The sequence below is a fragment of the Rattus rattus genome, chromosome 6, assembly GCF_011064425.1.
Source record: "Rattus rattus isolate New Zealand chromosome 6, Rrattus_CSIRO_v1, whole genome shotgun sequence".
Lineage (NCBI taxonomy): Eukaryota > Metazoa > Chordata > Mammalia > Rodentia > Muridae > Rattus > Rattus rattus.
This window is the reverse complement of record NC_046159.1, coordinates 126,650,138-126,938,495: the sequence shown is the minus strand read 5'-3', so window position 1 is coordinate 126,938,495 and position 288,358 is coordinate 126,650,138. Positions and strand designations below refer to the sequence as shown.

Sequence of the window (288,358 nt, the reverse complement as noted above, 5' to 3'; positions counted from 1 at the left end):
AGCATTTGAAATGTAAATAAATAAAATAACCAATAATAAAATAAAATAAAACAAAATGTACAAATGGAAAAAATAAATTTTTGCATTCAGAAGAGAATTCAATGTAACTTCTTACTTTTCTTGTTTTCTTTATTCATATAGTTCTCTAGAGTATAGTTAAATGAATGTGAAAATATTATGGGAGGTGAAGTTACATTCATAAGAAAAGAATGAATCGGGGTTGGGGATTTAGCTCAGTGGTAGAGCACTTGCCTAGCAAGCGCAAGGCCCTGGGTTCAGTCCCCAGCTCTGAAAAAAAGAAAAAGAAAAGAATGAATCTCACAGTCAATTTTACCAATTTCAGTATTATAATCTTGGACACGTTTTATAATATTAGTAAGTCTCCATTTTCTCATTCAAAAACTGATGTGTGTAAGGAAATGCTTATAAATAATTGTAGAAAGAAAGGAGCCTGGGTCCTGGTTCAATCCCTAGTACTGCACAGAGAGAGAGACAAAGAGAACAAAAGAAAGAAAACAGGAGAGAGAGAGAGAGAGAGAGAGAGAGAGAGAGAGAGAGAGAGAGAGAGAGAGAGAGAGAGAGAGAGAGGGAGGAGGGGGCGGAGGTGGAGGAGGAGGAGGGGGGGAGGGAGGGAGGGGGGAAGGGAGGAGGAAGGAAGGAAGGGGGGAGGGAGGGAAGGAAGAAAGGAAGGAAGGAAGGGAAGGGAAGGAAGGAAGGAAGGGAAGGGAAGGAGGGAAGGAAGGAAGGGAGGAAGGGAGGAAGGAAGGAAAGAAGGAAGGAAGGGATGGAAGGAAGGAAGGAAAGAAGGAAGGAAGGAAGGGAAGGGAAGAAGAGGGCCCAGGAAATTGTTAGCCAGGGTTGGTGGAACATACCCATGCTCTCAACACTTGGGAAATGGAGACAGGGTAGTCAAAAGTTCAAGATCATACGTCTACTTAGTGCATTCAAAACCATCCTGAGTTACAAAAGAGTCTATATGAAAAACAAACAGAAAATTTATAAAGTACTTACCCCAAGATCAGCACATCAAAATATACATAAAATTTAGCCCTTACTTTTACAGGAAATTCAAATGTAGAAGCCATATACAAAATAGAAAAAGACATAGGGTCAATTGAAGAAAAATACACATTTATATAATTGGCTTTCTTCCAAGTAGCATTTTAGTGAAGGTTTACACATGGAATTTCATTTCTGCACTTTAGACTAGCATCTTTTAAAGGGGAACATTATAGTACAATAAAAATTCAAAGATCTAGGTTTGACTCAGCTTTGTTAGTGTTTATAGGAAGCATGGATTGTATAAGGAAATGACATTATTTCAGTCTGAAATTGATTTGTATCATATGACATTTCATTTTGTCTGTGCACATTGATTAGATAATTCCTCAAATCAGCTTGAAATTTTCATCTCTTTGCATAACTGAGGATAACCACCAAATTGCTTTTAACTAATTTACATAATAAGTATAGTAGAGTTCTATTCTATATAAAGTGTCAAATATAAATATTCATCTAAAATTCTGAAGAATTTAGCAATGTAAATTACTTATGAATTACATACACATTAGTATTTAAATCTTTTTCCACTTTTAATAAAAATAGATCCTTTTCTCATACAATATATACTGATTACAGTTTCCCTCCCCTCTATTCCTCCCAGTTTCTTCCCACCCCCCTTTCCGTCCGGTTTTCTCTCCCATTAAGTGCTGGACAGAAGAGATGACACATCACATAAACCTAAGGACTTGAGTATGATCCTCGTGGTGGAAAAAGAAAGCAAACTGATTCCTTCAAGTTGTCCTTCTGACCTCTACATGTGCAAACATTTACACATATAATAATGATAATAATAGGACTATATTTAAAATGTAAATATCACTAAACACTAAATAATAAAAGCAAATTAAGTATAGCATGGGCTAGTCTTTTCATATTCTCAGTGAACATGATAATGTGCCCCTAGTCATATTCTGAAGCAACTCATGAAACTAGTTCTTGCTTTTATAGTAAAGTTTCTCTTAACTAATTTACTCTAAAGTTCAGTTGGCAAAAGTTTCCTATTTCACATATAGAATACTGAGTTTCAGATTTTTCTGATCCATATCAAATCAAATATACCTTATTTATCAAGCATATATTGCTACTCATGTGAATTTTCAGGTAAATTTTCTTGTTATGGCACAATTAGCAAAGACAAATGGTCAGATATACAATTTAAATTAACTTTTGTTAATCTTAATAGACTTTTAAAACCTTAAAAGTATTTCACTATATAGATATGTTGCAAAATAGCAAACCCCAATGAATGGACAGGACTTGCATTAACTGGTGTGGTAAGGTCAGTTGGGCATTCCAGAAGCTATGTCCCATAGCTTCAATGCAACATTATTTTAACTATATCTATCAGAATCAAAGCTTTTATGAAACAAGACTTCACTACATAGGCCATGGCAGACCTCTGAATAGTGATCCTCCTGACTAACTTCTGAATGTTTGGGAACACAAATATGGGACACTAAGCCTGTTAAGTCTATACACTTCTGTGGTAGTATTGAGCTTAAAATAAGATGAAATCAGTTTGTCTACTTAATCAGAATTTTTTAAAAAAACTACATAAAATTGTACGCCAGTGACATAGTTCAGTAGTAGAGTACTAACATATATAAGACTCTGAATTGGATCCTCATCAGGGAGAGAATCACAAAATGCCAGGAATTAAGTTTCAATAATTTATAATCTAAACATCTTAGATAATCAGATAGAAATAATACTGTTCTCTCTACAGTCTATTGTAGTTTAAGTAGTGACACAGTCAGCATTAAGATTCCCTGTCATCTATAGTCACTTTAATTCTGATGCTAAGGGGCAGTTCTGTTAAGTCAAAAGCTATTTTACTATAGGGTAATGGTTTATCTATACATTTTTACCTTTAAAATGCAGCATGTTCTATTCATTTGGTTATTGTTTCCAGGAAACAATAGCTATTGTATACTTTTACTTCTAGATATACTTTGATTTGTTTTGTTTCTTGGTTTGGTTTTCTTACTCTCCTGTTGCCCTGCAATAATGAAGACCAGGCTGTCAAGACTACAGAAAAACCATGTGGCTTTTTATCTGATCAAGGTTCAATCTAAAGGATTGCTGAATGCTTCCTTCAGGCATTCATAAGCTATAGCAATGGCTCTAATGAGAATACACCAGCATTGATACTGATCACTCGGCTGGATTTTAATGGCTGTGTCATTGTACTTACTAGTTGGAATAGTGATGCATCTGCCCTGTTCAGCCCTTCAAGTTTCTGATTCCTAGATTTAACTCTATTCCCTTTAAACCTCACTTGTAAACAGCCTGATTCTTTTCTGGGATTGTAATACCTTGAGACAAGTAGGTGATACCTTACATTTCTAACACTTTTTCTCAAAAAAAAAAATACCTTTCTCCCTGGGAGTTATAAAGTTATCACATTTGTGACTTTTTCCTTTTAAATTTAAAAAAATGTTCCTTTTCAGTTTTATTCCTAGTGGCTTTTTATGGTTGGTTGGTTGGTTGGTTGGTTGGTTGGTTGGTTGGTTGGTTGGTTGATTTGGTTTGGTTTGGTTTGGTTTTTTTGTTTTGTTTTTGCTGTTGTTCATTTCTTTTTTTGGAGCAGTGGACAAAGGGAGAAAACAAAGAGTTGCATAGCTCTAGCTGGCCTCCAATTTACTATAGAACTAACACTGGCATTTAACTACTTGTCCTCCTGTCTCTGCTTCTCACTTGCTAAAATTATTGCTATCCACAATGATGCCAAGCTTTCCAAAGAATGTTCCCACTGCAGTACATAAATTATTATAGATTGCTATACTCCAATTCTTAAACCGGTATCACATAATTCAGAATTTTATCTTGGAACTGTTTTCCTTTGTATCCAGTTTTCTGTAGGATAGCTTAGCTTATGCTTTAATAACAATTTTCTTCATGAAATCAGCCATACTACTAAATCACATCAAATATGCAGTGATTTAGAATAACGGTGTATGTTCTTCATACAACATGGTCATTGGGATTAAGAATGAGTGGGAGATAGAGAGTAGACTCTTTCCTGTGTTATCCACACTCAGGAATCCTAATTGACATGAGTCTACATGCATTTTTACACTTTGTAAAGCAGAAGAGGAAATGATAAAATATGCTGTGGTTCTCCCACCTTCTACCTAGAAGTAAATAATACCATTTCTGTTTTCATATCATTCAATACATATCACCTTAAGGTATGAAAAAGTTGGATATTACCTATAAATAGGAATAATCCATTTAGAAACTAATCCTTCAATCATTAAAAATAAGCTCAATATATAAGGCGTGAGTAATCCATTGTATAGATATTCAATTCTCGACTATCATCTCATTACCCAAGACTAACTCTTTTATAGACAGAGTCTCCGTATTGTTCTATATAACTCCTCTTTAAAGCTGTTATGCTCCTGAAGAGGAAGATTTATAAGATAAAGCAAACCTTTTCTTGTTCTTTCACAAGAAATCATCTACATTTATAAAGTTAGATTACCTCAAAATATTACTGGCTGCTTATTCAAATCAATTTTAAAAATGGAGAATGAAACAAGGCACAGGTTTGTCTCCAACTAATTCAAAGCAACAGAAATTAACACAGTATATAGGATATACATACAACACAGGATACAACAAAGGATCCAAGACCAAACACTGAAGCTGCTTCCTGCTTCCTGCTTCAGTGCTGTGACAAGTATCTGCCACTTACTCCCACTGAACTCTGCCTTGCCTTCCCCATCAAAAATCTCTCAGCAATAAACCTTTCCTGCCTTGAGTTGCTTTTTTTGCTTAATTTTTTTAGAGTAAAATGAAAACATTCCAAGAATTGTTTTCTAAATAAATATTCTCCTTGTTCATTTAGTATGTATGTGCGTCTTACTTTAAAAAATAAAATAATGAGTTTTTTTCAACAAAGTTCAACATAAAATTCTTTTATGTCATTGTCCTACTACAAAGTAAAAACATTAGTAAACTATGGTAAAAATCCAGTGATGAACCATTTCAAGAGAGAAGCCCTGGATAATATTGCATATTTCTTTACCTATCCTTACTCCCTCCAACATTCTTTGTCTACCACTCCTAACTACCAATATTGTTTACCCTGAATTTAAACTAATTCCTAAAGTACCATGTCCCAGTTGAGAATGAAATCAAACTGCCATAAATGAATGAGCAAGTTTGCTTCTTACCACCTCCAATCAGCAAAGGATATAACCTCCAGTTGTAAGAAAAACACTTACTATGGAATGAATGGTCTTTGGCAAATTCACATCTGTTGATCCAGGCATGGTGGTGGTAGACTTAAATCCCAACACTCAGGAGGGAAAGGATAGAAAATCAGCAGCTTGATCTACATAGTAAGTTCCAGGCCAGCTAGGACTACATATATGTTGTCTTCAAAAAGAGTTTATATGGTGACTCTGCTCCATAAAATATGATTATATTCTGTAGGATTGTCATACAGGTGGAGGCAGGTACAAGAGAGAACAAGGCCTGTCATTGGATGAGAAGGAAGGATGGGCGGGAGAAAAGTTTGAGGGAAGAGGAGGAGACTGGAACGAAAAGGCAGAAAAGCTGAGGAGAGAACATGGAGGCTGCCATTAAGATTCCACTCTGTGTATTCACAGGTTGTTATGAATGTTCTCAAGGGACGAATGCGTATAGGGCTTTGTATATTTAGATGGGCAATTATATCTTATCAATTGGATCAGAGGTTATTGTGTTGTGTTTCTTTCATGTAGAGATTTAAGTGTGAGAGAGTCTGTGGTGGCTAGAGACACTGGGCAACCATGGAGTTGGGATGTGAATCTACCAGATATCTTGGGGCACTCTGGTGACAGATCTAGTGGGGGTAAAAGACAGACCTTTTTTATAATTTTACAGCAACAATATTTGCAGATAAATCCTTTAAAGGTTAATTAAGGTTAAATATTATTACATGATGAAATCTAATAGGGATTAGTCTCTTGAAGAAGAAGAGGAGGAAGAAGGAGGAAGAGGAGGAGGACAACGGTGACAACAACGACGACGACAAAGAGAAGGAGACCAGGGAGATTGCCCCATCTCTTTCTCTCTCTGGCAATAAAAATGTCATGTAAGAATACATACAGGAGTCAGCAGTCTACAAGGCAGTGAAGAACAGAAATCCAGTGTGACTGCATCTTGACCTCAGACTTGTAGCCTCCAATACTGCAAAGGGGCAGAAAACAGTAAAAACCATTTTGTCTGTTGTATTCTGCCGTAGCACCACAACTCACCAATACACTAACCTAAAAATGTTCACACTTCGTCGGGTATATATTGGTTGAGTCAGTCATATTTTATTTTATTCTCTTGCTTCTTAGAAGGAGAAAAACATAACTGAAAAAGAAAAATCTGTGTCTCCAAAATAATTTCTCTATTAAAGTGTCTGTCTCTACTTTCTGTCTACAGTCCTTTCTGTTGTTTCTAGTTTCTTTCTTCTTAATTTCCTCTTAGTTCCTCTGGAACTAAGTCAATTTACGACACTTTCTTGTTGGTGAGAAAGTTATTTCAACTAGCACAATATCCAAAAGAGATAATAATCTTTCAAGGATTTGGGACAGTAGTAAATCGGAACAATTCCTCTGGCCCTTCAATAGTAGACTCTATAATGAAGACTAGTCCTTCCACATCCACTGACACTCTCCCTCAGAGTCAACTGCACTGACATCACTGGATTCATGGACCTGGCCTCCCTTCTCTGGATCTAACGTTGACTATCATTTTCTGTTAATTAATTTCCATCTAGAGATAAGTAATGTAATTATAAACGGGTAAATATTCCATTTACTCTAGTATATGAAGTTTTAATTTAATTATGTTACAAATGTTTACTTTATAATATGATTATTTTATGCCTAGAGACTCTTATCTGTATTCATTGTCTCTGTTTCTCATTGTCCACTCACTCCTCAGCCAACTCTACAAAAATTGCTGTTGTGATTGACAGTTTCCAAGATTTGGCAGCTAATCTTTGTACTTTTATGATTAAATTTTTTGCAACAATAAACAACCACCACCACTAAACTTTTTTGAACAATATTCTCACTCCAAATCCACTAAATTACAAGATGTAACTAACCCTGGAGGCACTTCTCAGTATCTTTCTCCATTTCTTCCTACCAAATCTCTAAATGTTAGAACATTTTATATCTGTCCAGAATCTTTTGTTCTCTTGTTCTCTGTTGTGTTCTCTCTCTCTCTCTCTCTCTCTCTCTCTCTCTCTCTCTCTCTCTCTCTGTGTGTGTGTGTGTGTGTGTGTGTGTGTGTGTGCGCGCGCGCATGCGCACGTGTGTCTGTCTTTCTGTTTTTCTCTCTTGCTTCCTTATTCTCACTCTTCTGTGTCTGTCTGTATATCTCTGTTTCTGTCTCTGTCTCTCTGTCCCTCTCTCTGTGTATGCGTGTGTTCCTGTCTGTCTCTGTGTGTGGTATGTGTCTATCCCTCTATCTGTTTGTCTCTTGCTTACTCTCAATTTGTGTGTGTGTATTATGTACTATGTATTATGTATTATGCATGTATGTATATCACTGTCTCTATGTCTTTCTGCTCTCTGTATCTCTCTGCATCTCTCTCTCTCTCTGTATCTCTCTCTCTCTCTGTATCTCTCTCTCTCTCTCTCTCTCTCTCTCTCTCTCTCTCTCTCTCTCTCTCTCTTCTTGCTATGAACAAATCTCCAACACTTAAATGCTACCAACCTGTTGATGTCATAAATATGCACCCCTAGCCTGCCTCCTCAAGAGTGCCACATTTCTGTAGCAACTGCATACTTGTCGTTACATAAATGTATGATAAGTGTACCAAACTGCTTTCCTAAACAGAATTCTAGGTTTCTCCAAGTTTCTTTCTTTCCCAGTTTCTCATAGGTGAGCAATACAATGGCAACTACTCATTTACTCAGTTGTATAGATCAGAACCTAAAGGGTTCTTCTCCTCTCTTTCATACACCAAGTCCTGTTGTTTATACTTTCACACTATATCAAGAATCTAGTCGCTTGTCTCCATCCTCTTGCTTGCATCTGGTTCAAAACTAATTTCTCTTCTTTTATTCTTTTCTTTTTCCATTAGCTCTCCAATCAGCAATCAAATCATTTTCTAGAAAAACAAACAAAAGATTATATTCCTTCCTGAATAAAACTATCCTCAGGATGAATTTCAAATCTTCACATGATCAACGTACCGTTGGCTACTGTTTTGTTGTATACTGCTTTACTGTGTTTAGGTATGGGCCATGAATTCCTGATCTTTCTGGGACTTTTATCATGAAGGGGTGTTGAATTTTGCCAAATGCTTTCTCAGCATCTAATGAAATGATCATGTGGGTTTTTTCTTTGAGTTTGTGTACATAGTGGATTATGTCGATGAATTTCCATATATTAAAACATCCTGCATGCCTGGGACAAAGCCTACTTGACCATGACAGATGATCGTTTTGATGTGTTCTTGGATTTGGTTTGTGAGAATTTTATTGAGTATTTTGTGTCCATATTCATAAGGAAAATTGGTCTGAAGTTCCCTTTCTTCGTTGGGTCTTTGTGTGGGTTAGGTATAAGGTTAATTGTGGCTTCATAGAAGGAATTTGATAGTGCTCCATCTGTTTCAATTTTGTGGAATAGTTTGGATAATATTGGTATGAGGTCTTCTATGAAGGTCTGATAGAATTCTGCATTAAACCCATCTGGTCCTGGGCATTTTTTTTTTTTTTTTTTTTTGGTTTGGGAGACTTTTAACACCTGCTTCGATTTCTCTAGTACTTACAGGACTGTTTAAATGGTTTATCTGATCCTGATTTAACTTTGGTACCAGGTATCTGTCTAGAAAATTGTCCATTTCATCCAGATTTTCCAGTTTTGTTGAATATAGGCTTTTGTAGTAGGATCCGGTGGTTTTTTTTAATTTCCTCAGCTTCTGTTGTTATATCTCCCTTTTCATTTCTGATTTTGTTAATTTGGATATACTTTCTGTGCCCTCTGATTAGTCTGGCTAAGGGTTTATCTCTCTTGTTGACTTTCTTAAAGAACTAGTTCCTGGTTGTGTTGATTCTTTGTACAGTCCTTTTCGTTTCTAGTTGGTTGATTTCAGCCCTGAGTTTGATTATTTCCTGCTATGTTCTCCTCCTGGGTGTACTTGCTTCTTTTTGTTTTAGGGCATTTAGGTGTGCCATCAGGCTACTTATGTATGCTCTCTCCAGTTTCTGTTTGCAGGCACTCGGAGCTATGAGTTTTCCTCTTATCCTTGCTTTCATTGTGTCCTTAAGTTTGGGTATATTGTGCCTTCATTTTCATTAAATTCTAAGATGTCTTTAATTTCTTTCTGTATTTTTTTCTGTATTTCTTCCTTGACCAAGTTATCATTGAGTAGAGTGTTGTTCAACTTCCATGTGTATGTGGACTTTTGGTCATTTTTCTTGTTATTTAAGACCAGCCTTAGTCCATGGTGATCTGATAGCATGCATGAGATTACTTCAATCTTCTTGTATATTTTGAGGCCCGTTCTGTGACTGATTATATGGTCAATTTTGGCAAAGGTACAATGAGGTGCTAAAAAGAAGATATATTTGTTTTAGGATGAAATGTTCTATAAATATCTGTTAAATCCCTTTGGTTCATAACTTCTGCTGGTTTCTCGATGTCTCTCTTTAGTTTCTGTTTTCATGATCTGTCCACTGATGGGAGTTGGGTGTTGAATTCTCCCACTACTATTGTGTGAGTGGCAATGTGTGCCTTGAACTTTAGTAAGGTTTTTTAAATGAATGTAGGTACTCTTGCATTTGAAGCATAGGTATGCAGGATTGAGAGTTCTTCTTGGTGGATTTTTTCTTTGATGAATATGAAGTATCCTTCCATGTCTTTTTGATGACTTTTGATTGAAAGTCAATTTTATTCCACATTAGCATGACTACTCCAGCTTGTTTCTTTGGAATATTTGCTTGGAAATTTTTCCCACTCTTTTACTCTGAGGTAGTGTCTGTCTTTGTCACTGAGGTGTATTTCCTGTATGCAGCAAAATGCTGGGTCCTCTTTTCATATCCAGTTTCTTAGTCTATGTCTTTTTATTGGAGAATTGAGTCCATTGATATTAAGAGATATTAAGTAATAGTGGTTGTTGTTTCCTGTTATTTTTATTGTTACAGGTGGAAATATGTTTGTGTGGTTTTCTTCTTTTGAGTTTGTTGCAAGGAGATTACTTTCTTGCTTTTTCTAGGGTGTAGTTTTCCTCCTTGTGTTGGAGTTTTTCAACTATTATCTTTGTAGGCCTGGATTTGTGGAAAGATATTGCAAATTTGGTTTTGTCAAGGAATATCTTGGTTTCTCCATCTATGTTAATTGAGAGTTTTGCTGGATATAGTAGCCTGGGCTGGCCTTTGTGTTCTCTTAGGGTTTGTATGACATCTGCCTAGGATGTTCTGGCTTTCATGGTTTCTGTTGAGAAGTCTGGTGTAATTCTGATAGGTATACCTTTATATATTACTCGACCTTTTTCCCTTACTGCTTTTAATATTCTTTCTTTGTTTTGTGAATTTGGTGTTTTTATTCTGTGACAGGAAAAATTTCTTTTCTGCTCCAATCTATTTTGAGTTCTGTAGGCTTCTTGTATGTTTATGGGCATCTCTTTATGTTAGGGAAGTTTTCTTCTAAAATTTTGTTGAAGACATTTACTGGTCCTTTAAGTTGGGAGTCTTTGCTCTCTTCCATACCTATTATCCTTAGGTTTGATCTTCTCATTGTGTCCTATATTTCCTGGATATTTTGGGCTTGGAGCTTTTTGCCTTTTGCATTCTCTTTGATGGTTGTGTCAATATTTTCTGTGGTACCTTCTGCCCCTGATGTTCTCTCTTCTATCTCTTATGTTCTGTTAGTGATGCTTGCATCTATGACTCCTGAACTCTTTACTAGGTTTTCTATCTCCAGTGTTGTCTTCCTTTGTGCTTTCTTTATTGTTTCTTTTTCCATTTTTCAATCCTAGATGGTTTTGTTCAATTCCTTCACCTGTCTGTTTATATTTTCTTGTAATTCTGTAAGGGATTTTTGTGTTTCCTCTTTAAGGGCTTCTACTTGTTTACCTGTGTTGTCCCTTATTTCTTTAATTGAGTTATTTATGCCCTTCTTAAAGTCTTCTATCATCATCATGAGATGTGATTTTAAATCTAAATCTTGCTTTTCTGGTGGGAGAATTAGGCTCTGATGGTGCCATATATTCATGATTTCTGTTTCTTAAGGTCCTGTACTTGCCTCTTGACATCATGTTATCTCTGGTGTTAGCTTGTCTTGCTGTCTCTGACAGTGGCTTAACCCACCTGTTAGCCTGTGTGTCAACACACCTATAGACCTTCTTTCAGCTGGATCTGGGAAAAGAGCTGTGGAACCGGGTCAGCTCTGTGTACAGTCAGAAACCAGAATGGTCCTGTCCCAGACTGCTCCTGGGTTTTTGTGTCCTCCAAGTGAGTAGCTTGGAGCAAAAGAATAGGTCTTATCTCTGCTCTCAAGTGTGTCTGCACTTCTGGCAACTTGCTCTCAGCTCTGGGTACAGGCAGAAACTGGAAGGGTCCTGTCCTTGACTGCTTTTAGGTTCCTGTGCCAAGAGGGCACAGAGGGCACTAGGTAGGTCCCTATTGGGCCAGGAATGTGAGCAAAAGTAGTTATCTGCCCTGAGTTCTCAGGATTGTCCATACTTCTGAGAATCCAGCTCTTGTGCCCTGTATTATTTTTTGTTTGTCCATTGTTTATCATGATGTCTGTATGTCAGATGTAGTTAATTGACTGACTTTTAATTAATTCTATGAATAAAGAGGAGAAGTTACATTTAGACCTCCCCACCCCAATAAGGTCACCTCTGGAAATAAGTTCTGTTTAGGTCACAAGAAGAAACTAGATACGACCTCTGATCCAGTGTCTGGGATCTGTGTGAAATATCTCCAGACTTCCTTGTCTATTTAGGTATATGAATTCGTGGTGGCCATCCCTGGTTGCTTTTACTATGTATCTCTCTGTGTGTCTCTTATCTTAGTCACTGTTCTATTGCGGTGAGGAGACACCATGACCACAGCAATGCATATAAAAGAGGGCTTGCTTACAGTTTCAGAGGTTAGTCCATTCGTGTGGTAGGGAGCATAACAGCAATCAGCAGGCCCGATGCTGGAGAAGAGGCTGGACATTCTATATCCTGATCCACAGGCAGCAAAAAGAGAACAAGACTGGGTCTGAGTCTGGCATGGACTTTTGAAACCTCAAAGACCACCCCCAGTAACACATATCCTCCAACAAGGCCATACCTATTAATCTTTTTAATTCTTATCAAATTCCCTGGCAATAAGCACTTACATGTATAGCCTAAGGCTATTCTTCTATTTACCATGCTCTCTCTTTGTGTTTCTGTCAGTTGTGTTGATTGGAGGAACAGATATAAAATGAAAGGGGGCAGGGATGTGGACCATAACAAGGACCAGGGCCAACCACTGCTACCTGCAAATTCTCAAATTGTTATTCACCCACTCAGAGTCAAGGCTATTTTGAGATTAATTCTATGATACCAGTTGTTTGTACTTGAGAAGAGAGTAAGCCATCCCACAAGATACCTTCAGAATTGGGAGCAGAATGAATGTATAATAGGCAGGGCTTCCTCAGTGACCTGTTCAAAAAATGTTCTATAGTAAGCATAAACTTCAGTTAGAGAAGCCTATGAAGTTTGGTATTGTGTTTTAGCTGATGCAGCTAAAGTGCATATTTCAGTCTATCTTGCAATTAGCTTTGGATGCATGAATGAATTATTATCTAAGGAGTGTGACAGAAGTAATATATATGAACCACTTTCAGGAATGGCCTATAAAATCTCCCATGCATGCTTTCCCTCCATTCTCCTTACCCAGTTATCAAATAAATGTAAGGAACGTTAAGGGCCTATTACAGAGTAAAAGGTAGCATAATACAGGCAGGTCCCCAAATGAGTCATTTTTAAGACTTCCTGCCATTTAGAAGCACCTGTTTTATATTTCACTAAATCTTTTGTGTTAACCACAAAGATTGGAGGTTTTCTGGATTAATGTTTATGCCCTTTACAGGCTCCTATGTTGAAACCTTAACCCTGTGTGTAACTATTTGAGATGAAGTATTTGGAAAGTAATTAGGACAAGATGAATAGAACTGTTGATCTTGTAAGAAGGGACATTACCTAGGTATGTGGACATATGCCTTTATTCCCAGCACTCAGGGGACAGAGGCAGGTAAATTTCTGTGAGTTCCAGGATAGCTATGTCTATGTAAAGAGACCCAGTCTCAAAAAATAAAGATAATGGGCACTAAAGTTTTCAATATATCTGTTTTTCTCAGTCCCTCTCCTACCCTGTCTGTTCTGTCTTTCTCTCCTGTGAGAGGACACAGGGAGAAGACAGCCATCTCTAATCCAGGAAGAGGATTATAACTACAAATCAAACAATGCAGTTACCTTAGTCTTGACCTTCCATCCACCAAAAACTGTGAAAGTAAATTTCTTTATTTAAGCCACTTTTTATATATTATTGTATGGCTACCCAAGCTAATACAGAAGAATTTATTTTCTTTAACACTGATATTTGACTAATAGATATATACAAGGTAAAATATTGTTAAATAATTATATTTTGGATATTTATGTATTTATATTATCCCTTTTCTCCCCTCTCCCATATTCCCTCCAACTCCCCCTGTTTCTTTGATCATTCTCCCATTCCCACCAACCCACTCCAAACTCAATACCCTGGTGTTACCCAACATTGGGGAAACAAACCTCCACAAGATCAAGGACTTTTCCTTCCATTGATCCCAGACAATGTCATCTTCTGCCACATATGTAGCTGGAGTCATGGGTCCCTCCATGTGTTCTCAATGATTGGTGATTTAGTCCCTGGGACCTCTGGTGGGTCTTTGGTGGTTGACATTGTTATTCTTCCTATGGGGTTGCAAACCATTTCCACTCCTTCAATCTTTCTCTAACTCCTCCTTTGGGGACCCCTTGTTCAGTCCAATGGTTAGCTGCAACTCTCCTCATCTGTATTAGTAGGGATCTGGCAGAGTCTCTCACGAGACACCCATATCTGGCCCCCGTCAGCAAGCACTTCTTGGAATCAACAATAGTGACTGGGTTTGGCAGCTGCATATGGGATGGATCCCCAGGTGGAGCAGTCTCTGAGTGTCTTTTCCTTCAGTCCCTGCTCCACTCTTTATCCCTGTCTTTCCTCTCATGAGTATTTTTTTTCTCCCTTCTAAGGATCCACATTTTGATCTTCCATCTTCTTGGGCTACATATGATCTGTGAATTTTTTCTTAGGTATTCAAAGCTTTTGGACTAATATCCAAATATCAGTGAGTACACACCATTTGTGTTCTTTTGTGACTGTGTCACCTCATTCAGGAAGATACTTTCTAGTTCCATCCATTTGCCTAAATATTTCATGTAGTCATTGTTCTTAATAGCTGAGTAGTACTCCATTGTGTAAAGGTACTGTATTTTCTGTATCCATTCCTCTATTGATGGACATCTGGGTTCTTTCCAGCTTCTGGCTATTAAAAATAAGGCTGCTATGAACATAGTGGAGCATTTGTCTTTGTTATATGTTGGAACATCTTTTAGGTGTATGACTAGAAGTGGTAGAGCTGGGTCCTCAGGTCCAATTTTCTGAGGAACTGCCAGACTGATTTCCAGAGTGGTTATAGCAGCTTGCAATCCCACCACCAATGAGAGAGTGTTCCTCTTTCCCCACATCCTCACCAGCATCTACTGTCACCTGACATTTGATCTTAGCCGTTCTGACTGATGTGAGTAGGTATTTCAGGGTTGTTTTGGTTTGCATGTCCCTGATGACTAAGGATGTTGAACATTTCTTTAAGTGCTTCTCAGCCACTTGGTATTTCCTCAGTTGAAAATTCTTTGTTTAGTTCTATACCCCATTTTAAGTAGGATTATTTGAATCTCTGGAATCTAACTTCTTGAGTTTTTATATATATTAAATATTAGCTCTCTATCAGATACAGGATTGGTAAAGATCTTTTTTCAATCTCTTGGTAGCCCTTTTGTCCTATTGACAGTGTCTTTCATCTTACAAAAGCTTTGCAATTTTATGAGGTCCCATTTCTGAATTCTTGATCTTAGATCATAAGTGTTCTATTAAGGGAATTTTCCCCTGTGCCTGTGTTAGAGGATCCTCCCAACTTTCTCTTCCATTAGTTTCACTGTATCTGGTTTTATGTGGAGGTTCTTGATCTACTTGGACTTGAGTTTTGTACAGGGAGATAAGAATGGATCAATTTGCATTCTTCTACATGAAGACCTCCAGTTGAACCACCATTTGTCAAAAATGCTATCTTTTTTACACTGGATAGGTTTAGCTCCTTTGTCAAAGATCAAGTGACTATAGATATATATAGGTTCATTTCTTGGTCTTAAATTCTATTCCAATGATCTACTCACCTATCTCTGTGCCAGTACCATGCAGGTTTTAATCACTATTCCTCTGTAATACAGCTTGAGGTCAGGTATGGTGTTTCCCCCCCATATTCTTGTATTTCTGAGAATAGTTTTCCTCTCCTGGGTTTTTTGTTATTAGAGCTGAATTTGCTCTTTCAAACTATATGAAGAATTGAGTTGGAATTTTGATGCAGATTGCATTGAATCCGTAGATTGGTTTTGGCAAGATGGCTATTTTTACTTTATCAATCTTGCCAATAAAAGAGCATAGAAGATCTTTCCATCTTCTGAGATCTTTTTCGACTTCTTTCTTCAGAGACTTGAAGTTCTTGTCATACAGATCTTTCACTTGCTTGGTTAGAGTCACACCAAGGCATTTTATATTATTTGTGGCTATTGTAAAGGGTGTCATTTCCCTAATTTCTTTCTCAGCCTCTTTGTCCTTTTAGTAGAGGAAGGCTACTGATTTGCTTGATTAAATTTTGTATCCACTTTGCTGAAGTTGTTTACCAGCTGTAGGAGGCCTCTGGTGGAATATTTGGGGTCACTTAAGTATACTATCTTATCAGTCTAGTGATAAGAGTAGTGTGTTGAAGTCTACTTCTATTATTGTTTGTGGTATAATATATGCTTTGAGATTTAATAATGTTTCTTTTATGAATGTGGATACCCTTGTATTTGTAGCATAGATTTTCCGAACTGAGAGTTCATCTTGGTAGATTTTCCTTTTGATGTGTATAAAGTGTCTTTCCTAATTTTTTTTGATAACTTTTGGTTGAAAGTCGATTTTATTCCATATTAGAATGACTACACCAGCTTGTTTCTCTGCAGCCTTTTACTATTAGGTATTGTTCCTCTTTGTCACTGAGGTGTGTTTCCCGTATGCAGCAAAATGCTGGGATCTCTTTACATATCTAGTCCGTTAGTCTATATCTTTTGGGGGGAAATTGAGTCCATTGATGTTAAGAGATATTAAGGAATAGTGATTGTTGTTTATTTTTGTTATTAGAGGTGGAATTATGTTTGTGTGGCTATCTTCTTTTGGTTTTGTTGAAATTAGATTATTTTCTTGCTTTTTCTAGGGTGTAGTTTCCCTCCTGTGTTGGAGTTTTCCATCTATTATCCTTTGTAGGCCTGGATTTGTGGAAGATATTGTGTAAATTTGGTTTTGTCATGGAATATCTTGGTTTCTCATCTATGTAAATTAAGAGTTTTGCTGGATATAGTAGCCTGGGCTGGCATTTGTGTTCTCTTAGAGTCTGTATGACATCTGCCCAGGATCTTCTAGGATTCATAGTCTCTGTTGAGAAGTCTGGTGTAATTCTGATAGGTCTGACTTCAAATGATATTTCTTGACCTTTTTCCTTACTGCTTTTAATATTCTTTGTTTTGTATATTTGGTGTTTTGACTATTATGTGATGGGAGGAATTTCTTTTTCGGTCCAATCTGTTTGTAATTCTGTACGCTTTTGGTATGTTCATGGGTGTCTCTTTAGATTAGGGAAGTTTTCTTCTGTAATTTTGTTGAAAATATTTACTGGCCCTTTAAGTTCGGAATCTTTGTTCCCTTCTATACCTATTAGTCTTAGGGTTTGCTCTTCTCATTGTTTCTTAGATTTCCTGGATGTTTTGGGTTAGGAGCTGTTTGCCTTTTGCATTCTCTTTGACTATTGTGTCAATGTTTCCTATGGAATCTTCTGCTCCTGGGATTTTCTCTTTAATCTCTTGTATTCTGTTAGTGATGCTTGCATCTCTGACTCCTGATCTCTCTCCTAGGTTTTCTATCTCCACTGTTGTCTTCCCTTGTGATTTCTTTATTGTTTCTTTCTCCATTTTTAAATCCTGGATGGTTTTGTTCAATTCCTTCACCTGTCTATTTTCTCGAATTCTGTAAGGGAGTTTTGTGTTCCCTCTTTAAGGGCTTCTACTTGTTTACCTGTGTTGTCCTGTATTTCTTTAAGAGAGTTATTTATGTCCTTCTTAAAGTCCTCTATCATCATAATGAGATTTTTATTTTAAATCCAAATCTTGCTTTTCCAGTGTGTTTGGATATCCAGTATTTGCTGTGTGAGAAAAGTGCGTTATGATGATGCCAAGTAGTCTTGGTTTCTGTTGCTTAGATTCCTGGGCTTGCCTCTCGCCATCTGTATCTCTGATATTAGTTGGTCTTACTGTCTCTGACTGGAGTTTGTCTCAGCTTGCCTCTCCTATGGGACTGTCAGTCTGTGAGCCTGTGATTTTTGGAGTGAGAGCGCTCCTGGCAGACTAGCTCTCTGTTGACAGGTTTGGGGTTGGAGAGCTGTGGCACAGCCCCTGCTCTGGGTGCAGATGGAGCCCTGAAGGGTCTTGTTTTTGACTGCCCTGTGGCTCCCACTCCCTGTGTGCTCCCGGGGTGTCTCTCCTTGAACAGTCAATGGAGAGAAAGGAAGGTCTCTCCTGTGGGCTGTGGGCTTAGGAAGCAGATTGCTCCTGGCAGCCCACGTCTCTGCTGGCAGGTTTTGTGTCAGAGGACTGTGGTGACAGTCCTGGCTCTGGGTGCAGATAGAGACCAGAAGGGCCCCTCACAGGCTTCCCTAGGGCTCCCAAGCCCTGTGCACTCTCCATGAGTCTCACCTTAGACAGTCAATGGGGCTATACTCGTGTCTCACCTGTGGGCTGATAGCTTAGGAGGGAATGTGCTCCTAGCAGACCAGCTCTCTGCTGGCCGGTTTTGTGTCCAAGGACTGTGGGACAGTCCTGGCTCTGGATGCAGATAGAGACTGGAAGGCAAGGTAAACTATTTTCAAGCAGTCCTTCACTTGAACTTTATTGTTCCAATATTTCTCTATTCTGGTGTACCATATCCAATTATGGAATGTTAATTCCCTAAAAACAAATCTTCACTTACGTTCAGTCCATCAACCAATCTTTAACTACCACATAAATACAATCTTGTCTATTTTTCCTTTCTTGATTTGCCCTGAACATACATCCTTTTATTACAAGTTCATATTACTCATGCTTCAAGCCATATGATCCATATATATATTCACATTCTATTTACTACTAATCATCTTTTATTTTAGGAAACAAAAGGCTTCTTCCCAACACATATGGAAAACATACGTAGGTCATTAAACAATCATCAAATAGTGAATTAAAGAACTAAATATGATATTCCTTTCATTACATCTCACATATACAAGAGTTTTAGATGTCTTTCTGAAAGGCATATAGCTAGAAGAAAAAAAATCAGTAATCAGGAAGAAGAATTATACTTTTTCCACTAAGACCAAAAAGTGTGGACATTTTAACACATTATTTAAGAATATGTGTTCAGGAGTGAGCCTAACAGGTTTCACAACATAGCTTACCAATTTCTGTTCTACATAAACAAAGATAATTATTTAATCTCACTGATCCAATTTCTTTAATTGTTAAATATAAATGAAAATTGTCCAAAGGTGGTTTTTAAAAAGTTATGCCAAAAGTCAGACACTCCATAACAATGGAGTGTTTTGAAACTGAGATCACTTGGCTAATGCTCTAAGGACTCATAATTGACAATGTGGGACTATTTCCACAAGCATAGCTGCAAGTGCAGAGGATCTATGTTGTTAGAGAATGGGCACTATGTGGGGAAAACAGAATGGATTTGACTCAACTGCATTTTTAAGCTGATAATATGATTTGAAAACATCTAACATTTATGCAATCACCTCTTTAATCCTATTTTTCTAAATAGGAAAAATGCCTACTATATACGAATAATACAGGAATAGAAATTGACATAACCCTTGTAAATAGTTTTGTGCATTTGAACACAAGCTCTTTCTCTTCTTCTACACCTTCCAAAAAAAAGCACAGTATTAACTCTCTTATTTCCTAGAGATTTACTTGTTATCACTGATCGTCTGGCTATTGAACAGTCCTCCCATGCTAGATTTCTGCACATCTCTTTTCTTACACAATATTTCAAGAGATTTGACTTTTTACATGACTTTTTTTTTTTTTTCCTTTTTTTCTTCGGGGCTGGGGATTGAACCCAGGACCTTGTGCTTCCTAGGCAAGGGCTCTACCACTGAGCCAAATCCCCAACCCCTTTACATGACTTTTAAGAAGTTGTATATATTATTAGATAAAGTGTTCTTCTATTTTCTTACCGGTGATTAATTGTCACTATAATTTAGTAAATATGTTATACTCTATGATTTGTCCTTGTTGATGATCTATGATTATGTCTATATATTGATGATCCAGTAAATACACACTCATTTCTTCTCTTGAAAACATTTGCTTGAACTTCAAATCATATCTATTTGAAACAGTATTTCAAAAAAAGGATTAAAATTATTTTTGCACAAATATTAGCCAATAGTAAATGGTTTTATGTTTCTGAGTCTGAAAATTATTAATAAGCGTCTCATTCTAATTTCTCAGTGATGTGACTTATTCTCCTTATCCATATGTCTTTATTTCATTTGCTTGTACTGGAAAAGTAAAAGAGGACATTTTATTCTCATAACCATTTTGCTTTAATATGAAAAACAAGTACATAAATTTAGTCATGACTGGTAAGCACTATGGGAATCTAGTAAAACAAAGGGGGATATATTGGTACATTATAATGATGAATTATAAATGCTCATATTCATTATTTTTCTAGAGTAATTCAATTTAATAGCTTCCATGTGCACACATCATATAAGGTGTCTACACTGTAAACAACTGTCATGAATTCGGGCTTCTGTAACAGCTATTTTATCAATGGTTTATATATGATCCCTTAGATGCTTAGGAAAAACATTGCACAGCATTTTATTTTCATTTAATAACCTATAAGTACTTGAAGGTTTTCTCTTTTGAACATTTGTTCAAAATTCAGTTGTTATCTATAAGTTAAATTATGCTATGACTGAGAAAGTGTCTCACATCAAAAGCCTTTACAGTCCCTTTGTGTTCAGTGTTTTTGATGAATGCTAACAGGCTTATTACATTGCAGACACTGTCAGGACTGGAACATATGCAGGGAAGCAGTGAAGGCTATATTCTGCAATATGGATATACAGCAAATGTAAGTACTATGCTCAGATATGTGTAGTGTCAAAGCAGGATTCATACACCAACTTCATAGCTGTCATAAATAGCAAACCTATAACCATGTGTTTTTGGAGGTGCAAGAAAAAACAGATTGCATATTGGCTGAAAATAAAACTCTAGATTCTCAAAAAGGAAATAGAACATAATATCTATTTCCTAAATTCTTTTCTCCCAATCTTCTATGTGCATCTTCGCAGAACATATGGAATTTCTGGATTGAAAAGGAAATTCTTTTTTTTTCCTCTTTCCTAGTCAAATGTTCCAAGACACATGTCTTCCTTCAAGTTTTGTTTCTAATCCTAGTGATTTGATATCTTAGCTGATATATGTAGCATTTTTGTATATGTTTATGCATTTATTTATTTATTCATGCATTAGTAGCTTTTTGAGATAGCATCTTGCTGTATCACCTAGGCTGGCAGTAACTCAAAATTCGCCTGCTTCCTGTCTCCAGAGTTCTGGAATTACCAATATGTCCATTATTTATTTTGGAAATTTAAAGAATGAAATATATACCATAATTTTGCTTCTAAAAGAGGACAACGATATTGTTGGGGTTGGATATACAGCAAATGTACCTACACAGCATAATATTAACTTGTTTCAAATGGTATAAACATGTTTTAAAGTGATAAATTCAGAACAGGCCATTAAAATAAGAATTCAAAAGAGCAGAAATTACAGGAAATCATTGGTTTAACATAAAAACAGTTTTGGAATAAAACAAAGTGAATCAGAGCACCGATATGGATAAACACAGAAATTCCCACATTCTGGTAATTACTTAGACTAAAATATACATATATTGTGAGGTGTAGTTCATGAAATTAAAAGGCAATGAAGGAAACTATTATTGACTGAGTATTCATTTTCTGTCTTTTTATCTTATTGAAAATAGATTATTTTCTCATATAATAGTGATGATAGTTTCTCCTCTCTTCAATCTTCCCAGTTCTTCCCAAGCTCCCTTCCTTTCCCATTCCCTCCTTCCCCCTCTGGAACCACTCTTTTTCTATGTCTCATTAGAAAACAACAGGCTTCTAGGATACAACAACTAATCATGAAAAAATAGAATATAATAAGATGAAGAAAACACTATCCTATTGAAGATGGACACAACAATCCAACAGAAGAGTCCCAAGAGTAGTCCCAGAGTCAGAGACCCACTTGTTATTACAGCTCTTACAGTCCCATGAAAATATTAAAGTAATTGCTATAATATATATGAAAAGGACCTGGTAGAGACCCACATAGATTCTGTGCTTGTGAGCTCATCTGCACCTTGCTTAGCTGAGCAAGAGGCCTTGTTCTCCTAGTGTCCTTCATGCCCTCTTACAGTCTTTCTGCCCCTTTTTCTGTGTGGTCTCCTGAGCTCTAAGAGGAAGGATCTGATGAAGACCTTTAATTTAGAGTCTGTCTCCACATAATGCCCATTGTGAATCTCAGCACCTACGTCCATCTGCTGCCAGAAGAATCCTCTCTAATGATGAATACACAAGGTACCGACCTGTGAGTATAACAGAAAATCATTAGGAATAAACTTCATGATTTTTTTTACCAGTAGTGTTTGGTTCTTTGTTTGGAGTTTCTTTTTTATACTTAAATTTTTTATTGAAAGTAAATTCTTCCCCAGAACCTTTGATACAGGGGCAGGCAGAGCTCTGTGAGAACAAGGTCAGCCTGGTCTGTAGAATGAGTTCCAGGACAACCAAAGCTACACAGAGAAACTCTGTCTCAATATCATATATATATATATATATATATATATATATATGATTATTTTCTCATACAATATATTCTGATTATACTTTCTCCTCCCTTCAATCTTCCTAGTTTTTCTCAAGCATATATATATATATATATATATATATATATATATATATATGATAGATCGGTAGATAGATAGATATAGCTAAATAGATAGATAGAACTAGAATGAAAGAAAGAAGATAAACAGAAAAGAGAATGAGGAAAGAAATTAATTTTTTTTATTAACTTGAGTATTTCTTATATACATTTCGAGTGTTATTCCCTTTCCCGGTTTCCAGGCAAACATCCCCCTCCCCCTCCCCTTCTTTATGGGTATTCCCCTCCCCATCCCCCCCCCCTTTCCGCCCTCCCCCCAACAATCTAGTTCACTGGGGGTTCAGTCTTAGCAGGACCCAGGGCTTCCCCTTCCACTGGTGCTCTTACTAGGATATTCATTGCTACCTATGAGGTCAGAGTCCAGGGTCAGTCCATGTATAGTCGGAAAGAAATTATTTTATTATACATTCTAACCACTCCTTTCACCCTCCTTCACTCATCCTAGCTCCCATACCTTCCCGCTCTCCCAGACCTACCCCCTTTCCATTTCTTCTTCAGAAAAGAACAGTTCCCAAGAGACTGCAGCCAAGCAGGATAAAACAAGATACAATGAGACAAGGCAAAAGCCTTCATATTAAGGCTGGACAATGCAATCCAATAGAAGGAAGAATGTCTCAACATCAAGCAAAAGAGTCAAAGATACAATCACTTCCATTGTTGGGAGTTCCACAAAAACATCCAGCTAACAGCCATAATATTTACACAGAGTTCCTGGTGTAGACTCATATAGGCCCTGTGCTTGCTGTTTCAGTCTCTGTGAGCCTACATGAGCCCTGCTTAGTTGATTCAGAGGGTAATGTTCTCCTGCTATCTTCCATCCCAACTTCTATAATATTTCCTTCTCCCCTTCTGCAGGCTTCCTCACTCTCCGAGGGGAGTGGCCCGATGAAGACCTCCAATGTAGACTCTGCCTCTGCATAGTGTTTGTCTGTGGGTCTCTGCACCTGATTCCTATCTGCTGCCAGAGGAAGCCTCTTTAATGATAACTACACATGACACTGATCTATTAGTAATCAGAATATTACTCGCACTCATTTCGTTGAGTTTTTCATTCGTTCATTTTGTTTGTTGTTTTTTATCTAACATGTTTACTTCTACCATAGTTTCAGGTTCCGGGCATTCCATGCACATAAGTCTGTCTTTTCCATTTTTCATTCAGAAGAGAGTTGTTCAGTTTCCATGAGTTTTTAAGCTTTCTGTTCTTTCTATTGTTTGTGATATCCAGCTTTAATCCATGGTGGTCAGATGGGATGCAGGTGTTATCTTGATTGTCTTGTATTTTCTAAGACTTGCATTGTATCAAAGTATGTGGCCAATTTCAGAGAAAGTTCCATGAGGTATAGGGGAAAAGGTATATTCTTTTGTATTTTGGTGAAATATTCTGCAGATATCTACTAGGTCCACTTGGTTTATAATGTCTCTCAGCTCCAGTGTCCCTTTGTTTAGTTTCTATCTGGATGACCTGTATGTTGCCAAGCATGGAGTATTGAAGTCTCAGTGTTCAATATGTTATTTAAACTGGAGTAAAAAGTTTTTGTTTAGTTTTGTTGTTTTCTTTTTTTTTTTTTTTTTTCTTTTTTTTGGAGCTGGGAACCAAACCCCGAGCCTTGCACTTGCTAGGCAAGCGCTCTACCACTGAGCTAAATCCCCAACCCCTGTTGTTTTCTTTTTAATAAACTTGGTTACCCTTGTGTGTTTGGGGACATAGATGATAAGAATTGAATTGTCATCTTGGTGAATTTTTTGTTTTGATGAGTATTTAGTGTCCTTCTCTATCTATTTTAATTAGTTTTGGTTTGCAAGTCTATTTTGTTAGATATTAAAATGGCCATACCAGCTTTCTTCTTAGATCCCTTGCTTAGAATATATTTTTCCAACCCTTTCACTGATGTAATTTTTTTTTCCGGAGCTGGGGACGGAACCCAGGGCCTTGCGCGTGCTAGGCAAGCGCTCTACTGCTGAGCTAAATCCCCAACCCCACTGGTGTAATTTTTATCCGTGATGTTGATATTTGGTTTTTTTTTTTTTTTTTTTTTTGGATACAGCAAAGGATGGATACTGTTTTCCCATCCAACTCTTTTTGTTTGTGTTTTTTATTTGGGAAATTTAAACCATTCCTATTGAAGAATATTAATAACCAATAATTCTTGATTCCCATTATTTTGGTGTTGGTAGTGGTGTTGGTGGTGATGGTAGTATGTGTGTATGTGTGTTTGTGTTTGTGTGTGTGTGTGTGTATTTGTGTGTGTGTGCTTCCCTTCTTTTCATTTTGCTGGTGTGAGATTATTCATTTCCTTTGTCTTTATGTGTAGAGTTAACCCTTTAGATTGGGGTTTTTCTTCAAGTACCTTCTTACTTCAAATCAAGTAAGGCTTGATTTGTAGATAGATATTGTTTAAATTTAACTTTATCATGGAATATCTTGTTCTCTTCATCTATAGGTTTTCTTCTATGGATATCTGTATTTTCCTAATCTATGGATTAAATTTTGCTAAGCTGTCGTCTATGGCTTCTTAGAGTTTACAGCACATTTATCCAGGCCCTTCTGACTTTTAGAGTTTACATTGAGGAGTCAGGTGTAATTCAAATAGATCTGCCTTTATATGTTAGTTTGTCTTTTTCCATTATAGATTTTCATAGTATTTCTTTGCTCTGTATGTCTAGAGTATTGATTATTATGTGGAGAAGGGACTTTCTTTTCTGGTTCAATTTATTTGATGTTCTGTGTGTTTCTTGTACTTTTATAGGCATCTCCTTCTTTATGTTAGGAAGATTTTCTTCAAGGATTTTGTTATTTATTTGCTTTTTGAGTTGTTTATTTTCCTTCCTCTATCCCTATTATTCTTAGGTTTGATCTGTTCATAGTGTCCCAGATTTCCTAGGTGTTTTATGATGAAAATTTTTTAGATTTAACATTTTCTCTGACCAGTGAATCCATTTCTTCTATCACATTTTCAGTGCCTAAGATTTTTCTCTGCTGCCTCTTGTATTTTGTTGGTAAAACGTGCCTCTGTGGTTCCTGTTCTAATTCCCAAAATCTTCATTTCTAGAATAACTCCAGTTTGAGTTCTCTTTGTTGGTTCTAACAGTTTTACTTGGTATCTTCGCTTGTTTTTATCGTGAGACTTTCTTTAAAGTATTTATTTATTTATTTATTTATTTATTTATTTATTTAGTTAGTTAGTTAGTTAGTTAGTTAGTTAGTTTGTTTTTCATAGCCTCTATCATATTCATCAAGGCTGGTTTAAGGTCTTTTTATTGTGCTTCAGCTATGTTGGATCATTCATATGTCTGTTGTGGTAGGATAGCTGAGCTGTAGTAGAGACATATTGCCCCGGCTGTTGTTGATCGTGTTTTTACAACAGTATCCCCACTTGAGTTAGGATGATTTAAGGTCTATGTGCTGACTTCTGGATTTGCTTTGTTCATTTGTTTGTTTTGGTTGGATGTTTTGTTCCTTCATTTCTGTTCCCTCTCTGGATTTTTGGAAAATGTGATGGCTATGTGTTGGCTGTGGTTTGTTTGTTTGTTTGTTTGTTTGTTTTTTCCCTCTTTAGCTGATGTGTTCACAGGGAATGCTTGCTGTTATTGGATGCTAGGTTATTGAAGTGAGTTGGGAGAAGGAAGCTTGACGAAGGTCTTTGTGGATAGGATCAGAGGGGAGAGAGAGAAGCAGAACAGGTTTCCATCTGAGAGTGCAACAGTAGGAGAGCGGTGGGTCAGCCTTCAGACTACTTGCTGCCCTGGGAAGAATGGAGTACTTGCTGGACTGGGGTTTGGGATAAAGTAACAAGTGGGGGAGAAAGGTTAAATAGGGCAAGATCTGTGATATCCAGCAGAGAAGGGGGCAGGACATGAGGGAATGGATGCTGCCAAAGAAATTCTGCTGCAGAGTTGGTGACTGGAACTGGGAATTGGAACTAAGGGGGTGGGGTAGAAGAAAAGATCTGCAGGAGGCCTCCTGGTTTTCCAAGGTTTGACTTGTCTTTTAGTAGGATGTACCTTCTGGATTTGAGGTCTGGGACAAAACAACAAGTTGAGGGAAGGAGGTTAGAAGGGGATGGTTTGCAGGATCGACAGGGATTGTGGGCAGTGGGGAGAGAAGGCTGCTGCTGATAGACTTGGGGATGAAGTCTAGGGAAAGGGAGAGGCTGAGTCTTCATTTTAATTGCTTCTATTACTTATTAATTCAAATAGAAAATAGTTATATGTTGAAATCTACATAAGGCAATATATAGATTGTAAAGAATTATATACACGGACCAGTAAGAAAACTTTTGATAAAGAATGAATAAACATGAGTCAGTGGTAGAAACTTAGCCCACTTTTCTATGTCTCCCTCAAAAAAGAGAAAACACAAGGAAATGAATGTAATAAAAGGAAATATTGCACCAATCTTAAGGCAAGAAACAAAACCACAATGTCAAATAGAATGATGACCAATTTCAATAAAATTAACAGGACCTCAGAGGGAATATGATCATCAAGCAATAAGGATATAAACCACATAAATTGAAGAGTAAAAGTGTAACGAGAAAATGGAAAATAAAACACAACAGCTCTCTCAAATGTTACCCTTATTAACTCACTTAATATTGCGACTGAAAATACTATGAGAAGGGTACTGATGGGGACAGATGCAGAGGAGTTTCTGACTCAAATTGAATTCTCAAAGCAGATTCCCATAGGATGCCACTTAGTATATTATTTTACCTTCATCTTCTTCTGCCACTGCAGAAGCATTCAATTTCATTCAATCTTTGATCAGCTTGGCACAAGTGCAATCTGAGAGCATCTAATGATACATATGACAAAATGCATTAGTTGCTTTTGTGTTGCTGAGATAAAACAACATGACCAAGGCAACCCATAAATGGAAGGATATATTTGGGTTTATATTTCTGGGAGTGGGGGTGGAATCCATCATGGAGGAAAACCAAGCCATAAGTGTTTGCCATGAGTCCTGGAACACAAGATTAGAACTCACATCTTAAACCACAAATTCAAAGCAAAGAGTGAATGGTAAAGTTTTTGAAATCTCAAAGCCCAACACTATTAGCTTACTTCTTCCAACTTGTTTCTCCTAAACCTTCAAAAATAGCATCACCATGTGGAGAACAAATGTTCAAATAAACAAGCCTTTAGGGGCACAGTCTTTTCACAGCCCTGGCTATCTTGGAACTCAGTCTGTGGAACAGGTTGGCCCCAAGATCACCTCTGCCTTTTGAATGCTAGGACTAAAAGTGTGCACCACCACTGCCCAAAGGGGGACATTGCATTCAGATAAAAACACTAAGCATTCTTCAGCTCTATGAGAGGTTTGAGAAAGTAGACTTGGTACTCACACATGCATAACTGAGAACAGTAGAAACTTTATGTAGGACCTGACCCACCGTCTGTCTGAGAGGTCCCACTCGAGAAAACACAGAGATGGAGAGCAATGCAATAAGCAAGAGGTTTAATGATCCAGTGCACAGGGCCCTGTAATCAGGACAGAGGCGAACCTGAATGACAAAAGCACACATTTTTTTATACACTTGTGGAGGACAGCCTTGACCCTTACATTCGTCAATGGTGAGATATTTTTGGCACTCGGACTGGGGACTGCTAAGGGCCCTTCCCTTTCTCGGTTAGCCTTTCCCTTTTCATGGTTAGAAGCTCATTCACACAGAGGTGAGACCTCTAAGGACAGGTTAGCTCATTTCCTGGAACAGGGTGTTATCGTAAATTCTTTGGACAGTGTGTTAAAGTCCCAGCCACCTGGGCTTTGCCTAAGGCAGCCTTTGTCCTTAAAGTTTGAATCTTAGCCTTTGACCTTAAAGTTTGAATCTTAGCCTTTGACCTTAAAGTTTGAATCTTACAGTTAGTCTCTGTTCTGATTGTAGTAGACCTCCTGGGGCAAGGGGAGGGGGTCTTCAGAGGAGCAGACAAACTGATGGTCTGCCCAGGCAGAAGGCAGAAAAACCTAGAAGTTGAGGAAGAGGGTGACCCTGTAGGAGGACCAACAGTCCCAAAAAACCTGGATCCCTGAGATCTCTCAGACACTGAGTCACCAATAAAGCAGCTCTTCCGGGGAGGACCCCGACACAGAGGACCGTCTGGTCTGGCCCTAATGAGAGAAGAAGCACCTAACCCTTGAGAGACTTGAGGCCCCAGGGAATGTGGATCCTTGGCAGAGTGTTGGGGTGTGGGAGAGTATGGAGGTGTAGGGACATCCTCTTGGAGATGGGGAAGTGGGGAAGAGGAATGGGATGAGGAATTGTCAGAGGGTGGAATGGGAAGCAGATAATGACTGGACTGTAAGAAAAGATTAAAAATAACAACAACGGCAGTAGCAGCAACTGCAACAACAGCTACAACAACAAAGAATTGTGTGGCTTTATATTATCCTTGTTTGGGGAGAAGCCAAGGGAGATAGATTTCTATCCATTTCATTCTATTATCAAAGAGTTTTATGACACATTTCTGAAAGAATAAAAAATGCAGCTAAGAAGTCAGAAGTTTAAAAAAAGCCCTAAATACCTAAAATTCCAGACCCTGCCCTCTACCTGTACTAGCTGACCATAAAGTTAGATTAAAATCTTAGAGAATAATCTTGAGAAACAGGAAGCTCCTCCCAGGAACTGATGGGCCATAAAGTTTAACAATCTTGAGAAACAGGAAGCTTCTCCTTGTGATTTTTCATTAGTATTCTCGACACTTTCCAATGACACCATCCCTGCCCCCTTGGGCTGTGGTTTCGCTCTTTAAATACCCTTTCTCCCAGCCTTTCGGGGTCGAACTCCACTGCCCCTGTGTGGGATATGAGTCTCGACCCCAGTGCACTGGTTCCTATCAATAAACCTCATGTTTATTACAGCAAGGATGGTCTCATGTGAGTTCTTGGAGTGTCACATCATCCCGAGACTTGAGTGAGGGTCTCCCCGCTCCGGGGGTCTTTCAACTTCTAAGGTTTCTCCAAAGGCTTGTAATAGTAAGAACAAGTCAGGAAAAAAAAAATCAAACAACAAAGCCGCCATTCTGGCCATTGGCTTGTCTTTCTTCCTCATTTCACTTCCCTTCGGTGTCATTCCAATTCTGTATAACTACTTTGTCCACAAGCCTTGTTTCAGTCTCCGTTGTCTAGAGAGCTCTGAGGAAGACACTACCAAAGATAAATACCTAGTGAGTGACTCAGTGGAGACTCGACACAAAGCCTATTCAATTTTAAATTGAATAGAGGCTATTCAATTAAAGGCTATGCCTTTTCTTTTTAGATTTTGACTCCTAATTAAGAAAAGTAGTTTATGGGTAATTCTTTAAAATTTCAATGAAGAACAGTAGTTTGTTACTTTTGTATGATATTTATGATCTTAGCACATGTGGATGAAATGTTTTCTCAAAAGCTGGAAACATCTGTATGACTGTCTTCATGAAAAGGGAGCTGTTTGGCTGATGGTGGGTGGACCTGTCTTACCTGTCTGACTTCTTTCTCCTTCCCTAATTCTTCATTTCCTGCCTTGCCCTTCCTAAGAAAAGGCAGAAACAAAATTCCAGAGTACTCCGGAAATCTTAATTTTGTTACAAGGTATTCAATTAGTCATTTTTTTTAAAAAGTCTGCCTTATTCTACTATAAAATACATCTTTTAAAGGGAATCAAAACTTTCTGATTTGAGTAGACCTTGAGGTATGTTGAATTCAGATCCCATAAGCCCTTGACAGGTAACTGTCCTCCTGTCTTGTCAACCTATAATCAGTAATGCCAAGATAGTACACTGGGTATTTTGGTTTCTATAGTTCCCATTAACAAACTAACACAAGGTGCTTTACATGATGCAGATTTGTTCTCTTAGAGTTCTCACTCCGTCTCACTGGACTGTATGTAGTTGTTTCCTTCTGAAGATCTAGCATTCGTCTCCATAGTTTTGCACCATCTGGAGGATGCTCATAGTCCTTGGCTCACAGTCCCTTTTCTTTACAGTCAAAGCCGGTGTAGAAAAGCATCGCACTTCTCTGACCATTCTTCCATAGTCACACCTCCCTCTGACTTTCTTCACTTTCTCAATTTCACTTTCAGGGCCCCTTCTGATAACATTGGGCTTACTAAATCATTTGAGGCAATCCCATCATTTTAAGGTCTGCTGATTACCAATATTAATTTCATTGACACTCCTACTCTTGCTGTACACATTATGTGTTGGGAATTTAAAACATGGATACCTTTAGGAAAAGGTCAGTCATGAGGAACATTAAACAACACAGAAACTAACAAGATTGGGAAAAAAAAATCCTTCAAGAAGTATGGCTAAAACCATATAATTTGACAAGATTTAACAGAATTCTTCTAATGAAACGGTTTTGTAGACTGAGGAGTTGGTTCAACGAATAAAGAGCTTACCATGTAAGTGTGATAACCAGAGTCCAAATCACTACAACCTACATATAAGTTTAGCAAGTTTGGAGTCCCAGCATAGTATTAGTACTCATAGAGTAGAAATGAGGGATCTCTGGGGCACGCTATTAAACTAGACCTGATCCAGGCTCAGTGAGAAATCTTGCCTCAGAACATTAATGAAACATGATCCAGAAAGACACCAAATGTCAATTTCAGGCTTTTACACACATGTGCACACATATACCCACATACATATATACATACATACATACATTCATACTATACATTTTGTTTTAAAGTTTAAGACACTTGAATATAGGATGTCAGAGGGAAAAATAAGCAAATTTTTGTCCAGTTTAGAACAAGTAAGTTTGCAATGTATCATTACTGAGGATGTGTGCTTAAAATAAAAAGTTACTGTCGTTAGTGTGGACCACATAAGCAAGAAGCATAGCTCTTCTCTGTAGAGAAGGAGCTCCCCAGAATGTTTAGAGATTTCAGTTTAAGCCCAACTAGTAATCTTGGCTTCAAACAAGAAAAAAATGTCAGGGCTAGGATGTATGAAACAGAACTGAGATTTAATAAAGATATTTCAGTATATTCTTAAGGACATTGGTTAAGAGAGGAGAGAGATTCAGAAAGCAAGCTAGATGTGCTGCCTAGCCTATGGGTACAGTCTTTTCTAAGAAAGAGATGCTTGTTGCCATGTTTCCAGTAGTATTGTGGGTAGATACAGAAGCTAAATTATCCCTGGGTGGTTTTATAAGGCACCTGACAGAATCATAGTTGATTAGGGGAAGTCCAAAACACAGTGAAGCAGGAAGTCAGGAGATCTTTTCTGTAAATGAAGTTGACAATCCTGTTTGAGCTTCTCAGACAATGCCTGAGCAAAGGAATGGGCCCTGCCCAAGGTCATATATACATCCAGGACTTAAGCCTGGCTCCTTGTTACTTCAACCCAAAATATGTATGAAATCATATTATTTCTTTGTTAACAGCCCACGGGTTGATGATGGTGAATTCTTTTTTTATTTCTTTTTCTTCCTTCCTTTCTTTTTTATTAATCATTCCATTTGTTTACATCACAAATGATCTCTCACTTCCTGATTACCTCTCCACAAACTCCCATCCCACAGCATCCCTTCCCTTTGCCTCTATGAGGATGCTCCCTCACTCACTCACCCTCTCCCACCCCACCTTTTCAGCATCTCCCTACTCTAGGGCGTCAAACGTCCACAGGACCAGGGCCCTCCCCTCCCATTGACGTCAGGCAAGGTAATCCTCTGCTTCATGTGTATCCGGAGCCATGGATCCCTCCATGTACACTCCTTGGTTGGTGGTCTAGTCCGTGGGAGCAGTGGGTGGTCAGGCCAGCCTACATTGTTCTTCCTATGTGGTTGCAATTACCCTCAACTCCCCCAGTCTTTCTGCCAGCTCCCCCACCGGGGTTCCTGAGCTTAGTCTGATGGTTGGCTCCAAGCATCCACATCTGCATTAGTCAGTTGCTGGCAGAATCTCCTAAGGAATAGCCATACCAGGTTCCTGTCAGCAAGCACCTCTTGGCAACAGCAACAGTTTGGGGGTTTGATGTCTGCAGACAGGATGGATTCCCAGGTAGGGTGGTCCTTCTGTCTCTGCTCCATTTTTTGTCCCTATCTTTCCTTTGGACAGGAACATTTCTGGGTTTAAAACTTTGAGATGGATGGATGGCCCCATCCCTCGACCTGGGGCCATGCCTATTTACTAGAGGTGTTCTCTACTGGTTCTGTGTCCCCTTTGCTGCTCATTTAGGCTAAAGTCATCCCCGTTGGTTCCTGGGAGCCGCTGGTTCCTGGGTTCTTGCTTCTCTCTAGTCTGGGACCCTCCACTGGCTATCCCCAGTTTCTCATTCCCCACTACTACATATTTTCATTCAATTTCCTGACCCTCTGTACCTCTCTCCTGTCCCCTCCAGTACCTGATACTGCTCCCCCTCCTTCCCGCCCCTTATCTTCTCCTCCTCCTTTCCCCCTCCCAGGTCTCCCCCTCACTCTACCTATTGAGATTACTTTTTATTTAGCAATAGGATCAAACCAAGTTCCTGAGTAAGGGGTCTTTTCCCCTCTTACAATTCCATAATTTTTTCTATCTTTCTATCCTATCTATTATAAAGTATACAATTCTTGCCTTTGAAGGATGAAAAACAATGGCATGGAATAGGATTTAAGATAAATTTTCCCAGCTCTTTGTCATTCATTCATAGAACCATTCTTTCAGCATCAGGCATAGGTTAATTCAGTGCTTCTTACAACATAAAGAGATGACCAGCATATCAAGATTTCCAGTCAGAGCCATAATGTTAATCAGAGTGGGTGGAACATTGTTATGAATGCTATGAGGTAGCAAACCTAGGTAGCAAACCTCTTAGTCATACGGCTGTGGTGTAAAAGGCAGTCTCCTTGTCTGTATGCTGAAACCGGTAGCATCATTTAACCCAATTGATGCTAGTGGGTAAGCTTTTATCAAATTTTCTTATTTCGTCTTAGGCCTGTGTGACAGGACTTTCAGAAGTTTTTCTTTAAGACTAGGTTAACTATAATAGATTATATCTTGAGAAATACTAAAGACATACTATACCTTTTACACTCAGGTTCTTATTTCCTAGCGATCACATTTTGAAGTAGGTCTAAATGGTTCAGGGCATGAACTCTGATGTCAATTTTTTTTGGATTCAGGACCTAAACTTTTTAGTTATGTTAGACCTTTGGGAATGATTCATTTTATTTATTTCTTTTTAAAGAAAGAAGAAAGAAATGTGTAATAGCAATAATTGAAGAAACATATGTGTATATATATGCATCTTTGTGTACACAAACATATACATATATAGTTCAAAACTTTTACCTGTTATCACTATTTTATTCTGATACGAGGTGCCATCTTATAACCTTCTACCTGTCTTTTCTTCCTTCCATCAACAAAACTAAGAAAGTAGAGATTTCCCAGAAAGATAAATTCTATCAATCATCCTAGAATAAAAGAATCAATAGTTGCCAGGAAAAATAGTAAAATGTTAAAATACATTTATGAATAGGCACCTAATATAATTCTTTTATATCAAAAAGCAAATGTTACAAGTGTTCAATATTCGAGTATAGCACAATAACAGAGCAATTGCTTAGCTTCACAAACCCGAGTTCAGTTCCCATTGCTTCCCCGCCCCCGTGCACATGCACACACAGGTTTCTGAATGCTATAGTTGAGCATTTTTAAGGACATCATTAATAATGACTATTATAGCATACTGGCAAACTATTAAAAGATTTGCAAACATATATAAAGTTTATCATGTGTTTTGAGTATCCAGTGATTTTATAACTTAAAAAGAAAAGGAAAGCTAGAACAAAGGAAATGGAAAGGCTTTCAGCAGTGATGACTATGCTGTTTCTACTCTAGAGACTTTTTTCTTTCTAAAAAATGCCCAACACGGGGAAGATGGAGCCTGAAGGAACCACATCCAGTGGAGTAGACAAGGCCCCCAGTTGAGGCAGGGGACCACCCACCTATCTTCAAAAATTTTAACCCAGAATTGTTCCTGTGTAAAGAAGTGCAGGAACAAACGTGGAGAAGACTGAAAGAAAGGCCATCCAGAGATCGGACCAACTTGGGATCCATCCCACTCACACGCACCAAACCTTGACACGATTGCTGAGGCCATGATGTACTTGAAGACAGGAGCCTGCCATGGCTGTCTTCTGAGAGGCTCTACGAACATACGATTGATACATGAGCAGACACTTAAAGCCAACCATTGAGGTCGGGGACCCATATGGAGGAGTTGGGGGAAGAAGATTTCAATCCCATAGGAAGTACAACAGTGTTGACTGGGTGGAACCCCGCAGAGCTCCCAGAGACTAAGCCAAAAGCTGAGGAGCATACATGGACTTATCCGTGGACCCAGAGCTGAGGACTGCCTTGTCCAGTCTCTGAGGTAAAGGATACCCTTAATTCTGTGGAAACTTGATGCCCCAGGGAGAAAGGATGCAGGTATAGGTGAGGAAAGGGTAAGTGGGCTGGTAGAGGAGCTCCCTCTTAGAGGCAGGGGAAAGAAGGTGAAGAGCTTGGGGAGAGGGACCAGGCAGAGAAGACAACTTTTGGAATGTAAATAAATAAAATAATTTAAAAAAATAAACAAAAAAGTCAATGGGTTTTACTTAGGCCAATATATGTTTTCTTAGTTCATATTCATCTTGGTTTAAATGTGAAATAAATTAAAATCAACAGCATTAAACATCTAGAATAGGAGATACTCTTAGTGAAAACATAAAGATCTATCTGGAAACAAACAAAAAATCTGTTTAAAAATTATCAACTGGAAAAAGTAGTGGAAAACATCAGTCTTTTTATAAGCCTTTTGTTATCTTTTTTTTTTTTTTCAGATTCTCGGTAGCCATTGACTGAGTCCACATATGTCATTCTATAGCTTGATAAACTGTTTTTTCCAAGAAATATTTATTAAACACAAACTGTGAACCGTCTTAACTGTCAAGGAGATCTAAAATATAAAACAGACCAAAGTATTTAACCTCCTAATTCCATTTTTAGTGACTGGATAATATTCCATTATGTATAGGTATCCTAATTTTCATTATCCATTCATCTGTTGATGTACATCTAGAATATTTCCAGTTACTCATGCTTGTGAACAGAGCAGCAGTGAACATGAATAAACGAGTATCTCTACTGTGGAATGAACACTCTTTTGTATAGCTGAGGTAGAGCTATTCCCAGCTTCCTGGGGAACCACCACACTAATTTCCATTGTGATCATACAAATGTGCACTCCCACCACAATGGATAAGTGTTTAGCTTTCCCCATATCCTCACCGGCATCAGCTGTCACTTGCTTTATTGATCTTAGCCATTCTGATTGGTATAAGATGAAATCTCAAAGTAGTTTTAATTTGCATTTCCTTGATGACTATGGATGTTGAAAATATCTCTTGTGGGTTTCTCAGTCATTTGTGTTTCATATTTTGTCAACCCTTTGTTTAATTTTTTTTGTTTTCACTATTAACTGGGTTATTTGTTTTCTTGATGTCTGTTTTTTAATTCCTACCAAATTTCTTGATATTAGTCTTCTATCATATGTAGAGTTGGTAAAAAATATTTTCCCATTCCACAGCCTACCACTTTGTCCAAATGATGGTATCCTTTATCATACAGAAGCTTTTAAGTTTCCCGAGTTCCCAGTTTATTAATAGTTTATCTTAATGCCTGTGCTATTGGTGTACTGTTCAGGAAGCCTTTACCTGAGCCAATGAGTTCAAGAATCGGTCTCCCACTTTCTCTTCTTTCAGACATGTGGTATTTAGCCTTTGATCTATTTGGAGTTTAGTTTTGTGCAGGGTGATAAGTATGGGTAGATTCTTCTACATGCAACCATGCAATTCAACCAGCATCATTTGTTGAAGACACTATCATTTTTGTTCAGTGAGCATATTTCTAGATTCTTGATCAAAGATCAGGTTTCTATAGGTGTGGGGAGTTATTTCTGGGTCTTCTTTTTATGATGACACAATTTTTACCTAAGACTAATAAAACACTGTGTTACTGTAGTTCTGTAGTATATCTTGATGTCAGTGATAATGGTACCTTCAGCAGTTCTTCAATTATTCAGGACTGTTTTAACTTTCCAAATGAAATTGAAAGTTATCCCCTCAGTTTCTGTGAAGAATTGTTTTGGAATTTTGATACAGATTTCAGTAGAGGGATTCTAACCTAGCAACATGACGCTCCATCAAGAAGTCACATCCAAGGACCTTCTAGGTCTGTGTGTTCTGGCTGGAATGACACGCTTTTAATTCCAGCTGGAATACAGACACACTCTTAGTACAGTTACTGCCTAACAGTGAAGGTAAGGTTATTTTGTTGAAGGAAGTAGCAAATGTTTAATGACAAAGTAACAAACCAGAGAATGATTTGACAGAATGAGTATGGAATATGCCCAACTCTCAAGGGAGAAGCACAGGAAACAGAGGCTACTTAAGAGGTCAATGCAGAAAGAGGGAGAGGGAGAGGAAGAGGGAGAGGAAAAGGGCAGAGGGAGGAGCAGAGGGAGAGGGAGGGGCAGAGGGAAAGGGAAGGGACAGAGGGCAGAAGGCAGAGGACAGAGGGAAGGGGCAGAGGCAGAGGCAGAGGCAGAGAGAGAGGCAGAGAGGCAGAGACATAAAGACCCACAGACAGTAGGGCAGAGAGACTGAGAGGAGGCAGTTTTACTGGGATAGTTTGGAGACAAGTTGTAGGTGAAGACTGAGTAAACCAGAGAATAAGGGGAGCCAGAAGATTAGAATGGATTGCCTGTTAGTTTGAGGTCAAGCATAGCAATTCATTCAGAAGCTGAGAGAAGCCAGTTTGATTCAGCCAGCTTAAAGAATTTGGGCCCAAACATGAGTTCAACCAGTCAGTCCAGCTCAATAGGATAAGTTTATTTATCAGTAAGTCTGTAAGACAACAACTACTTCTGGAGAATAAAAGTTACTTTTACAGAATGCATTGAATCTGTAGATTGCTTTTGATAGGTTGACAATTTTCACTATCTTAATCCTACCAATGATGAACATGGGAGATCTTTCCATCTTCTGATGTCTTCTTCAGTCTTTTTCTCCACTTTTTTTCTTTCTTTTTTTTTCTCTATTAACTTGAGTACTTCTTATTTACATTTCGATTGTTATCCCTCTTCCGGGTTTCCTGGCCAACATCCCCTAACCCCTCCCCTCCCCTTCTATATGGGCTTCCCCTCCCCATCCTCCCCCCATTACCCCCCTCCCCCCAACCATCATGTTCACTGGGGGTTCAGTCTTAGCAGGACCAAGGGCTTCCCCTTCCCCCGGGGCTCTTACTACGCTATTTCATTGCTACCTATGTGGTTGGAGCCCAGGGTCAGTCCATGTATAGTCTTTGGGTAGTGGCTTAGTCCCTGGAAGCTCTGGTTGGTTGGCATTGTTGTTCATATGGGGTCTCGAGCCCCTTCAAGCTCTTCCAGTTCTTTCTTTGATTCCTTCAACGGGGGTCCCGTTCTCAGATCAGTGGTTTGCTGCTGGCATTCGCCTATGTATTTGCTGCATTCTGGGTGTGTCTCTCAGGAGAGATCTACATCTGGTTCCTGTTGTCCTGCACTTCTTTGCTTCATCCATCTTATCTAATTGGGTGGCTGTATATGTATGGGCCACATGTGGGGCAGGCTCTGAATGGGTGTTCCTTCTGCCTCTGTTCTAAACTTTGCCTCCCTATTCCCTGCCAAGGATATTCTTGTTCCCCTTTTAAAGAAGGAGTGAAGCATTCGCATTTTGGTCATCCTCCTTGAGTTTCATGTGTTCTGTGCATCTAGGGTAATTCAAGCATTTGGGCTAATAGCCACTTATCAATGTTTTTCTCCACTTTTTATTACACAAATGTTTCATTGTCTTGGTTATGATTATCACATTATACTTTTCCTTGTTTGGGGGGAGGAGGACTATTAGGAAAGGTATAATCTCCCATATTTCTTTCTCAACCTATCATTTGTATATGTGAGGGCTACTGATTTTTGAGTGTTGATTTTGTATTCTGTTACTTTGGTGAAAGTGTTTATCAGCTATAGAAGTTCCTTGGTGCAGGTTTTAGGGTATTTTATGCATAAAACCATAGCATCTGCAAACAGACTTATTCCTTTTGTTTTACTTTGACTTATTCCTTTCCTATTTCTATCACTTTCTTTTCCTTCAGTTGTTTTAATGCTCTAGCTAAGACTTTAGGAAATAAATTGAATAGGTATGGGAAGAATAGGAAACCTTGTTTCTGATTTTAGTGGAAATATTTTGAGAGTTTCCCTCTGCTTATGTTGATGTTAGCAGTTGTTAAAGGAAAACACAATTATTAAATTTTCAGGTAATTGGATGAACCTAGAAAAATTATTCTGAATGATATAATCCCAGACCTCCAAAGACAAGTAATGTATATATTCTCTTATAAGAGGATGTTAGCTGTGAATCCTTCAATAGGCGATTCTACTATTGTAGAAGCTTCTTAAAACATATGTATATATGAAAGAAATATAAATGGAGCTACCAACCAAATAACAGGGGAGACAATTCCCCAACTAGATATCTTTTGCCACAAAGCCCTCCATTACTAAGAATGGATTGCATCTGGTTGAGTCTTGGGCTTAAAGTGCCCAATGGAAACTCCAAATATGTTGCTCTTCACAAACTGACAGCAAGGCCCTATTGCCAAATACAACAGTTACATATCTCACTGAACAATGATGTCAAGGTGGTGCCTAGCTAGAACCTTTGTCCATACTGACTAATGTTTATGGCACTGGAAGGTACTCTAAATGCTACCAGAAGAGAATGGGAACTGCCAGCCATCTACAGTAGTGACATGACTGCATGATACGCTAGTTCAATAGTTTCACAAAAGTTGTAGAAGAAACTACTATTCGGTTAGATTTAAGGCACACTTCATGAGATGGAGCCTATGCCTGACACTGATGGAGTGGTCAAGATCCTGAGATGTAGATGGGCGATGGGCCTAGTGGAAAACTAAATGTTATTGTTCTGCTAAATGAACATAATAATAAAATGACTCCTTTTACTACACCCGAAGATCAAAGCCTCATTCAACCTTCATCAGAGAAGTTTTCTCTTCTCTGGTAGCTAACCCAGAGACTCACAAGTAGACAATGTGCAGAGAGGGAAAGCCTTTGGATCACTTAGTCCTAAAAGGGGTTTCTTCATCAAACCCCTCCTCTCCTCTCACAGATCAGGAAGATGTTTAAAAAGGAGTCGGAAAATTTGTAAGAGGCTGATAGGTTGGACCAACCAATGGAATAATGTCTTTCAGGCACAACAGGACTGATACACATATTAACTCATAGATGTGTTGGCAATGAGCCAGGGCCTAAACAGGTTCAAGTCAAATGGGGTCCCAACACTGAAAGGAGAAAGTGGATGTTTTGCAAAAGGTTATTTGCAATTGACATCTGCTTGCAAAGGAGAGATTAGTTTTGTCCAATGGAGTCTCAGTGGGTATATTAATCATAGTTAAGGGTAGGTCTCATCTTCATCAGTAAATGCTCAACACAAAATGAACTCATTGGTATTTTTGTAGACTTTTTTAAAAAACCTTATATTGCTTTGGGAATTTATTTTTCTTACTGGTCTTTGGCTTATATATTATAGATTTCGATTTTTGTGAGGGTTTTTTGTTTTGTTTTCCCTTCTGTTTTTCATTTTGTCTGTATGGGTGTTTCTTGTGGTTTTTCTGTTTGTTTGTTTGCTTTTTTTTTAAAATTCTGGTTTATTTGGTCTTATCTATTCACCTGCTTGTTTGTTTTACTAAAGAAAGGGGGTGTAGAAAAGATATAAAATTGGGTTGGAGGAGATTGGGATTAGAAACCATGAACATAATATATTGCAGAACAAAAATTATTTTATATATGTACACATATATAAAGATATATATATATATACATACACACACACACACACACACACACACACATATATATATATATATATATATATATTCTCCTCATATGAATACATATATGTGAACTCTCTGGTCCCAGCCTTCTCCTGGCTAGCTAGCCAGGAACTCTCTGGTCCCAGCCAGCAATCCGATAAAATCAGGACACTAGAGGTCCAGTAGTGGCTGGCCTATTGCAGCTTCCTGCTGCAGACTCTGCCTACACTCCCAGAAACTTCCCCTAGTAGTTATAGAATAAACTCCCAACAACCTGGTAAAATCAAGACTCAATAAGCTGTAATTTACAATCAGATTTATAGGTTAAATTCTCAATCCCAATACACCCACACAATAACTCACAACCAATTGATAAAGATATAAACTGTCCACCTAGATAAGATAAATTTACCTATAGAAATCCACCCCTGAAGAAATATTCATAACTATCTATGGCCATGTAAGACCACCAGGATCCTGGTTGTCCTTCAGTTTCCATGTTCCATTCTGCTCCTTTCTTCCTCTTATCTCTGGACTTACCAAAACTTTGTCCCCGCCTTACTTTTTACTGTCCAATCGTGGGCATTGACCTAACTTGTGCCAGCCCTCACCTGCATATAGACATCAATCTGCAGGCACCATCTCAGAGGCAAGGGGGAGGAACAATGAGCTGAGGAACTGTGTAGGGGGGACCAAGAGGAGAGGCAATGACTGGAATGTAAATAATGATGACGACAAAATGGGGTCAGAAGGTTATTGGTAGCATGATAGATGGCAGAGTAAGTAGGGTCATACATTAAGTATAATTTTAATTTTTTAAATACTACTTTGAATAAAATGAAGAAATGATGGTTATTATGTAGAGGAAGGTCACGTTCTGATGGTGGTTATGGTTAGAAGATATTCTACACAGGGAAACAAGCTGAGAGGCTAGTCTAATCATCAAAGTTGGTGTAGGAGTTATGTTAAAAATAATCGGCATACTTCAAGACAGATTGAACGTGTCTGCAAGGTTTGTTTGTTGGAAACTTTCCTCCAATGACAGTGTTAAGACATCAGACCTTGAAGGGGTGATTTGGTCCAGAGGGCTCTTTACTCACTAGTGAATTTTTTGATTTGAGTCGACTCATTTTCTCAGGTGGATTTATTATAGAAAACCTAATTGGCCTTCATTTGCTGTCTTTTTTCCCTTGCACTATGGAATGACAGAGCAAGGTCCTCACCGAATGTCACGCTTACATCTTAGCTTCCAGTGACAGGAAGAAACACAGATCTGAAATTCTGTGATGTCACTACAGAACAGACTGTACCAAGAATGAACAGGAGTGACTCTATAGTATGAGGACTAATTATCGAAGATTTTGAAGGTGTTGACCTGATTTCTAACTAGGTAGCATTTATAAAAATTGCTAGCCCTGCAGGTTTTGAGTGTAGCGTATTTTAGGATATGGAAACTGAAGAGGCTCCAAGCTTAGAAGCAAACATGTTGCAGCTAACACGCATCAGATAGTCTATGCTCTAGGGACAATGCACATAATGAATGAGAAGACCTCCCTACCTCATCAAGTACTTTGGTCTCCAACACATGGTATTTAAAGACATGAGTGCTCATAATGAAAAGGACCAAAGTTTGTCCTTCAGTGGGACACTGCACTTCTAGGGCAGTGAGATGAAGGGGGCAGAGATGGAGCTGAAGGCAGTATTATAGAATGACAACAATGCAGTGCTGTAGTGACCAAGGGAAGAAAGTGCTCAAGGCAGAACCACGTCAACTAGTGTTTTGCCAAAGTGTAAATTAGTAAGCGACTGAATTTAGAAAGATGGAGACCACCAATGGTGGAAACATAAATATTTTTGTAGAATTAAGAATTAAAACTGCAAGTTACTAAACTTCAAATTATTGTGATTTAGTAAATTTTAGTTGTGTATGTATGGTCTGGATACTGCAAATTTTCAAAGACATCAAATACAAATGCACTAGTTCATGAATCACCATGTCAGCAAAGGTAATTAAAAATCAGTGAGCATTAATTCGTGGACCTGTTTAATGGGTTTCAGTTACATCATTATATATAACTAAGGTCACATTGCTTGACACAATTTTATGCCTTTAGAAACTTGAACAGGAACCTCAGAGGCAAGCCTCACCAATACCAGGAATGGAAGAGAGACTATCAGGCATTAAAGACACAATAGAAGATATGGATGCATTGGTCAAAGAAAATGTTACATCTAAAACAAAACACTGAGAAACCTTGAATACTATGGAAAATATCAAATCTAAGAGTACTAGCAAATAAGAAAGAAGAAACATAGGTCAAAGGTCCTGAAGTTATTTTCAACGAAATTTCCATAACCTAAAAGAGAAATGCCTATTAAGATACAATGAGCATATAAAACACCAAAAAGACTGGACAAGAAAAAAAATCCCCTCAGGAGATAATTTCAAAACACTAAATGTACAGAACAAAGAATGAATATTAAAATCTGTAAAAAAAAACAAACAAAAAAACAAACAAGTAAAATATAAAGGCAGGCCTATTAGAATTATACCTGACTTCTCCATGGAAACCCTAAAAGCTAGAAGGGCCTGGACAGATGTTCTACAAACACTACCAGAACACAAGTACCAGCACAGACTACTATACTGAGCAAAACTTTCATTTACCACAGATGGAGAAAATAACAATATTTCATGATAAAACCAAACTTAAGCAATATCTAAAAATCCAGCCCTACAGAAGGTACTAGAAAATAAACTCCAACCTAAAGTGGTCAACTTCATCCAAGGATACAATAACAAGCCCACAACAGCAAAATCAAGTAAGATAATCAGACAAAGAGGTCACCACCACCATCACGAGGATCACCACTGATTGGTCATTCACCTCTCTCAACATGAACAGTCTCAATTCCCCAGTAATAAGACACAGACTGACAGAATGGATGCAAAAACAGCATCTACCCTTCTGCTTAATCCATGAAACACCCTGGTATCAAGGATAGACATTCCTCAGAATAAAGGATTGGAAAAATATTCCAAACAAATGAACATAATTAACAAGCTGATGTAGGCATTTTAATATCTGACAAAACAAATACAGATTAACAGGGATAGAGAACACTACATCCTCATTAAAGAAAAAAAAAAAAACCCCACCAAGATGACATTTCAATTCTTAATACCTATGCCCCAAACACAGGGACAACCAAGTTTGTAAAAGAATCACCACTACAGCTTAAATCATATATTGACTGCTACACACTTGTAGAGGGAGACTTAAATATACCACTCTCACCGCACACAGGTAATCCAGACAAAAACTAGAAGAATACTGGAGCTAATAGATGTGATAAAACAAGTGGACCTAACAGAGACCAACAGAACATTTCACCCAAACACAAAAGAATATACCTTCTGCTCAGCACCTCATGGACCTTTTTTAAAAAATTGATCACATGCCTGGAAACACAGCAAACAACTAACTACCAGTGAAAATGGAATAGTCATTGAAAGACCTCCCAACCAAAAATCCAGGATCAGATGGTTTTAGTGCAGAATTCTATCAGACTTTCAAAGAGGACTAATATGCAAACTATATAAAGAACTCAAGAAATTATATCAGGAAAACAAATAATCCAATTAAAAATGTAGAACAGACCTAAGCAGAATTCTCAAAAGAGGAAACTCAAGATGGCTAAGAAACACTTTTGTAACAATTGTATTGTTAATGTTTCTTTTAATATCAGAAACTTCTTTGAGATTTTATTTTCATCACTCATAAAGGCTGGCCTAGCAAAACAAGTGACAGCTCATGCTGGTGAGGATGTGGAGTAAGAGGAACACTAATACATTGCTGATGGGAGTGCAAACTTGTATATCCACTATGAAATTAGTGTGGTAGTTCCTTAAAAAGATGGGAACTGATCTACGTCAAGGTTCAGCTATACCTGTGGATATAGCAATATATACTTTGGGCACATACTCAGAGGATGCTTCATCCTAACAGAGACTCTTTCTTGTTCAAGCTCAACTTGAGTTGAACCTTGTTCAACTCAAAACTAATGAGAAGGTAACCCAGACCCAGAAAGACAGATACTGTATTTATTCAGTTACATGTGGATATTGGCTGTCAATAATAGCCAAGCTACAATTCACAGAACCCTTCACTATTCTGCAACTTAGTAGAATTCAAAGACCCCGTTTTAAAGTTATTGATTACTTTTTAACCTTTGAACATCTGCCAAAGGCAATAAAAATTCTCAGTATTCTTTGGCTACTCAGAGTGTCTTATCCTAGTACCAGTGCAATGGATAACCCTGAAAATAATAGAGATCATGTCAAGGTAAAGAATGTTATCTGTATTTCAATTCTAGCTAGTAACAGAAATCCAGAGCTTTCTATTGTGTTCATTTGACAAAGACGTGAATATTCTTCCCAGAAGCCCTTTAATTTCCAGTTTGAAGTTACCAAGTGTGGGCCTATATATACATACACACACACCCTTATTAAAGCAGCATAGGTCTCACTTTCAAATGTATAAAGAGAAATTCAAGAGATTCTTTAAATCCTGATACTTTATTTCTTATATCCTAGCTATCAAATCCCATATGAATTTTCAGCATTAAATAGTGACACATATCAAGTTTCAGAGATTTATTCATCAGTGTAATAAACTCAAAAAAAAAATCAACATGATTTCATGCATTTGGAGACATAGTTCCTGCTGAAGTGGAAAATTGTGCGGACGGCTTCTGAAAGACCTTCATTGTAAGCAGCTTCGCAGTGAGCTTCACAGTTTAGAAGTCTGGGCCTTCTTTTTTCAGTTTGCTGTAGTCCACGTTCACAGAGTAGAACTTAAAAAAGAAAAATTACATTTTAGATTGCCAAGAACAGACACGGCACAGAAGTTCGTTGACCCAACTTTCTTATTAACATTTTAGAAATAAAAATTTTAAGAATATTTAATGATGTAAACTTAATCCACGAAAAATTACTTGATGTGAAATTGCAGTCTTTCAAGATGGTTTTGGTGAGGTAACTAGGCATCCAATCTGTAGCTTAAGTATATTCTACTAGTTAGACCAATTAAGGGAATCCATTGCAAAACGAAAAATTGTTAATTCCTTTGGATGCATGCTTTAACTTTTTAGTTCTTGATTATTTATAGTCAGGAATCTCTAACAGAATGTAAGCATACAGACTTGTCACCTTGGTTAAAGAACTGCATGTGTGATGTCTAAGACCCTGAATCAAAAGGAAGGGAGGCTGGTAAAACAAGGAGGCTTTGTGGCTCATGCAACTCTTCACCTGTAAACTGCCTTTTTCTCAGAGACTGAATTCTGAGCTCTGCCACAGTCAGTTTTGGTGATAGCTTTTATGAAATCTGTCACTTATACACCTTAAAATTTGAAATATATCCTGTTAGTCAATTGAAATTCATTTTAGAAATAATTTTACTGTGATAATGCTAACAATGTCTAACTACTAGTGAGTTTTTAAAAATGAAATATTTGAAACTGGTCTGGAATTTCTACTGGAAAAAAGATTATAATCTTAGTTTTACTCATTCTTGTGCTAAAAAAATAATGTTTTGAGAAGATAATGTTTTAATTCCTTAGTGATTACATGACTTATCTATAAAAGTCATCATGCATTTTCTCCAGAGTTTGTATGTTGTATTGAATAAGAACGATCCCCATAGGGTCATATATTTGAATGCTGAGTTACCAAGGAGACACTTCTGATAGGATTAAAGGATTAGGTGTGGCCTTGCTAGAGGAAGTGAGTCACTAGAGGTGAGTTCTGAGGTTTCAAAGGCCCCCACCAGGCAAGTTCTTTCTCTGCTTGAAGATCAGGTTGTAGCTCCATATATAGTCTCCAGCATCACACTTGCCTGCAACGATGCCACAACATCCTTGCTAAGATGTAATGGACTAAGGCTCTGAAACTGTAAGCAAGCCCCCAATTAGATGTTCTCTTTTATATGAAGTGCTTTGGTCATGGTGTCTCCTCATAACAATGTAAGAGTGACTAAGACAGTTTGTATTAAGAGAAAACTTCAGAGCTGTTGTCAAAGTTCAAAGGCACAGCAAGAGTAGCTTAACCTATGTGAGGGCCTACATTCATTCCTTCCCAATGTAAGTAAACAAAATATACAAACAAGTGGCTCACAAAAATCTGTTTCCAAACATTTCTTCAAACCCCTTTTGCTTCAAACACACACTTCTCACACAGCCTAAGGTGGCCTCAGTGGTACGTCTGAGGATGATCTTAAGAGTTGAGGTTTTCTATCTCCTCCTCCCAAGCACCAGACTGAAAGACACTACACTCAGTTTTAAAGGAACCGGGGACTGAACATAGGCTTTTGTATGTGCTAGGTTGGTACCTTCCCCTTACTTGATTTTTAAAAAAGGAAAATCTCGAAATTTGAAAGCATATTGCCATGTCTTTGTTAGGTACATACACACAGACCTAGGGTTTTGTGGGACAGGACATCTTAAGTAAACCATCAATAATCTTTGCTGTGTCCTAAGTATCAGTTTACTTAGATGACAGAATAGTAGTCTCTAATTCACAGATTATATGCAGGTATAATATATATCATGAAGAAAATAAACATCTAGTGGATGTCAACAGAAAATAGCTTATCTGTTTATCTTAATCACCACATTCCTTTACATTTCCTTCACAATCCTCGCTGCTTTATAAAAATCCAACTGAATATCAAAGTACAAGTTACTTAAAGCTGACTAAACTTAAAAGGCTGGAGATGGCTTTTAAAGGATCATCCACAGTTCAGTTCCCAACACCTATGTGGGGTGGTTCACAATTACCTCGGTAACTTCAGCTCACAGACTCTGACACCCACAGTTTCAGTAGATACCCACACTTAGGTACATCAATATATGTGTATTCAAATAATAAAAATCTTTAAAAACAAAGCTACAGTCAGGTGTGGTGATGCTGGTAGTGTATACCTTTAAACCCAGCATTCCTGAGGTAGGTAGATCTCTGTGAATTCAAGCCTAAAGTATATATCAAGTTCCAAGACAGCCACAGCTACTTCCTTAAACCAACTGTTTTGCCAGACGTGATGGTGCATGCCTTTAATCCTGGCACTTTGGAGGCAAGGCAAAGAGGCAGGCAGGTATCTGTAAAGGTCTACCTGGCCAACACACTAAGTTCCAGCGGACAGCCAGGGCTATGTAGAGGATCTTGCCTTAACAGAGTGTCCCCCCACCCCCGCAAAAACTAATAGGCTTTTGATGTATGGCTGTGCACTTAAATTTCTCTATGCAAGTAATTTTGAAGTTTCCTTTATTTTTTCATGTCCACACCTCTGCTGTTTGCTGTTTTTCTTAACAGTGGTTACCTCGAAAGCATCCTAGATGGATATATCTGATCCAGGTTTCTGAGCATTTCTTTCATTTCTTTCATCTCCAGACCCCTAATCCTTAAATCCCATCTTTGCCTAATCTCCTGTTGTTATATTCACTTTTGCTTTGGGGAAACAATAACCTCCTTTATGAACTGAATATTCATGTCTTCTTGAAATGTCTGTTCAAATTTTAGCCCCCAATGGGATTAACTGAGCATTTGGAACATAATTAGGTTGTGAGGGCACAGTCAATCACAACTAGAATGTTTTCTTTATAAAAGAAAAAAACAAAGACAGATAGTCTACCTCTTTTCCTCCTGTAAAAGCATAGATCCTCTATGTCCCAGCTCCACAAATCTGACAAACTTCTGTTGCCTAAACTTCCCTATCTATGAGACTTTTTTTATCAACCTCAAATCTTATTGCCTTATCACCTTTCATTTTTATTTATGTTGTTGTTTTTAGATTAAGTACTCCACATTTACTTCTTTCTAATCTTAAGTCTGATGAGAAGCCCTTATATATCACTTTTGTTCTCAAGAGAAATGGAAAGAATGAATCAAAAACCAAAATAGTTCGAGAGTGGTAAACATCATCTTTTCACCTCACGTCTGTCGTAGAAAGGACAAGGCTAAATCTGATGTCTATGGGCAGGATAAGGAAAATTCCCTTTAATTCTTTTAGGTGAAGGCAGGAGTCTTTAGATCCAGCATTTGGGATTAAGGGACAGGCAGACCTCTGAGTTCAAGGCCAGCCTGGTCTACAGAATGAGTTCTTAGACATCCAAGGGTACATAAACCCTGTCCTCAAAAAATTCTCTTACGTCACAGAAAAATTAACAATAACACCTAGTTTACCTTACTGCTTGGGCATAGAAGCAAAAATAAGTAGACTTCAATCATTCCAGGCTTTCAAACATCTAGATTTAGTTCTCTTCATTTGTACTTCAATATGGCAACTTTTTCTTCAATGTCTGCCTGTTAGTAGCTACAGGCACTCAAGGGTCAGGCTATGCAGCAAACATTTGGGTCTGAGACAGGATATCTTTGTGTAGACCAGGTTGGCTTAGAATTCAGAGATCTGCCTGCCTCTGCCTCCCGAGTGATGGGCTTAAAGGTGTGTGCTGCCATCTCCAGCCAGCTCTAAAATAGGGTTTTAATGCAAGAACATCCCACCTCCAGTTCACATGGCCTCACATCACCCTGTGCCATCATTTTCCAAGGCATAACGGGTATAACTATTCTAACTATCTGGTACATTTCCTGAAAACCATTTATATACTACTCCAATATGTTTTTGGCCAAACATCCAAATTCTAGTTTTTTTTTCTCCTTTTTTAAAAACATTTCTTAGATGCAGACACACCCCTTCCCCAAATAACCGCTACATAAAATTCTACGACAAAATTACAAAGGAGAATACCTGCTTACTGTTTCTTGAGCATATTGTTAAAAATACATATCAGACAGCCTGTTTAGGTGTGACTAGTAAATTTCCAGTTGTATCTTTAGAAGACAGCAGCTTAAATACTTAAAAGCCAAATTATAGTTGGGTTAAGCACAAAGCTTTAAGCAAATAGAGAATAAATTCTTAAAAGTTGCTATGAACAGTACTACAGGGCACCTATCTCTACCAGAGACTTTCCCCAGGTGTCAGTCAGAGAAGGCTCACTGTGTCTCTCCCTGAGTGCTAAGGCAAACTACTGGGTGTTCAGAAACAGTCAGATGTAACTGGGGACACTTTAAATAGATAAACTGCACGACATATACTCGAATACATGTGAGGGTCTACCATGTGAAAACATTACACATAAGAAAGGCTTTATTTGTGAAATCAATACTCTTCGGTGAATGAACATGTTCTTTCAAAAAATAGCTACAGAGAACACTCCTCTGGGAAGATGTTCAAGTTTATCTACGAGGCTCATGGCAAAATTTAACTTCAACTGACTTTCATTTCTTCCTACTAATCTTCACCTAAAATGTTTGAATCATACCAAGAAGCAGCAGCTGAGCAAATCACCTGGGAGACCAGGGTCGCCCATACGTCAACAGCAGCAGCATCTGAACCTTTATGAAAGGCAAACCATCAGTCCCGGCTAAGTCAAGGGGCGGGGCTTTTCAAAGTTCATTACAATGATAATGGGATTTTACCTGCATACCCCATTTCAAGAAAACTACCACAAAGCCACGTCCATTACAATACACTTTCCAGCAATTTTTAGCAGTTTTCTACCTTACCTTATATTGTTCATTGGGACCCAGTTTGTTCCAAGGCTCTGGGTTATTCTTCCTGTCCCAGCTAAAATGGATAAAACATTATAATAATTACAGGAATAAAACACTGCTTACAATAGTGTGTTAAAAATGCTTTCTTAGAAGCTAGTTTTTTTGAGGTTTCACTTAGGTTACATTTACATACAACAACAGTAATCACAGTTAAGTATTTCATAAAACACAATGGTTGCCAGGCATGGTAGTGCACGCCTTTAATTCCAGCACTAGCAAGGCCAACCTGATTTACAGAGTGAGTTCCAGCAAAGCCAGATGTACATTGTGAGGCTGTCTCAAAGCAACAGCAATAACAAAAGCAAGCAAGCAAACAAACCAAAAAACCCAATTACTATCCAACCTTCAAAATGTAAGAGTTGGTATTAGCAATTCTACTCTACCAACAGGAATCTAGAACTTGGGGAGATGAAGCTCAGGAAGCCAGCAAAGCGAATGTCAGCAGCAGAAGAAGCCCTGGGCTGACTTGATAGGTAAAAGCTGTAGTTGTTTCTACTCCATTACCTCTCCCGTGACCGTGGTCCCCAGCCCAGACTCTTAACCGTCCAAGTATTAAGCCTTACACTCACCTGACATCTGGATTGAACAATGCCAAGCGCATCACATACAGTGCTGCTCCAGTACCCCCTGCTCCAATAAATACGAAGAGGGGGATCAACTAGAAACAAATAGACAAGCAGAGTAGCCATCATCACATTCCTTGATCTTGTCCAAATAAGGACATACTGCTTTCTTCCTCCACGGAAACCTCCAAATCTGCTATTTCACTAACGTCCTACAATGGAATAAAGGCTGAACTCATGAAGCAGTGTTTCTTTCAACTGTATTCTAAAGGCACAGTCTTTGTAAAAAGATGCTAGGATGGTTTTGGCTTAAGAGTCCAACTTCCTTACGTGGATCCATGGAGTAAATTACATCGACAAACAATCCTATCAAGTACATTCACCTCTGTAACACTTCGAACAACACTCCCATTAAATTTCAGTGCTTCCCTGGAAGTAATGGGAAATACTTTCCCAGAAGGCTGGAAGGAGGGGGGGCCCTTTGAAAACTACTGAAAAGTGGCCCTGAAAAGTTCTGTGAACATAACCTCTGTGACATAAAAGTGTAATTAGCTGACAGAAATGTTTATTAAAAGCACTGGTTTTAGGAATGAACTCGGAAAACTGACTGCTGTTAATTTTGCTAAGTGTTTAGTAAACCAGGCTGAAGGCAAGGTTTAAGGCCTGTCAAAGGGAGTTTTTAGGTACACAGCATCCTACTATATTGGACTAATCTGAACCAAAGTGACATGCCAAGAAAACTTAAACACATTTTGGAAATGTCATGTTTTCCAAGCAAAGTTAAGATTACAAGATGATGACGACCCCTTGTATTTCTGAAGGTTGGTGGTGCGATCCGGTGAATATAATAGCCTCAAAAAGGCAGCATAACAAACTTGGTCTTTCTTGGATTCTAATCACTCAATATACCACTCACCCTTCTTGGGACCAAGTAACCTGAGAGATCGGTGGCCACAGTGTTCCAACACTCAGAATGTTTACCTTTTTCCCTGATGTCTGACACCTTCGGCTTCAGGCAACCCCTTCCCCACCCCCAGTAGAGGCTTCGAGCAATCAGGTTAGGCCAACCTCAGAAACAGAGAAAAGAGAATGTCCCCAGGGGACACCATAGGGGACACGGGAAGGCGCAACCACAGCTAAGAGGCCACTCTGGCAAAGATCGTGAACTTACGCTGGGATGTTTCTTGGCTTGCCCGAGGATCTGGCGGAGCATGTTTGCGGCACAGGCCTAGCTACACGGAGAGAGAAGATTAGGACACACACTAAACCGCTTCTGCAACCTGGCTAAGCGGACGTCCAAAGTCACCCAGGACCTCCTACCTGAAGGACCCCTGGCTGGGAGGGCAGCCTGCAGTAGGAAAGCCCGGATGCGGCTGTCCTCTATGGTGCCTGAATGGGTGTTCAGCCCTCGCGCGGTCGCCCTAACTGGTACCAGCACTTCTTCCCATTGTTAAGCTAAACATCCTTTAGTTCTCCACGATGCATATTTTTGATAGGTTTATTTTTTGCACAGAAATCAGAGCGTCTCGACTGATGAGACAGGCAATTTTCAGGACGGCATCCGTGTAGATCAGGGTCATCCGGCGGTCGGCTGGAAGTGCGCTTGGCGAGCGCGGCTTCCCTAGCGGCGCCTCTAGGCCTGGGCCGCGCGCTGACGCGCTTGGGGGCGCGCGTGCGGTGCGCGCGCTGGGCCTCTCAGAGAGCCCCAGAGGGAGCTGCCAGGCGCCTCTGCAGGCGCAGCGCCCAGATCCCGCAGGACAGGTCGAGTCTCCAGCCGCTGGGGTCAACCGCTGCGGTTTAAGACTGCAGCTGCTTCCCGTCTTCCACTGGCGCTTAGGGACAGAAGTTGAAACACTAGTAAGTGACGTAAAGATGGCCATAGTTTTTACAGTGTGATTTCTGAAGTTTTGCAACGTGCCACCATCTCTTTTTGCTCCAGATATTGCGTCCTTATCTTCATTGATCGTGTTCCTGAACTTATCCTTTTCTATCGCCCTAATTCAATGTTCATTTATCTCTTTGTAAATTCACTTTTACCCAAAAGTCCTTCTTTGGGGAGGGTTTAATGGGCAGTTTGGAATCACAGCCAACAATTTGGACACTTTCCAACTCCCTACTTATCTTAAAGCTTTTTAAGTAATAAAACTAAAAAGAGGAGATGTCTTTACCAAAACTGCTAAACTGAAGAGGTAGCATTAGCTCAGCACAGGCTTCAGGTGGAGATGTGTAAGGAAGACAATTCACATGAAGTTCAGAAACGTACAGTCTACTATGGAAGTTACGGAGCAGAGAAGGCAAAGTAGGGGCCATATCTGAGCCAGGGACCACTTACACAAGAACTTTATGTTCAGGACTTTAGGAAGCTCACCAAAAAGATTGTGTAGTTGGAAAGAATTTGGCTTTGAAGAACAGAGTAGAGAAAAGGGCTATTGTAGTAATCCATGTGAGAGAATTTTAAGTTGCCCTAAAGGAGGGAATGAGGTGATTGGGGAAAAAAATCACCAAAAATCTCAGAGAAAATTTGGGGGACTAACAGGACCTAATGGTTGGATACATATGGGCGAATGAGGAAAAAAGAATAATATCAGGAGTTTAGTGGTGATCAGCTGTGAAAATACCCATGCCAATTATTGAAATAATGGATGAGTGTCTATGCAAAACCTACGATATTTCTAGAGAGCAGAATGCTTATCTAGAGTAGGAAATAAATGGAGTCATTTTATTAATTAGGAAATAAGCTGTATGACTGGCTAAAACTGCCTAGGAGATAGAGTGAGAGAAGGCTCAGGATCAAACTGAGGAATTCAAGCATGCTTGTTTAGATAAAACCTGCAAGGAGGAGAACATGGGTGATGTTTTGAAGATTATGGCGTGGTTCGCTTTCCTTCTCTTCCTTTTTTTTCCTTCTTTTTTCATTCTTCCACTAATTCACTCATTCACTCATCCATTCATATCCTCCCTCTCTCTCTCTCTCTCTCTCTCTCTCTCTCTCTCTCTCTCTCTCTCTCTCTCCCCCCCAAAAAACATTTGCTAAGCACCTAGTCTATTCCATATCTTGCTTTGGCTTTGGCTGGCCTCTGACTCAAGATCCTCCTGCCCCAGCTTTCCAAGAGTTGGCATTACAAACATACACCTCCATACACAACATTCAGCTTCTAGGGATTTAAAATAGAAGGAAAAATTACTGTGCTCTAACAGATGTACCATGTTGACTAGGAAGAGCAGGTAATATGCAAATAACTTTAGATAGTTATAGGTGTGCCAGTAAAATAAGTAACAGTGAGAAATGACACGGGAGAGAAGATGACTTGAGCTAGAGTGGGCAAGAAACGATGCCTCTGGGGCTATCATGTGAGGTGATACCTGAAGGAAAAGCAGAACTTACCAAGGTCTGATAACAAACAGCAGGAGGAAAGAGTACTCCAAGGAAGCATGAGTGACTGGTCCAGACAAGCAAGGAGATCACCGAGGGAGTAATGATCTTGGTAATGCTTTATATACTATGGTAACCAGTATGGTTATGTTAAAAATCAGAGAGTACTCAGATGTGAACAAGGGAAGTAACGGTAGTGTGCATAGCCAGGCTGCTAGCAACGGAATTACATGGCGGGATGACCTTTTGCTGAACATTTCATTTGGAATGTTAAATATTGGTAATAAAAAGTAAGCAGATATACAGGAATGCCAGAATCCAAAAGCAAGTAAAGTCTAGATGTTTGCTGTTTTGTTGCTTTTTAAAATAATATTATTAGCCTAGTTCCTAGACATAATAATATGATAGCCAGGTGAAGTCTGTTGAAATATTAACAAAGCAGAATTGCACAGTATACATTTGACTAAACTGTAACCAACCCACCACAGGTCAAATTGTCAAAGCTTAAATTTTGCATATTAAAGTTAGAGGAAAGAATATGCGAGCTGCATTCTAAGTAGGGCTGGAGATAGCAGAGGGGACAGTTTAGAAGAGCTAATGTAGAGGGGGCATTGAACACTGCAGTGTGACTTTGTTATTTACAAATTCCTCTTGCTTACTGTTAGAAAGAGAGGCCATCTCACTGCCTCAGTAACATCAGCTTTGATAAAGTGACTTTCCTCAGTAGGGAATGGAATGTGAGAATTCCACCTGTCATACAGAATTGTTGGCTTCCATGTGTGCTATTCTCTCTCTTCTCTTTTCCCATCATGACAAGATCAAGTTATGTTCAAAACCGTGGTATCAGCTTCGGTGTGAGATCAAACACTATTTGGAAAGAGCCATTGTTTACGTATGATGGATGTGTTTGGAAAGTAGGAAAGAAAGCTTTATTGTTTCAAGTCATAGTAATTGTGATTAGCAGGGCTGTCTGTCTCAAAAAGAATTACAGGTTTGGCCAATGATGCAGGGTTCAATTAGAAGAGAAGCAGATTATATATTGCTAAAAGAACTCTTAGCTTAGGGTTTTAAAAACTGCGACTGTTTGAGGTGTGAATTGATGTTACATTTCTCCAGTCTTCCAGAGGAAATAATTGGATAGATATGCTTGTGCTTATGAACTCCTTACATGGATTCAAGCCAGAACCAAGGAGGAACACTGCCAAAATCAGGGTGCAGTTACATACTGTTCCCTATGTTAACTCTGTTGCATGTCACTGCCTGTATACGGTCCTCATTCTCTTCAGTATATGTATCCAGTCTCCAGTCCCTGTTCTCTGTAGAAATTTATGTGTATCTGTTTTATGGCAATTCAAGTTGTTGTTAATTCATAGATTTTTGATCAATCAAAAACAATGCTAGAAAAAAAAACCCTAGAAAACACAGTATTAGACTGGGAATGTAACTCAGTTCTGCATCACTTGCAGAAATTGATAAAGGGAGGGGAAAAACAAGGAAAGAAAGAAAAACTAAGTCAGGAAGGACAAGAAGAAAAATAATAAAAGGAGGTTCTACAGTATCATTTGTAGATCTTAGACTCTGAGTTAGGGATACTGACAGATGGAGTTTTAGGTTCTCCCAGTGCTGAATGCACTTTGAGCACTTACAGTGGAGACCTGAGTGTCTTGAATAGAGAGACTAAAATGGTTGTAATTTTTTTTAAAAAAATTATTTTATATGGGCCCTTTGTTCACATATTTAATGCTTTTCCTTGGAGAAATTATATTTATTCTTCTGGCTAGTGTCAAGCTCAGACAGGTAACCTGATTTAGTCAAAGGAGCATACAAAATTAAAAATAAAAATAATATAAAAAGAAGACTGGGGAGATGGCACAGTAAAAGACGCTTACCTTTCAAGTATGAGAGCCTGAGATTTCATCCCCAGAACTCAGGTAAAGCCACATGCATCTCCGATCCTACAGAAAAGAGACAAACCCAAGAAGCTCACAAGACACCTAGCCTGGAGTATGAAGTAGCCAACAGTAAGGAACTCTGTGTCAAACCAGATAGAAGACAAGGATCAATCCTTGATGGCCTTCCTCAACCTCCACATGACTGCCATTATTCATGTATTCTCAAAGGAATAAATGTATACACTCATAAAATGAACAAATAATATAGGAATTATTAAAACTGTGACAAAGTATGTATCATATAGACTTAGTGGGGGGAAAGGAACCTTGTAGTCTCTATATATAACATGTTCTTAACAACACAGAGAGAAATGAAAGCTTTATTATAAGTTCATAGTGTATGGAAGAGGGTGAGTTTAGCATAGTGGGACTTGGGTTTCATAGGAAGGAGACATGGCTGAAAAAGTTAACTCAGTTTGAGATTTGGAGTTTTATCTTTTAGGTAGTGAAGATTCAAAAGTTATTTCTAACCCCAGATTAAAGTAACTGCATGGTGAGAGGTCCCCTGAAAACATTAAAACCCTTGGGAATGGAAATCTTGGTTTCCCAGGAAGCCAAGTGGGTTCCTCAGAAGGAGCTGCCAACAATGGGCTGTTAGTTATTGGTGACTGACAAAGGGAGGATATGGTCAGAGCTGATTTGGTTCCTGGAATTTTCAAGGCTTCACCAAATATGGTAAAACAAGCATACAGCCAGTTGGAAACCCACCCGTGTCGGGTGACTTCCTGGGACCTCACCAGTGGAGTTTCAGACTGCCTAGCCTAGTTTCCTTTAAGAGACTTGTGCCCCTTTGTCCCGGGTCACCAGTGGTCACCTCTGCGTGCAGGCTTCTTGCTTTCACACAATGAAACCACTCTTGCCTGTTGCATTATTACCATGTAAGTGCTGGTCTCTGGGTAGCTGCACTTTTGAACTTTACAATGGATCTTAATAAATGATATTTTTTACCATTGCACTTTGAGATTTGTAACATGTATATTTCTTGTTCTTTTGCTTTATTTTAAAATTTTAAATGATTTAAAATTTTAAAATCATGTAAATAATGACTGTCCAAATTAAATGAAGCTATTGCCCAATATGTTGGCATATATTTATAATCCCAGCATTTGGGAAGCAAAGGCAAGAAGGTCAGGTCTCTAAGGTCAACCTCAGCTACATAGTGAGTGTGAGGCCAAACTAGGCTACAAAAGAGCATGTCTCCCAAACAAACACTCAAACATATATGTTTTGTATAGTGAATACCTCCAAAATCCCCATCAATAGCACCCAAGATAAGTCAGTGCTCTTGTGTATTTTCCCTGAAGATTCAAGCCTAGAAGATTTTGGAAGCTATGGTGATTATGTGTTGCTATTAATGCATGACAGTAAAGAAATAGCTTCTTTTGAGAAATATTATTTAATAACTGAACCATAGAATACAATTATATTAATTTAAATTGAACACAGAATCATGTTTTTATTCAGTTTGCATTTAGGATTTTAATTATTTCTCTAGTAGATAAAATGACAATTGGAGTTTTTTTCTGATAACACAAATACAAATACCCTCACTTGTTAAAAATAATGCAGCTATCCTTAATCTAAAAACAAATAGATTCTTCTACTAGCATGACTCTTTAGCATAAACTACCACTAATTATAAAACTTCTATTACAAAAATGAAGTATTTTGGCCTTAAAGTTTACTCCCAGGGATATGAATCGCAAAGCTTCACTGCTATAAGTTTAAATTAAATACCTGAAGTATTTTATGTGCAAAATTCAATGAATATTAAAAAGCAGAGGCACAGCAATTTAGTTGGTACTTTTTTTTTTTAAATGAAACTTGGCTATATAATATTTTAGGGGAAGATGTGTTTGTCTTGTTTGGTATAGGACATCAAACATCTAATTCATGAACAAAAAAAAAAAAAAAAAAGGACAGAATCACTCCACTGTACACAAGTTCCCAGATCCCACCCACTGAGCCAGGTACAGACCAGCCTGAGAAAGGGTCCAGCATCAAGCTCACTCCTGGGCCCCATATTCAGTAGATGTGTTGGATGGTAAAGGGCTCGCCCTGATAAATCAAGCCAAAACAAGCTGGAAGAGGTACCTACTTCACATGTGCATACAGCAGCCTAAAGCCACAGAGATCACACATAAACAATTCATGAATCAGACAGTGAGAATCAGAAAATAAAGTATCAGTATTTGACCTTAAGGAAATAGTCCCAGCACTTGGGAGGTACAAGGACAATCGGCGTTCAATGCCAGAATGAGCTGTATAACAGATTCGAAGTGTACCATGGGTAGAAGAGAAACTGTCTCCGAAGGGTTGGGTAGACTTTTCTTTGTTTGGGGGACAGGGTCTTATTCTGTAGTGCAAACTGACCTGGACTAACTGTGGTCCAGGCTGGTTTGAGTCTTCTTGCAATCCTCCTGCATCACACTTCTGAGTGATGGGGTTAGAAGCACAAGCCACCATGCTTATCAAGTGTAGTTTTTAAAACTTTGTTGTTTTGCTTTTTAGAAGTGAAAGAAAACCACTGGATGACAGACCTGAGAGAGTCTTTGTAGGTTCTCTATAACACTCCACTGATTTCTGTGTCTGTTGTTAGGCCACATACTCTTTTCATAACTCAAATGAGTACCTTTGGAGTACATTTAGAACTCAAGCAATGTGAGCTCCTCCACTTTGTGTGTATTGAGATTGTCTGGGGCTTGCATGATAATCTAATTCTTACCTTTCCACAGTTGCTTAAACAATCTAGCACCACATACTACATATATTCCTCTTTATTTTTTTATTAATTTCAGTATCCTAGTAAATAGACATATATGTAGGCAAAATACACTAAAAATAAAGGTTCATTTTTAAGGTCTTTATTATGGGTAAAATTACATTTTCTGAGTTTCCTGTCACTGTGAGAAAAGTACCTAAAATAATCAGTTAATAAGAGCAAATGTTCTTATGGTTCTGAGGTCTCAATCTAAGTTCCCTTCACTTGATTCTGCTGCCCTTGGGTCTCACGTAACTCAGTATACCATGGAGAATTGTGTGATAGAAGAAAGCTGCTCAATTTATGGTGGTCAGGAAGCAAAGAGTTCTCATTCTTTTAACACGGTTCCTCCATGCCTCACACCCATGGGTGCTATGAATTATAAATGGATTAATTCACTCATGATCCAATTGCCTCCTAAAGACTGTCAACACTGCTGCTTTAGGGGCCAGACTCTCAATCCATGAGCTTTTGGTGGACAGCTAAGAAGCAAATCACAATAAATGATAATACATATAACACAGTTGGCACACAGTGAGGTTAAATCATTGGAACTGAAGAGATGGCAGTGTTGTTTTTGTTGTTGTTGTTGTTGTTTTATTTTAACAGAAAAGGGACCATGTAGAGGGATTTTTAATCTAGCAACATGGCTACTCTGGCTAGAATACAAACAGACCTGTAGTACTCACCTTCAATCCTAAATAATGGAAGTAAAGTTAGTTTCTAGGAGGAAGCACCCATGTTTGAAAGTGATGTCTAATTGAGTGGCAGACAAAATAACAAATCACAGAAATATTTGGCAGAATAGGATATGCCCAACTCATGAGAAGAGAGAAGAAAGGGAAGGTACTTGGGGGAGAGGTGTAGTGAGAGAGAGGAGGCGGTTTTACTGGGAGAGTTTTACAGAGACAGGCTGAAGAGAGAACAGCTAGACACAGGGACACAGATGAAGACAGAAGGAGCCAGAGAATGAGAGGAACAGAAGATCAGAACAGATTGCTAGAGTTTGTTTGAGGTCAGTCAGAGCAATTCAGTCAGAAGCCAAGAGACAAGAAGCCAGATTGCATCAATCATCTTGGAGAGGAATTTTGAGTTTAACTAGCCAGCCAGAGTTCAGAAAGAACAAGAAAGGGTGAGTTTATTTAGCAGTAAGTCTCAGAGGCTGAAAACATTCTAGGCCCAAATAAGATTCTATGGCAACTAGAAGCTTCCAGAACTAGGCCTAGGTTAGCAGACTGTTAGCCTGGGAGACGACAATTGTATCAGGCAAATAAAAGCTCAGAAGTTAAGAGCTCTTGCTGCTCTTGCAGTGGATCCAGCACCCACCCTGGGAGAGTACAGCTGCATGTACTCCAGTTATACGATCCAATGACTTCTTTTCCTTCCAGCGGTACTTGCACATATGTGGCATGCATTCATACATATACACATAAAATAAAAATACACATAAATAAAGAGAAAGCATGAAAAGAATGAGCTTATTCTTTCTGTAACTCAACCAGAATGACTATCAGCTTTCTCAAACCATGAAACCCTAGTAAAATTAGCATAAATTTACTTAAGTTTTTCAGGCTTTCATTTCCAGACCTAATAGAGTTAGTTGGTGTCAGATGATGTAGATTGTATTTATCTGTACAAACTTACAGTATGTGGGTTGATTATTCATCCCTCAAATCCATGAAGACACAGAACCTCCTAATGTGAACTTCCTTGGGAAATCAGGGTACTTGCTGTTGTACTTAATTTAATAAGGCCACATTGTAGTAAGATAAGTTCTACATCATCAAATGCTTAGTATTCTTACAAGAAGGTGATATATATATATATATATATATATATATATATATATATATAATGAGAGAATAAGAGATTACACTTGTTGTTTGAAGCCCAGAAACACCAGAGCCACTAGGATCTAGAAGAGACAAAAAATAGATCATCCTGCAGCGGCTGTGAGGGAGATTGGGTTTGTTTACTTCTTCATCTCAGACCAGTGACCTCTAGAGCTATGGGAAAATAATTTCTCATCTTCGGACACCCACTTTGAAGTGATTTTATGGCATTCTTAGAAAGCTGGTGTAGATATTGGTATCATATATTGGACACTCTTGCAAGAGATGCCTGAAAATGTGAAGTGGCTTTGGAATTGGAGCTGAATGAAATACTTTTTAGAGTACGATAGAAACAGCGTAGATGTCCTTAAGAAATAGTTTGTGGCAATAGGGACATCCAAGTCAATCCTATTAATATACCATACATATGCAGGTAATCATAGACACAGGTAGGTAAATATTTAAATATTTACCTTTTATAACGACTCATGAGGAAATGAAACACATTTGGATGGACCCTGAAGGAAGGGTCATCCTCCTTGCAAATGGTAGAAAATGTGGTACAATTTTTTTTCTATTGGCCATAAAGAAGAAAGCTTTATAAAGCTTAAATACTAAGCTGGGATTTTTTTTTTTAGTACCATTGAAGATGCAAAATCTATCAGCATCTGAGAGTGTTTCTGGAATTGTTCACCAAGTCTCTGTACCTTCAAACAGCTTCCTAGATACTTAAGCCTGACCACAAGTACAAGCCAGAGACAAAGCCAGAGAACCAAGAAATTGCTGCTTCTGGGTATGATGAAACCCATGATCAAAGCAAGTGATTGATGAAAGGGTTCATTTGGCTTATGCTTCCAGACCATAGTATATCGATGCAAGAAGAGAGGAAATCAAACAGGGCAGGAAACAGGAAGCAAGAGCTGATGCAAAGCCATGAAGGAATGCTATACTGACTTGCCGCATATAGCTTGCTTAGCCTGCTTTCTTATAGAACCCAGGACTACCAGCTCAGTTGGCCCAATCATATGGAGGCATTTTCTCAATTGAGACTTCCTTCTCCCTGATGACTCTAGCTTGTGCCAAAGTGACATGAAGCTCTCCAGCATAACAACCTTTGATAAGTCTTATAACTTAGAAAAGTCCCTGCATTAGGATGTTTTCAATAAGACAGGCATCCCTATATTACATACAGCTTGCTGCTACACTACAGGTAATTAGCTACTATCAGCTTCTGTTTCCAAATCTCTTCTTAGCGCCAAACACAAATCACATCTGCAGTCCCATTTCTAGAAGACTCTGAGACCTGTCATATAGATGAACAGGATAGAGATGAGTCCAATTTCAACAAAAAGGAAAGGTCTAATTACACTGACAAAGAGAGGTCTTTGATATTGCAGCCTATTCTCAATTCTTCAGACAGCCTCCTTACCAATCAATATTCTCAATGCTCACACATGTCTCTAAAATTTCAGCCTGTGGATTCAAGGTCACTGGCTGTTGGCATTTCTCAGTGATTTCACTAGAGCAATGATTTTCAGAGGCTTGAATAAGGTTACAGCTGTTGAGTTTGATTTCCAAAGGACATTTGGCAAACCATGGCTACATTTTTAGTTATCACAGCTTGAATGGAAGGTGAGCTGCTTGGGCATGTAGTTGGGAGAAGGAAAAAGCTGGATCATCTTACAGACACAAGCCACCTTCTACACCACATTATCTAGCCCAAAGTATCCATAATGCCTACACTGAGAAATCCTAGTTTTGAGTAACAAAGAAGCTGTATTTCTTGACACAAGTTTTGAGGCATGAATTTGTAACTCTGGACTTTTGCTCATCACACAGACACACACATACACATACATACATACGTACATAAATACATACATATAATATTTAAATACACATTAATATTTATTATATTTAAATATATGTATTTGTTGTTGCAAAAATATAAAAAATAAAAAAAAGTAAGGTTGTCTTTTACTCCCCTTAGGTCTGGCACTGCAGTGCCCCAAGATATCTGCTGGATATCTTAATTCTCAGTCAGCAAATCCTCTCACCTGCTTTGCTCCATCCCATATCACACGGCCGAAGGTCTCTCTCTGAGCAATCTCTCTACCTATCTAGTTCCCAAGGCAGGTTTCCATGCCCGAAACACACATCCCAACTCCGTAGCGGCCTAGACCAGCCTCCCCACATTCCATTACACTTAAATCTACACATGAAAAAAACCATACAACAAAATAACCTTTGACCCAATTGATAAGATATAATTGCCCACCTAAACATACAAAACCCAATACACATCCATCCCTTAAAAACATCCGTAATAAACTGTGAAGGTACAGCGTGGAATCTTAACGTCACCTGCCATATTGTCCTGCCACAGCTTCTCTCCCTCTCCCTCCTCTCTCCTCTTCCTTTCCATTCCAGTCTCCTCCTCTTCCTTCAAACTTTTCTCCTACCCATCCTCCCTTCTCATCCAATGACAGGCCTCTTTCTATCTTGTGCCTGCCTCACCTGTGACATCTTCCCACATGTATTGGCTGTTCTTGGAGCTGCTTTCTAGTTCATCCCAGGCCATTTATTTTTTGCTCCATCTTGATGGTCTATTATAAGAAGTGCAGGTTTCCCCATTGACTGTGATCAACAGGCATTTTATTTTAGATGATCACATGTGATAATTTAACTAGTTATTTCTTACTACAATGCCTTCATTTTATTGGCAATAACATTCTCCCTGTGTTTTGAGCCAAACCATATCAAATAAATCTTTCAAAGGATAAAATTTTATTTCCTTTTTATTATTCAAACAATCAGATTTTTAGTTTCGACATGCTCTTAGCCCTGGAAATTTCTGTTTTTTAAAAAAATATCTCCCTTCACTCTTGACCCCCACCACAGTTTAGCTACATACTTAACATTTTTGCGTTTGAGTAGAAATATCAATTCCTCTAGAATGCTTTTCCTTTGTGTTTCCTCCCCTCATAGCGTGTGTATTCTTTCTTTGGTTGTCCAGAGTAACAAACAGTAATTTACTTGATTATATATTCAGCTGTATCTTAAACTGTGGCTGGGAAAAGACAATAATTATTTTTCATAAGGTACATTCCCTAAATTGCTGTATATGGTATTTACTAAATATGTTGTAGTGAAGTATCTTTGAAGAGTTAACTCCTCATTGCATTTAGTGATTTGATGTCTACAAATTTCACTCACATTTCAAAACATTTCATTTTTCATGCTAAACATGCTGACATTCAACATATATTTGTGGAATAAATGAATGAATTTAATCGATTTCATTCAAGCCTTTGTCTAATATAAGAGTAGCTCAAAAACTGCTAAGACTGCTGCAGATGATAATATTTTAATAGCTTCTTTAGGATAGGATGTGGCATCTGAAGTTGCTGAATGACTGCCCCATGGAGTGCATATTTCCCTCATTTTTAATGCACTTAAAAATAATCTTAAACAATTTTTGTAACTTGATACCGGGTACTATTTTCTGCTGGTATAGATACACACCCTGAGAAACTTACCAAAATGAACATGGTGGCATATTCCTGTAATCCTAGTACTTTATAGGTTGTAACAGGATAATATGACTTCACGATTAGGCTAGACTACTAATGGGCAAGACTGACCTTCAAAAAACAAAGGAAATAAACTACAATATGCTTGTGAGAGGAATTTTGCCATAGTTGTGTTATGTTTTTTTTAGTTTATTTATATGGATGTCTTCCAATCAGAAAGTGGTTGGTTACTCCTATATCCTTTGTGCCACTGTTGCACCAGCATATCTTGGAGGCAGGTTGCTTTTGTTTGTGGTTGGGTGCTATTGATAATCACCTTTCTCCTCCTCTGGTAGTGTGCAGAGCACCTTAACAGTAGCCATTAGGGGTGCAGCTTCTAATTGAGTACTAGCTTAATGTGTCTATGTTCAATAACATAGTAAAATGTGTCTTCAGCAATAGGAACTTATTATCAGGTTGTAGAGAGCAAGTAATCGTTTGTGCTGTTTGAAAGGTTGTATGGAACCCAGCCAGTGACTCAACAGGAGGTAACCCATTCTCAGCACTGGAGTTTTTACTTGGTGAGATAAGATATCTAGTTGAGGTATTGTCTCCCCCATACATCAATTAATGGATTAACTTGTGCAAATTGAAATGGTTACATTTTCTCTGTGAGATGAATACTCTTCAAACACTAATTCAACTCTGATGTAACTTTTACATATAACGAGCATGCTAACACATAGCTCTCTCTTGAGAGAGGACTAAATGTGAGTGGCCATACTGGGAACACAGATTTGGATCCTTCTAAATGCTATGTTCAATGAGGTAGTAATCTCATCAACTTTTTATTGTAATAGAAGAAAGTCACTTTTCAATCAACACTTTTCAACTACTCTGGTGGATGTATCAGGTAGGTGGGTTATGGCAAGATGGACAGAACTCTGTTGGATTCTCACTGACAACACTCTTATCCCTTTGACTGGTGCAATACTAGGGTTTTGTTAAGTTAGCTCATTCCAAAAGATTTTCAACTGCTAGTCACACAATGTTAGATCTGACACAGAGGTGGCCAAAGAATAACTATTTAGTAGGCAAAACATAGACAGGATAATTTGCAATTAAGGTCTAGATTGATAATATTCCAGCTTTTCCACATCACTGCAGTTTTAACCAATCAGCTTTAGCACACACAGCTTCATTCTAGGAATTGGCATTCAGAGCTTAGGGTAGCATTTAGCAGGCATAGGGGAGCACATCTAATCTATTCCATATCATAATGGTCCTTGTAGTTTAAGAGGCTTATGCATAGGATTTAACAGATTAGGCAGAGTTTTAGTCAGGACAACTTGTCTTCAGGACAGAGGAATAGCTTGTCCATCAAGAAACAAACTCCCAGGTCATGTAAAAGAAATTAGTCATTATGATTAGAATCTTACTTAATAAAAACTCAGGCTGGAGAGATATCTCAGTGGCTAATAGCACTGGCTGCTCTTCCAGAGGATCCAGCACCCTTATGGTAGCTCACAACTTTCTGTAACTCCATTTCCAGAAGTTCTGACATCCTCACACAGACATACAAGCACATCAAACACCCATAACCATAAAACAAAATAAACTTAATAATAATAATAATAATAATAATAATAATAATAATACCTTCTTTTTGTATGTGACATAACATTCTCATTTACAAACCTTTGCCAGGAAACACATTTTTGGACATTTCTACTTAAGGAAAAGCAATTCACTGAAGCAGTAGGTGGTGGGAGGTTATAGATACCAGTTATAGTTTTTAATAGTTCTTTAAGATTCCAAACATAAACCAGAATCAATAATTGATCTTACGTAACTGGAAGGTGATGGGGAATGGTTTCAGGGAGGTCTATGTTTCCCTAGGCTGTGGGCAGAGCTTCCCAGGCTGCCAGAGAGCCCTCTGATCCTTCTTAAAGTTATTGAGTTCCAGTCAACTTAACTCGGTTGGTTTCGGCTTTCTCCGGCGAGGGACCGAGTCTGCGCACGCGCACTCAGCTTCAGTTGCTGGCGGCCGGTTTCGTCTACAGTTTTTACTTCCTTCTTGGCAGAGCTGTATCCGGGTCGTTCTTCTCCCTATTGTCTCTGACAGTCGGCCCTCGACTGGAAATTCTGGGTCTTTTTTGTTGCTTCTGGTGCAGGCTAATAAAAGTTTTCTTTTTATTTCCAGTTTTTACCGGGGCATTTCCTCTCGCAGGGCGGCCGGTTCCGGCCTGGCGCCCCTGGCCAGGGAGCGCAGGGGAAGTGGCGCCGGGCGGGCGTGGGGCGGGGGGAGGGACGGTAGCCCGCCCCCGGGGTCGCCCCAGCTCGGTCGGCGCACCGCCCTGCCTAAATAGCTGCTCTCCGATTTGTCTCCTTGGCCCTCTGCGCGTCCCTGCTACCTTGCCTCCCGCATCCTTCCCTAGGTCTCCAAACGACCACCTCACGGATTCCTTAGTAAGTGTATCCGAGGCCTCAGCCCCTCTCGACTTTTCTTTCCAGTCACGCTTTGTGGAGCAGGGAGGGTTGGATGGGTTCTCCAGGACAGACAGACCCTTGATAGAAGCTGTTCCGTGGTCCCTTGGAGTGAGCTCTGGCTTCTGAGATGTGGTGGCCGAATGTTTCTGTACATTGTGGTGTCTGAATGAGGGATTGCCGAGTAGTCCTAGAAGTTAGGCGAGGATTTGGGCTGTTCGAAGTGGTCTTGGCCTTACCTCAGGGGCAACCAGGCCTTCTGCAACCAGCGTCCCCAAACCCAACTTTCCCCCACGATCACACTGTGGAGAAGTCAATTAGTGATTCCCTGCACGAAGTCATTTCTATCTCCCTTAGCATCACAGTTCTCCCTGTTTGGTGAGATTGTAAAATGATTGTACTATTTTCTCTTTAACAGTGGATCGCAGCTCCAAGAGGAGGCAGGTGAAGCCTTTGGCCGCTTCTCTCCTGGAAGCTCTTGATTATGATAGTTCAGATGACAGTGATTTTAAAGTTGGAGATGCTTCAGGTAAATGTTTTCTTTCTCTATCCCTCTCGAAGCTTTCTGCCGTTCACTGCATTTTTAACTTTTTATTTTTTGAACCAGTTTTAATTAAAATGTTCATTTACAGTAAAAGCACACAAACCATTTATTTTGATCATTTAATTTCTCACATTTCCCTAAGATCCTTTCATTATAGCTTCTGCTTCCTGTCCATATTTACTCAGATGATTAGCTGATAGGGAGGGACCCTATTCTAAATGTAGAAACATTTTCCCCTTCTATACCCTAAAATATATTTATGCCTATATATCCGAATGAAGACTCGAGGTACCCCAGATGTAGAAGAGTATATATGAATAATATAGAGCATAGTAACCTTGAACAGTGTTATTCCCATATTGGCCCCCTTGGCATACTTAGGGGATTTCTTTTTGTGCACCAGCTCTGACAGAATAAAATCCAAGGAAACTTTGTTCTGTAACACAGCAGGTACAGTGCCTTGAGTAAATTATTTGTGCTTGCTTATATTGTAGTTGGTGATGTGAAGAGATGATGAACTTGTATGTTCACATACTTTAAAAGCAGAAAGAAAATATTATGATTTTTCTTTATGCATTTCTTCTGTATACTTAATGTATACTTAATATGTTAAGTTTCAGTTAAAGCAGTCTGAGAAAATCATATGGGCTGTTATAGCTGTAAAACATCAGTGAACATCTGAACATTGAGAAGGTTTTGTATTTCTCTCCCATTGATGAACATTTAGATAGTGTGTAAAATAAAAGCCTTTCTAATTTCATCCCTTCCATGGGTTCTTGAAGCACTGGGAGCATACTCAGGGCCTTTTATACGCTCTGCTGCTAGACTATACTTCCAGCCCCTCTGACATGTTTTAATATCCCATCATGCACCAACCCCTCTGACATGTTTTAATACCCCATCATGCAGTTTGAGAATTTGAAACATCTTGCTCCCTTTCTCCAACTCTCTCCTCTCTCTCTGTCTCTAAAGGTGGTGAGAAGAGATGAAATTAGTTTGTATCAGCCAGGCAGTGGTGGCACATGTCTTTAATCCTGGCACCTGGGAGGAACTCTGAGTTCAAAGCCAGCCAGGGCTACACAGATAAAAAACAAACAAAAAAAATCACTTGGTTGGCATGAACAACAATGCCAACCAACCAGAGCTTCCAAGGACTAAGCCACTACCCAAAGACTACATGGACTGACCCTGGGCTCCAACCTCATAGGTAGCAATGAATAGCCTAGTAAGAGCACCAGTGGAAGGGGAAGCCCTTGGTCCTGCCAAGGCTGGACCCCCAGTGAACGTGATTGTTGGGGGGAGGGCAGTAATGGGGGGAGGATGGGGAGGGGAAGCCCATATAGAAGGGGAGAAGGAGGGGTTAGGGAGATGTTGGCCTGGAAACCGGGAAAGGGAATAACAATAGAAATGTAAATAAGAAATACCCAAGTTAATAAAGATGAAAGAAAAAAACCCAATGATTTAATGATATGTTGTTGGAGTAAGGAAAAATGATGCATTCAGAAATGTAACCAAAGCAAAGAAGCCAGAGCCTCTGTCTTAGTCATTTGTCTATGGCCATTACAAAACATTATGGCCATGGCAACTCTCAGGAGAAAAGAGTTGATCAGGGCTCACAGTTTCAGAGGGTGAGTTCATTAAAAAGAGAGAGGGGGGGGGCAACTCAAAGCAATGCTTTTGTTTTACTGTATAATAATAATAATAATAATAATAATGATGATGATGATGATGATGATGATGATGATGAAAAAATCACTTGGTATTGTGTTACTATTAACAGTGTCAGCAAACAGAATTTGCATAATGATTTGCTACGGAATCTCATTTAGCTTTTCTGATAGCTCATTAAGGAGCTACTCCTTTACAGTCATAGAGGTACTGAGTTTAAAGGACTGTTCATGAGGCTCTTCAGAGACTGATATCCAGTGGGTCTGACTACAAAAATCTTTCCATTGTTTAGATACTAAGAAAGGATTGATAAAATCTCAAATCAAAATGGCCTGGCAATTGTGGGGCCCGATGAGTTCATTCCAGCAGTCAACACTTGATAAAATTACCTGGATTAACTGTTTTCTAACCTTTACTTTGCAGCTCTTTATCTCCTATGTAGTTGATTCACTAGTATTTGATACTTTCAAAAAAGGAAAAGAAAGGAAAAGGAAAAGAGGTAAATGTCTTCTTAGGGATGACTACCAGGAGTATTCTTTGCTAAAATGTAGTACTGGCCTATCAGTGAGCTTTTAAACTGACAAAATATTGTTACCATTTAGAAGATAGGAATTAATGAAACAAACTGCACCATTTACTTTCTTTAAATGTTCAAAAATGGTTTTGTTTCAGTAAGTCCTGGTTTGATAGATTTATCTTTTTGTTTATTGAGGTGGGGTCATTCATAGACATTTCTCTTTATGAGAGATGAAATAGTCCAGAGATAAGTTTATAAGCTACCTTAAAAAGAATATATGATATTAAGCCAAGTCAAGATTCCAGATCTTTATATATACTAATTATTGATGTTATATTTGGCTAATGATGACCCCTAAGAGGACTCAAAAATCCATACTATTTGTCACCTCTTCTATCATATAGTCCCCAGTTGTTTACTGCCCTGCTTCCTGGCAAGTGTACATGAGCTAAGACTTCAGGTCACAAGTTTGTTTTTGTAGTTTTTGCATGTTACTGTGAAAAAGAGTAATAGTTTTATTTAAAATAATAGTCAATGGCAGGTGAGTCTTCTTTTTTACCTTGACTCAGGTGTGTCGGTGCTCATAGCTCAGATTCTGACATATGCTAGATCAGCACTATTTCCTCTCAGAGTTGGTTGAGGACAAAAAAATAAATGTGCCCTAAGTTAGGGCACGGTTACAATTACAATAGTGATCTCCAGAAGAATTATCTGTGGAAATGTTTGGTGGAACCATGTACCAATGACTAATTTTTGTAGTTCTAAACCAGCCGAATATTGGAAAGTACATGGTTTAGCTTAAATAAAATATTTTATTTAATTTGTGCCTATGGTTAGGAATAATTATTTTTTATCTAAATTGAATGCTTTTGAAGATGTGAGCAGTTAGTAATGTTATTAACAATATATATTGGTGGTGTCCTGACCTTTCTCCCTTTCTTTGCTACATAAAGCAAAGTGGATTAACTAGGTCTTTATGGATTGTATAGATAGTGAAGCCATTTTGCCTAGAAGAATCAGGTTGAGGTGTTTGTAGTTCCTTTCGGTGGTGCTTTTTGCTTAAACTGTTCATATTATATTCATTAGCATTTCACTCAGTACTTTTCCAAACATTATGGTGAAATCACAAAGGAGTCATTAGATTGCAATTACTAAATAATGAGTAATACAGCGGTGGTTGATTCTGTGTATAGTTCCAGGCAGGAGAAAGGATTAGTTTAGACCAGATTGATATGTTATCAATTCCATTGATGGATGAGGGGAGGAGCGTGAACTAAGAATATTTAGAGGAAAACAATTTTGTGAGGGAAATATTAAATGTTAAAGGTATGGTGACACGGAAGTGTTATTTCTATTTGGGATAGGACAGAGTAAAAGAAATAGTAAAGGAAAAGAGTGAGGAGATGGAGATCTTATTCTAGATGTGGTTTTCTCAGAATGCCTTGGTGCTATTGGCATTTTGTGCTGGCTAATTCTGTTGTGGAGGTTTGTCCTGTAGTGTATAGTATGGTGTTTAGAGCATCCCTGTCTTGTACTTGATTCCTGTAGTGTTGTAGTGTCTTTCCTACCTGTTGTACCTGCTGTGTGACTGCCAGTGTTTTTAGGAACTAGTGCATGCATATCTTTTGGGGAAAGAGTTGTCCACATTAGAGAAGCTCTAATTTAAATTTACCCAGGAAATGAAATGTGGCACATCTGTAACTAGAGTCAGTAGAGAATGAGTTGGGTTGACTGATGGGCTTCAGAATTAGTTAAAGGTGACTCCAGGATAACTCAGGATTAACCAGAAGACTAGTGGTATGTTGCTTACTATGTTTATTTATAGTGCTAATTCTTGCTGCTCTGTACCTATGAAAAGAATAACTAAGGTTTATGGAATTGTTGGATTGAGATTATATTTCATGGTTGCAAATCTCTAAATTGTACTGATTGTATTTGTTTTATATGAAGAAAAAATGAGCATTGTTGTTATGACACTGATGACTGCTGATTATTACATTTATATTATCTGAATATTGTCAAGGGACTTTGAAAGTATATTGTTAATTCTGTAACTAAGAAAAGTTTTCTTAACAGTTGAAATGATTGTTGCTTTGAGAGATTCTGACATACTATGTGCTCTGAAGGTTTTTTTTTTTAAATCTGTAACTAAATTAGGAATAGGAGTTGAATTTTAACGTTATTTTTAAATGTAAAAAAAGTTCATTGTAGATGTGAGATTAACTCTGTCCTTATGTATAAGATAGATTGACACTATTCATTTTCCTTTCTTCTTTGCTTTCCTTCCTTCTTTCTTCCACATGGAATAAGTTTGGAAAGGAGCATGGGGTATTTTTTGACATTGTGCAAATAGAAATGCTTTTCTTTTGCAGCCTTTAAAAATATAGCCAGCTGTGGACCTTGTTTTTTCATTGTGATTATTATCTATTTGTGATTATGAATAAGTATCTCTGCTCTTCAAATGAGTATGGAGAATATTAACCAAAATAGATGACTAATTATGAAAAAGTTATATTTCTGAGACCCTGGTCGTATTGTTAGATTAGATTATGACTAAGATGTTACATTCTGTGACTAAAAGGTTGGGCAACCCATTAGTATTTGAATTTGGAGAAGAATGTCATGTTCTTGTAATAATACATTGACAAATAGAAAGGTAAAAACAGTTGAATCGTAACATTGCAGTGTGCTGAGACATGACTGTAAAACAAAAACAAACCAAAGAATATTAGTTTACCTCCACATTTGAAAATTACCGCATTAGTATTGACACTGAAAATGAAATCACAAAAGTAAAGTTTCCTAGGTAATAAGAAGTTGGATTCTCATCAGGAACCCATACTCTGTAGTACTGAACTTTAGTCATATAGTGACTAGTAATTTATTGTGTCAAAATATCCTCTAGATGACTGATCTAAAGAAGAGGACCTGTCCTTCATGTCTACTTTTTAGCTTTGTTGATTTCAGTGTTGCTTGTGTTTTAGTGTTCTTTAGTTTCTGTGCACAAGGAGTGTCTTCTTGCCTTTGAAGTATTTAGTGGAATCTACTTTTTCCTCAGAAGACCATTGTTTAAAAATTTGTAGGAAGAATTGCTGATTTTTCTAGGACTGATTTTTCTTTGTAGGTTAGGCTTAATTATTATGAGTGGTTTCAAAATCCAAATTTTCTTAATGATTTATGGAACTCTTGAGCTGAAAACAGATCAGTTGCTTTGACATGATATTGAGTCCGTACTCTTTAAATCCAAAAAGCTCAGAGATTTACAAGAATTTCTCAACTTTGGCGGAGACTTGTTTTATAGCAAAACCTGTTTAAAACCAACAGTTAATTTGTGTCATTTCTCATATTCTGTAAATACTTATACTTTATACTGTTGAACTATTGTATTTGGTAGTAGAATAGCACCTTAGGCATTAATGTATTATTAATATAGTATATTACACATATTCCAAATTATTTTCATAAAATGTGAACATTTCCAAATTGAAGCACATACCTGGCTCCAGAGGTCTGATCTAAGGAATTGATTGGCTTGGGTAGTTGTACCCTGTGTAAGATTGTTAGAATAAGGGTGGTTTTGTTTTTCTTTATAACACTCTTGAATAAGCGGATAGTCTTGAGACTGATAGTAATTTCACTGAGTTATTCTGTTGTTTCCATTTCTTACGTCAGCTGACTAACAGCTGTGTGATTATTAGGCGTGCATATGGGGCTTCTGAGGGGATTTAGCTATACTAATTAACTTTTGAATCTTCAATTCCTACTTAATTTTAGAAGTCGAAGAAAGTTAAATTCATAGAAATTAAAATTGTATGGAATCAATAATACCTTATGCTATTTTAGTATTTCTGTTTTTTTGATTCTAGACAGTTTGATGCAGACAATTTGTTTTTCTGTAGACTTTACAGTTGGTATATAAATCCTTATTCCCTCTTCCTTTTCCACTTCCATTTATCCTCCTGTCCAAATATTTCAAATTTTTATTTGTTGGCTTATGTGCAGACAAGATTAGAATAGAGAATAGTGCTGGGTTGATGTGGATTCTGCTGCCCTAGGTGGGAATAGAAGCAGCTTACTAATTAAAGGCTTGCGTGAGCTACTCAATAATCATAGCCTATTTATTCAGTAGCAGGTAGCTAATCATTTTAGGACAGATTGATTTCCTTGTCAGCATTCAAGAGCATCTAGTAGCTAGAACTTATGAAAGTTTACATGACACATGATATAAGCAGTATCCTATTAATCAGCAAGACTGAAATTTTCTTTCATCTTCCATTTTTTATGTGCCATTGATATTGTCCATTTTTGCCTTTGTACTGATCTAACATCTGCTACAAGTTGACTATCATAGAAATATGATATAGAATATTTCTATGCTTGTTTTGATAGATAGAAAATTTAATAGACACTTTACAGGGCTAACATTTTCTTGCTTGAGATGTGATACATTAGTATAAGTATGCAGATTATATGAAAGGAGGATGTAAAGGAAGACTAAGCAAATTATATTATGACTAAGTTACAGTCAAGTGCTTCTTAAACACATACTTTTAGAAAATAGTTATCTCTATGTCATTATACTACTATAAGCTATTTGATATAAATCAGTGGTGCTATGTTTAAGGTCTTCTAACATTTCATTTCTCATCATCATTAGTTCATACTGGCTTAAATCATATACCAACTCTGTTGGCTTATTATTTAACGAGGTTGGGAGTGTCTACCATCTTTTGCCTTGGGTTTGTTTATATTGTTTTGCGAGTTATCCACAAGTTTTGGTGGTTTCATTTGTGTCAGTGTTGTGTGTGTGTGTGTATGTATATACATATGTGTGGTTTTTTTTTCTCATATTTTTAACAGATTCTGAAGGGAGTGGTAATGGAAGTGAAGACCCTTCAAAGGACAGTGGAGAAGGTTCCTGTAGTGATTCTGAGGAAAACATTTTAGAAGAAGAACTGAATGAAGATATTAAAGTAAAAGAAGAACAGCTTAGAAATTCTACAGAGGAAATAATGTCATCAGACAAACAGTTAATTAAAATGGAAAAGAAGGAAGAAGAAGAAAACGGAGAAAGACCTAGAAAGAGAAAGGAGAAAGAGAAGGAGAAAGAAAAGGAAAGAGAGAAGGACAAAGAAAAAGCAACAGTATCTGATAGTGCTGCTGCTTCTGCTGCTGGCACCACACCAGCCACAAGCCCTCCTGCTGTTACCTCTCCTGCTGTCCCCACCACCACCACTTCATCGGAGGAACAAGTCAGTGAGCCCAAGAAATGGAATCTTCGTCGAAACCGGCCCCTCTTGGACTTTGTATCCATGGAAGAGCTGAATGATATGGATGATTATGACAGTGAGGATGACAATGACTGGAGACCTACTGTAGTAAAGAGAAAGGGGAGATCGGCATCTCAGAAGGAGGGCAGTGATGGAGACAATGAGGATGATGACGATGAGGGAAGTGGGAGTGAGGAAGATGAGAATGATGAGGGCAATGATGAAGACCATAGCAGCCCTGCTAGTGAAGCAGGTGGCAAGAAGAAGAAGAGTAAAGTTCTTAGCAGAAACAGTGCTGATGATGAGGAACTGACCAATGATAGCCTGACCCTATCTCAAAGCAAGAGTAATGAGGTAGAGCAACCCAATTTTTATGATATCTGTCTGTCTGGGGAAAGGGATTTTTCTAAATCAGTGCTTATTTTATTAAGTGGCTTCCTTGAAATTTTATTTAGTTGTAGGAGTGAATGAACACCCTAAATTTAACATTTATTCATTTGGTCAACAAACTTTTAATTATCCACTATTTGTCAGCATTCTCCAGGATCTGTACTCTCCATTCCCAAGGAAAGTATGTAGAGAGACATTTTTATATCTACAGACTTGGGAAATGGTAGTTTTCTATTCCCATTTCTATTTTGTCTCTGTTCATAGATGCTAACTGGCAATGAGTGCATTAGGAAAGTAGAGGGTCTTTCTTCAAACCTAGCTTTTTGTCTATAGCTACATAAAAAATAAGGCTTTTGCATACATTAGAAGAAGGTAACATATAACTTTTTTTTTCTCTCTTAGATTTTTCTTAAAGTTTAAGTTAGTTATCAGCTGTAGCAGTCTTTAGTATAGTCACCAATCTTTGGTTTATGTGTGTGACAGTAAAATGTCCTTTTTTTCCCCTAACACATCCTTAATGAACAAATTCTCTGCAAAGAAGTAAAAATAAAAGCAAACGTTTACCCCATAGAACAAACATTTCTATCCTGAAGCAACAGTTTGACTCAGTCCTGCCATTGAAGTTCTCCTGCAAGTTAGGTTTGCCCATTGGTCCAGAGTGCAACGTTCAAGACTTCAGTTAAACATATCTGTGTCTCTGTCTGTGTGCCTATGTGTTTTCCTTCCAAAAGAAAGATTGAGTCGATGTCTTACATGTAGATGTATGTAACATCACATGTAGAATTGTATTAATTATGTCATTTCTGTTAATGTGTTTATGTCAACAAAATTTACTTCTTCACCTTTTTTTTTGTTTTTCATATCATTGAAGTAGCTTAAACTGGTAGATTTTCTTTATGCTTTATTTTTTCATATTTTTTCTGCTTACAGTTTTCAGAGTAGTAACTATTTTGGTTAGGCTTATTATAAATTTTGTGGGTTTGTTTCTCTTGAATAATATATAGCAAACTCTTAGGGGTTTCATGTCAGCAGAGATGAAATAAAAGCTTATATTTTCATTGTATACACTGATTAATTTCTAGGTTGCTCTTATTTCTATGAATAATGTTGCCTGTTTTCAACGCTATTCTAATTCTTTAGGTAAAAGAAAACTCATGTGAGGACCTAGTATGGTGCTATTTCAGGTTATACATGAGCTGTCTATATTACTAGTGCTGTTTTGGCATATTTATGGGTATTGGTTAGCATTTAGATTTGGCATTTGTTCAGTTTAGTTTTTTACATTTAACACTTATTCTATATCTATTGACTGAGCTTACTTTTGACAGTATATCAAACTTTTCATGTTTAGGTTACTATTCACAGAAGTAATTTAATAAGAGAGGACCTCTGGTGAAGATCATGTTAATATGTAGGGACACTTGTATATGTGTAGAAATATAGTTGTTGTTTTTTAATAACCTCTACTTGATAACATTGGTTAATAGACTAAGTTTTATAATGCATTTCAGGATCACATATGGGTTAGTGGTTTTTTTTTTTTTTTCTTGTACTAGTGTAAAAAACTGAAATATTCTGGTAAATAATGGGATCTATATTTAAGTGTCCTGGAAATATTTCTGGCATGAGATCCCAAAGTGTTTCTTAGAAAAGTACCCACACAGAATAACTTGTAGAAAGCTAGTTTCTCTAGAACAACCTGCTTAAAGCTTGGTTACAGTTTTGTATTCACATCTATTTTAACTCCTCAATAATTTTCATGATTTTAATTAGATTTAAATTATGATAAACTAAAGTATCAAATTTTACTTAAGTAATTAATCAGTTTAGATTACTATGAGTTTAGGTTTTCTATTTATATGCTCTTGGTTTTTTGTTTTTTGTTTTGTTTTGTTTTTTTTTTTTTGCTCTTGTTTTTTAAGAGAGATGTTTAAAGTTTATTTTTGTTGCCTTATGGCCAATGGTTTTGTCAGTCTTTCTAGTTACCTACTTTGGGTAATAATAATGATAAGTAAATATTCATTATAGTTAACAACTTTGTTTCTGAAATTTTATACTTCTCCTTTTTGTCTATAAGTGAAAATTTCATAGTAGAGATAGCTAAAAGTGTGGCTTTAAAAATATACACAAGAATATCATACTTAGTTACTACCTGGAAGCCTTTTCTTAGTTGCAATGCCAAGTCTATTGGCAGAGAAATAATGTGGATTGTCTATAGGTAAATGATGCTCTTAAACTTCAACAATTTTGAATTTCTTAGGGAATTTTTGATCAGGGCTATTTTATAACTCACACTCATTTAGCTTCAACATACCTAGGCACATAGAGGGTGCTTCTAAAACACTTTGTCTTGAGGATCCCTTTATTAAAAAGTTATTGAAGACATGTATTATCATTTAGATTGACTACGTCTATTGACATTTACAATTTCAAGTTAATCTTAGAAATTCTAAAACAAAACAAAACATAAAAACCCAAAACCAAAACCACTCAAAAGGTTTTGAAACACAAAACCACAGACACAGGCAAGTTGTCAGGTTGGTAACACTGGCCTTTTTTATGTAGCTTCTTGAACACTTCACCCACTCACAGAAGAAGAGCAGAAGCACAACAGTAGCACCACGAGCATAGTCCTTACTGTACACTCTCTGCAAGAGAGCTTCCTGGAGCACGCCTTCACTGCTTCAGAGTGGATAAGCACTTGATGAGTTACATTTTCTGCAAATTGGTGACTGTTGGCTTTTGCCTTGGTAGTTTTTAAATTAGTATAGTCTGGATAACAGCCCTGAAGTATGGCTGTATTCTTTTCGGTCCTTAATTTTGCAACTTCTGAGTGTCACTAATACCATTTCGTCTACCCATTTATCTCTGACTTAAGTTTTTCAAAGATGGGTAGTGTAACATTTTCAGAAAATGGTTCTCATTTTCAAGACATGGAACCTAGAGCTGTAGTTGAAATTTTATGAATGGAAGAAATTCTGTCAGTAGAATTGACAGTCTTGCTTTGTTAAGGAGGAAATGTTTCTTTCTCATTGAGGTTCTGTAGAACAGTTTGGATCTTGGATTACTGTTTTGATAAGTACAACCTTATATATTTGCCTTAGTATAAGAATCTGTCATATAAGGTTCTTTTATGCTTAATGATAAATGTCACCTGATGTTTGCAATTAATAAGTAAAGATTTTGGCGAAATTCATCAATATTTTAAGTAGGAAAATATTAACCCTTTCTCTTGAAAAACAATCTGTGTTTCTATAGGGCAAGTGTGTTCAAGTAATTCAAGCAGAGGATCAAATAAGTACAAGACACATTCACAGTTCTTGTTAGCACACTGCTGAAGATACGTCTGTGTTGGGGATGTCTGACTTACTAATTAGTTATGTCTTTATACATTTTGTAGAAAAAGTGGCTGTAAGTCCTATTCAAAACAGTTTTGGAGTATTATACAAATATTTGAGAGTCTTAACTAAACTTTTTTTTTTTTTTTTTGGTTCTTTTTTTCAGAGCTGGGGACCGAACCCAGGGCCTTGGGCTTGCTAGGCAAGCGCTCTACCACTGAGCTAAATCCCCAACCCCTTAACTAAACTTTTAAATAAAACATTTATGAATAATTATTGATCACACTTTTGGCATACTATTTTTTCTTATCTTTTAAAACTAGTTCTCTGTAAAGTATAGTGAGTGGAGTTTTCTCTATTAAATTTGAATACAACAGGTTCAATTTAGTTCTTTTGTATATATTTTATAAACATCTTATAGAATACATGTCAGATGAACACTAAATATGTTTTATAATGCAGGGAGAACTCTAGGCATGTTTCATTTTTAGGCAACTGTATATTTATTTATTTTTAGGTCGGCATACAGAGCATTGGGATTTGACCCAGCATCTTCATGCATTATACTTAGTTCTCAGTTGCTTCCCTCTCTCCTCTGCCTGGTTCTGCTCCTCCCTTTACATGTACCCCTTTCTTCTCCATTCAGTCCCCTTTGCTTAACTTTTACATATAAATATATTTTCCTGTGTATTCTCATCTCCTGCCAGTTCTTTTAAGATTAACTTTAAATTCCAAGGAGAAAAAAAATGAAACAATCATTGACTTATTATTGCAGTGCCCCCTTTTTTCTAATTTCTAGATGTTTTCTTTTGCTCTCTATAACTTACTTAAATATTTTTGTGTAAAGCTTCATTAATGTTTTTGTTAAAGATTAAAGGTTTTAGCCTAGTTTTTTTTTGAAGAAGAAGATATATACCTTCAGAAATATGGTAACAAATTTATAGGAAACTAGCCTCTACTATTTTGATTATAAATGTGCTTAAATCACACTTATAATCACACTTAGTAATGCATATTTGCTCTATTAACAGACACTAAGATCATGTTTTCAAAACTTTGGTTTAGATTTTTCCCACTGAACCACCTATTGTGGCCCACTGTTAGGAGAACACTATAGGGCTGCTGTCCCCACTTCTTTACATTACAGGTGGAACAAGCGTCTCACTGGATCAGCAGTCACGGCTGTTTTCTCAGTCACAGGCACTAGAGCATTATACATGTAGAGAGGATTGGCATAGGGAGCTAGCTTAGTCATTGTTGTTCTGAATAAAATCAGAAAACACAGAGAAAATTCCATTTTCTCCCTTTGCAGAGGGGAAAAGCCACAGCACATGCAGAGAAGTGACAGACCATTGATTTAGTTTCTACTTCAAGAAATCCACTTTTTTCTCATTCACAGGATTCTCTTATTTTCTGTATTAAGCATTTTCTAAGGCTTACACGTAATTCTGTCATACAAATGTTGACAGTCCATTAGCACAGGTAGCCTCTTCACTAGGTCATTTCCTAGTCTGTGATATTCAACAAAGCAGAAAACCAAAGCAGGCTAGAAATGATAGCCTATGAGAACGGTTTGGAGTTACCAAGGAGATGATGAATTATTAGTGCTCAGTTGAGCTTGTCACTTACCTTTGAGGTTCTAAAGAACACATCCCACCCCTTGCCTCATGCTTAGGTGTCAGTCTGTCTTTCTCTTTTGAACCATGTACAGGAAGTATTGAGGAGAGGAGGAAGGGTGTGGATAATATAGCATGGAGGACCTTTATTACTTCATGGAATCTTACAGTGACCTTTCTGTTCCCTTTTAATTTTGTCATTGTCATTTTACAAACGGGAACACTATATGTTTGACAGGTGAAAGATAGACTTTATAAGGTAGTCTCCTCTTGCTTTCCTTTATTTCTTTTACAGCTTAATTTTAGATGCTTTTCATAAAAATTCATCAAGAGAATTATTTATTGTGACCTTTAAGGATTGTCAGTGGGTGTTGTTGCGTATGCCTGTAATCAGAGCTAGTGAGAAGTAGAGACAGGAGGATTAGAAGTTTGAGGCCAACCTTGTATACACCTCCTTCCCACAGAATATTTAAAAATATCCTTTACAGTTTTTATGGAAATGATGGTTCCAAGTGTTACCTTTGAGATTATTGATAGAGTTTAAAGTAACATTAACCAGCAAAATACTAATATGAAATTAAATATGTTTAGCAACTGTGGCATGGAACTATCAACAGTTTTGCTTTTGACTGTGGTTAGCTTTGTAAATGAAAATACACAAATATGCCACATTGTTATGTTAAGTGTTATATATGAATAGAACAAGACTGTGCATTGTTTTTTGAGGTGGAACCTTGCTATTTTATCCAGACTGGTGTTTAATTCCCAGGCTCAAGTTATCCTTCTGCCTAATCCTCTCATGTGGCTAGAGCTGTATGAGAGTGCTACTGTGCCAGAATTAATTGTTTCCTTATTAAAGTTTACATCCACAAATGTAAAAGATTTAAATTAAAATGGATAGGCTTTCTTTTCTTGAAATTTTATCCTGTTTTACTCATCTGATATTAAGACTTTTATGTTTTACATTGATAGTAGCTAGTTATCTTTATAACTAGTTTGCATTAGATATTTCTTGCCGTAAGTGTACGGAGTACATTTTCTCACTTTTCTAGCAACTACGTAAAAGTTTTCTGCATTCAGGCTCTTTCTGAGTAGTTGGGTAACTCTGGACCTTTTACACTTTGGAGTCTGGAGTCTTCAGACATCACAGGCGTACTGGCTTCCGTGTTATCTTTACCTTAATTCCTCCTGCTTTGTATATGTGTGTCTTGTCTTTACGAGGTCGATACTTTATTGAAGTATAGAACCACACCTTAGACTCTGAAAGTCTGTATGTAGGGTTGGTAATTACTTGAGGATTAAGTGTTCCCTTTTCCCTAGTTTAAGGGCCAAAGTCAAATATTAAGCAGATGGAGCTTTTTGAATGCCTGTGTCTTCTGTCTTTACAGAGGGGCACTTGCAGAGGAAGACAGAGTGAGATGTGTAAAGGGTCCTTGGATGGTGCTGTAGCACACTTTGAAGGTCTAATAGAATGCCACATAAATTCGAAGTACAAGAAAGTATTTTGAAGCAAAATGAGAATTATGTGTATAAATTACTTTTTAATTAAAGTGTGATTTTTCTGATTTATCTTAATATTAGGACTCGCTGATTCTTGAGAAGAGTCAAAACTGGAGTTCCCAAAAAATGGACCACATTCTGATTTGCTGTGTCTGTCTGGGGGACAACAGTGAAGATGCGGATGAGATCATTCAGTGCGACAACTGTGGCATTACGGTTCACGAAGGTAAGTTTGCTGTTGTTTTCCTGTTAGACATGGCTGGTTTCCATTTGTAAACACTTAAAATTTTACTACTCTATTATATGATAATTGTGATTTCTTGAAAATAATGTATATTGAGTTCTTGAAATTTTTTATTTTGTGCATATGTGGGAGGTGTGTGTCTGTGTGTGTGTGTGTGCGTGCCTGCATGCGTGTGTGTGCGTGTGTGTGTGTGCCTGTGTGCCTGTGTGAGTGTGTGACTGTCGGAGTGTTTGAATCAGGATCCCGTGTACCCAAGGTTTGTATTGAGCTCGCTCTGTAGTAGAGAGGATGGCCTAGTACTGAATTTTCAGACTTGTGACCTCACACTGTGCTGACAGACATATTCCTCCTGATGGGCATTGTTGTGGTCTAAGCCATGGATGCCATGAAGTCATACCATTGAGGACAGATCTCACATGGGAGGTTTACTGGGGAGAGGGTATCCAGAGACTGCCTCTGAGCAAGGGTGGAGGGAAAAAGAAAGCAGAGAGAGGAGGGACTGTGGGGGGATGTGAACTCCGGGCAGCAGTGGGAATGACTGTGGCAGCTAGTTACTACATCTGCTGTTGCTGTGTCCCTGGGGGCAGGCAATGAATGGAAAGACCTGGTTACCGAGGCATTACTCTTCAGATTTCCTTAGTATAAAATATACATTGACTTATTAAAATGTTTTATGATAAGAACAGTATTTCTCTAGAAGTAAGGGCTAATGTTTTTCTTCATGTTATTAGTTATTCTTAGTTTTTCTTCTCTTTTGGAAATATTTCTATGTTGTCAGGCTGACTGTAGTTATCCTCTTAGCTTCTGGAATAGCTGGGACCATAGTATGTACTGTACCTTGCTACTTTTAGTTCTTAAATAAAATTTAAAATTAGGAAAAGAAAATACAGTTAGCCAATAGAAGGTACTATTTAATATTTAAAACTTGCATTTAAATCCTTTCAAACTTATACATACTTTTATGAAAAAAATATATATAATAAATATATAAATAAATGAATACATATATATATAATTAGTTATAGTGAGCTTTTTTATTGGATATTTTATTTACTTCCTGGTTTCCCCTCCGCAAACCCCCCACCCTATCTCCCCCACCCCTACCCTCAGGAGGGTGCTCCGATACCAACCTACAACTCTTGCCTCATGGCCCTAGCATCCCCCTATGCTGGGGCATTGAGCTTCCACAGGACCAAGGGCCTTCCTCCCCTCCCATTGATGGCAGACAATGCCATCCTCTGCTACATGTGCAGCTGGAGCCATGGGTCCCTCCATGTGTACTCTTTGGTTGGTGGTTTTTAGTCCTTGGGAGGTCTTGGCGGGGGGGTGGGGGTGGTGGTCTGGTTGGTTGATATTGTTGTTCTTCCTACGATGTTACAAACCCTTCAACTCTGAACATAACAGCTTAAAACATTAGACATTTGTAACTTATGTCATCTATAATGATTAGAAGTCAAATTGAATAATTTAATTCCAATTCTTCAGAGTCTTTGGTTGGCTCTGGCATAGGGTCTTTGATGTTGCAGATAAATCTGTTGGGCTGGGTTGCAGTGATTCTAGGACTGGAGCTAGAGGCTTTGTTCCTAAACTTAGCTATGTTAGCCCTTAATTGTTTGGTGCCTATTTGTCAATTCCACACCATTTCCCCTCTGTGTGCTTTGCATACTGCCTCTCGTACTTACAGATGAACCCACTGGGAAGGGAGAATTGATAGCTGATGTAAGAATTACAGGGGAGCAAGGACATTACATACAAGGTTAGTGGGTTCTAACACGAGGTAGAGATGCAGCAGATGAGAGCAGCCATCAAAATAACTGTAGGGGAAAGAGGTTATAGATGTAAGTTGTTAGATGAGATGGTGGGAGCATTTGGAAGTTGGTGAGTATTTATTTTCGTAGTAAAATGGGTAGCAGAGGTGATGGTGGGCAGAGAGAGGACTTGAAATTTGGATGTGATTTCTGTCTCCGAAGGTTTGTATATTAGAAGCCTGGTCCCTGGTGTTGTAGCATTGAGGTTGTGGAAACTTTAAGAGATAGAGATTACTGGGAGATAATCTTATTACGAAGTATATCGATTACTTTTCTTATTGGTTTGAAAGTGCCTGGGAGGAATTTGCTTGCTTCCAGTTGGAGAGGATACAGTGCAGCCTGAGGGTTGGGGGAATATTTTAGCAGGAATACAAGGTAGCTGGTTACATGGCACAATAACAGAACAGTGAATGCTGCTTAGCTTCCATTCTCTTTATCAAGCCTGGAACTCACCCCATAGAATGACGGCATCTGCATTTGGGGTGGGTCTTCCTACCTTAGTAATTTAACCTAGTCTAGAAAATCCTTCAGAGACATACCCAGAGATAAGTTTCTGTGGTGACTCTAAATCCTGTCAGCTGGCAAGAGTAAGCATCACTGGGGTTTCACCTTTATCGATGGAATGTTATTACTCCATAGGGAGTCAGAGCTTATGGGACCTTATGGTTGCCCTGGAAGGGGTACAGCAGGCTTGACTCTCAGTTTAGTTTCTTGCACATGTGCTTCTTTACTTCTCTGTCATGTAGTGTCATGGAGGCTATGACTCCTGTGCCATGCTATTTTGACTCTCCAGCCACCAGCCTGAATCATGTGCTTGCCTTTCCAGTTGTACATTATTCAATACCAGGTATTCTGTTGCAGAAACATCAACTGTACAAAGACTGACTTTTATTCTCATCTAGTTGTAGTTAAACTTGTCTAAAGCAGATCTAGAGTGTGAGCGATGAGAGCTGTAGCAGTAGCCTGTGTTTGTGCACAGACCAAGGATGATGGTGTTGTGGTTGCTTGTGTCTGTGGATGTTATGGTTGATGTACTTCTGTTGTGCTGAGGACACTGACTGAGTCACACTGAGAGTAATTTCTTAGATTAGCCTTTGGGCCATATTTCAGGATAGGTCATTTGACCAGGGATATAGTTTTCTTAAGGCCATGAACATAGTTTGAGAAATTGAATCAATTTCTGACATTCTGATGCTAGAATATTTTATACATTTAATCACTGCTATTATTATTAGTTTTTTTGTTTTTGTTTTTGTTTTTTTGAGACAGGATCTTCTTAGTCTAGACTTACAGACTTTCTCCTCCCTCAGTTTCTGAGTGCTGGAGTTATAGGCACGGGCTATTATTGTTCCTGGCTAGCTGGAGCTGATTTTCTTGTACCCATTTTGCATTTGGAAACCCTTTAAAAGAAGTTTTGACATTGCTAGATCTTCATTTTCTTATATCAGAAATTGGCAGCAGCTAAACTGTCCTGCAGTCTGTCTTTAATTTACCTCGACTACTTAATCACGTTTGTTTGCCTGGTCAGTGGAGATGGGGGAATATACAGTTTCTCATTTACTCTATACTTTGGGGCTAAAGATGCTTTGAGGTTTCAGTGATCTACATCTGTGATTCTTTTTGTTTTTCTGTGACAGGTTCTCAAGAAGTATAGCCCCTGTTGCTTTTGAACTCCATGTAGTTGAGACTAGCTGTAAACTCCTGATTTACTGGCTTCCCACATCTTAAGCTTTGGGATTAAAGATTCCATCTGGAATTTGGCTACAACCAAACTTTTACTATAGCTTCAGACCTGAGCCCACCAAGGAATACTACCATTTAAAATTCAGAAGGAACATTTTTTTTCTATCCTATTTATTTTCTCTTGTTGTTTCTTCGTACTAAGAATTGAAACCAGGACTTCACATCGCCTTAGTAAGCTTTCTTCCATTCAGTAGTGCTCTGGTTCATTTAACTTTATTTTCTTGTTTTAAGACAGATTCTATGTCTTAGTTACTTTTCTGTTGCTATTATAAGATATCATAACCATAACTAAGGCAAGTTAGAGATGAAAGCATTTAATATGGGGTCTTATAGTTTCAGAGAGTGATGCCATGACCATCATGGTGTGAGCATGGCAGCAGGCAAGCAAGCATGGAGTTGGAACAATAACTGCGGGCTCAAATCTGCAGTATGAAGCAGAGACAGAGACAGAGACAGCAGAGCCTACCTACCCCGGTGACACAACTCCTATAGCAAGACACACCTCCTAATTCTTTTAAGCAGTTCTACCAACTGAGGACCACATATTCAAACATAAGAGCTTATAGGAACCATTCTCCTTCAAACCTTCGTAGTCTTTATTGTTGCCAGTCTCCTTATTTGCCTTCCTCAATCTTTTAGGTACTTTTCGGCCATTCAAGATTCCTCTATTGTAAATTCTCAGTTTAGTTCTATACCCTAGTATTGATTGGGTTGTTTCAGGGTTTTTTGGTTTTTTTTTTTTTTTCGTTTTTGTTGTTGGTTGTAAGGTTCTTGAGTTATTTTGGATATGAGCCCTCTATCAGATGTGGGGTTAGTGAAGCTCTTTTCCCAATCTGTTTGTTGCCATTTGTCCTAATGACAGTTTCTTTTGCCTTACAGAAGCTTTCCAGTGAGTGTCATGAGGACCCATTTATCAGTTCTTGATCTTAGAGCATGAGCCAGCTATTGGAGTTCTGTTTAGGAAATTTTCCTCTGTGCTAATAAATTCAAGGCTCTTTCTCATGTTCTCTTTTATTGGATACAGTGTTTTTGATTTTATGTTGCGGTCCTTGATCCACTTGGACTTGAGCTTTGTGCATGGTGACAAATATGGGTCTATTTTCAACTTTCTACATACAGACATCCAGTTAGACCAGCACCATGTATTGAAGATGCTTTCTTTTTTCCATCATATATTTTTGACTTCTTGTCAAAGATCAAATTTGCATAAGTGAGTGGTTTTATTTCTGGGTCTTCAATTCTATTCCATTGATCAACTTGTCTGTCTCTGTACCATTACTATGCAGTTTTTACCACTATGGCTCTGTAGCAGAGTGTGAGGTCAGGGATGGTGATTCCCCCAGACATTATTTTATTGTGAAAAATTGTTTTTACTCTTCTGGGTCCTTTTGCTTTTCCAGATGAATTTGAGAATTGCTCTTTCCAAGTCTTTGAAGAATTGTGTTGGGATTTTGATGGAGATTGCATTGAATCTGTAGATTGCCTTTGGTGGGATGGCCATTTTTACTGTTAATTCTGCCAATCCATGAGCATGGGAGATCTCTTGATTTTCTGAGCTGTTCTTTGATTTCTTTCTTGAGAGACTTGAAGTTCTTATCATAAGGATCTTTCACTTGTTTGGTTAGTTACCCCATGGTATTTTATATTATCTGTGGCTATTGTGAAAGAAATTGTTTCCCTAATTGTTTTCTCAGCTTATTTATCCTTTGTATAAAGGAAGGCTACTGTTTTATTTGAGTTAATTTTATATCCATCCACTTTGCTGAAGTTGTTTATTAGCTGGAGAAGTTCTCTAGTAGAAATTTTGGGGTCACTAATGTATAGTATCATATCATCTGCAAATAGTGATACCTTTAATTCTTCTTTGCCAATTTGTATCCCCTTGATCTCTTTTTGTTGTCTTATTCCTCTAGCTAGCACTTCGTACTATATTGATTAGATGTGGGGAGACTAGGCATCCTTGCCTTGTCCCTGATTTTAGTGGGATTGCTTCTGGTATCTCTCCGTTTAATTTGATATTGGCTGTTGGTTTGCAGTAAATTGCTTTTATTATGTTTAGGTTTGGGCCTTACATTTCTGATCTCTCCAATACTTGTAACATGAAGGGTTGTTGTATTTTGCCATCTAAGGAGATGATCATGTGATTTATTTTTCTTTGAGTTTGTTTATATGGTGGATTACATTAATGGATTTTTGCATATTAAACCACCAATCTTTCATCTCTGGGATGAAGCCTACTTTATCCTGGTTTTGATATGTTCTTGGATTCAGTCTGGAAGAATTGTATTGAATATTTTTGCATAAATTCATAAGCGACAGTGGACTGTAGTTCTGTTTTTGGTAGGGTCCTTGTGTGGTTTAGGCATCAGCATAATTGTGGCTTCATAGAATGAATTAGGTAATGTTCCTTCTGTTTCTATTTTATAGACTAGTTTGAGGAATATTAATATCAGGTCTTCTTTGAAGGTCTGGTAGAATTCTGAACTAAATCCATCTGGCCCTGGGCTTTTTTTGGTTGGGAGGTTTTTAATGACTTCTATTTCCTTATGGGATATGAGCCTGTTTAGAAAATATACCTGCTCTTGATTAACTTTGGTATATAATATCTTTCTAAAAAACCATCCACTTCATCTAGATTTTCCAGTTTTATTGAGTATAGGCTTTTGTAGTAGGATCCGGTGATATTTTGAATTTTCTCCATTTCTGTTCTTATGTCTCCCTTTTTGTTTCTGATTTTGTTAATTTGGATACTGCCTCTGGACCCTTTAGTTAGTTTGGTTAGGGGTTTATCTTGTTGATTCTCTCAAAGAACCAACTTTCGTTTGACTCATTCTTTGCATTGTTCTCTTTGTTTCTACTTGGTTGATTTTAGCCCTTAGTTTGACTATTTCTTGCCTTTTACTCCTCTGCGTTAAGTTTGCTTCTTTTTGTTCTGGAGCACCCAGGTGTACTATTAAGTTGGTAGTGTAAGGTCTCTCCAGTTATTTTACCAGTGCACTTAGTGCTATGAATTTTCCTCTTAGCACTGCTTTGATCCTAGAAGAAATACTTTCAGCTTTTCCCTATTCAGTATGATATTGGCTATGGGTTTGTCATATATAGCCTTTATAATATTGAGTTTGATTTTTGTGTAATTAATTTGTTTAAGAGTTTTTGTCATGAAGAGATGTTGATCTTTTTTTTTCTTTTCTTTTTTTTTTTTTACATCTCTTGGAATTGATTTTATGATGTTTTCATTTTCTTTTTTAAGTTGGTTGATGTGTATGTGTTTTTAATGAATCATACCTGGGATGAAACCAACTTGATTATGGTGTATCAGCTTTTTGGTGTACTGTTCAATTTAATTATGTAATATTTTGTTGAGGATTTTATATCAGTGTTCAGGTATATTGGATTGTAGTGTTCATCCCTCCTCCGTCTTTCCTTCCTTCCTTTATTTTCTGTTTTACTTTCCTTTTTGATTTTCCTATAACTCTGTCAGGTTTTAGTATCAAGGTACTTGTATTCTCATGAACTGGGATAGATGACATGGACAATGAGAATCTGGTACATATATAAAACTGAATATTATTTAGCTCTAAAACTGAAGTCACAAAATTTGCAGGAAAATAGGTAGAGTGTATGATACTAAGCAAGATCATTTCAGGAAGAAAACATATATATGCTTTCACCCATATACAAATCATAGCTATAATATTTGTATAGAAATGTGTATGTATGGTATAACATTTAGAAAAATGAATAAGAAGAGGCGACATTATGTGATGAGGAAGAACAGAATGCAGGTAAAAGTGCATAGCTATTAAATTGATAGTGGGGGTATGATATTTCAAATGAAGTTCCAAAGCTTTCAAATGATTATTTTAATTACAGCTAATTCCTTTGAGGTATATAGAGTTTGGGTCTATAACAAAGTTTAAAACAAATTTAAAAAACAAAGTATTAAAAAAACATAACAGATTTGAAAGAGTTCTGTCTCCCCTCCCTTTTTTTCTATTTTTTGGAATAGTTTGAGAAACATCAGTGTTATCTCAAAGTGTGGTAAAATTTGTCAGTGATACTTTTACTCCTAGATTTTCTTTTCGAGAGACTTTATTGTTCATGTGTGTGTGTAGTGTGTATGTGTATATAAGTTTGTGTGTACATGCATATGTGTGTATACATATGTGTTTATTTCAGCTGCAGCCATGTAGTTCTTTGTATGTATGTGGGCTGGAGATCTATACTGAGTGTTTTTCTCTAGTTCTTTCCAATGATTTTTAAATCCAGGGTCTCTTTCTCATTGAACCTGGAGTGCACTAACTCAGACTACATGGCCAGCAAGCCCCTAGCTGTATCTTTCCAGCAACGAGATTGATTGCTGACCTGCTGTGCCTGGATGCTGGAGGTTGTATTAGGTCCTCATGCTTGCTAGACATGCACTCCTGTATCCACTGTCTTCCCAGTATTGTGAGACTTTGTATTACTGATCCATTTTGCTCTTTATTGGTCTGCTCAAAAATTTTCTGTCTTTTTGGTTCAGTTTTGGCATTCAGTTGTTTCCATATTTGCTAATTCTTCTGAAATTTCCTTATCATTATGTATTTTTTCAAAATATTCTTTAGTATGTATTTCTCTGTTGTCAGATGTAATTTGTCCTGCCCCCTCCATGGGTGTACAATGTAAACTTACTAATTCTGTTAATTGTCAAAGAAATTGAACCTATTGTTTCATAGATTCTTTTGTTTTTTTCAACCTGATTTTTTTTTTTTGTTTTGGTTTTTATTGTTTGTTTTTACTAATTCAATTTCTAAGAATTGAAGATATACTTGTTTCTTTTTTTTTTAAAGACTGTTTAGTTGATGCACTCTATTCCACATGTCTTGGTTTGCTGTGTTTTCAGTTGTTTCCAGGACTTGTAATTTTGTATTCTGACTTCCTTAGGTCTACTATGTTTGTTTGTTTGTTTTTTAAATGTGTTATACAGGATTAGCAATATGGCACAGTTGGTATAGGTGCCTGCTGTAAACCCTGACATCCTGAGTTTGATCTCTGCGATTCATATATTTTGTTGTTAAATGCAGGATTTTAAATATAGATCATTGTAGCAACTTTTGTGTTTTGTTTGCTTCTTTTAAATATCAAGACTTTATGATAAATGTTAGTAAATACACATTAACAATAAGATCATCAAGCCTCAAAATGTTAGTTTGTACAAAGCTACATACCCAGAAGGTAGAAGAATATACATGATTTGGTTTCATTTTAGGAATTGAAATTCTGCTAATTTGGATCATGTGTATCTTCATAAAATTCAAGATAGTTGTAAATGTATTTAATATATTTTCTTGAAATGTGGTCTGTAGAGATTACTTTTGCTAAATCTCACATTTGAAAATAGTTAATATATATGATATGAATTTATGCTTATAACTTTTTAAAATTCAATATTTTCCCATATTAAAGAATAGTTTTTTGTTTGTTTGTTTGTTTGTTTGTTTGTTTTCAGAGCTGAGGACTGAACCCAGGGCCTTGTGCTTGCTAGGCAAGCATTCTACCACTGAGCTAAATCCCCAACCCCAAGAATAGGTTTTTTATATTCAGGTTTTGAATGAAAAAAATAAATATTTAAAAATGTATCTGGTCATTAATTAGATTGAACTAGAGTTGGTATAAAATGACAGTGTTTTGGTTTAGAGTAAATACTGAGATTATGGCAGAAAATATGGTGACTTGGTAGGTCAGATGGTCAATGCTCTGTGAAGGCTGGTAGTGTGTTAGTTTTCAGGGACAATGGGGCTAAGGAAATCTGTCCCTGAGAGACAGGGAAAGTACCAGTGTTGTAGATTACAGAGGAGGACATCCTGGTAATGACGTTCAGAATCCATTCCCATGGATGTTTGTAGGTGTTTGAGAATCTGCAGCTGTTTGCTGAGTGTAGCATGCACTTTTAGAACAGAACTGAACCTGAGCTAAACAGAACTGTTGTGATTTGTCCTGATTTTACAGAACCAAGTTAATAAATCTGATAGCCTCTTGGGGCCTTCCTTATCTTATAATTGTGTACTTTGTTCAAATTTCATCTGCCTTGAAATAATTTGCTTTAGAGGAACATTATTTTCTAAAGAAAGTAGATTTCCCTTCCTGTAGTATTGGATTGCTTATTGAGAAAGCATATTGACTATTTTTATTGTGTATTTTTATGATTTTTTAGTAGATTTTAGTTATTGCTCTTTTATAGGTAACAGTAACTGTACCAACGAGAAAATTAGAAGTCCTTTAAGTTTATGATTTTGTATTATAAAATCATACTCATAAGCAATGAAGACGGTGGTTACTAAAATTTAATACTGAAGAAATTAGTATGTTTTGATTTCTTTGCTTATGTGCTAATTTAGTCTCTTTAAAACCTTTTTTTGGCATTCTCTTATATGACTTTGAGTATATTGAAATATGCTTTTATAATACTCTTGTATTTCATTGGGCTAACTATTTTTATTTGTAATGAATTATGTAAGTCATAGCTGTAATGTAAAAAAGAATTTTTGAAAAATTATTTTAATCCTATTTTTATATCAGTTTTGTAAACCATTGCATTTTTTAGATTTTTTTCTGTACTTTCTCTGTTTCTTTTTTGATTTTTACAGAAGTGAGTTTAAAAAAATAAACCCTGTTAAATCATAACTATTTGTTTTCCGTTTTTAGGTTGTTATGGAGTAGATGGGGAAAGTGACTCTATTATGAGTTCGGCTTCTGAAAACTCCACTGAGCCTTGGTTTTGTGATGCCTGTAAATGTGGGGTGTCTCCGAGCTGTGAACTGTGTCCTAATCAGGACGGGATTTTCAAGGAGACCGATGCTGGAAGGTTGATGTCCTCATTATGTTGTGCCCATATGCCTGCTTCATAACACGCCTGCTTTGGAATGCCTTTTTCTTCCATTTGTGACTTTAGAGTCAAACACTTTTCCTCCATCTTCTGGGTATAGAGGAGTTAATTGGCCATGTAGATGGATGAGGGGAGAAGAAAGACCATTTCTCAAGTACTTGCATTTGTTTTTACACTCATCATCCCAGTTACTGTGAGGAAGCACATGGTAGCATTGGGTTATGATGATAGTGCCCAAGACTCTAACCATTTAAATCATGTGTTACCATTTACATCATGTGCTACCTCAAGACCACAGTCTGGTAAACAGTGAGATTTGAACACAGGTTTTATCTCAATTCAGGAGTATAACATACAGTGATTAAAATGAAGAAATTTTAGAATCATTAAAAATATTTAAGAATTAGGGGTTGGGGATTTTAGCCCAGTGGTAGAGGGCTTGCCTAGGAAGCGCAAGGCCCTGGGTTCGGTCCCCAGCTCCGAAAAAAAGAACCAAAAAAAAAAAAAGAATATTTAAGAATTAAATAAGAATTTAAGAATGAAAATGCTTATATAAAAATCATTACTTAAAAGTTATTAAGATTAAAGCCCCAAAGTACATGGAAGTCATAAATGGATTCTAGAAAGAAATCCCTAGTGGTGACACACAGATGAAGGGATACCAAAATTAAAGAATTATCTCTTTCCTGATAATAGAGTTTAGACTTTGTCACAAGAGCAAATTGTAGCCAACTTGGTACCAGAAACCTTTTCTGCTTTATCTGCCAGTCTTGGGATCTTAGAAGTAGGTGGCTGTTGCAATTTTCACGGGAGCTACAGCTCTGTTTTTTTTTTTTTTTTTTTTTTTTTTCAGAGCTGGGGACCGAACCCGGGGCCTTGCCTTTAGGCAAGCGGCTGTACCTGAGCTAAATCCCCAACCCTACAGCTCTGTTTTAAAGTCTGCTACACTACACATGCCGTGGGTGTTTATTGAGATGGCAGTGAAAACTGATCTCAGGGCTGGGCCAGGGTTGTGAGCTACTAAGGCCTGAGCATGTGGCTGTATGTAAATGTATTCTTTCTGTCCTGTGGGGAAACTCTTCTTACCCTGTTCTCAGTATCTTTGAGTTACAGTGCCCTGCTATAGTGATGACAGAATCACACTCACGGTAATGACAAGTGCTGAGGGGTTCTGCCTCTCAGTGCAGAGGAAATGTTAAAACAGGACTGAAGCTGAGAGACAAGGACACTGATGCCTGGCACACAGACCTGTGGTGTTTTTCACTGTAATCACTCTCACGGTCACCAACAGTTTGAGCAGTTGTCTCATAAAAGTGCCGCTATCATTTATGTTGTTTTTTTCTCTGTGAGTCTCTGGGTGGTTGACTGCAGTGTAAGAATTTTCCCCAATCTTGTGTGTTTTGAAGATTACTCATTTCAACCCTGTGAATAATAGTTGCTCATGTTTTCATTTTAATAAATAAGGCATTGGAATTTAAAAATTTACTTATATTTTAGTTATTATTTGAAAATAAGCACATGTGTTTGTGTCTGTGGGGGTATGAGCACATGAATGCAGGTATTTTCAGAGTCCAGAGGAGGGTTTCAGATTCACTGGAGCTGGAGTTATGGGCGTCTGTGAGCTGCCTGATGTGGGTGCGTGGGTCATGCAAGAGTAGTAAGAACAGTGTGTACTTAATTGCAGAGCCAGTTCTCTGTCATCTAGAATGTTTTAATTAAGATTACTTAGTATTTTACTAGGCATGGTGGTGTACACCTTTAATCCCAGTACAGAGGATGGATCTCTGTGAGTCCAAGACCAGCCTGGTCACACAGCAAGATCCAGGACAGACAGGGAGGTTATGTAGAGAAACCTTGTCTTAAAAAAAAACAAAAAGCAAACAAAACGATTGCTTAATATTTTAATAATAGCAGCAAGAACTACCAGACAACATACTTTTTTTTTTTTTTACCAATGTTTTAACCCTGAAAACAGGGCATAGTCCACAAATAAAACCTAGACTTAGATGTAATATGTTATACTATAGTAAAATTAAGAAAACGCATTTCTCATGTTGTTTCAATTAGTAGCCAGACCCTTGAGAAATACCGTCTTACTAGATTGCTAGGGTAGCATAGAGTCTACAGTAGGATCTTCAGTAACTTGTGCTGAGGTTCCAGATCTCTTGTCACCTAAGAAAAGAAATGTAGTAAAATAATAGTAAGTACTTTGATATATACAATACTTGGTCGTGTTGTATAGGTGGGATTTTTGGACTATGGCCTATAACTGTGGGTTTAGTAAACATTAATAGTGTGTGCCTTCAAAATGTTTTGCCCATGTTTATATTTTTGTTTGCTTGTTTTATTTTGTTTTTGTTTTTATTCTTTTATGACTTTAGGCAGATTCCTTAGCCTCATTATCATAAGTTAGTTTGGTAGTCCTTTTGAGAAGCTTCAAGGACACAATTCATGTACAACAGTTCCTGGAGTGTACTTGGTATTTATTCTCAATGCTGCTGCTATGAGCACTTTCTTCTGAGCAGTGTTCTACTTAAGGTAACCACCGCTGTGAGCAGGCCAGTTGGTGACTTTTAATCTTGAATATTGAAACTTTGAGAACTCCATTGTGGTGAAGTAAGACCATTTTGAAAAACAAAAGAAAACAAGCTTCCTTTTGAGGAAGATAATTCATTTACTTGGTTTTCTATTAATTTTTAGGTTGTACTGACAAACTGTCTTTTGTGCTATTATACTCTGCAAAGTAACTTAAAATGTTTTCTAAAACAAGACAAAAGAAAGCTCTTTAAGCACTGAGTTTTAATAGGAAATATTTATATTAGCTGCACTTCATATATAGATACCTTTCTATGGACAATCTAGAAAAAAATTGTAATAGACTATCTAATACTTGTTCATGTCCATAGTTCCATGTACACCAGAGGAGAAATTATGAGCATTTATGCCTTTTGCTGCATTGTAATGCCAGCTTGATTTAAGACCAAGAAAGAGAAAAAGTTATAAAAATTGGACAAGTCCTTTTGAATTTTTATCTTCATGTAGGAAGTCCAGGAAAGGAAGAGTAGTATATAAACTGGCTGAAAACATTTTGACATTGATTTATTATATGAGTTTAACTAGACTCTATTGATTTGACTCACAATTTCTACATGCCAAGTGATTCCATGTGTGGAAATTGCTGTGTGTGAAATAAAAACTAAATGTTTATTTCACTTTTTAAGTAATGTCTATTTTATTTAACAAAGCAAAGCATGGGATATACCCTAAGAGAAACTGAGTGACCATCCTGGAATCAGAAACAGCCTGAGTTATCCTCCTTTGCTGCCATTGTAGATTGCTGTCCTTTTGTGTATTTGCAGTTCAGTATGGCTCTGATTCATTGGTCGTCTTTGCACCTCAGTAAGCATTATGGTACACTCAATAATAGTGGTTCTCAACCTTCCAAATACTGCCACCCTTACATATACTTCCTCATGTTGTGGGGACCCCCCAACCATAAAACTGTTTCCATGGCTACTTTATAACTAGTTTTGCTACTGCTAAATTGTAATATAAACATGTGTGTTTTCTGATGGCCTTAGGTGACCCCTGTGAAAGGGTTGTTTGACCCCAGAGGGGTCATGACCCACAAGTTGAGAGCCATTCCAGTAGAAGGAAGGGAGCATTGGATTCCTTAAATTTCAGTGTTTTCCTCCGTTAGACTTGCTATATTTGAAATTTTCAATCCTTTGAAAGCGTTTCTTGATTTGCAAATGAGAAGAACAATTTGCCATCCATAGGAAACACTCAGACCTTTTCATTTTCCTCATAGCAAATGTTCCATGAGCAATGACAGTCAGTGAGCTAAACACTGCTTTAAGCATTTCACAATCACCTCCATCTAAGTTCCAGATTATCTGTGTAATGTTTTTTCCCTATGAAGCACCTAATCATTGGTTCTGGGTTGAAGGAATAGAAATAACATGCTGCAGATATTTTTAAAATACTTTTTAAATATGTGGAAAAGGTACTACACAGAAAGCGTACTTCAAAACTATTCCATTTATATAATTTCCATTGTGACATATCAATTTTTTTCAAGAAGTATATTACTAGTTGGTTGTTGCCTATCTATAAACAATATATGAGTTTAATCAAATGCATTGATAGTTTCCATTGTAGAATAACAGTCTGCCTCTGTCTTTTGGTGGTTTTTTGATACTTGTTTTCTGATCCCTTTCCCAACCAACATCTGTCATCATAGCTCCAAGCAAAATGATGGTAAAGTAACAAGGAAGATTTTCTTGTTGATTTGATTTCCCAATTTAATTACATAAGTTCTAAAATATATGAACAAAAAGTGCTCAAAGGAATAAAATTGTGTTAGCACAATATTTTAATAAGGACTTGCATTGTTATCCTCATGAATGGCTGAGCAGAATGATACATCTGTGTGCCAGTCACACAGAAATGGCAGTTGAGATCTTCACTGCACATCTTAAGGTCAGTACAAAGCAAGCAGCCAGCTGTTGGTTTATCAAAGGTAAATTCCTGTAGAGAACAGCGGCATTTAATACATCAGTGAGCATGAAGATACTGCACAGATTACAATGAGAAAGTTGCTGCTCGTTGAGATGCTATCTTTATACTGAACTCCACAGGATGCTTATGGGAGATTGGATTAAAATGTTCTATCAAGAAAATTTCAGAACTGTGCATGTTTTGTACAACAAAATTGATAAAAATTTTAAACTGTTTTCTTGAATACTTCTATACAATGATTAAGCTTTAGTCTTTTAAAACTCGGTACATCATAAAACCAGGACCTTTTAAACTGGGATAAAGCAAAATTGTCAAAATAATCACAAGGTTCATGGAGATTTTCCATCTCATTTTATCCTTTTTCTTATACAAGTGATGCAGATCTGGTATTTACATTTCACACAGCTACTCAACATTTTGTCTGTCTGTAAGCAAACAGATATGGAATGAATTAATAGCTCAGAGCATTAAAAGAGATTAGAACCAACTCATTATTCTTTTGGTATTCTGAATGTGAACATTTTTAAAAAGTGTTAAAGCCTTGTGCAGACTTTACACAATATAGTCGTTTAGTTCATAGGCTATATAGGGAATAGGAATGGATGCTCAATGAAAATATGACATCCTTGCATTATTGTAACTTTGTTTTGTATTTTTTCCCAGCCTCCATCAAAAGTTAAACTTTCTACCAGAACTGTTTTAAAATATAACCTTAGGGATATCCAACAGCTTTGGTAGTGGTGGGGGTGGGGTATCAATAAAGGACAATTAACCTAATTACTGCAGAATAACTTCATAGTTCTTAAATTAGAATCCTTAATTCTAAAAGTACTCACAGTAATGAATGTGCATATCTTTCCTTGAATGTGAAAGTGATGTTTTGTTACCCTTGAATAGCAGTCTTATGCAAATATTTAAGAATAATAGATAAGACCAAAGTGTAGTGAATCTTAAGTGAAAAGCAATTATGGTTGCTAAATCTACATTTTTACTAGATTCCTGGAAAAGTAATGCTCACTGCAGTCATGCTTTCTTTGATTAATTATCTGCTATCATTCTCTAGGTATGCTGTATTTTTTAGTTAAGAGTCTTGAAATGAGGATTTTTTTTAAAAAAATCTAATTATAGAATGCTTTCAGTACTATTTTTAAGGTGGAACATATTTTGTGTTCGGATTTTATGTGAGAATTTCAGGAATGCATTTGATAGCAGAATTATGTCTTTTCCCTTATAGATGGGTTCACATTGTTTGTGCCCTATATGTTCCTGGAGTAGCCTTTGGAGATATTGATAAATTACGACCAGTAACATTAACAGAAATGAACTATTCTAAATATGGTGCCAAGGTAAGGTAAACTGTATGATTAACTAAAATTCAGGGTTTTTTTCTGTTGTTGTTGTTGTATGTTTCTTTCTTTCCATAGCCTTTTAAGCTTGTGATACTACAGAAGTGTTGATTAGTAAGCATGCTCTTTGTGGAGCTCTTAGCACTAGGTCATTTATAATTGTATTAATTTGTTGTGTTTTGCTTTTATATTTTTGCATGAGGTAGTCAGCTTGCCTCTTCCTCAGTTCAAAGATCACATATAGGGGTCACCATGCATCATTTGAATCATATGTTGATAGTTGTTTCTCCTGAGGCTAATTTATTGATTAGTCTAATTTCAGATAAACCTATGTTATAAAATTGAATATTGATTGATACTATTTCTCTTCCCTTGAACCAGAGAAAGCCTTGTTACACTCAGTTGAATTAAATGAAATCCCACAACTTTAATTTTAAAATGAATTTTATTAAGATTATGAAAAAGAATATAAGAACCACTCTTTATTTTGACCACATATCAGCCCATTACCACTTCAACTTTTTTTAATGTAACAAGAAAAATGACCAAATTTCTTCAAGTAAAATGATTCTCTATATATTAATATTTGTAAAGTACTTAGAAGACTAACTGCTTAGCTCCTAAGTCCTTATACAAAATTATTATTTTTTATTGCTGCTAGGCAGTTTAATTTAGATTGATTAGGACTGTATTGAGAATTCTTTTTTTTTTAATTGGGAAACCTGGCTTACCTGCAGTTATTTGCATTGATGTTCTGTGTCCCTTGAGTATTTTAAATATTTATTGGATTCTTCATGAGAGGATAGTATTGTTTTAGAAATACTTTTCCTGTGACTTTTGTAGGAGTGTAGCTTTTGTGAAGACCCTCGCTTTGCTAGAACTGGAGTTTGCATTAGCTGTGATGCGGGCATGTGTAGAGCCTATTTTCATGTTACCTGTGCCCAGAAGGAAGGCCTGCTTTCAGAGGCAGCAGCAGAAGAGGTATGTTCATTTACACCATTTACCATGGGTACCAAGGTGTCCAGAAGACTTCTCATGTCTGCTGTGTCCTATAGCGGTCATAATTGGTGATAATGTGTTTGTAAGTCTTTGATCAGACCACTGATTTATACTTATAAATAGTAAATGTCTGAGTCTTGTCAGTCTTAAGACGAGTTATAGCATACTGGAAAGCATATCAGAAGTGTTGTAGTGAGTTCTGACAGATAAAACATAATACAAGTTGTCATGACGTGTTGATATTTGGCATATTTTATACAGAAGAACGAAATTTCCTTAAGGCAATATTGTTTTCTTTGGGTTTAGTTTTAATTCCCTAGAATTTTTTTCCAGGCTTACTGAATTTAAATTAAGTAATTATTTGATTACAAATATATTTTTGGAGCTCCTTAAAAATTAAAGTTGTTTCTAGAATCCACTGCTTCAAATTGTTTTTTATAACAATATAAAATATATATTTCTAAGTTCTAAACTTTGGAAGTTTCTAGAGATTACATACAACATGGTAGTAGTTTTGACGATCTTCCTCTTATGTTATGAAGGTAGGTAGAGTTGGAAAAATATAAACTGCAGCCGTTTCTACTAAAATGTGTTGTGTAATGCCGTAATAGTTATCTTGATTAAAAATATGTGTTTACTTAATAAGTTTAAGTTAGGAAGTACCTGAGAGTTTTCTAAGTTTTAATTCATGTGATAAGTTTCTAAAGGTATAATTCATAGATTCTTTGGCATTCACGATAATTTTAAAAGGTTTTTAAGGCAGCTTAAGAGCAGGTTTAATTAATTCCTTAAATGATTTTTATGGGGAGATAATTACCTATTCAGTAAACTTTTACTGTGCACTCATGATGCTTTCTGATAGTATGTAAGCTATTTTGTTTATTTGTTATATAAAATTTTATTTTCTCATAAAATGTTTATTATGCTTTTATCTTAGCTAGGAAATAAGTAATCTAATGAAGAAAATTTACAGAAAAATACTTGAAGATGTATTTTCTTTCAACTTTAATAGATCTTAAATAGAAATGATATATTTTGACCTATATCATTTTGTTCTAATTTCTGATGCTGAGGAATTGTGCTTTGAATGAGTGCTGGATGAACATTGAACATATGACAGCTCCTGGCAGACACGGAAGTGTGACTGCAGCATAGATAGGGTGGGTGGGTTTATCAGACCAACATGCTAGATAATGGGCAGAGAGGGATGCGATGGGACTGACTGATCAGACTACATAGGTTACAGGTGAAACTAGAGAAGCTAAGTTCAGCTCAGTTGTCTACTTCCAGATAACTGAACTTCAGAGTCAGGATGTTTCTTTTGTAGACACTTTCTTTCAGGTTTATTTTTGGGAGATTTACCGTTTATATAAGATAGTTTGGGTCACTTTGCATAGCACTCACTATACACATTCCTTTTTGGAGAAGACAGAAAGACTCTTTCTGTTAGGCAGTTAAGCAATGTGTAAAGCAGCAAGGGTACATTGGAATGGGTAATGAGTTGGAGACTGCTTCTCCGGTTCAGAAGGCATGGAGATATTTGCAGTCACTATGTTTAACAGCTAATTTGGGGAAAACATGCAGGGCAACTTGAAATAATAAAGATGCCAAACTTGGACTCAAAGTTTCTTCCTGCCTCGTTGCTTCCTATTATCAATGCCTGATCCCACCTGACCCACTCTAGAGCTTTTGTTTTTGTAAGTCGGGTTTGTTTTTTTTTTTCTGTTTTTGTTTTGTTTTGGTTTTTGTATTTTTATTACAGCATGTTTATACAGGTTTCTAATTGTTATGCATACTTAATAGAATTGGAACTTTTTTTATTATTTTTTTGCTACTGGATCTTACTATAAATTCCAGCTGGTATTTCACTGTATAGCGGAGGCTAGTCTCAAATTCACTGTCCTTTGGTCTCAGCCTTCTTAGTGCTGTTACAAATATGTGTCATTGCACCAGTGAGATTTGGAAATTTATAAAGGACTCCTTACAGAGTTTCAAAACTTTGCGTAATTGTTAGGATGTCAGTGAGATTTGATTTTGATAATATTTATTCTGCTAAAATGAAGGTGTTATTTATATCATGTGTACACGTGTACATTGGATACATACAAGACACACCTCCACCACACACACACACACACACACACACACACACACACACACACACACACACACACTCTGAGTCTCATTGTGTAGTCAGTGGTGGCCCTTGTAATCCTTTTGCTCACCCTTCTGAGGGATAAGATTATAGGCATGTGGGGCCACACCCACCTTAGGATTTTTACAATTAAGCATTTCAAATTAAAGGAGACTTACTGCTTTCTGCTTCAGTTTTATGTTCCCTTTAGGTTTCCTAGAAATCTTTTATTTTCTTGTTTAACCTTGTTTATCAGGCTGGATGTCATACTTTTCTAGAACTACTTTATGCAGATAGTATAATAAAGCCTGAAAAATAGAATTAAAAACATTAGTTTCATCCAGTGATCTCTATCATATTTTTAAACTATTTATAGCCTTGGAATATATTGCTTTTCACATTGGTGAAGCTCCATTAGGATTTGCCTGGCTTTTTGTGTACTTTGTAAAATATTTCAAATAATAAGAGTAGCCAAATTGCCATGTTTTAAACATTGCATGCATTTTTCAAAGATGTTAAACTACAGCACAGAAATTTGTTATATTTCATATCATGTTTTCAAATAGTCTTACTAAACCTATAGTAATTTTTTGTTGATTAAAATACGATTTTGGTAGTATTGAACACTATTATAATATTTAATAACTAGTCTCTAAAACAGTATAAAATCATTTGTAGATTCTATATTTTAATACATATTTTTATTAATCCATTGAGAATTCCATACATTGTTGTTTGATCTTATTTGGCTCTCTAACTATTCCCAGCTACACCTCTGAACATACTTGTATATCCATCCAACTTTGTTTCTTCTTCTTCTTAACGTCGTCATCGTCTCCTCCTCTTCCTCTTCCTCTTCCTCCTCCTCTTCTTCTCCCTCTTACTCCTCCTCCTCCTCTTCTTTTCTTTTCTTTTTTCTTTTTTTCTGTTTTGGGCTTGCTTAGCCCAATACTTAGGCCAGTGGTTATAGAGTTTTTGGTGTGTGGCCACCCACTGGAGCATGTACCACTTACTGAGAGACATGCCTTTAAAGAAAACGTCCTCTTCTCCCAGCAGCTATCAGTTACTAAAACCTCCTCATCAAGGGTTGAGACTACCTCCCTTTCTTAGGTTGGGATTCTGTTTGGCTTAAGCTGGCTAGGTCTTGTGCCCCCTGCCTCTGATGCGAGTTCCTGAGTATAACTGCTCTGTTGTCTGGGAAGTACATCTAAGGCTGCTGGCTCTTACAGGTTTTCTGTCCACTCTTCCATAATGGTCCTAGACCCTTGAGAAGAATGGGTGTGTTATAGATGTTTAATTTAGGGCTGAGGACTGTGTAGCGTCTTATTCTCTGCACCTTGGCCAGTTGTAGGGGCTTTTTATTAATCCCTAGCTATTGGAAAAAGAACCTTCTCTGGTGAGGTTTGAAAAGATGCTTAATCTATGTATATAAGCATAAATTTTTAGGAATAACTTTAATATTTTGTCTCTTTAGCATATAGTATTAGGTTGTTCCTTACAGCCTACAACATATTTAACTATATATGTTCTTGGCCAGGGTAATGGTGGCAGGTATGGGTTCCAACTTGCAGGTGGACCTTAGATGCAATTTGAAAATGGGTGGGTACTTCCATGGAATTCTTGCCACAGTTGCACCAGCAGGAATGTCTTGTCCAGCCACTTGTATAGGAATGAAATTTCTAGGTTAATATCAGCTCGATTTATCCACATTCTGTGACTTCATGGTCTATTGCCCCTAGCACAGTCTTAACCATTAAGATATTAGAAGGTAACCAAGAGCAATGCCAAAAGCCTATATTATTAGGAGATCTTTGGGACCTCACTGGCCAGCAACTCTAAAAGCAGTGATCCATTCCTTATATTGGGCTTTATTTTATAGATTTGCATATATTCTTTGATGTAATGAGTTGAAGTCATGCCTAGATTAATTTCAAGAGCTCATATTAGAATCTTGGTTGCTGAACTGATACCTCAATATTGCTATACTAACTGGGGATCATTTGGACTTGTTTGCTGGGTTAAATGATTCGGGATGGATTCGTCAAGCTACAACTTTGCTTCAGTTTTATCATTTTATATGGATATTTTAGTGGCTTTTATGTGATCATGTTAGACATTTGGTATTTATAGTTTATTTTTTAGATTGTTCTAAATTTATGTTCCATCAGGCTACTTGGCTTATTGTTTTCCTCTCTTCTTCTCTTAGCAATGTTTTCAGAACTGGTCTATTTTTATTAACTTCACTGATGCTTCTCAGCCACACTGATTCTTTGTTTACCAAGTTAGTTAGTGCAAGTCTTGCTCTTCTTGCTCTTGTTGTTCTGAGAGCAGAGGCTGGGAGATGCTTTCTTTATAGGACTTTATATAGACTTCTTTATAAAGCGTATACGTATACTTTATATAAATATAAAGAATATATACATTCTTTATAGAATATGAATATTTGTCTTTGTTGGCCTATGGCTTATTTGCTTCTGCAGTGTGAAAATAACCTTAGACTATATCAAAAATGAATGATCGTGGCTGCATGCCTGTAAAGCTTTACGAACACAGGCAGGGCCACATTTGACCTGTGATAGAGTTTGCTGAATCCTTTTATAGGACACCCAGCATTGAACCTCAGCCAGATTTTGTTAACCCTTTACCAGTACTGCGTGTTGATATGTGATGTGGTGTATGCATTATTAATGTATTACATAGTACTTTTTTCTAATAGATCGGGGGTACATTTCTTCTAGGGTATTATATGGAGGCTGTGTGTAAACTGATCTGTAAATCAATGCCTTAGCTAGAGGAAAGAAAAAGCTTCCTCCCAGACTTACATGGGAGTTCACAAAAAACTGTGATGCTCCAAAAAGTTATGGTTATTAATAAAAGCTGAAAGGAAGACATTTAGGGAGAATCATTGAGTTTCTAGATGAATAAGCAAAAGATAGGACAACTTTAAATAATGTTTGTTTATGTCCTAGGCGTGAGTGGTCTGCCACTACAGTGTTCTCTACACTAGGGTATAGAAGCCTCACTTCTACAAATTTCTACCTTTAGGTAGCCGAATCTTTGACAAGATCAGTTTCTCTTTCTCCTGACTCTTTGTCTCTAGTTTAAATTAACTGAGGTTTCCAGTGGGTCCCTACACTTAGAGCAGTTGTATAGTTGCTTAAAGAGATGCCTTGTTTTATTATATGGATATAATAACATTCTATTCACTTGTTTTACTTTCTGTACCTTTCAGAGCCATATCTGCTGACTATTCCTAAAAATGCAAATTGGGCTTTATGACATGATTCATATATCATTTTTTCCAGATGTTGTATGCCTCCTAGGTTTTCTGTTAGGAAATAATATTTAATTGCTGTGGCATGAATATTTCAGAAGATATAAAGTCTAAGCAAGTTTTAGGTTGATTCAGCCATATAGACTTATGTTTCCCTCTCTTCCACAAATGCACTCTTTACCTCGATTCTAACCTCTGCCCTCCTTTCTCTCTCCTCCCTCATTATTCTTTGTGTTTTTCTGCTTGCCTTCCTTCCTTCCTTCCTTCCTTCCTTCCTTCCTTTTTCTTTTTTTCTTTCTTGTTGTTATAAACCCTCTTGTTTTATGTTTTTAACATGACTAAACTTGAGTTAAGCATTTCATTCATTTGTTTTGTTTAGTTTTTTCTTTTTCACCAGTGATTTTAATTTTATTTTATTTTTCTTTGGATTTTTTTATTTATTTACATTTCAAACGTTATTCCTTTTCCCAGTTTCCAATTTATAAACCCCCTATCCCAACCCCTTTCCCCTGCCTTTATGAGAACATTCGCCCACCCATCCACCCACTGCTTCCTGCCTCCCCACCCTGACATTCCCCTACACTGGGGAGTCAAGCCTTGGCAGGACCAAAGGCTTCTCCTCCCTCTGGTCTACAACAAGGCCATCCTCTGTTACCTATGCAGCTGGAGCCATGGGTCTGTCCATGTGTACTCTTTGGATGGTGGTTTATTCCCTGGGAGCTCTGGTTGGTTGGTATTGTACTAATGGGGTTGCAAACCCCTTCAGCCCCTTCAGTCCTTTCTCTAATTCCTCCAATGGGGATCCCATTCTCAGTTCAGTGGTTGACTGCTAGCATTTGCCTCTATATTTGTCATGCTCTCCCAGAGCCTCTCAGGGGGCAGCTATATCCTGTCAGCACTTCTTGGAATCAGCACTATTGTCTGGGTTTGGTGACTGTGTTTGGACTAAATCCCCAGGTGGGGCAGGCTCTGGATGGCCTTTCCTTCAATCTCTGCTCCAGACTTTGTCTCTGTATTTCCTCCTATGAATATATTTGTTCCCCCGTCTAAGCATCAGCATTTTGGTCGTCCTTCTTGAGCTTCATGTGATCTGTGGGTTATATCTTGAGTAATCCAAGCTTTTGGGCTAATATCCACTTATCAGTGAGTGCATACCATGTTTGGTTTTTTGTGATTGGTTTATCTCACTCAGGATAATATTTTCTAGTTCCCTCCATTTGCCTATGAATTTCATGAAGTCACTGTTTTTAGTAGCTGAGTAGTACTCCATTGTATAGATGTACTACATTTTCTGTATTTATTCCTCTGTTGAAGGACATCTAGGTTTTTTCCAGCTTCTGGCTATTATAAATAAGGCTGCTATGAACATAGTGGAGCTTATGTCCTTGTTATATGTAGCAGCATCTTTTGGGTGTATGCCCAGGAGCATTTTAACTGAGTCCTCAGGTAGTGCAATGTCATATTTTCTGAGATTTCATTCTTAAGTGGCAGCATTTAAAACAAAAAAAGGGGAAAAGGGATTCTCTTACTAGAAATGAAAGTTTGTTTCCCATTGTTCAGTGTGAGTAGTTTTTGATCATCTTTCTTAATAAAATGAAGTCACTGTTACCAGTAAGAAAGCTTGAAAAGGGAACTCTGATACTTTCAGTTTCTGAGTATCGAAGTAAAAAGAACGTGTGAGAAGAAATTAATTGGTAGGTCAGTGGCTGACCCAGTTTGCCACTGCTAGCCTAAGAAGCTGGAGTTGACTTCCATTTACTGTGTCGTAGTCCTGTGCATCAAAGACCTGTGTTTAAAGTAGGCATTAAGAGACAGAACTGAAGAAATAGATAGGTATTGAGAATAATGAAAGGAAAAAGTCAGATTGTCACCTTTCTCAGGTCCTTGGGATGCTTAAGGATAAAACTCTTCATTTCTCAGTCACTAGATTCATGGGCCTCACTTTTTAGGGTGAGTTTAAGAAATCACAACATTAATCATGTTATTTAGTATTTTTGATCATTAGTAATTACATTAAAGTAGATCATGTGTTTAAGTTCAAAGTAGTAGTATAACTAATGTGTTGTGTAAGCAAGCAGTTGTCTTGTTGAAAAAAGGCATTGTGACTTGATAGCAATGTCATCATGTTTTTTAATATCAGCTCTAAAATGTTATATAATGCTACATAGAACCTTAAGGAAATTTTATATATATATCTCACTTGATTTTTTTATATCTTTCTCTCCCTGTCCCTATTTCATTTTTCCATTCTTCCAAATATTTATTTCTTACTTAACTTTTAAAATTAGTGGGTAAGTAGTATCGTAGTGCTAGGGAAATGGCTCAGATTGTAAAGTGTTTGACACGGAAGCTCACGAACCTGAGTTCAGATCTCCATGCGAGAAGCTGGGTGTGGTTGCACATGGCTGTAATCCTAACACTGAGGAAATGGGGCAGGAGGCTCCCTAGAGCTTGCTGCCCAGCCAGTCTTGCCCAATTGGTGATCTTTAGGACCCAGGAAAACCCTTTTTTAACAACAGTAAGAAAAAGGTAGCTTCCACACACCAATATACAACACACATTCAGTGCAGTTTTTGATGATTTTATATTTTAATAACCCTTTTAGGTTAAGTGTGTATAGGTTAAATGCATGCCACTTTCGTTTTTTAAAAATAGAGATAATATTACTTTATAATATGCTTTTTAGGTTTTACGTCTAGCTCTAGGTTTGGTGTCTAGCTCTTCAAATATGTAGTTAATGAAGTGCTGTATCCTTTAGTATCTATAGTATGTGTATCATACTACAGAATTGCTTTATGGACTTTTAAAAAAATCTTAAATACAGATTAGGATTTCTTCTTTCTTTTTAACCCCGCTATCCCCTGCCCCATCCCCTGCCTCAGTAAGGGTGTTCTCTCACTAGCCGACCTACTCCTGCCTCAGTGCCCTAGCATCACTCTATATTGGGGCATTGATACCCCATAGGACCAAGGGGCTCCCCTCCCATTGATGCTAGATCAGGCAGTCCTCTGCTGCGTATGCTGCTGGAGCCATGGGTCCCCCCATGTGTACTCTTTGTTTAGTCCCTGGGAGCTTTAGAGGATCTGGTTGGTTGATATATTGTTCTTCCATGGGGTTGCAAACACCTTCAATTCTTTCAGTTCTTCCCCTAATCCTCCATTGGCTTCCCCGCACTCAGTCTGATGATTGGCTGTGGGCATCCACCTCAGTATTGGTCACACTCTGGCAGAGCCTCTCAGGGGACAGCTATACCAGGCTCCTGTCTGCAAGCTCTTCTTGGCATCAGCAATTGTGTCTGGGTTTGGTGTTTGCAGATTGGGTGGAATCCTAGGTGGGGCAGTCTCTGAATGGCCTTTCCTTCAGTCTCTGCTCCACTCTTTGTGCCTGCATTTCCTTTGACAGGAGGAGGTCTGATTACTTTTGAGGTGGGTGGGTGGCCCATCCATCAACCAGGGGCTGTGCCTGTGGTCTCTATAGGTTCTCTCTCACCCGTGTGGGGTATTTCAACTAATGTTCTCTCTGTCAGGTCCTGGGAACCTCTTGGGTCCCTGACATCTAGAACTTTCTAGTGGCTGTCTCCAGTTCTCCCTCCCGTACTGCTACACACCTCTTTTCAAATTCCTAACTCTCTGTGCTTCTCCCCCAGCTTATCTGAACCAGCCCCCTTTTCCCCTTCTCACTTCTCTCTCCCTCCCAGATCCCTTTCTCTCTGGAATTATTTTCTTCTCCCTTCTGAGTAGGACTGCAGCATCCACACTTCAGTGTAGTATTCCTTCTTGCATAGTCACAGGGTCTGTGAGTTGTATCGTGGGTATTCTGAGCCTTTTTTTTTTCTTCTTCTTTTTTGCTAATGTCCATTTATCAGTGAGTGCATACTATGTATGTTCTTTTGTGACTGGGTTACCTAACTCAGGATGATATTTACTAGTTCCATCCATTTGCCTATGAATTTCATGTAGTCATTGTTTTTAATAGCTGAGTACCCACTGTGTAAATGTACCACATTTTCTGTTTCCATTTCTCTCTTGAAGGACATCTGGGTTGTTTCCAGCTTCGGGCTATTATAAATAAGGCTGCAAGAATTTCATGATTATTATTTCCTTTTCGACTTTGTCTCAAGTGTTTCTGTGTGTTAGTATCATTTCTCTTTGGATTATAAATCCCTGTCTGAGTCCCTTGTAGTGTAACTTAGACAAAAACTATATAGATACCTTAACATTATTGGGACACACCTAAAGAATGAATTTCCAGTTATTTCTTAATAACTATTGCAGTACAAATTACTTTAATTTTTGTTATATTTAAAGAAATTATTTGCCTTGACTAGGATTAAGGTTGTTTTTTTTTTACCCTACTGTTTCTTAAAGTTGTTTCTTCGCATGGACCCTTTTGTCTTTACTCCCAATTGTTTTCTCAAATTCTTGGCTGTTATTTCTTTAATTGGGGAGTTTGTGTGTTTGTGTGTGTGTGAATTACTAAATATGTAAGTACAACCTGCTCTGTGCAGTCAGGATAAGGTTATTTCTATGTATGTGATTTCAGGACTGAGCACTTAGTGCTCTTGCCCAGGGAAGACTCTTTCTTCTGCTCTCAGCATCCCTTGATTGCCTTCATTGTTCTTTGTGTAGGGTTGAAGTCCCATGAGGTTTACCCCTTCCACTTAGACATGGGAACAAGTTGATGTCATTCATTTTTGGGTCTTATTTAGGCTGCAATGTTGATGAGACTTCATGGGTAGAACTTCCCTGACATTTCTAGGAGATGAACTCTTATAGCAAAATTTTCTATTCTTACTATGTTTCCTCTCCCTCTTAAACTCAGTCTGTGAGCCTAAGGTACAGGAGTTGTCTTGCACATACATGACTTGGGGCTGTACACCTCATGGTCACTTGTTCTCAGCATTTTTATTGCTTGTGGTTTTCTGTAATGGTCTGTGGTCTAATGTAAGGAGATGTATTTTTGATGAGGGATGAGATCTCTACTTGGCTGTAGGTATAAGATAAATAGGTATAATTTAGTTAGGATTATACTGCTTTAGTAAAGTGGTATTTTTAGCTTCTCCAATAAGATCTATATCTTTCCCAGTTTTCTAGTACCAGACATGATTTTCTTCTTGCTGAATAGATCTTCACTCTAATTAGAGTATTGGCTACCACTAGTGTGCATGGGATAAGATACATGCTATGCTGTCAATCATAGCTTTTCAGGAATATTGGTTCCTTCTCTCCTGTGGAAACTTATACAGTGCCATCTAGTATGATGAAAGCTAGTCACCAAGAAGGAGTTTTTTAGGTCAGAGCCAGCTTGGATTGTCTGGGTCCTATGACTGGAGCATATGAGACTGTATCTTGAGCAAGAGAGACTTATTTTCTGCTTCTAGGAGACAACTGAGGACAATGGAAATAGAACGTGTTTTGGGAGTCCTTTGGACTACCCTGACAAGTGAATTATAATGTGCCCTTTGGCTAATACCATGTTCCCATGTGAGATACTAATTATAAAAGGATAATGGAGAAATACCTGAATTTTGTTATTGACAGGGTCTGGCCTTCCTCATCTATTTTTTTCCTGGATAAAATATGTGTATACATTACCAGTGAGTTAAGAATATCTCACTTACTTATGATGGCTGTTGTTGTTATTTACTCTATGATTACAATTTAGCATTTGTTCATAATTCTTTGTTAAAATTTAGGTATTATACTACAACATTTTAAAGAGCTATGCAAACATACTGAAATAATGACATTTTTATCAATATTCTGCAATTTATATGGTCCTTTATTATTTTAGGGTATTGGGATCAAATCCAAGTCTTGCTCATCATGATAGGCAAGTGTTGTATGGATGAGCTATACATCCAGCCCTAGCAAAGACCTTTGGAGAAAAAAGTTGGTAATTTGAGGTTGATAGATTACATTTCAAATTCAGTGAGTAATTTTTTCATAATGTATGAAAATTGCTTCCTCAATATTTTATTGATGTAGCCATCACTAAGAAATTTCTTAAAAGGAAACATTATTTATTGATAGTTTGTTTTTAAAATGCCCATTGGAATACAGTTTCAACTTCAGTCACTCAAACTCTCTCTCTCTCTCTCTCTCTCTCTCTCTCTCTCTCTCTCTCTCTCTCTCTACCCCCTCTCCCTCCTTCCCTCCTCCTCCCTCCTCCTCCTCCTTCTCTTCCTCTTCCTCTCTTTCTTCTTCTGTTTTAGGATATAGCAGATCCATTCTTTGCTTATTGTAAGCAGCATGCAGACAGGTTAGACAGAAAATGGAAAAGAAAAAACTACTTGGCTCTACAGTCCTATTGTAAAATGTCGCTGCAAGAGAGAGAAAAACAGCTGTCTCCTGAAGCACAGGTATGGGAGTCACACCTAAATTTACTGTTCTATTTTCAGATCTCATGTGTGTTTTCTATTGACATGTGATTAAAATTGAGGTCTAGCATATAAAACGTAGTTTAAAAATTTATTTACTAAAGCAGTAGTTTGTGACTAGGCATGAGTATAATTTGTTTCCAAAGAAATTATGCCTTGAGTCAACAGGGTAGTCATTTCTAAGTATTTCAGGTTGAAGAATTTGGCTCAAAACATTGTGTGGAGAGAGGGTCTGAACTGGAGGTCTCCATCAAATCTCTCCCCTCCGAGCTCAGGGAGTCCAATAGAAGAGGAGGAGAAGGAGGAGGAGGAGGAAAGTTTGCTTTTATGAGTCAGAGGGGATGGAAGATACCAGAGAATACATGCCTCCCAATCAACTGGGGCCTACTTAGGTCTCACCATGTTCTCAGAGTGTTATTATAGCTGAGCTTATTGTTGCTATAGGACTCTTGACTGTGAGGAACAATGCATCTCTCTGACTCTTGCCTGCTGTTGGGTTGCCATGTCCAAATTTAATATCGGAGTTTTTGATTCACCTTATTATATTTTATTTTGTGAGGGTCGGTGGCTGTTTTGGACGCCTTTTCTTTTCTAATAAGAGACAGAAAGGGTGTGGATCCAGAGTGGAGGAGGGGAGGAGTTAGGAGAAGTGGAGGGAGGGGAAAGAAACTATAACCAGGATTTACTATATGAGAAAAAAAATCTATTTTCAGTAAAAGAAAACAATAATTTAAAAAACAGGCTTCTAAGGGAGAATAATAAAATATAGTAAGATAAAACAAAAAACTAGTGAATTGGAATAGGGCAAAACAAATGAAGAAAAGGAAAAGAACCCAAAAGAAACAGAGATCCAATGTGTACCTAACACAGTCTCATACAACTAAATTAGAAGCCATAGTTTATATGTAGAGGATCTATAGGTTAAAATGAGAAAATAAAATATATATGAATTAAAAAAGACAAGGAAAACCTCTGACATGACATTGTGTAACAAAGGACCTCCAAATAAGCCATTGAGTTTGTTTTCTGTTGGCTTCTACTGTTGAGTGTGCAGCCTCTCTTTAAGGATTGTTTGCATCCCCAGTGAAACTCTCTTGAAGGAAACTAATGTATTCGCAAGTGGTGATCAATTGAAGGTTACTTCTTGCTTAGAAATGGGAGTGTGTGTCTGTTTCTTCTTAGAGCTCTAGGACCCCATCTCACAGCAGCTGTTACTAGGTATTGCAATTTGAGATTGCATTGTACATCTTCAGGATCAGTGATAAATCTGATATTCCTTACTTGTGAAATTTTAGTATTGTTATCTTTCTAAGCATAAAAGTAGAAGTTGTGAGGAATATATTCCATTTTTATTTTCTTTCAAACTGTCTGCATTTATTTATAGGCAAGGATCAATGCCCGACTACAGCAGTATCGTGCCAAGGCAGAGCTGGCTCGATCTACCAGACCACAAGCCTGGGTTCCAAGGGAAAAGCTACCCAGGCCACTCACAAGTAGTGCTTCGGCCATTCGTAAGCTTATGCGCAAAGCAGAACTGATGGGAATCAGTACGGATATCTTTCCAGTGGACAACTCAGATACTAGTTCTAGTGTGGATGGAAGGCGGAAACATAAGCAGCCAGCTCTTACTGCTGATTTTGTGAATTACTATTTTGGTCAGTATAGACACTGATACATGCACAGTCTCCCTGAGAATAAATTGCTAATGACAGATGTGATATACAATTAATGTTTTAGAAAGTTATTACTTTGTGGTATGTGTCAGAGGCATGTTTACTTTCCTATGTTGTAGCCTTTTGTAAATTCTAGGCTCATGTATTGCTATGTTTTTTTCTTAAATATACTTAAAATTGTTTGACCAATGTAAGTTTATCCAAATGATCATCTCTATGGCTAGTTTGCTTCTTGTGTATGTTTTCTATTAGCCTTTACTTTCTACTGAAGTAAAATTGGATATTTAATTTAAATAGAGAGAAATATGCGCATGATTCAAATTCAGGAAAATATGGCTGAACAAAAGAATATAAAGGATAAATTAGAGAATGAGCAAGAAAAGCTTCATGTAGAATATAATAAGGTACGTTGGCTACAAATGCTCAGTTTTATGTGGTAGATCTTGTTTATAGTTCTTTTGTGATTTTATTGTATTTCTTTGTTTCAGTTTGAAATTCTAGAGAATTTAGGCTCTTTTCCAACATTCATCATCATTTTCATTACTGTCATTCTCACTGAGTGCATTCTTATACCAGGCAGATTCCTTCACACACAGAAAGTCATGTAATTCTCTCCTTGTCCTTAGTGTGAGTGGCCACTATTGCTTCTGTTCTTAGAGGTGGGCGCTAAGGATTGAAGACCTCACATAATTTGCTCATGGCAACATAGTAATCAAGACTAAGAGCTGGGGTTTAAAACTAACACAGCTAACCTCATTCCTTATTCTTAAATGTAAACAGCATTATAGATCTTCTTCTTTCATTTGTTGAAAATAAGAAAACCCAGTCCTAAAGTACTCGACTTTTAAAAATGATATGCTATTTTGATTAATAAATGTTTCCTTAGGTTCAAGTAGCATGAATATTTAAATTAGTATCTAATTATTGTTCCAAAAAAAAAAAACCCAGCCATTTAAAGTGATGTAATTAGTAATCAACAACATTGTACTGAAAAGGCTATGGGGAATAAAGGCTGTGGGGATAAAGTCACAAGGTCTGCAGACTTTTGGTAGTTCTATGGTCTTAACCAAAAGAACCTTTGGGATTTTTAGTTTTCTTATAAGAGAAGTAATGGAAATGTGGTTTGATAGCAAAATAATGTGTCATATGATTTGCCAAACTATATATGTGTGCATCAGAACTAAAACCTGTAGGATAGAAGAAAGTGTTTATCTTCTCCTGGCGATGTTCACCATGCTAGTCATAATTATCTTTGTCTTTAGTAGTTATCTGATCTGAATATATTAGACTAAATGGAAAATAAGTGTGAATGTTCTTGTTTATTTATATTTGCACAATAAAAACTTCCTAATTTGACTTACTCTTTTTGTAGCTCTGTGAATCGTTAGAGGAACTGCAAAACCTTAATGGGAAACTTCGAAGTGAAGGACAAGGAATATGGGCCTTACTTGGCCGAATTACAGGGCAGGTTAGTTTCTTTTCAGTTGCTTTCTTCAATTCTTGCTCTCTTCGTGATTTTTCAGAGAGTGTGTGTGTGTGTGTGTGTGTGTGTGTGTGTGTATATACATAATTTCTTACAAAAAGTCACTTTGCTAACTAAATAATTCAGTTCCTTCAGAGCCTAATCCCCTAGGGTAATGATTTCTGTCTGAAATCTTGCAGACCACTTGTAGTCACTGCCTACTGAGAACCTATAACCTAGCTTGGTTCTTTTATCAGCTGTCTTGTTGGTGGGTTATTTTACTCATATTGATTGGCCTGTCACTTTTGATGAGTTAAGATAGGAACCATGGTTTCCTCTTAGTATATTCTTTATTCAGGGGTATTAGATTTTTGTCACAGTTTTTCTTTCCCATACCCTTCTTTTGTGAACAGATTGCATGTCACTGGTCCTGCAAAGAGTAATTGATGTTAAAAGGTGAAGATGAGGAGTCGCTTTTGGACATATGTACTCTTTTTTCCTAATAATAAGTAGTTTGTAGATTTTTGGAAGATTATGGTATTTTATATTGATATTTAGGAAAGGATATTTGGAGTGTAAGAGGTCCCCTGCTCTTCTAGCTTTTGTTTTGACTGGGTTTATATTTTTCTCAACAAAAGCCTCCTCTATAGTTTAACATATTATCTGCTATAAAAGACATTTCCATTTATTAGGTAACTTCATAGAGGGTTGAAAATTGCATTGTGTGAAGACGGTCTGCACAGACATGTGTATCACATGCATGATACTGTTCCCGTTGGCTGCACAGATGTGAGCTCACCAGGGCACTAAGAAGTGACTTTGATAGATGTTCTGTCTTAGAAGCCAGCATACTACAGATTAGTAGAGTACCAAAGAGAATTTCATCTTTTTTATAGAGTTTGGTCCAATAAGATAATTTTTCTAATTAACCTGTGGAACACCAGTATAGCTGGGATGTTGCAAAGAAGCGTACTGGTGGTTTTTTGTTGTTTTCTAAGTATACTGTGTTAGATTCTTAAGCCTCCTCTACTTTTCTCATTGTTCTAAGGTATTCAAGTGAAAGTAGTATAATTTTCATAAAGTTTAATGTATTTCTGAGAACTAATGAGGCCATGAAGTTGTAGCTTTATCATAGAAGTAGTTGAGATTAGCAATTCGTTTTCCCTTTACTAATTTAAAGCAGATTTCCCTCTCTGAATGCTAGCTTACTTAGTTAGATTTAGAGACAAGTAGGGGGAAAATATTGCTTTGTACTCACCTGTAAAACAGCATGTACTACATTTATTCAATCTATAGAAGCTGAATGTACCGGCAATCTTACGAGCACCTAAGGAAAGAAAACCAAGTAAAAAAGAAGGAGGCACACAAAAGACATCCACTCTTCCTACAGTGCTTTATAGGCAAGTAATGAAATTATAACAGAATAATATTGTTTACTTTTTAGCTATTATGTACTAGTCAGAAGTTATTTCATATGCACAAAAGTGAACTTTGTCCATTTCAGAATTTCAGTTAAGAGTGTTTCAGATTCATTTGAAGCTTTGTAGATTAAATAAAGAAGATATAGTTGTTCTTCAGAAAGGTAAATCATGTATCTTGTAAGGAATTGAGAATGAATTTTCATAAGCTCTGTGGAACAAAGAGTTCTTTTCAGGAAATTACAAAGTTACTTTAAAATCTGTGCCTGTTATTCTAAATTTAATATTTTAAATTTACTTATAAATCGATAATTATGTAATCGTTAATTATGTTAATGGACATAATAAGTAAGGATTTATAGGTTACTTGAGTGAGTGTGAAATTTTGCTCTTGATTTGGGTAGTGATGAGTCGTAGTGTGTAAAGATGAAGAATGTAATATTTCTTCTTTCTGTACTTTCTTATCAACTTGCTTAGCTTATTCCAGACATAGTTTTCTTCTTTACTTCCTGTACAGTATTTAAGCAGAATTGATGATTGTAGTGATTTTACATGGCAAAACCATTTTCTATATGTATATAAAGGCTTCATTTTTTCTATATTTAGACAAAGAAATCACTTTTTAATGTAATGTATTAATTACATTAAGAGAGATAGTAGAATATGCTATTGTGCTTGTATGTTTGTATTATGTGCTATATGTTACATAAAAATAACATGCACATATATGTTTGTATTCATGTGTATTGATGTGAGATATGGGAAAGCAAATTACTGTCTTTGTCTCTGGTATGAACATTAGTGTATTACCACATTGTTTTCCCAAGCATGGTTGATTCTTTGGAAAATATTAGGGATACTACTACCAGACTTTGAAGATTTACTTATTTATTGAATGTATATGAGTACACCATAGCTATCTTTAGAGACGCCAGAAGAGGGCATCGGATCCCCATTACAGATGGTCGTGAGTCACCATGTGGTTGCTGGGACTTGAACTCAGGACCTCTGGAAGAGCAGTCAGTGCTCTTAACCGCTGAGCCATCTCTTCAGCCCCTTAAAGTCTTATTCTTTAGCTTTAATGGGATTTTTTTGTTGTTACTAATATTAATTTTTGTTATTGCTGCTTTACATGTGTATTTTCCAGGAATATTGAAAAAATCCAATTCTTTCAATTTGTTGTGCATTCCTGTTTGTTTTAGTCACCCAAACAACTTTCCTGTCATTCTCTACATCTCCAGTATAGATATATGCTAATTTTTCAGCCTTTGGTGCTCATTTTCTTAGAAGTAAATTACGTTTTCTCACAAGAAATGTTAACTGTCTGAAAATTCTGAAGGTTTGGAATATATCAATTAGTATGCTTTTTTAAAAATTCGTGCTCTGACTTTTGTGAAAAGAGACTTAGAAATGTAGATTATTTATATGTTTAAGGGTATATGAAAGGTTTATAGTTAATAGTCAAAAACAAAGTTGTTGGTGAAAGAATTTCTTTAGACCTTCAGGGTAGTTTTCAAGATTAGAATATTTTTCACAATTTTGGGGTTTTTTTCATAGTTTTATGTTTATAAAGCAAAGCTGAACTAATGCTAAATGAATTTAAAGTAATAATAATTGAAGGCTGTGTTGATAGTACATACCTTAAATAATCCCTATCCTTTAATAGTTTAGTTTTTGAAAACTCTTAAGCTTGTATTAGAACTAAGCTATTTTTGACATCCTCTACACTATCGAAAACTAGCACTTGGTATTGTTAAAACAACGGGTGCCCTGAAAAACACAAGGTAGTGCAGGCAGCTCTCGCACACAGCTGTTCTCCTGACACATTTGGAAGGTCAAGGCAAGATGATCATGAGGTCCACGCCGCCCTGCTCCATAGAGCAAGGTTCAGCCGCACAGGCCCAGAAATGCCATACCAGAAAACAGAATAATCCAGACGAAGGCTTTTGCACTCAGAACTATTACAAACGGACTGTGTCACTATAGACCTCAGTATAACTCTCACTTGCTACTTTTATTAAAGTTGTGGAATTTGTAAGAAGAACCATGATCAGCATCTTCTTTTACTGTGTGACACCTGTAAACTGCATTATCATCTTGGCTGCCTCGATCCTCCTCTTACAAGGATGCCGAGAAAGACGAAAAACAGTTATTGGTAAGTGAAATGGACAAGAAATAGTGGGAATGAGTTTGCTTTTAGCCTCAACAGTACGACTGTGTTATATCACTAACTCATAATAAAACTTTCTCACATATCTAAGTGAATATTTTTAAGTCTTTCTAACTATTATATGAGTAAAATTTAAGTTTTATAGAAATGAATTTTTTTTTAATCTTAAAAATTCTTATATAAGGCTCAAGAGGTTTTTCTGGTATGTTTATAATTTTCATTTTTTGATTTGTTATTTCTCAAATGCTTTATTTGTTTGAAGGCAAATGAATTTTAAGTTTCCTTAGCCTATTGTTTGAAAATCCAGAAACTTTAAAACTTTCTTTTTTTTTTTTTTTTTTTTTTTAAGACAGAATCTCATTTTCCAGTCTTATGTTGTTCTGTCTTTAGTGATGGCTTTCAACTTCCTAGCTTCCTGCTTCCTCCTCCTGAGTGCTGTATTATAGGCCTGTGCCAGCATGCTCAATTTACGTGCTGTAAGGAGTCAAAGCCTGGAGTTTGCTGTGTTCAGTAAATACTCCACCAACTTAACAACATCCCCAGCCCTGACAAACATTTGTAATTATTATTTTTTTCACTGACTTAGTCATGTTAAATCACTACAGATGTTTTATTAAACCGTCTTTTCTTGTTGCTGTGATGAAACATCCTGACAAAAGCAAGGTAAGGTTGAGAGAGCTATGCTTACAATTCAGGGTACAGGTCCTCATGGCTGGAATGTCAACACAGAAGAATCCTTCCTTATCTTCTGCCTACAGAAAGGTCATGCAAAAAAGATGGGTTTTCCTACATCTGTGGTTTTAATTCAGATAATCCCCCACAGGACTAGCTGTAAATTCTCCCAGGTGATTCTAGAGTCTGTCAAGTTGACTGTTAACAATCACCATCAGAGAGGTTAATAATGAATTTATCCTAAATTATTCCAAGCAAGAGACAGAGATACTCAGATTTTAATAGATTGACATATTATTTCAGGAAACCAAATATAGGCAATAAAAAACTGAAATGAATATTATTTTTATGCAAAAGAAATGTTCTAGTTGTTTTAGAAAACAAAAGAACACTTGAGTTGCAATCTATTAAAAAGGTTATGAATTCAGGAGCCTGGAGACATGACTTACTGGATTATGCATGTTGTGTCTTCTTGAGAACCTGTGTTTTGATCCCCATGACCAGAATAAGGAGCTGTTTGTGGCTTCTGGTGTGCCATCCTAGCCATTGGAAACAAAAACATGAGGATCCCTGAAGTTCTCTGTTCATATAGTATAGCTGAATCTATGAGTTCAAGTTCAATAGAAACCTTCTCAAAAAATAAAGTAGATATGGGAGGACCTGGGGAGGGGGAAAGCATTAGGAGAATATATTGTAAAGAAATTTTTTCAACAGCAACAAACAAAGTACAAAGTTATAGAGGAAGACACAGGTGTGTCCCCACCTCCACTATATATCTATATCTATATCTATATCTATATCTATCCATCCACCCACCCGTCCATCCATCCATCCATCCATCCATCCATCCATCCATCCATCCATCCATCCATCCATCCATCTATCTATCTATCTATCTATCTATCTATCTATCTATCTATCTATCTATGGGAAAACATGTGGTATTTGCCTTTATGAGTTCTATATTTTATTTCTTTTGTGCATCCCAGTCCTTTATTCTGCATTTTTTTTCTTGGATTTTTCTTAAATTTACATTTCAAATGTTATCCCCTTTCCCCCACCCAACCACACACCCCTTCCCGCCTCCCCGCATTAACATTCTCCTACACTGAGGGTTCCAGCCTTGGCAGGACCAAAGGCTTCTCCTCCTTCTGGTGCCCAACATAGCCATCCTCTGCTATATATGCAGCTGGAGCCATGGGTCTGTCCAGGTGTACTCTTTGAATGCTGGTTTATTCCCTGGGAGCTCTGGTTGATTGGTATTGTTCTTATGGGGTTGCAAACTCCTTCAGCTCCTTCAATCCTTTCTCTAACTCTTGCAATGGGGACCCCATTCTCAGGTCAATGGTTGGCTGCTAACATTCGCCTCTATTTATCATGCTCTGGCAGACCCTCTCAGGAGATAGCTATATCAGGCTCCTGACAGTATGCCCTTAATGGCATCAGCACTATTGTCTGGGTTTGGTGATTCTATATATATGGGCTGAATCCCCAGGTGGGGCAGCTGCTAGATGGCTATTCTCTCAGTCTCTGCTCCAAACTTTGTCTCCACATTTCCTCCTATGAATATTTTTGTTCCCCCTTCTATGAATGATTGAAGCATTCGCACTTGAGTCATCCTTCTTCTTAAGCTTCATGTGGTTTGTGGATTGTATCTTGGGTAATCCAAGTTTTTGGGCTAGTATCCACTTATCAGTTAATGCATACTATGTGTGTTTTGTGATTGGGTTACCTCACTCAGGATAATTTCTTGTTCCATCTATTTGCCAATGAATTTCATGAAGTCATTGTTTTTGATAGCTGAGTAGTACTCCATTGTGTAGATGTACCACATGTTCTGTATCCATTCCTCTATTGAAGGACACCTGGATTCTTTCCAGCTTCTGGCTATTATAAATAAGGCTGCGATGAACATGGTGGAGCATGTGTCCTTGTTATATGTTAAAGCATCTTTTGGTTATATGTCCAGGAGTAGTGTTATAGCAGGATTTTCAGGTAGTACTATGTCCAATTTTCTGTGAAACTTCCAGACTGATTTCCAGAGTGGTTGTACCAGCTTGCAATCCCAGCAACAGTGGAGGAATTTTCTTCTTTCTCCACATCCTCGCCAGCATCTGTTGTCTCCTGAGCTTTTGATCTTAGCTATTCTGACTGGTATGAGGTGGAATCTCAGACTTGTTTTGATTTTCATCTCTCTGATGACTGAGGATGTTGAACATTTCTTTAGGTGCTTCTCAGCCATTCAATATTCCTCAGCTGAGAATTTTTTTGTTTAACTCTGTACCCCATTTTTAATAGGGTTATTTGATTTTCTGGAGTCTAACTTCTTGAGTTCTTTGTATGTTTTGGATATTAGCCCTCTATCAGTTGTAGGATTGGTAAAGATCTTTTCCCAGTCTGTTGTTGCCATTTTGTCCTATTGACAGTGTGGTCTTACAAAAGCTTTGAAGTTTTATGAGGTCCCATTTGTTGATTCTTGATTTTAGAGCATAAGCCATTGGTGTTCTGTTCAGGAAGTTTTTCCCAGTGCCCATGTGTTTGAGGCTCTTCCCTACTTTTTCTTCTATTACTATATCTGGTTTTATATGGAGGTCCTTGGTCCTTGATCCATGTGGACTTAAGCTTTGTACAGGGCAATAAAATTGGATTGATTTTCATTCTTCCACATGCTGATATCTAGTTATACCAGCGACGTTTGTTGAAAATGCTTTTGCTCCCCCCCCCACTGGATGGTTTTAGCTCCTTATTTAGCATTAGTAGTAACCAATGAATTGTTACTACTTTGATAAATTTATGACTTTCTTCTTTTTCAAGTATATGACACTTCCCCTGAACTGGAGAAAGTGGGAGCCACTTTTTCTCTGCGATCTTATCCAAAATTAACCTTTCATAATTATTTGAAAAATACTTTTTAAAAGATCATTTGACAGTTTACACACACTGTGTAGCAAATTGGAAAAGTTCTCTAGGTAATTCAACCTGAAAGTGAATGTTTTGCATAATTCTTCACATGAAATTTTATCATTTTGTGTTCAACCTCCATTTTATTTAAAAGTGTTTTTTAATAGTAATATATAATTTCATCACCATCATCTTTTTCTCATCCTGATCTCTTTAAAATTCACAGCCTCTTTTATTATGTATGTATGTTCCATATGTATGGATTTATACATAGATATTCCTATGTATAACTGCTCAGTTTTTATAGTGTTATTTATATGCATATGTTTCCATAGTTGACCACTTGCTATTAGGTTACCAATTTGTGAGTATGGTCTTGCCTGTACCAGACTATCACTCCCAGTCTCAGAATTACTCAGTTGCCTGTAGTTCTTTATGTAGGGTTAAGGCCTCATTACCATGAGAGGTAATGTCCTTCCCACCCCTGATCCCATTTTAGGGCATGCCTATTATCCTTATTCAGTTCACGTTTAATAAATCATGTTAGTGGAACCTTATAGATATAGCTTTTGGCAATATTAGGAGACACAGTCTCACAGCAGACTCTCTGGACCTCTGCCTTTTACTATTCTTCTATCCCATCTTCTGCAGGGTTCCCTGAGCCTTATGTGTTAGAAGTGTTTTATAGATGTATCCTTTGAGACTGAACTTCACATTTCCGGATTTTATTTGTTTTTCTCTTGGTCTTTGTCTATTACAAAGAGTTTTCTTGATGAGTTGTGAGGACTACATTTATGTGTGGGTATAAAGAAAAAATATTTAGAATGTAGTTGGCATTTTGCTGGCTTGTGAAAGTGTTGGTTTTTAGGTTCTGGCCTGGGCTTCATGACTATTGGCCCTGGCTAGTTGGCTAGGTTTCTAGTAGGAGGCATGATTGTCATTCCTTTGAGTCGGACTTAAGTCCAGTCATAGAGTTGTTGGTTATTGTTAAGTTATGAGTGCCACTACTCTACCCTTAATATTACTGTTGGTCATGTTGGCCATTGGTATGGTTCATAGGCATCATAGCTGGTTCAGACTGTTACTTGCATCTTTCCTCTAGAAGCTTACATGGCACTTTCTAGCACTGTGAAAAGTATTCTTCAGGCTAGGTCCAGCCCAGATGCCTCTGGGCCCCATGTCTGAAGTGCATAGTGTCTTCAGCAATAAAGATTGACCTTTCACTTCTGAAGAGCAACCAAGAGCAATAACAATAGCCTATAATGTTTGGAAATGTCTTGTACAACCCTGACCTACAGATCAAAAGAGGGCTTCTGATGCCTGATGTTGGGTTTTTTGTTAAGTGGTCTTTGACTCTTTGAGCTGTGTTGTCAGCTAATAGTTTTGATTATTTCAGGTTTTGGTTTTTTTTTTTTTTTTTTTTGGTATGAGAGTTACTCATCTCTGATCAAATGTGTGTATTAAGTAAATTCATGGAGGATTAAATGCATTTCATTAATAAGCCTATGTATTAGAGTATTGCCATAGATTACTAAATGCTGTGGAACTCAGAATTTAAAAATCTCAGGATCTTTTTTCCCATTTTTATTAAATTGGGCATGTCTTATTTACATTTCAAATGTTATTCCTTTTCTGGTTCCTGTCCATCAGCCCCCTAACCCCTCCAACCTCCCCTTCTATATGGGTGTTCTCCTCCCCATCCACTCCCTATTACTCCCCCCAATAATCTCCTACACTGGGGGTCCAACCATGGCAGGACCAAGGGCTTCCCCTTCCACTGGTGCCCCAACAAGGCTATTCACTGCTACCTATGCAGTTGGAGCCCAGGGTCAGTCCATGTATAGTCTTTTAGTAATGGTTTAGTCCCTGGAACCTCTGGTTGATTGGCATTGTTGTTCATATGGGGTTGCAAGCCCCCTCAGCTCTTTCATGCCTTTCTCTAATTCCTCCAATAGGGGTCCCATTCTCAGTTCAGTGGTTCACTGCTAGCATTCACCTCTCTATTTGACATGTTCTGGCTGTGTCTCCCAGGAAAGATCTATCTCCGGTTCCTGTCAGCGTGTACTTCTCAGCTTCATCCATCTTATCTAGTTATGGTGGCTGTATATTTATGGGCCACATGTGGGGCAGGCTCTGAAAGGCTGTTCCTTCAGTATCTGCTCTAAACTTTGCCTCCATAGCATCTTCTATGGATATTTTTGTCCCCATTTTAAAGAGTGAAGCATCTGCATTTTGGTCATCGTTCTTCTTGAGCTTCCTGTGGTCTGTGGATTGCATCTTGGGTAATTTGAGCCTTTGGGCTAATATCCACTTTTTGAGTACATACCAAGTGTGTTTTTCTGTGATTTAGTTACCTCACTCACGATGATATTTTGTAGTTCATTACATTTGCCTATGAGTTTCATGAAGTCATTGTTTTTGATAGCTGGGTAGTACCCCATTATGTAAATTACCACATTTTTTGAAGCCATTCCTCTGTTGAATGGCATCTGTTGAAGCCAGCTTCTGGCTATTATATATAAGGTTTCTATGAACATAGTGGAGCATGTGTCTTTGTTATATGTTGGGGCATCTTTTGGGTATATGCCCAAGAGAGGTGTAGCTGGGTCCTCAGGTAGTTCAATGTTCAATTTTTTGAGGAACCTCCAGACTGATTTCCAGAATGGTTGTACCAGTCTGCAATCCCACCAACAATGGAGGAGTGTTCCTCTTTCTCCACATCCTCACCAGCATCTGCTGTCACCTGAGTTTTTCATCTTAGCTATTCTGATTAGTGTGAGGTGGAATCTCAGGGTTGTTTTGATTTGTATTTTCCTGATGACTAAAGATGTTGAACATTTCTTTAGGGTGCTTTTGGCCATTCGCATTCCTTGCTGTGAATTCTTTGTTTAGCTCTGAACCCCATTTTTAATAGGGTTATTTGTCTCCTGCTGTCTCAACTTTGAGTTCTTTGTATATTTTGGATATAAGGCCTCTATCTGTTGTAGGATTGGTAAAGATCTTTTCCCAATCTGTTGGTTTGCGTTTTTTGTCCTGACCACAGTGTCCTTTGCCTTACAGAAGCTTTGTAGTTTATGAGATCCCATTTTGTGATTCTTGATCTTAGAGCATAAGCCATTGGTGTTTTTGTTCAGAAATTTTTCCAGTGCCCATGTGTTCCAGATGCTTCCTAGTTTTTCTTCTATTAGTTTGAGTGTGTCTGGTTTGATGTGGAGGTCCTTGATCCACTTGGACTTAAGCTTTGTACAGGGGTGATAAGCAGGATCGATCTGCATTCTTCTACATGTTGACCTCCAGTTGAACCAGCACCATTTGCTGAAAATGCTATCTTTTTTCCATTGGATGGTTTTTGGCTCCTTTGTCAAAAAATCAAGTGCCCATAGGTGTGTGGGTTCATTTCTGGGTCTTCAATTCTGTTCCATTGGTCTATCTGTCTGTCTCTGTACCAATACCATGCAGTTTTTAATCATTATTGCTCTGTAATACTGCTTGAGTTCAGGGATAGTGATTCCCCCTGAAGTCCTTTTATTGTTGAGGATAGTTTTAGCTATCCTGGGTTTTTTGTTATTCCAGATGAATTTGCAAATTGTTCTGTCTAACTCTATGAAGAATTGGGTTGGAATTTTGATGGGGATTGTATTGAATCTGTAGATCGCTTTTGGTAAAATGGCCATTTTTACTATATTAATCCTGCCAATCCATGAGCAAGGGAGATCTTTCCATCTTCTGAGGTCTTCTTCAGTTTCTTTCTTCAGAGACTTGAAGTAGTTATCATACAGGTCTTTCACTTGCTTAGTTAAAGTCACAGCGAGGTATTTTAAATTAATTTGGACTATTGTGAAGTATTGGACTATTGCTCCTGTTGGTAAGCAAACCACATGAAGATCAAGCCTCACATTTGAGATATATATATATCTTGGTCTCTAGGTCTTCTTGTGTTGTTCTTGACTCCTCCAGCTTCCTCATCCTGTCCCCAACTATTTCACGAGATACTGTCCGCTCCAGCTAATGTTTGGCTGTGGCTCTCTGCATTGGTTTCCATCAGCTGCTGGATGAAGCCTCTCAGATGACAGTTATTCTAGGCTCTTTTCTGCAACCATTGCAGTTACCAGTATTGTCAGGAGTTGGCTTTTTCCAATGGGTTAGTTCTCAGGTTGGGCCATTGGTTAACCATTCCCTCAATCTCTGCTTCTTAAAAGATCTCAGATTAAAAAGTAAAAGTAAGTTTAATAGACAGTCTATAGTATTGATATATCAAAAATAAAAATTCTGAAAGAGCGAATTAAGTGATAAATATTTAGAGATGTTGAATTTTAAGTTACATTTAAAAGTACAAAATCAACACATAAAGTAAATATTGTAAAAATGATTTAATATATTTCAAATCAGACTTTGGGAATAGTACTTATGCTTTTTTTTTAATTTTATTTTATTAAAAATAACTTGATCTACAGAGTAAAATAAGTTTTTTCCCCTAGAATCTACCAATCTTTTCTAGAGTTTTCTCCAGATGGTATATTCAGCACACTGTGTCATTAAATAAAATGAAAAGGTATGGTAAAGGAGTAAAGGAATGAATGTCCTTAAAAGACTTTTTAGTATATGTCATCTTAAAAGAAAGCCATCACTTCCAAAGTAAAGCTCTCTTCTCAGACAATGATCTATGACTTATGTTGGCTCACAACAGCATTGTTACGTGTTTTTCTGCAATATGTGTATACAATGAATTGTTTTTTTGTAATATAGTCATGGTAGTCATTCTTGCAGGAGTAAAAGTGTGTTTCTGTTTGTCAATACCGCACTACCTGTGTATATTTTAGTGTATGTATTTCTGTATGAATATTTTTATGTTTATTAGAGTCATACTTAAAATTAGAAGATAAGAGATCTATAATCTTAATTTTTCATAAAAATGTGTTTAGGCAGTGCTCAGAGTGTGACCAGGCAGGGAGCAGTGACATGGAGGCCGAGATGGCCATGGAGACCTTGCCAGATGGAACCAAACGGTCAAGGAGACAGATTAAGGAGCCAGTGAAGTTTGTTCCACAGGATGTACCACCAGAACCCAAGAAGATTCCAATAAGAAACACGGTATTTATTCTTTATTTATTGATATCAGTGATGTTGCAGTGCAAAAACTTTAAGCAGATAAAGGACTTATAGCATAAACATACACTTGGAAGTCATTCAAGTGTCGATGTTGCTCTTGGATATTTCTGTGAATTCAGTTCTATGGGTTTAGAATTGTCCGTGTTGTATTTAGCCGATAATCTAGTGTGTAGGTTCAGGTAAAAGCTTAATAGTGATCACCAGGCTAACCAACGCTCCAATAAAGCATGTGACTGAAGCTGTCTACTCCTGTGCCGCCCTCAGCAAGCTTACCTGTAGAGATTACCTTTCATCTTGATTTTATGTATTTCAGTCGCTAATCTTTCTCCTTGTATTTCAAGCCTGCGTATTCATGAACAGTATTCAGTTTGTCAACTTTGGGATTTTGTGTGAATAGAGAAGCCAAACCTTTTTCTTCTGTGACCTGATGTTTTAACAAAACCCTTACTAATTTGATTAATGTATAGAGACCCTTACAGCTATAATTTATTTAATTTGACTGATAATTTCTTGTGGGAAGAATAGGTCATACTCTAGTTTTTTTTTTTTTCTCTTAGTCATTCTTTGGTTTTCTAGTAATGTCTTTGTTTTAGCTAATTCTGTAAATACCCCCTGTAGTATGTTAAGGCGCGTTTAGAGAATATGGTATAGATTTGCTGAGTTGCAGATGATTTGTACGTTACCAGATTTCATCCCTGGTACTAAGAAGACGGAAAGAAAAGAAAGGACTGGATTGCCCAGCATGGATTGTCCTCTGACCTCTATGCGTGGGCCTTGGCACATTTATGTTCAAAGGCATTAAGTGCACTCAATGCTATATTGTTTTGAAATGAAAGATTGATGCTTAGGGCATGTTATGACTATTCTGTATACATCATGAATATACATTTTCCTTAAAAGTTTAAGAAAATATTATGACCAATGTGAAAAAAGTTTTTCACACTTTCATCAACAGTGGCAGGAAAATTAAAAATTGATAGAAATACAACTACTACATTAAAAGATGGAAAAATGTCAGGGTTCACTGAAACCCAGTATAAAATCCAGCCAGGTATTACGGTGCATATTTGCATTCCCGTGGGAGTGGGAGGCTGAGGCAGGGAGAATAAAGTGTGTGGGCAGCCCGTGTTATATAGAAAAATTTTACGGTGTGTGGGGCTGGTGTGCGTCTTAACTAGTAAGATTCAAATACAACTGTTTGATTTTCCTAAGAAAACAACTCACAGATATGCCTCATCAATTACATTAACATTTAAAATACAAGTGAATGAAATATTCTAAGTGACTTTTTTCAGACTTTTCAAGTAATAGTCAGACATAGTGGTTCAAAGTCTTTATGCCCAGCATTTGGGAAGCAGAGGGAGGAGGATCTCTCAGTTACATATCTATCATAAAAGGGTCTACCTTTAAAAAACTTTTGTCTCAAAAACCGTATCATGGTGGGACACATTTTTTGGGAGAGGAAAAGGCAGGCAGAGACAGGCAGATAGCGGAGTTTGAGGCCAGCATGCATAGTCTACAAGTGAGTTCAGAACAGCCAGAGGGCTACACAGAGAAACCCTGTCTTGAAACAAAAAAAAAAAAAAAAAAAAAAAAAAAAAGGCAATTTTCAGACAACTGTAATTTTAAAATAGAAAAAAAAAAGCCTCTTAAAATGAAATATAGTAATGGAACAAATGACATCACTAAGACAAAATATCTATCTCCCTCAAGGATAAAGTTTTTTTATTTTTTATTAAAAAATGTGTCTTGCCAAGCCCAGCGCTGATCATCTGCAATGGACCACCCCGGGGCAAGAGTGGTGCTCCTAAAACATATAGAGCACTAATTATCTGCAATGGACCACAAAAAGAAAAAAAAAAAAAAAAAAAATGTGTCTTGGCACAAAGGGAAAAAAAGTAAAAGGTTAGCTTTCCTAAAAAATGCGTAACTATAGGTCAGCCTTTATGGGTTTGTAGGAAATGTAAGATGTTGATGTAAATAGAACATGCACCTAGTAATAACAAACCAGAAATGCTTTCTGAAAGAAAGAAATTATATTTTGTCCTCAGTAAACTAGAAAATTGGCAAATTTTTACGTACTCATTTCTTTGTAAAACAAATTCGATAGACTAAAACCTTATAAACAGATGCCCAAAATTATTAGCATTGAGGGAAACTCAAATTCATTCACATTTTTTCATGCACGTAATTGGAAAGCATTAAAACATGAACAAGAGGGCTGGAGAGATGGCTCAGCGGTTAAGAGCACCCGACTGCTCTTCCAGAGGTCATGAGTTCAATTCCCAGCAACCACATGGTGGCTCACAACCATCTGTAAAGAGATCTGGTGCCCTCTTCTGGTGTATCTGAAGACAGCTACAGTGTACTTATATATAATAAATGAATAAATCTTTAAAAAAAAAAAAACAAACATGAACAAGAGGTATGTGAAGCATGTGGACACCGCTGTCTGTTCTGGCACAAATAGAAACACGTGTGAAACTCATGAGAGAAACAAGTCTGCACAGTCGGAATTATTTCTCAATTTCTCATGTCCTCTTTTGAGGTCTGTGTAAACATTCACTTGAAATACAAATGGAATTTTTCTTAAACATTTGGTCATTGTGTGACAGATTTAGTAAGTGAGCCTTTTTGTTGTTTCATTTTTATTTGTTTTTGAGACAGGGTCATTCTGTGTAGCTTTGGACTTAATATCATAGACTAGGCTGGCCTAAAACCCACCTATTTTTCCCAAGTGCTTGGATTACAGGTGTATGCCAGCACCATACCTGGACCGAGATCTTTCTCCTTTGATGCTATACTCTGATATCAAGAGATTATTTTCCCCAGTGCCCTCTGAATACTATTGAAATCCAGGTATATATCTGCTTTAATTGCTCGCGTTTTAATTCATTAAACATCAGTAATGTTTCAATGGCAGTAGCCCCATGGGCTCATTTATTTAAATGTTTGGTCCCCAGTTGATTACAACTGTATGGGAAAAAAATTAAGGTATGAGGTCTTGTTGAGGGAGTGTGTGTGTCATTGATGGGAAGGGCAGGTTTGAATTTCAAAATACTTGGGCTTTTTTTTTTTTTTTTAATACCTTGGCTTTTATGTTCTTTTTTATTTTTTCCAAACTATACATGTTCTATTTCTTGTTGTTCTCATTTGCTGTTTTTTATTGTAGACCTGCATAAGAGTGATTATTGATAACCGTGTGACACATCAATACAAGTCTATCCTGTAGTCTATTCAAATCCAAAGAAATTAGTTTAGCCAGGTGATTTCTAAGGACAAGGACAAAAGTCACTCTCAGTGGTCCTTTCTCCCCACTGCTTTGCTGTTTTGAGAAGTGACGTCTCAGCTATTAGACATGCTAAAATCAGAGCTAACAGCCATGGAGAGCTGCACACAGGAAATAGGACCAGCCCAAGAGAAAGCTGTGTCTTGCAGTCAGCCAGCCTACATGAGAACCATCTGATCCTTCTGATGTTGGACAAAGGAACTGCACTCTTTGCAGTTTGCTCTTCTGGGATCCAGTCTTTGGGCCAGTCCTTCCTCACTGTGCCTTTGTAACTCGCTTTTGGAATGGCAGAGCACATTCTGTACCATTAGATGTTGGAAATTTATAATTTGTATTTTGATTTTTATAGGGAGTTCCAGGTAAGAGAATGCCTTGAGCTTTAAGAGGGACTTTGGACTTTGGGCTTTTAAACAGTTCTGAGGCTAAGGAAGTGTTGAAAGCTATTTTCTGTTTCTCTGAAGCAGAGGAAAGAAAAGGGAGAGAAAGTCTGCCTGCCAGGCAGAGTCAAGGCAGGACAGGGCCTGTTGGCAGATTTCCCGGCCTGCTGAGGCATGGAGCCATAAGAGGAGCTGCACCTGAGGCTCAAGGTGAAGGGCTAATGATTCTGTTGACCTGGGTGGAAGGAACAGAGAGGTTTCTGGGGTGGAAACAAATGTCTTGTGTACCAAAATTGTTTCTGTTAGCTTATGGCTTTGCTTCCCATGGTTCTGTAGTAGAATATAAGCTGTCCCATATCTGTCTCTTGCATCTTCTTTTTGTCTTCCCTATAATCATCTTCCCTACCTACTCACAGGACTGTTTTGACTTCTCTGCCAGCCAGACCAATACACGGAAGACTACGGAGACTTTCAAAGTTGGACTGAATGCATTTTGTTTTATAATACAGCCATGAGACTATGTGGGTCCAGGAATGGAATGTAGTGGTTATGAGTAAGATGTCCCCATAAGTCTTCGGTGTTTAGTGCTCCGTTTCTAGTCGGTGGATGTTTGAGAAGGCTTAGGAGGGGCAGCCATGGTAGATGAGGTATGTCACTTTGGCAGGCGAGAGGTTCCTGTTATCCACAGTGAAATAGTTTCAAAGTTAAGAGACTGTTAGATTGTTAACCTTGAAAAAGCTTATATTATGAAAAGAAAAGGGAACTGGAGAGTTGGCTAAGTGGTCAGGAATGCTAACTGCTCATGCAGAGGACCTTGGTTTAGTTCCCACTATCTTTATAGTTGCTCCAAACTCAACCCCATAGCTCTTCAGCCTGTTCTTTTATTCTATTATGCTGGCTTTCCAAGCAGAAGTACTGGTAATGATTCTAGATACTTCTTCCTGCTTATACTATATATGCTTGTAGTAGCTAATCACTACCACATATGGCCAGTTCAGGAATGGGTCATTCTATGGCACATGAGGAGTAACTAAGTATGTGGATATTAAGAATGTTGTCTTTTTTTTTTGTTTGTTTTTTATTGAAAGGAGCTTTGTTGAATATTACAGAAATTGTCAGTTAATATCTTACCATGAAATACCAAGCCAATGCCTGTTGTGTTATAGAACTTGATTGTGGATATCTCAGCCTGAAAAGGACTAGTGAGTGGATAAAGTATAGGGATGAAAACAAGTCTGGAAATACTTCCAGGAAGTAAGTGCTTGCTTAGCACAGAAGTGGTGCCCTGTAAAGTGACTTCCAGATTCCCTTACCTTTCTTTCTGAGGATGATGATATTCTTATCCATATTGCCAAGCTGTGCTTATTGTGTAAAACATTAGGTGATTAAGTAAATTGATGGTGGTTCTATATACATACATATACATACATACACACAGTGGCTTGAAGGTTTACTATGTGCCTAGAAGACATCTTTATTGTACATTAAAGTAGTAAACCTCAGAGGGTTATTGAGCTCCTTTTGCCTTTCTGGAGATCCAGATGGATCTTTCTCACCCTTTCCATGTAGTAATTAGTGAAGTTTCTCAGTCCTCATTTCTTTAAAATAATTAACTGAAAGGACAAATGAATAAAAAAACGTAATGACTATGATATTTTGTCATGGATAATATATTTATTTTAGGCCTGTGCTGCTCTCTTCTCTTTAGTTATAGAAGCAACACAAAGGGATTTCCTCATTAGACACTTTTGTAAGGAAAGCCTGATTTATTTCAGTAACTTTTCACCACAAAACTGAGAGACACTTGGTGGGAATGAAAATTAGTTAGTTCAACTACTGTGAAAACCAGTAGCCGCTGAAAAAGCTAAACCATCATGCAATCAGCTCTCCTGCCCTCAATACCTTTTGCTGTTGTTCTGAGATTGGCTGGGTATGTGCTAATGGAAGGATATTGAAGGCCACAATACAGCAAATAACTCATCCAGATGACTTTTAAAATTCTTAACTTGAGGGAACAGATTTTCAAGGTTGTTTGTACCTGAGTTTGTCTAGATTGTAATCCTAGTAAGCTTTAAATGAGCATTTGAGAAGAAGTCTTTCTAATTTAGAATTTTGTTACTAAATTTATATCCAAAGTCAGCATCATTATGTCAGCTATAAAGACTCTTACCTATATACATTTTATTGGCTGTTATATTTTAACAATCTTGTCCATTTAAGACATACTATTTTAAAATATAAATAATATTTTTATTAACAGATACTCACTGTTAAATGTTTTTAATATTTTGTGACAGAGTTTCCCATAGGCCAGCCTAGGTTCAAACATAGCATGTAGGCAAGGAATTGAACTTTGTGAGTATCCTGCTTAACTCTCAAGTGCTGGGATTACAGATGTGTACCACTGCTTACTGCTCTAAAGGTAGTGGAAATTGGGGAATGAAGCCTAGAAAAGAGATGGGTTATAAAGTTTCATGTAGTAGTCAACTTTGTTTATATTTATTCAGAGCATCAGACAATATGTACTCCTATCCCTCAGAATCCCATGTTTTAGCCCTGTCTTCCTTTTTTCCCCTCTTGGGATCTCCCATACTGTTACAACTCTTGGTGTGATATCTTCTTCAGTTTCGTCTTCAAAGACTCCTAAGTTTTTATCAGAAGTCTTTTACTTGCTTGTTTAGAGTTACTCTAAGATATTTTATACTGTTTGAGTTCATTGTGAAGGTGTTTATTTCCTTATATATAGGGCTACTGATTTTTTTTTGAGTTAATTTGTTATCAGCTACTTTGTTGTAAAGTTTTATCAGCTTTAGGAGTACCCAGCTGCAATTTGTACAGTCACCTATGTATATTATCATATCACCTGTAAATAATGATACTTTGACTTCTTTCTTTCCAGTTTGTATCTCCTTGATCTCTTTTAGTTGTCTTACTGCTCTAGCTCACTCTTCAAGTACTCTTCTGAATAGATACGGAGAGAGTGGACAAAGCTTATTTTGTTCCAGATTATAGTGGAATTGCTTTGAGTTTTTCTCCATTAAATTTGATGTTGGCTTTAGGCTTGTTAAAAATTACCTTTATTATGTTGAGGTATGTTCCTTGTACCCCTAATCTTTCCAGGACTTTATAATGAAGGAGTATTGGATTTGCTCAAAGGCCTTTCCTGCATCTACTGAGATGCCCATGTGGTTTTACTCATACACAAATGTATACTACCCCTACCACCACTATCACCAACAAAATAACAGGAATCAACAGTCTTTTGTCATTGATATCTCTCAATATCAGTAGTCTCCATTCACCAATAAAATAAAACAGGATCCATCTTTCTGGTGTATCCAAAAACACACTTCAACATTAAGATAAGGCTCTACGTCGGGGTAAAATGTTGAACAAGATATACCAAGATATAACAAGATACATGTGAATAGAAATCTGGCATATCCAATTTAATATCTAACCAAATAGACTTCAAGTCAAAACTAATCAAAAGATATGGGGAAGAACACTTCAAACTCATTAAAGAAAAAAAATCTATGAAGATGACATTTCAGTAACATCTTTGCCCCAAACACAAGGGTATCCAAGTTTGTAAAATAAGCATTACTACAGCTTAAATTACATATTGACCGTTAACATCCTGATAGTAGGATTCTTCAGTACCCCATGCTTACCAATGGACAGATCATCCAACAAACACTTGACAAAGAAGGTAAGAGATGTTATAAACCAGTTGAACCTCACGCTAGTTACAGAATATTTCACTGAAACTTAAAAGAATATACCTTCTGCTCTATTTATATTCTTAAGCTGATAACTTGCAATATGTAATTGTAAATTATCAGTGAAACATTATTTGCCAGTATTCTCTATTTTCTTGTGAGTTAATAGAGTCAGATTTAATACAGTATTACAAAGATCCGAAAATGACTGAATAATGAAGTTCTAGGAAGGACACTGTCCGGGATAACAAAATATCATTCTCATAGAACTCTTTCTGTCCTTATTACCATTACAATTGTTTTTAAATACTTACAAATTGTCTTCCTTTATATTCATATGCTTAAATGACTTCTGTTAATGGATAGTAGGGTCATCTGGATTTTTTAATGTTCAGATAATAAAGCCAATAGCAATAATTGGAATTTCTTATAAAAGAACATGCTACCTTTTCCTTGGTGCTACTGATGCTCTGCAAAATGGTCACCAGCGTTGCTTGAAGAATTTTGTGCACAGGAGAGAGAGCAATAAAATGAGTTGATAAGGGCTGGGAATATAGTTTATTGGTTAAGCTCTTGCCTAGCATGTTCAAGGCCCCAGATTAAGTCCAAGCACCCTAAAAATAATTACAAATAGTATGTAAATAATTAACAGTCTGATGTTTTCTATGGAATAAGCACAATTAAATCTAAATTCAATTGACTTCAGAATGTTCCTGCCCATTTTGTCTGCATTTCTGAGACAGTTTACATCTTTTTTCTCTCAACTTTTCTTCGTTAGGTTTTTTATTGCTCTGATAAGACACTGTGACCAAAACCAGGTTAGGAAGGAAAGGGTTCATCTCACCTTACAGTTCCACATCACAGTCATATCACTGAGGGAAGTTAAGACAGCAACTTGGAGTCAGGCAGTAATGCAGAGAGGAAATGTTGCTTCCTAGCTTGCTCCTATGGTTTCATTACCTGGTGTTGTGGAGCAGGCTGACCACCTGTTAAGGGTTGGCACTTCCTTCAATTAGCTGGACCCCCATCTCAATCATCAATAAAGACAATGCACTACGGTCTTGTCCATATATGGTAGGGTCACTGTTTTCTATTTTAAGTTCTCCCCAAATGCCTTGTCTTATGTTCAGTCAATATAAAAGTAGTAGCACGTAATTACTCAGCCTAATTAAGTCACTCAACTAAGTATTCTGATAACACTTAATGTAGCTATGTTCACATCCTGTCTTTATATTCCTTCCTTATCAGTGTTGAATTTGAGGGTTTCATACTGAATGGTACAAAAGCTATTTGTTTTCAAAAGTGAACAGTTTTGTTATATCAATTTTTAAATGGATGCATAGTTTTTATCATATGAGAGATATTAAAATATGACTTAGATTTAGTCACAATCTTGGTGGTTAAAATTTTACGCAACTTTAAAAGAACTGTATAGGGGTTGGGGGATTTAGCTCAGTGGTAGAGCGCTTTGCCTCGAAGCGCAAGGCCCTGGTTCGGTCCCAGCCTCAAAAAAAGAACCAAAAAAAAAAAAAAAAAAAAAAGATTTAAAAAAAAAAAAAAAAAAGAACTGTATAACATGAGTGTTTATTTTCATATTTCACCCTAATTATTCTCAGAAGCAATTTTGTTGTAGTTTCTAGTTTGATAGACTCAAATGATGAAACTTGGTTTTAGACTCTTGTTCCTGCTTATATTTTATGGTTGCATCTACTGTGTAGACCTGTGTAGACCTGTAGACCTGTGTAGAACTCCTGTGAAGACAGCCTGGCCTTGCTTCCGGCTGAGAGCCATATAATATTCACATTTTCTCTGCATTGTTTTTGTGTGGAGAGGATCATCTTTTTAGGCAAAGAAATTACTTTTGACGGAAATAAATGAGAGTGTTCATGTCTCTTTTGAAGTTACTTTAAAAATGATATTTACTTTTGGGTATATTTTCTAATAACTTTAATGTAGCTTGAAAGCTTTCCAATTTTGTTTTTCATTTCTTTATACTGTATGTGTCTGGTGACTTTTCATCTTTTATAAGAGAGCTGTCTGAGACCTGGCCTTTCCTAGTCTTGCATCAGCTTTGCTTTCTTTGAAGTCCTGGAATTTTTATTTCCCATGACTCATAAATATTGGGATTTTCTAAGATGTATTTGTTACCACAGTAAATACAAGTTTCAGTACATTTTCACAGTCTTTACTGAGTCCTGCTGTCTTGTTGAGAACACTGCTTCTTTTAGGTTATTATTTTGGAGAAGGAATTAACAAATTTAATGTGTTTCCTTCTCTTCATACATACGAATATATGATTAAGGGGTTAGCTATAGTTTTCATTTGTTTTATTAATATTTAAAGGTTTATTAAAGCCAGTATTCAAATTAATGGATCTTATCACTCCATTTTATATTTGTGGCATTGTTACAATTGCTACCACTCCAGTGTTAGTCTTTAATTGAGAGGTAATGACATTCCCTACCTAGTATACACATGTACAAGTTAGTCACAGTGATGTTAAGATTGCAGTGTTGAAAATCTGAAAAATGCTTATTGATGAATATATTTGAATGTAAGCTTAGGAAAATAGCCAATCAAAATGATTATAATAAAAATTAAATTCATAATATCGAGGACCATTCAAATTTTTCTGATGTGTGGCTTATCACATTTTTTCAGGTGATACTGAAAAAATTTTTTCATACTGTGGACAGACAGAGGCAAGTAAGCCAAGTGGCTGAGGAAGTTTTTCATAACTAGATAAATTATCATTAACTGCCTAGCCCCTCCCCCACTGTAAGGGTTGTAAGAGTCTCTGAGCATTTTGTGCAAATGATGGTGGAACTTTAATGGGTAGTTTGAATATTTTTTTCTTTAATATTCTCTACCATTCTGAAACCTTACTGAAATGGCCTATATATGAAAGTTATGGTATATGAGTACCAAGAAAGTAAAAACTAGTTTAAACTTTTTGACAGATCTTATGTGTTTGTATTATATAGTAAAGTGCAATTGTGTATTAGTTGTAAATAAACTATTCATAGTTTATTTTATCAAAAAAAGATGGAAACTTTGGATGGACTAAACACTGTGTCATCATGACTTCTTCTCCCCATCTGCGGACCACTGCTGTGGAGACTGAATGGAACAGATGAGATTTAAAGAACATTTATTTCAGAATTAGATAGGTTCCAAATAATTGACAACTGAACTTTGTGATAGTTGTTTTATTGGTTATTTTATTTTTTTACATTTCAAATGTTATCCCCCTTCTCTATTTTTCCTCCATAATCCCCTTATCCCATTCCTCCCCCCACCTCCCTGCTTCTATGAGGGAGCTCACCCACTCACCCACTCCCTCACTGCCCCTACCATTCCCCTATACTGGAGCATCAAGTCTCCAGAGGACCAAGAGCTTCCAATCCCATTGATGCAGCCAGATAAGGCCATCCTCTGACACATATGTGGCTGGAGCCATGGATCCCTCCACGTGTATTCTTTCATTGGTTTAGTCCCTGGGAGCACTGGGGAGGGAGGGGTTCTGGTTGGTTGATATTGTTGTTCTTCCTATGGGGTTGCAAATCCCTCCAGTTTCTTCAGTCCTTCCCCTAAATCCTCCATTTCAGTCAGAATATGTTTTAATAAAAATGCATTAATGTTGTCAGAAATCCTAAGTTTCCTTGTCTTGAATGACTGATTTTGTTAGTGGTAGGAAATCACGGAGTATGACATTTGTGCATTTTTGGTACTAATTAGCAAGGGACTAGATAATCCGAAGAACTGATGACTACAACAACATTGATGCATCTATTTTAGAAAATAGTTCTGTTGAGGATTATTTGGTACCTCTCTAGTTTTGAAATAAATTTTTTTTAATCTCAGCTAATAGAATAAAATATAAGTGATACCTTGTGTCTCATCTAGTCTCTAGGGCAGTGGTCTGCAAATGGGGGTTTAAGTCTTCAGAGGCTGAGCCCTGTAGGATAGAGAGTTTAACCATGGTGGCTGTAAATACCAATATTGTATTTCCTTTAAACATGTGGATGCCTTCTTTCAAATGAAGTCCAAATACATGTAGGATAAAAGCTCTTTTACTACATCATTTTAGCTAGTCTTCATAATTTGGAAATTTTGGTCTTTACTTTCTGCCTTTTTTTGTGGCTACATGGGGATATATATATATATATATATTTTTTTTTGTATTGCACAAGCCTATGCATAGGTACATGTGTGGGAAAAAAATAGATATGATTCCGGTTTCAGTGTTTTAGCTGTAGCAGTGGTTTATGTTAAGACCTGAAAAATTACTTTGAGTAAATCATTTCATGTAAGTATAAAATATGGAAGAAAGTTTTGAAGTATTAGTTCTTTCCTACCAAATATGTGTATATTTATTTAAAAGGGTAGTATGTTAAGTGACATAATTTTAACAATATGCAATTGAGTAATGCAACATTAATTAGAAACACCAATTTTCCAACATAATACTTAACAAAGAAAATTTATATTTATCATAATAAACCTTAAGAAATTTTATGGGTTTTCTTTCCAGAGAACCAGAGGACGAAAGAGAAGCTTTGTTCCTGAGGAAGAAAAACATGAGGTTTGACTAAGTTAAATTCTTTTTTACATAGTCTGAACTTAGGGAAACGTTCTTGCTTTGAGTAATTTCCACTTCATTCTTCCTATTCAGATCTGTTTTGTTTCCTTCCTTTTTGTATGGCAGGAAAGAGTTCCTAGGGAAAGAAGGCAGAGGCAGTCTGTGCTGCAGAAGAAGCCCAAGGCTGAAGACTTAAGAACTGAATGTTCAACTTGCAAAGGAACTGGAGAGAATGAGAATCTCGTCAGGTAAATTGAATGCAGAGACGTTGCTCCTAGGGGGTCAAAGCCAGATGCCCATTTTTATTTTTTTAATAACAGATACAGTAAAAACTACAGAAGAAATTCTTTATAAAATTCTATTTAATGAGAATTCTCCTTCAGAAATAAATTTTCTCCACTTATTAATGTGCTAGACATGCTTATACTGTAGATTGAGATAAAAATAACAGTGAGTATGGATCTTGAGCAAGAGAGTTCATTTCTCTTGAGAGTAAATTGGTAATGTTTTATGTGAAGAACCTGAAGATATATTTGTTCTGAGTACCTTGTACTAAGATTATTATGTTTTATCTCATTAGACCGCAGTTTCTAAAGACTTCACATATCATAAAAGTTGAAGTTTATTCACATTGGGTGATTATAGAGTATGATTGGCAACAACTATCTTAGTAGTTCCTCATTCCTTTCCAAAATGAATGTGTTAAATGCTTCTCTGTTATGAAATAAAGAAAGGTGAAAAGATGGCCTAGATAGACTTTATTTTTTGTTTGGTTTCCTTCTTTGTTTTTTTTTTTTGTACTTTAAAAATTTTTTAAGTCAAACATGATACCTTCCAGGAACTTCAGCTGATGCTGCTCTGTGTCTACTCCTCAAGCTTCAAAGACTTCTCGTTTTAGCCATTTGTATCTGTGGCTAAAAGAAGAAACTACTCATTAAAGTGCTGGGGGCGGGGGGCGTGGATGGAAAGCAAGAGATGCTCATTCAAAAGAGTTTCTAGTCTTTCAGAGGCCAGTGACACAAAGTTCGCACAGTGTGGAAGGGAGCATTTTCTGAGTTCTTACAGAAATGATATTGAATAAATCTATAGTCAATTAACTGGGAACAAAGAAAGTAAACATTTCAAAAGGAATAAAAAATGATAAAACCCCTCTTTGTATTGTATGATTTAAAACATTTACTATTAAAATGGTGTCATGTGTTTCAGTCATTAAGAATATAACTTCTCTTTGTATTACTTCATAAAAGGCATTGAGTTATAAAGTTATTAGGTTTTTTTATTTGAAAAGATTAGAAGGAAGTAAAAATTCCAGTGCAAAAGTGAAAGGATAGGAACTGCTCTATAGATTTAAGTTTTTTCACATAAATGATCGTTTTTCCATTATGACTTTTTGAAGACTAGACAATAGTGAGATCATAAGCATAAGTATGACATAGTTGTATACACAAAACTATGAACATTGTTTTAATGTTAGCCTCATATAATTAACAAAACTCAACCAAAGGAAATCCCATTGGGCCTGGAGTTAAGGTTGAGGAGCTTGATGAATTTGAGATTATCCAAGATTCAATGCTGATGACTCTCCTTTAACTGTTTGAATCTGTGTAGAGTATATCTTTTTAGAGAAAGTACATTGATTCTCGATCATTTACTATAGATCTATAGATTTTTACTGGGTTGTATTTTTTGGATATATATGACATTAGAAGTGAATACAGTTTTTATTTCAAGATCTGTTTTTTTCACTAGGGCATTTCTAAACCATCATATTTTAGTTGCCTTTCAAAAATAGGTTTCATCTTTCTTCTAGACTGAATAAGATTTTTTAAAAGTATTACCTTTCTTATCTATTTGATGGCTTTCTATTAAAAATTTATTCCTACTCACATTATTTCAATAAGCAGTATCAGGAATTTTGTCAGTTTTAGGAAGGTAACTATTTGTAACTCCACAGTTGATATATAAAGCTAGTTACTTTGTTTGGTTTGCCTTATAGGAGTGTAAACCATCTGTAAAACTTTTAAAGGAATTGATACAGACACAATTGAATGTTTTCACTAATATATTTGAGGTTAAGGTGGATAGAAAGTAAGCTTACAAATGTTTTTAGTTGTAATGTTACCGTTCTTTTAAAAAATTAGACACCACTGTTCTTGGATTTAAAATTTTTATGTAGAATTTTGTTTTCTTAGTAAAACTAATTTTATACTTAATATTTGTTAATTTGTTCGACATATCATTTATTTTTTAATTGGCACCATTATTATTTGAAAATTCCTTTCTCCAAAGTCATATTTTTATCGTATTGTACCTTTATCATATATATATATTATTTCATCTCTGCTTTTAATATACTTAATTTATTATTCACACAGATATTCACTTAATTAATTAATTTGTAATCTTAGGGACCCATGATTTCATGATGATCTCTTAAGTATGACTTTTTTTTCTTGTATAGATATATATTAAGGGCAGGAAGATAGCTAAGTCAGCAGGGGCCCTGCCATACTAACATGAACTAAGTTACATTCCCCGCACTCACAAAGAAGCTGGCTGTGTAAGATTTTGAGTACAGTCCTTTAGCTTTTGGAGGCAGAGACAAGAAGATCTTGAGGCTCACTTAACTGCTGCTATGGCTTTATCAGCGAACCTCTGATCTCAGGGAGAAACATTGCCTCAAGTAAATGCCATTATGTATTTTCTGAAATGATTAAATTATTTTTACCAAATGAGAATGATAGGATTATCAAGGTCATAAAAGTACTTAACATACCTTTAATGTTATCTTTAGGGATTTGAAAAACAGTACTTCCTTTTCCCGTCTTCCTTTTACACTTAAACATTACCTAATAAATCGCCCATTAAAGTCATACTCCTTTATGTCTTAAAAATACACAGTTAAAAAGCTAAAGGACGACTTGAGGCTTGTTAAATTATGGTATCTCTCTGAATGTATTTGCTTTGATAATGATGTTCTATATTTACATTGCCCACTTCCTGATGCCCAATTTATTTTATGCTCAGAAATGCTAGATAAATGAATCACAGACACTTAATAAACTCCATATAAGCATTGGCTCTTTTTGTTTAATAAAAATATTATGATTAAATTTAATCTAAGAGCAAATCGGGTCACTAAATATAAGAACATGTATCTAATAGGTCTGTGTTAAAGGCTTAAAATTGAGAATTGCTTTTATGTGCAATTAGAATGCATACTTGTATATGTATATGTGTATTAGGTAAGGAAGGAAACCTGATACACTTATACAAGAGTAGACATGGAGGAATTTTTCTCTTTCAAACTATTTGATTCTTTAAAAGTTGAATCTTGTAGATAAGCAGTCCTTTCATCCCCAAGAGCTTTTTACTCTGCTATTAAATTGAGAGCAAGACTGAACTGTAATCCTCATAGTTTCTATTAACCAGGTAAACACAATGTGACACCCTTTCCTACTGTGAGAGAGACATACCAGGAAAGATGCTAGAAAATTTTTATCTGTGCATTTTTCTAAGCTAATAACTTTTATTTTATTTTGTATACAGCTGTTAGAAGCATGTTGATAGGAAATAATCTGTGAAGCTATCTCAGTTTTATAGCTAATTCTACACTATTAGCTGCATGCTGGAGTCTCCTCTAACTATATGGTGAGTTATGTAGACACTGAACAGTGTTGGTTATAAGGTTAGGATGTTAGCTCCATGCCTAAGGAATGCTATCAGCACTTTGATTTTTTTTATTTTTTTTTTTTTTAATATTTTAGATGTCTTACTTCAGGATGCTTTTTCCTAAACTAAATTTGATTGCATCGTAAACTATTAGGGACACCAGCAAGAATTCATGTATAATAGATTTTATTTCAAGTATTAGTCTCTAATGAGTCTGAGTATATAGATTTTTAATTAACTTTTTTCTAGCCAGTGTGTATGGTTGTAAATTTCCTGGATCATAATTGAGTTTTTCTCTCTGAGATTTGATTGGACTGATAGTGATCCTAATTTGGCTGTCATTTTGTTAACTATTTTCAAAGATAATTTTTCCCTGTTCTACTCCTGTACATGGTAGGTAAGTGCCCTACCTCCTTGAGCTATAACCTAGGCCCTATAACATGGTAATTATTTGTATGTCACTGAATGTCACTAAAAATAGATTACTCATATGTTACTTTAAAAAATACAATACGCTTTTGTTTCCTTTAAGGAAAGAATTCTATCACTGTTTTTACAATTTCTTCATTATTGACTTTTTATAAACTTCTAATATAGAAATTACTATTTTTAATGTGTGACTGTTACATGTGTTGTACTAGTGACTGAGCAAGGTCTTGCTCTGTCATTGAACTGTAGACCTAGACTCCTCCCACCTTTTTTTTTTTGTTGTTGCTGTTTACAGTCTCAATAAATTGCCTTCTTATGTGTTTTAACAAATGATGTTAATATTTTGACAACATATTTAGTCTTTCTAATTCTCATGGTATATTGAATATAAAAGGGAAAGCACAGGTACCATAGCTGATGTATTTATTTCCTAAAAATTAATATCCTGAAACTATCTTTTGTTTAATTTTAACAGGGTTCATATCAAAGCAGAAGAAAAAGCCAATATTCTAAATCTAGACTGAATCATAAGGGATTGCTTTTATTTAAATGAAGTTATGGCCTCATAGTAACTTTATTTTCTGAAGTTTTAACATTTGACTTCAGGTGATGTGGTGGAGACGAGTTTCAGACAGGGTTGCCTAGGCTGGCCTGGAAGTGGAGACCAGACAGACCTTAAGTGCACAGTGATTCTTTTGCCTCTAGTTCCTTTGTGGTGAATTTGACACTTGCGCTTTATTTTTGAAACAATTTTAAAACACAGTTTTAATAGTCTTCCTTTCATGTTGCTTTATAATTGATTAAGCCTCAGAATGGAAGCCAGTTTTCTAGCTCCTCTGTCTCTCATTATTCTAGGACAATAAAAACAATAAATATCAGCTAGTTCCTTTGATGAGTAGCAGATATCCTATTTAAACACCTCTGTTTGGGTGTAATTTTTCCTCCCTTAAGTTTTCACTCCCTTCAATTTGTTATTTATTTTTATTTTTGAAACAATATCTTTTACTCTTTAGCTGTACCTGGCTTTTAGTAAAAAGACAGGATTTTTCTGTATTTTAGGAGGCAGCATGGTGTAATACACTATTTATAATCACTGTTGGCTTGAACCCTATGTTTGCAACTTGCGACCTTCGCCTTCCACCTCCTCTTGGTTTCATTTTACTGTTAAAACTCACAGACAATAATGCCTCTAGGTTATCTGGAATGACGTACCGTAGGTTAGGTAATGGTAAACATTCCACATGTACTAATAAGAAAACATGCAATTTTTCATCTCATTCTGTATATTCATCTTATTTTACTACTTAGCAAAGCAGGCAGTGTTATTGCTACTGAGTTGGTTTTGGTGAGAAAACTAAGGCACAGAGTCACTTCCCAAAAGTATAACTGAAAAACAATGAATTCAAGATTACACCATCACACTCCAGATTCCACAGTGTTGGGAATTTTATGTTTTAGTTCCCTGCTGCTTAAAACTTGTGTGTGAGTTCCAAGCATGTGGCAGAAGCCATTAATGCTAGTATTTGTGGTCAGAGGCAAGGTGACAATTGTTGGAGACCAGTCTGAGTTACATAGTCACATAGTAAAACTCTTTCTCTAAAAAAACAAAAAAAGCCTTGTGTACAGGCAGGTTGGTGGGACTCATTCAATCCTTTTTGGTTTTTTGTTTTTTGTTTTTTTTTTGTTTTTTTTTTAACACTTTGGACTATCTTCATTTTTTTCAGTTAAGTGAGTGCTACAACCTTATTCTTTTAAGCAAGCTGTTTTTTAAAAATTAACATTTATTAAAGCATTCTATTTATCCTTTTGAACTTTCTAAGTCACTGTGTTATTATTTGGTTTTACTTTCTACTGAATAAGAATCATAGCACTAATAATGGGATAGGGATCTTTGTCCAGGCTTTTCTGGAATATGTGATGTTTAAGAAGGTGATTTTACATAACTTTAAGGTACATCAACATTTCCATAGTCAGTGAATATAATTACATTGTACTTATAGTGTGTGTGTGTATTTAAATGCTACATGCATACATACTTAGCTGACATATATAAAACATAAATTTAATGGCGTGCAATTTATTAAAGTTGCCATTTAGCTAAAACTGTGATGCTATGCATACCTTTACTCTTTTAGTCATTAGTAATATTAATTTTCTTCATCTTTTAAAACTATATTCTGTGGTACTTCTGCCTTAGGAACAGTGCATCACTGCTCCAGGTTAAAGAAACCTAAATGCCACACTTTTCTTTAGAGAGGCAAATAATTAATCACTCCTTCGTGTAAAAAAGCTATTCAAGCATCACGACTTCCATTTTGTGAAGAACTTTGTAGGTCAGATGTAGCTCACAGAAGTTGTTCTCTTGATTATCTGTGATCTGGAGGATTATTATTTTAGTAGAAGTGGGTCATTTAAGCATACCAGTGCAAAGTAATGAATTTCAGTCTGTTGAAATTCAGTAAGCTTAGTAAATGAGATTATTTTGTACTAATGTTTATAAAATGCCAGTTTGTCCTTGCCCGAGAAGTCTGATGCTGTTAACCCATTCTTCTTTCTGGCTTGTGTAAGTAAACTTCCTGTGTCAGAAGTCATAGCGATAGAGTCACGTGACATAGCTTATCCTGGTTGCCTGTAAGATGCCTTCCAGGATCTGCACAGACAATTTAGGTGACAGATTGTGATTTTAAAATTCTGTTTGCTCCATAAGGGTATAGTATTGAAACTATTAAACCTGCCCCTGCACCCCCTGCCCCAACACACACACACACACTTTACCTTCTTCAACTCATTCTCTAACTTTGATATATGCCATTCGTATAATCCTAGGTTTCTTTTTAGGACTGTTGATGTACGTGGATTGGTTGTTGACTAGTACAGCTGGAATGATCATTTTCTTGTTTATTGAGGGACTGTCTTTCCAATTCTGGTTTTATCTAAGTCAAGTGGCAATAGTATTCACAGTAGTGAGAAACAGAACATGAGAGTTATCAGAAAACATCTAATAACTAGGAGAAAGGGTGGGAAGAACACAAAAGGCTACAATTTAAAGATTACAAGCGATAAAGTTGTATTAGCGTACTTGTCTTATTACTGTGATACAGTACCCTGAGAAAAGCAGTTTAACGAAGGACTTACTGTTTGTTTATTTACTTAATTTTGCCTCTCGTTTCCTGGGTGTAGTTCATCATAGAAAAGGAGCATGGTGGCAGGAGCTTGCTTCAGCTGGTTACATTGCATCTGTAGTTAGGAAGCAAGAGGGAGACGAACGCTTGTCCTCAGCTTAGTTTCTTCTTTTATGTAGTCCAGGATCCCAGCCCAGAGTGGGCAGGTTGTTCCATCTTCTTTAGCCTAATAATCCCACATAGGCGTGCCCGGGGACTCATCTGTGTATTTGTAGATCTCTGGTTTACAGTTGAGATGGGAGTTGTAGTTTATTGATACATTTCTGTATACATAAGACCCTGGTTTACTCTTCAGCACTACATGAGTCAGCCAGTTAATTTGAGGTTGAAGCATAATAGTTTCCAGAGAGTCAGTGTCTTTGAGGAATGCAGATAGTATTTCCACTAACCAGTTCTTTAATTTTGAAGAGAGCACTGCATTATTAGTTTAATATGTATATGTTGTGAGGTTTGCTGGTGTGTTTGGTTACCTGTATGTATGGAAGTCAACTTTTGTTACCTTTCTTATACGCAGTTTTCCTTGTTTTTGAAACAGGGTCTATCACTGGCCTGGGGTTTGCCAAGTAAGTGTGGCTGACCAGTGACCACAGAGGGTCACTGGTCTGTCTTCCCCAGCACTGGAATTGTGAATGGCATCACAGATGCCTTTTTGTTGTTACTCATTTTTGTTTTATGTTTTTATTATTTTTTATTTTTTTATTTTTCTCCATCTTTATTAACTTGGGTATTTCTTATTTACATTTCGATTGTTATTCCCTTTCCTGGTTTCTGGGCCAACATCCCCTTTTCCCCCTCCCCTTCTATATTGGTGTTCCCCTCTCCATCCTCCCCTCATTACCGCCCTCCCCCCAACAATCACATTCACTGGAGATTCAGTCTTGGCAGGACCAAGGGCTTCCCCTAGGAGTCAAATTCAGGGATTCATTTTTGAATAGCAAGTACTTTACAAAATGACTTATCTGCCTAGTTCTCAAAATTGATCTTAAAATACCTTTAAGTCCCATATTCCATAATTTGTAATATTGGAAGAGAAACTTTAGAAATGTAAAATGTTACTCATATATAAGAAATTCTAAACAATTTATAGAAAAATGTTAATGATTACTATTTTAATATTCTTAAGCTATAATATTTTTCTCATTTTGATCTTACACATTTTACAGACTATCTTGTCAAAAATCTGAGTTAACTATACGGCATTTGTGCCTCATTTAGTGTTTATTAAAAAAGAAGTATGGTAGAATTTTGCTTTAACTTGAAAAGCTTGTCTTTTTTGTTCAAAACAAAATAAGCTGACTTTTAAAAAATAAACATGACTTATGTAGGTAGGAGTATCATATCTTGTACTGCCTATTAAGTGACTAGCCACTTTTCTGAGTGATAGTAGATTGTTCTTCATTTTAGTTCTTAACTAGGAAACAGTTTCCAGGGATGGTTACATTAATCCTAAACTGAAATAAATTATGGTTACCAATTGCAGAATTAGCTTTTCAAATTATGATGCATTTAATAAAATTTAAAGATGAATATAGGTCTCGTTATATCCAGCAAGCACCTTTGTGAAAAGAATTCCCTTGAATGTTTTTCTCATTTTCTTGTGTAACCACATGCTTTATTAATAAAACCCATAGTGCACAGTTGGGCTGATGCTGTAAGAAGGCTCCATGGCTGACTCTTATCACTGCCTGTAAACACGGTTCCTCTCGATCTGCATCCCTTCCAGCCAGACAGCCACTAAAACCACTGCCCTGTAGTTTCCTGAAAATGCCATAATCCTTCAAATGCCACATTAAATTGAGAGGGAAAACTATCAGTGCCTGCACAGTTCTGTAAAAGGATGAGCATGAACTGAGTGAGATGTTCTGGAAGAGCAGTAACCTTTCTCTGGATGTGTGCCTTTCCCATTATATTTTTGACACAAAATGTTGCAAAATGATTTAATGGTGGCATTTTGTTTTGCTGACTTTTCCTTTTTTCATTAAACAGAAAGCAGTATTAGGTTAGGAATGTAGGGGAATGGTGGTCAAGCACTAAACTCCATAATAAGAATCAATTTTCAAAGTAAATTAACAATCATGTTTACAACTGTGTACTTGTTTCTCTTTTATATTGTATGCTAGCTTTAACATAACAAATCATTGCCTTAATTATATTGTCCAAGTTACCTTTTCTTATCTTTCAACTAAACTGTGATTATAAATGGCATTTTAACAAATCTGAAAAACTTTTACAGCTTTACTTAAATTTTGATTCAAGCCAAACCTGTTTCCTGTGATACAGGAAGTATTGTACATTTGTTTCTCATTGTGGCTACATATAACTAGAACTGTGAAACTGTATGCATAGACTCCATAGTCAAAAAGACGGATGGATGCCTATTAGCTTTATGATTCACACTTTTAGAAATAAATGTCATCTTGTACTGGGAACAACATACGATGACAGGGACTGCCAGCAGTAGGCCGGGATGAAGACATCTCAGAAGCTCACAGCAGCTCCTTGTAAAGTAGGGTGGCGTCTGGGACCTTGAGAAGCAGGAGACACATCCCTCCAGGGGACCCACCATCTGAAATAAGAGGCTGCCTGCAGTAGGCCGGGATGAGACATCTCAGTAGCCCGCAGCAGCTCTTTGTAAAAACTGTTTATTCCCATTTCTCCTAACCTTAGCCCTGGAGCTCGGCAATCTTGCCCTACATAATATAGGACAGAGTTTACTTGTACCTATGGAAGTGTACCACATATAACTAGATAAATTAACTTGACAGATTGCAAGTTTTAAGTCTTTTGCACTTCATTTCTTTGTTTTAATGTTGATATGAAATACCTGGTTGTGTGCCCTGTCACACAGCTATTTTGAAAAACTGAGGGTGTGTTATATGTGCCCAACTTTAGTTATCTCCTTTTCTGAAAACAGTACATCAGATGTGCCTAATTGAGCATCCATTTATCTTCTTGCTTTTGGACTTTATAAAAATACTACTTTAGCTAAAATAGTTGGGAGTATCTCAGCCCCAATGCCATCCATTGCTTCCTTTCACTGACTTTTATCAGGAGACTTCATTGTTTTCTAAGAACTCCTGGTGAAATTAGACTACATTTGCTAATGAATATTAAGAGTTGCTTTTTCTCCTAAATATTTTTTACTGGATTTTTTTTATTTACATTTCAAATGTTACCCCTTTCCTGGTTTTCCCATTCGTAGAAGGACTTAAGTTTTTTCTTAAAACTCCATTATCTTTTTTTACTTCATTTAATTAATCGCTGTCTAGATAAAACTAACCAATTAGGACATTATATGATGTGGCTATATGATATTCAACTGCAAATGATGTTAGTACTTTGTTAATGATGTGACGTCACATCACATCACCACAGGGTTACGGTTAGGGTGCTGAACAAGTGTATCGGCCATCAAATAAAAATGAATTTGGGGTACATAGACATTTTCTAAACAGCCGTACAATCTCTATTATTTTTCTTTATTAAACAACCAATTATTAACTAACTCTTCCTTGAAGTAATGGTGCTGCAGCAGTGGTGAAATTATTGCCCAGGACACTGCAGATAACTGGTGGTCTCTGAACGAAGGCAGTGGCCCAGAGGTGCAACACACACTTTCAGGAAATTCATTACTCTAGTGTAGAAAACAAGACAAGTTAAAAATTACCTTTATCATAGTATTAAGCAATTAATTAACTCTTAGTTTTCTGGACATAAGCCTAGCAATAAAAATCAAAGGCATTCATTGTGAGGTGAGACTATTAAAGAAGTGGTATTTGTGAGGATCTTTGTAGATGCATATGCAGAGGTTGGCCCAGATTTACTTGTATTGATGGTGTTTCATGTGCGTGGCGCTGTGTTACACAGGACATGGCCTCTAAGTTTATCCCCCTTGCTCCCTCCTTTCCCTTGTCCCTTGTCTCCTTAGACGGTGGCTCTCAGCCTTCCTAATGCTGTGAGCCTTCAGTATAGCTCCTCAGGCTGTGGCAACCCCCAACCAAAAAATTATTTTTGTTGCTACTTCATAACTGTAATTTTGATATTGCTATGAATGCTTTTTAAAATTTATTTACATCTCATATGCCACCACTCCCCCCCAGTCCTCCCTTAGTCTGCTCCCATTCTCCCTCCACTGATGGGGGTGATAATCAGTATTCCCCACCCTGGCACATCCAGTCTCTGCAGATGAGGTACATTCTCTCCCACTGAGGCCAGCAAGGCAGCTCTGTCAGGGAACAGATACCAGAGTCAGGCTAAAGCTTTAGCGACCTACAAGGAGACAGATCCGCATATGGGTACCCACATGGTGACTGAGCTACATACATCTGTTACATATGTACTGGGCCTTGTTCCAGCCCGTGTATGCCGTTTGATTGGTGTTCAGTCTCTGACAGCTCCTAGGGGTCCATGTTAGTTGACTCTGTTGGCTTCCTGTGGAATTCCTGTTCCATTCAGAGCCTTCAATCCTTTCTGCCAGCTTTTCCATAAGAGCGACTGACCTTACCTCCAGTGTTTCGCTGTGAATATGCCTCAGTCAGCTGCTGGGTAGGGCCTCTCAGTGGACAGCCATGCTAGGCTCCTGTCTGCAAGCATAACAGTATCATTACTGGTGTCAGAGATTGGTGCTTGCCCATGGAACGGGTCTCAAGTTGGGCCAGTTATTGGTTGGCCATTCCTTCAGTGTCTGCTCCTTCTTTGTCCCTCCATTTCTTTTAGACAGGGCAAATTTAGGGTCAAAAGTGTGCGTGGTTATTGTCCTTATCCTTATCCCCAATGGGGATCCTGTCTGGTGACAGAAGGTGACCTCTTCAGGCACCATGCTTAGGCATGTTGGCCAAGGTGACCTTTATTGACTCCTGGGTTGATGTTCAGAGTATCTGGCATGTGATCCCTGTGGAAGGGTGGTTCAGCCCAACCATGTTCATGACACAGGGCTTGAGAGTTGGTGCCCCATCTAGTTTTCCATTTCTGCTTTTAATGTCATATACACATACTATACATACATACATACATACATACATACATACATACATATACATACGTACATACATATATATGTGTGTGTGTGAGATTTTGTGTGTGCATACTATTTAGCATCCACATATGAAAGAAAATATTTATCTTTCTTTGACACCTTAGATCCTTTAATATGATTGTCTCTAGTTATCTCAACTTGTATATAAGAATATTCTTCATCGTACTTTTTAACAGTATTGAAAAATATTTGTAACCAATACAAATGCCTAGAATTAGGGGAAGAGTTAGAAAATTATGTACATTAATTTCTGTCCTCTTATTTAATCACCTATTTCGGTGTTTACAAAGAATACTTGATAGAAGATTTGGCTCAAAAATGCCATTTTGGGGCTGGGAATAAAGGCACATGGGATTAATCTCAATATTTGGAAAGCAGAGCCAGGTGGACCTCTGACTTCTAGGCTCTATAAAAGGAGCTCCAGGCTAGTCAGTGTGACATAGTCAGAACCGCCAAAAACAAACAACCACAAAAAGCAGTTCTGGGGGCTGAGATTTTTCAGTTAGTGAAGGGCTTGCTGCTCAAGTCTGTAAACTTAAATGTGATCTTTGAACCCACATAAAAAAGCTGAGCATAATAGTCTGTACGTGTAATTATGTGCTGGACAGGAGAATCCTGGGAGAATGCTGGGCAGCCAGGTTAGCCAAATCAGTGAGCTCCAAGTGTAATCAGACCTTGTCTTAAAGAAAGGGTGTGTGTGTGTGGGGGGGTGGTAGAGTGATTGAGGAAGACACATCTGATTATTGATTGGCTATTTGATAAGTGGGGGGAAAAACACACTAGAAAACTGAGGATACAAGTGAACCCCAGAATGTTTTGTAGGAGACTGTTAGGGTTATTGTGACTATAAGGAAGTACCATGACCAAAAGCAATCTGAAGAGGAAAGGTTTTCTTTTGCTCACAGTTCTGTATCATAGTTCATTATCAAAAGCAGTAAGGACAGGAACACATAGCAAGGCAGGAATTAGGAAGCATGAGCTGATGCAAAGGTCACGTGGCGTGCTTTGATTGGCTTTGTCTCCCTGGCTTGATCAGCCTGCTTTCTTATAGAACCCAGAACCACTAACCCATTGGTGGTCTCACCCACAGTGGACTGAGCCCTCCCCTCCCGCAGTCAATGACTGACTAAAGAAATGCCATACAGCCTTGCAGGCAGCCCGATCTTAAGGGGGCATTTTCTCAGTTAGGAAAATAGAGTTCTCTCTAACATGACTGTAGCTGTGTCAAGTTGACATAAAACTGGCACAACCGACTTAGTTTTAGCTTCACACACAAATTTCTCACTGTTAAAGCACAATCTTTCCTTTCTTTGTTATCCCCAAGATCAGACATTAATATTGACATTACAATGTAAAACATTTTACGAACTTGAAAAGTTCCACAGTCTTAAAAATCAAACACAAATCAGTCTCTTTAAAATATCCACTCTCTTCTAAAATCTGAAGTCTTTTAAAATCCTATGTCTCTCAATTGTAAACTCCTATAAAGCAAATAAATATTGTTTTTTATGTCAAGGGAAGAATCAGTCATAATCAGAACAAAGTAAAGTCAAATCCCAGCTGCAGATAACCCAGTACCCAGTGTGCCTGGTCCACCAAACTGTCTGAGCTCCTGTAGAGGGCTGTGGTCATTTCTCAGGGTCTGCCTTCTGCAGCACACATGGTTTGTCTTCTAGGCCCAGCTCCAGTCCATTGTTTTTGTTGGTCATCTCATGGTACTGGGATCTCCAAAACACTGTGTCTTCTGCTACAACAGGACTGCACCTAACCAGTAGCCTATCCTGTACTCTGCTTATGGTGACAGGCCTCAGGTCTACTTCATTGGCCCCTTCAGTCCTGGAGCTTCAACGGCTACTGAGGCTACTGAGGCTGCACCTTTTCCAATCACCTATACCGGCCTATGAGTGCCAGGCCTCCACTGCCCCCCATGATCTCTGATGCCTTCAAAACCATAACCTGAGTGACTTTATACTACTAAGTCTGGCTGCCAACACAAGGTACAACCGTGGCTAACTCTGGAACACAGTTCCTCTGTGCTCTTAGGAAACACTTCCCAGAAGGTTTAAACTCACTGATGCTGATCTAATTTCTTAGCTCTAGCTGGCCGATATCCATTATCCCAGCAAAGCAAATGTTTTACTTTAGTGGTACTAGTCTCTTGTTAAGCATTCTGCCCCAGCTAACCAAACCACATATTCTCTACTCTAAAAGCAACATACCTGGTAGTCTTTAAAGGACGCTCAAAAAATTTTTTTTAAAACTTCACAATCAGGAGTCTTTAGTCAGCATTGCTCTCAAAACTATCTTCTAAGCTCATATAGCCGAATGCTCTCAACACTTCTACTCCAAAATACCAAAGTCCTTCCAAAATCTTCCCCAAAGCAACATTCATAGATCTGTTACAGTAACACCTCATAAATGTGATACCAGTTTATCTTAGGGTTATTATTGCTGTGATGAAACACTATAAGCAAACAGAATTTGGAGAGAAAAGGGTTTGTTTCATCACAGTTCTATAACTGTTTATCAAGAACAATGAAGGCAAGAATTAGAACGGGGAAGGAATCTGGAATCATGAGCTGTTGCACAGACCATGGGGGAGTGCTCTGATTGGCTTGCTGCCCCTGGATTGATCAGCCTGCTTTCTTACAGAACTCAAGACTACCAAGTCTGGGATGGCCCTACCACAGACTAGGCCCTCCCAAGATCAATCGCTAAGAAAATGCCCTTCAGGTTTACCTGCAGCCCAATTTTTATGAAGACACATCCCTATTGATAAAATAGTTTTCTTTTAACAGAACTATAGCTTGTGTCAAGATATAACTAGCCAGTACACTAAGTAAATTTAATAATCATCATCATCATCATCATCATCATCATGATGAAATGAGTGCATCCTGTTTTATTTTGTGTGCCCTAGTTTAGCACAATGAGATCTTGGATTTTTATTCCATGTCCTTTCATGGCTCACTTTTGATTTGTTTATGGAAAATTTGCATTCTAAGATATATTTTTTCCTTTTCACATTCATCAGAGCATTCCTGAGCCTTCCTGAATGTTCCTTCCTTTGTGTTGTGTTTCTTATGTCACAAATACCAGGAGGGACAAGAGATTAAAAAAAAAAAATGTTTCAGATAGAATACAATATACTCAGTTTCCCCTGGCTCAGTTTCTATTCTTGGGTTTCTTTTTAAATCACATAGCAGTTCCAACCAACTATTAGGATCCCTTCTTTGGTCTTAATCATTTCACTCCTTCAGTTTTGAAGAATTGAACATTTCTGTTTAAAAATAAAGTGAGATAGCCTAAACTCAAAACAATGCGAAATTCTGTCTGGGGTGTGTGTGTGTGCGTGTGTGTGTTTTAATGACATAGTTACCTCAGCAATTAATTATAGAAATAATTGATGAAATAAAACGAGACAGGTTATAAAAGGATTGGGTAATTTTCAGTCAGGAAAGAATGGGTAAGACATTTCAGAAGAAGAGAAGGACTCTGACCATGTATATGGGAAATCATTAGAAGGCAAAGTGTTAGAAAGAAAGAAAGAAAGAAGAGAAAGAGAGAGAGAGAGAGAGAGAGAGAGAGGGAGGGGGGGAGGGAGGGGGGGAGGGAGGGAGGGAGGGAGGGAAAGAGAGAAAGAAATTACTTAGGTTTTGATTATTAGAGTATGCTTTGTGTGCATAATGAATGCATACATATATTGCATTCATTCAGGTGCATTTACTTGTATATGTAGCTCTCTATTACTCTCCATTTTTGTTTTTTCTAATTTATTTTGCCTTGAGGAAAACCAAATTTTTAAAGTTGTTGATAGTTCATGTATATGTGTGTGTTTTGATAAAACCACCACTCACCAAAGACTTCCCTATCTCTTTTCCGAATACCTTTTACTTCCCAACTTCATTTGCTATTTTTTAAGTCCACTGAGTATTCTTAGTGCTGCTTGTGTGTGTGTGTGTGTGTGTGTGTGTACACACAATCTATATATCTAAAATATCTATATATATTTAGACATACGTAAAATATACATTGTATATATATACACACACACACACACACACACATATATATATATATATATATATATATATATATAGAGAGAGAGAGAGAGAGAGAGAGAGAGAGGGAGGGAGAGAGTGAGAGAGTGAGAGAGAGAGAGTGTGAGTGGACGATCTTTTGGAGCATGGGTAGCCTCTTGAAGGGGTATTCTTGCTACCAAGGTAATAAGTGACCTACAGAAATGACTAGTCTGGCAAGATATGCCTACTGATGTAATACTGGCCAGCATTGTGGCTGTAACCAACCGCTTTGTGCTTGAGTTTTAAGTTCACACTGAATTGCACTGAATCTGGAATTCATGGATGCAGCAAGCTTTGGAGATATTCCTCTCTTTCTAGCACTGGCTTACAGATACTCACTCTGTCTGACTTACTGGGTGCTGGGAATTTGAACACAAATCCTCAGTTTACTTGGTGCTGGCATTTTGAATACATATCCTCAATTTTACACAGTAAGTATTTTGCCTACTGGATCATTGGTTTTCTAAACCATTATAAGGGTTTTTTTTTTATTTTTTAAAGTTAATTATTGGCTTAATGTGTTAAAACATATCAACTTCTTTGTTTGATTTTAAACATTACTTTTTTAATTACTTTATTAACTTTCCAGTCATTGCCCCCCACCCCCCCAGTTCCTCATCCCATTCCTCCTCCCCCTTGCCTGCCTCCACGTTGATTTCACCCCCCTTCAAGTTGATCCCCCAAACCCCCCCAGCCCCAACCTACCAGGCCTTCCCCTTTCTTGGGGCCTCAAGTCACTCCTGGATTAAGCTCATCTGCTCCGGATAAGGCAAGACCAGGCAGTTCTTTGCTGTATATGTGCCAGGGGCCTCAGACCATCCTGTGTATGCTTCTGGTTGTGGCCCAGTGTCTGGGAATCTCCTGGGGTCTGGGTTAGTTGAGACTGCTGGTCTTCCTATGTGGTTGCTCTCCCCTTCAGCTTCTTCGATTCTTCTATAATTCTACCATGGAAGTCTGAGACTTCAGTTTAATGGTTGGGTTATGTATCTGCATCTGTTTCAGTCAGCTGCTGGTAGGGCCTCTCACAGGACAGCTCCAGTCTGTAAACACATCATAGCATCAGTAACAGTGTCAGGTCTTGGTGCCCTACCATGAGATGGTTTCCAAGTTGGGCTGTCATTGGACCACCTTTCCATCAATTTCTTCTCCATTTTTATCTCTAGAGTTCTTTCAGACAGGAAAAATTCTGGGTCGGAAATTTTAACTTTGGGTTAATAATCCAGTCCCTCCACTTGAGCCCCTGTGTATCTACTGGAGGTGTACACTTCAAGTTCCATTCCCCAGTGTTGGTCATTTTGGCAAAGGACACCCCCATTGAGTTCTGAGAGACTCTCACCTCCTGGTCTCTGATACTTTCTCTGAGGTCCCTCCATCTCGAATCGCCTACCCGAGTCTGCTTATTTCCATTCATTCTGTTGGCCCTCTGGGCTTTTCACCTGTCCCCGCTCCCATAACGCCTGATCCTATTTCTCTTTTCTCCTTCCTCTTCTCTCTCCCACCCAGGTTTCTCTGCCTCCCATGATTATTTTCTTCTCCCTTCTAAGTGGCAATGAAGCATTCTCACTGGGGGCTTTCTGCTTGTTAAACTCCTTACAGACTATGGATTGTATCCTAGGTATTCTGTATTTTTGGCTAATAATCACTTAACACTTAGTACATACCATGGATGTTCTTTGGAGTCTGACTTCCCTCACTCAGGATGATATTTTCTAGTTCCATCCATTCGCCTGCAACATTCATGATGTCCTCGTTTTTAATAGCTAAGTAGTATTCCATTGTGTAAATGAACCACATTTTCTGTATCCATTATTTGGTTGAGGGACATCAGGGTTGTTTCCAGCTTCTGGCTATTACAGATCAGGCTGCTGTGAGCATAGTGGATCATATTTCCTTATGGTAAGGTGGGGCATATTTTGGGTATATGCCCAAGAGTGGTATAGCTGGGTCTTCAGTAGAATTATTTCCAATATACTGAGGAATCTCCAGATTGATGTCAATAGTGGTTATATCAGTTTGCAATCCCACCAGCTATGGAGGAGTGTTGCTCTTTCTCCACATCCTCATCAGCGTGTGCTGTTGTCACCTGAATTTTTGATCTTAGCCATTCTTTTTGGATGTGAGGTGGAACCTCAGGATTGTTTTGATTTGTGTTTCTCTGCTGACTAAGGATGATGGGCATTTTTTTTTTAGGTACTTCTCAGCCATTCGATATACCTCAGCTGAAAATTCTTTGTTTAACGCTATACCCCATTTTTTAATAGGGTTGTTTGGTTCTCAGGAGTCTAATTTTTGTTTCTGTATATAAGGAATATTAGCACTCTATCAGATGTATGGTTGGTAAAGATCTTTTCCTAATCTGTGGGTTGCTGTTTTGTCCTATTGACAGTCTCCTTTGGCTACAGAAGCTTTTCGATTTTATGAGGTCCCATTTATCAATTGTTGATTCTAGATCATGAGTCATTGGTGTTGTGATCAGGAAATTTTCCCCTCTCCCAATGAGTTCAAGGCTCTTTCCTACTTTCTCTTCTATTAGATTCAGAGTATCTGGTTTTATGTAGAGGTCCATGATCTTCGTAGACTTGAGCTTTGTGCAAGGTGAAAAATATGGATCTATTTTCATTCTTCTACATACAGACCACCAGTTGGACCAGCACCATTTATTGAAGATACTTTTTGGTTTCTTTGTCAAAGATCAAGGATACATAGATGTGTGAGTTTATTTCTCTCTCTTCAGTTCTATTCCATTGATTGAGCTTTCTTTTTCTATAGCAATACCATGCTGTCTTTTTCACTATTGCTTTCAAATACAGATTAAGGACAGAGCTGGTATTCTCTCAGAAGTGTTGCGGTAATTATTAAAAAATGGAATCTTATCTCCTGCTTGTGCAGGCACCGTAGGGCCACATGGCATCTGCAGGGTATTTTCATCTCAGCGGCAGCAGGTTAGTGCACCATGCCACATTATCTCTAGCTGTCCTCTAGCCCCAGGGGTCTCTCCGCACCCATTGTTAGCTGCCCTTTCCTGGATGGCCAGCCTGGAACTCTCTTGTTCCAGCAACCCAGTAAAATCAGGACTCTAAAAGTCCCAGTATTGGCTGGTACCCCACAGCTCTGTGCCCCACTCTAGTCCCAGTGGTGGCTACCCTCTTGTAACTCTCCCCTGCTGCTCTGTTTACATTCCCAGCATCTTTCCCCTAATAGTTATGGTATAAATTCCCAAATAACCTATTAAAATCATGATTCAACAAGTTGTAATTTAGCAATCAGCTGTATATGTTAAATTCTCAATCCACAATCTGTCCACACTAAACTCACAACCAACTGATAAAGATATAAACCTCTCACCTAGATAAGATAAATTGACTATAAAAATCCATCCCTTAAGAAATATTCATAACTACTCATGGCCACTTAAGGCCACACGGGTCTGGGTCATCCTTCTCTACATCCATCTTGGTTCTTTTTCCTTTTCCTCCCTTATTTCTCTCAATGTTAAATAGCCCTGATGCTCCATGAGAGTATAACTAATTTTTAATCACATCAGAAGTCTGAGAACGACCAATATTATCTGAAAGTATAGGAAGCCTAACATGACTTCCTGAACTGAGATAAGTTGAAGAGATTAACTGTCTACCAGTACAGTCCCCTGTTAGCAACATATGCGAGAATCAATTTTCAGCCTTCTGGCCCAGTATGATCTGGTAGACATCTGTAACAGAATTTTGAAGGACCGATTATTCTGACTGAGCAGAGATTATCAGTCAACTGTTCTGTAAGTGTGTCCTTCTCTGGACAGTATTTGTCTGTGGATGGAATAGGCAGTTTCTGCCCAGTGGCCAGCCAGCCACAGTGCACCTCTCCTGGAAGTAGATGCTCAGCTGCAGCTTTGTGTTCACAAATAGGGAGCTGTTAGGCGCGGCTACGTCTCAACAAATGAATAACAGTGAATCACATTTTGTGGATTTCTGATGTTTTTGAAAACTGTGTAAAGTGATCTGGACTGTTGTCTGTTAACTACTCTCAACTATTTCTAATAAAAATATTTTGAAAACACCCTAACAGTAAACTCAAAGCCATGAATTTGCTATCTGACTCTTAATTTCTGTGTTTAATCATCTCAGATTAGTTTTTTAATAGCAGTAAAGGACTGGGTATAAGCTTTATATACTTAAATGTGTTGTATCAGAGTAACAGTATTAATCTTGATTTTAAATCAATAAGAAATTCATACCAAAGATCTTAAACTTGTATCAAATAAATCCTGTACCAATGTAAAAGATTATAACTTCAGCTTAGTAACAAATATAAGGATTTCTACTAAATAAGATTATGGCTGTACAATCAATTTGAGCTAATTCCTCTCTGTTAAATTTTGGCCATTTCTAAATTCTCTAGAAAGACAACCTTAGAATAACCACCACAAGCCTCCCAAAGATTAAACAACCGGGGTGAAGACTCTTCAGTTACTTCTTCAAGCTCAAGCTGTACATGGAAGTTGAGATATCTTTTGGGGGGGGGAGGGAAAATGGGGCAATTGTTTGGCCTTAAGAAGGCCACCCAATGGTTGTTGTAATCTCTGATGTCTGTCTTTCTGAATCTGGCTGAAAGTCACCTCTGTACCCTTTAGTTTGGCTAAGGGTTTATCTCTTTGGTTTTCTCAAAGAACCAGCTGTTGATTTTGTTAATTCTTTGTATTATTCTCTTTGTTTCTAACTTGTTGATTTCAGCCCTGAGTTTGACTATTTCCTGCCTTCTACTCCTCCAGTGTGTATTTGTTTCTTTCTGTTCTAGATCTTTCAGGTATGCTATTAAGTTTCTTGTGTGGGACCTTTTCAATTTCTTAGGCACTTAGTGCTCTGAATTTCCCTCTTAACACTGCTGTCATTTTGTCCCATAAGTTTGGGTACTGTGTGTTTTCATTTTCATTGAATTCTATAAATACCTTTGTTTTGTTATTTATTTCTTCCCTGACCAAATTATCATTGAGCAGAGAGTTGTTCAGTTGCTATGAATATGTGAACTTTCTGGGTTTTTTGTTGATATTGAAGTCCAGTCTTGAATCTGCCATGATTGATGGAATGCATTGGATTACTTTTCTTTTTAAAGCTTTATTTGTTGGATATTAGAATGTCTAGAATTGTACCATTTTGTTCAATTCCTTCACCTGCTTGATTGTATTTTCCTGTATTTCTTTAAGGGATATTTATTTGTTTCTTTCACTACCTGTTTGCCTTTCTTTTCCCATATTTCTTCAAGGGAGTTATTTGTATCCTCCTTAAAGGCCTCTATCATCTTCATGAGATGGGATTTTAGGTCATTATCTTGGTTTCTGGGTGTGTTAGGATATCCAGAACATGCTGTGGTGGGAGAACTGGGTTCTAATGGTGCCAAAATATATTGCGTTCTGTCACTTATGATTTTTGTTCTTGCCTCTTGACATCTGGTTATCTCTGCTGTTAATTGGCCTGGTGTCCCTGACTAGAGCTTGCCTAGTTGGAGGCAGGTAGAGCTCTGTGTCCTGGGTTAGAGCAGGTCTCCTGTGTCCCTGATTACTGAGGACCTCCCATTTCCCTGGTTACTGTTGATCTCCTAGGAGGCAGACAGAGTTTGGCAGAGTATCAGACCAGGTGATCTGGCCCAGGTCGGGAATGGGGAATGGGGAGGGGGTGGGAAGCAGACCAGAAGAGCACATTATTTCTTAGTTTCACAAAATCTTTTCCTTTGAAGAAATAAACTACTTTAGTCTATAGTAGTCTCTTATCTGCAGTTACCTATAGTTAATTGTAGTCTCATATTTTTAAGTAAAAAAAATAATTCATCGAGTTTCTTATTTTTATAATGACACTTTTAAAATGTAAATAAGAAATGAATTACAGTCAGTTATGCATATTTTCACATTATGGTACATTTATTCAAATATTTTAAATAACCAATTAGAGCTAAGATGTAGCTCAGTTGGTGTAGTGTCTAGCATGCACATAGTCTGACTGTGTGAGGGGGCAGTTGCCACAGAGTGCATGGAGAGGTCAAAGAACAAGTCTGCTGTCAGGTTTCTTCCACCACACGGTCAGTTTTCCAGGCCTGTGGGCAAGTGCTTCTACACTCTTGAGCTATCTCTCCTGTTCTGTTTCTATCTCTCCTGCTCCATGCCTTTCTGAGTTGGGTAGTAAAAGCTTCTGTGGTCTTGCTCAGAATGTCAGTCCTCTCTTTCTTCAGTGCATCCACATACTGTCTTTACTACCACTTAGGAATTTTTTAAAAAGATTTTTTTATTTTATGTATTTGAGTACACTGTAGCTGTACATACCAGAAGAGGGCATCAGATCTCATTACAGATGGTTGTGAGCCACCATGTAGTTGCTGGGAATCGAACTCGGGACCTCTGAGTGAACAGTCAGCGTTCTTAACCACTGAGCCATTTCTCTAGTCCTACTACTTAGTAATTGTCAGTTATTAGATTGACTTTTACAATATTACAGTGTGGATGTTCATGTGACCCTTTTTGTTGTTGTTCATGATTCTAAAGGAAAAGAGTGAATGATACTAAATCAGTATACACATAGAAAATAATTCATTCTGCTAATGTCTTTCACTACTACGGCAAGACAAGTAGAAACAAATATAATTTATGTAGACTTCAATGCTACTTCAATCTCAGGCATCCACTGAAGACTTTGGAACATAGCTTGTAGATTTAAAGGGGACTAAAATATTTATTCTTATGTCCTTTCACCATCTTTTTTATCCATATCATTACAATTATAGGATTTAGCCTGACATTTCTACTTGTTTCAAACCTAATTACATATAAAATTTTTTCAGTAAATGCAGCTAAATCAGTTTTTTTAATTTTTGATATTTTGGTTATATATTTATATATAATAATGGTCTCATCATGACTATTATGATATCTTTATACATGTATGTGATGTATCTCAGTCATATTTATTCTTATTATTCTCTTTTTGTTGTTAAGATATGGTTTCATGTAGTTCAGGTTCAACTCCTTAGTTGTTGGCACTGCAGATGTACAATTTGATGCCCAGTTACCCAGCTTCTGTGATTCTGAAACTAAGGTCCGTCTCTAGCCCTAATCAGTAGTAGTAGTTGTCGTCGTTGTTGCTGATGTTATTGTAATAAAATATACCATAACGTGGATATGGGCATAACTTTTATAATAGTCCCCTGTAATAAAAATTCATTTTTTTCTGTTTTTGTAGTCTCAAATTGAAGAAACCAGATTAAAGTTTATTAAATATTCTATTGAAATGAACTTAGGTTAACGGTTTGGTTGATCAAAAGAATAGAGATGGGAAGTTTGTGCTTTGCAATGCAGAAAGTTACTGTTCCCAACTGATGCTATTTGGCTATTCTTTCTAAACGAAGTGCCCCTTTTTATGGGGAATTTTTATAAAAAAATGACTTTTTTTTTTTTGGTTCTTTTTTTTCAGAGCTGGGGACCAAACCCAGGGCCTTGCGCTTCCTAGGCAAGCGCTGTACCACTGAGCTAAATCCCCAACCCCAAAAAATGACTTTTAGTACATAGTTTTGTAGACATTGCAAATACTTTTTTAAGTTGATGATAGTTTGTTTTCTTATGATTCTTTTTACTAATTGAAATTTAAATCTATGTATTTAGAAAGGAAAACTGATGTGTTACAAAGTAGCTGGCGAGTATACTTATATCTTACCTAATGAGCGTTTCGGTCTGTCTTTTCATGTGACATTCCCATGTGTGACATGTATTTAAAGATATGCTAAGGCATTGTCATGTACAATACTTTGTATTATATATTATGATATCACGTTCTTCCTTACTAGAATATAAATCATGTTTTGTTGATTTAAAGATAGCTTTTTTAATTTAGACTTTAATTAACCTGAGTGCATGGACACTAATTTCAAAACATGGAAAACCTACTTGCTGACTTTTTTTTTTTTATAGCATTTTGGTTTTTCATTGTGTTGGATATATATTGATTGATTGATTAGAAATTTGAAAATTATCTCCATTGTAGAAATATAAATTGCTATGTGTAATTTCCCTTTTTTCTAAGTACAAAGATACTTGTCTTTATTTCATCATTTATTATTGGTGTTGTCTTCCTGAATACTTGTTTCTTACAGGCTTCACAGATAGTTTTTGTCTTGTTTTAACTCGTTGTATTAGTAGCCAAACATATGAGTGGCAGCACCTGTAGAACAAAATACAAATCCCAAAGTGTTTAGTGTCAGATCTTTGTCCAGCACTGACTGCATGTGACATTGAGCTGGCCACATGTTTTGGGTTTTACTTGTAAATGGAGGATTACAGGTTTCATTTCCAGAATTATAATGAGGAAGTATATGATACATTCCATAAGTCTCCTGGATTGTTGTAATAACCTTTAGATGAGCTTTTAATGCAGTTGACTTTCTAAGACATGTTCTTGCTTTTATTGTACTTAAATGTGTACATGGACTCCCCAGCTCTTGCAAGGTGAGTTACACTTTACAACTGAGCCTCCTAGACCCTCCAAACCTGGCTTCAGTCTGTCTTCCGTCTTTTGTTTTTAGTTTCAGGTACTCACAGCTTTAGGTGACCTGTGTATGGATCTTCCTAAATCACTATTTGTATGCCATCTTGGTTTTAATATATATCTTGTCCCTTATGGGAAATATGCCTCCAAATCTATAGACACGTGAACCCAGCAGTCTGGTCCTTTGTCTTTACACATACCTTCTGCTTGAAAAAGCCTATCTTCCTTCTTGTACCTCGAAAACATACTTAGCTTCTTTGAGGTCCAATTCAAATGCCATATTCCTTGTTTTATGTGAAAACTTTTCTCAGAGTCACACTATGATCCACTGAATTTTCAGGGCTTTTGTATACTTTCTACTTAATTTGATGACTGAATACTGAAATATTTTTAGTATTTTTAAAGACTATGACACAGATTAGACTCTAAATCCAAACTAGGGAAAATGTAAAGTTTTGAAAGGATAGTGAAAATATAATTTTAATGAATAAAACCTTCCAAAAATGATTTTTTAAAAATTCACTCATTGTGCTCAGTGCTCTACATCAAATTTGTTTCACCATTAAAAGGATGCATGTATACTTGCAGAACATGATACAAGGTCCTTGATACGACCAGCCAATTTTGCCATTCTTTAATAATTAACACAGCAATAAAACAAATAAAAGAGAACAGTAAGTATGAAAAGTTTTGGTCAATAAAATGAAAGTGAGTTGATTGTAATCTCACTGGAATTTGACTGGATCCTATTGATTCCATCAATAGGCCTATATTTTTCGTCAGCTGTGTTGTTCTTACTCACTGAGCAATTCTAGAGACACCCTAACAATTTCATTTAAAGCAGATCTCTTCCATTCAATGGACTTTGTAGAGAATATACTTAAAGAATTGCTTTCATATGGTTTTTGTTAGTTACCAGAAAGGTCAACTGGTTGCAACTTATGGACTAGGTAACACTTGTTATCTATCACTTCATTGATAACATAGCATTTAAAATGATAAACACACACAATGAATGCACTAACAATGTCACACGAAGATCTTAGGCTACAATTTCAATAGTATAGTTATGAATTAATAATCACTCCTCTGACATCTCTTTTGATTTATCATATTTTTAAGATAAAATATTTAAGAATTTTAAAAATATGAAAACAGTATTTAAGAAAGAAAAAACTGGGTCATTACATTTTAAATATTTTTGCAAATCTTTTTTTTTTCTTTCACCAAAGAACTAAATTATGGCTACAATTTAAAAAAATGGGTTAAATAACTGGATACAGTCGTCAAGGATAAAATTAAATATAGTAGCAAATTTGTGTAAATAAAAAGGTACTGTTTTAAGTAGAGATAGTGCATTACTGAAATCATAGGTTAATTTTCTGGGAACAATAAAAGCAGGGGCTGCCTGTGGTTTAGCATACTGTTTTGTAGAAAGCACAGACTGAATCATTTAAAAGTGGCTGTGTGAATCTAAAAATGTAATAAGTAAAGATTCACTTATCAGTCTGTCATGTGTTAAGAGATGAATTGAACAACCAATTAGAGCTCCTAGAATGCAGCAAAGTTGCTCTGTTCGGCCCCAAACTCAAAGCATGTACTTCATAAAATACCCATGCACACTGGGAAAAAAATCAGTTCCTTTTTTTCATCAAAGTAGTAACTTTGAGCATCCATAATGTTAAAAAGACTTTGGATGATAGGTGAAAATACATTTGATGGTAGTTGCTGATGATAAAGTGGTCAGTAGTAATGTAAAAGTGTGGACATTTCTTGTCAGTTTCTGTTGGTAGTTCTTTTAAGGGTCCTCTAGAACATGGATTTTAGTACTTACTGCACAAAATGCAGTACAACCCAAATCTTTACACTACTTTAGCCAGTTTGGGAGTTGGTAACTTGCTATCTATTTTATTCATAGTATTTTGCCTTGACAGTAGTACATGTCTTGAATTTTTTGAGAAACTATAGTCTGACTAACAGTGTAGGTTGCCTGAGGGTTACCATGGGACTCCTTTGGCCAAGAGCTCAATTAGATGTAACCCAGTCTTAATACTGGAATCTTCATTAGGTGACATTATCTCCTCCATTAATTGGCAGTTTCATTTAGATAGCCTTCATATACATATATAATTTAGAAAACTGTTTCCATACGACCCGTCTAGTGCACCTTAATTTTCTCCCTCTGTCCCTATATTCCCCCTCCCTTGTCCTCCTTTATCATCCCAGTACATGCCTGATCCTCCCTTCCACCCACTCATGATCCAGTCATAACTAACTGTCGTATTTCCCTTTCCTAGGGAGATCTGTCCTCCAACCCTGAACCCCTTAGTCCTTACTCTATATATAACCTCTGTGGTTTTGTGGATTATGTAGCTTGACAATCATTAATTGATTAACAAACAGCTAATAGCCACATGTAAGTGAATACATATCACATTCTGTTTTCTACAGGTGATGATTCTTTTTTCTAGTTCTTTTTACCTACAACTTCATGCTATAATTTTTTAAATGGCTGAATAACACTCCATTGTGTAGATGTACATTATCTTTATTCATTCTTCTTTCGGGGGACATCTAAGTTCTTTCTGATGTCAGCTATTTTGAATAGAGCAGCAGTGAACATGGTTGAGCAACTGTCTGTGTGGTAGGATGAAGGCTATGTGCCTTTGATTACCTTCTTGGCTAGCATTACCACAAGATAGTTTGATGTATTGGAGGCTATTGTGAAATGTGTTGTTTTCTTGATTTCTCTCTCAGTCCATTTGCAATTTATATATAGGAGGGCTACCGATTTGTGAGTTAATTTTATATCTTTCTACTTTGCTGAAAGTGTTTATCATTTATAGGAGTTTTGTGGTCCAATCTATTTGGAGTTCTCTGGGCTTCTTGTATGTTTATGGACATCTCTTTCTTTAGGTTAGGGAAATTTTCTTCTATGATTTTGTTGAAGGTATTTACTGGTCCTTTGAGTTGGGGGTCTTCACTCTCTTCTATACCTATTATCCTTAGGTTTGATCTTCTCATTGAGTCCTGGATTTCCTGTATATTTTGGACCAGTAGCTTTTTCCGTTTTACATTAACTTTGACATTTAACTTTGTGTCAATGATTTCTATGGAATCTTCTGCTCCTGAGATTCTCTCTTCTATCTCTTGCATTCCGTTCGTGATGCTTGTATCTTTGGCTCCTTGTCTCTTCTTTTGGTTTTCTATATCCAGGGTTGTTTCGCTTTGTGCTTTCTTTATTGCTTCTATTTCCATTTATAATTCCTTCTCCTGTTTGTGTTTTCCTGTAATTCTTTGAGGGATTTTTGCATTTCCTCTCTATAGGCTTCTGCTTGTATATTTGTGTTTTCCTGCATTTCTCTAAGGGAGTTTTTTATGTCTTTTTTGAAGTCCTTCCTCGTCATTATCAAATGTGATTTTAAATCTAGATCTTGCTTTTCTGGTGTGTTTGGATATTCAGTGTTTGCTTTGGTGGGAGAAATGGGCTCTGATGATGCCATGTAGTCTTGGTTTCTGTTGCTTGGGTTCCTGTGCTTGCCTCTAGCCGTCAGGTTGTCTCTGGTGTTATCTTGTTCTGCTATTTCTGACAGTGGTTTGACCGTCCTGTAGGCCTGTGTGTCAGGAGGTCTGTAGACCTGTTTTCCTGTGTTCTTTCAGACAGTTATGGGCACATAGTGTTGTTCTTTCAGGCGTGTAGTCATTCCTGTCCACTGGCTTCCAGCTGTTCTTGTGGTTTGTGTGTTCTGATTCCACCAGGCAGGTCACTTGGAGTGGCAAAGTTGGTCTTACCTCTGATCTCGGGCCTGAAGTCACTCCTTGGGACTGGAATTCAGTTCTCCGTGAGGGCAGCAACCAGAAGGGTCTGCCCCTACTTCTGAGTCCCTGTGTGCAAGGCTCCCCTCCCCTTCTATAAGGGTGTTCCGTTCCCCATCCACTCCCCCTTACCTCCCCCACAATTCCCTACACTGGGGGTCCAACCTTGGCAGGATCATGGGCTTCTCCTTCTATTGGTGCCCAACAAGGCCATCCTGTGCTACATATGCAGCTGGAGCCATGGGTCAGTTCATGTATAGTCTTTGGGTAGTGGTTTAGTCCCTGGAAGCTGTTTTTGGTTGGCATTGTTGTTCTTATGGGGTTGCAAGCCCCTTCTGCTCTTTCAGTCCTTTCTCTAACTCCTCAGAAAAGATTAGGAAAGGGATATTCAGTTTTCCAAGGAGTAATGGTTAGATATAGCATTGTTTCTGTTAAGGCTTTTGGAAATTTGGATGTTAAAAAATGCTCACTTACCATGACTTTTCCCTAATTTTTATTAAAATGAACCTATATTTTTCTAATCAAGATCATTTAGGGATGTTGTTAGACATGTAGAAAGACTAAACCAGCCCATCACATTTAATATTTATGGTGTGACTTAATCTTATCATGTACTCTTATCATTTTAATAATTACTCTGTAATTTTTAGATTAAAGCTAGACCTTGAAGTAAATTTGTGTGATTCATATTTTATGTTATCATTAATTATAATTAATTCATTATAATTGCATAAATGGCTGAAAGAAGATATTTAAAAGTCACAGGAGCCTATTTATGGTTTACATATTCAATTTCCATAGTTAAATATATTGTTTCTGGGATATTAAATTGTAAGTAGGATAAATCTTGGTTTCAAGTATATTTAACCATGAAATGTTTGTTTTATTCATATATCTACTGAAAAGAATTAATTTTAAATTTTAAACTTACTTTCCATTTTAGTATATTTATAGTGTTAACTTAGACAAGATAATTTATTACATTCATCAATGTTTATATTGTTCATGAAGCAAGAATGCTTCTCACTAGGGCTAGAGAGTGACTTGTCCATACACTGCTTCTTATGTAAGGAACTTCAAGATGAGTTCCAAACCTTAGCTCCCAAATACAAGGTGGGTATGGCAGGGCATTACTGTAATCCCAGCACCTGAAGGCAGAAACAGGAGGATCCATGGCGTTTACTGGCCAGCGAGCTGATACCAATCAGTGAACAACAGGTATAGTGAGAGACTCCCTTCTGAAGAAAAGAAATAACAATTATGATGAGTTGGAGAGTAATGGAGGAAGACACCCAATTTCAGACTGTAGCTTCCACACACATTTGCACACTCACCTATCCATATTCATGCACACACACACATATACACAGACACACATTCAGAGAGATATGTATTCAAGCATTCAGGATGGAATCTCTAATGAGTTCTGTTACTGGTAAAGTGGATTGCCTTTTACTTTCACAATCAAGTTTACTTGTCATTTTCTCATCATTTTTTAAATTTAGAGATTCTAAAAAAAAAAAGAAAACATCTAATTCAGAAAGTAATCTGGAAGTCTGACCATTCGTTTAGGACTTGCATTAACTTGAAGTAACAAAGAACAAACTTGTATTACAGAGGGATAGGCAAATCTCTTTTTGTATAGAAGAGATTTAGTCAGAAATGGACACTTTCTCTCCAAGGTGTCTGTCATGTTTTCTCTTAGAATTTTCAGTTCTTAAAACCCTGAAACAAATTTAATCCAATTTGTCATTAGAACCCCAAACCATTGTTTTCTTGATTTTATTTATTTCCTGTGTTCTAAATGAGCATAGTATTTTGTCTGTTATTTGTGTAGCAGGTGTTTAAATTTATATTGGCTTTGTGCCAATATAATTTTTTTAATGCATAAAATACATCATTTTAATGAGGTAGAGCTAAAGGGAATATAACAGTAGGATTAGGCACATATTTGGGTTTGGTGAATTGTGGTATCTAGAAAATGCTGTCTTTCAACTTGGGCACAAAGGAATGTTACTTCTAAGTGTCTTTGAACTGGGAATTACAATAATTGTTAAATTAGATTCTTGGTTCTGTACTCGGCTCTCTACATGTGCTATGTCTCTCAGTTCTTATGAGACCTGTAAGATGTGCATATCTTCTTTTGGATAGGAGTAATCTGTGCTATAGGAGCAGTAAGCAATGTGAAATTTAATTTATCCAAGTATATGTTAAAAGTTCCTGTGTGAATTGTTATGTATTAAGACTTCTCTTCCACAGAACAGTTTTGTAGTGTTTGACAGGCCTGCTAGCTTTCATTCTAGTTCCCACTCACTGTGTTCCTGTCATGTTTTTGGTGCTTTCCATATTGATTTCTTTTAATTCCCACAGCAACCATCTCTGAGCTAGAGATAGAAATCAGAAACTAATTTTATTTCCAGTCTGTGAGGAAATGGAGAATTATTTGCCTAAGACCACACACTAAGAGTGTGGATACTGAATGTAAGCCATCTTAAGTATCAAGCCCATGCATTTGTCATTAGGCATACTACCTCACTGGCCTGTATGGATTTAACATAAGTGACTCACACATACGGTACTCAAACACAGCAGCTACTTCTTAGACCACTACAACTAGTGCAAGATGTAGGACGCATTTATAGTTTCTCATTTATCTGGTGGTGGAACTCCGTGAAAATGTTATTTTCTATATTAATTCCAAAGGAAACTTACTAGACACAAATGGAGTAAATGCTAGTTTAAAACATAATTTTTTATTTAAAATTCTTCAGGCTTTTATCTTGACATGTTAGAGCTAAAGATAAGTCATGCTGCTTATTCTAGCATCTAGAGAGATTAAAATATTAGATCAAAGTTAGTGTGAAAGGGAATATGAGAAGTAACTTTTGGTTTTACCACACTTGGATTTAATTGAAGTTTAAAATGTATTTCCATGATATGTTATGCATGTATTTTCAAAGAACTGTCATAAGTAATTATAAAATTCTTTTCAGTTTTCTGTTACTCTCCATTGCATTGCACATAACTACAAGTGAAATATACTTACATTATAAATGCTTACTTCCTCTAGAATATGTGTTACCATACAGCTTAATATTCAGACAGAGTACGCATTCAGATTCGCAGTTGCTCAAAGCTCTCCACTCATGGCCTACAGTACTGGGAGAATGCAGCACAGGATTTGCAATTTGTGATGAATTCAGCTCTCGCTGTTGCTTCTCATACGTTGATAAGTACAGCCTTTCTCTTAGCATTGTTTCACAGTATATTCTTTCCTGGGAAGAGTTTTGTTTGTTTTCCGGGTCTGTGGTCGAGTTTGGCGTGGTAGCTTTCCTCAGTACTGCTTTATTTCTCTGTGTGCCTCTTTTCACTTTCTTTTTCTCAGTGGAACTTAGAAGCATTAAACACATCTTTCTAGTAGTTAAATTTAAAAAATAAACATTTTTATGATGTGACTAACAGTTTTATGTCATTTATATAGCTCTAAATATTTGAAAGAAATGGTAAATTTTGTTTTACATAGTCAAAGAATAAATGTTATTTTCTAATCTCTAAGCCCTTAAGATTTCTCCTGGCAAAATCAAGGCACAGAGTTTGCAAACACTATTAGCCGTGCCTTTCTAATGCAGTCCTTCTCAGAGGAAGCCAGGTGTAAAGATGAGACCCAGTTGTCTGTCCCCTTGAGTATTGGAAAATTGCCACTCTCGGTAACAAAAGCAGCACACACTGTTTTTCAAAATAGTACTTGATAACATACATTTTCCTTTATATTTAAGCTCTTCTTTCATAGAATAGATTGATTTTGACAATCAAACTATTACCAATGATACAAGATGAGGCAACTCGGTGTTCAAAAAATAAAATATTCACTTGTAGTCAGTGAGAACCTGCCCAAGATCATGGCATTTAGGGTGAGGATTTCTATCTCTTTGTTATTTGAGTCTACTGTGGTATTATTAGTATGTTTCATAAGACATAGTTCAGAGCTGCTATGATCTTTAAATGTTAATGCTCTTTTCTTATCACTTTACTGTGTAGATACCCTTCATGAGACCCAACTCTGCCACAGCTCATCCTCGGAGGCAATCCCGGAAACCTCTTTTATAAGTGTGATTTTAAAAATGCGGATAAAACTCTCAATAGAGCATATAAACTAAAGGAGACCAGCTGTCTTGTCCTTCCCATAAGCTTATCACTGCAAAAGTGCTTTTGCTTGTCAAGTTTGCATAGAATGTAATTGATTGGTTTATTATATGGGTAGACAAGGCAGTTAATTTGCCTGTGTGGATTTTTCCCTTTTTCTATTTTTCTTCTCTCTCTCTTCTTCCCTTCCTCCTTCCCCCTTTCAATATTCAGAAACACTTGGTGTATGCATTATTAAAAACAGTAGTGAGTAATGTCTTGTCAGAATTATTTTAGTGGGTAAATGTCTTTCCTCTTGTTTCTTTGGCAAAAGACGATACAGTATTTGGACTGAAAACTAAAGGGAGCAGTAGGACTTTACCTGCTCTGTGCTTCCCTGTTACTGAATGAATATCTCTCTGTTATTTGTAAAAAGGAGAATGCTTTCCACTGATCTGTAAGTCTGTACCACCTCATTTGCTACATGTATTCACACACAAGAGCAGCTCTGGGCTCATATTTAATGCTATTTCTATCTGTGTATTCCGCAAAAGGGAAAGCCTGCTGAAGACTACAACCCTGAGCCCTGTGGAAACACTTGATCTAAGCACGGACATTTTATAACTAGAATTTAAAGTCAAGAATGAACATAGTATCTGTACTAGTGTTTAGGTAACTTCTCAGAAATAGCCAACTCTATTCCTTATTGTTTTATTACTATGAACTTGCTGTGTTCCATTTAATTTTACTTTTGAACTCAAATGTGAAGCTGTGAAATGCGGGACACACAGAGCTTGTTGAGTGTGCCGCCCGCCCGCTGAAAGATCTTCACCAGCCCTGTGTCTTCCCAGAGGCTCAGAGCTTACCTTTTATCCTCACGCTTTACCGATCCAGTTTTAAGTCAACGGCAGAAATGCTTTGAATATTGCACCTCTTAATCTTGAACTGATTTAGAAGAGACTGGTGAAATTTAAATGCACATATCCATGTAAATTGTCAAATTGTCTCTTGAAATTCCATTGTTTATCATATGGCTTTGGACCTTTTCAGGTATAAGGGCATTTGGAATAGTTTAAACTTTAGGATTAGAATAGAGAATGCCTTAGATAGTAAATGCAAGTGTAATTGTAAAGCCGGTGTTTCTAGTGATCTAGTAGTTATAGGAACCATATGATTGGATAAAATGTTTAGTAAAATTAAATATGTATGAAATAATGTATAAGGATACTAGTAATTTATTGAATTTATTGCACTGAAAAAATACTCATAATCCTTAGGAAAAGCAGTATGCTTTCTCTGAGTCTAAGAGAGAAACAATTGATATTACTTAATTTATGGAAAAGATGGGAAACTCCAGCAAAATTAAGAAAAACTGACAGTGGATGCTTACCATTTTTCAAATGAACTAAAGTGTAGTCCAGTTGTCTTTAGCATAAGGTAAGAAAACATTAATGAATATTTTCTTAATTTAGGGTTTCTTGTTCTCTCTGATGGGTTTTTGTTTTGGTTCTGAGAAATCATAGGTAGCATAGCTGTACTCGCAGTGTTAACTCAAAACTCTTCACAGTGGTTATGACTGGGACAGTGTAATTGTCATTCTTCATTCAGTCTTTAGTGCTAGTAAAAGACCCATGTCACATGTTTGTCACATGTTACAGGTATAAACTTCACAGTTCCTACATGATATAGTCTTTAAAGTCACACTCAGAACAGCCTTTCTTTAATAATCTCCTAAATGAAGTACAAATTTAACTTTTGTCGATTATTGGTCTTTTACTGTTCAAAGGGAAAATTAATGTTTATCTGAGAAAACATTTCTAAGTAATTAATATCTCATAAATATATGTAAGAGAATGACAGCCCAGGTATTTGACATTTATTTGGTGCAGGATAGGAAGCAGGAGAAATATTAAAATGTCAGGAAGGGGATGATATTTTAAGGGAGAATGCTTAATTGGTGAAGTGCCATTTTAGCATCAGTGCCTACCCATGTGAAAGGCTGGCTTATAATCCTACTGAGGCAAAACAAAGACCAAAGGATCTCTGTGATTGACTGATCAGCCACCCTACAGATTTGGCAAATAGGTCAATGACAGACCCTATGTCAAAAAATGTAGTGGAGGGTTTCTAAAGCCGTGTGGCAGACCAACACATGCGTATGCATGCACGCATGCATGCACGCACGCACGCACATGCTATTACCTCTCCTAAAACATAATTACCTCCCCAACACTTACATAATATTGGGAGGGAGATTAAATGCCTCTGAAATTCAAAATGGCTGATAGAGTAGTAATAGATCAGAGTCACAAGAAGAATTTTTTGAGGTTCAGTTGGGCTCATCTTATTCTCCAGCTCCACCAAATGTACTCTCATACCTTTCTGGAGTTTCTAATTCTGTGGGTCTATGATGAAACTCAAAATCTGAGTTTGTAACACGTTTCAAATAATGTTAATTTAGCTGGTCAAAGACATTACTTTGAGAAGAATTCATATACAGTTATTTGTTTAAAATAATCTGATTTATTCAGTGCTGATTAATGAGTGTTGGTTTAATGCCTTTTAGGGGCCCTTTGTATAAAGAGGTTTGTAGAAAAGTAGTATCTTCTGAAACACATAACATACAACTTTCTTAATTAAAAAGACTTTAAGTTAAATATTTATTTCACTGAAGAAAAACATTGCTTGTCCAAAATGTCATAATTCTTTCATTAAAAATAGTTATGAATGATATAAAACAATATTTAGCCTCAGTTTGTATCCAATTTAATTTAGGTATTTATGCATCAGTTATGTATCACCACATCTTGTGTTTCTTGAATGTGTATCTGAAACCATATGTGGCATAAAAATAGATTTCTGAAAAATAATGTTCACATTTGTTAAGTTACTTTCCCGTTTAGGCAATAGTGAAATACTTTTTTAAGCACTCAGATTTACAAACTTTAAACACATACATGCACATACAAACACATACAAAACCCCTCGTAAGTATGTTTTACTTCACGCACAATAAGGAAATATGTCACCAAAATCTGTTTTGATTCAGAAGGAATCTGCAGCAGATTATTAGAATATTAACATTTTCTGAAACATTTTCAGTTTTCTGAAATTATTTTTGACTATTGAAACTTGTTTAAGAGACTTCCTCAAAACACGTACAGACATAACAAGACATATGAAGGCAGAATTTATCTATATCTGCCTGAGTCACCACTTTGTAAATTTATATATTTATAAGGAATGTGAATGGAATGTGAACAGAGTTGGGATTTATAAGAGGTTCTTTATAGGAGAAAAATGTAGGCTTCTTTCCTGTAGCGATCACTGCAAGGTGTTCTGTAAGCCTGTCAGTAAGATTGACTGCTGTTCAGGTACATAGGATGTAATGAAATTGAATGTTCATGCTGGGCTTGGTAAATAGAATGAGGTTGACCTCCTAGCCATTATCTCATTTATCTGATTTACATTGTGAAATCAAGATCTACACTATTGATTGGAGTATAATTAGTTAATTGTGAACAGGAAAATACAAAGTTACATGGAGCTTGAACACAGCAGGTTGTAGTGCTAAAAACGTTCCAAGGGCATGAGCAGATGGAGATCAGTTTATTAGAGAATAAAGCAGACGTGTTTCAGGTATGGAAATGTCTAATCATTCTCTCAAGCTGTGACGAGATACTTGACCTTATTGTGTATTGCCTTGTTTGATGTTCTGGGTTTTGTTGGTTTTTTTGTTTTGTTTTGTTTTCTTATTTCACTTTTGAAGTTGCAACCTGGCTGTTGCAGGTGTAGATAATGAGTTGATGCCACTTTTTAGGTGGGCTTGGATTTGGCTTTTCCCAAATAGTGTTTCACTTTATTGTATTCACCTGTAATACTGATTTTAGACTCCTACCACCCACTCATTCACTGTTGCCTGTGAGAGAAATACTCAGTAGGATTAACGAAATAGGTTTCTGTGCTCCACCTTGGTCTGATATCTGTGATATATGACTTAAGACGAGTTTCTAATTAATTTGTATAGGAAATGTTTATGTAAGTGGTGACTTGCACTAAAATTGCTACATTTTACAAAAATTAACATATTTTACTTATAGGTATTATACCATTAACAGTTCATATCATTTAAAAAATGTTAAGGGGCCTCAGTATATATTCCACATATTTAGAATGTACATTAAATTGAAATGACTGGTCAGTGTTCACTGTAATAACTTATTACAGTTAGTTGCTGCAATTGTATTTAAATGGCTAGCTAGTAAGGTTTTATTTAAGCAGTGTTATTAGTCAAGACTAATCGAAGAGGAAGTCAGAAGATCCAGCCAATCAGTTCTCTAGATGCTCATGTTTCTACATGAAAACTGCAGTGTTCTGTAGTTTCAGACACAGTTACTTACTCAGCATTGTTTAGGGAATACTCACTATTGTGCTCCATTAAGGTAATAGAATACCTACAGTTATCAACACCAATGTAACCGTAAAACAGCACACCCCTTTTAAAGTCTGAGCCTCAGATTCTGGTTATTTTTAAAGGCCAGTTTGTCATGTGGCCATAAACTGTTTGCTTAGGAGGTGCACTCACTTATATCATATTATATCATATTATTTACTTGGCAGCTAGGTTTCTTTTTAAGGAATTACTTAGTGTATGCCACAAATAACCTTATTGTTGTTGGAAATTAAGAAAGCTAAAGAAACCCTTTAGAGCAATGGTTCTCAATCTTCCTAAGGTTGTGACCCTTTCATACACTTCATCTCATTGCAGTAAGAACCAATCAAAATTATTTTTGTTGGTCTTTTGTAACTTTAATTTTGTTACAGTTATGAATTATAATGTAAATATGTATGTTTTCTGTGGTCTTAGGCAAATCCTATAAAAGGATCATTCAATCCCACAAAGGGGTCACAGAGCCCCAAGTTGAGAACCATTGTTCCAGCACCTTGACTAGTTTGCCTTTAGGCATAGAGAAAATTTTGAGTCAGATATATTTGCTTATTTCCACTTTGTCGGTAGTCACTCAATACCTAGGTTATTGCTTGTGTGGATCATAGCACATAGGAAGATCAGTCATCTTCTCTTCTTCTCTAGTGTGCTGTAACACTAAGTAAGTATTTTAATCAAAATAGAGCTGTGCTTATGCAGTCTCTACATTTTCCTAAATCAACTTACAAAATATCATAGAGAACTTCTCTGTCATCTGTGTTTGTAGCAAATCTTGATGTAGAATGTAGGAAGTTGTACTTAATAGGTACTTGATTGGTCAGATTGTGTTTACACTAGAAATGGGCTTTGTTTCGTTTCACTAAACTATACATTTTAGGATTCCCTGTAGTCTAATGTGAACAATATTTATTAAATACTTTAAATATACTTCTTTAATCATCTCATTTAGTTTTTATTTAAAGACACATTCTTCATATGCTAAATTTATATTTTGTTTATGGTTAAGGTTTGTCTTTTTTATTATAATGTGCTATTGGTACAATAATGCTTTTCTTATATCAACATTTGTTTTGTTTAATAAAGTATATTGTGTTACATCACAGTCCTTTTCTGGGTCAATGACTTCTTTTGAAAACTTACGTTTTAATCATTAATTTTGACAAATTAAGTATGTTATTGTATTGCTGCAATTAAAATGTTTTCAAGTACTTACTAGAAATAGAAACTAAGTAAAATTAATCAGTAACTTTTTTTTATCCTATTATAGTTTTCAGGGCATTGCCTCATATAATACTTAGTTTTTGAATTTTAAAAATTTACTAGTTACTAAGTTTTGATAAAAATTTCACAGTGGTGTGTGTTCATAGGATATACAGTCTACTATTTTAAACTTCAATACTCTATGTTTTAATGGTATCTCATAAATTTGTCAATAGGCCTAGTTAACACAAATTTTTGCAAATTCTGCTTGATTTCATCTCTGCCATGTAGAATATACTTGTTACTAGTACTTTCAATTATGATTTTGTTTCAATTTATCAGAATTAATGAAATTTTTCTACATGAAATAACCTGTAAAATTTCTTTGAATATCATATTATTTACTTGGCAAACTATTGACTTCAAGTGGGGTATTTTTCTATGTTTTTCTTTCTCTCTCTTGGATTTTGGTGGTTGCTAGGATAGAGACCACCGCTTTATGGTATTTAAACTTGGACTTGAAGCCTTTACTTACTGGTGAGTAAGCGAGGACCTTAGAGAACTATCCTAACACCCCCATTGTCTGCCGTCATGAAAAAGACGACCTGAAATGTATCCTGATGAAGGTGTCAGGAAGAATTAGGTCATCTCTAAAGAGCAAATGCTTCACAGCATCTTCTGAAAGAGCTCCCAATACCAGAACAGGTATTGGATCATTTAAAAATTTTAATGTGTTTTTAGATGCCTCATTTCAACACTGTCAATTTGCATAGCCTTAATAGTTTTGGTGGCCTAATTTCTGCATACAGAAGTTCTGTAAGAAAAGTATGGTTGTAAAAATATACTGATACTATTAGAGGCAATGTGTGGTAGATTTTAAGCAAGTAAGAACCTCGAAGACCTGAAAAAAATTGAACATAAAAAAGTCAGACAAAACTGCAGATGAATAGTATTTTTACACAAAAACAAAGCACCAACTGTAATTCAAGCTGATGATCCTAAATATTATATATATTCTCCCTGATGAACCAAATAATGGAATTCTTTATAACATTTCCATCAAAAATTAGTGACATATTCTATTCCCTGCACTTAAAGCAGTGTTGCCTTCCTATCTATGACTCCAAACCTTCTTACCAACTTAGAAACAATCTTACTTAAATGTTTTTTTTTAATTGTAGTATTTAGTGTAATGGAAATTTTAGTTAGTGAAAGGTAAATATATTCAAATGACAAAGAAAGATCCTGAGTATTAATTCTGTGGGCTTACTATATGATATCCTTATTTTACATTTGATATTAGCTATATGATCTTATTTTTAAACATCAGAGAAACAGTTATTTGGCCATTTAATTTTTACTATATTTTTAGATGTCTTATTTCAAACAATGGTATAATATATAGCATTTACCAGTTTTATTTTTTTCACTTCTATAACTGGAATTTCAGTAAATGTACAATTTAAGTTCATTTCCTGGTTCTCAGAGTTTTGAGAAAAGTTCATTTACTTATTTCAGTGACAAGGACTAAGTTTTGGAGCAATAGTGAGTAAGCCATGGTGGGTAACTATCTTGTACTTGGTGTGCCTGCATGATTTGGCTCTGGAATTCTGAAATAGGTCCTTGAAAGGCTAGGTTTTTGTAGCATGATAAGGAATTCTGGCTAAAAGTATAGATTATTGTTTCCTTTACTGTGATCATTTTTTAAAGTTACTTTTCTTTTTGGCATATACATAAGAATAGCTCCTTTCTAATTTTCCCAATGCTTATTGACTAGAAATTTTGTGTTGTACTCAAGCAACCTGCTTAGTAAATTCCTCCTTTGGTGTTTTAGTTATAAGTTAATTGACTTAGAGGGCTCTAACCAGTGAGAAATGACTAATAAAGAGAATTCGATTGGTTAAAAAAGTACTCCTTTGTAATTTAAAATACAAAGAAAATCAGAAATAAAACCCATTTTGATACTAGTTTCTCAATTTTGTGATTCCAGTTGATGCAAAATTCATTTTAAAAATCACTGAAATAATACAGATTTTTCTTCATTGTCAGCAGGATGAGATTGTCTGAAGCGAAGAATAGGTATGGTAGTTTCCTTAGATTATGTACATCATATGAGGCAAGAGACTATCAAATTATCTGCTAAGTGTAAATTATCCTCAGAAGTAACAGTACACAGAGAGAACTTGAAAAAAACTAGTGAGAATAACATACAGTCCTTGAAGTGGCTTCTTCCTGTATATTTAAATATTCTGTTACTTAACATAAAAAGATTATATCTACTGTAGATTTTGTTAGCATGCTATAAATGTTAGGAATTTAGAACGTTCATTTACAGTATACTGTAACTTGGAAAAATACAGAAATGAAATATAAATTGAATGGCAGTAATTACAGCTTAGACGTCTGTGAACTGTCTACTAGACAAATCATTAATACCCTTCATTCAAAATTGAATTTTGATTGTTAATTCTTTGCACATATGATTACATATATATTTATTCATTCATATCTTAACATTTATATACTCTTAACTTTTTATCATAGTTTGTTACTTCCAAATTGTATTGTTTCAATTTTTTCCTCTACAATATTTCTTTAAGATTTAGATCTTCTTTATTATAAATGTAAATTTCAGAATTTCCTGAGCAAAGATTAGAATTAAATGTTAAAGTTGTTATGTGTAACACTTTGTTCTTTTGTCTTTGAAATAAGTAGTTTCAACATTTAGATACACTTTGACTCTGCTTGCCCTACAGATGTGATGAATGCAGACTGTGCTACCATTTTGGCTGTTTAGATCCTCCTTTGAAAAAATCTCCTAAACAAACAGGCTATGGATGGATATGTCAGGAATGTGATTCTTCATCTTCTAAGGTAAGTAGTAACAGTCTTAAAAAAAAGTTTCCTTTCATTTTGATAATTTTTTTATATCACAACATCCTTTCTGATTTTGAAAATGAAGAAAACTATATTATACAACATAAATTTTATCTATATAAATATTTAACTGTTTTGTATGTCCTCTGTATTACTCTAGAATATTAAATATTGTTATAATAGGATAATGTCTCTCTGCTAATTTATTGCATTGAGGCCATAGCAGGGAAGAACTGTTAGTCAAAAAGCTTAACAATAAAATCCTATTTTATTTCGGAGATGATTCATCTTAAGATAAAGTAAATTAAGGTTGTTTCACAGACTCAGGATGTTTTAAAAAGATCTAATTTTAATGATCTAAACTTATTTTAGCTAAGTAGAAAGGATAAGAATCAAATAAGTTTACCAGTTATCTTCTAAAATAAACTCTGAATTTCTTCAGAGTATCAGTTTTTTAACCTTTAAATTATGGCAGTGAATAGTTTCTATTTGTTTGTTTGTTTGTTTAAAGCCCCTGAAGTGAGTCCTTGTACTCATTTCTCAGAAGTGCTGAATATATTTGAATGAGGACTTAATGAGTAGGTATAGGTTAACATTATTATTCCATAGAGTGATAATGGAAAAAATGCTTATTGTAGTATGAGAGTCATTTTTTTTAAATAAGTTGAATCAATATGGAATTGATGTCAAATTTAATGAACTTGTTATTCTAAAAGTTAATTTTATTTTTACAATGTTGTTGAATCAGAAATATTCCTTTTTATTTAAAGATTTATTTATTTTATATATAGGAACACACTGACTGTAGCTGTCCTCAGACACACCTAAAGAGTACATCAGATCCCATTACAGACGGTTGTGAGCCACCATGTGGTTGCTGGGAATTGAACTCAGGACCTCTGGAAGAGCAGTCAGTGCTCTTAACCACTGAGCCATCTCTCCAGCCCCAGAAATGGTCTTTTGTTGTTGTTGTTGTTGTTTTTTAATTGGATATTTTTTAATTTACATTTCAAATGTTATTCCCTTTCCTGGTTTCTGGTCCATAAGCTCCCTATCCCATCACCCCTCTCCCTTCTTCTATAAGGGTATGCTTCCCCTCCCTAACGACCCCTACCTTCCCACCTCCCTGCCCTAACATTCCCCTACACTGGGGGTTCCAGCCTTGGCAGGACTAAGGGCTTCTCCTCCCATTGGTGCCCAACAAGGCCATCCTCTGCTACACATGCACCTGGAGTCATAGGTCTGTCCATGTGTAGTCTTTGGGTAGTGGTTTAGTCCCTGAGAGCTCTGGTTGGATGATATTGTTGTTCTTATGGGGTTGCAAACTCCTTCAGCTCATTCAATCCTTTCTCGAACTCCTCTAATATGGTAGTCTTGAGTAGTCAAATTTTATTCCAGCTTAACACAGATGCCTTATGAAACTGTTTCTTAAACTTCAAGATTATTGGTTTTTCAAAAAACAGTTTCTATCATTCACTAATGCTTTGTGCCTACAAAGTGATCTCCATTTCCCTACATCTCTTCTTCCATCCATCTATGTAAACCAAATGCCCAGCCTCACTCAGAAGCCTCTCGTCAGCATTTAACTTGGTGAATCACTTCCTATCTTGCAGGTGCTTCCTTCCTTCCTGGCGCCTTAGTTTAATGGCGTCCTGTTCCCATTCTAGTACAGTCCTTTCCTCTTTAGAAGCTGTCTGAAGAGCTCTCCCAAACTTACTTCTCTTTTATTGTTCTTTTCACCTGAGGCCTCCAAGTGAAATGCGAAACAAAGTGACATTTAATTTAATTCTATGTAACATTGTATTTTAATTTCTATGCCTGAATATATTTATAATGTACATAAAAAGTTGAAAATATTTCTAGACTCTGTAAAATACTAATTTCATCACAACTGACTTGGTTTTGCTTGGTTCACTTGGTTCACATTGTTAATCAGTAGTTTGGGTTTGGGTGTTTTATAGCAATTTAACACTAAAGTATAGGTATATGATAGTAAGTGACAAACCAGTATTTTTACAATTGGTGAATAATTTACTATATTCATTCCATGGGTATAAATAGTAAATGTCCTGTAACAGAGGAGTTTTTCTGAAGATACAGTCTCAGCTCTGCATGAAAACCCAGCAGTGGTTTCCATCATCCTACATTTACAAATATGAGCAGCAAAAATCAGAGAGCTTCTGTGCGTGCATTCCTATCTTTTCCTCAGATTCTCTCCAGTGTTCTGTCTCAGTAATGACCTTTACTATAAAGTAGTACTGTTAGGCTCATAGATTGAATTAGGTACATATAAAAGTTTAATTTCCATATTTTTTGTGACTAGTTATGGACAGTTCCTTAGGTTTTTTCCTTAACTTTTATACTTATCAATTTTTAATGAACATAGGGCATTTGCTTTATAAAATACAGTTTCCTAAGTTTTTGCGGTATGCACCTTCCATAAGAATATCACAGGTAGGGGTTAGGGATTTGGCTCAGTGGTAGAGCGCTTGAGGCCCTGGGTTCGATCCCCAGCTCCGAAAAAAAGAAAAGAAAAAAAAAAGAATATCACAGGTAGTGGGACTGAGGAGATGGCTCAGTGGGTCAAGTGCATCCTGTACAGTAAGCATCAGGACATCAGTGCAGATGGCCAGCATCTCCATAAAAGCCTGGGGTTGCACTCTGTATCTGTAACCCTAGCACTGGGAGGGACAGACACCGGCAGGTTCTGGAGCTTGCTGACAAGCCAATCCAACCAACAGAGCGAGTTCTGGATTTAGTAAGAGAGTCTGAGTGGGACAGGAAGATACATGCATCTACCTCTGGCACCGTCAAATACAGACATAGTTAAGTGCACCCACTTGCATGTGTGGTATAAAGTAGACTGAGTATTGTGTTCTTAAAATATATTTCTTAGTTCTTCTTGAGTTATCCTTGATGGAGATCTCAACAGCTGTGTCAACTTACATATCTGACATGGTTAAATGAATAGACATCTTTCTTTTAAAGTGGCTTCTTTTCCAGATCATATATTCAAAGATCGTACTGCAGATTGAAGTTTGGTGACTGTTCTTCTTACTTTTCTCTCTTCATCCTTGTTTAAATTCCTTTATTGAGAAAAGCTATAGAGTTTGCATGACAGGTCTGTCTACCACAAGATGAGATAAGCAGGGAGAATTCTCTTTTACTTTTTCATTCTAGTGTGCTACTCTTTTTGAACAGTAATAAATTGTGAACTTTTATTCATAGAAAACTTACCTAAAATCCTTAAATACGCATTACATACCAGCTGATCCAATTGGCATTTCTTGATGATCAGTTACAATAGAATTACCCTAGTAGCAGGAACACAATTTTTAATGTATTTACTTTGTCCATTTTTTTGCAATAAGAAATTAAAATTTTGTAACTGATGTATAAAAACAAAAATATCAATGTATTTATTTTCAAGTAAATAGTTTTGACATTTGTGCCTCTTTGGAAACTTCATAGAGCAATCTCCCCAAGGAGTATCTTGACACAATACATTAAACAAGCACATTTAATTGAACCTAGTAATATGGGAGATTGAATGTCTAGATTTTATGTATTGTGAAGATTTATGGAAAATATTAAAATGATCTGCGCTTAAAAGTTCTTTTAAATTTGAAGCTTATAACTGACCCATAAAAAGGACTTTCTAATACTTTAACTATTCATTTGACCTCTGGGATTTTCTATGACATACAGGTTGGATTATAGGTTTCTGAATTTAGCATTACTGAAAGAGAAATCATTTTCATGTAAAATACCACTTCCTGTCCTGATGTAGTAGCTTTGGCCCTTGTGCACAGTGATTGCAGTTTACTGAAATGTGCTTCACTAGTCTTTTCTGAGTTTTGATTTAGCCTTTGATGCTTTAAGCCATGTAAAAATCTGTAAAAAGGAAAACAAAGAAAAGGAAATGCTTTGTACTGTTCTGTCCATGAGAGTCCTGTAGAACAAATCTGGGATGGAAGGAAGATTTGCTAAGTCTGTTCGTTTGTTTGTTTGCTTGCTTGCTTGCTTGCTTTATTGAATGTGCATTGGTACTTTGCCTGTATACATGTCTGTATGAGGGTGTCAGACTCCTCAGAACTGGAGTTACAGACTGTTGTGAGCTGCTATGCGAGTGCTGAGAATTGAGCCTCTATCTGGAAGAGCAGCCAATACCATCTCTCTAGCCCCTTGCTAAAAGTCTAAATATTTAATCTATGGTGTTTCATTCTCTCTAACTGCTCTAGGTTGTTTGTTTGTTTGTTTGTTTTTAATGTAAACTTTGGATTTCCTCCTTGCTAGTGAGTAGGGTTAAACCTCCAAGCTTCCTGTTGGGCTTTTGATGCTAAGCATGTTTGTAGTTCTGATAACATTTTCCCTAGGAAAAAATGTGTAAATGTCTTTTCGCCTTGTAGTTTTTAATTGAGTGTTGTACTTTGGGGCTACTAGTAATATATCATTTCTGTTCCAAAATTATAGCCAGTGATCAAGCTAAAGAAGAATCAATTTGGTAGGCTACAAGAGTCTAAAGGCAGTCTGAGCTACATAGCAAAACTTAGTTTAATCACGAGAAGCCAACAGTAACAAAGGTTATAGTATATTGTTGCTTATGTTGTGAACTATTAATGGAAAATCTGCCTACTTAAGGAAGTTATGTGCTTTTTTATCATAGCAATATTTTATTAAATAACAATTTTAGCAAAACAGATTATCTACTGTCATTCTTTTACAATATAGCTGAAATCAATACTGATCTGATAGGCTAATAACCTAACATTTTTACATGATTATATAATATAATTAATCATATGTCTTACCGAGTCATACCTGGAAATATGATTGTTTCAGATAAAATTTGTCAGTATTTATGATACACCTGTTTTGATATATTTCTTTACAGGATACAAAATAGTTAAAACATTTTAATATAGATAATTATTGCTTCCTAATGTACTCTAAAATAATTTGCAGAATTAAAATACTAAAAATCGCTTTTCAAGATACGCTTATTACAAATGTGAAAAAGCCAGTCCGTTTCCTGAGTTAAGTGGAATGCAAGCCTGATGAGTTTATGCACCATGCTGTGGGACGCCATGTGTGACAGGAAACCCAACCAGAACTGAGAAAATCAAAGGACAGTAGGATACGCTATGGAAGTGCCTTTGAGAAATCACAGCGTCCTTCTGCCTTTTATTCTAAAATAGCACTTTGTGGTTTTTCTTATTTTCATTTTACAGCAAAAAATATGTTTTTACATTTTTAAAAAATTAGCATTGATGCCAAAAAATATTTTCTAATAGTTTTGAAAAAGCCAGTAAAGAATTCTTTAACCTTCCTAACGTGGCATCTGCCGTACTGATGCTTACTGTGTTCACAAAGCATGTGGGTAGAAGAGAAATACTCACTGGAAGACATGGCTACGCCTGGGTGAAGTAAACTGGCATGCTGTAAACTGTGAACGTGGAAACCTCACCAGTGTCATTTATATTCTTGCTTTAAATTGCATTGGAAGATTTCAGGCATTTTTGTGGCGATATGGGCAATTCGTTTACTCTAGTTTACTAAACATGTAAAGTATTTTAGCATCGTACCAACTTGTCTATGTTTTTTTTTTTTCTTTCCTAACTTGTATGTTGTACCTTAAGGATATATCCTCTTGCCTATCAGTTAATTTTTTTTTTGTTTCTTTGTTTTGCTTTTTTAGTGTACAGCATGACATTTTCCTATATATGTGTCATTGTGAGATGCAACCCTTTAAGGTAATCCTTAAACCTAAACTAACCTAAGTGAACTCAGAGAGGAGTTATAACAGAGTTGTAGACACAGGGCATGTATACTGTGCTGTCAGGATACTTGAATTTCAATGAATTTATATTTTGACAATTCTAAAATTAGGATGTATATCATTAACCATTTTGTACTTAAAGTGATAATTTTCATTTGTCATTAAGTATGATCAGAAATACTGTATAATGTGAAAGTAATTAAATTATAGTAAAATCAGAATATGCCTGTAGGGTAGAAGAAAGAGCTATATGTGCTCAGGAAAATAGATGGGTTCAGACTTAACTACAGTGCTGTGACCTTCAACAAGTGTTCCAGTTCTGTAAGGTTGAACTTGTTTTGTAGCAGTGGTTGAGATTCAGAATTAATGGTGTGTTTGATATAAGAGATGTTTTTTATAAAGCAATATCAATGTGAAACACAATTTCCTGAAAACATACCAAATAAAGTTTCCTGTTTCTTTCAGAGTTTCACATTAAATAGTTGAAGTCAGTGTAACTTTTCTTGCAGAAAAAACATCCAGTTATTCCTGGACTTAAGAGGCAATGTTAGCTATCATTATATAATAAACAAATTTAAACCAGGGCATTTATGGTTTCTTGATGACTAAAATTACATATTATCCTATTCTGAATTTTACGTCAGGAATAATGTATATTTCCTGTTAAATATTAAATGGTGCTCCTCTGAATTACTTAGCAGATCAAATTTTAAGCACTGGCTTTGTCAGGCCTGATAGGAGTAATAGGAAAGTAAGTCATATGAACATAAGAGGAAAGACAGAAACCAGTTTTAACCGAAAACATGATGGAATAACAAAAGAACTCTTCTGAGACTACAAAGACGTATTATTTCCTTCTAATTTATTGAACTTTTAGCTAGGAATTGAAACAAAAAGATAAAATACATTAAATTTTAAAATAATACCAGCCAAAGATACACTTAAGATAATTAATGTCAGGCCAGAGAGATGGCTCATTGCATAAAGGCACTTGGTGTACAGGCCTGACGAATTGGAATCTATCCATCAAGTATAAACGCAGACACTTGTGTGTGAATCTATCTGTCAGCTCAGTATTCCTGCAATGAGGAGTGAGGTAGAAAAGGGAAATGGCCTGGAAGCTCACAGGCCAGTTAGCCAGTAGGATGCAATGAGACAAGAATAACAAGAGACCTCCCTTGTGTGTTTGTGTGTCTGTGTGTGTGTGTGTGTTTGTGTACGTACATGCATACATGCGCATATGTGTGCACACACATAATATTAAGCAAAAGCTATTTTTGAAAGATAACCTGTGTTCATTTTGTCAAAGTATATATTGGGTTTTCTTTGTTTGCCTGTTTATTTAGGAGACAAGGTCTTGCTGTGTAGCATTGTCCTCAGACTTTTCTACATAGGCTAACATTGCCTAGCAAGTGCTGATATTTACAGGAATGTGCTACTATGCCCAACTTGGTGTATACAGGATAGGAAATTATGTTCTAGTAGATTATAATAAAAGTAGTAGTAGAAATAGGATAAATATATAGAAGTAAATATATTTGTAGATTGTTGAATTGAACTACAAAACTAGGAAGTAATAATTCAAAATAGCAAGAATATTTAAAAGAATAAGTATTATATAAAATTCTGCTTTAAAGACACTTTTTTCTGTTTTCTCTTTGTTTTTGTTGTTATTCTTCATTCTGACTCCACTTTTCCAAATAAAGTTGGAATCAGTAAAGATAATTGCATACTCATACTCAGTGTTCGTACTTGAGAGTCTAGAATTGGAGTAGTATGTAAAAGGCCAAGGCCAACCCTGGGTTGTACCACTAAAGGAAACAAAACAAGACACAAATATACTTCCTGTCATCAAAGTAAGACATGATCTTTGTGGAAATTTTTCAATGGTTATAAAGAAGGAAATCAACTTATTACAATTATAAAGGCAGGCTGGTTACTTATGTTTTTCTACTCATATTTTAGTCTTATCAGTTTGTTATAAAGCAAATGTCCTTAAGATAATTGTATACACAATATACGGGTTTCCTTGTTCTTTTTTAATCTTATTTTTAATCACCTGTATATATGTGTGCTTGTGTGTGGTGGGGAGTATATGAATGCAGATGCCTGCAGAGGCCAGGAATGGACACTGAATCCCTTGAGCTGGGGTAGTAAGCCACTCAGTGTCCATCCTGGTTGGCTAGCTGTCAAGAAAGTTTCTCCAGTGAACTTGTTGTAGCTATATTCCAAAAGGGATCCTGGCCAAGGAATACCACAGAGTCACAGCACACAATAAACCCCACACAAGAGATTTATTGGGATGGAACAAATGCCCCAGGAGGGTGGCTTCCTCTGCTGGTGTTAGAAGCAGCAGAGAATAGGGATAACACAGGGTTTATAGGGTTTCTTGGGATGGATTGGAGCTTTCCAGGGTGCCTGGGATTGCGGGATTATGTGGTCTGATTGTTGGGGATTGGTAGGGTATGTTTTTTCCTTTGTAGGTTAGGACCTGACCACTGGGGCTGGTAATGGCCATTATAGCCTTTAGAAAACAACTGACACTTAAGCCCTTTAGGGAAGTCTTGGGGTGGGGTGGGGCTGAAATGGCTTGGGTGTTTTGTTTGTTTTTGTTTTTTCTTTTTGCCTCTACAGCCTGGCTGCTGGAGCTTGGGGGAAGGGGTATGTAAGCCTTTTGTATGCCTTGAGGGTTTACAAAGTTTACAAAGGTAATTAGAACAAATAGCCACCATTGGCTCATCAACTGTATGTATAAATCTCTTCTCAGGATGGATAGGTATCACGGAACAAGTTGTAAGTGTAGGTATTAAACTTCATTTTATTTTGTTAATGTAATTAGACAGTTGCAAGAATCTATGACAGCAAACTGCTCCTTAATAACTCAGGTTAATATCCACCATATCTATCTTGCCACTCTGTTAAATACAGTTCATTTTGTGCTGCTCTAGGACAGGTAAAGAATCTAAATTAAATAGTTTGCACAGCAAGGGAGAGAATGCTGTGTAGCCAGACATAGTGGTAGACACAACTTTAATCTCAGCACTCAGGAGAGTGAAGCAAGCTGTGAGTTTGAGGCCAGCCTGGTTTCCAGAGTGAGTTCCAGTCCAACAAGAACTATATAGTGTCTCAGAAACTTAAAAAGAGGGGGCCAGGTGGGGGAGACAGAGGGAAAGAGGGACACAGAAAGAGATGTCTTTCCATATCTTTGTCTTCTTTTCTATCTCAGGAAAAAAATGCCTCTTCATTTTTCTCCATTCTTAAGTTTCAGTTCCCATCAATATGGTGTATACTTTTTAAGTCATTTTCAAAAGATCACATTTCACAGTCCAGGTCCGAAAATCCAGGTCAGTAAGGCAGGTGAAAAAGAGCCACCTGTTTCTCTCTTTCTTTCCTCCTTCCTCTCCTCTCATCCTGCTGTTTTATTCTCTTCCCCAACTCTCACTTTTCTCTCTTCTATGCTTTGGTGTCTCTGTTACAGAATGCCTTGTTGGCTGGGACTGGTTATTTTAAATTGAAGTTACCGTATTTGTTCATGTGTGTTGCTATAATAAAATAGATGGAGCAAGTTAATTCATAAAACAAATTTTCCTGACTGTCAGGAAAGGAAAGGGTCAGAGTCCTAACAATGTCATTGCTTCATTACTAGTAGAGGAATCTCATGGTAGGTGACATCACAGAAACAGAGACCCACTAGAAGAGAGATCTATAAAGAGAGCAGGTGAAGACTCTAGAGTCAGACTTGTTTTGTACCAATCTTCTCATGACAGCTAGATGGGATCAGTATGTCATCTCCTACTTCTGGAAGCAGTGCAATTAATGGCCTAAAGACCTTAAACTTTAATTTTGATTATACTGATATCCTAACACTGCCAAGCGTCCAGCATAAGACCCCTTAGGTGAGAATCCTGGTCTCTCCCCAATCCTTAGGACTAGCCTGGATTCCTTGCCTGCTTCCGTTGGGAGGCTGTTCATCTTGGTATTCAGCAGGGTTTTTCTGAGTTGGCATCCTTTTGTGTCTGAGTCACCTGTACCAGTGAGACTGAAAACTCCTCCATCAGGGTTTTTCCCATCCTCTCAAGACAAAGGGCCAGTGTTAAACATGTCTTTTATAATATTTTAACTGTCTACTTCTCCACAGCTGGCCTGATTCCTGCTTAGCCATTTTTGAAATTATTTTTAAAGTCTTATTCTGGCAAAAGGGGGTGTATAAGTGATATGGGTCCTGTATCCTGTATTATGCTTTATAGGCCTGAGGCTGTTTATTGATGCACAAAAACTGTCTGGTGCATAAATCTGTGCCAACCATGACCCAAATATACGGAAAAGGAAAAAGAGAAGAAAGTACCTATTCAGCAAATATAAAAATCATATATTTTAAGAAATATTTCTGTTCTACTACACTCAGCATATCCACATATATATATATATGATTATAGCAAGTATTTTTAAAAGAGAAATTTAGTTTAATTTTAAAATCTTTAGTTCTGAAGTGAAGAATACCTAATTTGCCTAAAAGTCTATAATGAATCTGGCAGAAGAAAAAAAAATGTGTTCTGCACAAAACTGTACAGGAAGCTATAGCCCGTAAGTGTTCTAGTATTTCCTTTGTCTTTATGGACAGGCTGTATGCTTGCGATGCTTCACAGAATTTATTGGATAAAAACCTGCACATGATTCATAAGCTGTGCTACATCTTCTGTTGTGTGTTAGAATTTAATAACTATATATAATCTTGACCCTAAAAGCTGCACTTTTGTCTATCTGTGAAGTAATTATCTAGCTGTTATAATCTTCTTTAAATGGTCTGTTATCTGCAATTTGTTTTTAATTCTTGGATCTGAAAACAGTGCTTCTGGTTCCTCAGTCTCTGATGAGCTGTATTTGTACCTTCCAGTTGAGTGTAACACTTTAAATCCACTACCCCAGTCTGAATACATATTCGATTTCACTATAGGTGGCCTAAATCGCATGAAAAATTTTCTTGGGAAATTCTTTTAAATTTAAGATGAACAATGCACCTTGAACTAGCTAGGGTCAGATTTGTTTAGAATCTGAATATTACATATCCAGATTGTCTTTTCATTGTCTGTACCTGTAGGTGCTTGTGTGTGTATGCAAGTTTATGCATATGAAGTATATGTACACGTGTAGAAGCCAGAGACAGCCTCAGATGTCCATTCCTGGCAATCCCTATATCTTTATTGAGGCAGTCTCTCATTTGGCTTGGAGAAGGTCAAGCAAGCTCAGCTACTCAGCTGCACTCCCTGTCTTCACTGCCTAGCAAGGATTGCAAGGCCTGCAGGCTTTTAAATAATAGTTATTTAATATATTTTGTTAGATATAACTGGATTATGTGTTGGGGGAATGTGTTTTTTTTATTTTTAGAATAAAAAAGGGACAGAAACTACTTAGTTTTATTGGTACTTATGTGGTTAAATAATTAGAAGAATATTAATGTAGTCCAAATGCTTAAATTTTTTACTGATAAGGAAAATTGGCTTAGAGATTCATGTTAACCACAGGCTTACACAGCTGGTTAAAGGCAGAGCGATGTCTAAGTTAGTGTTGCCCAGTGAGTGCTCTGGCTGCCCACATTTATTAGTTGAGTTTATCAAGATTTTCAGTAGTATGATACTGTAACTTGATAAATCCTGTGATTAATAGGGAGTCTGTGCTAAGTTATAGACATGTGGAACCATTTTGTGAAACTCATACTACAGAAGGAAACATGACAACATCAGGTGGAGTAGCACAAAGCTAAGTAACTCCTGACAAAAACAGAAATATTTACTTCCTATGTTCTATAGGGTAGATGCCCATCACTGTGATTTGTCACTGACAGGGAACTCACCTCTAAACTCACTTGGTGACCCTTCTACTTTTTCTTCATGGTTTTATTTTGTATTACTTAGTTCAGTTTTGTTATTGCTGTTTGTGGTTTTTAAAATAGGGTCTCATACAGCTAAGGAGGTCTCAAACTGGCCATGTAATCAAAGAGACTTTGAATTGCTGACCCTCCTGGCTGTGCCTCCCATGTGTTGAGATTACAGATATGTAACACTGTGAGAGTGTAGTGTAACACATTATTTCCTCACCAGGTAGTCTCCTGGATATACTGGGATATGCCAGCTAGTCAGTATGTGTTCAGTCGGTACCCAGTTGTTGAGAAAACTGTGTAAGGAAGCAAGTGAGATCATCTCTCTGCTTGGGTGGTCATGTTAAAATGGAGACAGCAAGTGATGTCTACTTAGTCAAGCTCCTTTGCTCACTGTTTAGAGTCTAGAAAGGGTGAGGGCTACACTGAGTGGTATTTAGGTTCTGTGTGACTATACTAGTCCATAAGAAAAACAAATGAAATGTTTTTATCATTGAGATTTAGGCTGAAGTATATATTGATATAATTGTTTAATACTTAGGAAGGACTGAGAATGATGATCCCTGTGTTTTTATCCTCTTTCTTTTAATTTGAAGGCTATTTAAATTTATTTAAATACATTGACTTAACTGCCATTATTGGAAATGCTCTTCTTTTTTCTATTGTAACTGAAACTTTGTTAAGGAGTAACAATTTTCTCTGTTGGCAATGTTAAATGTAACCTTAGCTTTCAATTCATTGCTGCAGTTATGTTTCCAGAGCCTGCTTTAGGAGATAAACCCATTGCAAATGAAGACAGCATTCATTTTCCTTCTACCTCAGGCCACACAGAATTGATTGGGGTAATAAAATGACAGCACCTTGTAATATACTGAAGGCTCTTTAATTCGAAAACCAGTTCCAGCCTGATTCCAAGCTTGTTTAAAGTTAATTTATAGCTTACATAATTTTCAGCTGGCTGACCAAGGTAAAGGATGATGTATGAAAATTGATAAAGAATTAACTTATGATACATTCAGATGTATCTTGTTAAAGTCAGATGGTTTTAAAAACAGAAGGTGGGGAGAGGAGACAGGAATACAGAAATAGTAAGCAGGTCTTTTTTTCCATGTTCATAGCACTAGTAACAGTAGTTTAATTTTTCATCATGTTGTGTCAAAACTAGATTACTCTTTTCTTTGTAAATTCAATTCTGTTTTGCATCTTTTGTATTTTAAAGAACTGTATTTTTTCATGACATTAAGGACAATAATTTGATAAGGTTTGATACCGTTGCAGCTGTTATGACCTGCACAGTGCTGACTCTGTATGGTCAGGGAGTGGAGAGGCTGCTCAATAGGTTATCTGCCCGTGTTCTCAAGATGAGAGTATCTTTCTTACGTGCAGGCTGAAAGGATTTGTGAGCTCCTCATGTGTATGTGAACTGAGACATAGGTTTTAGCCTTTTTGACTCTGTAGGCTGTTTCATCTCTTTAGTATACTATTTTTAAGCATTTTAAGTGATAAATAATATATCCTCCCTAGTAAAGTGCTCTGTATTGTGATGAGGCCAAGTTGTCAGAATTCGGAAGTAGGGACTAGATGCTGTAAGTAATTTGCATGGCTTTTATGCTTGACCTTCATAGAAGACAGTGGAGTTGGCGTGGTTATGTTGCTTTCTGTTTGTTTTGTTTTGTTTTTGCCATTTTGCCATTTCCTGTCATTGTCACACCCTAAAAGACTCAGAGGCTGAATTGAAGCAGGAAGATTACTGTGAGTTCCACCTCAGTGGGGGCTACAGTGTGACACCACATCAAAACCATGTCTAGCACTAAAATTTCAGAGGAAATTCATGAAGTGATGATGGGGGAAAATCTGTTACCCAACACCGACATAAATAACCTTGATCTTGGCCATTTCCTTAATATTGTCTCACTTAATAGTTCCTCAGAGTTAGGTGTTAAGCTGTTTTGTGTTCTGTACAGCGTGCACAGTGGAATAATTAACAAGTAAATAATAGGTTCATTTTTTCTATCACTTGCTGTTTTTTTTTTAATCAGGATTATAGCCCATGTATGCTAGGTCAGATAATTTCCACTGTGATAAATCAGTTTATAATACTTTAATGTTATGATAATGTGAAAGGGTTATACATTTACTGTAAACCCTATCTAGAATTGTGAAATTTGATCTCTTCCTTAAGTGACAGGTTGTACAACAATATCTCGATGCTGGCCAGAGGCAGCAAGTAACTGGCAGCTGCCACTCAGCCATATCTACATGAACCACAGAGAGTCTCCAGGGAGCTGTGCTTCTGAACTTCCTAGTGTTCAGTAGAGTTGGTGTAATGATGTACTGGTATTTTACTTTGAAAATGAATTTATTAATCTCTTAGTCAGAGAGTCAGAGAGAGAGAGACACTACACACACACACACACACACACACACACACACACACACACACACACACACCTTAACAAATACCAGATAAGGTTTCAGATCACTTTGTAATTATTGAAAACTGTAGATTGTATCAACCATTTGACACATACATACATTATGTCATTATGTTGGAGTAGGCGTGTCATTTTGGGTGTGGGCTTTAAGACTCTTATCCTAGCTGCCTGGAAGTCAGAATTCTGCTAGCAGCCTTCAGATAAAGATGTAGAATTCTCAGCTCCCCTTGCACCATGCCTGCCTGGATGCTGCCATGTTCCTACCTTCATGACAATGGGGTTGTAAGCCAACCCCAGTTAAATGTTGTCCTTATAAGAGTTGCCTTGGTCATGGTGTCTGTTCACAGAAATAAAACTCTAAGACAGTGTTTTCCTTTCTTTTAAAGATACACTCACACACACCCATACACACATACACACACTCTCTCTCTGTCTCTCTCTCTCTCTCTCTCTCTCTCTCTGTCTCTCTCTCTCTCTCTCTCTCTCTCTCTCTCTCTCTCTCTCTCTCTCTCTCTCTCTCTCTCTCTCTCTCTCTCTCTGTAGCTGTCTTCAGACACACTAGAAGAGGGCATCAGATCTCACTACAGGTGTTTGTGAGCCACCATGTGGTTGCTGGGATTTGAACTTAGGGCCTCTGGAATAGCAGTCGGTGCTCTTAACCACTGATCGAGCCATCTCTTTCACATATTTTTGGAGTATAATCTGTGACTGACCCTATCCACAGACATAACTCAACAGCCTTTTTCTAGCCAGCATTGAGTTGTAAAATTTCAAAAGCTGAGTCAGGCAGATTCCTTTTAAGCAACTTTGTCTCAAAGAAACAGTTTTTAAAAAGAAAGGGCTTAACCCTATTTTTTTTTTCATTCAAGCTTTCTAATAGTGTAAAGATATAGAGGTTGTATGAGCAAAGCAAATGTTTAACAAAATGAAATAGAACAGCAATATTTCATGACATAGATCACATACACATTGCTGTACTAATTATTTCATTGCTAAAACATTTCATTTTAGTCTCAGCCTAGTATCCAAGAAAAGTAATAGGTGAATACCGTTAAATCTAAATAGGGACAGCTTTAACCGAGCCAGAGCTGCCCTCAGGCTGGCCACCTTCTTCCCATGAAGCCATGCTGGTCGTTCAGAGAGCTGGCTGATTCAGTGAGTGATGGGCCACAGGTGTGACCCAGCCCGCTGTGTCTGAGATTTTTTTTTTTTAATTTTACCTATTCCTAACTGAATTTGAAATTCTGTGACTTAAGTAGACTTAGAACTCAAGCAACCCATTCAGACACAACTAAATGATTGCTATTTTCCCTTTGTATTTGTATCTCTAGGGAAAGATATTTCTAAAACAAAGTTTTCTTTTACTTAAAGCCAGAGTTTTAAAGTTTCATAAAAGTGAAGCCTCTAGAGATATTCTTTATTGTCTTCAGGGAAAACAATATACAGTATTAAATAATATTCAGGGATATATACAGTAGTAAATGCATAAGAAAAAAGGTGTAGAAAACATTCCAAATATGTTCTTCCACTTTCACAGAAACTAACTGGTTTGAATAACCTAAAAATTTCTTCAGACATTGAAGTGAGGCTATTTTTTTCGAGTTACAGATTTAGTAAGTACAAAGAAATATTAAAGATTAAGATAATTTTGGCATTGTTATTAAAAATTATATTTTCATTTGAACTCTACCCTTTAGCATCCCTACATGTCAGTGTGTACTCATGTCTCTCTTAGCCATTTGGAGGATAGTGTTGTAAGAGGGTTAATTCTTAAGCTGTATTAATGAAAAACCTTACCTCTAGGTCTGTGAAAGAACAAGATCAAGTGAGCACAGGTAAGGGAACTAATTGTCACACTCCATACACCATATTGAAAAGTTGTATTGGATTTAAACAATGAATCATTTTCATACTAATTCTAAAGTATTAGTCATTTAAAATGTTAAGTGACTGATCGTGTGCAAAGAATTTGTGTGTTTGAAGAAATGAGAATAAATGAGGAAACATAGGGAACATGATGGGTAATATGATATCTATCCTCTAAGATACTACCTAAGGCAAATGATTGTAGAATAGGGGAGACACCGGGTAAGTTTTCCCATAGGGTATGGATTACCTCAGTGTTTCTATAGCGTGCCGATGCATACTGTGATAAGGAAGCCACAAAACATTACTTGTCTGTACATGGACATGTGGTATATAGACACACTGAAGTGTACCGTTTTCATCCTTCCTGTGTTCAGTTTAGTCTGTCCTGTTCCATGTCTCCTTTAAACATACACGGATTTGCCAAGACTAGGACATTCTGGCTCTCTGAGGACAATCCAGCCTGATTTATAGGTCTACATATTTTAATAGTTTTCTGGGTATATTAATGTAGACAGGATGAAATAATCATAACAGGAAAAATTAAGATTTCCTTTGTTGTACACTTTCTGTTGATTTTTATTTTATTATTTGGGATATATCAAAAGAAAAAAATTTTATTGGTTTGATAGAAAATAATATACTAAATTTTTCTTTCTCTATATTATAGTGACTGTAGTTCACCAAAACCCGATTGCATATATGGTTTCCACAGGAAGTTTAATCAGCTAAACAGACTTTGTTCTTTGAAACTAGTTTTGGGTTACATCAGTGCAGTGAAGCAGATCTCTGCCTAATTATTAGTATTTGCATGTTTCAATTTTTAAACCTAGTTTGAGCTTGTTTGATTTTAGCCATTATAATCTTTAAATATTTATCTTCTGTAACATTATAGTTTGATACGGGGTTCTTTTTTTATTTCCACTAATTTCCTTACTGTGTTACCTAATAAAATTGAAAAATGCTCTTTCATGAAAGAAAAAATAAAAATTCAAACTTCCATTATATTTTCTTCAAGTTAGCAGACTGTGAGAATTACTTATCTACTAAATGTTAAGGGGTTATAGTTTGAATATTTAAATAGCAGAAATGCCAAATATAAACTGAACATTTGAGCAAATAGCGTTGCTGGCTATTAATTTTCTGTTTGGGAGATTTTGTGTAGTACTACATCATAACTGGATTTTCTCCATGTATGCTTTAGATGTTAATTTAATTATTAATAAGACTTAGGAAACAGAAATACATAATACCTCAAATACATAAAACTACAAGTGTTTAGGGATTTTTTTTTTTTTGGCAACTTTAGCCATCTTGGATTTCTAAGCCAGTAGCAATACTTAATGACCTTTTCTGTTCTTACAGTGGTATGCATAGTCATTATTCAATATGCTATAATGGATCATTTTTATCTGTGTCTTGCGTCTGCTCAGTTTATATAGAATAAATATTTATGCTTTCTCTGTTTTCAGGACTAGAAGATTCAGATAGAATAGGTTTGAAGTATCAGCTATAATTCATTGCTTGAAAAAAAAAAGACCTTATACTGATCCTGTGTCAAAAAGAAAACCATCTAAATCATTTCAGCTGCAGCTTATAACTGAGATAGCATCACCATTTCCTTCCCGAGAGAGTGTCTGCAAAGTAAGAAAGCACTGGAATACTTATGCATAGTCCATTGTTTTCTACTTTAAGTTCTCAGAACAGTGTGTTACCTATGTTACCACAGGGGTAACATTACCTAATGACCTAATGCCTATTTGGATTTTACACTTGCTCCTATAAATTTCAGTTGATTGAAACTGCAAATCCCACATGTTGATTTGCCAGAATCAGAAAATGCTCAGCATTTTGAAAGTATTTTACTGATAGTAAGTATATAATTTTTGACTTAGTTGTGGGAGCACAGCCCTAATTTTACCCCAGATCTTACTTCAAGCAGTTGACACATTTTAATAGCAATCTTATAACAATGTATACAGGCAAACTTAATTTCACCAGTCATTTAAACAACTACTTTTCTAATCATTTAACTCTTACTTTTTGTTTGGACCTTAATGAAATACACAGAAATATAAGAAAAGGAACCTGTTTTTAGGTATTCTGAATATCATACAATCCTGTTTACTTAACACCAAATTGATAGATATCATATAACATTAAGCATGTTACTAGGTTTTTTAATCATTTTAGTTAAATACATTAGACAGCAGTTCATATTTTATACCTAGATCAATTTTTTCTTTTCTTTTACTGAATATTTTTTTTATTTACATTTCAAATGTTTCCCCTCCGGAAACCACCTATCCCACCCCTTCTCCCCTGCTTCTATGAGGATGCTCCTCTACCCACCCACCAACTCCTTCCTGCCTCCCCGCCCTGGCATTCCCCTATGCTGGGACATTGAGCCTTCACAAGACCAAAAGCTTCTCCTCCTATTGATGCCCAACAAGGCCATCCTCTGCTACATATGGAGCTGGAGCCATAGGTATTCTCTTCACTAAATTATCTCCTGTACCCATGTGTTTGAGGCTTTCTCTCACTTTCTCTTCTGTTAGTTTCAGTGTGTCTGGTTTTACATCCTTGATCCACTTGGACTTGAGCTATGTACAAGGAGATAAGAATGGACTGATTTGCATTCTTGTATATACTGACCTCCAGTTGAACCAGCACCATTGTTGAAAATGCTGAACCCACACACCTATGGTCACTTGATCTTTGACAAAGGAGCTAGAACTTAGGTCAATTTTTAAAACATCAACGAAACTCTTGAATAAGCTGAAACCATTTTCTTTTTAAACTTTTATTTTGTGTGTGTGTTTTGCCAGCTTGTGTATCTGTGCAGTACCTATGACAGGAACTGAAAACCCCTGTAACTGCAGTTATTGGTTACAGGTTGTCAACTGCCATGGGGTGCTGGGAATGGAACACTGGGCTGTTGGAAAGCACTGACTGTACTGGTAACCACTGGGCCATCTCTACGGTCCTGAATCTAAGTTTTTCATTAAAAACTTCCTAATTATATTGCATTTTTAAAATGTATCAGAACCTAAGCTTATGACAGTATAGTCTGTCTTATTCTAATTTATAGCATTTTTATAGTAAATTTTTATAGATTTCCTACAGTAGACTTTGACTATGTATTAGTGTTTTCCTTCTCTCTATTCATTAAGCTCATGTGGTCATTTTTCACATAACTAGAATTTATATAAAGTCAAAATTATAAGATCTAGAAGTATGTTCTTATAGTAATTATAGTCAACATATGTGATTTAAATCAGTACCTTGGCCCTTTATGCTTTATTTCTTTTCTTCAAACTGAAACGTACAAGACCAATATAAAAGGTCTCATATATGTTGCTTAGGGTTGGAGACATAATTTTATGCTAAAAGAAAAGTTTGAGTACATAGAGAAAATAGAACATTAGTGGCCACTCAGGTATATTAGAAGTGACTTTATTATCCTTTTGGTTTTTCATTGTGTTTCAGAGATGGCAGCTCTAGTTCCAATTATTATATTCCTGTTATTGAAACTGAAAGCAAAGATAAGGCTCCATAATACAAGCTCTGAGACCACACACACACACACACACACACACACACACACACACACACACACACACAGTCTTGATTACCTGTTGCTTCACTGTAACAGCTCTTATTACTCTCCCTTAACTTCCTCTCATCAAACTCAGTATTTATCCCCTTGTCCAAAATCACAGTGACAGCAGTGAACATTCCTTCTAGCAAAGTTTTTAAGATTTCTGAAACCTGTGTGATCTTGATTTTCTTTCTTCCTGGCAAGCAGTTTCTTCTCAATATTCATAACTGAATTTTTGACCTTTGTTCAAGTTGTAGTTTGAGTCTTGGTTCTTGGACTCACTCCACTTCTATTCATGTTTGACTCTGGATGATCTTAGTCTCAGTATATGTTTGTGTTAGTGATTTCCAGTTTTCTGATTTTGTGTCTGACCTCTTCTGCCATCGTCAAAATTATATTGACTATTTAACTGTTGGCTTAATATGTTGGATAGCTGAAGATCAGCTCTAACTTAATAATGACAAAATAGAATTCTTGATCCTCCCCTACTTTTTATATTAAATTCCATCATTCTTGAGAGTTATAAAAATAGAAAAATTAGGTCAGACATGTTGGTGCATTCTTGGTCCAGCCCTCAGAAAAAAGTAGGTGGATCTCTATGTTCACCAGGGCTACAAAGTGAGACACTGTCTCAAAATGGGGGTGGGGGAGACTGGGAGATAGGACAGGAGAGAAAGGAAGGAAAATGAAGAAAGAGAGAAATCATTCCTAATTATTCCCATTTGTTTTTCTATCTACTTGCCCAAAGCACGTGGATGTTTTTTCTGTCTTGTATGCAGTACTCCTTCTTACCAACATTCTGATTTGTTGCTAGAGCCTGTTTCCTTACATCTTTATTTTTTTCTTTTTTTTTCTTTTTTTTTTAAATTGGATACTTTTTATTTACATTTCAAATGTTACTCTCTTTCCCAGTTTTCCTTCCATAAGCCCTCTATCCCATCCCCTCCCCTTCTTCTATGAGGGTGTTCCCCCTGTCCAACCACCCCCACATCCTGCCTCCCCACCCTGACATATCCCTACACTAGGGGTTCAAGCCTTGGTAGGACCAAGGGCTTCTCTGCCCATTGGTGCCCAACAAGTCCATCCTCTGCTACTTATGCAGCTGGAGCCATGGGTTTGTCAATGCGTACTCTTTGGGGGAGTGGTTTAGTCCCTGCGAGCTCTGGTTGGTTGGTATCATTGTTTGTAGGAGGAGACATGGAGACAAAGTTTGGAGCAGAGACTGAAGGAATGGCCATTCAGAGCTTGCCCCACCTGGGGATCCAGCCCATATACATGCAGCCACTAAGTCTAGACAATATTGATCCTTACATCTTTGTTTATAGCCTGTTTATTTTTTTTCCCATTCTTTCTTCAGACTACAGAGAGAATGTGTTTAAAGTCAAAATCAGCTCAGGAAGGTTAATTCTTCCTTCCTTCCTTCCTTCCTTCCTTCCTTTCTTCCTTCCTTTCTTTCTTTTTCTTGTTTTATTTTTTATTTATTCACTTTATATTCCCCTCTCCTACCCAGTTTCCTCCCTCCCTCTGCCTCCTATGACTACTTTATTCCCCCTTCTGAGTGAGGTTCAAGCATCCTCGCTTGGGCCTGCCTTCTTGTTCAGCTTCCTTGGGTCTGTGCAGTGTAACATGGTACCTGTATTTTATGGTTAACATCTACTTATAAGTGAGTACAACCATGCCTGTCCTTTTGAACGTGGGTTACCTCACTCAGGATGATATTTTCTAGTTCCATCCATATGTCTGAAAAATTCATGGTGTCTTTGGTTTTCATAGCTCAATAGAATTCCATTGTGGATGCACCACATTTTCTTTATCTATTCTTCAGTTGAGGGACATTTTGGTTGTTTCCAGTTTCTGGCTATCGTGAGTAAAAATGCTATGAATATACTTGAGCAAATGTCTTCCTCAACCGTACATCTGACAGAGGGCTAATATCCAAAATTTATAAAAACAACTCAAGAAGTTAGATACCATTAACTCAAATAATGCGATTAAGAAATGGGGTACAGAACTGAACAGAATTCTCAATAGAGAAATCTTGAATGGCAGGGGAGTACTTAAAGAAATGTTGAAAGCCCCTAGTCTTAATAAAATTAGGATTCCATCTTAACACTGGACAGATTGGCTAAGATCAAAAACTTAAGAGATAGCACATTCTGGTGAGGATGAGGAGCAAGGAGAATGCTCCTTCATGGCTGGTAGGAGTACAAACTTGGGCAGACACTTTGGAAATCAATTTGGTGGTTTTTCAGAAAACTGGGAATAGTTCTACCTTGGGACCCAGCTATACCACTTCTGCGCATGTACCCAAAAGATACTTCAGCCACAAAGACACTTGTTCAACTGTGTTTATGAAAGCTGAAATTCTTAACCACTCCATAGCTTCTCAGACAAGCCCAAGTAGCATAGTGGCTCGTTCAGCTAGCTTAACATTTCGTCTCAGGCCAGACTCCCTGTTCTTTCTGATGCTCATGCATACTGAGCATACTGGGGCATTGGGTCTCTAGCCTCTCTTCCCTGTTCCTAGATTGCCCCTTCTCATGATCAGCTCCTCCGTGTCATTCAGGCCTCCTCTGTCATGGAAGGCTTTCCTGACTAACAACCTAAGATAAGTATGTAACCAGTTTCTTTCATTTCATTTTCTCTCCCAACTATATCAAAATATTATAAAATGATCTTTTTATTTATATGGTCTGACAGTTTTCCCCATTGGAATTGAAAAATATGTTGTTGTGCACTACTCTTTTTCCCTATCATTTAAGCAGGCCTGCTGAGTGGTAAATGCATTTCGTTGCTTAGTAAACAAATATGAAGCAATTACATAAGTTCCATAATTCTGAATTATTTGTATAAAAGAAATAAGATTGTTTAAAATAGGAAGTAGAAATCATTTTCACTCTGGTTACAGAATAGAGATCACTTATCTTCTACCTTGTGCATCTGAGTTCTTATTTCCATTAAAAATTTTGGAATTTTTTAACCGTGTGATGATAGACTACATGATTGTGAGTATTTGCTATCTTCCAAACATTTTCTGGTTTTTTTTCAACAATAGAATGCACATGTACTTTTTTTTAATAGTTAGATTAACCCCAAAGTCATTCTTTGATGTTCAGTTTTTCCTCTTTGTTTTTGGTCTTATATTACAGCTAAAGAAATTGAATCTGGGATTCCCCTTGCTCTTTCTGAGGTCATATCAACACTTAGGTACTAAAGCAGGATTCACATAGGGTTATCTGACTCCAGAGCCCATGCCTGCAGACACTCAGTATAATAGCATTTGAGCTGTAGACACAGGCATGCACAAACTCTTTTGTATGTGCTATTTGTCATCCTAAGCTTTGAAATGGTATCATTTCCGTGTTAATGTAACCGGGCATACAGTTCCAGACTGTAATTCAGGATCCATGAACTCTGATTCAAGCTCTGCTATTAATTAGCTACAGGGCCCTGGGGAAATCAACTGTATCTTGTGGGACTGGCTTGCTTTTTTCTGGAGTTAACGGAATGGACCATATGGTCATTACATGAGATACCATCTAGTTTTTTAAGTCAGTAAACTCCCATTAGGAAAGTGTTATCTTGAAGAGACATCTGTGGAATGTCTGTTGTAGTTTATCTTCTCTGGCTTTGGATTTGTCATGTGTCTAGTGCTTTTGTTAGATAACAGTTTGCTTTTCTTCATAATGCACAGAGGAAGGTGCTATTCCCTCTCTAATCAGGTCATAAAATTCAGCAAAATACTTAACAAAATGCTAATATAAAGTATAAAAGATTTTGAATGTAATTTTATCCACTATTGATTTTCCTTATATTACTAATTTAAGGTCTTTACTAAATTACATTATTTTTGTAATCAGAAATACAAACGAGTCTTGACTGTTCTATATATACAAATATGGGTGGATTTTGCTAATAATTATAACATCTTATTCCTTATTTGTCTTCAAAATAAGATTAAGTAACAGCGCTCCATTTATTGCCACCTTGAATTTAGCTGTAATGATTCCAGCTTTTATGTTGAAAACAAGCATATTGTCAGCAATCTATACAGCCTTGGCGAAATCAGCCTCTTATTAAATATTTATTGTGATGTTGTGTGTATGAGACATATATCAAAAACTATTTATGAAGTAGACTTATATCCGAATCCTACCAGTGATCAGGCTGCCTAAACTGAGAGGAGACAAATTGGACCAGAGATTAAAATGATTGCACTTGCTTAGTTGTATTTCTGCTTGAATTTTTAAAAAATACTTTATGCTAACAAGACAGGTCAAGCAATAGTCAAGCAATAGTGAAAGTTTAAAATGTACAGACATTCAAATACATATTTTTCTATTTTGAAAGGCAAATAGAGCAGAGAAGTCAAACAATTCTCTGTATATATTACCTGTCTCTCATACATAAATACATAAATATATAAATATTTCACAACTTCCTACATGAATACATATTTACATATAAATACATGTGTATGATATATAAATACATAAATATATTTCACAATCTTATCTATTTCTTACTTATAGCATTGCATCAAAAGTGTACATTAGTTTGGTTGTATATTGCATCTTTTTTTTTTTTTAAGACTCTTAAGTGTGAACTTTTACCTTTCCCAAAATCCTGCATGGACCTACTTCTGTAGACTTATGAGCCTTCTTAAAGTAATACCTGTGCTTCCATCCTTAGAAAATAACCTTTTGTTTGTTGCTGTTGAGAACTCCATAGCCCTACTCATCCTTATATGAGCTTATTTTAGGCCTAGGAGCAGTGTTCCCCAGATAATAACAGAATGTCATTTTACTCAGAGCTGGTCCTTGCACCATTTTCCAGGGTATCCTCAGCTTCTCCTATTGTATGTTCTCTCGAGATTTAAGAGCTGTGCCACAGCAAATCCTAACTGTTGCCAAAAACTGTAGACCTCCCTTTGTTCTCAATATTACTTTTTTTGCTTTCAGTCACCCAGTGTCTAAAAATATAAAATGGAAAGTTCCAGAAATAAATAATCCCTCAGTTTTCTGCTTCATACTGTTCTGAATAATAAATGCAGATTTACTAGCCTACTCTTTCCTTCCTAGAATGTGAATGATTTCTTTGTCCACTGTATCCATGCTATGTAGATCGCCCATTCATTAGCATCCCTTATAGTTAGCAGATCTATGGTCCCGGTGGCATGGGAGCTTGTGTTCAAGTGTTACGTAGCTTTTCAATTATAGCCTCATACAATACAAACTGCTTGAAAGATAGTCTGTGTTATTACTTCCATTTACTCGTCACACAGACATTGAACTGTTTCACGTCACCATGAGGAAATGAGGGGAATCAGGAACAGTCTTAAGAGAAATAAAAAGGCCACATTCACCTAGCTTCCATTTTAGTATGTTGTCACAGTGTTTCATTTGTTATTGTTATTCTTAGTGTACCACTGAGTATGTCTTAAACTATTCATGGGAGGAGATAGCATAGTACACATAAGGCCCAGTCCTGTGTGTCATATCACTGTATTAGAATATACTGCTGCTAAGAAGGAAGACCACTATTGTTGGAAAAACTACAAAGATGATTAAGATGTTTATCAGAGTTTTCATAAGAAATATTCAGAAAGCGTAGTTGTCAAGGGTTTAGCTATAAACCTTAAGGTCCTTATCTCTTTCAGGGTAAACCTTGGCTGTGGCACTCCTTTTCTCTTCAGACTGTGTTTTTTACTTCTTTTTGCCCCAGTTGCTCTTGCTCTTTTTCAGTATAGACCTGCATAAGAGTGATAATTTATAACCATGTGACAGAATCAATATCAATCTGTCTTGAAATCTTTCTGCCAAAGAAATTAGTCCACTGCCTTTAAACTTAGCCTCAAGCAAGATTTTAGAACAAGATCTGAGAGCAGCTACCTTTTGACCAAAATATCACCAGAATGGTCCCCAAGGTAGTGGCTAAGATTGTAATCTCTAAACCCACTTGAGATGGGCCTCTGCAGTTTCCATAGCTCTCAGCACCACTGTCTTCATCCAAACTCCTACTAGAATGAATCACTAACCTCTATTTACGGTATGTAGTGTAACCACTTTCCTCACACAAGTCAGAACCTCTGAAATCTTCCATATTGCTCCACAAACCATGATGATCAGGGCTGTCACAGAAGTAACCCACTACCTGGGACCAACTTCTGTCTTAGGTGTCTGTGGTTATGGCAAAACCCATGACCAAGGCAACTTAGTAAGGGCTTATTTGGGAAATATGGTTCCAGAGGTACAAGTTCCTCATCATCATGTCTGGGAAGCATAACAGGCAGGCATGGTGACTAGAGAACCAGCTGAGAGCCCAAGGCCACATGTCCCAAATAACCAACTGGGGACCAAGTATTTACATGCCTGGATGTAGAGAAAATCCATTAAATTACAACAGAATACTTCCCCTAGGATTTTCTCCTGAAAGTTACATGGTCCTATATTTTTCTGGTATTTTACAGAGCATAATTTTCGTAACTTAGTACTTTGAATAATCCACTGTTTGAACAGTGGTGGTAGGGGCTCTATAGGAGTGGCCTTTTTCTTAAAGTGCAATGCAGTACTATCGTGTAGTTACTGGATTTGATCAAGGATAGCTGGATGCTTAGCTTACATGTCTTTCTTTTTAAATGGAATATTTGAAATTTTCATCACATGGAATAATATTGTCATAGTCTTATATTCTAGATTGTAAAACATTGAGAAGTACATTATATCAATAGAATCATTAGCTGCTTAAAGAGACTTGGTTAAATGATGCATTGCCATGTAAGCTTTATAAGTGATTTGAATCTTGCCAACTGTCCTACATTTGGGAATCATTTAAATACATACCAGTAGATGAATTCATTACAGTAATAACTGAAAGCAAATGGTTTTAAATTTAATTTTTACTCAATAGCAAAGATCATCTGTAAATTCAGAAAATAATGCATACAGTATATGTTGGTTCCTGATAATAAAGTGCCACTATAGAAGATTTTTCTTTACGTATGATTTTTACATAGTACTTACATTTTTTTAAAGATTTATTTATTTATTATTTATATGAGTACACTGTAGCTGTCTTCAGACACACCAGAAGAGGGCATCAGATCTCATTACAGATGGTTGTGAGCCACCATGTGGTTGCTGGGATTTGAACTCAGGATCTCTGGGAAGAGCAGTCAGTGCTCTTAACCGCTGAGCCATCTCTCCAGCCCCAGTACTTACATTTTTTGAAGCAAACAAAATATCCTCTTTTTATTCTATAAAAAGTATGCTATAGGAGATATGTTACTTAGAAATCTAATGAGCTTTTAATTTCTAATAAAACAATGAAGATTAATGGGCTCACTCTGGGGGAAATAGCACTCAAGTCGAAATAAGTCTATTTGAGAGCGTTTAGGCAGATCATTTAAATGGTTTTTATCATTTGGATTCTAATAAGTTTATTTCTAAAGGTTTAACCCTTGATGGGGATTAAGTCTTAATAAAAGAGCGGTTGATGTTAAATTGAGAAATGACTCTTGAAGATGCAAGAAACCTAACTTTGGAGAGAGGAAAGTGTCTGATGCCATAGCCCAACTTAGTACAATACTAATCATTAAAAAGCAGACCTTTCCTACATGATGACATGGGATCAAAATATGTTCCAGATTCTTCCAATATAAGAACCATGTTTAATCAACAGAAGCTTATCTATGGGTCAACAGGAACAAAACAGAAGATGGTTCTTTAGAAGTAGGTTCCCGACATTTTCAAATAATGCAGAGCTTCTTACTGTGTTTAAATGACAGTGTCTCGTTTCCACTGAAATACCCGACCGAGTCAAGATACAAAAGTAAAATGCCATTATTAATGAGAATCTCTGCCAGCCAAAGAAAATATAGTTGAAAATAAAAACTGATTGTATTTACAAATCATTACAGTATTTACAGTTATATTTCTCACAGTACATTTAAATCATGTTGTAATGGTTCTTAAACTATAAGAACTAAAAAGTACATGATATGAGTTTCATTGGTGAAATATTTCTCGATAACTTTAACTTTTCTGGCAGGTAGTAAATACCAATTTATAGTATAGAGTCTATAATGAGCTATCAATAATGTGGAGACACCTAAGCTCTAACCAATACTTCTGCATTGTCTTTGAGGCAGAGTTAAGAGTTTTGTGAAGACATTTTAAGTACAGAGGTTATTATAAAGAGAAGGGGGGTCAAGGAAAAAGTAGGATGCACCCATGTGGGCATGGGTGTCAAGAGGGAATGCGCCTGAGTCTTATTTGGACTGTAATTACTTTGTACTTAAGAACAAAGTATCTTTACTTCCAAGTGTTTGCTGTTCATTTGCCTTTAGTGTTTGTGTCAAGGTGACTTTAGATTAGAAAAGAGTTGTACAAGGGGTATAGAAAGTTGTTATGCTCCTTGCCAGCGCCTTTTCCTATTAACATCTTACAGAGGAGGTACCAGTCATAAAGCAGAAAGAAACCTTAGGCGGTTCTCTGAAGTAAATGTTGGCATTTACTAGATGTTGCCAGTGCTGCCCCTTGTGTGTGCTCTGGACAAGTCAAGGCTCACTTTGTGTCATCAGTTGGGTGTTGTTAATTTTGTTCTGTTGGTAATGATTGGCACTTGGTTATTTTTTTACAGTTCCTTTCCAATGCAGCTTTTTTTGTTCCTTTGTTTTTTGTTTTTCAAGACAGGATTTCTCTGTATAGCTCTGGAACTTACCCTGAATACCAGACTGGCCTTGAACTCACAGATACCCACTTGCTTCTTCTGTTTCCCAAGTGCTGGGATTAAAGATATGCTCCACCACCTCCTAGCTTCCATTTGCATTTTTTCTAGCATGTTCTCGTGATTAGGCAAGTTGTGCATTAATCAGAAGTCTCTGGCCTGTGTTACCATCACTCTCAGGATGTGACATTGGAAGATGTCATCATGGATTTCTGATGATGCTAACATGATACATCAGTTGGCATGGGGCTTATGAGGTGTTTTCCCTATGAAGTTATCATTGTTCTTTTTTAAAAAGGAGTTTCAAATCCTTTATATTTGGAAGACACCCCAAAGAGTTGTTTTGTTTTAAGTCCCTAGACAGTTTAAGTCTAGTAAATTGATGTTACACTCTTGTCATGGGCAACCTTAGAAACATTTTAGATTTAATGACTTATAACCAAGGAGAAATGCAAGAAGTAAAAGAGGTTCCCCATACACATCAGAGTTGTAATTCAGTTATCTTAAAACTCTTTTAGTCTGATGTAGTTTTTGCAGTGAGTAAATTAAAACTTTAATAAAGGCACTGTATACTGAAAGAATTCTGGAATTGAGATTAATTAGAAATTTTAAAATTGAAAAAAAACCTGTTGAGTATTTAATGACTTTCTAGGTTGCTCTGTAACATCAGAATTATCACAAAATATTCACAGTTGTCTGGCTTCCATAGATAACAATATAAAAGGAATTTAAAATACAGAAGTGGATTAGCTCTAAGCATACATACACCTGAGCAATGCTACTAAATGGACTAATCGTCTCTCTGTGTTTCTGTCTGTCTGTCTACATCTTCTCTCTCCTCTCTTTCTCTCTCTGTAGGGCATGTGACTAATAATTATAGTAACTTTGTAGAAGACAGCAAGGATTTGAGTTGGAGTTGGGGAGAACATGGGAATATTTGGAGGGCTGAGAGGAACAGGTGAAAATAACACTCATATGAATTTCTCAAAAATTAAAGTGCTATAAATCCATACTGTTGAAGTTGTGGTTTTATATCTTTGGGCGGATGTAAACGTAGCATTTGGGCTTACATTTGTAAAGAGTCTGCTGTAACGTGATCATCCTCACTTACACCACTTTCTTTTGTCCTCACTATGCCCTACTTCTCTCTTCTAGTTGACTTGTTACTAAAATAAAGGATATACTTTTGTGAGGTTGAGTGAGAAAAGAGATTGCTTTTACTGTCTTTTCTTTGAATAAATGAAAAGCAGAAGTAAAATGCTGCCATCTGTTTCTGAGATGCTTAGGGGTGGAACCCATGGGATCCTGCTTACTACACAAGCGCTCTGCCTCGTCTGTCTGCTGAGTGGTATCACGAGCCTCCATTCACTTAATGATAGGGATAGTTGAGCTGATTTTTACTAAAAATCCAGTGTTACTTTAGTTTTATTCTATATTCCTAGGATTTTTAATTAAGTATGCAACTCTGTCATAAGAAAAACCCATATACTTTTTACAGTAAATTTAATTAAGCATTTCTTGTAAGTTCACTTCAGTGTCTAGGATGGCCCACTAAAGTTGAAATTCAGTTGTAAAATGGTAGATTAATTGCCTTTTGTATGGAGTGAAATAAGAATCTCAAATATGCAAAGTCAGGAAATGTAATTAGAATCCTCAATTGCTTATTCAGTGCATTGGAAAACTGAATATAGAAGTACAGAAAAGGGGCCAGAGGTTGTTAAATGTAGCACATTACACACGTTTTACACTTTACTTAATGACCCAAGTGTTTATGACTATGAAGTAAATGCACCATTCAAAGAATTACAGTGGAATTGTGAAGCATTAAAAACTCCAATTAATTTTAGTCTGAAGTATGCAGTGTGCTCATTTTGCCTGAAACGTTTTCATTATCATCAGTATTTTTCCAGTTATTAGGATAAATTTTTCCTCATTGTGCAGCATTAGCATGTTGTCTGTAGTAAAGCCTACTCTTAAATACTGTTGAGAGTTAAAACTTATGTGTGCCCCATATCAAACATAATAATAATAATCATAATAATAATAATAATTGAAACTAATAAAGGAAAGTGGTGTTTGGGTACAGTTTGAAGCAGTTTGGGTGTATTACTTTTCTGCACTTCTTCTATGACTGCACAACTTTTAAAAATATGTTTTTAATTAAATAGCATTGCAGTACTTTCTCCCTTTCTACCCTCCAGCCCCTCTGAGCTCTCCTCCCATGTCCCCCTACTCTCAATAGCCTTGTTTTCTTTTAATTATTCTTGTTACACACACACACACAGAGACACACACACATTACATATGTAAATATACGTGAATATAACTTGCTGAATATGTTTTTGCTTGTGGGCAAATTTCAAGCCTTACCACTCTACATTGAGCAACCAGAAAGAAGTCTCATTTCTGGGAGGCTAATTCTCCTCCTTCCACCTGACTGCAAACTTTTACAATAGTGACTTAAATACTCCACTTACTGCTTTAAATAATATTATTAAAACATCTACATATTTGTGATTACAAATTTAAATCCTATTTCAACAACTATTCCTTCTCTTATTAGTCAAAAACTATTATGTTTAAAAATTTAAAGAAAATAGAAATATTTCCAGTTACTGGCTATCTGAACCCCACTTCGTGTAACCACAGGAGCATCAAGCACCATCTCTGAGGATAGCACGGTCAAGAAAGTAAAAGCAACTTATTTCACTCTTTGTAAACATAGATCCTCATTTTTTCTCACTTATTTATACAAATAGTTTGTACAGTCAAACTATAAAAGGGCTCAATAAAAGACATGTTTTCTAGTTAATAACCTGTGCTCACCCTGGAAATGTAAGAAAATTCAGAATCCCACAGACAATAAAATAAAACAATATTATCACTTAGCCATGGAGGCCCTTAGTGAAGGAATTTTATATAAAGCCATAGGAAGGAAATGTTTCTTTAACTACAGAGTTATTGGTATCTTCATTGTTTGTTTTGTTTAGTTTTATATTTTCCATTATAAAATTTTTCCCATATGTTTTATGTATTTTATTTTTATTTTAAAAACCAATTAAATATTATAATTTGGAGCAAGTGGCCATCTATTTAATATTTATGTGGTTCTATTTTGAAACAGTTTCAGCTTCAGATAACACGATAGATAATTCCTAGCTCCCTCTCTCCACTTGACTGTACTGTTTCCAGTACAGTCAACCATTATATAATTACCAGAACTAGAAAGGGTTACCAGATGATTGTATTGATATACCTGTGTGTATTACCAGAGTCTTCAGTTTTCCCAATAGTTTTTTATGGTACACTGTTCCAGGCTACATTTACCGATCAAGCTACCTGAGCCTTCACCAATTTGTGACAGTTCCAACTTTTGTCATCCCTGACCTTGGCATTTTTGCAGACTACCTTTGAGTTCTTTTATAGAATACCATGATTAGCTCAAGGAAAGATTACAGCCTAGAGGCCACGTACCCTTCTCACTGCATCCATTCGTGGAGTATTACAGGTAATGTTGATCTTGAACATGTGGCTGATGTGGTATTTACTGGGTTTTTTTGCTTCAAACTTACCTTTGTAAAGAACAAAAGGAATCTGTGTGCCTTTTTATGATCTTAACTTTAAAAGAAGTCCTTTAAAACATGTCAGTTTATAAGCTATGCCTAATGTCTTTTTTAAATAATTTTTCCTGGATATTTTACATATTTACATTTCAAATGTTATCCCCCACTCTCCCATACCTATTCTCCCTTCCCCTGCTTCTATGAGGATGTTCCCATTCCCATCCACCCACTTCAACCTCAACACCCAGGCGTTACCCTACATTGAGTAAATAAGCCTTCACAGGAGCAAGGGCTTTTCCTCCCATTGATGCTGGATAATGCCATCTTCTGCCACATATGTGGCTGGAGTCATGGGTCCCTCTCTGTGTACTCATTGGTTGTTGGCTTAGTCTGTGGGAGCTCTGGTGGGGTTTGATTGGTTGATATTGTTTTTCTTCTTATGGTGTTGTAAACCCCTTCAGCTCCTTCAGTCTTTTCTCTAACTCCTCCATTGGGGTCCCCTTGTTCAGTCCAATGGTTAGCTGCAAGCATCCTCATCTGTATCAGTAGGACTCTGGCAAAGCCTCTCAGGAGACACCCATATCTGGCTCTTGTCCGCAAGCACTTCTTGGCATCAGCAGTAGTGACTGGATTTGGTGGCAGCATATGGGATGGATCCCCAGGTGGACAGTCTGTGGACAGCCTTTTCTTCAGTCCCTGCTCTACTCTTTGTGCCTATATTTCCCCCCATGAGTATTTTGTTCTCCCTTCTAAGAAGGAATGAAGCATCCACATTTTGGTCTTCCTCCTTCTTGGACTTCATATGATTTGTGAATTTTTCCTTAGGTATTCCAAGTTTTTTGACTAATTTCCACTTATCAGGGAGTGCATGCCATTGTGTTCTTTTGTGTTTGAGTTACCTCACTCAGGATGATATTTTCTAGTTCCATTCATTTGCCTAAGAATTTCATGAAGTCATTGTTTTTAATAGCTAAGTAGTACTCCATTGTGTAAATGTACCATATTTTCTGTATCCATTCCTCTGCTGAAGGACATCTGGATTCTTTCCAGCTTCTGCCTATTGTAAATAAGGCTGCTATGAACACAGTATAGCATATGCCCTTGTTATATGTTGGAGCATCTTTTGGGTGTATGCCCAGGAGTGATACAGCTAGGTCCTCAGATAGCACTTGTGTCCAATTTTCTGAGGAACTGCCAGACTGTTTCCCAGAGTGGAAGTACTAGCTTACAATCCCACCAACATTAGAGGAGTGTTCCTATTTTTTCCACATCCACACCAGCATCTGCTGTCACCTGAGTTTTTGATCTTAGCCATTCTCACTAGTGTGAGGTGGAATCTCAGGGTTGTTGTGACTTCCCTGATGACTAAGGATGTTGAACATTTCTTTAGGTGCTTCTCAGGCATTCGCAATTCCTCAATTGAGAATTACCTGTTTACCTCTGTACCCCATATTTAATAGGATTATTTGATTCTCTAGAGTCTAACTTCTTGAGTTCTTTGTATATATTAGATATTAGCCCTCTATGGGATGTAGGATTAGTAAAAATCTTTTCCCAATCTGTTGGTTGCCTTTTTGTCCTACTGACAGTGTCCTTTACCTTACAGAAGCTTTGTAGTTTTATGAGGTCCCATTTGTCAGTTCTTTATCATAGCCCGATGTCTTTATTTGCACATTGTATCAAGTCCACAAACTACTTGGGCAGTGAAATGTTCAAATTTTAAAATAATTTGCCATTGCATGGAGTTTGTTTCTGCTTAAAGGAAAAGAAAGCAGATAGGTTTATCAAGTATTTGAGCTATTATCAAAAGAAAAAAGCATTAGACAGTAAGGGGAAATAGAAGGAATCTTTGTCCCAAATTAGTGGCACAACCTACTTTTCATTTAAAGGAAATCTTACAACTTCTATGCAGTAGTAAGGAATTCCATTTGACAAGACAAGTGTTTATTCTTATTTCTCTTTCCCAATAACTCTTCATTTTCTGCCACCTAGAGTATTAGACCATTATTGCATGTCCCTTGTGAGCCTAGAAATGACAACTCTCCTCTTTGTCATACTGTCAGTGTAAAAAAAATAAGATAAGGAGGCTCCTGACCCACACTTAGTCACTAGGTGTTATGGGTGTTACTGTCACATGACTGCATACCACATCTGATTAAAAGAAGTACGAGGTCACTTGGAATCAATATGTTCTCTGAAGTTTGAATAACAAGCTTAAGCATTAAGAGCACGCATGCATGCATTTCAGTACCCCAAAGGTTCTGTTTTCTTGACGGTTGCTTCAGGGATCCTTCATGAAACAAATGTCAAACTTGTCAGGGCTGTCACTAAGAAAACGACCCATGTAGCAGGGGTCTTCTTTCAGTGGGAAACAAACAGATGTCTTAGCTCAGCAAAGTGAAAACCCTTGCGTCCGAGGCATTGCCCGACTTGCACTTGCTATCTGGTAGGAAAGAAATTGTGTGCCAAAGCCTGGTTTCCTTGCAGCTTTACTTGCTGTGCACTCATTTGTTAATGATGCTCAAACTGTCTTCTGAAGGAGTTGGTTAACCCTGAACTGTATGTAAAGTTCTGATAAAATTGGCCTGCAGTGTTTCATACACACTTCCAAAGGACAGTCCATAAGAGCTTTATGGGATGAAGCTGGAATGATTTTTTTAAGGTAAAATCTATTACATTTACTTTTATACTATCATGGTATAGCAATTTCAGTATTATAGCCCAGCAATCAGATTAGATATTCTTTTACTCTTCTCTGTGATCTTTTGCTGTGTCTAAGTCACAGCTGCAGTCATATAAGATAATAGATAGGCTTTGATGGTTGTATAAGTGATTTAAGATGTAAAAAAGGCAATTTTTTAAGAACAAATCTTCAGAATGAAAATAAAGGCCAAGGCAGTATTTGCCTAAGAGGAGGTAGAGCTACAAGAGACATGACTATATAAGCATGCTTCCTGATTAGGAAGTCAGCCAGAGAGACTGCTGTCATATTGATGCATGAACGTCCATGTAATTTCTGTTACATGTTACATACACTAAACCATTTGTAACTTAATGGAAATTGCAAACATATTTTACTCAGCATTCTATAGTTTCGGCTTATTAAATACAAAAAGCAAAATATATAGACACTTCCTAGACCTTAGGCATCCCAGGCTTATTACCACATTGATACATAAGTCTGTGTGTGTGTGTGTGTGTGTGTGTGTGTGTGTGTGTGTGTGTGTTCACACCCGTGTGTGACTATTGCCCACAAAGACCAAATGACAGCAATAGCTGGATCCCCTAAAACTGGAGTTACAGGTGTTTGTGAGCCTCCGTGAGGATGGTGGAGAATGGATCCTAGTCCATGGAAGAACTGCTAGTGCTAACCACTGACGGTTTCTACAGCCCCTTTACATTTGTATTTTAGTTAAAGTAGTATTACGATTGCTAGATAAAATTAGATAGTTTATTAACAAAGTCATATTAGTCTGCACACTTAGTAGACTGTGCAGATGATAAAGGCTTTGCTTGTTTGCCACGACTCAAAGGATATGAACTTTAAATGGCTCTATTGGGGCTGGAGACATGACTCTGGTTGAGTGCACTTGTTGCTTTTACAGAGGAACCCAGTTCTGTTAGCACCTACATAGTAGTTGAGAACCTTCTATAGTTCCAGTTTCAGGAAAATTCACACCTTCTTCTGTATTCCACAGGCATAGAAATGGATGTGGTACACATATGTAATTGCAGACAAACACTCATACACCTAAAAGTAAAATAAGTCAATCTAAAATATATGGCTGTTTAGGCACGCTACTGCTTCCCACATTTTGACTTTCCTTCTTTGTCAGTGTTGTTACTATAAATGAGGGTTGCTGGAAGCATGACTGCTGAATAAGGATGACACTGTGCTTTTTTAAAGGGTGTATTCAATATTTCATAGAATTTAGAAAACATTGAGTAGACTCCAATTGTATGATGACTGTACCCATTTAGACAGTAGGAATATATAAAGAAGGCCTCATTTGAAAAGCATCTTGACAAATTTGGTGCTACCTAACAAAATGTGCTGTCTTAGTTACATTTCTATTGCTGTGATAAAGCACCATGATCAAGGCCACTCACAATGTCAAGTATTTAATTGGGCTCCTGGTTTCTGAACATTCGAATATGTGATTAGCAGAACAAAGGCATGGTAGCAGGAAGAACTGAGAATTAATATCTTGATCCATAAGGGTTTTGTTGTTGTTGTCTGTTTATTTTTCTCATGGAAGGCAGTTACACAGACCTGATTTGCATCAACACTAAGCAAAACTCAACAGTTATTTATTTAACCTTGGTTTTATAAAATATAGAGGTACCGAATGATATTTTTGGAGATAACTAGTACTAACTTTATATAAAGATACTTGAGAATTTCTGCCTATGCTTTAATTAACTCAGTAATGTTTTAGGATGTGCCTATTTCAGTTAATAGAAAATGAAAAATCATATTGATAAATCAGAAATAACAGAAAAGCAAGACTGCTTGGTACTTGGATATTGTTGAATATGTGTAATAAGATAGCTTACTGAGTATAAGATGAAATATTTTTTCAGATGCTTATTATTTATGCTTTGAAGGTCAGCATTTAATATTAAGCACAAGGTACATTTCATTCCTCTGGTAGCAGACATGATGTCACTTCATTATCCACCATGTGCCTTGGGAAACTGATGTGAATTATGAGGCCACCGTTTAGAATCGAAACTAGAAGATTGTAAGCGTTCTACAGCATGACATGCCCATGTTTCCTATTTTAGAACTGACTGATCTTCAGATAACGTATGGTGGTACAAGTAATTGAAAAATTGACAGACCTGTCAAGAAAGTATGCTAGATGAGACCAAAATGCCATGCTGGTGCACATAAAGTGTCTTACAAGTTAAATTTATTGTTTTTTATCAAAGAGCAAAGTAAAGGCTATCTGGTTCCCCTAATACAGAGAGCACTGTTCAGTATCAGGTGTTCAGAAAGTAATTCTGAAGCCTTGAAAAGTTGGTTGCTTTTAATCAACCTTTAGAAGAAAGTACCATGTAGTAATTAAATAGTATAAATGTTATAATTACAGATATAGAATCGCTTCCTTAACATTTCTGGAGTCGCAATAGTATGTTGTTTTGCTGGTAAGAGACTGTTATAAATGTGTTGTCAAACTAAAAACTCTGAAATTTAGGATTTAACGTTTGCTAAAATTTATTTTGCAGGAAGATGAAAATGAAGCTGGAAAGAAAAATGCATCTCAGGAGCTCAGCATGGAGCAGAAAAACCCAAAGAAATAATGAAGGATGGTCTAGTGTTTTCTGAAGAGTTTACAACTTACGCTGAGGCTGATAACATTTCTAATTTGTAAGATGTTAATTGTAAAATCTAATTTACAAAACTCTTCTCAATAAAGTCCTTGAAATAGGAGCTTGGATTTGAGAGTCATATCTTTTTTTAAACAATTCAACTTTGATTTAAAGGCCAAACTATCAAAATATCTTTTGGTTTCTTTATTGTTTTGTTTTGGGTTTGTGGCTTTGTTGTGGTTGGGATTTATTTTGTTTCGGTTTTTGTTCTTTTGAAACAGGGTTTCACTGTGTCCTATTGTGGGCCGAAAGCTACCTATGTAGTCCAGATTGTCCACAGAATTAAAGAGATGTGGGCCACCAAAACAGCCTCGAATATATTTTTAAAATGAAAGACATTGTCAAAAATACAAGAACAAGATTTTCTTTGTCCTATGACCTATATAGAAAAGGATCTTGTTGTCATCTCTTTGTATCTGTATGGCCTAAAAGAAACCTCGGAATATGTAATTCTTTTTTTTTTAATTTTTTATTTATTTTTACACTCCAGATTTTATTCCTTTCCTGGTCCTCCCCTATCCCCCATCCCCAGTTCCATATCCCATACCTCCTCCCCCAACACCCTGTGTCTCCACAAGGATGTCCCCACCCTACCCACCAAACCAGACCTCTAAACTTCCTGGGACCTCCAGTCTCTTGAGGGTTAGGTGCATCTTCTCTCAGTGAACCCAGACCTGGGACCCTCTGCTGTATATGTATTGGAGGCCTCATCTCAGCTGGTGTATGCTGCCTGGTTGGTGATCCAGTGTCTGAGAGATCTCAGGGGTCCAGGTTAATTGAGACTGCTGGTCCTCCTACAGGGTTGCCCTTCTCCTCAGCTTCCTCCAGCTTTCCCCTAATTCAACCAGAGGGGTCAGCAGCTGCTGTTCATTGGTTGGGTGCACATATCTGCATCTGATTCTTTCAGCTGCTTTCTGGGTCTTTTGGAGAGCAATCATGATAGGTCCCTTTTTGTAAACGCCCCATAGCCTCAGTAATGGTGTCAGGCCTTGGGGCCTCCCCTTGAGCTGGATCCCACTTTGGGCCTGTCACTGGACCTTCTTTTCCTCGGGCTCTTCTCCAATTTCCATTCCTGCAGTTCTTTCAGACAGGAAGAATTATGGGTCAGAGCTTTGACTGTGGGATAGCAAGCCCATCCCTCACTTGATGCCCTGTCTTTCTGTTGGCGGTGGGTTCAATAAGTTCCCTCTCCCCACTGTAGGGCACTTCATCTAGGGTCGCCCCTCTGAGTCCTGAGGATCTCTCACTTCCCAGGTCTCTGGTACATTCTAGAGCATCCTCCCAACCTCCTTCCTCCTGGGGTGGCCTGTTTCCATTCTGCTGGCCCTCAGGGCTTCAATTCTTTTCCCCTACCCAATACCAGATCATGTTCTCCTCTCCACCCAATCCTTTCCTTCCCACCTTGGGGTTGCTTTCTTCTCCCTCCCAAGTGGGACTGAGGCATCCTCACTTGGGCCCTACAGCTTTGAGTTTTGTGGATTTTTTTTTTTTTTTTTGGCTAATATCCACTACTTCCAAAAGGACTTAATAGAGTTCTAATTATCAATATAAGGAGAGCCCAGTATTCTGGTTTGCTTTCCTGTTCTTATGATAAGTGCCATAACTATAAGCAAGTTTGGGGACAAAAGAATCCACTTCCACTTACAATTCCAGGTCTCAGGAAGCCATGTAGGAACCCCGCTTACTGGCTAGCTTCACTAGCTCATGCTGAACTAGCTTTTTTTTTTTTTTTTTTTTTTTTTTTTTTTATTATTAACTTGAGTATTTCTTATATACATTTAGGAAAGTGTTATTCCTTTCCTGGTTTCAGGGCAAACATCCCCTCCCCCTCCCTTCCTTATGGGTGTTCCCTCCCAACCCTCCCCCATTGCTGCCCTCTCCCCAACAGTCTAGTTCACTGGGGGTTCAGTCTTAGCAGGACCCAGGGCTTCCCCTTCCACTGGTGCTCTTACTAGGATATTCATTGCTACCTATGAGGTCAGAGTCCAGGGTCAGTCCATGTATAGTCTTTGGGTAGTGGCTTAGTCCCTGGAAGCTCTGGTTGGTTGGCATTGCTGTACATATGGGGTCTCGAGCTCCTTCAAGCTCTTCCAGTTCTTTCTCTGATTCCTTCAACAGGGGTCCTGTTCTCAGTTCAGTGGTTTCCTGCTGGCATATGCCTCTGTATTTGCTGTATTCTGGCTGTGTCTCTCAGGAGCAATCTGCATTCACATTTTGATCATCTGTCTTGAGTTTCATTTGTTCTAGGCATCTAGGGTAATTCAAGCATTTGGGCTAATAGCCACTTATCAATGAGTGCATACCATGTATGTCTTTCTGTGATTGGGTTAGCTCACTCAGGATGATGTTTTCTAGTTCCAACCATTTGCCTTCGAATTTAATAAATTCATTGTTTTTGATAGCTGAGTAATATTCCATTGTGTAGATGTACCACATTTTCTGTATCCATTCCTCTGTTGAAGGGCATCTGGGTTCTTTCCAGCTTCTGGCTATTATAAATAAGGCTGGATGAACATAGTGGAGCACGTGTCTTTTTTATATGTTGGGGCATCTTTTGGGTATATGCCCAGGAGAGGAATAGCTGGATCCTCAGGCAGTTCAATGTCCAATTTTCTGAGGAACCTCCAGACTGATTTCCAGAATGGTTGTAGCAGTCTGCAACCCCACCAACAATGGAGGAGTGTTCCCCCTTTCTCCACATCCTCGCCAGCATTTGCTGTCACCTGAGTTTTTGATCTTAGCCATTCTCACTGGTGTGAGGTGAAATCTCAGGGTTGTTTTGATTTGCATTTCCCTTATGACTAACGATGTTGAACATTTCTTTAGGTGTTTCTCAGCCATTCAGCATTCCTCAGCTGTGAATTCTCTGTTTAGCTCTGAACCCCATTTTTTAATAGGGTTATTTGTCTCCCTGCTGTCTAACTTCTTCAGTTCTTTGTATATTTTGGATATAAGGTCTCTATCTGTTGTAGGATTGGTAAAGATCTTTTCCCAATCTGTTGGTTGCCATTTTGTCCTAACCACAGTGTCCTTTGCCTTACAGAAGCTTTGCAGTTTTATGAGATCCCATTTGTCGATTCTTGATCTTAGAGCATAAGCCATGGGTGTTTTGTTCAGGAATTTTTCTCTAGTGCACATGTGTTCAGATGCTTCCCTAGTTTTTTCTTCTATTAGTTTGAGTGTATCTGGTTTGATGTGGGAGGTCCTTGATCCACTTGGACTTAAGCTTTGTACAGGGTGATAAGCATGGATCGATCTGCATTCTTCTACATGTTGACCTCCAGTTGAACCAGCACCATTTGCTGAAAATGCTATCTTTTTTTCCATTGGATGGTTTTGGCTCCTTTGTCAAAAAAATCAAGTGCCCATAGGTGTGTGGGTTCATTTCTGGGTCTTCAATTCTGTTCCATTGGTCTATCTGTCTGTCTCTACCAATACCATGCAGTTTTTATCACTATTGCTCTGTAATACTGCTTGAGTTCAGGGATAGTGATTCCCCTGAAGTCCTTTTATTGTTGAGGATAGTTTTAGCTATCCTGGGTTTTTTTGTTATTCAGATGAATTTGCAAATTGTTCTGTCTAACTCTTTGAAGAATTGGATTGGTATTTTGATGGGATTGCATTGAATCTGTAGATCGCTTTTGTAGAAAGGCCATTTTTACTATATTAATCATGCCAATCCATGAGCATGGGAGATCTTTCCATCTTCTGAGATCTTCTTCAATTTCTTTCTTCAGAGTCTTGAAGTTCTTATTGTACAGATCTTTCCCTTGCTTGGTTAAAGTCACACCGAGGTACTTTATATTATTTGGATCTATTATGAAGGGTGTCATTTCCTAATTTCTTTTTCTCGGCCTGTTTCTCTTTGTGTAGAGGAAGGCTACTGATTTATTTGAGTTAATTTTATACCCAGCCACTTTGCTGAAGTTGTTTATCAGCTTTAGTAGTTCTCTGGTGGAACTTTTGGGATCACTTAAATATACTATCATATCATCTGCAAATAGTGATATTTTGACTTCTTCTTTTCCGATCTGTATCCCCTTGACCTCCTTTTGTTGTCTGATTGCTCTGGCTAGAACTTCAAGAACTATATTGAATAAGTAGGGAGAGAGTGGGCAGCCTTGTCTAGTCCCTGATTTTAGTGGGATTGCTTCAAGTTTCTCTCCATTTAGTTTAATGTTAGCAACTGGTTTGCTGTATATGGCTTTTACTATGTTTAGGTATGGGCCTTGAATTCCTATTCTTTCCAGGACTTTTATCATGAAAGGGTGTTGAATTTTGTAAAATGCTTTCTCAGCATCTAATGAAATGATCATGTGGTTTTGTTCTTTCAGTTTGTTTATATAATGGATCACGTTGATGGTTTTCCGTATATTAAACCATCCGTGCATGCCTGGGATGAAGCCTACTTGATCATGGTGAATGATTGTTTTGATGTGCTCTTGGATTCGGTTTGCCAGAATTTTATTGAGTATTTTTGCATCGATATTCATAAGGGAAATTGGTCTGAAGTTCTCTTTCTTTTTTGTTGGGTCTTTGTGTGGTTTAGGTATAAGAGTAATTGTGGCTTCATAGAAGGAATTCGGTAGTGCTCCATCTGTTTTCAATTTTGTGGAATAGTTTGGATAATATTGGTAATGAGGTCTTCTATGAAGGTCTGATAGAATTCTGCACTAAACCTGTCTGGACCTGGGCTCTTTTTGGTTGGGAGACCTTTAATGACTTCTTCTATTTCCTTAGGAGTTATGGGGTTGTTTAACTGGTTTATCTGTTCCTGATTTAACTTCGGTACCTGGTATCTGTCTAGGATATTGTCCATTTCCTGCAGATTTTCAAGTTTTGTTGAATATAGGCTTTTATAGTAAGATCTGATGATTTTTGAATTTCCTCTGAATCTGTAGTTATGTCTCCCTTTTCATTTCTGATTTTGTTAATTTGGACACACTCTCTGTGTCCCTCTCGTTAGTCTGGCTAGGGTTTATCTATCTTGTTGATTTTCTCAAAGAACCAACTTTTGGTTCTGTTGATTCTTTCTATGGTCCTTTTGTTTCTACTTGGTTGATTTGCTCTGAGTTTGATTATTTCCTGCCTTCTACTCCTCCTGGGTGTATTTGCTTCTTTTTGTTCTAGAGCTTTTTAGGTGTGCTGTCAAGCTGCTGACATATGCTCTTTTCCTGTTTCTTTCTGCAGGCACTCAGCTATGAGTTTTCCTCTTAGCACAGCTTTCATTGTGTCCCATAAGTTTGGGTATGTTACCTTCATTTTCATTAAATTCTAAAAAGTTTTTAATTTCTTTCTTTATTTCTTCCTTGACCAGGTTATCATTGAGTAGAGCATTGTTCAATTTCACGTATATGTGGGCATTCTTCCCTTATTGTTATTGAAGACCAGTTTTAGGCCGTGGTGTGGTCTGATATGCATGGGATTATTTCTATCTTTCTGTACCTGTTGAGGCCCATTTTTGACCAATTATATGGTCAATTTTGGAGACAGTACCATGAGGAGCTGAGAAGAAGGTATATCCTTTTGCTTTAGGATAGAATGTTCTATAAATATCTGTTAAGTCCATTTGGCTCATGACTTCTCTTAGTCTGTCTACGTCTCTGTTTAATTTCTGTTTCCATGATCTGTCCATTGATGAGAGTGGGGTGTTGAAATCTCCTACTATTATTGTGTGAGGTGCAATGTGTGTTTTGAGCTTTAGTAAGGTTTCTTTTACATATGTAGGTGCCCTTGTATTTGGGGCATAGATATTTAGGATTGAGAGTTCATCTTGGTGGATTTTTCCTTTGATGAATATGAAGTGTCCTTCCTTATCTTTTTTGATGACTTTTAGTTGAAAATTGATTTTATCTGATATTAGAATGGCTACTCCAGCTTGCTTCTTCCGACCATTTGCTTGGAAAGTTGTTTTCCAGCCTTTCACTCTGAGGTAGTGTCTGTCTTTGTCTCTGAGGTGTGTTTCCTGTAGGCAGCAGAATGCAGGGTCCTCGTTAACTATGTATCCAGTTTGTTAATCTATGTCTTTTTATTGGGGAGTTGAGGCCATTGATGTTGAGAGATATTAAGGAATAGTGATTATTGCTTCCTGTTGTATTCATATTTGGATGTGAGGTTATGTTTTGTGTGCTTTTCTTCTCTTTGTTTTGTTGCCAACGATTAGTTTCTTACTTCTTCTAGGGTATAGCTTGCCTCCTTATGTTGGGCTTTACCATTTATTATCCTTTGTAGTGCTGGATTTGTAGAAAGATATTGTGTAAATTTGGTTTTGTCATGGAATATCTTGGTTTCTCCATCTATGTTGATTGAGAGTTTTGCAGGATACAGTAACCTGGTCTGGCATTTGTGTTCTCTTAGGGTCTGTATGACATCAGTCCAGGATCTTCTGGCCTTCATAGTTTCTGGCGAAAAGTCTGGTGTGATTCTGATAGGTCTGCCTTTATATGTTACTTGACCTTTTTCCCTTACTGCTTTTAATATTCTTTCTTTATTTTGTGCGTTTGGTGTTTTGACTATTATGTGACGGGAGGTGTTTCTTTTCTGGTCCAGTCTATTTGGAGTTCTGTAGGCTTCTTGTATGCCTATGGGTATCTCTTTTTTTAGGTTAGGGAAGTTTTCTTCTATGATTTTGTTGAAGATATTTACTGGTCCTTTGAGCTGGGAGTCTTCACTCTCTTCTATACCTATTATCCTTAGGTTTGATCTTCTCATTGAGTCCTGGATTTCCTGTATGTTTTGGACCAGTAGCTTTTTCCGCTTTACATTATCTTTGACAATTGAGTCAATGATTTCTATGGAATCTTCTGCTCCTGAGATTCTCTCTTCCATCTCTTGTATTCTGTTGGTGATGCTTGTATCTACAGCTCCTTGTCTCTTCTTTTGGTTTTCTATATCCAGGGTTGTTTCCATGTGTTCTTTCTTGATTGCTTCTATTTCCATTTTTAATTCCTTCAACTGTTTGATTGTGTTTTCCTGGAATTCTTTCAGGGATTTTTGTGACTCCTCTCTATGGGCTTCTACTTGTTTATTTATGATTTCCTCATATTCTTTCAGGGATTTTTATGATTCCTCTCTATGGGCTTCTACTTGTTTATTTATGTTTTCCTGAATTCTTTTAGGAATTTTTTGCGATTCCTCTCTGTAGGCTTCTACTTGTTTGTTTATGTTTTCCTGTGTTTCTCTAAGGGAGTTCTTCATGTCTTTCTTGAAGTCCTCCAACATCATGATCAAATATGATTTTGAAACTAGATCTTGCTTTTCTGGTGTGTTTGGATATTCCGTGTTTTCTTTGGTGGGAGAATTGGGCTCCGATGATGCCATGTAGTCTTGGTTTCTGTTGCTTGTGTTCCTGCGCTTGCCTCTCGCCATCAGATTATCTCTAGTGTTACTTTGTTCCGCTATTTCTGACAGTGGCTAGACTGTCTTATAAGCCTGTGTTTCATGAGTGCTGTAGACCTGTTTTCCTGTTTTCTTTCAGCCAGTTATGGGGACAGAGTGTTCTGCTTTCGGGCGCGTAGTTTTTCCTCTCTACAGGTCTTCAGCTGTTCCTGTGAGCCTGTGTCTTGAGTTCACCAGGCAAGTCGTTTGTAGCAGAAAAGTTTGTCTTACCTGTGGTCCCCAGGCTCAAGTTTGCTCGCGGGGTGTTGCCTATGAGCTCTCCACGGCCTCAGCAGCCAGGAAGATCTGCGCCGCCCCTTCCGGGAGGTTCCGTGCACCAGGGTTCCAGATAGCTTTTGTTTTCCTCTGGGGTCAGTACTGTGTGCAGCGTGCAGTCTCTTCTGGTTTCCCAGGCGTGTCTGCCTCTCTGAAGGTTTAGCTCTCCCTCCCACGGGATTTGGGTGCAGAGAACTGTTTATCCGGTCGGTCCCTTCAGGTGCGGTGTCTCAGACGCAGTGGATCTGCTGCTCCTGGGCCCTCCTCTACGGGTACCCAGAGGCCGTATACAGTTTCCTCCTGGGCCAGGGATGTGGGCAGGGGTGGGCAGCGTTGGTGGTCTCCTCCGCTCTGCTGCCTCAGGAGAGCCCGCCCGACCAGGCGGCAAGAACTCCCCTCCAGGGGGCCTGGGAGCAGAGAGCTGCTGAAGGCAGGGATCCTCCGCTGGTCCGGGACTCTGGCCCTGAACTAGCTTTTTTACACAACCTGGGCACAACTGCCTAGGAAGAGTGCCACCCAAAATGGGCTTAGCCCTCTGCTTTCAGTCAAGACACCTCTTACAGATACAGCCACATGCCTGTGTGGTTTGTGTAGTTACTTAGTTAAGGATACTTCTGCCAGGTGAGGGTAGGTTTATGCAAGGTTGACAATAAAACTGACCAGGACTATCAACATAGTTAAAAAGAAAATAGGAAATGCTCATGCATGGAAATACTGAAAGTCAGCCAATGCCACAGGGAAATCTGACACATTAGCTTGTCACATGATACTCAGAATCTGCAGAATGGATGAAAAATAATTTCACAATCTTTCGCAGCAGACGTGGTTCCATCGTTTTTAAGCCATAAAATATTTCCATAAGGGGGCTGGAGAGATGATTCAATGGATAAGTAGTGCTTATAGAAGACTGGAGGTTGGCTTCTAGCACTTTAATCATACAATGGCAGCCCTAGGAGATCCAGCAGCATTTGTGGCCTCTGTAGACACTTCTGCTCAGGCATACACGTGCACGTTCACACACATATACACATACACACACACACACACACACACACATACACACTTTTTAAAAATAATGACCTGTCTATGTATGTATCTGTCCATACAAACTCCTCTCAGCTATTTTATAACAACACTCTATATGCTTCGTTGGCTTATACATTTTCCTAGCTCTTTCCTCATTTTCATTAAATGTGTTAAAGCCATTTTATCCTCCCTGCTTCTGACTTCTGAGCTGTCATTTGCCAACTCCAGCAGTGGGAATGAGTCTGGTTGCAGTTTGAAGAACCATACTGCTGGCAGATGTCATCGTCTGATTTTCGAAGGCAAAGTTGCTTAAAGTAAGGGTTAGAACTTTGAGGGAGCTTACAAGAGAATGCAACATGCAGCATCCTCTCCTTAGAATGGAATCAGTGTGTTTTCCCTGGAGTCGTATTGTTATCACTTGCATCTGACAAGCTCACTAAATATGTGACAGTAGGATGTGCTGGCAGCCTGATACCGTAGGCTGAAACAGAGAAAACTGCAAGTAGGCCAAATAAGACGTTTATTGAAGGATAGCCTCTAATCTGACTGGAAATCAGGAAAGGAGCTCAAACTTACAAAGCACACTCCCTGGGTGAATTCTGGACTGAGCCAAAGGAAAGGCTGAGAAAGCAGTTCAGAGTCTGCACAGGGGTTTTGCCCTAAGCAATTTCAAAATCACTGTGACATTTTTTTCCTACATGGATCTATTTCAGAACAGCCATATTTACACAGATTGCTGTATTAGGTTTTTGGTGGCGGTGGTTAGTTTTTGTTTATTTGTTTTTTGTTTTGAATCGGGGTCTCTGTGTAGTCCTGGCTGTTCTGGAACTTATGTATACCAGCCTGGCCTTGAACTTCGATCCTCCTGCATCTAGAGTGTTGATATTAAAGGTGTGTGCCACTATGTTTGGCTATCACTTTGAAAGGTAATGATAAGTATTTCGCACCTTAGACATATTACATGTTCTAGGTTATGCATACAGTTGTGCCTGTGAATGTGAGATCGATGCGCTTGCTTTTCATGTTTTAATAATGAGAAATGGAAGGCTTAAGAGAAATAAATGAACAAAAGCTGTGTACCTTGTATTTAACAGCAAGTGTTTGAATACAAAGTGTTTAAATATCACAATCCTTACTTAATAACCACTAATACGGTCCTTCTTTTGATCTGGGCTTTCCATTCTACTTCACCTGTAATTCTCTAACAATTTAGTGTTTTTATTTAATATTCTTAGATTTGTTTTTTATTGTTTTTACTGTGCCTGTATGTGGAGAGGTGCAGGTGAGTGCAAGAGCCTTCGGAGCCAGAGAGGCCGGAACTGGTTACAGTTGAGAACCTGCCAGGTGGGCGTCATGAGTCACACCCTCTATTTTCTGCAATAGTATATGCTCCCGATCTTTATTTTCTGCAATAGTATATGCTCCTGTCTTTGAGCCATCCCTCCTGAGCAACTTTCATCCATTCTATGACTTTTCTTTAAGTGAAATAGAGGAGATGGGATAACTACCATTCTTTGTACTCCAGAATAGAAGCCTGCCTGGAATGGACCAACTACGAAGACACCTATTGTTTGTGACGCCCCAGAGGAGCTTTGTCCATTTTTTTTTTTTAACAAGTGGTTGACTCCATTTTTGTATGTTGCCATCTGCTCTACTGGTGGCTGCATTTCTAAGATGAGCTGTTAGTGTGGGAGACACAGGGAAAGCCACCATGTGGACATATTGAGTACTTGTACTTAACTGATACCATGATTCAGAAATTTTTTTGATGTCCCTTTAAAAGAGTTACCAGTGCACCAGCAAGATGGTACAATGAGAAAGGGTATTTGCTGTCAAACCTGACAGCCTGAGTTTGATTCCTAGGATCCACATGATGGAGAGAACTAACTCAGGAGAGTTGCCTCTGGCTTCCACATATACTCATACACCCAAATAAGTCAATAAAGGTTAAAAAACTTGTTCAACAACATATACCCATTACTTTAGGGTGGTGAATGTTAAAGTAAAAGTCCTTAAATTTCCCTTAGGAAGAAAGTGTGTATGAATTAGTCAGATGCTTAAAGCCCATACTTGGATATTCTGTGTTAAAATAGGTGGGATTCTTTTTAAAGATTTACCTAATTTTGAAAGTGGTTGTTTGTTGTGTGTGTGTGTGTGTGTGTGTGTGTGTGTGTGTGTGTGTTTTTTTTTTCGGGGCTGGGGATCGAACCCAGGACCTTGCGCTTCTTAAGCAAGTGCTCTACCACTGAGCCAAATCCCCAACCCGTGTGTGTGTGTTTTACATAGGAACTGTTATTCCTGTATGCAATGATTGCAGAGGCCGGAGGCATCAAATTTTCTGGACCTGAATCTATAGGCAGTTTTGTGCTGCCCAACATGTGTGCTAGGGACCAAACTTAGATCCTCTGTACAAGCAATATAAGTTCTAAGTGCTAAGCCTTCTTCCCAGACTTATATAATAATATATAATGCTACAAAGTACTTATGTGACTGTTATTAATCACTTTATTTACATAGTAAATATTTCACACTATAGATTGTATTACATACTAGACCAGCCTCCCATAACAAAATAACCAGAGGTTACATGTGTTGAAAAACAAGATTATTAGTTCAGTTTGGTATGACTGGAGTTTCTAGTTCAGGAGGGTTTACATTCTTTCCCATAAGGCATCCTCTCTATAACTTCTTTGGGTTGTGTGTTAAGGAACATTGCAAAGGTATCTGTGTCTATGTAGATTCTTTATATTTATAGAAAGTCTTCATAAAGATTGCTAATTGGTATATGATCTATAAGTTAATGTCTACAGGGTATCCATTGTATAATGAAATCTTTCTGTTTTCATTATCCCTTGAGCCCTGTTCTTAGTTCGTTTCCTAGCCCGTGCCAAAGTAAGTTCTGTGGTACTGAGGCAGCCTGACACTACCGCTGCCTGGAGAGCACAGCTTACTTTATGCTTTATACTGGGTGTGTAAACCCAGCTCACAGTTTAGAGAAATGAATTATGTTATGTTGGCTTCTGAGTGTATTTCTTCATAGCCTCCAAGAATTTAAAAATAAAACTACCTTTTACTAGTCTGTCTGTATCACACCCGGGAATAGCATTCTTTTTTTTCTTAACTGTGTTTAGTTTACACTCCTTCCTTAGGTCTAGGCTACAAACAGAGGACGCAGGCAGGGACATTATACCACACAGCTGGCTGGCAAACGGAAGCTACTAGACACACGTTCTTAAATCCATTCAACAAACATTAGTAAGACCCCCTATATACCATGCAGTTTTCTGTCACAAGGTCTTACGTGAGGAATGACAGCAGATGCTACTCTTGGGTATTGTTCTTACCTCTGATAAATTGCACTTAATACATTTCTATTAATACCCATTCAAATGTATAACTGGGAACATGGGCACGTCCGTGTGTACCATACAGAATTCTGCGCAGGAGCTAAAGGTAGGGAGATTTATACTTACAGATTTGTCTATACAGTAGGGACTGGGTAGTCAGGCAATGGCTGGAGAAAACAAGCCAGTAGCTGCTTGGACCTTAAAGCTCAATGTCTCAACAGCTCCAAAACAATGATGGGAGCCTGGAAGATTCCTAGAAAGCATCAGTGGAAGGCCAAAGAGGCTGGAGTCTGAGTCAGCAGAACACAACTACAGCAGCAATGGACTCACTCAGGAAGGAGCAAAGACAAGCGGGCAACTGCTTTTTCCTCTCATATCTCTTTATATGTTAGATCGTTCGACTGGAAGCTGCTACCTCTGAGGAAGAGTCTAATATCATTTAGTTAATTCCTACTGGAAATGCCATCATAGAGGATCCCAGAGATGTGTCTTCCTATTGACTCCAGACCCTGTCATGTCACTGAAATTAGCCATTATACCATGTGACCTCTCCCAATCTTCAGAGCATTTCCACCACTCAAAATGTTCTTTCTTGTAGTTTTGAATTCACATGCCCTTGTTACAATCCCTGATTTACCTTGTTTCTTCTTTTTTCTTTGTTTCTTTGTTTTTTTTATCACCTTGTAAAAAGTTCAAGTTCAAGTGAATCAAAGACCTCAACATGAAGCTCCTTGGCATAGGGGGAAACTTCCTGAAACAAACACCAACGACTCAAATTCCTGAAAAGCTTCTGTAAGGCAAAGGACACTGTAAATGGTACAAAATGGCAATCTACAGATTGGAAAAGGTCTTCACTAACCCCATCTTTTTGTTGAAGTTTGCCTGATGTAAAATTTTACATAATGAAATCACAAGATATATAATTTTTGTCTCACTGTCTTCACTCAGCAGAGTGTTTTTGAAATAGTCTGTAGTTCATTCCTATTCACTGAAAAATATACTCTCGTTGTGTGAATATACCATAATTTGTCCATCTGTCTGTTGACTGACATTTGAACAGACAAAGTAATAGAAATACAATTGGTCAAAAAGGACACAAAATAACACATTATTAGTAATTATAAAGGGGGTAATTAAAACTAGTTACAACTATATATCCACCAAACTCTGTGTGTGAGTGACTGTGTTACTCAGCTGGCCACAAGCACCAAGATAAACTACCACTACTTCACTTTAATATGTGGTATCAAATCTTGGAACTGTACAAAAATAATAGCAACATTGCAATTTGCATTCAAATCATGTGTTGAAATGCCTTTTTGAATAGATTGAATTAAATTTTCATTTTTTAAATCTGTGACTACTAGAAAATTTGAATTTACATGTTCCTGAACATTGGTGTTAGGCTGTAATTCTTTTTCTGTTTGTTTGGTTTTCTAAAATTTTTATTGATTATTTTATTTATTTACATTTCAAACGTTATCCCCTTCCCGGTTTCCCCTCTGAAAACCCCCTATGCCACCTCCTTCCCCACTGCTCCTATGAGGGTGCTCACCACTCACTCCCGCCTCACTGTTGGGCTGTAATTCTAAGTCTGTAAATGAATCTTAGCAAGATTTAAAAAAAAACCTGAAAATTTTATATATTATATATCGGTGGTGGAGACATAAAATACTAAGTGATTTCAAAAAAGAATTAAAGGGCATTTCATAAGGTTAGTTAAACTCTTTGTACACCACCTAATAAATGCTACTACTACAAGAGTCTATATAAGGGAGATGAAAACATATCCACTCAAAGGCTTGTTCAGAATATTTGTAATCATTTTATTTATGATGACTGCATTCTGGAGCCAATTATTACTCCTATTCAGCTAGAAGCCACACGTGAAACTGGTTATTCCTTTCAATATGTAATACAATTCATAAAGTTAGGGTCTGATTCTTACAGCTTTAACAACAGTGTGAAAAAGTAATTACTACAAAGCTACTATGAAAGGTAAATAGAAATCTAAACAATACACAAAAGAACTACAAATTTTAGCTTTCAAAAAGCAGTGATGTAGCTTATTTGAAAATGTTTAATAGACTCACAGCTCTTTTAATGATTCCATATTCTAATTTTTTTTAAAATCTAAGTATGGCTACTTGTTTCAGTGATTGTTATCCATTTTCCTTGGGGTTAAAAAGTATAGCTGGGGGGACAGCAGATATGTGTACCCTGTTGCTTGATATTGGAAAATTGCTTGGTCTGCCTTGAGTCTGATTTCCACTCCAGAGGGCAGCGACTTCCCTTGGTAGTTTTCCCCCATGAAATGGGGGTGTGGTTAGTAGTTCTGCTCCTCTAGTAGCTTTAGAAAAGTAATAATATTTTTATTTGAATATTATAATAGTATTCATTTTGCACTGTATTCTTTTGCAAAACAGTCATTAATAGTTTTCCTCTAAGCAAGAGTTTTGGATGTATCTGTTTTCCTGACTATAATATATTTTGTCTTGTTTTTCTCAGTTACAATAAATGTTTTTTTAAAATCAGATGTGAACAATTTACAAAAGGAAGACTCCCTCCTACAAAAGTTTTACATGGTTACCACAAACATATTGCAAAGCCTGCTGAAAAAAAGCAGTATGTTAATTTTATTTGATATTTCTCCAGAGCTGTGGTTCTTAAGGCCTGTACAGGTTACTCTTGACTGAGTTCTGATACTGCTTGGGACTAAGGCAACTTCCTCCTAATACCAAACTAAATAAGGTTCACTCTCACTTGTGAAAGTTGATTAGAAAACTACTCCATTTTCCATTACAGTTTTTACATAGCCATGAATGAGCAAATTTCTTCTCCATTCCAGACTACTGAGCAATCATAGCAGGTAATAAATGTTGTCCCATTGTGAATGTGGTGTGGAATCCGTGACTTTGCTATCTGAAGAGGAAGTCAAGCACTTAAAGCAACAGTGTGAAAGCTTAAGTAGCTGTGGTATAATTCTCCTTTGTTTTTAGAAAACTCTTAATTTCCTAGTTACAAAGCCAAATAAGATCAGCCCTTTAAAACTACTGAGCCATGAAACCCATTCTCCTTAAGGGCTTTAAATTTGGGAGCACACTCATGAAATTTATAGCTTTGATGAGATATATTTTGCCTGCAGTCAAGATGAGAGTTAGACCATTGGTTTCCCAGCATGACACCTATGTGTTCTTGTGTGCAGAAGATTTCATTAGGCTCATAATATCACAGCCAACATCACATTAATGTTTACAAGGTTGCTTTTGTCATTTTTACATCTTCCATTTACACCTGCAGCATGCTAAATAGCTCACTCTAGAGAATAAGACCCTGCTTTCACTGCCACTGTCAGTGGAGTGAAATAAAACCACCGTTTTCATATTCATGGTGTTCAAGTCACAGATGAGCAAAAGAGACAGCTCCTAGAAACAATAGATAATTGGATCAGATCGGATGCCCTTATAAGCGTGCATGTGGTAGCTTTCATTGTTGACACTTGGAGAGCAGAAAAGGTAGCCGGGCAATTCTGACACTTACTATTTGGGGCAGAGCCTGTTCTAAAGGAGACATGAGATTATCATTGCTTTTACGGATAGATTAACTTCTGGGCATTCAGACTTCAGGACAATAGTGAAGGAGCTTGTTAAGTAGCAGCACCTAATGATCAGAAAGGCAGCCACCTCTACAGGAGCCTGCCATCTGCCTCACAGGGAATAAAGAGCTCTGCAGGAAGGAACCTATTATTTGGAGATGGTAGTGCTGTTTTTTAATAGGCAGTGAAATTCTGTGATTAAGAAAATCAGTTCTGTAAGCTGTGTTCTTAAATTTGTTTAAAGTATCTAATGTTTTGTCTGTAGTTTTACTCCTCCCTCTACCGTTTACTGTTATTGATGGACTCAGACACAAATGAGACAGGAAAGAGTACAAAAAATTCTTGTGTACTCTGGAGTGAGACTAAGCAATTATTAATATTATCTCATCTTTAAAGAGATGGAAGAAAATACTTGTTTTAATTCTTAATGGTGATTGTGTGTAAAGCATAAAGAACTAGATTCCAGGTCCTATGTATTTTTGTACCTTGAGCAGAAATATGGAACTAGTCAGAGCTATAAATCATGAATGTATTTCAGCCTCCAGAGTATTGTTGAGATGAACTAGCTTTATAATTACACTAAGAATGGATAACACTAATGCCTTCAAAATGTTATTTTGTTGGTAAAATTAAATTAACAAAAGGACAAAAGGAACATCTGTTTAGGGTTATGATACTTTCTCCTGGGGAATACTTTCTTTCGAGGCTATCTTCCTGGCCTGCATTGATTTGGATTTTATTATTTTATTGAATCTAATTCTAAAATTCGGGAGTAGTCTCATGGAAACTTCCTGATACAATGTTGGTCTTCAGGGTCTTTAGACACATTTCTTCTTTCTTTCTGAGGGAGAAAAGTAAAGTCTTACTTGATACTCATAATCCTAGTTTTGCATATTGTGGTCTGATAGTTCTGTATCACTTCAGCATCAGGCAAACTGAATCTTTATACTATTGAACAAAACAATCCTTAAAAACCGTGATTCTCTCCTCTGAGAGCTTGACTACCTCGTGTATCTTTAATTTTTTTTTATCAGTTGAGAGTTTCGTAGAACATGCTCGATCACTTCATACTTTTTCATATTTGTAAACACATGAAAATCAGTTTTGTGCTGCCCAAATATTCTTCTGACATCTGTGAGCCCCCATCTGATCATAGATCACATGCCAAAGTCTACACTCTCAGAGAAATCATTCTTCCTATTCTAGCAGCTAATAATTGCCAATTATTCCAAGGTAATAGTTGGTATTTCATGCCCCATTTCTAGCTTTATGCTGGGATTTGATCTACCTCAGGCTTGCACAGGTCTTGTGCATGCTTTCACCTCTGTGAGTTCATGGTGTGAGTTTTCTGTGTGTAGTTGCCACGACATATCCAGAGGATGCTATTCCCTTATAATTGCCCACCACACTGTACTCTTACATGCTTTCTGCCTCATCATATACATAGTCCCTAGGCCTTGGGAGAAGGAGGGACTACAAAAGATGCTTCTAAAATGGAGATTTTCAATCCTCATTGATCTATGGGTATCACAGTAGGTCATTAGGCATAACTTAGTTCCATACTGTGTCCATCACCTGTCTAGCTAAAGGTTTGTGGCCTGATAGTGGTCCGAGATATTGGTGTCATCTTGTGAAATAGGAATTAAATCCAGTCAGAAAATAGTTAATGACTCCCATGATGTTTGTGCTCTTCTTGCACCACTGAGCATGTCTTGTCAGACCCATCAGTGTTGTAACTTCCAGGGTTCACACCTGGGTATCACTATTCTCCTCTGGTAGTGTGAATAGCAAATACTGGCATCATGAAAGCTAGTTAGTGGAAATGAAGCTTTTGAGTCAACACCAGCTTGATTGTTTTTCCATATTCTATGAGTGAAGTATGTGGTATTTTTGACAATATGGTTTCACCATCAAGATCTGGGAAGAAAACCCAAAGCAAGGTGACTATCCTATAAAAGTTAGGGGGTATTTGGGATCTCATTCACCAACAACTCCACTTGCACTATGGTTTTATTTATTCGCCTCTGGTGTCTAATAAGGATGTTATTTCTCTGTAATAGGGTAAATCAACTATGTGTGTGTGTGTGAGTGTGTGTGTGTGTGAGTGTGTGTGTGCACGCAAACATTTATTTGTTTCCTAAGTGTATTTCTAAAATTTTTCCCAAAGGTCTTATCAATCTCTCCTCATATTCCCTCTTCTACCCTATCCTCTACTCCCCACACTATGGTTTAGTCTTTCTGCTGTATTATTTCCTTTTAACCCTTTCTACAAGTGAATTCTATCTCCCACCCCTAAAAAGCCACTACCAATACCCCCTAATAACTAATTTTGACCATTCTATATCTCATATAAATGAATAATGTAGACTTTGTCTTTCTTTGAGTGGTTTATTTCATTCAATATACTTTGCTCAAGGTATGTCATGAGAGAGGGTTCCCTTATTTTATAAAGATGAACAATTACTTTGCTGACATACCACATCTTTATTCATCTATCAGTGGAAATTTAGTTTGCTACCATCTTGTGAAGGTTGATATATTTTCTCACTCATTCTATTGTTTCTATTCCTTGTCCAGAGAACCCTGACAAATACACACATCATTTTGAATCTACAACAAAAAGATACATGGATTTGTTTTTCTTGCATAATTCTTTCAATCCATGTTTTTTAAACCTATAAGACAGGAACTTCCTCAAGCACTTCAAACCTCCTGCTTCTTCATGCAACAACTGAGGAAAACACTTCCTTCTGGTTCTATCTGGTCCTTCCTATCAGCATTCATTCTCCCTGTCCCTCATGGAATCACTGCCTTGTTTAACCCTGCGCTTTACTCCTCTGCTACTTGACAACCTGAACTATAAACCCAGGTGAGGCAAGCAGTGCTACTAAGTCATCAAGATAAACAAAGTTCATTTCAAGTACTGTCTGGGATGGTATGGAATTTTAAGTTTTTACTTGGACTTTTCTGTATGTCCACAGTCCATGAAGTGGTAGTAACCAGGCTCTCTCAGAGCCTCAAGCATGTTTATAATAAAGATGAAAAGGGTCATGTATATATGAATAAAAATGTACGTAACACGTGTTAGCTCTTTGGTCCTATCCCGTCAGATACACTTAGTAAAGGCCATAACTTTTTAAGATCTGCCTGTTGTCCTTCCTTTTAATAAAGTAACACATCATCCTGCACACCCATGCTCATTCTGTCTATCTACCATGGCTTTAATACTACTCACCCAATTATTCCAATCACAGTTACAGTCTTCTGCTCAAATATCAGTAATGGTTCCGTCATTAGTTCATCAAACAACCTCTACTATAAGCTCCACTCTGTGTGATGTGCTGCCTTGGTTCTCAGTCTAATCTGGGTACAGGCATATATACAGAACGAAGTGTGGTGATTACGTGTTCTGGTATAGGTTGATAAATAAGGCTACAGAAGAGAGAGGGAAAGCTAAATAAGCTCACACTTTGAGACAAGGATCTCAAAAGATGACACTTGAGTCAGGCTTTGAAGGTAGGTTTCATGTTTTAAACAGAAGAATAGTCATTGGGAGTCACGTTTCAAAGAAGCAAACAGATGGACAATAGACAAAGGCAAAGTCGGCAAAGGCTAAAGGTAATTTAGCTTCTCTGAATCCAAGAAAATGCTAGCCAAAAAGGGCTCAGAGCACAGCCTGGGAAGATATGAGGAGACCTTGTCAGGAAGTCTCTGGTTTTGTTAAGGACTTTGCATTAGTTCTTTAGAATTGGATAAATAGTTAAAGCACATGGGGCTTAAGAAATAGCTGAGATGGTTGTGCGGCACTGTGAATGCCAGTAATACCACTGAATTCTATACATTAAATGGTTAAAGCAGCACATTTGATGTTACAAAGTTTAACAAAACTTTCAAAACTTAATCATAGGATATAGGAGGGGGCACTGAAATATATTTTTAAATGACTAAATGTGGGACTGTGAAGGGAAGCCTGGTTCCTGGTTAAGCTAAGACTAGAAGAAGTCCCAGAGACCCTGAAGGGACAGTAGGTGCTTCTGAGACCTTGGGGGTAAGCTGTTAGGCTTTGGGAGAGTCTGTCTGTCATAAACTTAAGTATATTAATATTTAGCAGACTTCTGACGAGATTGATAGCTATATCGATTGGTCATATCTGAGTTAGACAACTTGTGCTTGTTAGATTACTTATTTGAGAATGTATATAGTAAATATAGCACACTATAATTTAGTGGCAATAGTAAAAATCATTTACCAAGGCAGAATAGGAACCAACATCTTAATCTTTAGTAACTTTGACAGGTTGCATAGTATAAAAATCACATTATGCATTAGCAGAGAAACACTTGGCTTACAGTTGGTGTGGACCAGGATGGAAAAAAATCAGAGAGATGAAAACTGTGTGGTGAGACTGTGGTGACAAAAAGTGACTGCACCCAGATGGGTTCAGACCTGTGACAGGTACTGAGAGGGCATGCAGGCCTTGGGTGAGGCCAGTCTGTGAGTGAGAGACAGGTGCCTGTGCATGTGCTGGGGTTGGGGGCATGGGATACCTGTGCAGCCTGAAGAGTACAGATCACTAGGAGCCATGCTTACAGTGTACCCACCCCAGGTAGTGAGGGCTTCAGCACACAAAACACTCAGCTGAGAGCAGGTGGGGCAGAGCTTAGGCTAAATGCTAACATTCCCGTTTTGGTTTAATTAAAAAGGGAAAAAATAGAGCCTATGGTGGAGCAGGAATCATTGTTATCTTTAGCTACTTTTGGGGCAACGTGTCTCTAGGAAACCTAAAAGAATTGGTACGGGGATGTTTGTTCAGTCTTAGAAGAGTTGGCTGTTTCCTTGTTGTCTAGGGTCTGTGGAGCTTTCTGAGGATAGATCAGAATGAACAGGACTGGTAAAAGATTCTATGTTTGTGAGAGGAGATTGGAGCATCTGAATGTTGCCTCTCTGGAGCTGTACTAGATGTAGTAAGCTTCTGTACTTGACAAGATGCTGAAACACACACACACACACACACATGTGTGTGTGTATATGAACATATATATGCATATAAGATTAAGATTAAGAGAATAAGATTAAGTACATTTGGGAGAAAAATTTTTTTCTTAGATGTACATTTGAAACCCAGAGGAATCCCACCTCTGGAATAGGTAGTGAGTGAGAACTTAGGCTATTGATTAGCAGATGTACTTAGCTGGATGGAGTCTGTTTTGTCCATGAGAGGTAGATCTGAGTGGATTTCCATGAGTTAACATGAACAGTCTTTAAAATAAGCCTTTTGTGGGGCAGAAGGAACAAGAAGGGCTTTTTCCTTCTGTCTAGGAGACTGAATATATATATCACTTTAAATTTAGTTAATAGACAACAAAGAAAACTTAAAATTTGGACTTGTGATTATACAGTTGGATCATATAGTGGAATGTTTAATGTTCGGACAGTAGCATAGCAGGAAGAGGAATTATGAAGCATTTACTTAACGGAAACTGAGTTTAGGTAAGGAAGTAACAGATTACATCTGTGAAAGCTGACATCTGACCGAGTGCTAGAAACTGAGTTTAGGTAAGGAGCTAGGTAAGCTAGCTGCCAAGTTATAGTTACCTTAGCTGTCACTGTAGTCAGAAATATGGAGAAGAATAAAGTATAATTTAGGGTCACATATTAAAACGTGACGGAGTTCATCTATAGTCCAAACAGTTCTCTGTAGTCTCTGTGGTCTCTATGGCAACTTGGGCAGAGTCAGTCTGGCTTTCAAGCCCAGAAGATGGAGGGCTTTTTACGAAGAGCCTTTTTTCTATGGATTAGATCCCACGTGAAATGAGAAATGACTCACCTTGACTTAGGCAGTATGATGCCTTTCACTCTAGTCTGTCCACAACACAGACCAAGCCAGGGCAAGGCAACAACGGTGCTTTTCAGTGGTTTTCATACCACAATCCAGGTGGTCTCTTGTAGCTGTGTCCATATCGTCTGAGAACTGTCTTGTGCCTATGTGACCACAGGTCATGTCTTCTACATGTGGAAGGACTTGGGGCATTGCCTTTACCTGACTGATGGCCACAAATCTATGGGGGGCTGAGGCTAGTGGCAGGGTCCTGATACCTGGGAACAGGCAAAGCGCCTACTATCCCTTCAGGGTCTCCGGGGCTTCTAGCCTGAGCTCAACTGGGAACGAGGCTACCTTTCATGGTCCCACAGGTAAATTGTGAAATGTATGAATTATATTTTCATAATGTTGAAAACAATAAGCCCCCGAGAAACAAACCACAGGGGAAGTATTTAAAGCACTGATCCTCTGACTCTGTGCTCTGGTCAATTAAGTCAGAATGTCTGGAGGTGGGCTAAGCCCCGCACACCTAGTGAAGTGCTGCAGGCAATTCTAATGTGCAGCCACAGCGCAGAAGTCTGGAGGTGGGCTAAGCCCCGCACACCTAGTGAAGTGCTGCAGGCAATTCTAATGTGCAGCCACAGCGCAGAAGCACTGCTGAACAGATGCAATAAGGAACCAGCGAGGAATTTTAATCAGGGGAATAACCTCATCAGATTTGCATTTCAGGAAATTCACTTTGTCAATTGCATGGAACACAGATCATCAACTTTGCAGCTCCGAGTGAGAAGCCACGTGGATGGCAATAGAGTGGCAATAGAGACTATATTGCTAGTAAACACCGGAAAACAACTCCAGATAAAGGCTAGGATGCATACAAAAAAGGGCTACTCAATAAGGACAGATCCTAGTACCTGGAGGTATTAAGTCCACTGGCCTGTGTTTCTCCTGCCTCGCACTGGGGTTGCAGAGGGAAAATTGCCCCTGTTTTTTGTTTGCTTGTTGTTCTCGTTTTGTTTTTGAGACTTGTCTGCTGCTCAGTCATGTTTCCTACCAACCTCATCATTATCACTGTCTGATTATAACCCAATCCAGAAGCCTCTTTCATTATCTTTCACTCCTAAAAATTATGATGTATATAATTTAAGATTCACACGGAAAATGTGTGTGGAAGGAAACATATACTCAGGTAACATCAGCAAAAGTAAGTTAGACAGTAAATTCACCGATCCAAACCTACAATTCTGTAGTTTCTCCCTCATTAACTGTCAGGTTCTCCTCCCAAACACAACCTCTGACAATTATGAAACACGCTTTTCCCACAGTGTGGTATAAGTGAAATCGTATGATGCATGACAGCTAAGTGTGGCTTCCTCCACTTAAATCATCTATGCTGTTGTGTATATTAGTGTTCATTCCTTCCTCTTGCTGAGTGAACTTTCAGCTCTCCAGTTAGGCCACAGTTGGCTCTCCATGCCTCATTGCAGACACACTTGACAGGTTTCCAGTTGTATTAGTTACTTTTCTGCTGCTTTGATAAAACACCACAACCAGAGGAACAAGAGTCCATGGGTGGACAAAATAGAAGTAGGTGAGTCTCTTTACTCGTAAATCCTATCCCCAATGGCATACTTTCTTCAGCAAGAATGTGTCACTCCCAAAGCAACAACACTAACTTGGGCCAAATAGTCAAATGTCCAGGGTCTGAGGGCATTTCTCATTCAAGCCACCACACCAGGTTTTAGGAACTATAGATAATGTTGTAATAAATGTTTATGGAAGGATCTTTGCAAGGACATATTTTTCTTTACTTCCTAATATTGAGTATGAGTTGCATCACTCAGCTACATCGTGTAGTGGTTTCAATAAGAATGACCCCAATAGTATAATATATTTGAATAGTTGAACCCCAGCTGGTAAAACTGATTATGAAGGATTTAGGTAGTATCTTAGGGTTTTACTGCTGTGAACAGAAACCATGACCAAGGCAACTCTTTTTTATTTTTCAGTCTGTTTTTTTATTTTTTTTACTTTTATTGGATATTTTCTTTATTTACATTTCATATGCTATCCTCTTTCCTGGTTTTCCTTCCCACAACTCCCTATCCCATCCCCAACCCTGCTTCTGTGAAAGTGTTCCCCACCCACCCACCTACCCACCCACTCCCTCCCACCTCCCTGCCCTGACATTCCCCTACACTGGGGCATAGAGCCTTCATGGAACCAAAGGCCTCTCCTCCCATTGATGCCATCATCTGCTACATATGTATCTGGAGTCATAGGTTCCTCCATGTGTACTCTTCTGTTGGGGGTTTAGTCCCTGAAAGTTCTGTGGTGTCTAGTTGGCTGATATTGTTGTTCTTCTTATGGGGTTGCAAATCCCTTCAGCTCCTTGATGATATTTAATTTGGGCTAACTTACAGATTCAGAGTTTCAGTCCATTATCATCCAGGCAGGAGCATGGCAACACCCAGGCAGACGTAGGGCTGGAGGAGCTGAGAGTTACACCTCTTGTTCCAAAGGCAGAAGACTGATTTCCAGGCAGCTAGGACAAGGGTATTAAGATGAGCACCCACAGTGATGCAGTTACTCCAACAAGGCTATACCTCCTAATGGTGCTACTCCCTGGGCCAAGCATATTCAAACCATCACAGGTGGTATGGCCTTATTAAGAGTCATGGTACTAGAGGTGGGCATCACAGTTTCAAAAGAAGGGAGATATTCTCAGTATCTTCTCTACCTCCTTCTTGCTGAGCAAGACGGGAGCTCACAGCTGTCCCTGCGGTCATTTCTGACTTTACTGTCGTGGATGCTAACCCACTGAAGTTGTACTTCCAATTAAGAATGTTTTAAAATAAGTCACCTTGGTCACAGTTTTTTTCCATAACAATAGAAGCCTTAATTAAGACGTAGAAGTATAGATTTAACTTTGAGAGATACTACTAAGGCAGGCAGGCATAGCTTAGCAACACAGGAGCATGCTTGCTTTGAGCTACAGACACTCTCCAATAATCCATTTATCAATCAGGCTGCTTGCACACCTCTTTCTAAATAAAACAACTGGTCGATGTCATCGTCTGACTTTCATTTCTGTGAAGAGACCCATGGCCAAGCAAACAGTTGATACCCTGACAGCCTGCAGACAGGTATGGCACTGGAGAAGGGACTGAAGTCTGCATCTTGATCCGAAGGCACCCAGGAGAAGACTCTTCTTCTGCACTGGGTGGAGCTTGAGCACAAGCAGCCCACAAAGCCTACCCGCATAGTGAAACATTTCCTACAAGAAAGCCACACCTAGTCCAACAAGGACATCCCCTCTAAGAGTACCACTCCCTGTGGGCCAAGCATTGAAACACCTGAGTCTATGGGGGCCAAACTTATTCAAACCCCTAAAGTTGAAAGAATAAAGATTTTAAACTATCCCCCACTGACCCTGCTGTGAGGACAAGTGCACCTCACAGCAAAGAATAACATAAAGTGTTTTGGGGATGTATCCTGGCCATAGCCACCACAAACCATCTGGCCTCGATAAGGCCTGACTCAACAGTCCTGAGAAAAACGAGAATTAGGGTCAGCTTGCCCCAGAAGCAGGGTGGCCTAGAGTTGAACTGAGCCCAAGTTACAAACCAATGAAATTGCTTTGTGTGACTGTTCCCAACTACCTATGTAATTTTCCCTATAAATACTTTCCCTTAATTGGGCTCGGGGTCGACTCCTCTCTCTCCTGTGTGAGATACGTGTCATCCCCAGAGTTCTGGTTCCTCAAATACACCTCTTGTTTATTACATCAAGACCGGTTTCTCATGAGTTCTTGGGGGGTTTGCATCATCTCGAGATTTGAGTGGAAGTCTTCCCCACCTCGGTGTTCTTTCAAAGTCACTCTGCCCTAATAGCTTTGTAGCAACTGCTTAGTAATGCCTACTTTGTAGTCAAACACACTTTACTTTTTCTATAACAGAAAACAATTTTTTTACTAAACTAACAAAGTTTCTCTCTCTCTCTCTCTCTCTCAATATCCTGGACAACTAGTCAACTAGTAGCATTTTCTTGTTAAATTAATCTGCCTTCCCTCACTTGGAGCCATTCTCTCACAAAACTCAAAACTGATGTTTCCAATGCTCCCCTCTTCCTTAAGGGAAGTGCCAGGCCCTGACTTACAATGACAAAGCTTTCGTGCTTGTCAACACACATGGCTCAGGCCTGCATTTAGCCAAAGCATTGTTATTACCTTGTTATTTTGACTTTGTTTTCCTAAATATTCTTTTCCTCTTTATTCCTACCATTTCGTGTGTTATCTTCAACTGTTTAGCAGTCCCCGATATAGATTCAAATTTCGGAGCAGTGGCTTCTGTGCAGGCAGAGCAGCTGTTCGTGGTGAAGTCCTTCCTAGCAAGCTTGCATAGGAGAATCATCCAACCATTTGCGTCATTGTTTGCCTTTTGTGATTTGGAGACTTTTCCCAGGAAGAAATCTACTGTGAATCTTAGGACAGCCTCTGGTGTCACTAAGACCTGGCTATGTTTCATGATTTCCTCATAGGGAAAAAAACATAATTTCTCTGAAATTTCAACAGGAAGCTCCTCTGCACACTTAAATCAGCTTCCTTTCCTAGTCTTTCAGAATGTGACTGTTTTTTTTCTTTGTTCATCTAGCTTTAATCTCTTTGTTTTTCTGTTCTGTGTTTTAGCTGAATCATATAGAGAAAGCAGAGATAAGCATTGGATGGTATTTTTTAATTAATATATACGTATTAGTACATATATATTTAAATATATTTTAGACAATTTTAAATTTTCATATTCAGAGGTAGTTTATAATGAATAAAAACTCACTGGAAGCTTTTTAAGTCATAAGGAAGATTTTGTATGTGAGTGATAAGTTTGCTTACAGAAGTCAGGTCGTCTAAATTATGTGTAATTAAGATGTCCAGGTTTTTTTCTTCAGACATGGACACTACCTATTCATTAACAAATCTTCTAGAGTCAACTAAGCATACTGAACTATCTACTAAAAATTACTTAAGAAAAATATCTAATTTAAGATCTATTTGTCTCTTCCTGTCTTAGGTTTTCTGTTGATATGACACAACAATATAACCATAAGTAACTTAGGCAGGACAGAGTATGTTATGCTTGTGGGTCCATATCCACAGTTCATTACTGAAGGAAGTCAGAACAGGAATTCAAACTGCTCAGGAACCCGGAGGCAGGTACTAATGCAGAGGCCATGGAGTGGTGCTGCTCTCTGGATTGTTCCTCATGGTGTGTGCAGCTTGCTTTCTTATAGAACCCAGGACCAACAGCTCAGGGGTGGCACTACCCACAAAGGGTTTAATGGGGTCTTACTCATTAATCACTAATTAAGAAGATGCCAATGCAGGCTTGCCTACAGCCTGATCTTATGAAGAGATTTTCTCAGTTGAGACTCCCTTCTCTCCAATGACTCTACCTTGTGTCAAGTTAACAAAGAACTGGCCAGCATACTCCTTTTCTGAAAACCCTTTGAGAGGAGGCCCAAACTCCAAGGACTTCTACTAATCCTAATTTTCCTTCATGTTCCACCAACTTCAACAAGCCAAAGATAGAGAGTAGTATACTACAGACATAGTAAGTTACAGCCATTTATAAAGGCATTTCTCCCAGACCAAGATCAAAAACCCATGTAGCACCTGAAGATTAAATAAATCATGAACAGGACATCACCTGGTACATTATAGATATGAAATAATGCTTTTCTTAAAATTAAAAATGTACAGACCACCTATTCCATCATTCATTTGTTAAAATATTTTAAAATTTTCACATTTTTTAAAATTAATATACATCACTTGTCTTCTACCCTTCCTACCTATGTATGCCCACTTAGTTTCAAATTTATAACCTCTATTTAATTGGTGTGTGTGTGTGTGTGTGTGTGTGATAATATAAATATAAAGAAATAGCTGTTGAATTTAAAATGTATACACAATCTGTTACCAATTCACTTTCTAAATGGATGAAATAATTATGTCATTCCTAAAATCTTTAGATGAGTTAAACACAGATCAGTCTGTGAATATTCTAAACACAGCTGAGGAGGATATGTCTCTGCTTTGTAAAGGTTTGCATTTGTCTGCAGTTCACTGAACATACAAAATGTCAAAGGAATAGCTCAGCTTGTGGGATCTACACTGTAGAACATAATTTCAGCATCCCTGAAAAATGACATGAAACATTTCCACTGACTGTTAGGGCTACACGGTGCCATGTTCAACCTGCAGCACTCTCTCTCTCTCTCTCTCTCTCTCTCTCTCTCTCTCTCTCTCTCTCTCTCTCTCTCTCTCTCTCTCTCTCTCTCTGTATTTCTCTGTCTGCCTCTCTCTCTCTCCCTCTTCCACACCCCCTCTTCTCTCACTCACCCCAACCCCAGGGCACCTGAGATCCTAAGCATATCCTGTATGAAGGACATGTGTTAGTTAAAATTCGAACCTTTATCATTACTCCTGCTGCCTGGAAATCAGAGACATTCTAACTACAAGGACATATATGGTCTACTTGTTAATCAGTAATGTAGCATGGGGTCTATTCTGCAATCTCTTACATGGGATCTCCACTTAGTCTTATAGGCTTGAACTCTCCTTGTAGTCTTCCCCACACAGTGCTGTCTTTCCATGGCATTAAAAATGCTCTTAAAAATATCATATATAAAGGAACAATGGGCACAATATCCTCTTTGAAACATGACTTTCTGAGACTCTTACTCGCATAAGCCTCTTACTCTGGATTCATTTAGGACCCCTTTGTATTTTTCTCCACGTCTAGCGCTTCATGTTTTATGAATGTCATTTACTCCCCGAGGGATGGGCTGCTGAGACAGTCTTAAGAGGCAGGCAGAGGAACTGGCTCTTTGGTGTTAGAGCACTGGGACCTCCTCTTGGAAAAGCACAAAAGTTAGACCCTAGTACTTGGCGGCCTATGCTGGAAAGGTTCTACAGTGGTGGGGTACAAAAAAATATTCTAAGACAAGCAGGACACCCACAGAGCACAATTCTAGACCTCCTTTGGGTTTTTTCTACCTCTGGTTTATGCAGAGTGAATAGATTTCCTGATGCTTCAAGGGAAGAAGAATGAATTTATACTGAACAGCAATGGATGGAAATTTTTCGTAGTATGTTAGTCCCGCTCAGTCTTTTTATCAGAAGACTGAAGCCTAAAAAAAAATGAATAAACAAAAAGTGAACTTCTATAATGCATAAGGCAATCATACCTCAGCACTGAGAGAATTCCTGCTTCCCACTAACCATCCAGGACCTCTTCCAAAGATCTGCTCTATGACCTATGTTTGCATATACTTTTTTTCTTTTCAATCACAAAATTAATTTGTGTTTTGGCTATTGTTAATTTAAAGTACATGCCAGTCTTCCGGAATAGGGCTAACTGTAATGGGACAGCAGAGAACACCAAAACCATTTTACAAACATATTCGTAAATGTTCATGGAAGCTTTGGTTTGCTAGATGGAGTCTGAATGAAAAGATGCAACAATGGCCGAATCTTGAAGGAAGTGACTTCAGTCAGAGAAAGAGCCAGGCATTTGTAAAATGGGCAAGAGATTTTATTCAAGTTTCTGCAGTCAGAGAGGGAGACTCTAGTACAAATAGAGCTCAACTCCACTTGGGGGGGCGGGGTCAAGATGTCTTTTCAATTTTGTAATGTGCTAAAGAAAAGATACTAAAGGATACCACAAGATGGGGCTGCCAGTCAGTGTGATTTTAGCCATCTCTGTGCTCTGACTAGTTTCATTGGTGTTAGGCTCCTCATCTCCTCAGGGACTAGGAGGCAGTGCCTTGATCTTTCTCAGTGATTGCATTTACTCAGCCTCTGGGAAAAGCATGCTCGAGTTATAGATTTGTATCTCAAAGAGACAGAAAAGGGATTTAAACATTCTCTAAAGTACTTCAGGTCAGTCTTATAGCCAGGAGTATGTGAAAAGAAACAGGAATTCAGATTTCTCAAGCAGGTCACTGGCCTAAGGACATGGCTTAAACAGAGAAAAGCCATGTTCAAGTCTCTTTTCTGAGTGGTGGCTCTGACTCAAACAAGTTCATTGTGTTGTCATATTTAAATTTCCCAACCCTGAGATTTTTACCTCTTGACTGTCATAGTATTGTTATTTTCCTTCTTTTGAGGTCAGCCAAGAACTATCAGTGGCTTCTAACCAAGCTAATTGACTACGCCTGTGTCATCATGACACTGAGAATCGGGTGTAGGCCTGCAAGATTTAAGAAGAAACACATACTCGGGTCATTCATCATAAGAGAATGTCGTTTGGGCTTTACTGAGATCTCCTTATATACAAGAGGCAAAAGCAGTGGAAAAGTACTAGAGCAGGTAGAAAATACCCAACCAGGAAAACAGGAAAAATCTGTGTCATGGAAAGTCCCGGCCCCAAATCAGAGGCTGAGAACAGCTGCCAAGGGTGTAAACAACTTCTTACCATAGCAGGCCGAAAAGCTCAGCAAGGGGGAAGGGAAACAGACTTAGGTAGGGTCCAACAATTACCCCTCTTTTATTTGTTAAGTAGTGCCTGTCTTAGGATCAATCTGGGATTTAAATACTCTTACCCATCTCTGAATACCATGCCAGTCCTCAGGGCTTCTGTCTTTGATGAGTCCCAGAAGGTTGCCCGTCTTTGGCCAACTACTTGTAGTACAAACTGAGCCAAATTTGGGCCAATGGATTATTCCTGGCCAATAAAAGCAAAATTTGTTTGGTAACAGCCTGAGACTGGACCTCTTGGTACTTGAAATGGCACAGCAAAATAGCCCAAGGGCAGCTGCTAAGAGGGGGCAATCCCAGAACAATGGATCCTGACCATTCTTTAATGAGACATCTAGCGTATTTAAGACTTTCAAGCAGACTATCCACAGCAAGAGATGTTACCTGGGTTTCGTTAATCTTTTGAATATTTACAAAAGTGTAATTCCATGGTCCAGCAACATAAGCATTTAAATCCCCAACAGCCTTGCTGCTTTTAAGGGGTTACACATACAGAATGATAAAAAGTAGAACAAGATGTAACATGTATTTCCCAGAGGAAGTCCAATTGTTCCTGCAGGAGAGCAGTTTGTTGGTTGTGATTAAAAATGCCCAACTGAATCTGAATTTTTTTTAAAGATTTATTTATTTATCATATACAAGTACACCGTAGCTGTCTTCAGATACACCAGAAGAGGGCATCAGATCCCATTACAGATGGTTGCGAGCCACCATGTGGTTGCTGGGAATTGAACTCAGGACCTCTGGAAGAGCAGTCCATGCTCTTAACCTCTGAGCCATCTCTCCAGCCCCCTGAATCTTAATATTAACGCTATTCTGCACTGTCAATGCCATGGCGACCTCTCCAGACAATGTATCCACAGTTCCCATGACAGCTGCCAATTGAGATATGGCCACACCTGCCACTGCAGGAGTAGTGGCTGAAATGTCGATGGCAGCAATGACTGCTGCAGTAATGTTTGAGTCTCTTTTATGTCTGTAGAATATCATTGAGAATCAACCTTCATTATCCAGAGGCATGGGGATCACACGATGAACCTGAACAATCAATGTAAAATCTTTCTGTTCCCAGCAACAGGTCAGTAGACAGGACCTGGAAGAACAATTGAGAATCCCCTCCCATGACACTGCCTCAGTCCCATTCTAAACCAAAAAGAAAAATGGTGCCAACATGCATGGCACAGATTTCAGAAAATTTTTACTCTCCCTAATTGGGCTAAAATGTAGGAAGGTTTCAAAAATAACAGATATACTTCAAGAGGCAGTACACAAAGGTTCATGCCAGCACCTATGTGCTGGTCTAGGAGGCAGATAACTATCATTTCTAACAAGACTAATGGGGTACAAAATATCTCCCAATCCTATAACACTAGCATTGGTAGCATTAATACTAAAATCAGCTATGGAAACATTACTAAAAAGTAAACATGAATGAAAAATGGAGGAGCCATTAATGAGGCTTTATTAAAAAATCTTAACAAAATATAGACTCTACTTTAAGATGAAAAGTAAGGTTAAGAATTATTCATTCTATCTTTACTCGAGCTGCCACTTTACCTGTTATGTGGTTTGTTGTAATAATAGCTGGCCATGCCATGCTATGTATTCCCACTGGCATCAGGACCAGGGTATTCTTCAAGAAGCTTCAGTATATCTCCAGGTGGACTGTTGTCCACAGGATGCACACAACGCTCGGGCACCCAAACAGGGGCCTCAGCATCCTTGGGAAATATGCAAGTAGATCCTCTCACCCTGACTAAGATGGGGTCAGGCCCCTTCCAGGCCCCCCCAAGGCCAGATCTTTCCATTTAGCCAAGCCATTATGTGTTCCATCCTTCCTTCAGTGCCTGTTGGCCGCTGAGAGACTAGCCTTATCCAACCATGATTAAAAAAATTAAGATATAAAGAAAGTTGATAATTTAGTAGGAAGGGCTGTATACTCCCCCCTCTTTTATTTTTTAAGTTGATGTTTTATTGTTGAATGGGCTTGCTCTACAACTGCTTGACCTTGAGGATTGTAAGGGATACCTGTTTTGTGAAGAATATCGAAATAGGCACCAAGTTTTTGAAAGGTTTTGCTGGTATATGTTGGTCGATTATCAGTTTTTTATTTGCCTAGGCACATTCATAAAGGCTAAGGCTTGTAAACAATGGCTTTTTAATCTTTGATCTTTTCTCCACTATGAGCAGAAGCAAAAATCAATCCTAAATAAGTATCTATGGACACAGGGACATATTTCCCCAAAAAAGGTACATGTGTAACATCCACCTGCCAAATATCATTGGGCATCAGTCCTCTAGGATTAGTGCCCAGACTGGGTGAGGGCATTAACAGAGCACACGAGGGACATTGAGTAACTATCTGAATTTGCTCCTTGTTGCATCCTGAATGATGTCTTAAAGATTGTGAATTTATATGAAATTTTCTATGTAATTGAAGGGCCAAATCATAAGAACCAAGAGCTATAGCTACCAATTGTGGCCTAGTATACAAACCAGCAGCAGCATTACCTTCTGCCAAGGGGCCAGGCAATCCAGAATGACCTCTAATGTGCCCTACATAAATAGGCTCTCTGCGTTGCCACAATAATGCCTGCACTTGTAAAAGACAAGAGCAAATGGAGGATACAGGAACAACATATGCAGCAGTTTCCAAAGGTAAAATAATATTAGATACATAAACACTATCTGTATAAATATTGCAAGGCTCTTCAGGAAAAGTCAAAAGAAGGGCCTTTAATTCAGGCACCTGTGCCAAGACAGAATCAAGCACCAGTCCCTCCACATTGACCTCTGAAAGGACCACAGCATATCCCTTAGAAGAACCAGTGAAAACTAATTTAGCCTTAATTAAAGACTGATTTTTTACTATAGAGGGAAAGATCACAGGATGTAACTTAAAAAACTGACAAAGTTTATTTTCAGGATAATGTTTATCAAACTGACTAGTAGTGGAACATGAAATAAATGGACCAATCATCAAAAGTTCTAATCAAATTACTTAACTGTTCTTGATCATAAGGTAAAATAATCATTCTTTGAGCAGGTTGCATAGTGAAGACAGCTCCCATATCATGAAGAACATCCCATATAAAGAATAAGATTGTCTAATTGTTCTTATGCAAGGCCCAAAATCTTCCTAGTATATAAATCTATTGTGACTTTGTCCTCACTAAGGAGTCCAGGCAATCCAGTCTGAGTTCTTAAATGGCTTATAAAGGAACAGTACACGTCTCTTAAATCAGTTGTATTAGCAACTGAGGATTAACAATATCTAAGAGGAAAAATTTTAATCAATTGCAAACCATAAGCTACACATTGGCTATCAGTATATGAATTGAAAGCTTGATTTTTTTTAACATTTTAAAAACAGCAGCTACAGCATGTAATTCAATAATCTGTGTTGAAGCAGGGGGAAAGTCAAGAGAATAAACATGTGATTCAATTACATGTGTTGCCTTCACATTAGATAACCAATTTGAGTGCTGTTTGGAATAAGGTATGTTTCATTAGGTTCTTTTTCTAAAATACTTCCATGACTCAATCTTACAATTCTGTAAGTCTAGCTCTCTTTACTTTCTGTAAAGTTATTCAGTCACTCCTCAGTTAATTGTGTAGGAGAATAGAATTTGCAACTCCCTTGGGAATATCAAACAAAGGCTTAATTTCTTCTGTGGTGAACTTAAGGTGAGGTCTTAGCCAATTAACATATCTTAGAAGCTTTTAAAAGTAATTTAAAGTAAACTATCTTGAATTTTTCTGTGCCACAGTTTGTTTCGCATATAACTGATGTCTCAAATATTGAAAAGGAATATTGAATCTTTTCTGGAGCAACAGCTACTCCCCCCAAATTTAAAGCACTTTGCAAGAGTAAACACTTGGAGTAAAATAAAAATGTCTATATAGTGAGTAATATACATGAAAGATTCAAAGTCTTAATCTCTTGTACTGAAGCAGCGACAAAAATTTTTTACATAATGTAGGGCCATAAGTGATTCCTTGAGGCAAAACTTTCCAATGGTATCACCTCATGGGCTCTCCAAAATTATAAGCAAGCTCACTAAATGAAAATCTTTCACAATCACCAGGATGTAAAGAAACAGCATAAAAACAATCTTTTAAATCTATAATAATTCTACATGTATTTCTTGAAATAGCAGTTGGAGTAACCAAACAGGCTGTAATGCTCTTATAAGTTCCATAGCCTCATCAACCCTTCGTAAATCCTGTAACAATCTCCACCTGTTTGATTTTTTTCTTAATTACAAATATGTATGAGTTAGAATCGTGGGCCTGTCTGTGATAGAACTGTAAACTGTAGCCAATGTAACACTGGCAATCATTAACCACAGTCTTTAAGTTTCCCTTGTAACACCAGAGCACAACCATAAGTTTGGAAAGCAAAACTCAACCTCCCACAAACCATCTATTCTCCAAAATCCAGTCTCTCCAAATCACCAAGTCCATTCCTCCTGCTTTAAAGTTTGACTGACAATTCTTGCATATGAACCAATGATGGTGTAGGCTCTAATACCTCAATAAAGAGACATTGCCCTAAATTCTATTATAGGTCTGGTTTCTATGATAAGAATTATATTAAAATATTATCCCAATTTAGACGTGTTTCCCTGGGTTGGCTCATGCCACATGTTGTCTAGAATGACTCCAGCTTTAAGCCAACTTTCTGTTACCAATGTTACGAATTTTTAACCATACCCAATAACTTAAAAGCCAGTAACCTGTAACCAAGACATGTAGAGCATATTATACATTTAAAACCAACCAGAAACAAAAAAAAAATGAAGTGGCTACACATGTCTTTAATATTTAGATCAAACACCATAACTTTTTCTAGGTGTAATTTTAAGAGAAGCACCTTGTCACCTGTTGAATCCAATAATCACAGTCAGAGATTCTTCTAAGAGAAACACCATCAGCTCCATTACCATAGAAGTTGTGAAGCTCCTGGCACCTTTAGGATTGTCTAGTGTAAACACTTAGCCAGCCCCCTGGGGAGCTTCCCCTGGAGAGATTCCCCAGAGGACCTAGGCTCCTAACTACAGGTGCAGGCCTCCAAAGGCAATTGAAACTGCTTTTTATTTATTTGTTCCTTTCCTTTAAGGAGTTAAAACTAAATCAAGGGGTAAATCAACCAGCATTTAAAGTTTTAACCAATTTTTTCTTTTAAACATGAAACACAAAACATTCAAGCAAGGAGAAGCAAAACCCAGACATAAACTGACATACATGGACAGCTTGGTGTACCAAGGACAGACAATAGACATAGAGGGAAAGAACTAGATGATGTCCCACCAAAGTGACCCAGAACCAGAAATAAGCACTTCTCCAATAGGAGTCAGCAAGGAGGCAGGACGTCTCCCGCATTCCTTCTGTCCCTAGGAGAGCTCTTAAAAAGCTTAAAGAGCTTTTCCTTCTTTCGCCGAAACATCTGTGGAGAGTCTAGGAGGACTGTTTTTCTCAAACCCATCCTCTCTCTTGTCTAGGGTGTAAACTGTCTCCAGTCAGGGTTCAAAGACTAAAAGTATCTATGAGAATTAACTTCGCTTCTCTAGATTTAGCATAACTCTAAAAGAACACATACATTGTACCATCACTACCTTTTCCCTTTTTACAAGGTTTACTCACCACTAGCCCAAATCTTTATTTTTCTTTGCACATGCTTTCAGTTCCTGTGGTCCATCCATATCCTGCTTATTGTGAGGGCTTTTCTGGCCCATTTTCTCCAACATGTCCCTCCTTCGTCACCAGCCAGCTTCCTGGGACAATCTCGTCAGCTTTTCCTCTCTTTCCGGGTCTTGGTGAGACCTCCATTTGACGAGGCTTGCATCATCAGGACACTGAGAACTGGGCGTAGGCCTGTGAGATTTAAGAAGAAGCAAATACACGGGTCATTCATGTAAAAGAATGCTGTCTGGGCTTTACTGAGATCTCCTTATATACAAGAGGCAAAAGCAGTGGAAAAGTACTAGAGCAGGTAGAAAATACCCAACCAGGAAAACAGGAAAAATCTCTGTCATGGAAAGTCCCAGCCCCAAATCAGGGACTGAGAACAGCTGCCAAGGGAGTAAACAACTTCTTGCCATAGCAGGCTGAAAGGCTCAGCGAAGGGGAAGAGAAATACCCCAAGTTAGGGCCCAACAACTAATTGTGATGCAAATGAAAGGGTGAACATGACTTCTTGTATATAATCATAGTACATAAAACAACACTACGCTTAACTCCAGATCCATAAATTGAAATCCTAATGGACAAGGTAGTGGTATTAATGGGACCATTGGTGTTGATTAAGTATTGAAAAGAGTGGCTAAATGTGTGAGATTAGTCCCTTTATAAAAAAGACTTCAGAGAGTTGCTTGCCACTTCTACCAAGTGAATACACTCTGAGAAAGTGTTGTCTATACACCAGAAACGAGTGATAGCGAATCTGCTGGCTTTGTGGTTTGAACTTCTCAGACTCCAGAATGGTGGGAAATAAAATTCTGTTGCTACACAGTCATAGTTGACTAAGACAAAACTTTGTCTATTTGCTGGCTTTGGTGAAAGGTCATCAAGTGACACAAACATAAGTGAGCTGAAAGAACTGAAGATGGCCCAAGCTAACAAGCAACAAGGCTCTCAGTCTTATGACTCCAAGGAAATAAACTCTGTCAACAACGGAATGGGTATGTAAGTAATGTGGAGTACATTAGCTATCTTTAGTACCTAAAACAGGACAATTATGGTCAACCTAAATTATCAACGGTGGGTTAGGAGACACTCAGAGGTTTAGTAAAACAAAGCTCCAAATGTATCTGTATTTGGATACTCCCCAAGAAGTATGTCAGATAAATGCCATTTCAATGTGATATTTTGGTTACAGTTCCACAGAGGACCAACCAAAAGCTGTGTCAAGACTCTTTATTTTTATTTTATTTTTGTTACACAGACACTGTGTTTTATGAGTGTGTGTTAGTTTTAGTTAATTTGAGGCAATTTGCACACAGCAATACATTGTTTAAAAGGTTGGTATTTCTCAAATCACATTCAGTTGTATACTCTTCTCATTTTATTCCCCCTTGAGGGAAATATTTTTTAACATGTAGATCATCTTAATGTTGAATTATGTATCCTTTACCCTCTGAGAGAGGAAGGGCATATTCTAAAAAGAAAAAAAAGACAAAAACAAGCACTTTGCTGTCCCTTTTTCACACTATGGAGACATATTCATCAGACTCTTCCTCGCTGTGACCAAATACTCAAAATGAATCCTTTAAGGGAGGAAAGATTTATTTTGGCTCACCGTCTCATAGGTTTCACACCATGGTCAGTGAGTTCAATTTCTTTCACACCAATGCAGAAGCAGATCAATGTGAAGAAAGGCCATGGTGGAGGAAGCTGTTCAGCTTATGGTAGCCACAAGTGAAGAATAATGGGAAATACCAACGTCTAGGTGTCTCAACCCACCCAATTGATAATTTAGATTGACCATAATTGTACTGTTTTAGTTCCTAATGATAGCTAATATATTCTACATTTATACAGCACATGGTCAAGTTAAATAAAATGCCTCATACTGGGTGCTCTCTTGTCTTTGAATCAAACAGCTCAGGAAAGAGAATCTGATTTCTCTATGAATTTTTCATAACATTACAGAGGACTTTATGATTCATTTATATAAATATATTCTTTATATCTTTATATATGTGATACAGATGCAATAAAGTAGAAATAAACACAAGTAAATGAAACTGGGAATATATTAAATATAAGTTAGGATCCAAGGTAACATTGGAGAATGGTAGTGCAGAGAGGTTGGCCCTACAGAGTTATTAAAGTCAAGCCTCAGACCTGGCTCCAAGCTTCCTGGAGGCTAAGCAGCTAGAAATTAATGAGTAGTCTAACCGATTTTGATATGTTATCAGTAGGAGAAATGTATTTTCCATTAGTTGCCTAATTCTTTAATACTTCATACAAAATTCCTTTGCAGATAAAGTTTAAATACAGAAAGTTTTGTGCAAAATAAAGGGACTGTTAATTAAAGGGAATGTAAAAAGAAGCATGTTTACAAAAGTGTCTCTCATGAATAACTGATGGTTTCAAAAAACACATTATGATAAGAAAGAGGGTTTCAAAAGGTTCCCAGGTTAATCATGGTATAGGGGTGGGGGGTAATCAAAAGCCTGCTGCTTTGAAGGTTTAATCCAAGATGATTATCCAACCTCTTTGTTGAACAAACCTTGCAAATATGGCCTTCTCAGAAAATTCACAGGGTTTTCTGTGGGAGTTTGAAATGTCAGCAGAGCATGCTTTCTGTTGATAGTATCCCGGCAGAACATCCTAGCAGTTGGGGTGGGGGTGGAAGGGAAAGATAGTAAGATTGTTTCCTTCCCTGATTTTTATGCTATGCTGTATCATAGACTTTCTGGAGATGTTGCTTGGCATAACTCAGGGAGAAAAGAAAACAAATCAAACAGAGAAAAGACAACAAGAGCTTGATGAGAATCAGCTGCACAAACCCTCAGAAATTACAGGTGATACCGAGTTCCTTTCCAGAGGTTAGAAGCATGACTTTCACACAGATAAAAAGGGAAAAATGCATGCTAAAGATCTTATTTAACTCATTGTCAAAAAGATATTATAGTGGGTTCAAGGTAGAATCCAGAGGGTATATACCATTTATAAATCAGGAAAGTAGAAATGAATTTTCAAATGGACTCAAGAGGGGCTTTTCCCACAGAATAAAAAGGGTTTCCCTCCACCACTCAATCCATTCGCATTCCCATTTCCATGTGCAATGTGCTCCACCATTAAGTATAAAATAGCTCCAAAGTAATGAAAGGTTACAACTCAATAACCATGGGCAGATGTTTCCAGACGGGAGGATTTCAGCTGGGAATGCAGTGGAAAGGAGTCATCCTCTTTGATTTATCAGTTTCCTTGTCCTAGCTCTTCCCATTGGGGTCAGAGACAGAAAACGTGTTTGCCAGCCTTCAGTCTCAGGTAGCCAGGTGGCTGAATTTGGGCAAAGAACTGAGGATACCCATGACCACAACACTTCCAGACCCATACTCTTTCACCCACTCCTGTGAGGAGGATGTAAGGTACTCTTAGATCAACACAAGGTAGACATTTACTTTAAAAAGTGCCTGACGAAGCATAGACCTTGGGTTGAGGAATAAATTCATCCTTGGCTATCTATGGCATATACTTTAGCAGAAGAGTGCTTACTTACATTTGTGAGTTTCATCCTCAGCAGCACAAAGCAATCTTATTTTATGATGATTTGATGATCATTTTCAATAGTACTTTTTGATTTATGTATCTAAATAGGAAATACTTTTACAATGTTCAAAACAAAACAAAAATATAAGGGATGTCCACTTTCCACCTCCCTCTCTTTTTTTGTAACCCTGATCTGAGCTCCCATGCCCAACTCCTATATACACCAGACTTGGGGTTGAAGAGAAGCTACTACTGAGCACACTTTTTCCTAAACAGCAAGAACCAAGTCTTACTCTTTGTGCGCACTGCTCCTCACTGGAAAACATGGAGGACACATGACTTGGCATGGGTTTCTTTGAATCCTATACTTTTCACTGCTGCGTAAATTGGTGACAGAGGATAGCTTAGTATGTAGACACTGTTTCTACCCCAAGTTTCACACTATACTTATGAATGATAGTGCATACTAAGAACACAGTGACAGAACAATCTGGCAATGTTGAGCATTGACCTGGAATAACAGAACTAACAGATGGGAAGATTCCTAGAGACCACATGTTCATTAGGATCCTTTCTCAGGGGAAGACACAATGTCAAGATCACTGTTCCTCGCTCGAAGGCAAACCCAGAGTAAGTCACAGATATGTAGTCTTTACATCTCAATGGCCTTTTGTCATTTTGGTCATGCTTTTAACTGTCCATTTAGCAGGTATATTAATGGGCTGTTTTGATTTGCTTACATAATCTTGGATTTAACTTATGCCAGAAGAAACCGTTCACCACTGAGACTTGTATTATCCTGTGACATCATATAGGTTCTGGTGCTCTCCAGAAAACTATTTTGAGTTTGATGAGAACAATTGGTTAGGGTCCACCAGCTGCCTCAGCTGAGGTGCACAGGCTGCTGTGAATGCACTGAGGATGCTCTTCCTTCTCGGAGACCTGGGATATTGTTGTCTTCAAATCCTGGGAGCTCAGATCAGGGATAAGAAAATGGAGATCAAGGTGGCAAATGGACATCCCTTATATTTTTGTTTTTGCATTACAGGATGCATGACTGCATCCCAGGCAGAACAACAGCGACAATGACACCCATACTTTTTCTTTTAGTGGTCTCCAGACTTTTTTCACCTCAGCACATCTCCCACCCTGAGGACTCACCTTTCTAAAAGACTCACTGTGGCTGTCGGAACTTGTGCTGCTTGCATTACTGCACAGTGAGTCAACAAAACTAAGTAAGAATTCAATTGCTCTTTAGGAGTGCGGCTCCATTTGGTATGGAGTGTGGATATTTCCATGTTCTGGGTTCAGCTTCAATGACAACTGTTATTCTTCAGCATGGAGCATAATTGGTTTGTGGTAAACCAAGGTAGTGACTGTAACTTGTCCTTGCTCTTGTTTTGGGAGGATATTCTCAATCAGGTGATCCCACAATGGACCAATCCCCATGTTATATCTGTTTGACCTTCTTCGTGCATGAGGATACAATCTAAACAAACACAAGCCATCTTACTTTGAGGATTTTCTCTGTTGAACTTGAGAAGTAGTTTCTTTCACCCTGGTAACTTGGGAGCTCTGTTCACACGTTTTCACACAGGGAGGTAGACCATAAGCAATAAAGGTAGAACACTGAGTCAGATTCCACATCCTGAGACCTTGGAAGCTGCTCTGTGCCTGGCATTGCTCCTTTCTGAGCCAATCCTGTCATTTTCCAAGAAACCTATTTAGCATATGCTGAGTTCTTGTAAAATAAAAAAATAAAAAAAACCCTGATAATATCGAAAGCTCCTAAGAGTTTGCTTTATAAACTAGGCTGTCGATATTTTAAAATTTATGTAAAGAAGTAACTGCCAAGCAGAATGGACTATTGCTGTAGGCTGGTTAGCTTATTGTTTGCCCTGACCGACAGAATATGTACAGAACCAAAGGATAAAGGAGTTGGGCAGTCTCAAGGGTGTTTTTTTTTGAAAATTCATGGCACTGCGGGACATAATACCTATGTTCAACAGAACAATTTTGCCAGCTAAACAAGGACCTGCACCCTTGCAAAAGTCACAGGAACAGACGATTTTTTTTTCCTTCTGGACTGAGAGGACCATAAGAAGAAAGTAGCTAAGATTAGCAAGATGGATGTGGTGGGGGGAGCTTTTCTCAGGAGATGGGAAAGGAGATTCCACATTAAGATAGGAAGCAGATCGGGCATACAGACAAGAAGAAAGCACTTTCTTTCATTTTAGTTATTTCTCTAACCACAGTTTCCCCAGATTAAAAAAAAAAAAACCCACAAGAGATGATTTTGGATACGGAGCACATGGTATGCAAATGAACCCTGTCTCATCTGTTTACCACTATTTTGTCTTGGGAGAGATTTACTTTAAGTCTTTGTGGAGTAAAAATAACAAATCATAAGGGATACAATACATGATAATGTATATAATAATGTATATATATAAAAAGTATGGTGCCTGATATGCATCAAGCAGGAATAGTTGCCAATACTGCTAAGCACAAAGAAAATGCATCAGCTTTGGTTTGCATAACGCTAAATATGCCCACACCTCAAGATTTGCAAAGGGAAGAGGTTCAGAAGAAACAGTGATATTTGATTGGGAAATCCCTTCTACTGCACACTGGGAACTGAAGGGTTGTTATTAAAACCTGCAAATGATGAGCAATGAAAAATGGGGACATTAGCTGCTTCTAATCCCTTTGTCTTTTTTGACTGATTCTCCTCACTGATGCTAGAAGCAGTGAAGAGTGAGCTGCCCCGCGCTGTCATTAGTGAATGCCTGGAAAGGCAAGTTTTTCAAGAATAGATTTGCAGGGAGGGAGGGAGGAGGAAAAACACACACACACACACACACACACACACACACACACACACACACACACAGAGAGAGAGAGAGAGAGAGAGAGACAGAGACAGAGACAGAGACAGAGACAGAGACAGAGAGACAGAGAGAGAGAGACAGAAAAAGAGAGAGACAGACAGACAGGAGACAGAGACAGAGAGAGAGATCTTCAAATAGTTTTCAACTTGAAGAAAAAAGTGTAACAAGCAGTTTTTAGCAGATAGGAGAACATGACCACCTTTAGGTTTAAGTCAGCAAAGATCACAGACTGATAAAATGCTTTTTCCCATTTTCATACCCATGACTGGCTACAAACAGGCACAGCCTCCATCTTGCCTAGAGAAAGAGGAAGATGTGTCATAATGGGCTGTCATTACTGAGCACTAAAAGCAACTGCCCTTTGTCACATCTTATGCTAGTGTCAGGATACTAGGGAGGAGAAAGGGACTTCATGGTGCATGAATGGAAGAATTTACCCAGGGGAGGTGACAAAAAGAAAAATGTATCATATTCTGGGGAGTTAAATAAACAGCCAGTTGTAATTGTAGATACATTTTTCTGGATAAATTAAAACACTTTCATCTTGGTATGAGCTTGTTTGAACCTGTGGTATACGGGAGTGGGGTTAGGACAGTGGGAGGTTTTAAATGGGGGGTAGTGGGATGGAACATGCTGTGATGTTGAATGTCAGGAAAGTAGAATTGTGTGCAGGATGGGATGTTCGGGTGCTTAGCGATTAGTTCATCAGAGGTGACGGGAAGCATCAGCAGCCTTGGCAGCTCAGCATGGCCACAGAAATGCCACTGCACTTACGATCCTCAGGAATAATTGGTTAATTTTCACCCTGGACAGTGGTTACAAAGAGCTAGGAGTGTGCAGGGATCAGACAGCTCCAGTAGTCGTGGCACGCAGGGCTTTATTCTGGTAGCTTTTGTTTGTTTGTTTTTAAGGGAGAGACATGATCAATGGCTGTTTTTGAGAGATCTTGATTTTAGGCAAATTTACTTTGCCATCGCGAGTGCCACACTATCAGAAAGACAAATTAATTTAACACGAATGACTCCCTGGTCCCTTATGAATTACTTTCCAATTGTTTTTAATAGCATCTCTTTATCTCTCACACAAGAAAGCACAGTTGACCTTTAACAGCCTCGTTTTATAAATGAACCCAATTGCAGCTCGGCTTTCTCCACTTTCAGATCTTTATCCGGTGGCACCTTGAATCCAAGCTCATTTGGATGCGGGTCCAGCTGTCTCTCTAATGGTATCTATCCATTAATTAAACCGTGTGAGCTCAACAGCCTGCCCAACAGCAGCTGTAAAGGATGAGAAGGCCGTTCTCTTTTCATCTACAAATATTTATTTTCTTTTGGGGGATTGGTTGGGAAAAGATTAAGTGTATAGGAGGATAACCAGCTTACGGAGAATATGTGCGTTGTGGTAGAAGTTTCCTGTTGAGTCACATCAGGTGCAGTTAGTAAGCAGGAAGGCTGGCTCCTAATCCCCACAATCATAAATTATGAATGCCAGTTAAAACAAGTATCTTCCTCCATCTGGGCTAAGGAATGGGTCTTTGTTCTCTGAGTGTGTTAATAGATGCATGCAAATGAGTTTACAGGGAAGAGTGAGTTTAACTCAAATAGAATTGGACTCTGATATTTATGGGAGCCTCTCGGCACAAGAGCCAGGTCATGACTTGTGCATTCTTATCCAGCCACAATGCATTATGGGGCTTCCTCCAGTCCATTTACAATTTCTCTGGGCTCTTAGACTCATTCATCACTGAACTGTGTACAAACATCCCTGGAATATCAAAACAATACGCTGAAAGCTGGACACAGTTTTGGCTTTAAAAAAAAATCCCATCTGGATATAGAGGCAGTCTGTGTGTGTTGTAGAGTATTAGAAAAACACTGTCAAGTAAAATAAATAGAATAAAAAGATATCTCAACTATTTAAAAAAAGTGGTATGGCATTGTAGAGTGTGTGTGTGTGTGTGTGTGTGTGTGTGTGTGTGTGTGTGTGTGTGTTGAAATGGTTCTTTAGCTAGAAACAAATACAGTTGCATTTTAGAATACTCACATCTCAACAAATACCAGATGGTATTTTCATCTCTATATTCTTCTCAAAAAATGTCATTATTGACCTGAAATAAATGTGTTCCTTTCTATATGATCTGGCATGTATGTTATGGACTGACTTGGCAAGAGTTGGCAGTTGTTCAGGAAAATGTCTATAGGTTATTTTGGCTGCTCCTGAAAGGAGAACATAAGATAGAGACTTGGTTGCAAGCAGCTTTTGAAAAGAGAGCCTACAAAGTAGATTCAAGGAAAGAAGGAGGAAGATAGTCAGGACCTTGGAAATGCTAAGAAGGTGGGGCAGTTTCCCAAAGTTACCACTGTAACAGAGGTGCCATTCTGCTTTCTCCTGGAATTGACCATCTATCTGGGAGATAGGAATTTGGAGTATTTAAACACCACTCCCCAGTGATATGTAGGACAAGTTTATGCAGTATCTTGGCTGGAAGACTCAAAATCTTTCTATCCATTTAAGGTCAGAGGCAGGCTGTTAGGCTATCATGGAGCCATTAGGAGTAGTAACCAGTGTGATAGATTTGGCTGAAAAATTTCCCCTAGTTTAAAAATTAAGCAGTGCTTAAATACAGATGAATGTATTTGGGAAAGAATACTATGTTGGTTAGGGTTGATTGTCTGTTTGGCAGGATGTAAAGTATGTTATGTGATGAGTATCTAGATATGCCTGTAAGGCATTATTTAGATGAGTTTGAGTCCTGAATATGTTTGTGAGAGGTCATATTGATCTGGTAATTTAGGAGGGATTATCCATCCTACAGAAGGTGACACAATTCTCTAGGCTTGGGTTCTGGACTGAATCAGAAAGGAGAAGCTAGTTCAATGTGAGTATCCATCACTCTTTTCCTTCCTGATTACAGATACAACATGCCTGGTTCTTAAAGGTCCAGGCAGGTTCTGCTGTCAGAACTTCCCCACCATGATGGACTGTGCCTTTGAACTGTGAGCTATAATGAAACCGTTCTCTCTTGAATTGCTTTTGGCAGGGTATTTTGTCATAGATAACAGGAAAAGCATCTAAGCAACACAAGTTTAATATAGTTCTTTATATATAGTATACTTTTAGAAATATGTCTAACACCTTTGTTTTACTTTCAAGAAATTAGTTCACTGAATACTAACTATTCAGTTATGTAAAGTGCCCTTTCAAGTTAGAACATTTTGTAAAGTAAAATATTATGGTGCTATGGTACATTTGTACCATCTGTGTAGTATGAGTTAGGTCGGGTAGGAAATGCTCAATTTACTAGCGATTGTAAGCAGTATTTGGGAAAGAAGTAGTTAGATTTTTTAAGGTTTTGAGGGAGGAGGTAAAAGGAAAAGATATCTGTGAGAATGTAGTAGTATAGAATTCTGAGACAAAAAGAATGCAACTATTAATGGAGTGTCATTGACATCAAATATTATCAGCTTGGAAAAGTAAAATTCTGGGATAACTGAAAGCCATTCAGTGATTCGAGAGTGGCTATGAAAGGATGTAGCCAAAGGTGGCTGAGAGGAATGGTTAAAAAATGGAAATCGTCTCCCACAAAATAGGTACTGTCTTTTATATTGATTTTACATAGAAAATGTTGGGGATGTAGCCTGCTCAAATGTGTTCATGCTGCAAATTTGGAATATATGAAATGTACAAGACACCAGTTCTTTTGAAATCAGGAAGATGATGAAACAGGCCCCTTGACTGTGGCATTCAAATTCTAACAGCCAGCAGGGCAGCATGCTCAAGTCCATACAGGTAGCATTTCCAAAGGATATAAGTAGACTAAACCGAAGCTGAACAATAGCTATCACAAGCTAACTCTGCCTACAAGTGACAACTCCACATGTGAGCATTTTAAGACAGCCATGCAGATACTCTCTAAAGACAAAAGACAAATTTTCAAGGAACTGCTGACATTTGAAGTAGGTGAAGTCAGTACCAGCAAAATTAGCATTATCATAGATCTTGTAGATCTTATGTGTTTCTATGTAAGGGTAAGACCTGCAAGATTTGGCTTATAAACCCATAAGGACAATAAAACAAGAGCATACATGACTGAGCCCTGTGGCTCAGTGCTCTTAGTCTTTACTGGAAAAGCTCTCTTGCGTGTGTATCGTTCTAACTTCTCTTCACATCCTACTAGATGTGGAGTATTTTCACGGGTTACACCATGGAGGCTAGAAGCCCCGTCCTTACATATGACAGGTAATCATGCAGAGAGCCAGCCCTATCGCCCTTGTCTACCCTTTTTCTGGCTGGCGTATCTCAAGAAGGTATTGATCAGACCAGGGGAAGACGCTGTATATTCAACCCTACTGCCAAAGAGGGGAGATTTATCTCAGTACAAGTAATGGAAGGTGGCAGGAGGAGGGAAAATATGGCGACAGATCAGCTACATTCAACGAGACAGTGATGTCTGGAGGAGTCTGTGAAGACAAATACGACAGGTCAGATTGTCACTCTGAAGAGCCCAGCCAGCAGCACCTGCGGGTGATGTATGACGCTGCAGGCTGCTGAGTGCTACCTTCCCAACCTGGGCTGCATGGGCCTCTCATGAAGAAACAGATTTATTGTACTGTCGTCGGTGCATCACTGAGCAGAGCTGTGAGGGATTGTGGGTAATAAGTTCTCCCCCACCTGCCAACCTTAGCTCCGGTTGAAGCCAATAACCTGCCTTCTTTATCTCAGTAAGCAGAAGACACAGAGACAAAGAAAAATTGAACTCAGACTCAGATTGCTTATCACCTCGTCCTCCCGTGTCCATAGAGTATGTGGTGAACACTGTGGGGGGAAAACAGAATAAAAATAGCCTGAGGTAGTTATATGCATGCTCTTATATTTTTATAAAATGTACATCAATATTTATAATTTTTAATATGAGATATTAATAAAATGTATCTGATATTTCTTTTCCTTTTCTCTTTCTTTCTTTTTTTTTTGCCATTAATATATACCTTAGGAAGAAGCTGGTTGGAGATGAAGAGGGTGGTGTTCACATATCCTGTGGTTGGTAACAACAATGCTGCACTTTAAGGAAAGTTTAAAAACTGTAGAATTTAATTTGTACATTCTCTTTGATTGTGTAGTTTCATGACTAGGGGATTTTTGTCTTCTACTATACCTATATAGATGAACAAAGAGAGAGAATTATCCGACTGGAAGTAAAACTTGGAAAGAGCCTAAATGAAATTTGTTTAAATTATAGTTGACCACAAACTGTTAGTTAATGAAAAAAGAAATGAGTTGGAAAAGGCAAGCTTCAGAATACTTTGTATTGTATAATTCCACACAATCATGGAATCGTGTGTGTGTGTGTGTGTGTGTGTGTGTGTGTGTGTGTGTGTGTGTACTTGGAACATCTTTGGCATGGAATAAAAACGTGGACCAATAATTCTAGAAAACTCAACTAATGGTAGTTGTAGAGGTAGGAGCTTGATACTTTTGTAAGAAGAAACAATATATCACCAGTCATTTTATTCATGTAAAAGTTAAATGCATGCAAGGCAAAAAAGCCAGTGGGAATAGAGCTGTCAGGAATCTCCTAACACAGACCAGTGATTAGCGAAGTGTCTGGCTCAAATGGCCATGTTCAAGAACGTCTTTGCTACCCAACATGACCCTTACCAAGTACAACAACTCCTATCCTAGTTATGGTCTATGTATGACTTCTGCAACTTGAAAATGTGCCAAGAAATGGGGAAAGCTTGGGAAGGCTCAGTGGGTAAAGCACCTGCTGTGCAAATGTGAAAAGCATAGTACAAATCCCTAGGACTCACGTGAACGCTCTGGGGATGGGGCAGCTGCCAGCACATGAGAAGCAGTGACAGGAATCCTAGGCTAAGCTGTCTAGCTGCTGTAGCAGGAATTTATGAGCTTGGGTTCAGCAAGAGGCTCTACCTCGATGAATGAAACAGGAAAATGATGAGAAAAGGTCCTCGATAGCAACTTCAGGCCTCTACACAGATGTACACACACACACACACACACACACACACACACACACACACACACACACTCGACTATGCAAACACATATGCATGTATATCATACACATACATGTGCAAAAATAAAATAAAAAAGGGATTGAAGTAAAAGAAGATTAGTGATGAGGTTATTTGGAATTGTGATGAAATACCTAGAGATACTAGGCACAGTTCTTGTTCTTTTTGGGGGGGGGGTTCTTATTGACAACCATCAATCATAGGGAACAAATCACTTACCTTCAGCTGCCCTTCCTGGTTGTTTGGGCATGAAGCTATTGCAATGCTAGTGTGAGAAACTTAACTATCATTTAAGTCACTTCCATTCTTAAGAAGTAAGGCTTGGTATGATTCTTGATCGTTTTACCTAAAGCATCACTCAAATTATTAAAAATGAGGAGATCCAGAACATGTGGGAAACAAATCTTCAGGGCTTGAAAAATATGTGCATTCAGAGACCACCATATTCTGAGACCACACTTCTGTTCATGAGGCGTCTACATAACTCTTAGTGTAAGCTTTTGTTGATTGAAGACCACTCCATAAAATGGATCATATTCCCACTTCATGGGTATTTTGGGGCACTTTCTTCGACTCAGATCCTGCTAGATACTGGAGATATGAAGACGGAAGTGTATGTTTTCATGGCATTTGCAATGTAACCAAAAAAGTAACTACATGACTAAGGAGCTACAATGGCAAATATAATTGCAACACAGCAAAAAGGAGCACCTTTCACTAAGCAGGAGCAAACACTGATATTCAGGATGGAAAACACTCTGACGTGATAATGAGGCTCGAAATGTCTACAATATAGACATAGTTCTAAGCGTGTACCAAGATGATTTATACAATGTTGTAAAATCAAAACGCAATACTGAGACTTTGTTCTTGAAATAAAGATTCTTCCCTGAAGAATCTTGTGAGTTCATTTAATAAATACCTCCCATTTTCCCTTTTGAGAGGTCCTTTGTTTCTGTGTTTAACATCACTTTAAGTGTTAGTATCCTCTTGAATAAATTTTTTTTCAAATTAGTTAATGGAGGAAAAATGCCTTTGAATACTGAACAAGAAGCAATGGATTCAGATCACCTAGAAAATGTGTTGGGGAATATTGAGGCAAATGTTAGCAACTCTCATTGAACACATAAGAGCTTTTGATGTTATAAATGACCAATAGAGCCCTCCTATTGTAATAGTCTATACGTCAATCCATTTATGTTAGGTTAAATAATTCATATGGAAAACAATAGGTCGGCCCATGTTAATGATATATCAAGAAGAAAAGGGCTGAGACTGGAAAGATGGCTCAGTAGTTAAGAGCACTTGCTCTTGCAGCAAACCCAGGCTTGGTTCCTAGCATATACGTAGTGGCTCACAATAATCTGTGACTCTATCCGGTGGGCTCCAACTTTTTCTTTCCTGTTAGGACATCAGGCATGTATGTGGTGCATAAACAAACATATAAGCATGGAAAATAAAAATTATGAATAAATAAATAAACCAAATATATAATAAAATGCATCATAAGAAATTCACAAATAATTAATAAAATATTATTTAAAAAAGCAAATAGATACAGTAGATAAACTGAACGGAGTAAGTACATGTGTATTCACGATTGACCCTTCTTTGGATGTGTATCAGTTGCTTTTCTCATTGTTTAAATCAAACATCTGACAAGAAGCATCTAAAGTGAGGATGGACTTAGTTTAACTTATAGTTTGAAGGTATGGTCCATCGTGTTGGGAAAGTACTGAGACTGTGAGCTACACAGGGCTGTTACACCTGTACAGGAAATGAAGCAGGGAAGGACAGGAAGACGGGGATACTGTAAACCTCAAGCCACTCCTCCAGCTAGCCCTACCTCTTAGAGACTCTGAAGCCTCCCAGTAGAGAACCACCAGCTGGGTTTCAGTATTCAAACACATGGATTAATACAGGCAGGCTGTCTGCTTTAACACATTCCATTTGGATTCTCTTTCATCCCACATTAAGAGGGATGAACGCAATAGGTAGTTCTAGTCCAATATTCAATGAAAACAGAATGAAATTACAAAATAAAGAACACAAATGCTCTGTATCAATTTCGTTTGCTAGCCCAGTGTCCTCAGAATGAGATCTCTGCAATTTCCAGAAGGCTGTAGACTAGAATTAGTCTCTCGCCATCTGCTGGATTGAAGCCGGATTTGCAATGCATCAGTTTCGCCCTGGGGAAAGGGATTCCTGGACACATTTATTGTCTCCTGCTGCCCGCCAGACAGAGTGTGCCCTTGTTTCTCAGCTTGTAGCAGTTTCCTGTGAATGCATTGTCTCTTCCCTTTGTCTTTACTGCTACAAAGACAGACTCAAACGAAAATTCCATTTATGTTTCGAACCTGATGTTTATAAAATATGACCTCTACAAACAAACGACATCCGGGAGTTGTGATGCTGCTTTGGGCTTGAGCTTCCCCCTCAAGCTTGTTTAGATGACTGTGTTCAGCCAGGGGACAAAATGTGCTCAAATAATCCGGACCACTAATTTTCTCTTGTCTTTCTTTTCTTTCTTTTCTTTTTTCCTTGCAAACATCTTGTAGATAAATTTGTTCTCATAAGGTTTATTCTCACAAACACACTCTCTGGGATCTAAGAAAGAAGATATTTCAGTAAGGAAGTGGACTAGCCAAACAATCAACATTTATATTAAAAGGTTTATGGGAAAATCAACATGGCTTGTAATATATTTTCTTTTTTTTTTTTTTTTTTTTTTTACTTTTCTGAGATAATCTGGCTGATTTTAAAATAAAATAACTGTTTAGACACTTAACAGGGTGGGATGAAATTCAAGACTACTTCATCATGGTATACGAATGGAGGTAGGTAAGTGTTGCTTTAGGGACGGGGATTATGGTATGTGAGGGGTTGGACCTCAAGGGTGAGGTACTTCATGGATTTTAGACTGAGAGTCACTGGCACATTCTCATGGCAAACAAATGTTAACTGTATTTTTTGTTCGTTTAATTGATTAATTGGTTTTTAAAAGATAGTGTCCTTCTCTGTTGGTTAGCATGATTTCTATGCTAAAGACTTGCCATCAGTTTTTACTTTGTATTCTCTTCCCTTTCTTACTCTAGCTCTAACTGACACAATAGGCACTTACCCTGTGACTCAGGCTAGCCTCTAATTCCTCCCAAGCCTAGGATTTGTAGGCAGGAAGAACCACACTTCAATACTTTGCCAGTTTGTGGAAGCACCCACTGTACTTCCCTCTAGACATACCAGCTCTGCATTGACAAGTTAGGAGCAAACATGGATTTGAGGCAAGGATTTGTGGGGTCTTTTGGAAAACACCAAGTCAGAGAACAGACTGTCAATTCATTCTCTGATGGAGAGGGTCAGAGGTCAGCAGGAAAGGCAGATTGAGAGAGCATAAGTCTAGAGTCTGGGGACCTAAGAACTGACAGCTTGCTGCAATTTTGTTATGTAAGACCAGCTATTCAAGAAGAGATCAGTTAAATCTCACATTTCCTTCTTGTCTGTCACTGGGGTTAGCCACTCTTCACAGATGCAGATGACAAGAGGAAGGCAGCTGTAACGGAATAGAGTGTTATGTCTTGGGAAAACTTCTGGTTTTGCCCATTTTCAGTTAACTTCAGTACCGGGTCACATTAGAGATGTCATCCAAACACCTCTCCATGTTGTGTAAGTTTGATCTAGAAGAGAGTTGTATGAGGCTTGGGATAGAATTAGAAAATACACGTTTGAAGAACTATGGGCGAAAACTCTGAAATGAGGCCATTTCTATAGGACACTTATTAGAATAACCCTCTCAGCATAGTTGGGACAGTAGTAGCAATGGCATAGTAATGACTGGAGGATAGGAAGGAAATTCCGTCTTTGCTAATAGCTGCCACTGGTATTGTTTTATGTACAGTTACTATTCCTCAGGAGGATATTCTTTTCAATAAATGTCAGGAATTGAACACTATTTCTTCTTTTAGCAGACATGATGCATTGTGCAATCTGTGTCTGTGAATGTTGCACCTCTGTGAATGCCAATGAAATAAGGAAATCCCATCTAGATTACCAGCCCATATGACATGCACATTATAACAGTGGTGGACATCTTCAACTCCAGAAGCAAAAGAGAATATGTGGACAAGCTATGCTCAAATGAGAAACTAGGCATGGCCTCTTGTCATGAGGCAAGAAGAAGGCATGAGAATAGAGACGGACTCTTGGACACGTCCTGTGGCATAGTTGGACCACTACCCATCTGTGATCTAGAAAGCTGTCCACTGGGGCCGATTGCCAACAATATGAATCAGAGAAACTTTTATAGGAATTGGTTCTCTTCTGCTGTGTGGGTCTTGGAAACTGAACTCAGGTCCTTAGCTTTTGCACAAAGTACCTTCTTCACCCAGTGAGACATCTCACAGGCCTGATATATTCAAACTCTTAAGACCTACAAAAAAGGAGGCACTCAGATGAATTGTGTTTGGAGAACATGGTTGAATAAGAATCAGAAACCATGTCCACACAAATATTTATGGCTAGATAGAGCTTACCGTTCCAAAGGGCGATTTGCTGCACATTTTAAAGCACAAAAGGGACCAACTAGCACGCCACAAAGCCAAAGAACCACTAATATTGAGAAGGCAATGTGTTCAGTGTGACTTTTCACTATCATGAGAAAATAGCTAAAACCAAATTAAAACAAAAACAAAAAACAAAAAACCTCTCTAGTTAGTCCATCCCATTCTTCCTTATCTCAACTCTTTAATTAAGACTGATCGACATTAATTGCTCCTTGCACCTTTGAAAGCCAGATCTTATGCTGTGATGATCTGGAGACTTTGCTGTCAGCTTCCTAAAGGAAGTTGTGTGTCCCTGTCTGCCCTCATCCTCCCCACCTTGCACCTCCTGGGGAGGTAGAACGGGGGTGGGGGATGGGGAGGTGGGGCGTGGGGGGTGGGGGGTGGGGGTGTGTGACTGCACTTATTCCACTGCACTGCAGGGGCTGGTGCTGGGTTAAGGGGAAGCACAATCTGAGAAGGGGAAGGCTGGAGCTGGTTCAGGGGTTCCCAGGGCCTGCAGTGAAGCCAGGCCATGGGGTTCTCAGACTCTTGGATATCCAGGCCATGGTCGGAGTCTCAGAAGAGCTGAGAACGGAGTTAGGGGTCTGCAGGCTGGGCACAGTGGGAAGGGAGAAGGGGGTTGAGAAGAGCTCCAGCTTGTCTCAGCGGTGACTGTCCTTAGCTTGGTGGTGGCAGACTGGAAGTGCAGAGAGCTGCAGCTCTGTAGGTGAGTGCCTTCTCCATGGCTTCCCATGCAGCAGATCTTGATGAAAGAGTCTGTCCTTGGTTCTAAACAGCTTATTGACTGCTCATGGTGGAAAATGGATGCATACCTGTACCCCAACCCACTTCTCAGGAGAGACTTGAGATTAAATATCTTTTGAGTAGCAGGATGTGTGGGAAGGGAAATTACTGGCTATGCCCTCCAGGCCTCTAGGTACTTCATTAGCTTGGAGAACTCTGTTCTGGCCCTACCTGACCACAGGTCACATTTCCTTATGTGAGGAGTGTGGCAGGTGCTGCAGGCCAGGAATTCGGCAAGGATCAGGGAGTCACCTAAGTCTCAGGCATGTGCCTGTCAAATCCCTGGGTTTTAACCTGCTCTACTTTACCAAGCTTCCTGGCATGGTTTTATTGTCCAATGGGAAGTTAACTCAGAAAACTTGTTTCTTAATATCATCAGTCTTCACAGTGATGGAGTGCAGTAACTTTTAAGAATATGACCTTCATCTTTGGTTTTATCAAAATAGACTTATGTTTCCAGGTTGTAACCAAAAAATCTCCAGAAATGTTTTCTTTTAACTTCCATTTTCTTCTCTGGTGTATGAATCATCTATTCTTACCTAAGCTCAAAGAACCTACCTGCTTATGTGTGAGCATGTCAATTACTCCCACTCTCCTAGCCATTTAGTGTATACTTTAGAACCCCCATGACTGCTATTGCTAATACAAGTCCAACTTTACAAGCATAAATTCAGTTTCAAAGTATTTAAAAAGGTGGCTCTGAAGAGCTTGGATATCATCAATTGTAAAACTATCATTTATAAAGTAAAGGAACAGGTTAAGTTAATGTGATGGTGGATAAGTATGTGTAATTGGACCTCGGCATATTGGAAAGTCGGAATCATTTAACACATAGTTCAGTTGGTAGATGTCTTGAGTTATGGGGAATTTAGAACAAAGACACAATGCTTAAGGAATGGGATTCATTTTCGATGTCTCTGGGATTCCCTTTCTGATGCCTAGTGAAACTTGCTATCCTGAAGAGAAGACAGATTTAGACCTATCAAGACTCTGGTCATGATTTGGGAATAATTACTATTATTGCCCCCAAATGAGGGATAAAGAACTATGAAAATGTAATAATAATTCTGAGCAGAGTAATTAGGACAGGCTTTGTGAAGTAGGTGGCATTGGAACGAGGTTTTGAAAAATTAGGGAATAAGAATTAAAGCTGACAGAGCAGCATATTTGCAATATTCAGGTCAGAGATAATGCCGGGCTCAACGAGGCCACAGGGAACAGAAAGAATAAAAATTCCATCCAGGGAATACTTCATAGTTTTATGAGGTTGGCGTGGGGGGGGGGTCCCTGTGATTAGACTTTTAATCTTATTTGGGAGGAAATCAAAAGACACTTCTGGGTGCTAGGAATGGCAAAGACTGGATCAAAAGCATAATTTAGGCAATTGCATTTAAATTCATCTCTAGTAGTTCAGTGTATCAATATGTGAAGGTCCGCAGATGACACTGAATGAATTTCCTGATCCCCAATGGCTCTGTGAGAAGATATGGTTTCAGATAATTTCATGACATTTATTTTGAACGTTTGTTTCCTTCAGCTTTTTTAATCAAGTGTCTGATAATTGTTCTCCTCATTCTAAGGTACCAGGTATGAGCACTGGTGGTCGTTCTTATTCACTGATAATGTTCACTGTGTTGCAGTGAGTTAGCCCAGGAATATTTTTGAAGATCTTTATTGAGTTTCTTTTACTGTATTGGGAGAACAACAGCAAGACTAGCCACTTTGCTTATACACCATCATTAATTCCACGCCGGTTGCTGAGTCTCTGTGGCTCTCGTTTTGTAAATTGCCTGTTTGCTACTTTAGGTTTAATTTGGTCCATCTCTTTTCAGTACAGTCTTTGTGATCTTGATTCCTAAAATAGCTTTACCCATGGAGAGAAAGAAGTATCTGTTTAATAAATATGTTTTTTTAAACGACCTATCAGAGCTGTGGTTGTTACTCAGATAGAAGCATACTATTTTAGCATGCACAAAGCCCCGGGTTACATCTTTAGCACCACATAAAATAGATATGGGGATGCATATCTGTAATCTTAGTAGATAGAAGATGGAGAAAGGAAGATCAGAAATTCAATGTTTTCCTTGGCTTGGTAAGAGAACCGAAAAATTTTTGAAACAACTACTGTCAATGAGAGTAGAAAGGGGAATTGTGGTAAAAAGCACACAGGGGAGCAAAGATGTTTACCTCAAGGTATCAGGAAGCAAAAAGAGGAGAAGGCATGTAGATTCCAATGTAATAGGGCACACTTCCTATCATCTGATTTACTACATCCCAGTACTACCATCATCTGGGACCAGTGCATACACTTTTAAGTGACTGTTACGATCTTAACCATAACTTTCAGTTCATGTTGGTCAGATAACTTATTTTATTTCAGTAGAAGTCTCTGGATCAATAATAACCACATCCAGACCCAGTGTTGATCACAAGAGGCTATACTTTCCATATGATACTATAATTAGATGAGACCTTTGCGACTTTTTATATGGGGATGAATCTGAGAAGAAATGGGATAAATAGAATGAAGATTGAATGCCATAGTAGACTGTGTAGTTGTACAGTAAATTCTCATTTCCTATTTTCACTTCTCTGCCCTATTGAAGCTGGGCCTGGAATATCATTTCGTTTGGTCACAGGTGAATATTTAAAATGTATCTTTGTGGTGGTGCTTCTGCCACTGCCACAAGGAACATATCTTAGGGAGTCCGCTGGTCCTTGAAGAAGACAGACATGGAACAAAGCTTTCACAGTTCACCTACATATCAGCAGCTGAAGCTATCCTGCAGGTGACACCAGAAATATGAATTTGGGAATAAAAGCTTACTACGAGCTTTCATGCCTGGTTCATTATTTACATAAATAGCTGACTCTGGTGTAGCCTCCACCTATGCATGGAGTCATTCGATCACACCTTGAGATGCTTGTCTGTGATAGCAGCACTTCGGAGGCTAAGGCAAGAGGTTTGGTATGAGTTTGAGGCCAGTCTGCAATACATAGTGAGCTTCAGGCTAGAGTATGAGATTCTGTCTCAACTCCATCACCTGTCTCCTACAAATAGACTATAGCACATTGAAACTAGCCTAATTGTAATCACATTTTGACTATATATAGTAGCTAGTCTGACTGTTAGTTTCCTTTTAACTGTTTCTACAGCATTCAAGATTCTGGAAAATTTAGTGGTGGCCTTTTCCTACTGTTGATCCTGCTGTTAAAAATCACTGGTTTTGGATGAACATGCTTACTGGCAGCCTTTTTCTTTCTGCCTATGATATTTGGCATAAGTAGAAATGTTACAAACCAGAACTAGGCTAGGGCCCTGTTATGAAGCTCATAAAGTTCATTTGGGCTTCTGAGCTACTCCACTTTACACTGATATTTGTTTTTCAATGATATATATCAGCCTCACCTTTCAAAGAATTTTTAATTTGCTTCTCAAATTAAAGAATAAAATCTGAAATGTTGACTCGCAGTAATGGTTAGATTTAATTGTCAGCTTGATTCAATCTAGAATCACATGGGAAGAGAGCCACAAATGAAGGTTTATCTAAATTAGGTTGGCCTACACGCATACCTGTAGGGATTGTCCTAAGTCTGTTAATCCGTGTAGGAAGACCGAGCTTAAAAGTGGGTGGAATTATTTCCTTAGTTTAGATCCTGAATTGTCTAAGAGAAAGCTAACCAGGTATACATTGATCTATTCCCTTGGACTGGATTTTGCTGGTGGGAAGCTCTAGGTTCAACTTTGATGAAACTCACGTTACATGTTGGCATTTGCTTAGTGCATACTAAGAGCTACCAGGGCTAGAGAGATGGCTCAGTGGTCAAGAGCACTGACTGCTCTTCCAGAGGTGCAGAATTCAACTTCCAGCAACCTCATGGTGGCTTAGAATCATCTGTAATGGGATCTGATGACCTCGTCTGGTGCATCTGAAGACAGCTACCATGTAGTCATATACATAAAAAAAATCTTAAAAAAAAGAAAAAGAAGAGCTACCAAATCAATACTGTCTTCCTTTTTACCTTCCTTTTTACCTTTTATCTTTGATTTGTTCAGAGTAACTGTGACAAATTATTTTAGTGCAATAAGCTTTCTCTCCAAATACTAGGGTTTTATATTTGCTCCCTGCTCATGACTCTTTATGATTTCTACTACAAAAAAACTGCCTTTATGAATTATTTTTAACAGCCATTGACTCATTTAACACATTATAAAACCAGAATGATTTATTTACATTCTCTCCTGTGGCTGACACAACAGGTGGTTCTTTATTGAAGTGGGGGTATGCTTGTTCCTATTCTGTGGGTGGGGTGTTCTTTCATGTAAGCATGAGACAGGTATTGAGACTTTGTTCTAATCCCTTCAACTCAAAAGGCTTCACCATAAGCTGAGATTGAAACTGGGAGCAGAGCCCTCCTCGCTGATGGAGACATGCTAGCACACTTTCTGCCCTGCATCATTAAAGTTTAACCCTGACTGAAGACACCTGGGGTTTTCTTTTTCTGCTCCATACCTCCTATCGTTTGTGCAAGCTAAAAATCACACCGAATCATTACAGGAAGCCAGACCCATAGGGGCTCAGAGTTTTATTTTGTATAGGGCAAAGATGGCTCTCAAAGAGACCAGGTCAGTTGTCCTAAGGTCAGTGGGGGCTGAGTAGTAACGGAAGATCTGTATAATGTCTGACTGCAGAAAATCTTGTTGTACCTCCAGAACCTAAAATCATCGTACCCAAAATAGCTCTATAGGTTGGAGCACTGACACTGCAGGAAACATGTCAGGGGAATTTGAGGCCACATCCTTTAATGTTAAATAAGAACGTCTGTTTATGTGTCCAGATGATTTGCATGCACATCAAAGTTGATGTGTACAGAGACAGAACATAATTTGTTGTTAATAAAACATGAAAAGTACAAAAGACTAAAACGTATGTGGGAAGGCAGGACGTCCCGTATCAATGCATTAAGGAGGTCTAGAAGAGACAGAGTAAACAGAGGCAAGGCGTCATTTGGAGAATGATAAGGAACAGTTTTTGCATTAGTAAAAAGCCTGGAAGAATTTAAGTTGTGGGCAAGATAAGAAGAAAAGCAGCAACTCAGACTTAGGTAAATGTCAAACATATTTCAGAACATACAGAGTAAGGCAGAAAATAGTTAAAGCTTCTAGAGAAAAGAAATCATTAACACTACTATCCCGGTCGGAAGACTATCTTCAACAAAGCAAATGCCGATGAGGATATGGGGAAATGGACCTTTGTTCACTGCTGGTGGCAGTATAAACTGGTGTCGGTTCTATGGAAATTAAACAGAGGTTTCTAAAAGAAGTAGAAATAGAACCATATGACCCAATGTACCAATTCTCACCATACACTCATAGGAATCTATATTCTATCACAGAGGTGTTCATATTATATTGTATTATTATAATGGTGTGTCAACTATTCAAAAGCAAGAGGATGGGATGATTCTAGATCTTCACCAACTGATTATTAGATAAGAAAATGTGATACATACATATAATAGAATTTTATTCAGCCATAAAAATGAATTCTTGAAGTTTATAGGAAAATTTAATTTGTCAAATTACAATATTAACAAGGTAATCAAGAGAGGAGACCATGAAAGAGGACAACGAGGTTTTGAAGAAGGAAGTGAAGGGAATAGAAATGTTTAAAGAGCCTGGGGCATGAGGGAGGAGAGGAGAAAAGAAGGCCAAGACAAACAAATTATGTATGTAAATGCCATAATAAAACCTACTTTTAAAAAAGCAGAAAGTATTGGAAGGAGAAATGGACATAAATGCAAAGAGAAAATGAGACAATATGAAAGTTAAAAGGGAATGACCTTGTGATTTCTAGTGAATATCATGCAAAATAAAAAACAAAATAAATACCCTTTTACTGTGGAGGTGAAGACAGAAGAAACCTTGGACTTACTGACCAGCCAGGGAAATCTGTCACATTTCATTGGGAAACTTTGTCTAGGTGGTAAAGTTGAAGCATTAGAAAAACTTTCTAAAATTTATATAGAAACACAAGGGGCCAGTGATAGGCAGAATAATTGTAATCAGAAAGAACATAGCATCACAATATTTGACCTCAATCTACACCATAGAGCTATAGTAATAAAGTCAACATGAAAGCAGCATAAAATAAACATATAGACAAATAGGATATAATAAAGATTCAGAGATAAACCAACATAACTTTGGGCACCTAACTTTTAACAAGGGCACCAAAACCATGCATTGGAAAAGGCAGTCTTTTCAACATGTGGGACCAGCAAACTGGAAATCCATTTGCAAAATAATGAAAATAGATCCGTATCTTTCACTCTACACAAAAATCAACTCAAAGTGAATCAAAGACCTTAATCTGAAATGGGAAATGCTACAACTGTTAAAGGGAAGCATGTAAGGCTATAGGTACAGGCAACATATTTCCTAACATAACCTCTGTGGCACAGGAAACAGCTTCAAACATTGACAGTGGCCAATATAATTTCTGACTTCATTCTTAACAGTGATCCTTGACCACAGGTGGCCATAGGTTGAACATACCTGGGACATAAAACTGATGTTTAGAATGCCAGGAATAATGTTTGGAGGAATGTGCAATTAATGGGAAGATGTTATTTAGTGTGTAAAGAAAGGAAGAAAAAAAATTCAAACTAAAACAGAGTACAAATGTACTGCATAGACGCGCATAAAAATCTTCAATGTGCAGCTGGTTTGTGGCAGCTGAGCTTTGCTAAAATGAAAAACAAAGCAAACAGTAGTGGAAGAAGCAGTCGTGGTCAGGGAGAACAGACATTTCTATAACATTCCTATGCATAGTGTTAATACTACACTGTCTATATTTATGTTTTAAACTACTGCTTAGGAAAGTTATTGAACTCAAGTTATAATAGATAGCTTCATTTATGTCAGTTTATTGGTGAAGTTTAACAAAACCTAATTGCTTTAATCCAATCTGTATATTAATTAATACCAATTATGTGGATGAATAAAATGCCATAATAAAAGTGAAAATAATAATAAACTATCAATAATATGACTAGTAAGACACTCTCTTTGAAGCCACATGCCCTGGTTGGAAGTTAGACATCCTAAGGTGCAAACTGAAATGTGCAAATGCTTAGGGGCTATGATTATTTCATAGGAAAAATTCGATTTGTCTGAGGCACCATGCTACACACAAGAAGTTCAGGGATTTTTCACTACCCTCATTCTTAGAGCATCCATGCTTCCTGGAATCATTCTGTTTTGTCTCCAAGAGAAGGGATGGGTTTAGACTTCTGGTGTGCAGTTGAGCCTTGTTCATTTAGACTTGTGTTTGAAAGTCAGTTTTACTGAGAATCAGATGTACACATAGTTTGAAGAAAGCTATTACACTTGTGGTGATAATGATCCCCCAAAGTTATAGACTATCTAATAAAAACTACACTATCTGCCATGAAGGGGAACATTTGAAATGTAAATAAATAAACCAATTAATAAATGTTGTAGGACAGTAGACTTGAAAAGTAATACAGACTATTGTAGTTGTCCTTGGTTGCTTTCCAGAACTTGAAGGCAAGACACTATTTCTGAACATACTACCTACGCGGAACACGGGACTTGAAGAAATCCTGGTAGGACTGACTTGAAAACCTTCTCTCAAAAGAATATCTCTCAAAGTGTCCAGAGGTGCTATGCAATCTTCCAAGGGAGAAAAGCAATCAATAATCCTATCCAGCATGGCAACATATTCCCAAGGGTCAGTAGTGGTATTTTAACTTGGAAGTAACCAAAAGTTGTTTTAATTGAACTTAAGTCCCATTCAATAGGAGCAAAGTTATGCCAAGTACTGTAAGCCTAGAGGAGAATTGAGTAATGCCAATTTCCTAGATAAGCATAATTTCTAACTACATTCTAAAGACTTAGCTGTACACCCAGTGAAGAGAGTAGTTCTCACCTTACATTCAAGAGTCTTCTTTTTGCATCAGACGTGGATCAATCATTACAGAAAGGCACACACTGGCCAAAATGCAGAGAAACACTAACTGTGGAGTGCTCAAATCCGATTGATAGATTTAGAACACAATTCTTATACATAAAGTGTAGGGACCACTAAGGAAGATGGAGTGGAGAGATTGTAAGAGCAAAGGACAAGAATCTGCTATGAATGGGCGTGTCTGTATGACAGAGAAGCTGCACCCACAAGATCTCAAAACAAAAATTTTGCTGAAATAAGACCTGAAAAATGGCAACATGAGTTGACATCCCAATGTGGATAGTGGAGAGGGAAAATATCAAAAGTCCTATGCATAGATGGAGAGCTGCAAGCATTTAATGTCTGCTGAGAGGAAGAATCAGTCTTCTTTAGATAAGCCCTCCGATAGGTTATCCATCAGTCCCAATTCATCAGCCCTAAACACATATGCATATGAGTAACAGCAAATGGATTCAGCATGTTATACATATACATATATATGTATTAATATGCATCAGTTTTATAATAATATATAAAATATATTATGTAATATGATATACATGTCATTAATTTGAGAGGGAGTGAGGAATCATGGGAAGAACTGGAGTAAGAAAAAGTAAGAGGAAGAATAGAAATGATATAAATACAGTTTTCTTGCATGAAATTCTCAAAAAAAACTTAATTAAAAAAAGATGGTATGCAGTGCTTAAATGAATAATTACCTCTTCTATTGACTTTAAGGGGAACTGGAAAAAGAGCATGTATTTATGACAACCAGTGTGGTGTTTTGTTTTGATATGTTGGCATATTGTGAAATAGTTGAATATATTTACAATATTATTACATTAAATTAATTTAGTTATTCACTTCAAGTATAAATCATCTTGAGGTTCAAAAAAATCTAGCAATTCTACAGTTTTTGTGACATTATTACTATCATTACCATGAAATCTAGAACTTATTATCTGGAGGGTTGGTCTTAAAATAACACATTTAAAGAACATGTAAAACTATGTGTTACTTAGTTGTGTAGGTATTTAAGCATATGGATTACTCTCCATGGACTCAAGTTCATTGTCTACAGAGTAGTCATCATAATAATATTCAATCATTAGCATCAGTTAATGAATGTGGAGAACCTAACAGAATGTTGCAATAGACGTGAAGTGTTAAAATAAAATACCATAGATGTCCTTGAAAATACATCTTTAAGCTGAGCTAGGAGACATTTTAAATATTGAAACTGTAGCATACTTATGATTAATGTGGAGCCTCCAGGTCCAACAGAGAATAAATAAAACAAGGAACTAGACAATACGAATCTAAACATTAAAAATAAACCTTGAAGGGTGGCCATCCTCTTTTCAAGAACTGTTCCAAATGAGGGAATTATTTGCTGTAAACCACACATCCACAGAAGAATTTATTCAGCTACATTGAAAAAATGCATGTGTTAGAATGGTCCTTATTGCCTCATTTGTGTAATGAGGTTAGGTAGAAATACAGATGAAAACAGATATTTGTATTTCCATATACAGATGTTTGTATTTCCAAATACATTTCGCCTCCTCACTTTTATGCCAGTACAAGCACGATAATTTGGAGGGTGATTGGCGGTTAATCTCCTTTTAAAATCACTGTGCATGAAATCCACCATTTAGTCAGACATCAAAAGTCTTTATAATTTCCCAAAAGTGTAGGAAGAGATGGAAAGAAAACAAACATTTCCCATAGAAGCTTTTCAGAGACCATGGTCACTGTTGATCACCTCAAAACATATTGAACCCCCCCCCCCCACCACACACATTGCAACAATTTTGATGCAAATGCTTATGTTGGCTTAGTCCCCAGATTTGTTTTTATTTTATTTTATTTTTGTGTGTGTGTGTGTGTGTGTGTGTGTGTGTGTGTGTGTGTGTGTGTGTGTGTGTATACACGGTCCATTCATGGAGACCAGAGGACGACTTGGAGGAATCAGTTACCACATGGGTCCTTAGAATTGAACTCTGGTCACCAGGCTTGGTGGCAAATGCCTTGACTCACTGAGTCATCTTGTTAGCTCCATGCCCAGTTTTTAAAAGGATCAGCTTATGCCCCCATTATCTACAGCCAAGAATATTCCATGTTAAAACACTAATATGATTTATCTTGAGGTACTGGGATTATGGGTAGATTTTTTTCCTCTTTGCTTATCTGTTATTTCCAATTTTTCTATAAGAATGTGGATTATTCGTATTAATTTTTAAGTCAGGAAAAGCCTCTTTTAAATTGAACTTTATCAGCTATATTCAATGTGAAATCCCCTTAGAGCTGATAAGGTAAAGAAGATTAGACATGGATATTCATTTTAAAAATGGCAAGACCGTTTCTGTATGCACTCATCTTTTGTTCACTAAATAGGAACAAAGTTTATTGGCAGGGAAAATAGCTGGTGAGGAGGTACGGACTGGAAGGAAACAGGATGCTGTACCATGGTGTTTCCGAACCAGTTATTCGTGAGATAGCAGGGAGCACAACGGGCAATTTTCATTTGTTATGACAAGGTGGCATGATGGTTCCACTCTGGATGTAGCAGGTCTGTCATTAGTGTTTTCCAAGTCGTATCTTGGTCACACATAGAAGATTCCTGAGAATTTGGTGAGTGTGTTAATTGGTTATGGTGACCTTTGTGGCAGGTGCGCCGCTGAGCCAACCGCACCCGACTTTGAGTCTCCCATGGCCAGTTATTTGATGTGTGACCTTGAATAGGGTCTTTCAACATGGCTCAGTTTTATTTATTTATTTTTTTCTTCTCCAAACGCAGAACCTCAACAACGTTTAGATTAAAGAATGCAGAAGATTGGGACAAGGACAGTTGTTAGAGTACTAGAAGTCACATTGCTAGCAGCCAGATATCTCGGCTACTAGAGCCCAGTCTAGTCCAGATCTCTCCTTAATAAACTTGCCCTTTGGTGGGCTTAAGGGAGGTGGCATTCAGTCATATCTCCTTCTGAACTGGTCCGTGCCACATCTCACTTCTCCACTGTGTCGTGACAGATGCTATCCTTACTCTACCTTTAGAAGTTTCCTGCACTGGACACTCTTTTTTTTTTTTCCTTCTGCCAGACCATCCTTAGCATAAGATTGCTGCTTCCAACAGATGTGCTGGCAACAGAAGTGCCACACAGGGAAACTAGTAGCATAGCTGCATTTGAACGTGCGACGCCGCTCTCCGTAGGAACCCCTAGACCCATCAGTATCACTAGGGATTCCTCTCTGATGTATTTGTCCACGAATCTTTTTTCTATTTGATACTAGGAGATTACTGAGTTGATACTCTTTTTCTGTTTCTCAGTTGCCTGGGATCAGCAGTTTCTCGGCTACACCACAGTTGGGTCCTCACCTAAGTTACCCTCTTACAAAACAGGTTTTTTGAACTCTTCCTGTCTCTTGGAACTTAGAGTTTGAGACAGAAATTAGTTTCTGTGTAAATGGCAATTTTCCCAATCTAGTGCTATTGTTAGTCAGAAACACTTAGGCTACATTCCCAGAGCAGGGGACTTGAAGACAAGTTTAGCCACGCCGCTTCCCCGCTGAGCAGTTTCTCTGGTGCTACTTACTCTCTGAAATTGTAAACTCTGCAGTTTAATTGAGCTTAAACATTTGTTTCTTCATTCCTTATTTCTTCATTGATTTTCTTCCAAATGCTTTGCATGGTTTCATCCAGGAACATCGTAAATTTGGTTTGATTACTTTCTTGGGTCGACAGACACCAGGCTGAAGCATAAATAAACCTCAACAGGGACGGGAGGCTGCATTTCAAAATACAGCGAAGGGAAGAGTGGAAGAGAGGCCGCTATTGAATTGTATTGCTCAGATCATTTCAACTGCTTGAAAACAGCTGATAAACAGCACAGAAGAAAGACTGAAGTCTCCCTTTCAGGGTCTAAAGAAGGTTGGGAGGCTGACAGCAGGTGAATCAAATGTGGATTGGGTTTGCTGCATAGGAGAAGTCTGCCCCAGCAGCAGTTCTTTGGAAAGAAGGGAGCAGTCCTTACAAGAGGCTCATTTACAAGGTGCAGGACAAAGCCTGCCTACTTCCCGGTAGCAGGAGAGGGTGAACTACCTGTGAACAATAAATGACAGTCATGAATAAGGCTGCGATGAACATAGTGGAGCACGTGTCTTTTTTATATGTTGGGGCATAGCCCAAATGCTTGAATTACCCTAGATGCCTAGAACAAATGAAACTCAAGACGGATGATCAAAATGTGAATGCAGATCGCTCCTGAGAGACACAGCCAGAATACAGCAAATACAGAGGCGTATGCCAGCAGGAAAGCACTGAACTGAGAACAGGACCCCTGTTGAAGGAATCAGAGAAAGAACTGGAAGAGCTTGAAGGAGCTCGAGACCCCATATGTACAGCAATGCCAACCAACCAGAGCTTCCAGGGACTAAGCCACTACCCAAAGACTATAAATGGAATGACCCTGGACTCTGACCTCGTAGGGTTGCAATGAATATCCTAGTAAGAGCACCAGTGGAAGGGGAAGCCCTGGGTCCTGCTAAGACTGAACCCTAGTGAACTAGACTGTTGGGGAGAGGGCAGCAATGGGGGAGGGTTGGGAGGGGAACACCCATAAGGAAGGGAGGGGGGGGGATGTTTGCCGGAAACCGGAAAGGGAATAACACTGGAAATGTATATAAGAAATACTCAAGTTAATAATAATAAAAAAAAATGACAGTCATTTTCTCCTAGTGCTAAGGGCATTATTTTTAGAAGAGTACTGCCTGACTAGATGCTTACAGCCAACACACATATGGCCAACTCAGCAGTAAGCTCGGTAAAACTCAGAGCTGGGGTTCTGGTGCCAACTTAGAGCATCCCGAGAAGATAGCCAGTAGCTTTCTTAGCCTGCTTGCTCCAGATGACCTTTCAAGCCTTCTAGATCGTTTCTGAACGAGACCTCCAACTGTAATGGCTTTCAGGAATGAAGCAAATTTTATATTTTGTAAATATTTAAATAAACTATGCTCACAGTCAAACTCTCATAATAAAAAGTGAAAATTCATTTTAACCCATATTATATTTATAATTCAAGGAATTTAAGTCTGGTTTTACTATCTGGTATATATCCTGAAGTTCCATATGTTTATGGGGGGATATTTACCCACAAACTTTTCTAAACTCACAAAATGAACTTCCTTTCCATAACAGTGCTTTGAAACAAGCCTGGTTCTTTTTTGTCCTCTTTGTGTTAACAAATGCATGTGCAAATACTTTGGTCAATAGGCAGCATCCCACTGTGTGAATGGACGACTCTATGATTAATGAGTTTCCTATTGTATTTTGGTTAATTCTCCATTGGCCAACTCTAACTGATGAAGTAAAGAAAATCTTTTTGTTTGTATACAGACGTCTTTATATGATGATCTCCTAAGGTTACATCTTATGATGGAAATACACATTCAAATATTTTTAACAGCTGTAGTAAAACACATGTAACAAAGTTTAACATGATAATGGATTCTAAGTGATCAATTCAGGCCTGGGTTGGAGAAATCTTTTTTTGCACTACTCTTACAACTGTCTAGCCGTAGGGTTCTTCATCTTGCAAAATGGGAACCTGGTCTTGTAAAAATGAACTCCTCACCTGTTCCCTGCCAAAATCCTGACAAGCATTTTTTTTCTTTCCATCTCTGAATTTAATTGTACTTTGTATGTACAGAAAGGCTATCCTGTTTTTGTTGGGTCGTGATAGGATTGTTTTGCAATTATGTCTAATAATTTAGTACATATGCATATATCCTTTTAAAGACTGAAAAATATTCTTATGTATTTAGTTTATAAATGGTATTATTTTATATATCATACAAATTATATAACTTATATAATGTATATTATATATCATATATGTGTGTGTGCACTTACATGCATGTACACATGTGCATATGGGTGCACTTGCCCATGCGTACGTATTTGGAGGCTTAGATGTTTTCCACTATCATTTTCCGTCTTTATTTTTGAGACACAGTATCTCGGTGAAACTGAAGCTCACCATTTTGACTATACTGGCTAGCCAGGGAGCTTCCAAGATCCTCCTATATATGTCTCACGAGCTCTGGGGTTTTAGCTAGAAAAAGGAGTCACAGACCTACTGCTGAATTACTCAGTCCTGATAGGCTTAGAGAAAGGGAGAATCCTCACTGTAAGTTATTTCCTTACTGGCAAGGTCCAGCCTTCACCAGGAAGTTTCCATGCAATCCTTTTTCTGCAGAGAGACTCTTCCACAATGTATTCGCCATCCTACATTTTTTTTTATAAGACAAACTTTACTCTTAATGATACATTCAATCTCCTCAAGAATGATCCTGAATTTTTTGTCTGCCTACACAGGAAGAATAGCTGAAGTTTCCGTGTTCTTGTATTTTCTATCTCTCCCCAGCACTATTAAGACAGGACAGTCCCCACTGTAACCTTGGCCGGGTTAACAGCGTCATGCACACGGATTGTCACTTGTTCTGGTTTGCAGTTGGTATTCTCTGTGCTTCTCTTTACGGTGTAAGAATTTCCCTGGGTAGTGTCTCTGTGAGAAACTGAAGAGAAAAAATATGGAAATGCAAAGGGTTTGAGCAATGCATGATGGGTGGGGCAGCAGGAAGGGTTGAAGGCTGCCTGATGCGGCAAACCTAAGGAAACACCAAGTTCAGCAGTGGGGTATAAAAAGGCATTAGTGCAGGGGGAGTGGGGAGTCAAGTAACATGCCTATAAGAAACACATTTGTAGGGGTAAACGATAGATCTAGGCAAGTTAGGGTCACCAGGAAAAGTATATTCTACTGCTTATAGCAGAAAGTCTACAGATTGAGAAAAAAAACATGGCTGGTTTAGACAGATTTTTAGCCTTATTCCATTTTCTGTTCATGATCTTCCAGTGTCAATTTGTTTCACTTAGTCAAATTTCATAAAATATTAATAAAATGAAAACCAAATGTTTCTGAGTGTCTACGCGCAACAGATTCATCGTGTGCCAAGCCACAGCGACTTTCATATGATATATTTGGGTATGTTATCAGAATCATTATGCCATTATTGGATTATTGGTTGCTATATGGGAATATTCATAATGGGTTGAGGCTCTTGGCAGCCTTTAATGAGGTTTTCTGCTTCCCTTTCATTCATTCAGCATTTAGTAACACTAAAAGGGCTCATTGCTCATTTCAGTGGGCTGGCAACAAAGAGTTGTTACAGAGAAGAATGCCGCCAGGCTGCGCCAGCCCTCAAACGAGGAGCTGCGAATTGAGGCTTTCAGTAGCATCTCTTTATTCAGTCCCAACCCTTTCTCTTCATCATGGTGTGTGCTCTGTCACAAACGATAACACTGGATTCCTTTTTGTTTGCTGATAACATGCCAACGGAGCAGTGTTCCAGGGAAAACATATACTTTCTTTGAAGTGTTTGCTTTGGGATGTTTCAAAGCTGAGCTTCCCCATTGGCAGTTTCTTCAGCATCTCGAATTCTCTGTCTCTGTTTCTCTCATCTCTGTGTGTCTCTCTGCATAGGTAAATATGTATACACTTTGCAATTGTTATTTAAAAGATAGAGAGAACTCCACATAGACTATGACTATAATGCTTGCATTTATTGTGTTGTTTGATATATATATATATATATATATATATATATATATATATGAGAGTATACAGTATTCAAGTTACTAAGCAGCCTCTTCCATGGTTTGGCTTCAGGTCAGGTCCTTCCTTCAGATCTTTGTACTCATACTCTGACATCACTTGATGATGGACTCTAATCTCTAATCTGTATAATGTAATAAACTCTTTCCTCCCGAATTGTTTCTGTGCATTGTTGGGTTTTTTGCTTGTTTGTTTGATTTTTGTTTTGTTTTGTTTTTTGTGTTGTTTTTTATTACAGCAACAAAAGAGAACTTAGAAGTTACCTTATAATTTGTTATGTGACCTACAGAAAATGAAAGATAGGCTAACTTACTTCATAGCATTAATTACAGCATAGGATAGCTTGACATTTGTGGCATTTAGTGATAGAAAAAAATTAAAGCCTGATTACTATCAGGGCAGCAATTAGATTCCATGCATCTGTGTATATTATAAGATCATATAGGCGACAGCGAGCAGGTGATCCCACCGGCCTGCTCTCAGGGACTAGCAGTTGCTTATGTCATCATCCGCCGCTGTGTGCTGCACACAAAAGGGCCCCGAGACAAGCCAGATCCCTTTCTCTGAGCGCCCCCCCTCCTGTTCCCTTTCTCTGTCTCTTTGTTTCCTTGCCTGTCTGCCTCTCTCCCCACTCCAAGAAGACCTTTAACCCTCCTTCCCCCTCAAAAACCTCTTACAGTAGATCTGTTGCGTGGCGTAATTTCTCAGGGGCACACCGTGGCGTGTGGTACCTTTAGCCATGGTACCCCTGAAAGTTCCATATTCCTTGCTCACATTTATCATATCAATACAAATTTATAAAACAGCGCCATTGCTCTTCAAAGATTTTTGAACCATCTGTCAAGCATATATAGTTCTTAGCTATTGACTATATTAAGCAGAAAGTAACACAAATGGGATGTTCAGTTTGTTTTGTTTTGTTCTTCTCTCCCCAACCCCGTGACAGGGTTTCTCTGTGGAGCCCTGGCCTAGCCATCCTGGAACTCTGTAAACCTTGCTGGCCTCAAACTCAGGGATTCGCCTATTTTTGCTTCCAGAATGCTGGGGTTAAAGGCCTGTGCCACCATTTGCTTAGTGAAGGTGCAGTTTTGATGTTCAGGAATTTAACCTTTTTGGGGAAATTTTTATTTCAAGTCTAATGAATTTAATCAACATTTTGAATGTAGTGTGTAAGTAAGCATTACCAGTAAGCACAGAGATTTCACTCATCTAACTATGAATACATTTTAATAAATAAGAGGTTTGTTAAATTCTGGCCAGGACCATGAATACTGACCAGGTCCATACTCGAGACTCATGCTCAGAATATGGTACATGATTATATTAGTCGGGGTTTTATAAAGGCAAACCTCACAGGGCTATGTGCTTTCTGCCTGCTTGCAATCAGAGGCAAGCACAGATGCTGAAGTCCCTGTTGCCTACATACAATCAAGTCCTGTGCACTTAGGGTAATTAAACTTCTTTACAGAAGCAAAAGCACATGCTTTGGTATCTTCCACCCATCATTTCAGGAAGTTACCTGTCCTTGGGCAAGTGAGTGGACCTTCCAGGCCAGAGGCATTTTTGTTTTCTAGATCTTGTAAGCCAGTAATTTAAACTTAGGATACAACATTAGCCATCACACCAAGTAGACTTTGATTTGCTTCCTGTAGTCCGAATCAGATTAACCGGTGACTCTGCTCTCTATTTTCTCCTAGGGCGATGACTGTAACTACAAAGGGAATGATTTTCGGCCGTGTAGTTGCTTCTGTTCTTTATCCAGTTCTTCCTCATCTGGTGTGTTGATAACTGAATTTAATGACTGACTCTTTGCAGAGGACAAATGAAAATTATCAGTTATGTCTTTCGGCAGTCATTAGAACGTCGAGCGATTACTTTTTCCTATGTTGAAGAAAGTTCTTTAGTTTCACATTTTTGAGTTGTGTGTAAGTCTTTCCCATGACCCTTTTGAAATGTATCTTGCATATTTGGGAAAGCTTGAGGAAATGCTACCAGCAGAAGAACACTTTTTAGTAATTTTCTTCTGCACCATAAATTTCACTGAATTCATTTTTCCCCCTCTTTGTCCTTTCCCTGGCTCCCGACAGTGTTCCAGTCCCATCCTTGTTATTTCTTCTGTGTCACAATATAGGCTTCTGAAGAATGCAAATTGATCCATTCTTATTGCCTTGTACAAAGCTCAAGTCCAAGTGGATCAAGGACCTCCACATAAAACCAAATACATTGAAACTAACAGAAGAGAAAGTGGAGAAGAGCCTCAAACATGTGGGCACTGGGGAAATTTTCCTGAACAGAACACTCGAACAGAACACCAATGACTTATGTTTTAAGGTCAAGAAATGCCTCCTCTCCCAATTCTCTTCCTCTTAGCCTATGTGCAAATGCTACTTCTTCACTGAGCAATTCTGATTTGCCAGTGGAAAAATAGAACCCGATTTCCATCACTTTTCTTTTAAAGAGCTGTCTGTTAAAATACACTTGTTGATCCCCCTCTCCTCTAGAACATAGGCCTCATTGATTCACACACACACACACACACACACACACACACACACACACACAAGCGTGCACACACACATGTGCATGTGCACACACACAAGCACGTTCACACAAAAGCACACACACATACATGCACACACA

General features: G+C 37.6%; 2 protein-coding genes across 2 annotated transcripts; one reads left to right on the top strand and one right to left on the bottom strand.

Annotated features, from left to right (window-relative positions):
- Window positions 1-44,877: 44,877 nt before the first annotated feature.
- Window positions 44,878-51,879, bottom strand: Ndufa4 (NDUFA4 mitochondrial complex associated). The gene is made up of 4 exons (XM_032906938.1): window positions 51,722-51,879; window positions 50,557-50,645; window positions 49,940-50,000; window positions 44,878-45,174 (listed from the first exon to the last, which is right to left on the bottom strand). The coding sequence occupies exons 1-4, from the start codon at window positions 51,761-51,763 to the stop codon at window positions 45,118-45,120; spliced, it is 249 nt and encodes an 82-aa protein (XP_032762829.1). The 5' UTR covers window positions 51,764-51,879; the 3' UTR covers window positions 44,878-45,117.
- Window positions 51,880-66,034: 14,155 nt separating this feature from the next.
- Phf14 (PHD finger protein 14) lies at window positions 66,035-216,669 on the top strand. The gene is made up of 18 exons (XM_032906939.1): window positions 66,035-66,449; window positions 66,886-66,996; window positions 74,057-74,820; window positions 81,392-81,536; window positions 91,790-91,949; window positions 97,726-97,837; window positions 98,681-98,818; window positions 110,459-110,605; window positions 112,008-112,278; window positions 112,594-112,700; window positions 113,669-113,764; window positions 115,055-115,158; window positions 117,200-117,331; window positions 125,842-126,010; window positions 137,951-138,001; window positions 138,125-138,246; window positions 179,259-179,376; window positions 216,458-216,669. Coding segments are annotated over exons 1-18 (2,823 nt in total). The 5' UTR covers window positions 66,035-66,448; the 3' UTR covers window positions 216,533-216,669.
- Window positions 216,670-288,358: the final 71,689 nt, after the last annotated feature.

What these genes read in the sequence shown, in the direction of transcription:
- Ndufa4 (XM_032906938.1), bottom strand. Translation starts at nt 51,763, where the DNA reads ATGCTCCGCCAGATCCTCGGGCAAGCCAAGAAACATCCCAGC. An exon ending in TTGTTCAATCCAGATGTCAG is followed by an intron (nt 50,001 to 50,556) that starts GTGAGTGTAAGG and finishes TATCCATTTTAG; the next exon opens with CTGGGACAGGAAGAATAACC. An exon ending in GTCCCAATGAACAATATAAG is followed by an intron (nt 45,175 to 49,939) that starts GTAAGGTAGAAA and finishes TTCTTTTTTAAG; the next exon opens with TTCTACTCTGTGAACGTGGA.
- Phf14 (XM_032906939.1), top strand. An exon ending in TTTTGTGAATTACTATTTTG is followed by an intron (nt 112,279 to 112,593) that starts GTCAGTATAGAC and finishes TAATTTAAATAG; the next exon opens with AGAGAAATATGCGCATGATT. An exon ending in AGATTCCAATAAGAAACACG is followed by an intron (nt 126,011 to 137,950) that starts GTATTTATTCTT and finishes TTTTCTTTCCAG; the next exon opens with AGAACCAGAGGACGAAAGAG.